This window comes from Strix aluco, chromosome 2 (genome assembly GCF_031877795.1).
Source record: "Strix aluco isolate bStrAlu1 chromosome 2, bStrAlu1.hap1, whole genome shotgun sequence".
Lineage (NCBI taxonomy): Eukaryota > Metazoa > Chordata > Aves > Strigiformes > Strigidae > Strix > Strix aluco.
This window is the reverse complement of record NC_133932.1, coordinates 33,198,625-33,486,982: the sequence shown is the minus strand read 5'-3', so window position 1 is coordinate 33,486,982 and position 288,358 is coordinate 33,198,625. Positions and strand designations below refer to the sequence as shown.

At 40.5% G+C, this 288,358-nt stretch overlaps 1 protein-coding gene across 7 annotated transcripts; it reads left to right on the top strand.

Annotated features, from left to right (window-relative positions):
- The first annotated feature begins 67,943 nt into the window (after positions 1–67,943).
- Positions 67,944–245,948, top strand: GRIK1 (glutamate ionotropic receptor kainate type subunit 1). Of its 7 annotated transcripts, none has more exons than XM_074814186.1 (18): positions 67,944–68,192; positions 167,156–167,323; positions 169,726–169,983; positions 177,230–177,411; positions 188,264–188,317; positions 189,997–190,170; positions 193,711–193,854; positions 209,009–209,116; positions 209,863–209,907; positions 212,878–212,991; positions 214,178–214,381; positions 215,008–215,231; positions 220,433–220,551; positions 224,687–224,904; positions 230,165–230,390; positions 234,694–234,944; positions 237,384–237,549; positions 245,458–245,948. In XM_074814186.1, the coding sequence occupies exons 1-17, from the start codon at positions 68,063–68,065 to the stop codon at positions 237,531–237,533; spliced, it is 2,769 nt and encodes a 922-aa protein (XP_074670287.1). In that variant the 5' UTR covers positions 67,944–68,062; the 3' UTR covers positions 237,534–237,549; positions 245,458–245,948. The 7 variants fall into 7 exon arrangements, with proteins under 7 accessions (XP_074670287.1, XP_074670290.1, XP_074670286.1 ...); XM_074814191.1 differs by lacking the exon at positions 237,384–237,549 and adding an exon at positions 159,298–159,386 and having other exon boundaries at positions 68,093–68,192; XM_074814189.1 differs by lacking the exon at positions 209,863–209,907.
- The last annotated feature ends 42,410 nt before the right edge of the window (positions 245,949–288,358 follow it).

The following is a 288,358-nucleotide window of genomic DNA, read 5'->3' as shown; positions in this document are numbered from 1 at the left end:
TCTGCTATGGACCTTAATCTGTGGTCTTTGTCTCAGTTACTGTGAAGTAGTCCCTGATTGCCAAATGACAAAGATGATGAGTACATTAGCGTTTCAGTTTCTGTCTGATGGATGAGTGGCTGACAGAATGATAAGCAATGTTTATTCATTCAGAGTTTCCACTGTAATGCCAGATGGTGCTGGGAGATAGAAAATAATCTCTAGACCCCAACAAACATTGCCTCGCATACTGTCACATTCATTCTGAATTTAGCAAAAATTGGCAACATAAACTCCACCTGTTGAAGAAAAGTATATTGTTAACTAAGTACTTTTCCAAAAGCTGTGTTTCACAGGTTAGTCTGACTCCTGATCTCTCACTGGCATGTCCAAGATGCCGACCGCAAGCTCTTCTTACACCAACGTGGTGGTTGCTGCAGCCACACAAGGGGAGATGTGGGGAAGGCCAACGCTGATGCGAGAGCTCCTGCCTGCAGCCCCAGGACAGAGGAAACACAATAGCAGACTGCCTTTGCAGGGGTCTAAAGGAAGAGCATGCTCCTCATCTAAATGTGCCCTTGTGGTGGGCTGACCTTGGGTGACTGCCAGATGCCCACCCAGATGCTCTCTCACTCATGGCGTGGCAGCATCATGTCAGAGCCGGCCTTGGGCACTGGTAGCCAGACCCTGGTGGGAGGGGAAGAGGTGCAGAGCCTCTTGGTGCACTGTCCTGACATTTCCATCTGTAATGGTCTAACCCAGCAGCCTCGTGTTTGGGCCTGAAGAGTTCCTGGAGTCCTCCTGCCCTCCAGCTTGGCCACAGCTGGCCAAGATGGGGGCAGTGACTGAGATTGAGAGGGGTGCTGCTCTGCACAGCGATGGGTGGAAAGCTCTGATGAGATGCCCAGCTCACGCCATAGATGCACACATCTGCCTCTCGCACTATGTCCCCTTTGTCTCCTGTAGAAGGACTGCATGGGTTTCCAGATGTCTGTGCTGCTCTGCTGGGATGTGCCTTCTCTCCAACAGTGTTTGCCCCCACTGTCCAAGTCTACTTTTGTGCACGTCTCTTCAAGCAGGAAAATGCAGTGATTATCACAGTAATTACCAAGAAGTGGAGTTTGTGGAGTAAGCAGCTCAATTTGCCGAGGGATGTTGGTTAACACAGGCAACGAAAAGCATTGACCTATCTCCAAGCAGAGCAGCAGTGATTTCCTCTCCCTGGGCCCACCCCACTCATTACCTGGTTTGTGTGCCACCCAAAAAGCTGTTTGACACCTCACAGTTTGGAAACACTCCACTGTCAAGAGCTAATTACATGCTAATCTTTCTTTGAGTGGTGCCCGTGACAAATTATCTTTCAAGAAAGACTGAGCATTCCCATGTAATGCACTGTTCATAAACCCATGGTTCACCTGGCCTTATGGTACCAGCACCTCATTTCAGACCAATACCATTTCACACAGAGAGCCAAAACACCCTTAAAAACTTTCAGGGTGAAATAAAGGTATAGGGATGTGAGACTTTGGAGATAAATGTTCAAGCTGTTTTAGTACACTCATAAATTAGGAGTGAGGGTAAAGTTCAAAGTTTATTGAAGCCAGTGGAAAAGTTCTTGTTATGGCCAATAAATCTTTTAAGCATCAGACATGTCAGTATCAGTTATAGGTATTCAGGATTATCTGTCAGTGATCCTGGAGATGCTTGTTCAGTTGCTCAGAGTTTCATATAGGGATGGATAAAACCCTGCAACTGCCTGCTGAAATTTGGTGTTGGGTGTTCTTTCTCCTTTGGCATTTCTGGAACAACCCTCCCAGCTCGTCATGTATGCACATGCGTGTGTGCACACACACACATACACACACAGAGTGGTAGAGACATGATGGCCACGTACACTGAAATTATTTTCCATAAATTAAAGTGTTTCCAGATTACACAATCTGTTATATAATTGGTAGAATAAATGTTGCTAAACATGGAGATTTTCCAAAGATTAGAAGGACATAATCAAGTACAGTTTACTCACTGTGCATTTGCTTCCCTAATTAGCAGCTGAAAATTCACCCCTCCCTTTAAGATGCATTTTGGGATTTTTTTAATTATGTTGTCCTGTCAGCAAGGGAGTTAATGAATCCAGGTTTCATCCAGGTTGGTTTACTGCTCCCCTTATGGCAGTTTGCGCTGCAGGGCAGCTGGGAATAGGCAGTGCAAGCTGCCGGACATCTCCAGTGGGTAGGAGATGTGGATGCAGGGCTGGGCACAGCCACACCTCCACCAGAGACTGCTGTGCAGGCCACTTGTCTCTCCCTCCATAGTAGCTTTTTTATTTTTTTTTTTTTTGAAGCTCTTTAAACATTCTTCCTGAAATCTGTAGTAACTAATTTGTCTTTGAGACTTTGACCCCTGTGTCAAATAGGATTGAAATTGGCTGACAGGTACTAGAAGTTACTGGGGGAGCTGAAGAGACAGACAGACAGAATAACTGCAGAAGACTAATTTTCATGAGAAGGAGAGCTGAAAATGCATTTTTAATGAGGTTTGACACTACCATATTTTCCTACATTATTTATGTTGTAGAATAGGTAGTTCCTAGCACTTCTATGAGAATAGTCTTAGTTAACTTCAACCTCCAAACCAGCAGACAACAAAATATAATCGTTTTCACAGGATCTAGATTAGTAATGGTTATTGGTGTGGTCTTTTCCTTTTCTAAGGAAACAGATTCTTTTTTAATGCCAGAGTATTGTAGAAATCTTTCCAACAGTGTGATATAAAACTCTCACATTTAGGGTTTTTTTAATCTTCCCATCGCGTTTTAAATAATGTCAGAGTATTTATTATTAAACTTTCATTTTACATTGTATGCCTGTGAGTGTATGCAGCTGGTTGCATAAAAAGTTATCAGTTGGCATCAGCAGAATAAAATAGTGGTATCTCCATGTTGGAATAATGTCATGTTTTTGACTATGCAGCTTGCTTTACTAGCAGAGCATTGCTGCTCCAGGAAGGCAACGCAATAACATTTTTAAAATGACTACTAATATTCTGTATTAAGAGAAGGAAATACAGAAATAGAAGTGGCCAGGTTTTTGTTTTATTGGGCATGATCTCTTCAGGTGAAGAGAAAATCATGTCTTGATGAAAGCCATAAAGCCAATGATTCATGTAAGACTCAATGACCTAATAATATTGTCAAAGAGGAAAGAAAAGAGAAAGATCAAATGACTGGCTGGATTAATAACTAAAACTTCAGTTGGGCTAAAGACTATTTAATAAAGTGATTCTAGAACAGCTGAAATACTGGGTTTGTACTGCTCTAGAATGTTTACTTTTTTCTCCAATTCTGTACAAAATGATTAATTGATCTTTAATTAAGGGAGAAAGTAAGATGACCTGGGGGAAGGGCAGAAAAGCCAATCTCTTTTAAATATTCGTAACCTTCTACATAATAGGCAAACTATGAAAAGCTCTTACCCTTTATAACAGATAACTATTAAATTTTACTAGGACATTGTTGTTTTATTTTTCAAGCTAATTACAAGAACAGGGACCGTGTGTGCAGTTGAATGAATTCAAATTGCTATTTATTTTTTCAGAAGCATGTTTAGCAGTAGCAATAATGCAATTGCAAGCCAGAGTAAGTGTATTGAGGTCTAAATCAATCAATCAATCTTAATAGTGACTGAAAACAAAATTCAACTTTCAATGTACTGGAGCTCTTGTTAAAAAAGATTAATTTCCTGCCCCTTTTCTACCTAAAAACCCACACCCATGTTTTATTTATACATTTGAATATTTATTTTTATATTTACTATTATCATTAAGGTTTAATACATCATGTCTCTCTATTGTCAAATCATAAATCTTAGGTTCCTCAAATTCCCAGTGCAACTATTTATTTAGGAAAACCAAGTGTTCTTAGATTACTTTGCACTTTTATTTTGTGACAGACCAGTTGATCAGATTATTTGCACAGAATAATTTATTCTGCAAAACATCTTTTAACAGAATTACTGGAGGATGCCTTAGACTTTACTGAAATCCATACATAAAAATAAAAGCAGAGTTTGAAGGTAGGATATGTGATATGGATAGAAGAAATAATTATGAGTGGGTAAGGACAGAGAAAGGCAAAAACCTATTTTAAAAGGATAATGACTGAGCAGAGGGAAGCTGGAAGGTTTTAAGAGTGCAGAAAAACAACACTGGTGGCATTTGGAACACTGTAATAAGAATTACAGTACTTGCACTTGAAATGTCAACACGTACATAGTGTTTTCTAGCAAATAGCAGCCAGACTTCAGAAACACTGCAAGCACCTAAATGAGAAGAGTCTATGCTGTGAAATATGACTGTCCAGACCATACCAGAAGTACAGGGTGAGTCTACTAGAAACTAGAAACTAGTGCTTAGTCACTGCTTTGTGTCTTTAAATCACTCTCCATGTATTATGTAAAGTGCTTTCTGTGAGACAAGGAAGATATGAGATTCCAGTTTTGTAGATGGAGGAAATCTTAAGGCCCTGGTTACGCAATGCACACAAGCATATGCTTGCCTTTGCTAACTTCTTGCCTGCTGGAGTAAACTGATGGCCCAGTGATTTCTTAAGTTTCAGCAGCTAGGAAGCATAACAGTGTTAGCACTTCTAGGGCCAGATTCCTCACATGCACCCGGTCAGCTCCATCAGCCCAGTGAAGCCTGAACACTGCATACCATGCAGAGGACGAGGCTAAGAAACTCCTAGTTCTCAGCTATAAGATCAGACCACTTGGCTATGCTCATAATGGGTACCTAGGAAGAATAAACAGTATAAAAAACAAAGATGTGAGAAGAGACAAACTATTTCCAAAAAGGAGATAAGCTAATAGGATCTAACAAAGGTTTTGTTGGTGGCTGGGAGGCTGATGGGCCAGAGGAAATTGAGTGGCAGCGAAATGGCTTACAAAAAAAGGAATGATTTAACATGTGCATGTGTGTGTCTGGATCTAAACACATATACAGACAAGTGATGGTTGTAAAGCCTCATTCAAAACTCAGTGAAGCCAATACACTCCAATAACATTGGTGGGTGCTGCACACAGCCTTCATATTTCTCATGGGACTCTGTGGGCTCTGTCAGTGTTGAAAAGTCTTCATCAACATTTTATATTTTACATCTTGACCAGCTGTCAGTTCCCAATGGAGTTACATGTGAGTACATGTGAGGGATTGACATAGCTACCTACACCAGTAGCTTCCAGTTGGTGATTTTGAAAGGCAGAAATAAATCACAAAGGATTGTCTTTCTCTTGCATCTGTATTAGCTCAAAGAATTCTAATAAACCAGGAAGGGTGGGTGTACGTTCACAGAGTCACACGGGTTTGTCTCTGGCAGAGGACGTTCTTGTTAAATAATGCAGTGATGAAGCAACAGTTTAAGAATATAGATGGAGAGATAAATAGATGTTTCATGACTCTCACCTTAATTACCTATTCATCAAGTATAACTGATCATGCAGAAATGCCACCTGGCTTGCAATATTCTGGATGAAGGAACACAGACTAATCTCCAGTCTTCGGGACTGATAGCTCTTTTTAGTAACAGATTAAGTATTTCTGTTAATATTCCTGCTCCTTCCTTCTTAATTTGCTGCAGAGCACTCAGACGAAATCTCTGGTACTGGTGACATTGTTGCAGTGTAAATGATCACTTCCGCTTCACGTCTTTTCCAAGAACTCTCTGGCTCTGACAGTGCCTTATCCGTACTGCCAGCCAACAGTAGCTCTGAGGCAGGTATCTCCCCTATTTGTTCTTCAGTAAGTCATTCACCTTTCGGAGGGCTTTGGCTCTCCTTGAATTGCGCTGTTTATTTGCCGGTACTAGGCTCTTTTACAGATTTTCCACTACTGAGATGGATAAAGAACGCAACATTGTAGGTTTAGTGGCTTTCTGTGTATTCATTTTATCTTTTATATCTGCTTTGGTACAGTGTCTCAAGTGGACAGCACATACTAAATATCTATCTAGTCTCTCTTTCTCTAAAGCCCTGCAACAGACACAAACCAATTCACTCTTCCTGTAGTATTATGCTATGCACTGAAACTTGACTGACAGTAATATTCTTTCAGAATATTCAGAGCTTGCTTTGTATATTTCATAGGATCCTTTCTCTCGCTGTAATTAATTCTCTGCATCTGGCCAAAGATTGCATTTGTTATCTTCCTGAGCATAAAAGGTCTATTAATATGTAAATTAACAGGTTTTAGTTTTCTTGGAGCAGAAGAACTTTTTAACATTTTAATGATAAGTTCACAATAGTGGTCCCTTTCTATGCTTCAAAAGTGTAAGTTTTGCTTATATTTCACTGCAGAATGCCAAAGTAAAAATCAGATTTCGTTACAGCAGGGAAGATTAATACTGGACAGCCTAGTTCTCTGCCAGTGGCTGTGGAGAGTTATCAGCAGAAGCAGGCATAAATGTGTTGGAAATGAAGGAATTTAGGGAGTTAAATCCTGAACTCTGTAAAAAAAGAACAATGTGTGTAGTATCAGTCAGAATGATCCAAGAAGGCAGTCACCTGCCTTGGTTTTGTTATGTACAGAACCTGGCTTTACATCTGCAGTTGTATCTGTTGTGGGTATCTCACACGCACCACACACACACGCCCCACCCCCTGACCCAAATTTCTGGCAGTAGGTGTACGATCCACAGACTGAAACAGAGAAACACAGGCTCCATTCACACTAGGCACCCAGAGAGTCTCTGTTGGTACCAGGAGTGTAAGTCAATGTAGCTTTATGGAAGTTAGAGGAGTTGAGCATATATCAGCCACACATCCAGCTCTTGGAGGGGACATTTTCATGAGCTGTGAAAGTATACTTTGTGGATGAAAGAGGTTCTTTCCTTTGCTCTCAATATCATGGAAACTTTCAGGCTTATTATCTAAGAAAAAAGCTGAAAATTCAAACGGGTGGCAATGCTTAGCCTGGAAGTCTATTGCCTGGAAAGCTTTATTGTTTCTAAAAGGATGTATTTGATGCTGCTGCATGGATGTCCAAAAATGTGTGTGGCTATGACACACTGTCTTCTCTACCAGCACGTGATGAAATGGGAAGTTAGGTTTCTACCTGAAATACACTTTGTGAGGTCTCTTCTCTGGTAAGGTTTCTACAACCCTGTAAATCCCACACTAATGGAATATCATTTGCACTGGTACCACCTTCTCCAGTTATGAACTGGGAACACACATGGAAACACTAGCCTACTAGCAACCATATTAAATTGGTACAAGGCTATGCATGGCACACCTCCACTTTAGCTCAGCAAAGGACCAAGGGCTAGAGCAGGGGCTGAAAGGGGACTCCCACGAGTATCAGCAATTAGGGACGCTGTCAGTGAGAAAACTTGCTAGCTAGCTCTCTTGTCACCTGTCTGGCAGGGTGGCACAAAGACCGAGAGACTGGCTGTAAAGACAAAATCAGCAATTGTGATTATAATTGCAGAAAACACATTTTTTAACCTAAATTGACACATACCTGTTTAGGTAACCTTGTTACTTGCATTCCAGGAAATTCAAAGGGTAGATCCTTTTGCATGTAAAACAGTCCTCAAGACCCTTTTCCCATGTATTAAAATCTAGACAAACTCATCCTCATGACTTTAGGGTTTTGCCAAGACAGAAGAATTTGGCCCACTAAGAAAGTTATAATTTCGCAGGTTTAATCTAGGCCACAGACACATCCAGCTTTGTTCAGTCTTCATCACTTGGCTTGGAAGGTGATTGGAGTAGAATAACATAAATACTGCAGCTATTATGAACACTGACAAGTGAAGACACAGATTTCAGTCATGGATTAATAAATGATTTTTCTGAGTACTTCTGTATGATTAAATACACTTCTTCTGTCTGTTTTGTATATTGCACAAAGACATGTGTTCAGCACACCCTTTTCCTTAGGCTATTTTCTTCTTCAAAATACATTTTTCTAACCTTTAGCAAGTGTTTTGCTCCACCTGTACTAGAAGCCCCGCTGACAGGGCTGAGAGTTAACTATTTCTCTGAGTCTTCTCTGTCCCTGCATGTTGAAGAAGTCATGGTAGCAGCACTGCTGGGAGAAATAAAATTGAACACCACAGTTCACAATTCTCCTACAAGTGGAATAGGAGAATGTGTTGCAGTATCTGGTTTACCAACAAGGCTGCACTCAGCAGGTCCTGTTATTAATTTTCTTCAATTTGAGAGCTGTGACTAGCAGTGCATATCATCATCCAAGGCAGCCCTACTAAAACAAATACTGAATAACCTTAGTAGTAGAAATGTATCCTACTATGATAAAGGAATTTTTAGAGCAGGGCTTATGCCCTGTGGCTCTACACTAAATAGCTCTAGGTAGCAGAAGCCTTGTGCTAGATGACTCTCATCTAAAGATTCAGAAAACCTGTGTTATTCTGTACACTTTGACTTCTGCACTCTTGCTTCTGGCATTTTCCCTAGCTGCCTTCCCCTTTATTTCCCTCTCACCATGTGATTTCCCCTCCGTAATATCTCTGCCTTTCAGCCCTTCCTCAAATTTTGTTCTCCCATGATTGGAGATGGCGTGTGCCCCTACACCCTCGTCAGAGAACACTTGCTTTCTGAGAGATGGGGAATTCTAAAATATCTGTTTAATGTCACATAGTTGCTGGATCCCCAGCACTTAAGCATGCGCCTTACATCTGTGTTGCATGCCAGGCAGTTGCCACTGGCTACTGAAAGATGATTCTGATTTTCCTAACCCCTGTGATACCAGCTTGCCATTTGGCCCCTGCAGCTGCAGTAAGATGCACTCTGCTACGCTTTGGATGCTCTGGAGTATATGATGGGAAGATATAGAAATTCATAAAGTGACCTTTTGCTCCGTTTCCTGGGATGAAAAACATTTGGTTTTTACCCAGTTGTCCTAAAAAGAGTTGTAACTCAGGTAGTGTAGGGGAAATGTATACAAATGCATTTATTTATGACATACAGTAGACAACAGTTGCAAGTACTTATAAAGAGCAACAAAAGAAAATAATATGCTCAAGGTGTGTTGTAATAACTCAGATAAATCAGTCACATGGCAAGGTGCTGTCAAAAGCTCTTGCATATGGCCCCTGGTGAGCCAGTTCAGGAAGGTCATTGAGCTGAAAGCTAATGCTGAAGTTAATCCAGCAAAAAAAAGAAGCATCTGTTTTCGGCCAGATCAGCTGTCTGAAGTGGCTTACCCTGTGGTTAAATTGACGTGAATGCTAGCACAAGAGAAGGGTGGAGGGTTGGGAGAGACTGAACAGCCCAGATTTCATCATCTTAAGCCACTGAGAACTGTATCTGCATGTGTTCATGTCACTGCAAAACACCTCTGTCATTTATACAAGTTTGTACAGATAATTTAGCTAAATAAACATCAACATGGAGTAAAAACATGTAGTTCATCACTAGCTTTTCACTGGGAGAGGATATAGAAGTAATTTACTCTGGGATGACTATAGGTTTCATGTGACCGAATCTCAAATCCTTTCTTTTGAGCATTCAGTACTGGAGAGATGGAGAGCAGTGTGTCAACTCAGTATCTCACCTTGAAAGTTCTGACATTAAATTGAATTAAAGAAACAGAATTTTTGGTACCATTAAATATGGTAGTTTCTGAAGTCTGTGGATCAGAGCCTGGGACCTGACACAAACTTGCCAACAACAAAATGTGTAGAATTATTTGCCACTGCCATGAAATTGTTCAAATTGTCTTAAAATAATATTTTAAAGCAAAATAACTAACTTAGGTTTTTTGTATGTCTTCTGGATCTCAAAGTCCTTAGGTTCTTCTGCATGAATGCTGCATTGAAATCATAAAAGCTGGAATTGTGTTTTAAGTTAGGAAGAACTTCAGAAGTTGGGATTCTTCCATGATCCATTGACTCAAGGGATTTTAAGAACATCAAACAAAGCTAGACTTTCAAGTAAATCTTAATAGCTGGCACACTTAATTCATGTATATATATGCATATGTATTTTCATATAGGTTCATAACTATAACAAAAATACTTATTCCCTTCCTTAAAGGAATTTACAGTTCTTATGAGTTTTAATTCCCATAGGCCATGTATGCAATCTCTGGCATAAACAGCCCACGAATATTTGAAACAAGGTCCTTTGATTAGTTCTTGATCTTTTTGTTTATTTTCCTCAGGATTCATTTGTTTTTTGTTGTTGTTGTTTTGTCTAACATTACTCCTGTCTAACCAAGAAAACAGGAGCTTTAATATTAGTTAATTCTGAAGTGGCTCTGGAGCTGAACAAGACTTCATGGAAGAGTAGATCTACAGCTGCTCTGGTGCCTGGAGAGAGAAAGATAAGAGAAGTTGTTTCCCTTGTGGTGGCTTCTTGGACCTGCTTGGGCCTGTCAGGAAAATTTTCCTTAGTTGTTAATTCAGATGAAATGCCATATGATTAGTCTTAAACCACCTCAGGAAAGCTGGTAAGAAACAGCTATTTGTTGCCTGTGCAATGTACAGCCACCTTGGTCCTTGCTGAGTTTGGGAATGGAAATTCTTAGTCAAAGACCTATTTAAAACTTTTTCTTCTTGAACTTAAAATTTTCAAGTTCTCATATCAAAAGATGAAATATTTGGAAAGTATTAAGAAGGTAGAAGGGCATGTACTAATACTCAGGAGAAATGATAACTGCACTTGATGCTTTTTCATGTTATAATGCTTGTTAATAACACTATTTCTACAGCTAAGAAGACATCCCTATTCTAAAGTTCTCACATTTCCTCGGCTTGCAAGTATTTTCCTGTATTCTGCACATGTACGGTTTTTAGCATTACTAGTTTCTAGCAGAGTTTAATTCTCCGTGAAAATGTTGGCTGAAACTTGTGGCTAGGGACATGTTAACAACGCAATGAAAATAAAAAACAGTTTTGCCTTCCTTAGTGACCTCCAAAAACCACTAGGTTCCTGCAAAATAGAAGGCTCTGTTTTCTCTGTGAGCTGTTTCATATGCACAAAGAATGTGAATGGTGGTATGAAATAAATAAATCTTCAGTCAAATCAGATTACTTAAGCTTAGTTGGAAAGCAGAATGTCACCTACGGTTTGGCACTAGGCTTACTTTATTAAAAACTGGTGTTCCTTTTCAGTGTGTTGACATAAAAATGCATCGTATTTGCTGTGAAATAGTAATTTGTCAATATAAGATCTTTAGTCAAGTTTTCAGTCCTGCCAAACTGACGTGGAGAGCTGAACTTATTAATTAAGTGATTTAGGAAAGATTTTCGGGAGCAAAGTCTCAGACAGATGAGACCTAGGTCTGCCCAGGGCCTCTGCCACAGGTCGGTGCCTTTGGGGCCAAGTCTGCATATGGGAATGTGCATGCCTCTCTGGGCTACTTTAACTAATTTGGCACCTTTGCTGAAACCAACAGAACTGGATTGACTGGGGCACTGGGGATATGTTGTGTTATGGAGCCATAATCTGAAAGAGAAGCAGCAGCAACCAGGTGAGGAGATACCATTGCACACTGCCTTAGAGCCTGCTGAGGCAGTAATGGGGGTCAGAGCCAGCCTCTCCCTGAAAGTCAGTGGATGGGAATTTCTCTCCTAAGTGAGAATCATCTAAGAGTTTGAACCACCTCTGATCCCTGTCTCGTCATTCCTAGGGCAGTGGTGACATCAGACTGAGCTAAGCATCTCGTGAAGAAGTAATGGCTTATAGTAGTGATGTTAAACCACAGATAAGACTGATCTTTAGACTCAGATTGTGGCACTGTGTGACTCGACATACATTTGTTTCAGGAAAGATGAACTGATGAGTTGCTCTGGTGCATCTGCTTGGATGAATTCAGTTACCACTCTGCCCTGGCATCTAAACGTTTCACTGTTGATATGATTAAATAAGAATAGGATATCACCAACGGAATAATTGCTTCTTATTGTCTTTAATAATTTCTGCAGGTAAATGTAAGGGCTGAATCCGGCTAGAATGACAAAGTCATAAACAAGAAAATAAAGCAAAATCTTTGTTCTAATTAGCAGTTCTGCAACCAAATACGGCCACTGGGAATGAACAAAGAAAAGGACTGCTTAGCTAGAGTTTCATTTTGAGGCTGGGTGTCAAGAGAGGGTAATTTGATACATTCTGCCAACCTGACAGTAATTTGTCAGACATGTTACAGACCTGTACTACTGTCTTTGTTTAAGATGAGATGCCCTACTTTCCTGATTAAAATGAACTCCTGATTTGCAATTCTGAACTAAGATAATTGCTTCAGCAGCATTCCAAACTGGGCTACAATTATGGAGTGAGCATGTATTAACAGTGGTAATTTAATTTGTGTGTCCATTTGTTACACAGTAAAGAGTCTTTCAGACTTTACTGTTAGTGATATTTTTGTCTCTAATACATATTGGAGACCACATTCACAAGATATACTTTCATGAATAAAACATAAGAGCGCCAATTCCTCTGTCTACTGAAACAAAGAAAACAAACATTGCCTTTGGGACACCGTATGCGAACAGAGATGCATTCAGGCTTGCACAGAACTGGCTTACCTAAAAAGGGGAGCAGAGCTGCCTGAGACAAGTATTTCATTTTGCTAGAACTGCCAGAATTCTGACGGAAAGTGGTCTTGAACATCAGCTTTTCGAAATAAGTGCTAACCAGCTCAGAAGAGGAGCTTATAATTAGCATCGTAATGAAACTTGCACACTAGCCTTCCACTTCCTCTTTCCCTCTGCTTCTTGTGCTCAAAGGCAAAAATGCCTTCAGTGGTCAATGACATCTATTTTTTTAAACAGATGAGGATTTTCAAAGGTGCTGAAGGGGATTTCTTGTTCACTTCTACAGAGAATTGCAGTGATGGATGAGCATCTGTCTCCCAGAAACAAATGTAATGCCTGATTCCCACAGACCACAGCTTACAAAACCCTTGCTCAATTTCTTCTGAGTATTCCGGTTCGAGTTGACTGAGGCTTTTATGGTTTCTGAGTTACATGTTTTTTTCACCCCAAAATGTATTCTGATGTAGCTTTATGTGAAGTATTCCACAGAGATTTTATAATTGCTTGTTGCAATGGTCTCATTTCCTGCTCTCCAGCCAGCAGATACCATCCCAAACAGGGCTGAGTTCAGCCCTCTGTCATATTGATATTAATCTGATATAATTCCCTTGACTCTTAGCTATCTAGTTTGCTAAGCACTGAATCCAGTAGCTTTGGAATTCAGTGGTAGTTTTACATAAGAAAGTTATTTGACTGGATCTTCTACCTTTACCTGATTCTGATGAAGGTAACCACTTTGGAGTCTAGGTTTTGGATGGAAACTTCATCTCAGAGGCAATAAAATAGCCAATGCGTTAATGACTGGCTAAGTTCCCCACTCAAGTGCCTGAAGCAATGAGTCATTAACCCAACCATGTAATTAACTTGGACAAGGGACACATTGCATTTAAACTGATTATGGAAAAAACCCCCAACCAACATATGCCAAGTAATAAAAAACTTTCAAGGATCTAGGCAAGGACACAATATGAAATAAAGCAGAATGCAGTACATGTTACCCTGAAGGATACCTAAGTGCTTTGCAAGTGATATACAGGCAGTACTATTGAAATAAATCCACCTTGAGGTGAGATGCAATATTCACCTAGCAAAGAGCACATGCTCTACAATATGAGGAAAAGACAGAAATAATTATTTTAACTGTAGGATGCATGAAAAAATCTGCATTCTAAAAAGGACTCTTGGATCTTCAGAGTAGATGGGATCTCTGGTTTTATGTGTCTTTCAGAACATCCCAATTAGAGTAAAGTATATAACACCCCATATTAAGTGATAGGAGTAGTGTTACTACAGACAATGGGGTCAGTGAAGGTGTTCATGCAGCAATACCAAAGAGGAAATTAGTTGCTGCTGACAGGACAAACACCAGCTGTCTTGCATTGCTTCTTGTCTTTGTTTCCAGCTCCACAGCTGTAATTAGGGAGACTTATAACTCAGTGAAGTATTTCCTCTAGTAGAATACATTTACCTTTGTCAAATTCTTTCTATTTCCAAGGAAAGTACAGAGGGATAATATCTTCCCTCAGTTGGGAGGCTTAGTTATGCATTTGTAGTGAGAGTGAGACAGCATGTCAGTCCCTCATTACCTGGCTGTCATAAAAAACTGCCTTTCTTATTCTAATTGGCCTTTGTGGATATGTGTATGGACCTGAATTGATCATTCCCTTCTTTTTCATAATTTCTCATTGGAAGTCTCATATTGCTTAACAGGATGATCTTCAGAGGACCATGTTGCTGGAAGAGTCTCCATTCCTCCTTGCTGGAGTCTTCTGTGGATGAGAGCCATCTTGGACTCTGTAGGATGTCTCAGTCCAGACTCTTGGAAGCAGTAAGCTAGTTTAACTCAGCTGGGCGTATATCACCCATCAGGCACGAAAATGCCTTTCTTCATGCCACATGAGGCCACTACGGGCATCTCTGATAGTTCCTGGACCTCCATGGCCCAGCATGCTACACGTGTGTCTGGTGGCAACTCACTCTCTTGTGGTGCTCAGCCAGCTACCAGAGACCACCTCCTTCTCTATCTCCTCTGAGCATACAGACAAGGGGTGATGGTCCTTCCCTCCCGGGCAAATGCAAGACTTTTGGTGAGCTGTGGAACAGAAGACAGGGAATTCTGATGCCACTGTGCTGAACATCTTCTGGGCTGGGGGATATAAACAACTTGGTCAAGGTCCCACAGCACTGAGCTTCCAGGAAAGTGAGGGACACAGCTACCATCTCATTTCCCAGTGCTGTGACTATAATGCGTTTTTTTTCAGAACACCAGGAAGATAAAAAGCCTTAGTGAAGTGTAATTTCTATATTCCTGTTTCTAAAACTCACTGCATTACAACTTTTCCCAGTGATAGGATAACTGGCTCAATTTCCCTATTTGGGATATGCTATAAGCCTTTGGTTTCATAGTTTAGCCACTTTGAAACTGAATTACTGTTTCTTTAAGTGTAAGTATTAACACTTAAGAGAAGTAGCAAAATAAAAGTGGCCTTTATCAAAATGATCCCATTGGTTAACTGTAGCATTCTTTCCAGCACTTTCAAAATTAACCAAAATACGAAGAAACTCAATGAGATCCTGAGTCTTCAAGAACAGATTCATCATTACCTTAATGAGTATATAAAGCAGATTTTGGAAAACTTGTCAAAAAGAACTTTTTGGTAACTAAGAAAATATGAAGCAAGGTAAAAGTGGGGTTCATGGACAAGACTATATATATATGTTTATGTATATATGTATATGTGCTGCATTCAAGGGGAATTGGATATGACAACTATGGAAGAAAAAAGTATACATGGCTTGGAAATGCAATCTGCTTTACAAAGAAAGCCAGAGTATTTTTTGTGTACTTGTGTTGGACGACCATCTAAAAACCCACCTTAAGCACAGTGCTCTCAGGTTGATGTCTGAGGTTTACTACTGCATCCCAGCATCTGTTTTGAAAAAGCTGGGGTGAGTGGGAGAGAAGATGGGCCAAAGCCTCCACAAAAAGCAAATTTCTGCCACAGAAATGACATTTATTTGCATTGTATCCATTTAAACCTGGTCACATTGAGATCAGCAGAAAATTATCGCTCATTTCTACATTTCTGCTTGGGATGAAGTGAGCAGGTGAAATGGTGTCTTTTAGAAATGCTGCCTCCAAATCCTAACCCACATACTACTCACCTTTCTCTGATGATGCAAAACTGCTAGAACTTACCTTTTTGGTCAAGGTCATAATAAAAACCCCTGTAATATTTCTGTCAACATTCAAGGCTTTAGACTAAGCACACACAGTTAAGATTGTATCATACAAAGAGTGCCAATAACTTCTGCTGTTTGGAGCTACGGAGTAGGGCTGGGGTAAAGAAGTAAAGTAGAAGTTGTTGAGTGTTGTTTTGATACTATCCATATAGTTATTGTAAACAAGCTTTTTTTATAGTCATATTATGAAAAAAATGAATGAAGAAGAGTAAAAGTAAATGTGGAAGTCATGTCTGTTAAAATCACAGTCTGACTCTCAGAAAATTCCTGGAAAGCATGTATAATTGCAGTAGATGAATAACAGACCTCTGTCAAAGGGCAAAGATATTTTCATTTGCAATAGATAGATAATGATAACTCTTACTGGATTGTACTATATACCCCTGCATTGTGCTTGAGTCATCAAAACAACAAATAAAGATACCCTGGCTTCTAAATTCTAAGAATTAAAAATCGTTATAGACAATGATCCAATGATATCTTTACTGTGGTTGACCACTGTGTAAATTGCATTTGCCTGATTACCACAGAAGAAACCAAAGAGCAACGCTTATGGTTATTGGCAAACTCTGATTTGGACGTGCCAAGACACAGGAAAAAACATATTTAGGAAATACTTTTTAAGAAAACACCATACTAATTCAGAAATCACATGTCTGATGCACTGATGTTCTATGCATCAGTCTGTTACTAGGCCTCCATTTTTCTGACCAAGGTGAAATTTCCTCATTCTCCTTGAAGGAACATTAGATTCATTTTCGATTATCTGCATTGTACTGAATTGAGGTTATAACAAAAGATCCTGAAATAAAAGCTCAATTTGAGGAAACAGGAGTGCAATGGAAGAATTGTTTTATTTTCTTTCTAGAATTACCTTGAACAGAAAATTGAAGCTGGAGTAAGCATAATCTCTGCAAAACTCAGAGAAATCTGTCAGGCTCTTGAAGGATATTGCCTTCCAGTTTGTCACTGTACTTTTCTCCATAGTACAGTGCTCTGGTCAATGATGCCTTAGAATGAATCAGGATTTTAGGTGTGTTTCTTAAGGGAAGACACCTAGTAGGATCGCTTTTTGCTAGCGACCCAGTGCTACCTACCTCCAGACCATTAGTGGGGCTGCACTGATTTACAACAGTTGTATATAAACCTAAGCTACTGTGTAGTGTGAAGGTATGTTAACTGGATCTGGAAACAGGTACCCTTTCTGTTAAAAAAAAGACGTGCGTTTATCAAACGTTTCTTAATGCTGGTTTGCCCAGTACTTGTGCTTCTTTCTAGGACTAGAAGAAATGGTGGACAACCAGTTTAACCCAGAAACTCTAAAAAATACTTTTTTCACTTCTAGTTTGCAAGAAAAATGGTGTTGCCTCTGACAGGATAAGAATCCCTTAATAATTCTGCAATTTGTCACCTCTGGGAGGGATTACTGTAATTCATTGTACTTCAAAGCTGAACAAGAAGACAATGGACATGCTCTGGGTTGGTCCAGAGGGCAGCTGTCTCCTCTCTCCATGGTTTGGGCTGCTGCAAGCACACTGAACCACAGTTGTGCGCCTTGTCTGGCTTTTCATTGGAGTGCGATGCCAGTTTGCAGTCTTAATCTCCTAGTGTGGCTGGCATATATGTGCCAGCAGTTGAAATTCAAAGTGCAGTAGACTTGACAGGAAGGGGGATTAGCACTGGTATGTGCCTCCGGAGGAAACATCCAGCACTGCCCCATCCACTTTATGCCAAGGCAAGAATTTACCTCTATGAGAATGGGCTTGCCCTAGGACCTGGTCACAGCAAGAGCTGGGAGTCCCAGCTGAAAGACATCCCTAGAGGATGGTTTCTCAGCTCTGTCAGAACATACCTATACCTATTCAGGGTTCATAAAGCAGTAATTACATTTTAAAAAGTGCTCTGGCACTGGTAACATCTTAAAGTAGTAATGCTGAATTTACTTCCTACAAAATTAGTAAGTGTGGGTTAACAGACAAAGTGTGAGGTCCATTAAAAAGTGGATTTTTGATGCAAGAGTCATCACATCATCAGCAGATACCTGGGAAAATACAGGTCATGAAAACCAGGAGAAAATTTATGGAAGATGAGTTGGAGTGTTCTCATTCCACCTGAAGGAAGTTCCCACAGAAGAGAAGTTGGCTATCTTTAAGCAACACTGTATGCTTGTCATTTGTCAAAATATTCTCATTTTCTACTGTAGATATAACAAACCAAGTATTGGTGCCCTTCTGTTCCACCAGGAGAACTACCACCAACCTAAGTCAAACCCTCTTCAGAAACAAAAACACTGATCACCTATTTGTTTACATAAGGAAAATATGAAAAATGAACTCTCTCATTTTAGCCCAAAGTGAGCTTTTACCCAAAAAGGTGAGAAGAGTTAGAGACTCAGGCTCATAAATTTATTAATATTTTCATTATTACTGTTGATTTGATGTAGGAGGTGCTAGAATACAACAGTACTGGGTGGCAAAGTGAGACAAAAGATGAAGGAAATGATGTCATTCCAGATGTAAAAAATGACAGTAGCAAATTACTGGTAATATTCAATTGGCATGAAGTACATTTGATAAAAGTCTTCCCCAAACTACAGGCATCTCAAATAAAATCAAAAAGAAAACAAGACTCTGGGAATGAGAAATCAGTAATCACATCAATGGATTTACATTTCAGGATGAGTTTGACTTACTGTCATATCCCCATCAGAAGAAAAATCCAAATTACTATTCCAAAGCATACAAGGTTATCGAGAGCTTAACAAAGTCAGTCTTGCAAGTAGTAACAGACATGCTAAAGGTACTTTAAGAAGTGCAACATTTTTGAAAGTTTTGGATGTACAGAAAGCAACTATTGACTTCACTGAGTGTTCAATAACCAAAATATATTAGCAGTGAAAATTGGATGAAAATATGCTAAGGCAAACACGGTAACTTCTAAAAAAAAAAAAAGGTCATGTTAATCTATAGTGAAGGGACATACTATACTAGAATTGAGGCAAACAGTCCTAATGGAAATCGAAATCAATATATTTTCACTGATCCCTGTAAGAACTGCAGTTCGGACGCTGGTGGAAGATGTGGGATTCTGCACTGAGAGAAATGGTAACCAGTGTTCTGTGAATTAGCTGCTAAACTGTTAATTCCAGCCAAGGACTGGTGGCTGGGATATGTGTGCTGGGCTGGTGAAACACAGGAACAAATCCTGTTCTAGCATAGGTGGCCTTCAGGTATGAATGTTTAACTCTCTAATTCTCCCGGACTACACTCCTATGGCTTTCCAGAGGCACATGACAAGACAAGAGTAAATTAAGTGCTCCCGTTACCCTTTTCTAAAAAGAAAAGCTTCTCTTGTTTTTTTGTTGAAAAACAAAAGCTCTTGTTTATTTGAAATATCTGTCATATTATCTCCACTGTTACTAAGAGAATAGAGGTGTGAAAGAAGAGAGGAACAAAACCAGCTGACTGGTTCATCAGAAGTAGCTGTGAGCTGCATTAAAAAGAGAGTAAGTAAAGAATCATGTTCTCTATCTGGAGAGGCAGATGGGGTCTAGGCTGGCATAGAGGGAGACATCAGCTGTTGCTAATGGTGCTGGGGCCAGCTTATATGTTGTTATATTGCTGTATTACTAGCATATTGTAATTTCTTAGTTGGAATGCTAAAAAAGTGCTTATTCTTTTATAGAACAATGAGCAGATAATTAGAGAAACCAGAAACATTAGTAATTAGAAAAGCTTGTTTCAAAAAGAGCTCAGCAGCACTTCTGTCAGCCAGCTGACAACCTCTAGAAATTACTAAATGGTGTTTCTTTAATGTTGCCCTTTAAAATCCTGCTCTGTTTCCTTCAGCCCTTTGCCTGACTGCCAGTGCAGACTCAATTAAACCTTGATTAGACAAAAGGATGCCACTGTTTTTATCTTGGAAATCTGTATCTTGCTAGTAGATGTAAAAAAAGCAACATTGTTGCAGGTTTCTCTTTCCTGAAGTACCTCTTGAAATAACAATATTTCTTCCAAATGCATTATATGTACTTGTTTCAAAAGCCACATGAACAGAAAGCAAAGTCAGAATCACGCCACAAAGAGAGGACCAGTTTCCTTAAGCTAAAGCAAAATTTCTATAGCAGAGCTTGGAATAAGCATTCCTTCTCCACAGCAAGCCCACATACAACCTACATTTCTTTTTCACCAAAGACAAAAGGCCAATTTTTTTAGGAAGCCTGTTTGCATATGCTGTGTGTTTAAATGCACTTTAATCAGGCAGAGAGTATTAAATCTGACTGGAAAAACAATCATTGAACTGAACAGAAACATGTTCTGAAATCTCTCTTGGCTTTTTCTGACTGCTATTTCACAGCCAAAAGCTGTAATAATATTTCTGTTTATAACCCCCACCCCACTCCAGAAAAGTCCTTATCAGCATTCTTTGTAGGGAAATGAAAAGCAGCATAGGTTTCTCTCTTAGATGTTTCCTGACTTTGTTGCTCCATTTAACTTTTTAAAGAAGCTATATACAGATTGTCAGCTTGTTTTTAATTCCGTCTATTTCACTATGTAATTGTCTGCAGCACAGACATAGTAAATTTGACATAAAATCAACTTCTCTGAGACCAGCTACAGCATAGGAAAAATCAGTGTGGTGCTGTTAAGTACTTCAGGGGATGTCTTTTACATACATAGAAAAATTAAGTCTCGACAAGAAGAAGAAGTTGAAATGACATACAGTTGTAGCCATCTTATGAATGATTTATGTCCTAGTTTTGCCACAGATTTCATTTTTACTTACACAGAACTTATCAAACACCATGTACAAAACCAGCATTAAATGGAATGAGTCACAGAGCATTCAGAGAGGAACTTTTCCAACACCGCAGTAGAACTGATGAGCCTTTGGATTTATTTTTTGTCTGTTTCACAGCAGCCTAAATGTCACTGCCCGTATTTCTGTGTATGCTGAAGGTGTAACTAACTGATAGTTTTATCAGTTGAGGGACAACTGAATATAGTTGAGGGACACTGAATACAACAGAAAGGGAGCACATGAGGTAACAGAGGTGCTTGTGTAGAGTAGCAAAATCAAAGCTGTTGTGATTCAAGGCACAACAGATGCCTAATCATTATCTGTACCCCATGACCTGAAGGAGAGGTTAAAGGATGGTGAATGAGGGAGGAAAGGCTATTGAGGTGCAATTATCTTTACAGTAGTTTTAATCTGCATAGGCTTTCTAAGTAGTCCTCCATCACCACTTTGTAAGGCACGGCAACTGCAGGCAGGCTCAGACTTACTGGTTGAGTAACACAAATGAATTAGAGAAAAGGGACAGAGTGATTGTGCAGGAGCAAAGGCAGCACCTTTCCTTCACTAACTGTCTATGAGGTATGATTTTTTGTTTTCTCTCTGCTCATGAGGATCCTGTACCATAAGAGGTAGTCTTTGGAGCCCATAGGCAGCTGCAATACACGTTTGTCTGTAACGGCAGAGGAACATCAAGGGAGGTCAAACACCAGTAAGTACTAGCCAGGGGGGTCAGTGATAAGGTTGAAACCATTTCAGGCAGGTCAGGTGGCATGGCCAAAGGAGACAACCAAGCACAGCTTTGCGGAAAATTGCAGGTGAGCTGGGTCCTGCGCGTGGGCTGCCCTCTGAGATCAAAACACTTTGTCTGGGCTTTCTGGATGCACAACAAAAATGTGACATGGGAAAAGATTTCTACCTGTTGAAAAGTGATGTGGGGATACAGTTACCAGCTGCCATAGTTGCCACAGGATTCATCACTTACTCTTTCTGTGTTCCTTCTTTGAAAGATTTTGTTTTCTGCCACCATTCTTATAGAAACTAGAACTATGTGGTTGTGTTATTCATATAAACCTATTTGTTAGTGTCCCCTAAAAAATATTGAATCTATTAGCCAGTTTCAACCAAATTTGACAGAGGATCCTTTCTGAGTTTAGTAAACCTCAGTGGCTGGGTAGAGAGAGAAGGTCTTATTAGTCCTTTTTTTTTTTTTTTTGGTGTGAGAAAGGCAGCAGCATAAGATCGATTATATTATTACACAACAGGAATCCATATTAAAAGAAGTGGCTTTATGGATATCCAATTGCAGGATATTGTACTTTAAGTCCTAGGAAATACAACCACTTCACAGCAGTTCATCTGGAAGCAGGCTTCCTTAAGTTGGCTGCTGACATAACTACTTATTTTCTTCACTGACCCACTGGTGCTTATAAAATGAGAAGTGCTATGGTTTCACAGTGCCCTAGGACAGCAAAGAATGACATCTGAATCCCTGGAAAGTCATGAGCTGGACATATTAGGCACTCTGCAAAATTAACAGGAACAGGACAGCCAGTAGCACACTGAGGTGTGAAGTTGTGACCTGATCAGAAAAATAGAAGGGATCCTAAGCTTTGCCAGGTCACTTGTAAAAATGCCATGAGAAAGGCTAAAGAAGATCTTGACGAATAACTTTCAAAAAGCATAACAATTTTTGAGACGCAGCAGTTGCAGGTTCAACAAGGCCAAGTACAGAATCCTCCACCTGGGTCAGGGAAACCTCTGGTATCAATACAGGCTGGGGCATGAAGGGATTGAGAGCAGACCTGCGGAGAAGGACTTGGCGGTACTGGTGGATGAAAAGCTGGCTATGAGCCAGCAATGTGCGCTTGCAGCCCAGAAAGCCAACCATATCCGGGGCTGCATCAAAAGAAGGGTGGGCATCAGTCTGAGGGACATGATCCTCCCCTCTACTCCATTCTGGTGAGACTCCACCTAGAGTACTGTGTTCAGCTCTGAGGCCCTCAGCACAGGAAAGACATGGACCTGTTGGAGCAGGCCCAGAGGAGGGCTAGAAAAATGATCAGAGGGATGGAACACCTGTCCTGTGAAGAAAGGCTGAGTTGGGGTTATTCAGCCTGGAGAAGAGAAGGCTCCAGGGAGACCTTATTGAGGCCTTTCAGTACTTAAAGGGGGCTTATAAGAAAGATGGGGACAAACTTTATAGCAGGGCCTGTTGTGATCGGACAAGGGGTAAAGGTTTTAAACTAAAAGAGGGTAGATTTAGACTAGATATAAGGAAGAATTTTTTTATGATGAAGGTGGTGAAACACTGGCACAGGTTGCCCAGAGAGGTGGTAGATGCCCCCTCCCTGGAAGTGTTCAAGGCCAGGTTGGACAGGGCTTTGAGCAAACTGATCTAATTGAAGATGTCCCTGCTCATTGCACGGGGGTTGGACCAGATGACCTTTAAAAGTGTCTTCCAACCCAAACTATTCTATGATTCTATGATTTTATGACATGTGCCAGAAGATGTGAAGACCAAATAGACAACAAAGGCATAGAAGGAATGAATGCTCAAGTAAGATAAGGACAGAGCAGAGAAGTGAAATTATCCTTCTGCATCTGTTTATCATGGAGAAGCTCAAGGCATTTACCATGCTGAAAGTCTTTTTAGGAGATGCACCAGAGGCTGTCTCTAGTAAGTGCATTGGACAAGATCAGAAATCAAATGGCTGAAAAGAGCAGACACAAGTCTCTTGGACCAGGTGGAATTTCTATGGAACATAATGATGATACTGGGATGTGAAACTGCTTGCCTGAGACTGCATATCGCAGAACTGCAGAGTGGTTAACAAGACCCTGTGTGAGAGAGGAGATCAGAAAGCCTGACAGCTTTACCAGGCAGCCTAGTCAAGCTAGACTAAAAAGAATCAGTGGGTGAATAAATACACACTGTATATTGGGAAAGCTCAGCAGAGCTTTGGCAAAGGGAAGGTCTTAGAAATCTTTTGGATGGAGGCCTCAGAAGGAGTCGGTGAGCATATACACAGGGAATAGCCTGCTGATGAGGTGGCATGGATTTACAAAGGTAACAAGTTTCCTCGCCAGTGGTTTTTCAAGAAGCTAAGCAGTCACCATCTGGGAGGAGATGTTTGCATCCACTGAAAAATATAGGAAACAAAAGATAGGAATAAGTGGCTGGTTTCACTCTAGCAGAAGGTCATCAGTGGAACCTTCCTAAATGAGATGGGAAAGAAGCAAATAGGGAGATGGCAAAAGTTGCTGATGCTAGTAGCTAGCTTTATACTAATGATACAAACATTCGCACCTCCTAGAAAACTGCTATGCCATATTCTCCTGTAATTGCTAAGTTATATTGGGCATCCTTAAATGTCCCAAGAAACAGAAGCCAGACAAGGGCTTTTGACGTACAGTATTTTGTCCTTTCTTCAAGGCAGAGCACAGTCTCACTAAGAGAAGGAGATTATACAACAGGAGCCATGGAAGCATAAGTAGAGACCTAATGCTCCAGGGTCTAGAGAAAAAGAAATACTGATTTTTAGTATGTGAGAATCCTCAAGGTTATACTGCAGTGTGAAGATGACTTTCAACTCATAGAATTTTAGGAAGCATAGGCTGGAAGAGACCTCCAGAGGCCATCTAATCCAGCTTCCTGCTCAACACTACATCAGGTCAGGAGGCTTTCTCTAACCTTATCTTAAAAGACGGATATTCTACAACTTCTCTGCTTCAGCACTGTGTCACTCCTGTCAGGGAAAAAAATAAAAGAAAGATGCCTGTATCAAGTTATTCCTACTTACTTTTTGGATTTGATCCTTGAAGGATCTCATATTAAAACATTTAGTTGCACTGCTGAAGGCTAGAACCAGAATTCTTCTTCAGAAAATAACTTCAGCTATTCTGCAGAGAAGTGACTTCAAAAGTTGAGCCTCTGAGAAGCACACTTATGACCATGAGACTCATGAAATGTTGCAAGACTTTGCAATCCCACTTTTATCAAATGTTATTTTTATTCATACTTAACTGAAGCTGTACAAGCCTGGCAGAAACCCTTGCTGTTCTGAAACAGTCTGAGCTAGAATTTCACCTCTACAGCCTCACCAGCCAGACAGATAATGAATGACTGACACATATCTCATGTCACAAGTAACACAGTGTCGGCATTGTGTTAAAACAGTCTTATGAATTTTAAAGAGCCTTTTCCAAGCATCAGGACAGTGGTTTATAGCTAAAAATATATCAATACAAATTAAATATTTGCATGACAAGGGTGACTTTAATTAAAAACCTTTGGTATAATTTAAATCACATCCATGAAAATAGTCATTGAAGAATGAAATGTCTTATAGCAATTGACTCTTATAGTTCAACATAATTGGAAAAGAATGTCTGGGGCATCACTCACCTCAGTGATTTTGTACCTCTGTAGAAAAGCTGATTGTAAGATTCTTTTAATAAACAGTAAAGTATCTGAGCCAAAACTGATATATAATTCTGAAAAGTAATAAATTTATATTTGCTTAAAATGAAAATGATTTTGATATGGTACAGATGAATTTTTTTTGCATGTCAAATAAAAAGCCAGTGCAACTTCCAGTGCAATGGAAGTTGCCATGTTCCCATGAGGTTTCCAGGATGTTCAGGAACCCAGCTGCATGAATATGCACCAGTTTCCTTCTCTTCAGTCACATTCCCCAAGGAAAAAGAATTTAAGCAACCTGCATTTCCTAACTGTCTCTCCCAGTGTCACAGCTTCTCTGCATTATTGCATTTACAGGTAATATGGTAATGCCTTGGTGTGTGCACACCACTTTTCCTTCCTAGAACTCATCAAGATCTGTCAGACCTATTCAAAAATGTGGGCAGGGGCAATGATCCTAGATCACACTCAGGGGCTGACCTACACTTGTTTCCTATAATTCTGGTTTATAGCTAACAAATATCCTCCTGAGAGGTAATATATATTCTTGTTTAAATTTTGGTCCAAAGGCCTGCATTTTTAAAGCTGGTTTTCTTCAGTATATTCCCCCACTGCCGTCTGCAAAACCTTAACAGTGAATTTGCATGGGATTGAGTAACAGCCATGGAGCTGGTGTTGTTAAAGTCATTATACACACAATTGTAGAATGCATTAGAGGTCTGAAAAGGCCCTGCTCAAGCTCAGTGTGTCTTGGCAATAAATTTAATGGCTATATATTCTTCAGCCATGAGGAGAATGTTATTTACCCTTTCCTCTTATCTGACAAGCTACTTAATACTCAGGGAGAAGTAGGCTGTGGGAACCTGAAGCATGTACCATCACTACAAAGTGGTAGTTTCTCTTAATCTTCCTTTCTCTCCTGTGGCCACAACATTATCTCCCCATCTCTGGCCTTCTATAGCTTGTTAAGCTTTAAGATTTGAGCTGTGCATAATAGCTCAGCAGAACATGCACCCTGCCATTGGTGATGACAATGCAGGAAATGCTGCAATACACGGAGGTAGAAAGCAAAGCAAAGCACGTTGCTCTATCCCAGGGAATAACCCAGACTGTTCAGGATGCAAATCAGGGAAGAAAAGGATGATATGTTACTGTCAGAACTCTTTCAGAAGTGTATGACTGCAGGAGGTTATGACTATTTAATATTTTGATTTCAACCTTCCTCAAGCAGTAAAGCCCTTACTGTTAACCAGCTGTCGCAGCTCCACAGCAGATTCACTACAGCAAATTCCAACTCATCAAAAGCTGAGAAGTCACATGGTTACAATAAATTTTATTAATCTGTTTGCAAGTCTCTGCATGCACTCAGCAATACGAGAGTATGGTTTGTGTGCAGACTGTTAACATACAAGCACATAGATATCCCCATTTTCCAGTATAGGCAGAGCACAAAAAATCTACACGTGATTTTCAAAGGTGAGGAGTGGTCCTGAATCCTGCTGAAGCTGATGGAAACTGCAGCCATTCAAACCCTGCAGCAGAGGTCTGTCCTGCATGGGGAACAGCAGGCACCCTTGAGGACAGCTGTTTTGGACATGGCAGAAGATTCAGAGCCACTGTTCTGCTGCTGAACTCCTGGATGATGTTAGGCAAGTCGCTAGTGTCTACATCCACAAAAGGGTTCAAACCCCTAGCTTCAAGGGCAAGAGGACGGCCTTGATTTTGATTTTAGAAGTGGGATGTTGATACTAAGAGGGTAAAGGCACTGAAGAATATGAGGTGCTCAAGTACTGGTGTAATGAGGATAGGATAAATACCTGAAATTGTCAGCATGCTGGTATCTAAAATGGGTGTTGAGTCATTCAGCTCTAGTCTGCAAGCCTCCTTGGACAGCTGAAGGAAACCGTGTCTGATATTACATACAAATGAACACAAGTATTCTCTACATTTCATGAAAAACAGAAAAAGCAGCAGCTACCTGAGGCAAACAGGACAGCTTAGAAATGAAGGTGTCTGCCCATTTTAAGAATCAAAGAGCCAGTCCTGTAAGAACAACTCACAACTACACAATCTCAATTAGGCACTCATTTAGGAAGTTGTCTTAGAAAGCCTTACAGCAAAAGCTGGTTCATATGACCTGTTGGTGCACAGTGCAATGCCTGCCTTTAGCTGAGCTCTGCTCAGACACAGTAGATGATAGGAGGGCCACATAGAATCATTAAAATCCTATTTTTCAGAGTCACAGGTCAAATAGCCTGTCTGCCTCCTTGTTGGCAGGAGGTTGTGTTTCCCATTTCTAAGAGAGAGATCTAATCACTCAGATGGGGCAATCCTGGAGTAGATCTCAGCCTTTCTTTGTTTAGATTTTCCATTTTTTGATAAATAACTGTAATTTTAATTAGGTCAGAAAGTGGGCCTTAAGTCTTCTACTGCAAATAGTTCCAGAGCCCTCGTTGCATTTCTGGGAGTACATGGTACGCCAAACAACACAAGAGATAAGACAGATTTGCTCAGGTTTTTTAGCAGGCAAAATCACATTGACATGGCTGTCTCTTGCCAGTGGTACCATAAGAGTTCTCAGCAACTGAGGAGGACTCTGGCTGAACCACAGCTAACCCCCTTTAACTTCTTCTGCTAGGCAGTGCAGTGGCCCTAACTGCATTGGCAAGGAAGGTCCTACTTCTGTTGTACCAGCACTTGCATCTAATGGTTTGTAGTTGAGTCCTAAAGGGGACCCTCAAAATCTTACAGGATGTGCCTCCAACCCTTGGACAGTCCAGTGCTAACCCACATACTGTCATTCCCTTTGATCTCCTTGTTAATTATGCTGCACCTTTCACATAATCCAAGGAAAATGGAAAAAAAAAGCAACACCGAAAACCTGGCAGCAAAGGGAAAGCTTCCTAACCTGAAATTTTTTCTCCCTTATTTTCCCTACCTGCCTACCTTTCTTATTTTATTTTCCTTACAACTTAGCTAGTTAGGCTAAAAACATGGTTAAAAAAGGCAGAAAAATAATTGCTTCTATTGCACCTACACTTACTAGCAGTATTAAGATGACTGTTGGACTAGTCTCCCTTCACTAAATTTGTCACCTGTCCTGGCACACACATTTCTGTTGAGTTATGAGTACAGTCTACTTCCAAACAGTATTCCCAGTTAGCCGAATTGCTGCAGCTGTCCCTGTACACGGTCCAGATATGGACCTAGCACAAATTATAAAGCCTGCATGCAACAGCTTCAAGTTGACACATTTTACCACAAGTGGGACAGGCTAAGGCCATAAACAGACAATTGCTGCTTATTGGTCAATGGCTAGCAAGCACGTAACTGTTGTAACTCCCGTGGGAAGTATTGCTGTACCCTTGCAACACACAGTGAATTTGGGACTGAAACCTTCTTCATAACACGGTAGTGTAGAGCCAGGACTCATGCTGCTGCTCCAGTTCAATTCACTAACTTGTGGGCCACAAGTGGCCCTTCTCACTGAGGCTTATGGAAAGCAAGTGCTCTGAATTGTATGACAATGGCAATTGTATAGCAGTAGAATAATTAACTGCTGCCGCACTTGTGGCTGGTGTTCCTTTCCCAAACGCTCTCATCAGAGAGTGATGTGCTTCCCATCTGAGTTGGTACTGAAGGATGAGCTGCTATGCTGCTTGGTGTAGTTGCCTTTACACAGGGAGGTGGAAGGTTTTATTTTCCCTTCAAGAGCTCCATTTGGTTTTCCTGGTGGATAAACAGTATGTATGCATGATTGTATTTATTTATTTAAATTTCTACAAGCCTCTCACATTTCTTTTTAATAAAAAGGGGGTAAAATCTAAAAAAAGATATCTTCGCTTCTGCATAGCTGTCAGCTCCCCTCCAGAGCTGCCTGTTACCCACCAACCTTCCCTCCCTGCTTGCTTGACTCTTTGGGCTGCCCCGATTCCTTCAGAGGAGGAATGAGTCAAGGTCAACTTCAGGATGTGGCAAGGAGGAGACATAAAATGAGCATGTGCTAAAAGCATGTGCTATAAGTACTGGCTGTGAAGATGCCAGGAAAACAAATGCTGCTGGATTATTTTAGAAGTGAACAAAGTGAACAAATTTTTCAGTGAGCACTTCATAATCCCTTTAATTAAAAAAATTTTCCCTCAATTTAAAACAAAGCTTTATGGAATGATTTTTACTGTTTTGTACCTTTACAGCACACAGCAAATGGGCAACCTGAGCATGATCTGGGAGCACTGGGTGCTATTGCAACAGAGCCGGTAGTGTCATCACCAAGTTTTCTGTTGTCACACACTTGGTAAAAGCACAACAAATTGAGTGGTTTAAGTCACAAAGGAAATTTTACATCCTTCGAACAGGACAAAAAGCTAAAAATGTGACTATTAACACTTTATTATTTATTTCTCTAAAATTGGTAGTCTACAAGCTTATAAGGTTATCCTTTCATTTCCCTTAAGTGTCCTTTAATTTCTAAATGGACATCCTTATGCACACCTTGCCCTGACTGCCCTTGTTGGCCAGTAGGAAGCTTCAGACATGGCTGCATTTCAGGATTCAGTGATATATTACCTATGTATCCCATACAAGCCTCACAGGCTTGCTGAAGACCTAATATTTTCAAAAGAAGGACATGGTTTTCATTTTTTTGTTAAATGTTGCGGATCGCATTTGACAAATATATCTTTTCTGAGGGAGCCATTAGGAAAAATCACATTTCTTCTCAGTGACATGCCATTACTTAAAGAAAGACCAGTATAAATCCATATGCAGATTATGCATCAATTTTGGCCCATGTTAGCTTCTGGATTTGCTGACCTGTTCACCCGCTTATTTTAAGTGACATCTAATAATTTTGCAAATTTCCCCACTTTCATATTATCTATTTAGATTTTTTTGGTGTTAGCTATGTCCTTGAAAGCAACTACTAGACACAAGAAAAAACACAACACAGGAAATAAAAATGTTTCTATTGCTTGATTCATTCTATTTTCTTCTTGCATATGCATAAATATGATACAGTTCTGCAATCTTGTTTGTGTGGAAAAGTAAATGCCTGCTTATTAATGGGAAAATATTGCTAATTTTAAACTGAAAACTCTTGGTATCTTCAGGATTAGCAATACCAAACTAGTCCCACCTGTCAGAAAGAAATCACAAATATTACCATGAAGAACTGGGTGCTGTCTTGATCCAAAGGCCTGATGTATGATGAGTCTATGGGGTTGACATTCCCTATGTCATCAAAATCCAAACAAATACACACATATGTGCAAATGCACACGCTGACAAATTGCTTTGCCTCCCAGGCTGAGCTTAGTGACAAGCTACCTGTAACTAATGAACTGAAAGACCTTTAAGACTCAAGCATTTGGCTGCCTGTTGGTGAGCTCCCCATTTTACTGGATTCGCGCAGCTCAACACTGACATCCGATGGCTGGTACTAACAGCCCCAACTGTTCCTGCTCCCCTCGGTGATAGCGATCTGCAGCTCCAAAATTACTAGACAGCACAGACAACAGACGTAAGCACAGGTGACTTGTTTCTGTACGGATCACCATGGGACAACTTTTTATTCTGGCTGCTATTTGAATAGGCCAAACTTGCTGCTGCGTCTATAACTGCCCTAGGGTCTATAGTTGTGACACTAGAAACTTCATCCTCATTTAAACAAAGAGGACTTTTGTCACTGAAGGACTGAGCCCTTCTTTCCACATTTCCAGTGTTCTGCCCAGAGGTCAACTGAGCTTGCAACAATGCCGGAACATGATAACCTGTTTCTATCAGCACGGCCCAGGTCTCTTCAATGAGGGGTCTGAACCAGAGGCTCAGGCATGCAATGCTTGCAGAATGCATACATTTGTGAATAATCTGACAGTCATGCAGATTGTTTCATGAAGATATTTGTTTTAAATGCCACCTGTAGGAATCTAAACCACAGATACAAAATTTTAAAGACCAAAGTAGGCTACCTGAAGACTGATCAGCCTAAAGCAGCTTTGAGAAAAAGTAATATCCTATCATGTTTTTCACCTCTGATTACAGCATATCAGAGGCTTAACTTACTTGAAATGGAGTGGAACACTGTCCAACCTTTTGCTTCTTTTTTATGCAATTGCTCCCTTGTTTGGCTAAGGAATGCTATACAGATACATGAGTAAAATGATAATGGGGGATTTTAGAAAGAACACAGATGCAACTGTAAAAAAATTATCATAGGCTAATTCAGAGTTTTGGAAAAAAAAAGGCTGCATTTTTTTGTATTAGTATGTCACACTTGCAAAAGAATTAGGAAAGTAAAAGAATCTGAAAATAGACTGGAGATCCTTATCAACTACTAAACCAGATTAATTCAATTTTTCCAGTTGTTAATTAAATATCTACAGTTTCCTGTGCTAGGACAAAACTTTGACTCAAGAAATAAGGATATAGTCTAAAGCGGACTCAATAAAATGGAGATACAGGTCTGAAAAGAATCCATTCACATCCTAAAGAAGTTAGGAGACATTCAAACATGGTATCTTGGGCTGATTTCAGGATTCAAATTTAGAGCATTTAACCTAATTTACTAAGGTCATATTTTAAATAGATTTATACAGGAAGTATTGAGGGCTTCTGGACACTGAAGTGCCTGAGTTTCAATTTTGATGCATATTGATAACATTTTAAGGCAACTGTAGAGTTTCAAGCAACAAAGTGGTGTACACATTTTGGGGATTCTGGTGAGATGCAATAACTGTATGATATTACTTGATTTCCACTAACGGAATAACTACAGTGGACCTAGATCTCTCTCAGAATTGAACTCTGGTAATTTTCTTATCCAAGCCAGACCATAGCTGATATTTTCTGTTTAAAAGTCTGAGATGCAGTTACAAATATAATGTCTGACAAATCAGTGCTTATCTGTTATTTTAGAAAAGAAGTCATATGATTATGACTGAGCAAGTAGCCCTTTTCACCATAATGGTGATTACTTTACTTATACAGCAAAATGTACAGCTGGTCCTATTGCTGGAAATCTTAGTGAGGGGATATTACACCTAGTGGGACAAACAGAAATTTTGCATTTCCCTCTTTTCTGTATGTTTTCAGGTATGAAAAGCCAGATATTCTGGGGCATGGAGCTCACAAAGCTCCAGTGAATTCTGTAGATTTTTAACCTCTGAAAGTCACCTACTGTCATGAGACTGGAAAAACAAAACTGAGGTACCCTGTTTAGAGGCCATGTTTGATGATATGGGTCCTAATAGGCAACAGATTTTGATTACAGTACCTTCCATATCACATTTCTTTTATGGGTTAATGGAAGATTTTTGTTTTCAGGAACTTCTAGCTGACCAGAGTCAACAAGATACAGGTGCCCACTTCTCTCTTCCTTCATGAATTTCCACGGTTTTGGTTTTTATGTACTTAATAATATCTATTATATAACACTGGTATGGCAGAAAGGATCAGGGGAAAAGAAAAGATGCATCATCCAAAGCATAGCCCCAGAACTCTGTTATTTTCTCTTATAACAGCTGAAATAAAGGCTCTAAAAGCAACATAAAAACCAGAAGACAGTGATTTTTTTCACTTTCTCTAAATAAAAATGATGGAAAAATCTAGAGAAGTTTGGCTATACTCAGGGTAAACAGTGCTTGAAAAAGAAATCTGAGCTGCCTAAATGACATTCATGGCTGCCGAAAGGGAATCGATTGTGTTAGCCACTTTCAACAAGGAAATTGATTGTTTTGCGGTTTTGCATTGGACTGGTCAGGAACATGCAAGGTTGCCTCCTGTGACAAGCTCTTCCATGGGGCCTGCTCATGTATAGGGAATAGTACTGAAATTACTGATCTGAAGTTGTCTCACATCTATTTCCAGAGCTCACCCCTTGCTAACCTTGGTTTTTGGTCAGAGCCCCTGAGCTATCAGACACCTCCTGGGCATGAACATGGGAAACAGCAATGGCTCCCTTCTGAGAGTGCTTGGGACCTGTCAGGATCAGGCTGCTTTTGCCCTTGATGCATTGATAGCTTGCATGAGACTCTTGAATCCTATTACTGGGTACAAGACCAGTGAAATGAATCTTCTGGAGTGGTTTTTTTTTAAGGTCATATGATCTTTTTAGATCTATTTAGCACCTCATGCTTTGTGCCAGAGAGAATTATCTATTCTACCTGAGTAAAAAGGAATTGAGATTGTTTAAAAAACAACTTTAAATCAAAGTAAACACTGAGTCATTAAAATGCTATGATGAATTAAGAAATTGTTTGCTTAAATATATTGAATTTTGTGGTTTACTAAATCGAGAGTTGTTGTAGTCTCCATGGAAAAACAGGCTCCCTTTGTCAACCTTCATATTTATGTGCAAAAATATTGGAAGGAGATCAAACATTCTCTGCCTGTAATTCAAACTTTTCTCATTTTAAACTTCTACAAATGAAATACATTATTTTGACACTTTTTGTATTTATTGTGGTAACGAGTCCTGCAAATTCCTTATGCAATCATAAATTCAGGATACAACAGCTAAAGGCAAATACATTTCAGACAACTAGTGCTTAGGCTCCTCAGACCTGAGACAAGCAAACATCTGTTCAGAGGAGACCATGCTTCTGCCATGGTCAAAGATATTGCCATCAGCAACATGTTTTGGGAAATTCTGTTGAAGGAAGCCACTTTTTCTTTTTGGTGGATCTTCATAACAGACCTATCTGACTCAAGGAACTGTAAGCATACTCCCTCAGGAACATGAGAGGTTTGGCAAGCTGCTCATGCATGCATGGAGGGACAATCCTGTTTTGCACTGCATAATCTCTTCACCAGCGCAACTCCTGCCGCAAAGAAATTTGGGCTGATGTCTCATTTTAAATCATTCTATCACTTGAACACTGATTAGGGTTTTTTTTACTCTCCTCCTGGTCTTTTTATTTTTCTGTCTCAGTGCATGTATGACTACATTTGTTGTATCAAAGATACTACAAAGGCATTCCTAAGGCAGGGCCTGAGGCTATCCCTTAAAGTTTAAGTCTGCAATCTGAAATAATGTTGCCTGCATGTACATATCAGTCTGCTCACAGATATAGACTGTGTATTTCATAGCTTTATCCATCACAGCCCTAAAATAAGTGGACAGTCTTCTAGGGAAACAGAAAGGCACTTAGTACTGCTTTTCTTGTAATACACTACACAGGGAAATATCCTTTAAACACAAAGTAAAAATGTGATCCAGACATTATTTCTATTTCAGGTTGCAATGTTCCTTTCTTCTTACACAGCCCTGGTCTCTGATGACTAATTTTTTTCCTTCTTCTGTTTGCTATGGAAGCACATTGCATTCAACAGCAAGCATCGATGGAAGAGTAACTTTAAACTGTCTACTGTGCTTGCTGAGAAATTGAATGGTTGCAAAGCCAGTCTATTCTTTCAATTGCCAAAGTGCATTTTCTTCTTACTGCTTTGCCTACAGAGGCATTTTTCCTCCTCGAAGGGGGAGATTTCTCTAATCAGCATCAGTGATTTGTTCCATTGTAGGCTTAATAGTCAAAATAGACTTAGAGAGAAAAGAAGGAAAGGACAGGTGCCTATTTCCTGCTTTTAAAAGTATTGGAAGATTTTTTTGCACAGCTGGTGATGGCACTGTGATGTGGAGTAAGTGCAGCTATGTCTAGTCACAGGTCAGTGGTGAAAATACAGAACTGAAAATGATTACGATGATCTCTTCTTTGGCACAAGACCTGTGTTCGCCTGCACATGGATATTTGACAACTAGCACAGAAGAGCTCTCTTTTTATAAATGATATTGTGTATTGTTGTATTTCCTAAATAATGTGAGCTAGAAGAGAGCAAACACTGGGTTCAAAGTTCATCAATTTGTCTAATACTGTCAGGCTAACGTGTTCCATATTTAATTTCTAACTTAATCCAGGATGTTTGGTGAGGGATAGAGACATTTTTAATTTTTAAATGACATACTACAACATTTGAAGCAATAGAAGAAGGATGACAGTAGGAATGCTGCCTTAGGTAAGTGGTTGTGGAGACTGCAGGTGAATGGAGATTTGAGGGGTTTATAAAGTAATCTGCAGTCCTTGAGATCTTGGTTGTAACTCTTCGGGGCTTTTTTCAGCATCTGGTATGTCTGCATTTCTCCTCCTGAAACAAACAGCCAAACAAACCCCCCAAAATCCAAATTCAAATTGCCAGACATTCAAGTACAGAATCTCTGAAAAGCATATTGGAAGAGTTAGGCTGTGGCTTTCAGGAGGCTGAAAGAAATAAACCAATCACTTTTTAGAAGTAGCTACAAAGTTAAACAAGCCAGAGCAACAGCAGAAGACTTCTTTCAGGCATGTTAGTAAAAAGCAAGTAACAGTCTTTCACCAATGATCAAAGTGAATTCAAAATGTTGAACGCACTGTTTTCACATTTGCCCACAACTTCCACTATATAAATGACTAAAACCCATCATTAGGTTCTTTAGGTTGAGACTAAAAAAGCAAACAGTTGTGCTTGACACAAGTTACAGGATGGCACTCTGGGGAAAACACATCATTCAGCACTCTGCCACAAAAACATTAGCAAAATTTGTAACACTAATTGCAAACAAAGGGCCATACCTGTTAGAAATAGTCAGGTTATTAATATGAAAGTTGAAATCTCTTTCAGAACACAGACTTTACTACCTGATAGCCTTAAGGAATTTGAACGCTGTGCATGCGAATAGTTGAGTCAATGTGTTTTTATTAATTGCAGCTTTTATATGAGCACTTAGACAATGCATTAAAATAATTACTTTCAGTGAAGCAGAATTTAACATACTTTTCACTTTTGTTTTTATGCTAGAAAAAGTCATGCAGCTCACTGACAGCAGGTAATCAGAGCTCTTCACAGCATCATTTCCCTAAAAGCATGCAAATAGTGGATGAAATTATTTTAAAAAGCATAGTTAGAGGAGGAAACTATACCCATCTTTTGTGCTTTGAGGCCCACTTCAGCAAACATTTAACCACATGCTTAACTTTAAGTACATGCTTACATGCATTACTGAGCAGTCACAGATTGTTTTTCGAGTGTGAAATGGAGCAGCCGGGCTCTCAGCTGGTGTAAATCAGTGCATTGCCACTGTGTGCAGTCAAGCTGAGAGCCCACCACAAGGTAGCTCACAGCACAAAACTCTGCCATTAAAACTCTACCCATAGACATTTAACAATATGATTCTCACCAACTTCAACAGGGCAAGAGTTTTGTCTGATGGGTCTAACTCCTGGAAGCGCCTTTTAGTCTCAGGGAGACCTCCTACTCAAAACAATAAATTGTTTTGCCTGAGTCAAGACTTATGGTAGTGAGATTTTCATGCTAATGAATGTATCATTAAACTACACACAAGACCCAGACCTAGCTGCACCCATGTGAAAGGAATAATTACATTTGTCACGAGGCATTCAACCAAGTCAAGGAAGGTACCAAATGACATCTGAATGGAAAAAACACAAAATATGTGTTCACACAAGACTGCCAAGGAATTTGTCAGCTGCTTCATCATCTGGGAATTTCAGACTATGAAGAAACAAGCTTTAGGGGTTCGTATTTAATGAAACCCCAAATAGAAGGTAGTTTAGTTCATAAAAAAGTCAGCAGAAACAAAGCTCTGCCTACTGCCGTCTGGGATCTCTCAGTCGGTTTGTTTATTCTTCCCAGGGTTATTGTTTTCAGGTTGTCTTTTTTACTTTAGTGAACTGGGAACTAATATTGGAATTAATTTGAGTTTCATTACTAGTGAGTGGTGCAGAGCCCTAGTGGCTCTGCTGCTTTATTGACAAGAAGCAAATTGTTGTGGCAGCTGCAGTGCAGACTTTGGCTTGCAAATGTACACGCTGCCCATCAGAGACCACCATCTGGTCAGCGGGGAGGGAGCTAGCACACACGGCCCCTCCACACTGCCTCCCAAAAACAAGGTGCTGTCATATTTGCAGTCCTTCACTGCTCGTGCTATGGTGAATTTATTAATTAACATGCTTTTCAGCAAAAACTGATTTGAGTCAATGGCTTCCCCTCAGGCAAAGTGAGCCCTAAGGATGTGCTTGGAGATGCAACTGCTCACTGAAGTTGGGCACAAGTGTAGCAGTAGAGTAATTCTGAGGTTTCTCCAAAGTATGTTTGTGACCAGGACTGTCTAACAGTAGGTATATCCCAATGAGGATCACCACTCTAGCATTTTATGACTATTTCAATAGGTTCTCCTAGCCTCATCCTGCTGGTTACCAACATCTCAGGTGAGGTTTCTGCCTCTTCAGCTGTTCAGAGGCATTGTCTCCTCTGCTTGTGTAGCTCCTTCATTTTTAACTGTTGCTCATTTCATTTTCCCATTTTTTCAGTAGTACCTTCCCAGGCAAAATGAATAGCTCCAGTTGGGACCTAGTATAATGGAAAAGCAGCTCAATGAATGTTTTACAGCCAAATTTTCTCATTTCCATACTCTGATACAGGTAACAGCTGAGAAAACAAAGCTGTATATATTTTCTAAATACATTGTAAGATTAAAGCTCCTTTTCTTTCCTTTACCATGTACAAAATGTTTAGATGGAATATTTTATAAACTATAAAGGACCTAGCAGAGGAGATGAATGACAGTCAGAAGAGCAGCATTAGTACCAGCAAGCTTACTGTAGCTGTGAATCTAAACAACTTGCAAGCCCTTCTCAGCTCACAGGTGGCTAAAAATGTTTTACTAACCAGATTTACTAGAACTAAGGAGACTACAACCTTGTTTAGCACCTTGGGGTCTTGCATTAGTGAAGTGTTTGTGTGGCTGGATAAACTCACTGAAGTGGCTTAGTGAGGCAGTTTTGAGTATCCATTAAAAATTAATGTCAGCAACACAGCTAAAGTCCCAGTTGGTCTTGAATTCAAAGGGAATATTGACTCCTGTCAGGGGAAGGTACTGCTCAGTGTGTTCTTGCTAGCTTGAGTACAGCTGTGATTTTTCAAAGAATTTGATTTCTGAAAAGAGCAAAATAAAGAAATCTTTAATATTTCCCCCTTTTCAAAAGCATTATATTCAAATCTCTTCATCTTCTCACATTTCTCTAAAGATGGCTGTAAAACTAGTTTTCATTTTAAAACTACCTTAGGATTTTTTGATGAAGTATTTCCTTTGGCTGTATCATGTTTGTTCTATTTCACTAACTTTCTAAAGTATGCTTTTAACTAGGTGCAGATACATAGAAAAAATATGTCTTGAATAGGTGGCAGGATATCTCTTCATCCCTGAGATATTTAGGTGTGTTTGTGTTCTAAATGCTCATGAATGACAGAACTCCAGAATTACCAATGGGCTCTGAGGCATGCACAATAGGTGCTAAGGTGTGCTGCTCATACAGAGAAGCAAATAGCATCTAGAATTGGCTGATGACATTTGCATTGCTGGGGAGACCTAGTAGGCTGCTCCAGCTCCAAGTAGCTCCTCCACACTGGTAATGACTAGAAATTGTCACTCTCACATTGTGTCCAAGATTGGCAGTGGGAGACCCACAGCTGGGGAAAACTGCTATACTACCTTGAGGTTGATGGAGTTGTGATAATTTACCAGCAAAGTATAGACATTTTTTCTGATAGGAGCATTTGTTCCTTCAATCAATGTCCAAAGACTTTGCCATCATATATGATCACATAACATGCAAACCTAGCAGCCATAGCTGATATAAGCAACTGCTAGCATAACTAATCCATGATCAAAGCCTCCAAAATAATGAGTTGCTGCCATAGTGATTTTGGACTCCCTAAGCAGAGCAGGAAGGGAGATGGAAAGTGAAATGATGCCAACAAGTGAATGAGCATAAAGACCAAAGCACTCTCTTACTCCCAGGTGTAATTGTGAGGTCACTAGAAAGAGATGTAGTGATACCTCCTGAAGGGTCTTTCATATGCCCACTACTTCCTGCTCTAAGACTATTCCCAACTGGATTTTTACTGTTTACATTAAATTTTTGCTTTTAATTTCTTAACTAATAACAACTTCATTTTGTAATCCTTTGCTCTGAAAGCCTCAAGGGGTCTCCTTGAGTCTCTGCTTTTCTGTTCATGACCCATGGTTTTGTTTTTAATTCCAAACTTCATGAAGCCACATCATGTTTTCATGCTGCCCTTCTAATCTAGCTACACAAGTCATTCTAGTGTACTTCAACCTTATTCTAGCTCAACCTTGAGGATGCAATGAATCACAGAATCACAGACTGCTTGAGGTTGGAAGGGAACTCTGGAGGTCATCAAACACCCTGCTCAAGCAGGGCCACCTACTTGCCCCAGTCTGTGTCCAGACAACTTTTGAATATCTCAAGAATGGAGACTCCACCACCTCTCTGGGCAACCTGTGCCAGTGCTTGGTCACCCTCATAGTGAAAAAGTGTTTTCCAACACTCAGAGGGAACCTCCTGTGTTTCAGTTTGCGCTCATTGCCTCTGGTCCTGTCACTGGGCACCACTGAAAAGAGCCTGACTCCGTCCTCTTTGCACCCTCCCTTCAGGTATTTCTGTACATTGGCAAGATTCCACTGAGCCTTCTCTTCTCCAGGATAAATAGTCCCGGCTCTCTCAGGCTTTCCTCATATGTGAGGTACTCCAGTTCGTTCATCATCTTCGTGGCCCTTTGTTGGACTCTCCCCAGTCTCTTTTGTACTGGGGAGCCCAGAACTGTACCCACTACTCCATGTGTGGCTTCACCAGTGCTGAATAAGGGGAAAGGATCACCTCCCTCCACCTGCTGACAATACTGTGTCTAATGCAGACCAGGATACCATTAGCCGCCTTTGTCGCAAGAACACCTTGCTGGCTAATGTTTGACTTTGTGGCCACCAGGATCCCCAACTCCTTTCTGCAAAGCTGAAATGCTCCTGAACTCTTGAACTTCAGTGGCCCCTTCCTGTTATTGTCAAACTACAATGCATCATTATTCCTCCCTGTTAAATCTAGGAATCCCTTCTTGCTTTAGTCTTGAAAGATACAGTATTCTGTAATATATTTTCAGTGTGCAGAATAACTGGTGCTTAGTATGCAGCTTCTCAGAATTCCCTCCACATTTGCATGTACAACAGATGTAGATCTATTGTTTGTGTGATTGCAACAAGAAATTAATCATGAGTATATAAAACTCAGTTTCAGGTCAATGCTGAACCATTCCAAGAACACACTTTTGCTTTATTTATTGCAAATAAGTCCACAAAATATTATACAGTCTTTCATGTCTCATATTATGCTTTTTTTGTTATTTATGGTTAGAAGCAGGTAGAACACATCATATTCCTCTTTGTCTCGACCACATGTCTGGCTTACGTTTGGTAGTTGATTGCAAGTATGATATAATCTTAAATCACTTGGTTCAATCATGCAAAATTATGTCTATAATAGTGGCATCTACAAGGGAAATATCTGCACACAGGATATTTTTCTACCTAGAATATTAAAACTCATTTCCAGATGGAAAATAATTTTGCCATAAAAGCTATAATCCGTACAAACAGTTAGAAGCTTGTTTACTACTTGTGTTTTCATAGAATAATAGTGTAGTGTATAGAAAGCAGTAAAAGAAAAACAATAAAACCCTAGTAAGTGCATTTGGCCAGCAGTGTAATAGAGAGACGCCAAGAGTTGAATCCTCATTTTCAACACGCATTATTCTGAACACCTACAGTTTTAAAGGACCTTATAAGACTAACTGTACTGCATCAGGCCAAAAATCATCCTGCCCCTTCTTCTCTTTCTGATTTGACCAGAAGTACACACTCAAGGAAAGAATATCATAGCAAGTGTAGACCAATATATCCTGCAGTATGCTCTCCTCATTTTCAGCAATCTGTGTTTTAGGGATTTCTCTAGCCAGAGGTTGTAATTGAAGCCTCGTGTTTGCTCCTCAGAGAGGAGCTGCTGCTTCCTCTCTGCATTTGCTTAGTCACAACTTGTGAATAAGCTCCACAGTTTGGGTCTTTTGTGAAAAAGTGCTTCTTTTTGCTTGTCTTAACATGCCACATGATGATTTCCTTTGGTGAGTGCTACTTTTTGTATTTACAGAAGTAGGGAATAATTATCGCTTATTTACCTTCTCCCTGCCGTTCATGATTTCTGGTCCTTTTGCTCCCTCTTTTCGAAACTGAAATGTCCTGCTCCATTCAGTCTCCCCTTCTTCAGAAGTTCTTCTCTGCTCCACCTCATTTCCCTTCATCTGAACTTGTCTAGTCCTGTTGCATACTCCTGAGGTGATGGGGTGGACAGGAGTGGCACGTGATATTCAAGGCATCAGGTGAGCTGCTTATTTTTGCAGTGACACAATGATGTTGTCTACTTTCTTCTCTCTGCCTTTTTAAATAGTTCCTAAAGACTACAGCTGAGCAGTAAATTGACTTTTTCAGTACATTTCATGCAGTGATTTCAAGATTATTTCCTAGCACATTCACAACTGATAACTCTGTTAGTTGTGTGTGCAGCCATATAGGCATAGTAAAACACATGGAAAGAGAGAGAGTGTGTCTGATAAAGCTGCTTTTATTTTGCATTTTCCTGGTTGCTGCTGTCATATATACCTTTTCAGCATTTGTTCAACAACATGAAGGGTTGCAATTATCTGACATATAAATATCTAGTCTTGTGATTGTTATAATGGCACTTAGACGAAAAGAAGACCTGCTCTGCCCTGTCAAGTGTAGAAGTGGCAGACCTCATGAAGCACATAAATGATCTCTTCAAAAACGATAAGGATAAATGTCAACAACGTTGTGATGTATGTTGTGGGGATGAAATCTATGCGTAGGCAGGAACCGAGGCTCAGGCTTACCAGACCTACACACTGCAGCAGATGGAGAGGCAGAGATTCAGTGCTTCACTGAAAACACAGTGCAGGGAAGGACAGTTGAGATTTATTACTATGTGGGGAGGACAGGGTCTGTATAATCCAAAATTGAACCTGGTAACAGAGAATTAAATTTAAAAACACTAGGAGAAAGTCAAGACATGAAAGACCATGTACTACAGGGTGGTGTATTTCACGGGGATAAAGTAAAAAACTCTGTATCCTCAAATAAAGGATAGGGTGAAACATAAAATGCGGTAAAGCAATGGTAAAGTGCAGCTTAACAAGTAAATCCCTATTTCAGCACATACATAAAAATTGACAAGCATAATAAGACTGAATATATGTGCTTGTTTGTACTAGTGTTAGATCTCTGAGACACAGTACGGACAGAGAAACTGGAATATCTGGTTTAAAATTGACATAACGAGTAAATTAATATCTCAGAAACTTGGTAAAAGGAACATAATCAGGCCAGTTTTTATTTCAGGGAGTTAAATAATGGTTTAAGCAGTGGTTGGAATCAAATAACGTAAATATTCTGTGTGTACCGGTCTTGACTAGGATGGGGTTAATTTTTTCCACACTAGCTTGTATGAGGCCATGTTTTAGAGTTGTGTTGGAAACAGTGTTGATAACACAGGGGTGTTTTAGCTGTTGCTGAACAGTGCTTGCACAGAGCCAAGGCCTTTTCTGCTTCTCACCCCACCCCACCATCGAGGAGGCTGGGGGTGCACAAGAAGCTGGGAGGGGGCACAGCTGGGACAGCTGACCCCAACTGACCAAAGAGATATCCCATATCATATGGTGTCATGCTCAGCATGTAAAGCTGGGGGAAGAAGAAGGAAGGGGGTGGGACATTGGGAGTTACAGTGTTTTGTCTTCCCAAGTAACTGTTATGTGTGATGGAGCCCTGCTTTCCTGGAGATGGCTGAACGCCTGCCTGCCACAGGTAACACAGGTAATTACAATAGTAATAGGAGACTTCATCTTTTCCAGATAGACTCAATACCCATCGTGACAGGGCATGTTGCAGACAGTATTATTTTAAAAACTGTAAAAGATTGCTTTTTCAATTAATTAGTCAGAAAATTCACAAAGGAAAAGCCATTCTTGATTTAGTTTCGAACAGAGCATGTGACCTCTTTCAAGATGCAGCCACTGAAGTTATTCTCAGTAAAAGAAGCCATAAAGTATTCAAATTGTAGGCTGAAAAGTCAAAACACAAATCCACAACATTAACATTAAACTTAAGAAGTGGAACTATAATCAATTAAAGAATTTTATTGAAAGGACATTAAAGGGAACCACTAAAAGGGTAAAACGTTTGCAGGTAACCTAAAGACAATTTTAGGACATCACCGTATTCCAGGCTGAGAATAAACCTTAAAAATTGTTTTCAGAGGGCAAAACCCCTTCAAAACATCTCAAGCAAGAATGAGTAACAGTTCAGTGAAAAATTTTTTAAAAAAATGTTTTGGAATTGTGTCAGTATTTGGGAAGTAGACCAAATAATTCTTGGCATCTAACATTACATATTCCAGAGAAGCTTTCAGAGTTTTGCAGCCTTCCCATGAGGGCCACTGTGTGAGTAGTCTGAGGCACTAAAGGGCTTCAGCTGTGAGAAGAAGATGCTAAAGGAATTCAGATATGCAGCTGCTAACCTGCTAGTTGTGGCTGGTAACCTGTTCCCTAAAGTAGCCTTGAGGTCAATGGAAGAGACAGTGATACATGTAAAGACAATTTTTTTGAAAAAAATTCCTGGACAGGAGAAATTCAGGAATTACAAAAAAATAACTCCACTTTCTGCATTGGTAAATTAGTCAGAACAACAGTAAGACCCAAGTTAGTACATGCATAAATAGATAATGGACATCTATTCACATGTCTATTGTGGAGGGAAGAAATGCCTTGTGAATCTGTTAGATTCTTTTCAAATTAGCAATGAGACTAATACCCGATAATAAAAGACTGATGACTTTTTGTCTTTTCTTTTTTTTTTTTTTTTTTTAAATTGGCTTTCAGAGAAGCTGAATATATGTGTATCTCTGATTTAATTTGGAACTGTTTCTAAAGCAGCTCAGCATTTTAGAACTGCCCCAGAGTACATCAAGTTGGCAACAAAAACATGACACATCACAAGCGAACATATGCCTTCTCCAAAAAACTGTGTTTGAGTGTCTAGATACAGCCTACATCTTCTAAAATGCAGCACTGAAGTGATGTTAATGTCTACTGGGAAACACAAAAAATAAAAAATATACTTCAGTACTTTCAATTTTTGAAGATTTTTAGTGATAAACTCAGAATTCATCACCAATTTCAACCTTTCTTTTTTTTTTCCACTAACTACACTACCTAATTGTTCACTCTTACTATTCTATACTGTAGACTTTGATTTTATTTTCTTTGCCTGTCTGAAGCTGTCTTCTGGCCTTTGTTTAGACCAGGACTTTGAAAAATTCCCATCATTGCTGAACTTTCCTGAAGTTCTTTTTCATTTCCCCAAGAAGACTACAAACCATTACTCATTGTTTTAATTTGCAGTTCCTGTAATTCCAAATCAAACCTAACTAGGCTATTTCATCAAGGAAAAACAAGAACATTACTCAAAAAGTAAAAAGAATAATGGCAAAAGCAACAAATTGTTTTGTAAGGGGCTTTAAATGTTTATTCCAATGTATGCTGATTGTGCCTAAGAGCAGCAAAATGTAAATTAAATTAGTACTCAAGCTTATCATTAGGAAACAAGACTTTTTTTTTAAAAAAGGAGAAAACCCCCTAAATTAAGCCCAATGTGGGTTAGGCCCACCCATTACATAAGCCGCTAATCCACATCAAAACCCTTTTAGTAACATATGGGCCATAATAATTTCCGGTGCTCTTTACTTCTTAAGCATAACAAGCTGTTAACTGAGAGGGACTTATATTTGCATTGGTAGTTACTAAAGAGATCAAAACTGGAATTTTCCCATAAGGATCATTAAAGCCCATTAAAAAGTCTGAGATTCACAGTTAATGATATTAGTTAGCAAAGAGTAGTGTTAAAGCATCAGGAATAAGCAATCCAAATCACAGTCCCCGATGGAAATGCAATGGCAGAGGTACAGTTTGTGCGCAGAATGTTTTGAGGGCCCTTTAAAAATACATGCAGGCTGCCTGCATTAACATCTTCCTAAGAAGTGCAGTGGTGCACTTTCTTGTTCTTCTTTTAAAAATGAGAACGCATTACGTGAAAGTATTTTTGTAGCATCTAATAACAAGTTTAGATTTATTTTCTTTAAAATACAACCTTTGTATTACAAACAATACTTGATGATAAAGTATCCAATTAATTGCTAGCTTTATATGCATACAGCATATAATGAATTTACATGAGTGTAGAAAAACAAAGCAATATTCATCCTTAGTGTAATCCCACTAATTATGGCTGTATGTTTCAGTTTTCATCTGTTCCATTATTCAGAGCAGCTGTTTTCCTTCCATTCATTCTTTTGCATCTCTCAAACCTCCTTCCGTGGCCATGCTGCCCCTTAAAAATAGCCTCTCATTAAGACATAACTAATCTTGTAGGACAGACGAGTGATGTAACCACTATTCCTCATGAATGTCTAGGATTTACTTTAAATTGTGAGATATTTGCAAGTACAGTTTGAACAAGTCACTTTTTTCTCAAGCTGTTCAGGGAAATAGAGGGACATCACTGAAGCATATAATATATCTCTGCAGGAAAGAGAGTCCATGGTTGCCTCTTTGCTCTGCATGGTGTAATACTGGTCTGAAAATACAGACTTGGAGCTTTAAACTTAAATGTTAACCTCTGCAAAGAAGAAGATGGTCTTTTTATTTGCCTACAAAGGGCCATGCCCACCTACAGGGCTGCAGAAACCAGAATAATAGTCATGCTTTTAAAAAGTAGATATAGGCCAAAAACTGGCGTTAACTAAAGTCTAATAGCTGCTGCATTGACTGCAATCCAGACCAAAAAAAAGAAAACTAGTCACCTAGTGAAGAAGGGGAGAGGACCTCCAAGTCCAAGGTTAATTTCTGCCCTTCATTAGTATTTAGCTCATGTAAAGGTAAGTTGAAGATTTAAAAGACATTTTTTAAAATTGAAAATAATTTTTTTTTTTTTTTTCCCCAACGTGTTCTAATCTTGTTCACTTTTCTTGAGAACATGGTGAAAAATTGGGAAGAACTGGCAATGACTTTCCTGAATGGAAAGGAAATGTCTAACAGGATTGCTCTGCATGCCTGTGTGCCACAGAGAAGTGGTGGATCGGCCTCTCTGCCCTCCAGCAGAAGGACCAAGAAAATCTCAAGTGACAGTCTTGGCCACAACCTTCCAGGACCTTCCGGGTTACTCTAGCATCACCTTGAGCAGAGAGCTTCTCTCCCTTCTTTCCAAAGTATAAACAAACCCCAGCCTCAGCTGATTTATAATTCTGGCTAGAGGATCTTTATTTATCAAATAAGACTTACACACACACACAAAAGACCTTTTTTGCTTTATATTTCACCTCTAATTTCGAGTATCCAGTATCCCTCTTACCTTCCTTTGTCACCTTAGGACTCCCCTATGGGAACCACAGCACTGTCTAAATAAATATCAGCACAGTACAGTGTGGAAATTCAGAAGAAAAAAAGGTTATGTGCAGTCAGAAAGCACACCCACTTTAAAACTCCACTCAGTTCAGCCAGGTGTTGTCAGTAACGTTTATTTCCTGTGAATTCACCCATGGCTCCTGTCCTCTCTTCCAAGGCAGTGCTCATTCCTGAGGAAAGTGAATCAAACATTAAAGACTCTTCTTGGAGTCATTTCTCAGAGCAGGCAGCATCATTCTCCAGTCAGAAAGTGTGAAGATTGATGCTCGGACAGAACTAGTTCCTGCAGAGCTGATGGATAGGATCTCCACGGTCCTTTCACTGATTCTGTCGTTGGCATGAGCCAATGCATATTTTAAGCAAAGGATGAAGAGTCTGAGGGAGGGATAAAAAACTGCTTGGCCTGCAGAAACTAAAATCAATAGTGGTGAAACTCACTGTTTTAATGTACAGGACTTATAGCCCAGTAATTAAACTTTACTGTTTCACAGAATGAGCTCTGTCCATTAGGAGCATGACCTTCCTTTCTAAGAGTAAGATTACTTAAATGCAACAATCCACTAAAACTGAGCAGGATGAACATTTTTCTGACAGAAAATGAGCCAATGTCTACTCATGAAAGGCCAGGTAATTGGTATGAAGTTACCGAAGCTGTTATGTGGAAATTTAGGATGAGCATTCTCTCTCTAGATTTTGCACAAAACTGAGGGAAGTTTGCCTTACAGAGACAGATCTAACAGAGATGCTGCCAGCCTTATCATGACTTTCTAGGCCACAGGTGCCACTGAGCAGTTGCATACTCTGTAAAAAACCTATTTTGCTTTTCCTTCCACCTCTGCTGGTCTCTGAAAGAAATTCTGAGACAACTAAAGAAAGGGGAGAAAAGTTTTGTCACCACATGGCCAAGTGATGCTACAGATGCCACAGAAATAAGACATCTGAATACAAGTAGGGTAACTAACCATATACAGTCTTAAGCATGAAAAGTCTTTTACGAGGACAAAAGAAGCTTTATCTTTGCTCTGAGGTGATTTATGAGACCAGCCTTTAGACCCATAAGCTACAAAACAGATAAACTCTTTAGGAAATACTTTATTCTGAAGAAAACTAATAAAAATCAAGCTCTCTGACAAACGTATTCTCCCAGGAGAAGACAATCACAAACAGCCAGTTACTCTTTATTTTGGAAGCTATTTATTGAATACATGCTAAGTCTTCCTCTCAGATATGCTCTCTCAGCATATGAGGAAAAGAAGTTGAATAGAGCAAAACAAATATTGTCTGTCCCCCCCCCGAAGCAAGATTCCTAGGCTTGTGTACCTTACCACCCAGCTCAGGACCATAGTCATGAATAAGGCTTTTCAGTTTGGAATATTCACAGGAAGATATGAACAGGTCAAGAATCATGTTCGTATCTCAGTTATATAATAATTTGCAATCAGGGCTTCATCCAACCAGATGCATTATCCCTATTTGGGGAATACTGCTACTCTTTGCAATGTGTCTTAACAGATTAACACTTGCCAAGTGCTTTGAAAAGAGTTCTCCCACAAGGACTGCCTCATTTCTTGCTGCTGACATATGCCTTATGTCCAATCTCAGGAAAAAATCACAGAATCACAGAATCGTCTAGGTTGGAAAAGACCTTGAAGATCATCTAGTCCAACCATTAACCTAACAATGACAGTTCCCAACTACACCATATCCCTCAGCGCTATGTCAACCCAAATCTTAAACACCTCCAGGGATGGGGACTCCACCACCTCCCTGGGCAGCCCATTCCAACACCTAACAACCCCTCCTGGAAAGAAATGCTTCCTAATATCTAGTCTAAACCTTCCCTGGTGCAACTTGAGGCCATTACCTCTTGTGTGGAGTCATGTCACATTGCTGCCTCAGAGATAAAATGGTTTTCGGTGACCAAAGAGGAATGCATGAACCCGAATGTTGCCTACAGATCTAGCTGTCTGCCTTGAAGGCTGCCTGTAAGGCAGATCACCTTACTGGCATGGGGGAGGAGAGAAATCTCAAAAAACAGCTGTTTCTCACAGCTCTTTGAATCACAATGTTGAAGAAGCTATCAAACTCTTAAAAATAAAACAATGAAATAAAACAGAAACTAGAGGCTTTGCAGGAGGGGAGAAGATGGATATGAACAGCAATTAAGAGGGAGAAAGCTGTGGGAGCTGTTAAAGACTGGGCAACTTCAATAGCCCTGAGAGCTATAAATCCTCACAATTCATTCTAACAACAAAAAGCTAAATCCGTTCAACTGCAGCAAAAAGGGAATGCCTCTCTGTTCCTTCCCCTTCCTCTTGTATGTTCTGGCTGGTGGTGAGAGAAGAGGGACAATGAATATTTTATGAATGAATTTTTAAAAAATGTAGAGGAGCATTGTAATTTTCCCCTTGTGACTTCAGTTCTCATCTCCACAGCCCTGTTTTTGCCATCCAGGAATGCTGCAGGTTGGATGGCACAGGTACAACGTGTGAGGGAGCTCTCTTCCAATGACAGTGGTACCATGCTGGTCAGATGGTTAACCCTCTCTCTCTGCAGTGCAAGTTTCCAAACCACTTGCCTGTAGCTACCAACATATTATCTTGGCCTATATACTCTCTTCTCAAATTGCTTTGAAGTGAATGAATAAAACAGCAGGCTGTAAGTGCCCATGGTACATCGGGAGCCGTACATGGATAAGGGCCTTTTCTCTCTCACATGCTCAAGCCACTGCATAAATTGGCTTGTGATACTTCCCTAAAAAATATTTAACTATTAAATGAAAGTGACTTCATTCGCTATAGACTCCTGAATAGTTCAAAGTCTGACTGGCCTATTAAGCAGAAGGTTTTCATTTCTTCCAGCTAGCTATTTAAAGATTATATATTGATACTATCTAGGTATATTGATGATATCTTCTTCGTTTGGAAGAGAGACTGCATCAGCAAACAGTTAACACAACTTAATCACACATCCCAAAATTTTTCAGTTAGAGGGTACACAGTCATGTATCCCAGAAGACATATCTAACTGATCACCATACAGGCCCACAAGAAGTCAACAAAACCAGTTTCATTACAGGCTTGTTTGGATTTCAGTCAAAGTCACAAGCCTAATACTGCACAGGGCACAACTGCCATTTTAATACATCAAAAGGACATAATTGAAATGAAAGCAAGTAATTATAACATGCAGATAAAATGTATTTCAATGAATGCAAATCTACTGAAGTTCAGTTTTAATGTATGTCATTGACTGGAAACAAATTCTGGTAATATCTGTAACAACTATTCCCTTCCACCCTTTCCTCCTGTCTACCACTCTTCCCTTCCCTTGTACACTTCAAATTGGGATGACTGTAATGAGTAAAATACACCAAATCATTATGATAACATGGTTCAGCAGGAATAGGATATTGCATTGATTTTTCTGCTTACACTGTAAGAACCACTGTGTTCAAGAATTTAGAGGAGGAGAAAACTGAAGGACATATAATGAGAATTTTGTGTACTTCAGTCACTTAGTGCATTTGCATCCTCATGATAAAATTAAATGACCCATCTTACTACACTTATTCCTCAGCACAGCATTTAACATTTTTCAGTCATTGTGAAAACATCTCCTTTCTTTCTTAACAGTAAAGGTGTGGAAGTTATAACAGTGATGCTACTAACAATTTACACTTTTTTCCAGAGAAATGCTGTTCATCACCTTATAACTGAAAACCTTTAAATGCTTTTGAAATTTGTTTTAAGGGTGGACTTTGAAAAGGCAATTACTGTAAATCATATGTTTTGAGAACAGGGACATATGATATGACAATGAAGAGTGCTGAGGCCAGAGGTATTTGCCTCCCCGTATTAAAAAGGTCTATGCAGTGTTTAAGAAGTGTTATTGACATGATGCCAGCTAGTCAAGCACTAAAGAGTTAAATCACCAATGTGAATTTAGGAGATTTTTGGGTTGGATGTTGGCTTTGCTGTTGGGTTCCTTCTAATTTGATGCTGGGCATAGATACTTAATCCCTGTATGCTTTATATTCTGCTACGTAAAACTAAAATAATAGTACTTTCTGCCATGATATGTCTGTCTTGCCCTGCTCTGTAAGCAATTTTGGACAGGTACTGTCTCTTACCATATATCTGTATGGTGCCTACACATGGGGCTCTGAATGTGACTGACACATTTTAGTAATAACAAAATAACACTTTCTATTAATGCTTGTCTGAAGAAGGTGCTCCTGGCAATAAGATTTGAGGACTTAGTCAATTCATCCTAATTTACGTCATTCTCTGAGGTATTAGCATAACATCTTGCAGTGGATGACTTTAAATAAACATGTTCAGAGGTATTACAATGCATGTATATTATCTCAAGCACTGGCTCCCACAAGGACAGATGAACATCATGTACGCACGCTGAAAAGGAATAGGTAAGTTTAATTTGCAACTCTGGATCTTTCATGTAAAACAGAGCATAAGGCTGATGAAGATCCACTGGGCCAAGAGTGTGTGGCTGTGCATTGTGCAGCTGTTCTTCCTTCTGAACGTCATTTTGATGATGGGCTGAAGTAAAATTAATGGCTTAACTTAAATCGGTGGGCTTAACTTAAATGCTTTGTGGCTGCTTGTTGACTAACTTTAGGTGCCTAATTACTAAGCTCGTCTCCTGGGCTCCTCCTGTGGTGAGAAAGGGGCATCTCAAAGCACCTGAAACAAGCTCCTGATTTGAACTGTCCCCTGGAAGAACATGTTTCTGTTGACCAACTACAGAGGGAACCTACTTCCTTGTTTAGGCATTTTAAGGTCAATGCCGCAAATTATTCAGTGTGAAAACCACAATTCTGCCTTAAATCCACGGTTGAGGTTTTTTTTTTGTTTTGCTCTGTATCAGTCAAAAAAATAATTCTCAGCCAAAGATTTCACAATGGTAAATTAAATTCTCATTAATCTGAATACAAAATATGACAATATTTATTAAAAGAGTCAAATACCAAGGGATTTGATTAGGACAACTTTTATTTTTGCAATTGAAGTGTGGCATCAATCTTACCAGTGTGCTGCAGCCATTTCGTGCCAAACATGATGTTAAATGGCAGGTATATAAATAGCCAGGTGGTGGTGGCAGGAAAGTGTTACAGAGCACAGCTGGCATCCTGAGGAGCACGCTGGTGACCTGAAGCCATCTCTGTCCTCTCTTCTGCTATGGCCCTTCAGCCAAAGTCAAGGTTGACAGGTACCTTTTATGAGACTTAAGTTACCATAAATATGTAGCTGTTACTGTGGCTGCTGCTCTCTCATTACTTGCTTTCTCAGCGGGACCATTCTGATACCGTTATTCCTGTAGAGTACTACTTTCAGCCAGGCTGGTTTTTTGACTTTCAGCAAGGTCATTTTTGCGAGTAACATGCTCTGTGGCACAGGCATGACTATTGACATCTGCACCAATTTGTCCAATAGTCTTCCAATATTTTATATTTTTCAAGACTATTATTAATTTCACTAAACGTCAATATAGATTCAATTCCATTTTGGAAGCATTGTTAGAAGGGCTTAACGCTATTTGAACATATTTCATTATAAATAACTACATTATAAGTGGCCAAGGTCTTCCAATAAAGAAAGTGCAGAATAAATTGCAGAATGCAAGATTTTACTAAGATTATATGGTAAATGGCAAAAGTTGTTCATTGTCTTCATTTCTTGCAATGCCAGCTGCCACTGTCATCTAAGTACTCTAAAATGGTATTTTGAACCTTTTCCCCCTGCAATGAGAATTTCTCTTGGTTGACAAAGCATGAATTAAGTCTTATCTCTAGTACTTCCATGGCATATAGCTAGTGACCACTTTTGAGAAATAAAATATTTCTTTTGACATTTCAGATTAAAGTAATGCATTCTGTTTTGTTCTACAGGTATTTCACATGAGGGCAAAGTAATGTTATATTCACAGAGTTCAATGGGGGTTTACAAGTATCTTTTATATCTGTGAAGACAACTACTCTATTGCAATAATATCCAGATTCAAAGAGAAAAGTCTTTCTGCCATAAACAAGACTTAAGTTTAATTTTGTGTCAGCAGAAAGCTTTACTTTCTTACATAGTTTAGGATTAAAACAGAATTATTTATTTAAAAAGTCACAAGTTATTTTCACTGGCAGGTTATTCAGATAAAACCAGTAAGTATCCTGTAGTGTTTTCACTGGAAAGGGGAAAGGGCTAGTTTTTGAGACAAAATAATGGAGTTACCACACTAAACTTTCCTTTAGATGGACCAAAAGAATGAAGAGTGGGATTTACTAATGAATCAAAGCAGGACCTTCTAACTCTGGTGCCAAGAAAAGTAGCTCTCAGGGTGCTATGTGTGAATATAATGGGCTTGACACAAGCTAAACTAAAACTCCAGGCATGCCTAGCTTCCTTGCATTAAAAAGTCAGGCTGCAAATAATGTTTGACTAGTCATAAGGCCACGTCAAAAACAGTATCTTCCTTGGGAGCAAATATGAAAACATTGTGTGGGTGGTGCTTCAAAAAACTGATAGCCAAAAATATAAATTCTGGGCACATATTTTACAGCTCATTTCCACAAAATTATCACCAAACTGTGAAACTGGGAGTATATTAGGATATCAGAACAGTCAGAATTTAAGAAAGGAGATTAAACAGTAACACTTCCTGTGAAGAAAGCAACACACCCTTAGTAGTTGGATGTAAATATTCCCAGCAACCAGCTCTAGAAAAGGCAGAATAATCACATATACTGCAACAGCACAGCTAAGAATAGGGATTGGGGTGGTCCCACAACATGATGGACAGGGAATGTCATAGACTATTAATACATTTACTTGAACTTTGCATTCAGCCAGGCTGCCATATAAGCAGGCATCGATGCATAGCTATGTAACTTTACAACAGTAAATGCCTAACAAGGTAATATTGAATAGCTGCTGTCTGTGAGCAATAAATGGTAGAACAGGGGAAACTGTTGAACTCAGAAAAATGGATTATTGGTTAAGTAAACAGCAGATACTTAATGCACTTGTTTCCCACATACTTCTGTGTCAGACACCATGTGCAGAGCAAGTGAGGCAGAAGAAGAGAGAACTTCATATTTGCCTCAAGGACTATGGCTGTACAAGGTTGATTGGCCTGGGAAAATTGAGATAGGATTTAAAATAGAGTAGCAGCAAATTTAATTAATCTTTTGGATGTAGTGTGCTTAGTCCTGTATATGATATAGAAACCAGCTTCCTGAGCGGCCCTGACAAGTGTCCTGATCCTTAGATAGCTACAGGAGTCAAAGAAACCTGCAACATCTTCAGCCAGTGGAGGGAGGTCTGATATGTGATGACTAAAATTTACCAGACTACAGCAATGATATCTAGTTTAAAATTTTCTCTTTTCTCCTACCAGAGGAAAAAAGCACATGCATTTAAATCAGTGGCCCATGTATGTTGACAAACATAGCACTTCATATGAAAAAGAGATTCCAACTGCCTAGCAATTTTGGAGGTCCATTTCTCTTCTGCTGTTCACCTTAGAGTGGTCCAATATTTTAAAATTTTATTTCATTATTCAAATACTTTCTTTTTTTCACCTAAAACTTAAGTTCTTCTTCCAGTTATCTGCAACTTGTTGGTGAAACAGTGACCATTCATATTCTTAAGGCTTGGCCAAAATTATTTCATTGTAAGGTCATGTATGCCCACTACATATCTGTACACAAAGTTAGTGCCTTCCCTCTTTCTCCAGAAAGGTAGTATGGGTAGACAGAGGAGACTAAGTTTTATTCTCAGTACTGCAAAATTTATGCTCTGAAACATGAATGAGCTCTTCAAAGAAGTATTTGTGAAGTTTAGTTGCTCTTTTATAACCTTGGGAAGATACACACTTTTTTCTCCTGGAAATGGTAAGGCTGCTTCTTGCTAACTTTTTGAGAAAAGTGAAGGAAAAAAGTAAATTTAGTCAAGTTCTAAGAAATTACATGTAGAGTGTTGTCAGTATCACTACTAGACCATCATTAGTGACAAAATAAATCTTCAGTGTTTGCTGAATTCCTGTTAAATTTATGGAAGTCTGTTTGAAAAATAAAGGCTAAAATATGCATAGGTACTATATAATAAATACTATGTTTGAAAAAGGATTTGCAAAGACAGGAATCTAAGCAATAATTTGTATCTTTTCCTTAATTTAAGGTAGAGAATCAGCACATTACAATGAGTTATACATCACACCTCTGCCTGGAAAACATTTAACTATAATTATTATAATTAGAAAAGATTAAAGGATACAAATGTTTTTCAATTATTTTGCGCATTCTACACTATGGTGCACAGTGAATTTCTTTGTTATGTGTGGTAACTAACTGTTTTTTTACCCAGTTCCTTGTCAACCCATCTGTTTTTCCTTTTCATGTGTTTATAAAGAGGGGAGGCAAGCCTTATGCACCATGAGAAGTACTCTCCACTCTCAGATTTTTCCACTGAGATCAGTTGTCTACATCACCTACAACAAATGAAGAGATTCTGAGATTTACTATAAACACACTGCATTTATTTGGTATCACCAATTTTTTTTCTGGAACTAGAGTATTAAAATGATGCTTTGAAGCTATGTACAAGATTCCATCAGTCTACTCCCCCAAGACAGAAAGATATTTTTCATGCCTAGATATTTTTCTAGAAAATGTCATAACTCTTCAAGCCCTCCTTGACCCGTTGCTGTAGCTACACTGTGGAATGTGTAGCATATATATGCATATGGACTATGTCAGAGTGGGCTTCACATTGGATTAAATCATCCCAACTCCACTGAACTTGAGACACTGATGCTCTGAGAAGTCTCTGGGCCACAGATGGGAAGAGCTGGGATGAGGGGTGGGAAAAATACCAAACAACATCTTCCTCTCTTACACTGCTTCTCACACTACTCCTCTACCGGCCTGCTGCTAGTCTTGCTGAAGACAGGATATAGGGTTCATGAACCTTTAGTCCAACCCCTGGCAGCTGTTCCCAGAATTGTTTCCCTAGCATGAGTTCAAAAGTATGTTAAACTCTCTTGTGTCCACATTCAAAGTCTCTGAGTTTGTCTCAGAATACCTTTGGAACAGGGAATTATTGTTACTTGTACTTCCCTGTAGTTAACAGCTGGAGGAACAGAGATTCCTAAAAGTCAAATTTTACACAGGACACTTGTTCTGTAAATACAGGAATAGCCATCATTCCAGCTTTGATCTTTCAATATAAATGCTTTCCACAGTGTTGTGTGGGGCTTTTTTCCCTGTTAAACAAAGAGTAATAGCCATTCAATATCAATTAATGCTGATACTTAAGAAAATCATAGAGAATGAACCATTTATGAGATGTGAGCAAAGGTTTTGAGCTCAACAAACAAGGAAGTGTGTATGTAGGTCACCTCTTGTGTGGCTCACACTTTTCCTTCAGAATGAAGTAAGAAACTGAACATTTTTTTACTTTATTTTGCTGTTGTGCAGAGGAAATATTTAAAATATCTAGAAGATTTTGTAGTACAAACCCTTTGTCCCATTATTAATCTGTCTTGAGATGGCTTCTCACTTGGCATCTGACTTCTGAACATAAGAAAAGACTTTTTTATTTTAAGGGTCATCAAATACTGGCACATGTTGCCCAGAGGAGTCTCTATCCTGGGAGATACTCAGAATCAGACTGGACAAGACCCTGAGCAACCTAGTTTGAGTGGTCCTGCTTGAGCAGGGGGGTTGAATGAGATGATTTAAAGAGATGCCTTCCAGACTCAGCCATTCTGTGATTCAGCAGAGATGCTGCTTGGTTTTGAATGTAGAACCCATATCTAGAATTTATTACAAACTTTTTAAATTACGCAATTAAAAATAAATGGTTTTGAAAGTCAGATGGAAACACAAGCATGAAAACACAGAAGTAAGAAGCATTTTATCTTCAATTTATTATATTCACTAACATTTCTCTGAAGGAAAGTTTTCAATTAAAAGCTCTGAAATTCCACACGTGGGAAAGAAAACACTGATCTGCTTTTATGTGATAAAAGGGCACGTAGGACACAAGCAGTCTTAATGATGAAGTCTGACATCTTTACAGATTTGTTTGTGTCCCGGGAACACTGGAGAACTTGCAAGTGCTTTTTTGGGGGAGGAAATGCCTCAGGGACTGAAGGGTCTTCAACAGTTTCAGGAACCAAGCATTCCCGCCCTTTGGTTCCTAGGATAGCCACAAGCAGAGAGGTTAGCCTTGATCTATCATCCTGACCCATCCTTCCCAAAGCAGCTTCTTCTCCAAGAAATTCCAGGTGATCTTCAGAAGTGGACACTTGGAGGACATGCTAGCTAGGATATCTTAATGACATTCCTTCCTTCCTTTTTGTCTATGTTTTCAATTAGCAATTTTCCATAAAATGTTTACACATGAAGATGGTCCAGCAAGGTTATCAGAAAAATAGTGAAGCTAATAAAAACCCTCATGCTGAAGCTAATGCAACCATAAGTCATGTCAGGGAATATGTGCACATTAATTAACAACTCTCAGAATAAAAACAGCTCCACTGAAGTTGAAATCTACTTTAGTGAACACCAGTGAAGGATCCTGATCATAAAAATATTAGAAGAATAAGTGAAGATTTTTGGCCTCTTCATGCTTTATGTACTATATCTAATCTGAGAAGAAAATGAAATTTTTGGAGTTCACTGTCAGCAATTTAATCCCAAATCCATGAAGACAAATACCTCATTGATATTGGTGTAAGATGTATTTGTTCAGGCTATGTTATTGCTCCACAGATACATCAGCTGAACTTTAGTATTATATTAAGCAGCCTGAAAATACCTTTCAGTGCAACAAGGGATAAAAACAGCTCAGTATAACAACTCAGAGATGTTGGATTTTGTGCCCCTGGATTATACTAATGTTCAGGATAAGAGTCTGATTGATTTCACATCATTATGTCTGGATTTTAAGTTGCTTTGGCTTGTAATACTGAAGTCTTAATTCCAATGGGAAAATTTCATTGATTTGGAAGGTTTAATATTCCCTTGCTGTCATTAATACAGCTCTAGGTACATTCCATTCTAAAATGTAGTAGGGTTGTAGCCCAGAAGGAGCTGTGCCCTTAGTAGCATGAACTGGCATAAGTCCATCAAAGACAAATGGAGCTATACTGAATTATCTTGCCCTAAGTTCTATCCATATAGGTAATCAGGGAGACTTGCAAGTATATCCACTTATGGGCACAGAGTAATTAAGCTTTCTATTTTTTTTTCCCAATATTTTGTTTATAGTGGTGAAATACCTTTCCGTTCTTCTTTCCTCCTTGGTCGAACGTGTAAAGGCAGAAGTAACTGAAAAAAATTCTATTTATCATGGTAAGAAAATCAGCACTGTATAGATTATGTAAGTAGGAAAGAATCAGGAATTAGGGTCAACTGTGCTGATTAACTTCTCAGCTTGTGAAAGCATTTTATTTGTTCCTAAAAGACACTGCACTAAGTATCATAGTCACAGCTACAGAAGTTGCCCTATATCGACTGGATTATTTCAATTAACCTGTACTTCTAGCTCATTAAGGACCACAACAAGTCAAAAGAACTCTAGAAAGACTGGCAGTGGATTTCTCAATTACATCATTGTTTCAGATATGATCATCTTCTCCTGACCCTGTCTTTGATTTACATAGTGAGCTATCAGTGTCATGGCTAGGGAGGAAAAAGATACGCTTAGAGCCAGTTTGAATCTTATTATATATAGTGCTTTCTCCAAAGGGGCATTTTAGCAGCTGGTGATGCCAGCCCTAACTTTTGACACAAGACAGAAAAATGGGGGATTTTGCCTGAGATGTATTATCTCTTCTGTTTCCTACAGAAAAGGCAGAAAAGTGCTTCTAGTGGGTCAAATAATGGGAGAGTCATCAGCTAGTTGCAAAGGATATTCATGCAGCAGCACAATAGAGTGGACAGAATGTGAATTAGTCGGCAGTCAGGACAAAACAAAAACCCAGGCAGGAATGGAGAGTATGGAGAATGTGACTGTTTTCAACTCACAACATAAAGCTAATACCAAGGTCTATGGCATCATTAGTTATATGAGAGGCAAAAAACAAAACATGCAAGAAATTGGTTTGCAGATGCAATAGAGCAGCTTAAGTTCAATTTGAACACTGCAGAGGACATTCACTTTAAAAATATATACAAGTTGCTTATAGAAATGCAGCTTGTGTAGGCTTTGTGTTATCAAAACAACCATAGAAGAATATCATATTAAGGCATAGGCTTTAGGATAACACAATATGTTTGTACATAAGAACTTCAGAAAGAAATGTTCTGAAAGAACATTTCTCCTTAACTTGGTTACATTTAATACTGGAACTGTTTTCATGTATAATTTCTTTTGTAATCACAGCAAGTATATTAGATGAGAAGCTTACTTCAAAGATCAGAATATGAAAGAACTTCATCCAAACACCAAAGTCAATGGAATGGGCAGTCCCCCAAGGAGCTGAACACAGCTGGAAATGAAATGTTCAATCTCAATCCCAGCAAGACCAACATGATGTTAGCTGCAAGGGGAGGACCATCTAAGAGCAAACTCCAGGCATTGTCTGTTCAACCTGTTATTGGAGTTAGGGTAAATATCTGCACTGCACAATCTAACAGCATCTAGACACATGGCATGAGCAGGAGCTCATGCACCTCATTATCAGACACATGAATAGAAGGTACTGGACACACTGTGCTGCCCCAGCTTTTATGCATTACTAAGAAATACAGTAAATTAGCCTGAGGAGAGCACTGTGTTAGTAATGCTAGGCAATAGAATGACAGAGGTGTCTTTACATGGCATGGCTTGGTGACAGAGGAGCCATGATGGGATGTTATCCTGCTTTTCCCAATCATCTTGCCTGGAGTTGTATCCTCCCCATTGGGCTCTGCACCTCCATCACCCTCTGGGACAGACCTGTGTAACGCCATGGGTCAAGATATGGGAGCTGTGTGCAGGGCTAGCTTGTACAGACCAAATGCAGTCCAAGGTGGCTGGATAATGTTTGATCTTGTACTTCTCTGCATATATAAAAGTACACATTCATCAATACATATTGAGGACCCTCGTCTGTACGTGGAGGAGTCCAAAATAAGAAAGTTTCTCCAAGTCCACCCAAGACTCAGCAACATTGCAGCACTGACATCTGTCTATAAGCACTCGTCTCAATGTTGAGATCTAGTCCTGCTGAAAACCCAGAAATGGGCATGGGTTATCTATCAATACTAATAAAACTGTTGAGCTGTGGCACAGGGAGAGGCTCGGGTGGGTCCTCACATTTCACCACAACTAGCACTGTGGGAAGTACAAATGGGATTACTAATGAAAGCTCCCTCTGCATCCCCCAAGGAATAAAATCCTTCCCCTTCCTCTCTGCCACATGCCAGCCTCTCTGCACCTCAGGGACTATTTGATCCTTGGGTTGCAGCCACAAGAGCATACTGTTTCCGAGATATATGACCTCTAAATAATTTTTGTCTGTTTCTCCAGCCCCACTTGCCTGTCTTCTTTCTTCATCTTTCCTTCTAGGACTCCCATTTCTCCTCTTCATCCTTCATTTTTAATAGGCTTCCTTCTACCTCTTTCCTTTCCTTGACACTGGTATCCTAATTTACTCCTCTAGTATTTATGCCAGCTCTTAATAAAAATTAAACATGATCAACATCAAGTCAAAAATGGAAGGCCAAAGCTGCTTTCCCATGTTCTCCTTGACTGTGCAGGTGAAGTATGGTGCCTGCTTTACTGCTCATCTGTCTACTTTTTCTAATATAAGTTTTTCATAGAGAGAAAAAGATCTCCCTGTGGCTAGGGATTGAAGAGAGGAAGAAGCACAAGTGATCCCACATTCAACCAATTCCTCTCACACATAGAGTAGATGAAAGTTTGCTAACACATGATTGTGGAGTTCTGAGCAGGACTGCTATGGTAGTGATGCATACTGCTTATTTCCAGCACTGCCCACATATGTGCCTGTGACAATGGAACCCCTGTCTGAGCTGGAAGTGCTGTGCATTGCCACAGAAAAAACAATAAATACAAATAAATATGACTTAGTAACTCAGATTATTAAAAATGCACACATATATAATATATACATACATTATATATATGCAAGTATGTAACATGTAGATATTAAAATCTTCTAAGCAGCTTTCTAAATTAGTGGTGATAGGTGTATATATTTAAACGTGTTTATCTATACACATAGTCAAAATCCCATATATTGGTTTTTATCACAGATAACATGTCATATTTTATTATTTGTGGATATGTAAAATAGATCATGCAAATGTCAAGTGAAAGATAAAGCTTTCCCAGAGCAAACACAGTTTCTGTGATCCTTAAAATGCAGAGCTTTAAAAACAAAAACTACTGCTCTCTGTGAATTTAATTTTGCCAGGTGCTACATAAATGATGATGTGAGCTATCAAAATATAAATCATACATGTTTAAAATGAAGCATTCACTGTTAAAGGCAAACTACGGTCTTTCTTAAGCAGTGGAAGATTTTTGCCTTAATCCTGATTCATGTCTGTGGATGAGTGGAAAAAGGACTACAAATGCCAGAACTGCTCTTGGAACTCTTTGCTACTACTCCAGCTGCCCTGGGAGTAGGGGCATTTAGGTCTGGGGTGGACTGAGCTTCACAACACAATGGATGAGTTGCAGAAAGGAGTAGGGCACTTCTGAGGGACCTCCAAAGTTTGCATTAACCCCTGAGATCTGCTGGAGCAGGGAGGTATCTACCACCCCAGAGCTGTTCCACATGGTAGTAGGAGGTGAACTATCTGCTGGAGTCCTTGAGAGGACAAGCAGAAGCTCCCCCATCTCTTTCTGCATTGCTGACTGCATCAGAGCAGGAAAAAATATATTTCTGGAGAACCAAGGGAACTAATTCCCCTGCTCTTCATCCAAGAAGAAAAGGGCAGAAAATAGCAGGTTCATAATATCCTTTCTCCCTCAGGTCCCACTCGATTTCATCAATGCTGGGGTACTACAATAATAAAGTGAAATACTCTCTTTTTGACATTTAAGTCACTCTTTTGAAATAAGTGTGGAAGGAGAAAAATGAGTTAGGACACATTTAAATAATAGTGGGTAGAGATTTGGAACAGTCATTAATTTACCCTACCAGCTTACTCATAATTAATATTAACTCAGTGACAGAAAAGAGAAATATACACTGGGGAAACAGTGCAGTTTAATAAAAAATAGTATTAATTCTTCTCTGCATTATCTGCTAAAAGGGTTTTTGTCTGTAAAAAGGAAATATGACGAGCTTCTCGGGGCAGAAGCATTGCTCTTGGTTAAATGTTGGAAGCTCACATTGACCTCACTCATTTTAGTGGAACTTTCTAGATTTCTATTAATGTGACTAAGCAGAATTTGATAAAATTCCCTTCTTCAGTAGAAGAGGTGCTAGGATGTTCTATGTATATACAGTAGAAGCTTTCTTTTTCAAAAAGTCTCTAGTGTATCATATATTGGAGAAAAAATGCAATAGGTCTTTGACTGAGAAAGGTTTTCAGTGGGTTGCATTTGAGTTGCAGGTTATTTATGTCTTTTAGCTAAATAGTATGGTGGATAAAAGTATCTACTGCTCAGGGAAAAGCAGTTTTGCAGATTAATGTTAGACTGGTTCAATGGAGTGGATCAATGTTAGTTTGTTAAGAGATTCGCTGTAGCATTTTTAGTGAAAAGAGTTTGGAGAGGGGAGAACTGCATTTATAGGTTTTGGAACATAAATAAAGAGAGCACTTGAACCAAAAAGAGCTTTTTAAGATGTGATGTTTAAACTTGCTGTAATCATGGTGCTGTTTTCATTGGGGAAACAATTTATATTTACTTTCCTATGTGTTATGATGCTTTAGTAAAAATACTCATGTCTTAACATTTTTAAGTTTAAAAATTAATTCAACTTCCTCACTTACATGAAATTCAGTAGTGTTTTGATAACATGCTGTTAGAGAGGGAAAAAATTATAAAAATAATCTTTCACTTCAGCTGAAGCAAAATTGAAGGCATGTCAGGGGAATCTGGAATAATTCCACTCAAACAGCTCTCTCCTCTCTCCTGCCAATGCCAGCATGGTGCTCCATCACGCACATCTACCAGCTCTGCTCTGCAGACCAGATATCTTGTCTCATCATGTCGCCTTACACAGATCTCTGCAGCGTCTCTCCCAGGATAGCTGTTCTTCATGGGCAACGGCACCCTCAGAGGCATAAAGGTTATTTGTGTTCCTGCTGGCTGCAGGGATGCTTGGGGCTTGCTCCTTGTGTGTTCCCAGTCAGTTAAGTGGAGGATAAATTTCTTTCTCCTCTCCTCTCCTCTCCTCTCCTCTCCTCTCCTCTCCTCTCCTCTCCTCTCCTCTCCTCTCCTCTCCTCTCCTCTCCTCTCCTCTCCTCTCCTCTCCTCTCCTCTCCTCTCCTCTCCTCTCCTCTCCTCTCCTCTCCTCTCCTCTCCTCTCCTCTCCTCTCCTCTCCTCTCCTCTCCTCTCCTCTCCTCTCCTCTCCTCTCCTCTCCTCTCCTCTCCTCTCCTCTCCTCTCCTCTCCTCTCCTCTCCCCTCCCCTCCCCTCCCCTCCCCTCCCCTCCCCTCCCCTCCCCTCCCCTCCCCGCCTCACCTCGCCTTCTCAAGCACAGTGATGTGGTGTCAGGACCAGAGACAAGACATGTGGAGACCCAGAAATTAATTTTGCAGGGGGGTAAACAGACAGAGTTAACAGCAAGGAGGTGAGGGAGAAACAGCAGAAAGCATTGAAGAGGTCAGTGGACAGATGACGGGAGTGGAGGGTGGGAGATACCTGGGCAGTTGGTTGGTCTGAGAGGGAGAGAGTGTTCGAGATGGAGGGATCGGAGCTACTGCACCATCTTTACAAAGTTCATTAGATGAACAGAGCCCATCTCTGGCAGTGGCGGAATTTTTCAGACATGTGGGACAGGTTCACTGTGATGACAGTGCTGGGTGAGACAAGGTCTCTGTGGAGGGGCAGCACTGTGGTCAGGCACAGGAGAAGGTGTGAGGAGGCAGGATGTGCACGGGAAGTCTGAATGCTGATGGAGCAGCCAAACCCAAGCTTGCAACCAAAGGAGCCACAATGGATGCCAGGGCTCAGCAGATGAAGAAAGTGACAAATCATTTAGGCTTTCAGTTTCTATCTCCTTTGGAGTGTTATTTATTTTGCAAATGATCTTGAAGGAAAATATTTGAGCAAGTGGAAAGAGAAAAGGACATGAAAGGCATGTTTTTGTCTCTTCTCTTACTCTTCATTTTATTTCATTTTTTTCCTGAGGTACATTCAGAGCAAAAGATTTTTTTGAAGATCCCAACTATTTGTTGGAAGAGCAGAACGCTGATTTGGTGTGGTTATTTTTAGATGATGCTATCAATTTCTGTGTTATCAGGTGTTGCAAGTAGGTTATGAAAGACCTGAGGAAGTCTGATTCATTATGTTTCCATTTGGAGCTTTTGCTACTGAGATATTCTACAATCTATTGCTGACTCTTGTACTGCATGGTGGTGGAAGGCTGTTGGGAAACAAATGTGGAAAACACAGCCTTCCCAAATGAATGATAACTGCAGCCTGTGGCCTCAACTCAGTAAAAAAGTAGCTTAGACTGGATAAGGTCTGGTTAAAGTCCTGAGGACAACAAAACACAGCTAAAATTTCTTGGAACTTGACTGAGAAATTGAGAAAATTTCCAGATTTTCTGGAAACTTCAGGTTTTCCTATTCATTGGCATACACTTGACCTTCTGATATTTTGACCACATCCAAACTCAAAACCAGAATTCTGAAACGGATGCAGAATGTGAGAGAGGTTGTTTACACCCCCAGACTCAGTCATGAGGCCCTGATATCAGACAAGCTTTTAACTATTAGCCTAATAGCATTACTTTAACTGCAAATTGCATAATAATTACACATTTTATCTAATTGGAATTTGATGTTGTGAAACAAGAATAAAGACCCCAAATTCCTGTGTAAAGGACTCTGTGTTACTATTTCTGATATTAATGTGCTATGTGATAAGAACAGACTTTGATTATTATGCACACTGTCTTTCATTCTCAAGGTATTTCAACACATCTTGCTAACACATTCATCTAAATATTGGCAATGCAATGAATGATTAAGCAAATGTGGCAGCCAGTATGAGCTGAACAACAGCTCACATGTTAAGCTCTGGACATTCAAACCTGCTTAACTGTGAGAAAAAAGATTGGCAAGAGACCTGGCCTTTTTCCCTACTCTTTCTGAACAAAGTCTGAAAGGAGATTAAAGGTTCGAGAATATTGATAACTGGAGACCAGCAAGATGAAATCTATTGAAACTTCTCTTTTTAAAATATCGGCCAGCAATAAAACAACACTCCTTGTAAAGCATGCCATGATTTTGTGGGATAGAGCTTACTGGCTGATTTACTATCTTGCAAGCAACAGAAGAGCCATATGGATTAGGGTTTACTGTAAAATTAGAAACTTGGAAGATAATTCCAGGGAAATTTCAGTCACTTTAAAACTTGTTCTGTCCTTTTGTGTTTCAAAATGGTCCATTTCTAATTCTAAAACATTTTTTTCAGAACTATTTTCAGAAGAGGAAATGTTTTAAAACTCAGAGTGGGCAATTTAAAAACCTTCTCCTTCTCCTCCTGTTTTCCTGTGAAGAACTGTGAAAACACAACCTTCCACTCCATGTCTGCTCCAATCAGTACAGGACACAGGGGTCATATACACAAATAAAACCAGAAAAACTGAGCAAAAAAGTTTTCCCACAATAACAAACGGACTCTTTTTCATTTTAAAATTTGGCCACTCTTTGCAGCATTACAGCCAATTTTCCCATAATTGTTTGTAGTTTCTTAAAAGTCATTGCTCTTTACGTACAAAGCTGTGGAATACACCCTAGGTAACACTTGGCCACACCCTGAACCAGAAACTAGAACCTCTTTCAACTTTCCTATGAGTCAATCCTGCCATAAGGGGTTAGCAGAGTTTGAGCTGTTCAGGTTTCTACTACTGGTAGCAAGTGTCCGCAGACCTCTGCCACCCTCTCACAGTCATTACTAAGCTCTTATTTTTCCCATTCTGTTCAGTCCATGTTCTTAAGGGCTTCAAAGAAGCAGAAGACTAGAACCAGTGGTATTTTCAAAAGCATATAGTTCTGGTCAACTTCTTATCTCACTGAAATGAATGCTGAGGTGTCTTTGACTTTTGCAAGAACCATTTACGTCGAGGACAAGTGGTTTTGAAACTACCAGTAGGTGTATTTTCCCGATGAAATATTTTCCTTGTTTTCCTTCAAAATAGTACCATTTCTTAGTCAAGTGGAACTTACATGACTTTCCTTTGGAAACCGGTACTTTCTGTTGCATCACTGTTACTTGCCATGCCAGCATGACTGTGAAAATGAGACTTGCCAGTCCAGTCAGAGCTACTTCTACTGCACGGTTCTGTGCAGTGGAAGAATGTGTACCCGAAGGGTAGCTGTTGTTAGCCATTGCTTAGTGGCTGAGATTTTCCCGAATTAGGAGAGGTATGCCTTCTCTCATGTATAACGATTTGAAAGGCAATGACAAATTATAAAATTGTACCAAAGTTACCAAGCCATTCAGTCCAGTCCAGGGTGGCCTGACGGATTGCTTTTCTGCCTCCTACATGAGAGCGTACAATGTAGTTATTAACCACACGAGTGATTTAAAGTAATTGTCACCTTTAGTTGGTGTGATGTGTGTGAGACAGGTGAGGGTGCCAGCTGAGCCTGTCTCTCACCCTCAGTTAGGGCCCGTCCCGCAGGAGCAGGAGATGGGGGCGGCTGGTAACACAGGGCTGCGAAAGTGGGCGCGGAGCTGGAGCAGTGATGCTGATGTCCGCAGCTGACACACAGAGCTGCGGAGCAGTGGTGGCCCCAGAGGAGGCATGGGCCGAGCTACGTGCCGGCACCATGGCAGGGAGAAGGAGACGAGGCATGAAAGCTAAGGGGAAATGTAGCTGTGTCACTCTGGGGGCTGGCAGGGAGCTTGCACCTGCCAGTGGATTTAGCTCTGTTCCTAAGGTAAGGAGGTCTCTCAGGTAAACAAACAAAAAATAAACATCATGGGCAAAATTCTCCAAGATACATGTAAAACATGCTGTATGAAATGTAAAGTGGAGCACTAACTAGTCTCCTGGCTGGGAATCTCAGTAGTGAGAACTCCTGAATAGCCTAAATTGCTCTGTAAACAGTAGAGGCAGGCTTTTCAGGAAACATTTGAGACTGACTGGGAGATATAATGTAGACGCCTGCATTTCCATTGCACTTCAGCATGTGCTGCGACTGCTCCAAGGAGTTCATTTCTGGAACAATAGTTAGACAGACTGGAGATGAATACAAAATAAACAAATTTAAATTAGTTCAATTTTGGATCTCAGCTATGCAATTTTGGTTCTGTTGCTAGGTGGGAGTCATTCTCCTATTACGCTTTTTTCTTTTTTCAGATCAGCTCAGGACCCATAATTTAAGAACATCTAGTCACCGGGGAAAACCTATCCGCTGGCCAAATCAGGGACAGGCAGTGTTATGGTCCCTGTGCCCAACGGTTCAAAACTAGCCTTAACTTTTCGTCACTTGAACTCTCTGAACTCCTGATCCCAGGTGAGCAGCCCTGCAGTCCCTTTGCTGAGGCTCCTGTCACATCTGGGGACATGCATGCACTGTGGGAACACGTCTCCTGTCCCCCACTTGGTTGCAGAGGTCTAGGGTAGTAGACAAACTGCAGAAAGTGCTGCCTTCCCTCTACCTTGTCCCCACAGGTGTCCCTCAGCCTCCAGATATTGGGGACCACTGTCTTATCCCATGTCCGCCCCTCCCAAAAATGGACCTGCGGACATACAGGGGCCTCCTGTCCCAGCTTCACCTCTTGTCTGCATTTCAAACCTGCACACAACCAGGAGGTAAAAAACCAGAAGCTGTGGGGCTGAAGGGCAAGGTTGGGCGGGGGGGGAGCTTCCCCCAGGCCGAGGAGGGGCCTCCAGCCTTGCTGGGACAGCACATCGCACCTCGCAGGGCGAGTCGGCTGGCGGGACCGGGGGCAGGGAGCAGCTCTGACCCTCTCCCTGGCACTGCCCTGACACTGCCCTGTCCCTGTCCCTGTCCCTGTCCCTGTCCCTGTCCCTGCCCTGCCCAGCGCGGGCGGCGCGAGTCCAGCGGGCCCGGGGAGCAGCAGGACAGTTCTGTGTGCGTGTGCCCCCCCTCCCCGTGTCCGTCCCCGTGCCCGTGGTGCCCCGCCACGCCGCCCGTCCCGGTCAGCCCCCGGAGCCGCCTCACCCCGCCCGGGGCCGCCCCGCGGGAGGAGCCGCCCCCTCCCGCCCCGTCCCTCCTCTCCCCTCCCGGCGGCGGCGGCGGCGGCGGCGGCGGGGGGCGAGGGCAGCGGGGCGGCGGGAGCCGCGGGTGGCGGCGCAGCGCAGCGCGGCAGCGGCGGGAGCGCGGGCGGCGGGCGCGGAGCCCCCGCGCCATGGGCGGGCGGCGCGGAGCGGCGGCGCGCAGCCGGCGCTGCCGGGGGTAGCCGCCCGCGCCCCGCACCCGCGGAGCCCGGCATGAACTGAGGCGGGCGCGGAGGATGGCGAGCACCCTCGGCCCACGGTGGCCCCTGCGCCCGGCCCCGGGCGGCGGCGGCGGGGGGCTCCTCTTCATGCTGCTCTGCGCCTCGGCCGGCCTGCCCCGGAGCGGCCAGCAAGTGCTGCGGATCGGTGAGTGCCGCCCGCGGGCCCTGCGCGCCGCGCCGCGCAGCGCTGCGCTCCGCTGGCTCCCGCCGCCGGGGCGGGGGGCGGCGGCGTAGGGGGCTTCTCGCCCCTGGGCTCTTCCCCTCCCTCGGCTCTTCCCCTCCCTCCCGCCCCGGGCGCTGCGCGGATGCTTGCTTGTGCCGGGGTAGCGGGACCCGCGTACTTCCCGCGGGGCGCGGGGCTCGGCGCAGCCCGCGGGGAGCCGCCGCGCAGGGGCCGGGGCTGCGGACGAGGGCGGCTGGGCTGCCCCCAGCCCACGGGTTTCCTCGGCGGGGCGTTTGCCGGGGAGCGGGGCGCAGCCCGCCCCGTTTGCTCGGCTGCCGGGCTCCGCGGAGCTCCGCGGGTGCCGCTCCCGAAAGTTTGGCGGGGTGCGCGGCGGCGGGACGCGGGGAAGTTGGGCTCGGGGATGCGGCGGAGCGGAGCGGAGCGGGGCCGGGGCGAGCATTCCGGGAGCCGCTCGGGGCTGTGGCCGCGGGCGGGGCGGGTGTCCCCCAGCGCTGAGGCGCTCCGCGGGTGCGAAGTGCGCCCCAAGCCAGCCAAGCACCGCTCCCCGCCCGCGGCGGGGGGCGCAGGGATGGTTCCGTGACCTTAAAATGCACGGCGGGAAGTGCAGGGGTTCCCTGGGTCGGTCCGGAGAGCGAGCAGCTGTAGCATGCGGGGGGGCAGCCTTTTAGGACGGGGGTGTGTTTGCCCTGCTTTGCCCTCGGCCCCTAACCCAGGGGTGGGGGGAGCCCCGCGAGTGCTGTACATACGTGTAGCCCCAGAAAACGGGGATTTATTTTTAAGTAGAAAACTCCGCACCATGGAAACGGGGCTCAGTTCACAGGAAGCCTCTCTCCCTACAGTGGGTTTCTTGTGTCAGTCAAGTGAGACAGTGAATACAAAGTATCAAAAGAGTTAGGGGTTAGGAAAAACTGTGGAAAGGATGTAGGCAGAATCTGTCACACTTCTGTTTCTCTGCCTATCCCTCTTTTGCTTGACAAACACTGAACATGGAGCAGAAAAAAAAAGAAAAAAAAAAAAAGAAAAAGAGAAAAGAAGCTGTTTATGCCACCCGGGGAGATGCATTCCTGAAGGCGAGTTCCTTCGGTGCGGAGTAAAAGATTGATGCCTTTTGACCTGGCAAGCGTTAACGCCACTCAGCTTTCCTCACGCCAGTGATCCTTTGAACATCAAGTGGCAGGCTCCTCGTATGCTTAGAGACCAAGAGACCCGATGACTGAAACATTTAAATAAATTAAGGGGCTCAGTCCCTCAAAGTGCTGAGCAAAGGCAGGGCGGGGGCGTGGGGGAAGAAAAGCTGAAGGCACCCAGCACCTTGCAGCTGAAAATCTATAGTAAGTTCATAACTGTCCATATTCAGTGTATGCTCACTTTTTTCTCACGGGATGCAGGTGAAGTTTGCTGTTTCTCTGCTCACCACTACAGTGTAAGCGTGCCCCGTTTGGAGCTGAGGGCAATGTCTGTGCACAGGCACAGAGCACATGAGACATAAAGCTTTCTGCTCTCACAGACCGGTAAATTCAGGTCCAACGAAACTTGTGAAAGAAAGTAAACCATGTTCAATTAACTTAGCCACACGCTACAGCAGGATGCTTTGGAAATACACAAGCATCATCACTGCTACTAGGCAGCCTTAACTTGCTTAGCTTGAAAGGGAATAGCCTCTGAAGGTAAAAGGACCATGCCAGAGTTTAAAGGGAAACATATTTGTTTGAACGTAGTCTAAATGCTTAGCTCTGTGCTGGATGAAGCCTCGGCTTCACAGCTGGCATCAGCATTGCAGGACCCAGGGGGAGATTTAGGATGTGCACTCCTCCCTCTGTCAACCTCCCCATTGCATAACTTGCTTTGCTTCTGTTTGGTCTAGCGAGGCGCCCAGGCAGTTGCCCACATTGCTTTTCCCTAAAATTGCTCTGCGTGGTCTGTAGAGACTCTCTGCTGCAAGATGTGTGTGTACCTCTAGCTGGGATGCACTCTGTCAGTGCACGCAGCCATGGTACCCTGGTACTGATTCGACTCTGTTACTTCCACCACAATATAAACAATGAGAAGTGTGACAACCTGCTCAGCTTTCAATCACAGCAACCAAATACACTTCCAAAGAGATGCTCCTTGTGTGTTACATGGTTGTGAATGCATAAAATATTAAATGTATTCTTATTACTATAGTTATCCTGCCTATAAAGTAATCATGTTATAAAATATTAATCCTTCACATCTATTAAAAGCAGCAAGTTTCTCTGTGGAATCTGTCACTCTTAGAGGTGACAAACAGAAGTAATGGCAATAACTGCTCCAACACTCTTTGTGATAACGTAGTCAAATAATCCCAAAACATTTCTGACAGTGAAGGAAATGCTATTAAGCCATCAGATTTTCTTCTTCATGTTTTAGTTAATTAAGGAAAGGAAAGCACTGCTATACAATGGTGCAGCAGTTTGCACCTGAATTAGTACACTGGTAGTTTAATTGCATTTTCCACTGTTAGGGAGCTTTTGGATTTTTTTATTATTTTTTTTTTCTGGCATATAATACAAAGAAATGGCATTTAATTAGTTGAGAAAGGACACGCGAGTGATAGAAATTCTAGCTATTTCTCAACATCTAGCTAATGACTACTTTTCTAGCCCTCTAAACAAGAAAATGAGGGATGGCAATGTGACCAGTAAAACCAACTCTTTAGGACAAAAATAATGGATTTTGAGATAAGATATAGTGTTCAGTTTTAGGTAATACAATACTTAAATTTTAGTGTCTTACTAAGTATTTCTTTCACATTCATGTTAAAAAGCTTTTCCCTTGATATATGAAATAATAGAGCTGTCCAAGGAAATACCATCTTTATCGACACATAACCCATTAGACCATATTATATAAAGGTATATTTAAAGTTCATGACCTTAATATTTTTGATTTAATACTAAGGAATTTCTAGTTTTTACACTGAGCCAACCTACTTTTCTTATCTATCCTACTTGTACCACTTGTATAAAATAAATGAACTTAAATAACAGAAGGAAGAATATAAATTAAGATAAACAGCTGCTAAGTTGCAGAAACAGCTTCCAAAGCACTGAAATCTCAGCAGCAACAAAATTTATTTGTAATACTGTATGTCCTTAAGGCCTTTACAACTTATGACTAGGTTATAAGAATATGCTTCAGTGATATTACATGAAAAATTATAAATGGTAGTCATTCAAACTACACTCTGGGTTAGAACTAACCAATAGTTGAGAAACTATGCAAGTTTTTAACATATCACTGGAGTTAATTAAAAAGAGAATGTGGCAATTTTCAACAAATACCTGTAGGAAGTTATATGTGGATGAATCTTGGACTTAATCTCTAACAGCTCCTGAAAATGAGCAAATGAGTAAATTTTAGATTTCATAGAAATTGCTCTAGGTGATGAAATAGGTACCCTTCTGTTCCTACTGAAAAAGTAATTTTCAGTAATTTGTGTGTTTCTGTAGTTAAATGGAATATTTAAGTATGGGTTCATACTCTGCACTGATTTATTCCTTATTTAAGCAAAATTCCCAATGGTTTAGTGGATGCAGGATTAGCCCCACAATATTTCTCTCCAGTCAAGAAATATAGATTTAAAACAGACACACATAAGTCAACCTAGCCTGCAAAATATTATTTTCTAATAAGTTGAAAATTTCAATATAGATTTCGAAATATGTCTATATGTCCCCAAGCAAGACTAGAGCTGTAAGGTTTTTTCCTGCCTGATATGACCATTCCCACACTGTAAGAATGATAAAGACAAAAAACTAATTAATTTCACTGCAAATTTGCTACTTTTTGTCAACTCTTTTTGATATTTTGTTTGTGAAGGGAATGATATTAATACACATTTGAGCTTCATCAGTGTGACATGGCAAAAACTGTATTTGGAAAGTCTCGATCATAATTGAATATCATTAAAGTGTTAATTTTCAAAAGTATTTCTTACTAGGTGTCTACAAATTATTCTGTTCCATAATATTGTCAGAAGTGGGACTGGATTTTCTATCATTAGATGATGAGGCATTAACTATGTTTTGTTCACCAGATCCTGAATGCTCAGTGGTTTATCATTTCACTGTAGTACAATTTGCCTAAATTTCCTCATTCTACACTTAACAGAAAACTATTTTGTTACAAATATTTCTAAAGGATTGCTACCAATATGTCCAAACGTTAATTTTTATGCGTCTCCCGCCTCATTGGATTTGACAGTACTATACAAGTGTGAGACAGTGCAACATTTGGCTTGCATTCTTTAAATAGTTAATCAAGTTAAAAATACCCTATAAAAGGCAGATGAAAAATGTATTGCCAGCACCTTAGTAGGGCACTCCTGCTAGTCTATACTTGTGCAACAAAAGGTCAGTGGAGCCGAGCAGCCTCAATGCATACAGGGAGCTCAGGGAAAACACTTGACTGCATAATGATTTGCATGGTTTCACCCTAAATTATTAAAATCAAAATCTCATGGGTGATTTCTTTGTGTTCTGCCATTTAGGCTTGATGATGCAGAGGGGTGGATTACTTTGGCTTCCATTACCGTTGTATTTCCAGGTTTTTATACCGTGGCAGGCGTTTGCTGTACTGGGTTGCTCCGCTGGGGAATATTAAAAAGTTGTGAAGCCAGTGCTCAGCTGATGTAAATGGGCATCCTTTTATTGAACTCAAGGGAGCTATGCTGGTTTAAATTGCCTGAATAGCTGCCTGGACATTAATGTATTGAGAATGGTGAAACTTTTGTAATTCCCCTGACTGACCTACCTACTTACTATCCTTTCCTAATGACAGGTAGGATCCGACACATCTTTAGCTCTTGTTTTCTCCAAGTGCATTCTACAGAACATTTCTGGAGCTCAATCCCAAGGCCAAGCACTGGTAGTTGCAGAGTGCATGAAGCTCATCAGCATTGCGGTGACCCGCTACACCGTCAGCTCTTGATGCCTCAGTACGGGTGTTCGCTGGGTGGCTGTGCTGTGGCCAGAATGTCTGTATCACTGGGGTGGTGTAAAGCGCTGTGCAGAATTTGAAGAAACTATAGAGAAGACCTTCACTTTCCAGAAAATTGGCAGTTTGCATCTCTGTTGTCAGAATATACTTACGTCCTAAATATCTGCTTTAGCATGAAATAGATGAGCTGTAAAGGCACATGATAGTCTTCAAAGAGAGCTTGATGATTATGCAGCAGGCAGCCAGCCGCTCAGGGCTGTATTAAGAACACCAAGCTCCAGCTGCTTCTGTCCTGGACCACTTGTCAGTAAAGGTTGATGGAGAACAGCAATGAAAAGGTCCTGAGACCAGAAAATGAGAACTAAGGAAGCAAGGCTGGATTTGCCTATCTTGGACCAGAGCTAGGATGGTTTAGACAGTACTAGGGGAGATAAAAACAGTTTAAAAATATGTCACGAACATATGTTAGTCCTGCATTTCACATCTTGGGAGATATGTGGTTAACTATGGCAAATTTCATGTATCTATCTTGGTGGAAAGTCAAGTGGCTTATAGGAAAATGAAATGGAAAGCAAGCCAGGGCGTTGATATCTGTGCTGCAGTATTTCATTATTTTTCTCTTAACTTATGCAAGGTGTATCCTAATGTGCCCCTGTGCAAAATAGGTCCATAGCGCTGCAGTAAGCTCCAGGTAGGCGGATAAATAGGACATCCTGCTGTGGTTCACCAAGGCTTCAAATGTGTTTATGTAACACTTGTGATCAGTTCAGAGAGTTAAGATTTTGGTAAAATACAGAATGAAATCTTCAAAACAATGAAATTGATTAATTTTTGCTAAAGGATAAGGATTTTTCATCAAACATTTTGTTTATGCAGAATGGTTGATAGTTACCCTAGTACTTTTTCAATTAAGAATTCATGCGCAGTACAGTGATCATTGCAGGAGAAACAATCCTTATAAATAAAATGAGAAACAAACCTTATAAATAAAATAAAATTAAATTTCTCTGAATTTCATTTCTTGCTTAATAGCCTATTTGTAGTGTTCAGGTGTAATAATTTTTTTTAAATTGCTGCGACTTTCCCATAACGCCTAATTTCACTTGTTCAGAAGGCATTTGCCTCAGCATCAGTTCTTGCTGTAACTATAAGCTCCTCCATATGGCCCTGTCTTCACTTAACATTTTGCATTCAGACCGCAAGTACAATATCAATACTGTTTTTTCATTACAGCCTGTTTTGTATGTCCTGGTCGGTAATAAAGCTTAAATCCTGCTCTGCGTGCGCGCACCCCCCACCCCCCCCCCCCCCGCCCCAATATTTTAAACAACTGCCTCTAATCTTCTTTTCTTGGAAAGGCTTGATTTGACCAACTAGACTATAGATTGTACTGCAGTAAAAAAAAAAAAAAAAAAAAAAGAAAATCCTATCCAAGAACTGATTAGTTTTACTCCACAGCTTTGGATCTGTAACCCGCAAGCCCAGTATGTCCTAGTTTTTGGTTGACTTTAGATTTTAGTTTGCAGTAATGAGTTTATGATTTTGGAAAAGCTTTGCAGTGGGAACGTTATTACCCCTCCCTCTCTCTTTCTTTCTCTTTCTGCTGAAGGTGATACAGTATTATCTAGAAAATGATTAGCTTTCAAATGATGAATTTGCTTTCACTGAGCAAAAATCAAAATTAAAACTGTTTCATTATTCCAAATAGGCATCTTTTTCATTTCAGCTAGAGGAGTGAGTATCTGATAGGACTGCTGAAGTATCTTTTTTTTTTTTTTTTTGATTCCTCTGACAGTGCAGAAAGTTCCTTCTATTATCTGTACAGCTTTACCTGTACTGAGACACTATATTAGGGTGGCACAAACACTGGGAAATGTGAATCAGTTATGTGGCCCAGCAGTATGGACAAACAGAAGTGTTCTCAAAGGCTCAGTTTTGAGCTTCTTTTCTTGGGTCTGTCAGGCTCTTTACAATTACACCTTCTAGTTGTTTTTTCCCTTGGGCTTTCAGACTGCACCACCACCTCAAGTTTAAAAGAGGAACGTTATAAATTCTGTTAGCATTGAAATTGTTGCCACATTCCGCCATCAGATCTGCACATGCAAACTTGGTCTATTTCAAGGAAAATTATGTTTACAGCACATTGATTCTGGCTGGAGTTCAAGATCAGCCATCCTTCCATATTGCTCAATGGCATGGAGGTCCTGGTGCAATGCTGGGTAGGTGGAAGTGACAGTCAGAGTGCAGAAGTACCTCCAGAAATATGGAGCAGGACTTGTTTTGAATGAGCAAGTGTGCAAAACTCATTGTTTTACCTACATATGAAGGAGCAGTGAAACTTCCCACAGCCGTTATGTCCAAGTGACACTTCTGCTAGAAATGTTACCACAGATGCCGAGGTTTGCTTTGGCTCTCGGGTAGAGAAGTAACAGAGCCCTCCCTGAATTCAGTGGTACACCACTGAGACCTTAAAATCACTGTGATTTTGCATTCTGTCCTACAAACAAAAAAAAACCCCAACAAACCAAAGCCAACAAAAACCCAACACTTTTTTTTTTTTTTTTAAAGAACAAGCATGCTAAGATATAGTAAGAGCTATTCACTACACTGTAAGTAATACAGGCTTTTCAGTTCTAAATGTTTTGGACAGAATAAGCAGGAAAAGACACTAGTGTATGCTGTGGATCAAAGGATTTGGAAAAAAAAATGCTGTTTTGAAAGAACAATGTTAGGTAGCTATAAGAAAAGAAGAAAAAATGTTTGAAGATAGGAGTTTATTCTCCCCTTCCCCTGGGATGAGCAATGGAGCAGAGTCTCGCCGGGATGTTTATATGGCTCTTGCTGCCACTCACTTCTACCAAAGATCACCTCCCCTTCCCCTCCCAGGGAGAGATGTGTCATTAGTGTCCTCAGGATGCAAGCCAGATCCCCAGGTGAGTAATTAGGCTTGCCTAATCTGCCACTGATGTTTCTGCAGTTAATGGCAGTCTGTATGTCAGCTCAACATATCCTAAGTATTACTTTAGTTGCTTACTTCTTCAATGCTAAGTGTCTTCTCCTACCTGAGGCCTTTATGGTCCACGAGATTGCACACAAAAGCTGGCAGGTTTCGAACTCTTTGCTTTCCTGCAGTGAATAGCAAGAGCAGTCCATGCATCTGGGATTACAGCTATGTCTCTAAACAGGTAAATCAAAGGTTGCTACTTCTCTTTATGAGTCTTGCCTTGCTATAGCTTTGCCTAGCTATAGTAACACTACTATTGTATATTGTAATGCAGTTGAACAATTAAACAATGAAAAACTACTATGAATTGTGCTATCTTTAAGGGAAGCTGAATTATATAAATTGGGTTTAGCAGGGAAATTGGTGGGTTTGGGGCCTACCATGCAATGAAAGGTTGCATTGAACTAGTTTCCTTACTGCTTTGTCTCATGTAGTATGAAATGTGTTATATTTCAACAAGAATTGTAATGAATAATAACAACACTGAGATCTTCTGAAGCAGTAGAGCTCAGAGTACTTCACAAAGCACATACAATTAGTTTTATTTTATGATTGGGGAAGCCAAGGCCAGATAACTGAAGTGTTTTGCTGGCAAACTTGTGGCAAAGCTGGGAGTGGCTCCAGGTCTCTCAAGTGCTATCACCCCAGACCTCTGCCCACTGCATCACAATTTTGTCATTTCCTTATAGTTTGTATATTAGGTGAAGATTTACATAGATCCTTTGGAAATTAGTAGTATGAAGTGGGAAGTGTTGCTGCTATAGAGATCCAAGTGTGTTTAACTAAACAGTTTATAGGTAGGTGTTCTATTGCACACACTTGGAGCTCAGCCCTGGATGTGCAGTGCAAATCAGACAAGGCTGAAGATTTTCCCTGACACTGGAGGATTTTCTGAGAAAGCAGAGCACGTGCCTTCCTCTCCGGATTTGGGTAGTGGCCAAATATTAGGTGCTTATCTGATCTTAGCCAGAAGCCCCTCAGAGGCCACCAACATCCATGGCCCTTGGAAGTGCCTTTTCACTGCTCAGATTTCTTCTGAGCATCTTTTCAGCATCATTTGCCATGTCCTTTCCAGCCTCCAGCTTCACATCTGCTCAGCAGAGTGGTGTTCTGCTGAAGATCAGACGTGGTAAGTCTTAACAAGGGATGGACACCTTTTGTGTACAGAACAATTTCAAAATTTTTTCCTCGTTTTGGTACTCCCACAGACTACTCCATTATGGCACACATGACCTCTGTAATTATATATATTTCGAATACAGAAACATTTTGTTACTTATGCCTTTTCTAGAAGGATATTATGTACATTGGCAAGGTGGTTAAGTGTTTTGCTAGGCTGTAATGCCCAGGAAAATACAGCAAACCCCATGAATTGGCCTGACTCGTTCTCTTGCATCGTGTTTGTTCCAGCACTGTTTCCCCCTTATTCCCCAAGAAAGGGTCTAAGCAGTTGGAAAGAGGCTTTCAGAGCATTCGAGCCATGTGCAGTGATGTAGACTGTACCATCAAAACTGTTGAAGTCTTTACGAAATATTCAGGTGTCCTTATAAAATTCTACAGCATGCTAGCTAGGAATTAACTGTAGGTTCGGGAACTACACATTTCAGTGCTCACAATCCTTTGCTTTCACTGTCTTGGTTTCATCCCTGATGAAGAAATGGAGAACTGAAAATCAGATGCACTGAGATGTAAACATCCAGAGGAAAAAAAAACCCCAAAATGCAACTTTTGCTTTCACAAAAATAACCTTTTCTCTGCTCTCATTGAAGAAAAAATACAAGAGAAGCCAAAGCTGTTTTAATCCTCCTTCCAGCCATACAAATGGCTTTCTCCTAAATGTCTTGGGGGCCCTGTGCCAACCCAGTCATTTCTATAACGGTTATGAATAGGAAGCTCAGGCCTGATGGAATGTGAAAAGTAGTTTACGTGAAATAGTTACTTCATTTTCGAGGAACTGCAAATTAATCCTGATTTCTCTGGAATGGTCCCAAGAGACTAATCTCAAGACATCTGAGTCCACATCAAGCTCAGAGGCTCCCTATCAGTAGTCAGAGCAGAAGTGGCCAGGTTGCTGCAGCAACAGCGTGACATATGTAAAAGTCCATTTGATTATGTCAGTATCACAGAGAAAGATGTTTAAAAGTTAGGTCAGGTTTTTTAGCTGTACTATACTTTTCCAGAGACTGCCAGTCACTGTCAGATTGGCCAATGAGTCAAAATGCATGATGAATAACTTCAGCAATCTCATGGGGATAGCAAGTTAGCTGTCTGCATAAAAGAATATAGTAATAAGCTATTGAGAACTATTAAAGAAGCTAGTAGTAAGCCACTTAAGAATTCTCCCCCACAATCCAGAGACAAATAAAATTACAATTTCTAATTAAAATATTTTCATGTTGTATTTTTGAATGCTTTTTTTCATGTTGGGATTCAGAAAGAGCATAGGAAATTACTGAAAAATCAAACAGATGATCTTTGATAGTCTGTTGGAATGGGAGATGAATGAGTAAATATCTTGTACAGGGTGCAAGAAGGAGATGGAATCACTGCTGTACTGTTTTTCCCTAGGGTTGTTCAAATACATTTTGTATGACAAACTGTGCTCATGCTAAACAAAATGGCTTTGTTAATAGAATGTTATATCCCCAATTATTTGTCCATATTTTAAAATATTAAATGCAAAAGGTGATAGTAAAAGAGTGCAGTAAATGAGGCAGAAATCCTGAATAATAATGTATGTAAGTTAGGTAACAAAGGATGGGATTTTGAAGTTGCTCAGTCAACATTAGTTTGATATTTCCCGTCTTCTGGGGTTTCACTTTTTAATCTTATGTTTATAGAAAAATCTTCTGGTATAATTCTCTATCACTGTGTAAAAAGCAATCAGAAATGCCAGGAACATTCCCCTCACATCCTACGGGCACAGCAAGGATCGCTAGTGCAGTGCAGGATGGAGACCTGTGCCATCTATCAGCAGTAGATGTGGCTGTTCTCCCTACAGACCTGGCCCTAGAGGAGGATGAGACATGCTTCTGCTGGGGTTTTTCCAGAGGCATTTGGTGATGGGAAGCTGGCTGGCAGTACAATGAAGGGGCAGCAGGCTCCTGGCACATACTGCTGCAGATACCAAACCAGGCAAGGGACAGGCTTGTTTCTGAAGCTCTGGGCAACACGTGCATCGTGCAAATAGGTACAGTAGGTACTTGTTCTGGTTAGAGCTCAGAGGGCAACTGGCACCATGCAGCCACTCACTCCACCCTTCCCCAACAGTGCCAAGAAGGGGAAAATAAACAAAGATGCCATTCACTTCCCCGCCTTCCCTGTTAGCACTGAGAAGGAGGGAAGCAAAAGACCCAGGAAACTGAGATAAGGACAAGGACGGATTATGTCATCTTTTAAGGCACAGGCAAAAGACAGACTCGTTAGGGGAAGAAGAAAAGAACATAAATTTAATACAGACACTAACAACAACACTTAACAGAGTACGATCATGAGAAGCATCACCACCTCTTGAAAACACCTTCCCCCGCCCCTCCCTTCTTTCAGCAGCTTTGCTCCCGATATCTCTACCTCCTCTCTCCCAGGGGTGCAGGAGGCAGGGAATGGGGGTGCGGTCAGTCCTGATGCTTCTTCCACCTCGGGATGGTGGAGGGGGAGCTTCTGGCATTCCTCTCCTGTCCCAGTGTGGTCCCCCTCTCACAGGAGACTGTCTTCCACAAACCAACTCCAACATGAGTCACTCCCACGGGCACGTGGGTCACCCCCATGTTGCAGTCCTCCCAGAGCTGAACTACAACAGCGGGACATTCTTCCCATGGGGTCCCGGCCTTCTTTGGGTGCAGTCACCTGAGTCGGGGTGGGGGCCCCTACAGGCTGCAAAGTGATATCTGCTCTGCCGGTGACCTCCATGGGTGGCAGGGGGGGTGGCCCTGCCATCTCACCACAGGATACAGGGGAGTCTCTGCTCCAGCGCACCTCCCCCCCCTTCTCCTCCTTTCTTCCACTGTCCTCAGTGTTTGCACAGATGTTCTCCTCACAACTCCCACAACTCCTCCCAGGTTCTCCTTCTTAAATATGTTATCACAGAGGTGCAGCTAGTTGGCCTGGCCTTGGTGCAAAGGCGGGTCCGACTTAGAGCTAGGGGAGCTTCGAGAAGCTTCTCACAGGGGGCCACTGCTGTAGTCCCCTCTCTTGCTACCAAAAAACCCTTGTCACTCACTCAAACCAGGAGAGTACTTATCTGGCCATTGCTAAAAAGCTGTCACTGGCTGCATTCACAGCACCAGGCCATCAAATTTTAAGTCCCTGCATGAAGATATTCTTGGTGAAAACATTCTCGGTGGAGAGATTATCAGAATGTTTGTAGTTTGGACAAAAAAAGGTATTTGTTATTGTCAGGAACAACTAAAACCTCCTGTATTCAGTCTGAGACACCTGCAAGATAGGGGAAATGTCGCTTTAGGTGGCTAACATTTGGCAGAGTTAGAAGCAGCAAAGACAAGGTTGCTTACTGGACAGCATCTGGAGTCCTTTCTTACTGACAGCTGCTGCAAGGTCTTACAGACAACGCTTACAAAAGATGAGGTAGATCTCCCTTGTGGGAAAGCACTTTTGCCTTTTCTGGGGTGAAGCACTTCTAACACCTAAGTCATCAGCCAGCATGAGCCTTGCCAGTCTTGTAGGTCTGATCTGGATGGTTCAAGTTTCAGGTCTGTTGTCCAGTGAAGGACCATGGAACCTTGAGGTACAGTGACAGGATGGTGGCTTGTGGCAGTGCGGACAGCAGGGCAGGCCTACTAGGACAAGCCAACACGGGCTGTTCTTCTGACATGTTGCACACTGAAATACTGTGATCTTTACAGTGACATGCCGTTTCCTTTACTGGAGCTCCATCTGCTTAAATAAACCCATTAAAGATGGGCATTTGTTCTTGAATGAGTTTCCATTTGTCTGCTAATGACCAAGTAGTGTAGAAAGAAGTGCAAGGTTTCCTGCTTCTCCATTTGGAAACGGTTCAGCAAAGGTCCCTCTGAGGACACACAGACAGCACTCTTGTCCGTAACACATCTTCCCTAGGCCCAGTGGCAGGGATCTGGGCAGAGAAGGAGCTCACTGCAGAGAACGGCTTAGTATCCAGTGTGTATAAACCAGCATGGGGGGGCACTTTGAAAAGAGACCGCTCAGCCTGTGACTGTGCTGAAATTCAGTGGGGGTGACTTGCTGGTCTGTGATCTGCTGCTAAGCCATCGCGGTGGTGGTGTTGGGATGACCTCAGCTCTCACCCGCAACTTGCTGCCGCACACAGAGTCCCACGGAGCCGAGCAGATGGCATTGAACGCAAAGTTCAATTTGCACATGACTAAAGATTTTGTCCACAAAGCTGAAGGAGTCCACAGTTATAAGGAAGCCGAATGTCGATGCAGCTCAATGCATTGAGCGGATTGTTTCTCTGCACAGGAACCTCTAAGCTTCCCAGCCTTGCCCCCTCTGTTCCTGCTTCCCCTCTCTCTGAGCATGGAGATGATCAGCCTATCTGGTCATGTGCTCTCGCATATGATTCGATCCTGCCAGCAAGGCCACTTTCAGAATTTTGATGTAGAAATGATGTCTTTTTTCTTGCTATCTCTGATCCAACAACTTGTACACAAAAAGCTTTTTATTCTTCCGAAGCTGCTTCCTTTCAACTATGCCAAACCACTCCAAAAACTTATCAGTGGGGCACTGCAGCTGAAGTCTAATACGAGCTGATGCTTTTCCAACTGTAACTATCTTGAAAATTTTCATTTCACATCCAAATTGTTTACTTATCTGCTAGAAACATACGTTAAGAGAAGTTAAGGCTCTGTTGCCCAAGGTGCATTTTAATACAGGGAAAGAACTGCTTCAGATATTTCACATTACATCTTCTAGCTTTATCTGGTGCTGTAAATTATAAAGTTGCTCCATTGAACTGATTGAAGATTAAATTTTTGAACACTGTTTTCTGAAGAATGCAGATCTTTCTCTTTGAAATGAAGAATCTGTGCTGCATCAATGTGGCTCACTGCATACTTTGCTGCCCAAGCCTTTCTTTTTTCTATTAGGGTGCCATGCTGTTCCCTGGGGACCACGTCCTGTCGTTGATCTATGGACTGACATTAAAAAAGCATTTGCAGATGGAGTGAGTGTGGGATGTGCCCTGAACAACAAGTGGTCTGGGAAACTGTAACCCTTATGCTGTTGTCTTGAAATCAGAACTGTCATGAAGGAAAACTAGCAATAAACATTTATCTTCTCATCTGCGTAGACCTTCTCCTATAGATGCCCAATGTATGTATGATACATGGATGTGTTCTAAAAAAAACAATTGCTTGTAGCATTGAAGTGAAATACTTATGCAGTGCTGTTTTACTCAGATGCATGCCTCTATCAGGCTGAATTCCTGGCTTCCAGCCCTCTTCTCTTAGCTCTCCCAATGTGGGGAGATCTCATCTGTGTTTCTTTCCTTCTGTGCCTAACACAGGCCCCTGGGAGGAAGCTGAGTTTATGCCCCCTTTAAAGCAACATAGTACCAATAGGATCGAGTGTTGCAAACAGTTCTGTTGCCTCTGCCTTTTACTATGAATTTAATCCCTTTTCCTCTTGCGAGTTGTCTCCCACATATGCACACATGCATACAAAAGCCAAGACACTACAGCTGCCCCAGACGCTGCTAGCTCAAAGTTGCAACATGACTATCTGGTGCAAATACTTCACTGGGCTAGAGGATGTTAACCAACATGAGAAGAATACCAGCACTGAGGTTCCCCACGGCCTCTTCTCTGTGCCGTCCTCATCACCTTCATGGGAGGAGCAGAGGGGGAGACATGACAGCATGGCACCTTGTTTCCTCCCCATGTGGCAGTTGTCCTCCCCTTCTTTCAGGAGCAGTGCATGGAGGAGCAACAGCATCTCTTTGCCATTGAAGAGAAAGCAGTGATGGCAAGCATGCCTGGGACTGCTGCAGGCAGTGTTTTTCTGGGTGAGTGGATCAAGGCCATGTCTGCTCTGTCAAGTTCTCCATCAGCAGAGACACTCAGGGCGTGCAGCATACATCTCAACCTTTTCAGGAGTGCTGGGGTTAGCACAAAATCAGAGGAAGGCAAAGAAAATGTTTTCTACTAATTAGATGGCTATATACTTTATGCCCTCTAGTTCTTGGCTTTAAATGGGAATATTTCTGTATGTAAGCAGATTACTTCTGTGTTAATCAGAGTGTTTCATAGCCTATTTTATGTAGGCAAAAGTTAGTCCAGTTTTCCATAACGTATTGAAATACTTTGCACAGCAAGATAATGAGAAAGGCTGGTGAAAGAAAAGGTAATTGTTCTTTATAAATCCAGAATAATTAGTATGACAACTACTGTTTTAAGATGGCTTGTGTATTAATTTATTTCTACAAGTCTGGAAGCGAAAGGGTGATGAGATCCCACCTTTTCTTCCTTCTCACAAAGGTAATTTCAGGAAGCCATTGTATGAATCTTTGTCCTGAGTATTTCTGTGTGTGCTAAATTTTTATTATGCATTGTCAGTAAACAGGTGAACCTTGTATCTGGTCATCTGTACTTCTCCTTAGCACTTTCCCTCTTTTCTGAAAGAAACATCATCCGAGTCAGTCTTGATCTGTTTTCTGGGTTACATATTGTTTTACAAATATCATGTGCAAGAAAACAAAAACTTTAGAAATAACGCTTATGACTTATTGAAACTGCTCCCAGAAACAAACACAAAACATTGCCTGGCAGGGAGAAGTGAGGGGAAAAGTGTGAGAAACATTCCTTTGAGCACCAGGGTAAGAAGGGGAGGAGGAAGAGGTACTCCAGGCTCCTGAGCAGGAATTCCCTGCAGCCTCTGGAGAGACTACACAGGAGCAGGTATCCACACTGCAGCCGTGGAGGACCCCAGGCTGGAGCAGATGGTTATGCTTTGAAGGAAGTGTGGCCCATGGAGAGCCTATGCTGGAGCAGTTTTATCCTGGAAGACTGCAGCCCATGGAGAGGCCCCATGCTGGAGCAGTGCAAAAGTATGTGGAGGAAGGAGCAGCAGAGAGGAGCTGCTATGGAATGATTGCAACCCCCCATTCCCTATCATGCCTGTACTGCTCAGGCGGGAGGAGGTAGAGGAGTCAGGAATGAAGAAGTGAATTTGAGCCTGGGGTAAAGGAAGAAAGGTAGTGTTTTAATTTGTCTTTGTTTCTCACTATGCAAATCTATTTTTGTCTGAAGTAAATTAAATTAATTTTCCCCAAGTTGAGTCTGTTTTGCCCATGACAGTGATTGTTAAGCAATCTCCCTGTCTTTACTTTGACCCACTAGCTTTTTAACCTTAGTTTTCTCCCTCTGTCCTGTTGAGGAGAGGAAGTGAGAGCGCATCTCAGTGGGCGTCTGGCAGCCAGCCAAGGTCAACCCACCACTACTAAGACGTGGGAAAGTATTATTTCCATGGCATTTATATTGGAATTGCTCATTTTTAGCATCTTCTACTAAGCATAGTGTGAAGCTGCTTCTCTCTGATGGCTTTTAACTGCTGTTGTGAAGGATGGACTTTCTTAGACTGAGATGCTCAGTGATACCAGCTGACTATGCATTTGCACAGTAAGAAATAGGATTTTTAAATAATTTAAATAACTAGTTCAGAAGATGCAGAGCAAAGTTTGCTGGGAAGCTTTAATTAATGATAGAATTCCTGGCTTCTGTATTTGCAACTCAGCTGTTTGCAATACCAAGAGCATATTTTATTACAATTCTTAGAATGATGAAACGATTCATGGTATTTTACTATGAAGTAACATGGATGTAAATTTATATTAGTAAACTCTCTTTATTGATTATTTGACCCAGAATTCCAAATGCACAGGAAAAATGTGAATGAAATGCAGTTACTGCTCATGCCAGATTGTCAGTTTTTATATTTTGTTATCACTGCTGAATTAATCCATGTTTGAGGATTAACAAGAATCAAAGAAACATTTTAAAATGAATATTCAACATATTTTTTTTGCGTATTTTAGGATTTTAATACACACAACTCTGTTCCTTTATTATTTCTCTAAGTTAAACAGAGACAGGTAGGATACAAAGAGGTGATGGTCAGCCATGCTTCCAATTTAACCCCTTGAAAGCAAGGTTTATAATTAAAATATTGGTTCCTGCCAAGTAAAGTTGTGCTGATAAGTTCCTTCAGCATACGTTATATTTAAAATCACTTCCTACTTTTGGCAGGGCTGAAGGAAGCAGACACAGACTTTTTCAAAGATTCAAAACTCGGGTTTCTTCCATAGTAGTCAATTTGTTATAAACTTCTTTGGCAACAGGTAAAGCCCAATGACTGTTCATACAGCTTCTCCAGGATATGATCTGTAAACTGCCTATCTTTAGCAGATTTAACTGCAAAACTTATTTGAAAACTAAGCCCTTGCTCTTATCTGTGAGTTCTTACAGAAAATCTGTGAGAAAATGGGGTACAAAATCATCTCTTCTGATTCTCTGTCCTTTGTTTTAAGTGACAGACCACTTTTTCTCAAGGAAAAAAAAAATGACCCAAAGACTACTTTAGCTCTGACTCTCCCAGAGTCAATGGAGCTGTGGCCATTTACAGTGATGAGGTTCTGGCAAGTGTATTATTCTGACAGAAGAGAACAGTTGTGCAATTTACTGCAGCTCATCCAAACTGCAAATGAAGGTTCTGGATTCCCTTAGTTTGAGGAAATCAATGGTAAAAGGCCTCTTCCTACTTCCTTTTTCTCCAGCTGCTGATTTTGTTAAGGTCTTCCACTTTTGTGAAAGTTTCCTTCTCTGCCCTACTTGTTCTCACCAAAGCAGACGCATGGAAAGAATGCCAAAATTCACTAGCTTATAGCAAGAACAGATTCTACCAGGTGTAAGTTATTCCAGCTACTGATGATGCTGTAAATAGGCTTGAATAAGAGAGCTGTAATGTCTTCTAGCCACAGTTTCTAGAAATAGCATTATTATTTACATACGATCACGTGGTTGGAGCTAGCATAGCGAACACTAAAGCACAAACTTCTATTTATACAGAAGAATGTCTTGTTAGAAAGGAATCTCCCCTTGCTTTGTGCAGCTTAGCACAGAGCTTCTGATTCAGTACACGAATATATCAAATAAGGTCAAGTATGATACAATTTTGGTGTCACACTGAATTCATGGTAGAGCTAATATTGTTACAGTCCTGTTGTGACTGACGTAAACCTGTCACATTTTCAATAAAGTGATTCATGAAAGATACTGAAGAATCAATGGAGATAAAAATAGGTAATGCAATAACAGCATCTATCTCATCAGAATTTTGCTTGTATTATACTGAGTAACCTGATTAAAAGGGTCATATTTACATGTAATCACGCAAAACTCCTTATAAAAATTAGAGTGAGAGAGAAGGAACCCAAACTGGCGAGCATTGCAGGGAAGCCAGGGGATAATACATCAGTCTCCACAGCAGGGATAGCCCTGTTGCCAGCAGCGAGTTGCCTGTATGAAGGGGGGCAGCAGACAGCCCCCACTGTTTGTGAAAACTGATCTCAACTGGCTAACCGCAGGCAGCCTGGCACATTTCTACTCAATGAATCACAGAATCATCTAGGTTGGAAAACACCTTGAAGATCATCTAGTCCAACCATTAACCTAACACTGACAGTTCCCAACTACACCATATCCTTAAGCACTATGTCGACCCCACTCTTAAACACCTCCAGGGATGGGGACTCTGCCACTGCCCTGGGCAGCCCATTCCAACACCTAACAACCCGTTCTGTAAAGAAATGCTTCCTAATATCCAGTCTAAACCTTCCCTGGCACAACTTGAGGCCATTCCCTCTTGTCCTATCGCTTATTACTTGGTTCAAGAGACTCATCCCCAGCTCTCTGCAACCTCCTTTCAGGTAGTTGTAGAGGGCGATAAGGTCTCCCCTCAGCCTCCTCTTCTCCAAACTAAACAACCCCAGTTCCCTCAGCCGCTCCTCATACAACATGTGCTCCAGACCCTTCACCAGCTTCGTTGCCCTTCTCTGGACACGCTCAAGTAATTCAATGTCCTTTTTGTAGTGAGGAGCCCAAAACTGAACACAGTAATCAAGGTGCAGCCTCACCAGTGCCAAGTACAGGGGTAAGATCACTTCCCTGTCCCTGCTGGCCACGCTATTTCTGATACAAGCCAGGATGCCATTGGCCTTCTTGGCCACCTGGGCACACTGTTGGCTCATGTTCAGCTGGCTGTCAACCAACACCCCCAGGTCCCTCTCTGACTGGCAGCTCTCCAGCCACTCCTCCCCAAGCCTGTAGTGCTGCTGGGGGTTGTTGTGGCCCAAGTGCAGCACCCGGCATTTGGCCTTATTGAAACTCCTACAGTTGGCCTTAGCCCATCGCTCCAGCCTGTCCAGATCTCTCTGCAGAGCCTCCCTACCCTTGAGCAGATCAACACTCCCACCCAACTTGGTGTCATCTGCAAATTTACTGAGGGTGCACTCAATCCCCTTGTCTAGATCATCAATAAAGATGTTAAACAGGAGTGGCCCAAAAACAGAGCCTTGGGGGACACCACTTGTGACCGGCCGCCAACCGGATTTAACTCCATTCACCACAACTGTTTGGGCCCGGCCATCCAGCCAGTTTTTTACCCAGCAAAGCGTGTGCCCATCCAAGCTGTGAGCAGCCAGTTTCGCCAGGAGAATGCTGTGGGAAATGGTGTCAAAGGCCTTACTGAAGTCAACGTAGACAACATCCACAGCCTTTCCCTCATCCAATAAGCAGGTCACCCTGGTGTAGAAGGAGATCAGATTTGTCAAGAAGGACTTGCCTTTCATAAACCCATGCTGACTGGGCCTGATCATCTACTTGTCCTGCATGTGTTGTGTGATGGTCCTCAGGATGAGCTGCTCCATCAGCTTCCTGGGCACCAAAGTCAAGCTGACAGGCCTGTAATTTCCCAGATCATCCTTCTGACCCTTCTTATATATGGGCGTCACATTGGCTGATTTCCAATCTGTCAGGACCTCCCTGGTCAGCCAGGAGAGTAGAAGTGAAATAAAAAGACCCTGAATGGTATGCTGCAAAGTAAAAAATCTCCTCTGTATTCACACGTGGAACAGTACAGGGGTCTCTGGGTCCCCATGGCCTGTGAGTCTGCCTGAATATTTTGAGGTCATTCAATCACTCCTATAGCTATTAGGAATGGTGCATTCTGTATTTTAGGATTGATTAGCTTCTGCCATTCTTCATGACATACTTGATGGACTCAGGAGTGTGTTATTCAAAGAACGGAAAGACAGCTGTGAACATAAAAAACCCACAGTGTTACAACTTAGTTTTCCCCTACATTATTTGTCTCTGAATTCAGAAGAATACTTTGGGTGAATTCTTGTATAAATCTGAAGAGGTCCCTGACCACCGAAGAGCCACATGAACTTGCATCATTGAAGAATCAGGATCTGTTCAGTTTGCTGCATTTATTCTGAGACACACTAATGCCTATATAGGAAGGAAAGGAAGGAAGGAAAGGAAGGAAAGGAAGGAAGGAAGGAAGGAAGGAAGGAAGGAAGGAAGGAAGGAAGGAAGGAAGGAAGGAAGGAAGGAAGGAAGGAAGGAAGGAAGGAAGGAAGGAAGGAAGGAAGGAAGGAAGGGAGAGAGGGAGGGAGGGAGGGAAAGAAAGATCCAAGAAACAAACTATTTGCTGGAGAGCTGACCTAATGAAGCCCAGACTTGTCTTCTGCTTCTCCCCATCCTACAGTTACTGTAACCTCAGCTGCCTTTCTTGTTCCCTCTTGATCTCCTCTCTGCATCAGCACCTGTGGTTCTCCTCTTTCTTCAAAGTCCTCCTGCCTGTCCCCAAATGACGAGTGGCAAGAGGCAAGAGTGTTTCCAAGAAACACACAGTCAGCAGCCCAAACCTGCAGGTAACTTGAGCTTTTCCTTTGGTGAGGCCATTTACTACATTCCTCAAACTGGTTTTCATAACATTTCTAGGAATTGCATGACCTTGACACCTCTACCATTTTTCAAACTTAGATAAAGGTGGCCAGGGGTTAAATTATTGGTGCTAACAGGACTGAAATGATCAGATAGTATGATTTTGCAAACCTTGTTTCCTTAAAAAATGTGGCTGAAAAAGGGAAGTTTTTGGCTTAAGAAATCAGATGTGTCTGTTACCCATGAACTAGATTATATCTGGGATAGCCGAAATACAGGTTTCCTCCATTCTACACTATGTGAAGATGTATAGTCAAAATCAATGTGTCACTGCTCTTGCCATGAAGCTTGTGTTTTTGTGAAAGATTAGATCTGGAGAGATTTGTGTTCCTTATGGGGCAAGAGCGGATTAAGACGTGATGTTACTTTCATGCAAGCCATACAGCATTATGCCAACAATATCTTTCCTTTCCCTCCGGCCTGGGAGACAGTGCAATCGGGATGTAGACAAACATCAAAGGGGAAAGCTTTGATGGCAATTTCTGGAATATCAGGACCATCAGTGTAGCTCAGCTTTCTCTTCATTACAGGGAAACATGTTTCAAGAAATCAAGGAGCATAGGAAGTTCAGAAGTATGCTGATGTTTGTTATTCAAAAAGTGTTATCTATGTCCTTCATGCATCTCAAAATTTACACTGCTCTATTATGTTGTGGATGATAAGTAAAGCACAAAATCAAAGAGAGAAATTTTCATCTTACTGTAAAAGCCCTTTACAATGCAGAATATTCATCATAAACATCTATGTTTGAATTAGAAGGAAGAAAAAAACCCCTTGCAAAGACAGCAGAGAGCAATTGAGGGAGATGATGTCCTCTACTGGCTGAAGTGGTGGAAGAGGAGCTGGGACTCGAGTGTTGTTTTCTCAGTGACTCAGACTGCTGCAATACGGGGAAAGGACATGGAGACATTAGGAAAGCAGATGATACATTTGCATGGTGGTACCTGCATATGGTGGTACAGCTTATATGTATGGACCACATATGGTAACAGGAATGTCAGTCTCTCTGAAGCAGTGCTGTACTGTTTGGCTGTAGTCTTTTGCTGACATATAGGTTATAGTCCTCCAAATTCCTGTCTGACACCATTTTTCAGTCTGTGCTGCTTTCACCTGCCCTCATAGCCCTAAAAAATTGGAGCCGGAGGCTGCTTCTGAAGCCTGCAGGCTTGCCTTATAAAGGTGATAATTTTTATGAGAATCAGTGATTGGAGTTCTGCTACAATAGCTCTTTACTGCAGTCTTGCTATCTCCTGTCATCATGAGCTCAAGCACCAGTACACAAGGAGGATAAAGAAAAGGAAATGGAATTAAAAAATCTTAGATAAGAATGAATTGACAGGTTGATGATAATCTTAAGTATGTGGAACTGTGTTTATGCACGTTTCTACTTAAGTACTTTCCAGCATGCAACATGCTTACGATATTACGGAGCGCGGGATTTATTGCAAAAACTGTCATGAAATTCTCAAATATACTTCTCTTATCCTGTCATACTGCATTGTGCCCCCAGCTTGAGAGAACACTGCAGTGTGAACTCAGATATCTAGCAAGTCGCATGAATGTGCTTATAAAACTACCAAGACAGTATAAGAATGTATTTGTGGCTAATAAAGGATTTATTAATTTTCCTTTCAGTAGGGATGCCTTTGTATTAAGTTAAGACTTAAAGATGTTCAGTATTTCTGCCAGGATAAGAAAAAAAAATGACCAAATTGTATGAAAGGTAACAAGTTTCCTGGCTTTGTAAGTCCTAAAAATTCAAATAACTGGCAGTGACAAAACGACAACAACTCTGACTGCTACTGACAGTCTGTTACTTTTACAGTCACCTTCCAGAGCTTTATGGCTTATCATCAGATAGAACAGTTGGCCCCAATGGAAAAGACAGGTTGCTACAGATGACAGGATCTTTACAACGGGCAATCATGATGGCATTAGTGTTTATCCACTGCAATAAATGTATAAATCACAACAAATGGGCTTCCCCTTGGAGTCAGAATCTGTTGTGTTATTTTTGCTCAGACACAAATATTTATCCACCAAATGATGAAATTGCCAGACACACTTCATGCCTATTCCAGTGAGCAGTTAGAGATTACTGTCCACAGATCACAAACCCGATATTAGAATGCCACTTGGAGACACAGATGTTAAATTAAAAGTAGTTTGTGTATTTATTAGAGAGTTCTCCCTGCTCTCTGTGAGCTAGAGGTGTGTTTGCAATCTGTCAGTATAAATGAATGCAGGGTTTAAATGGGTGCTCTTCCTCTTTTGAGGTCATTGGTGAGAGAGTGAGGTAATTTATGGACACGGGGATGCATACTGTCCTCAGTTCATGTTCAAAACTCACTGTTGTCAGTGGCTTAGAAACAGAAGGTTAATTTTACCTAGGTAAATACTGATATGCAGTTTTAACTCAATACTCAGACAGTTTATAGAAGAGGCACTTCCCAGAAAATGTTATAGAAATCAGAGGAATTACTGTATAAGTATCCCCTGGAGCTTTTTCATTCCAGTTTTCAATGTCCAGTGTTTGAGGTTTGAAAGGAAGAAATTAGAAACCCTGTAATGGACTATTATGGAAAGATATCCCTCAAGAAAACTCTTTACCAGCTTCTTACCCTCTGGTGTTTCACCTATTACTAACATACATTAATTCTGCATTTAATCTTATCTGATGTAATCATAGCTGTTCTCATTCTCCCTGTTAGTGTCTCATCTTTTCTTGAATTCCACTGAACTCTCAGTTCTCAATATCACCTTGTAGTAACGTGTTCCCCAAATTAATTATTCTTTGTATCAACCAGCATTTTCTTTTATCTGTTTCAGATTTGGTGCTTTCCTGTTTCACTGAGTATCTGTATGTATCCATACAAATGAAAAGGATAAAGTGGAGAGCATAATCTGCCTGTACCCCTCTTGCTATTTTCTGTATCAGCATCACATTTTCCCTGCTTGGTTCCATCTGTTGGCTGCTCCGTCCCCAAAGGCAGAGCCTGAGCTGTGAGCCAGCCTTCATTCCCCTTAGTATTAACAGTCAAATCCAAATTGTAGTTGCGGTTAAACAAGGTACTCCTTTGTTGAGAGGAAAAGAAAGAAACAGCTAAGAGAATGGAGGGCAATTACTTTTCCCTCTGGAGGCGTCCTAATGGGAAGTTTTGGTCTGGAGAGGAAAATTCCAAGGTTAAACAACAGTAGCAGAAATTTCACAGCTTGGAGCATGCATCTGTGCTTTCTCTTCTGCTCTCTCTCTTACCTTTGTCAGAAAAGGATGCCCTGAGAGGAGAAGCATCTTCTGATCTCCCAAAAAAGCCATCCCATTTCCCTTACTGCCCTGCAGAGGTGAGCTCTCTCCCGTAAAACCCTGCTGTGACATTGTAGTTTTTTTGACATGGCACTCCGAGGTCACCCAAATGTGCTTTTTATAGCACTCCTCCCTCTGCCTCTGGAGGAAACTTTCTTGTACAGAGCAAAGCTTAAATTCTCTCATATAGAAAGCCTATGATGTTAGCCTCTAGAGATACAGCTATAGATAGGTATCAACTCCTGTGTAGGCACCGATGTAAAGGAAGTGGTAATTTTCCATATGTAATTTATAACATCAGGCTTTCCATCCAACATAAAGTTAACTTTTCTGACAGTGGGTTGTCCCACCCACTAGACAAGGTTTCCTTTGAAAACAACCTTCCACCTTTTGTTCAACACCCTATTTTCTGGACCTGTCTCAGTTGTCCTGTTCTGTAGGTTTTTGGTCACTTTATGAGAAAGAAAAATCAGAATTTCGCTAGCTGTATTTGTCCACAGATAATCCTCTAATATGTATTTCATGCAATAGCAACATAAGCACCCATATGAAAAAGACACAGGGGCATGCTCTCTGATCTTGTCTGGAAAGGCTAGGATGCTTCCCTGGGGCCGAAGGCAGATCTGGAAGTAAAACATGCGGTGATCTAAATGGTCCTGCGGTGTTTTAATAGAGGCACGACTTACCGCACAAAGAATAAAAACACTGGTTTTCTTTAAGTTCAGCAGCTGTGTGTGTGTACAAGTCAAAGGCAGGCATGAGCAACCATAAAGGGCAGAGTCTGTTGTCTTATTCAAAGAGATGAAAGCTATCTATGAAATCGAGAGAGCAAAGGGTGTACCTTTGGCATCTTATGCTTGTCATCTAATTTTAATACTGCAAAAAACAGGGGTCTAGTTATTCATGTCCGCATTACTGTCACTCTCTTCTGTTCCCTTTTGTGCTATGTATGTTATCTCTATGAAATGGGTTCCTGCTTGCAGCAGCAACTGTTTTCAGCTTTTTGTTTAAGACAGGTGGTATTCTTTGTTTTATAATAAACCAGGGACCTACTCTGGTAGGCACGCTGTAACCAAATACTTGTATTTTCAGTGAGGGATTTACAAAAGTGCTGGAATTCAGCTTGCTTGCACCAAATGTTCCTGATGGTAAAACCTCAGACTTCACTGGAGTAGCATTAGGCCAAAGTCAAGCACTTCTAGACATTGCTGTCTGCTAGTTTTCTGTCCTCAGTACATTGATAGATGCGAAACAAGACTCTGTACTGGTAAAGTGAGTTTTTCCAGGTATGTGTTACTGCAAAGGAATAAAAATATTTATAATGATCCATATCCAACTATAATAATGCCTATCCAGATAGGTGATTAGAAATGTGCTAGAAGTTTTTTGTGGTTGTCCAGTCCTAACAGTGTATACAGCAGTATTAACATTTACCGATCCCATTGCTTTTACTTCCCATGCAGGAATGCTGAGAGTGCATTTCTGATTAAAAACCCAGAAGATCAATTCTTTAAATGCATACATCTACTGAAAACCATGACAGGAAGTGCTACTTGGATTTGTTGGTTCTTTTTGTGGGGTGGGGGCAGTAACAAGAAGGAAGAACTCTACACTGATGGACTCCTGAGATCATGACAATAGATTACATGCCTACTCCCAAAGGAGAACCACCCCTGCAGCAATGGAGTGTCTTTTTAAAATGCACTTTACAGCTGCAATGAGCCTGCCAATACTCCTTCTTTCTTTTCTTAAAAAGAAAAGAAAAAAGAAAAGAACTAGTCATAGTTAGGTGCCAGGAGCTGAGTAAGTGGTATTTCCTTTTCTCCCCAGGGTGAGAGTTATGCATTTCACCAAGGAGCAACCCTGAGGAATACAAACGTACTGGAGAAATTCACTATTGTATGCCATAGAATCATAGAATCATTTAAGTTGGAAAAGACCTTTAAGATCATCTAGTCCAACTGCAAATGTAACACTGTCAAGCCCACCACTAAACCATGTCTGATTGCTTGAATAAAATCACCTTCACTTTTCGCGCTTTTCAATTTCCTGAAAATCTAGTTTTTCCAGACTCTGAGAAATATGTAGTATACAATATTTACCTGTGTAAGCCCCCAGAGGTTTGTAAGGATATACTTGCTTGGATGTGGACAGGCAGACGCAGCCAGCTCAGTCCAAAGGAGGTATCAGTGAATCATTGCAGAACACAGCCCAGGCTAGCGTGCGTGTGTTAAGGAAGTACTAGCATGGCTCCACAGTTTTGACTCCAGTCCTTGCTTTTATTCACCCACCTTGGGATGCCAATACGGATGCTTAATATCTGTGTAGACATGCCCTGAGAGGATGTCTACTGCGCAAGGTGCTATACAAACACACATTTCCCAAAGAAGCAAATGTGAAATGTAATTTGACATAGGAGTGAAATCTTACAGCATCAAGTTTATATCCACTTAACAGTCTAAAAATTGCAAATCAATAGAAATAGAGAGGCTCACTATCATTAAGTGGCCCTGACGCCTGCGATCACAGAGTAATGTGTTATAGAAGGAACATCGTGAGGTTGCTTAATTTATACCTATAGTAAATAGAAATAACTCTTTACTGCCTAGGTCAAACAGTTAATTTTGTATGGAAAAAACCACATCCTCATACTGTTTCTGTGATGAGCATCTTGTCCTAATAATCGAGTGAAAATAATACAGGCCTTAGAACATAGCCATTTTAGAGCTGAGAGGCTACTCCCTCTTCAGATATAGTGTCCTTAGACATGTCTGGGCATGAGGCTCTCCCTGCATTAGCAAAAGGTGCTGTAGACCCATCCACCAAAACAGGTGACAGTCCCACTGGAGCAACTGCAGGGATTTATGGGGACTGGGCTCTGCTGTGCTCTCACAACATGCCCGATGGTTGTAGGCTTGTGTTAGGTTATGCTTCTGGAGCACATCTTCTCGTTTAGCTTCCAGAAGCGAAGTGTCGTGTGTCCCTCAAGACTGCTCCAGGATGCAAGCAAAAATCTGATAACTGGGGCTGATCAGCAGATTAGCTTCAAAAACACGCGGTCAGGTTTGGCTGAGCTAAAATGTTATGTGTACCTGCTCCATAAGCAGCTTTTCACTCAACAACTAACAGCAACAACAGCACCATCGCTGCTGTGCAAACTATGTATACACACTGTGTGTCCTATATCTTAAAAAGGATATTAAGTAGGTCTGTGTGCTGCAAATTTTTGCCTCTACTGGATCTGTCACTCACAGGCTTGTATGCCAAAAATTTTATTTGGCAGCTGTCCTTCTTTGGTAATCCAACAAACCGTGGTTGTGCTAATAACAGAACAAAACCACTGTCAATAGTGACATTTCAAACTGCAGCTTTTAATGAAAGCATGGAAAAATCTTTATAGGAGTGTAAACATCATCAGCATCATCCTAGCAGCCGGTCCTGCTGAGGAGGATGTGTGACTGTAAATTGGGGACATTGACAAAAGTGACAGTAAGAACAGTGAAAGGAAGTGTGAAAAATTGCACACTGGCTGTGATAAAGTTAGATAAGGAAACTAGCAAATGAAAAAGCAAATATACTGTCAGGAGAGTCATGTTGCACATAGTGAAAAGCTATAGCTTCCATAAAGCAGGGATGGGCTGGAGCCCCGTGAAAAGAATCCCTGGGGGACTGTGGTCTAATTTAGTAGGCAGCATTTAAATTCAGTTCAGATTTGTCTGTTATAATGGGAACCAGTAACAATAAACTGTAATTTCTTAGAAGTTTCTGTCCAGTTTGGGAGGAGGTACATGAAGGCTGAAAGAGAAAGAAGACACATTTTGTATTTTTATTTTAGATTCCTTGAGTCCATTATGATAGTATGTAGCAGAAGAATAGGGAGCCAGGGACCAGACTCCAAAACCAATATAGCTCTCCTTTCTTTAAAATAAATACGAGATTTATCATAAATGAGTTGAAAGAGGCAGAAATGTGTAACTTAGCTTCAGAACCAATCTGGTTCTTACAATGGTTACTTAATCATAAGACTCTGAATATAAGCTCTATCAGTAACAATGATATGTTTGGCTGTGGGCAGGAAACAAAGAAAAAAGAAATTCCTGGGCAGAGTAGACATCCCTAAAGATGACATGGAAAATGCTGGATTTGCTCTCTGAGCTCACTTGTTAAAGTGAGTGCGACATCAGACTGCCCTAGGGTGAGTGGAGTTGTCACACTCAGCCCCTCTGAAATGGGAAAATTCTTGGGAATTTGCAGCCAAACGGGAGGAACCTGGAGCCCAGCATGACCTGTGATTCAGCTGCTGTTTGCTAGTTAAGTCCATGTCAGGGCAATTGCAACAGAGCATCCATGCCACCACACAACTTCACATTAATTTCTCCTCCAACCTCTTCCTACAAGGAGCACTAAGCGGAAGGGAGAATATGAACCAGTCTGCCTTCATTCATGCCACTGGCCTGAGGGGCTTTCCATAGGTTTTCAAGTTTAGGGGATTATAAAAAAATCTGCCTTTGTCCTTTTTTTTTTTCTTGTCACATTGTAAGATGCTGTTTTGGACACTTTGTGATTCCTTATTTTACATAATTCCTAAAACATGTTCAGAAACAGCAGGGAACTCTCACATATTGGAAATCTAGTGAGATGTTAATACTGGGGCAGTTTTTCCCTCGGTGATGTGATCTTAGTTGTCCCCGGAAGCCTACTTTAAGTGCCATCTGCTGTCGTGCCGTTTGCTGCTCCCTGTCTGTTTGCTTTGGTTTAGCCATAGCGAAGCTGAAGAAATTATCTAGTTGGAAGTTTTATTCATGCCTAGAAGATTAAACCCCTATTTATATATTTCAATCCTGTAAGCTATAAAGCTCTTTTTGGCTTTTTTTTATTACCATCAGCTTTGGTTTTCTTCTATTTTGTGGTGGCAAGCACAAAGGTTTTTATGAGGTATCAGTCATTCAGGTTTGGGAGGATGTGAAGGAGTAGTTTGGTATACAAATGAGACCATTGTAGGGGAACTATGAGATGAGAAACTTCAGACAGAAGTACACTACTAGTGCTTTTGCAATGTGTAAACACATTTTCCCCAAAAACCTATCTACGTATTGAGCAACAAAATAATAATTAAATAATTAAATGAATAAAAAAACAAACAGACAAATAAAATATTTAGTGAGCCTATAGAGAATATCCTTCTCGTGAACACTGCACTGGATGGCTCATCACCATCTGGCCTGACATATTTTTAAGTACTGAAATGTCACATTTTTTTTAAAGTTTAATAATTTTTCAAAGAAAAGATCTGTGGAGCAGAGAAAAGAATGAGCTCACACGAGTGCTGTGAGGAAATTTGGTGACTATGGTCGTTGTTAATGGGACTGGGGTGAGGAAGAAGTGGATCTCAAAAGCAACTCTGCCCGTGCCCCGCTCTTAGCTGTCTAATTTTGAAAAGTTCCTCTAGGAGCCATGAATGACTATCTGTGCCTGGCTTATAAGAGGGAACAGTGGGACATGGTGATTTTCTTGAAAAATGGCAACCAAGGAGGGTCGATAACTGAGATGTTGCCAACTGCTTCAGTGCTAAAGTCTGTGTGGTTATGACAATTCACTCTGCTAGGTGGATTTTTTTCCTTTTTGTGTGTGTGCTTAGAGATGAACATAAGTCTACTGTCCTCACATTAAAACAGTTTTTTTCATAAATACAAATATTCTGCCACAGGGGTATTCATCTGCTAAAGGCAGAGTTTGTTACATGTTTTATTCCCATGAGAATAAATAGTGTATTTGATAGTCTGGTTTTCATTTGATCCAATACCTCATATTTTTGATTCCTGAATCAAAGGAAATTGAAGGATAAACTACAGTTTTATCTGATGGGGATAACCATTATCTGATGAGGCAGCTTCCTAGAGATCAGCATTAAGAGCTAAACTGATCACAAAGGGAGTTTATGGGAAAAAGAAGCCAATTTGACAGGATTCATTTGTCAAGATCAATGGTGTACAACGGTGATGGAAAAATAGTAACTATATATTGTCCATGTGGAACTGTAGAAATTTTTTCTACTGCTCTCATAAGAAATATGAAGAGTGCCACCAGTACCTGTTCAGGCTGTGAGTTATTTTAAGTGGTAAATAAAACTTAGTTCTCTAAAGAGGATTTTTTTGTAAGTATATATTTGACTTAATAGCTCAAACATTGCAAAATTACTTCAAATTGCATTTCATGCTTATATCCCAGCCTAGATTTTTCTAAACACGTGTGGAGTTCAAGCAAAAATTAAGCTGTTTACTCTTGACTGTGTTTATTTATTTTTGTTGTTGCCTTTTGGATACATACACTATTACATAGAACTAGTGTTTTTAAAATGGATGCAACTTCTTTTCAGATACACAGCAAGTTAGACTTCAAGCAAACCTCAGAGCAGACTCAACAGAGGGGAAAAGATCAGCTTCTGTCACAAGAATCTTTTTACTTCTCTTTTTGGGTGAGCTGAATGTCATAGGAAAGGGAGTCTGGTAACATTGTTGGTTTCCAGAGCTGTTCACGTTTGGAAGAGCCAAATCTCATCTGAAATAAGATGAGTTGGCCATAATGGACCCTCTGATGTCCTGAGCCCTTCAGGGATGTTGGTTGTTTCTGGAGTCTCCTTTGCCAGCTGCACTTGCACCGTCTCTGGAGAGGACATGTCTTACACATGGGAAGAGTGAGTCCCTTGGAAGTGTTGTCTAAGCAAAAGCAATGAAGTAACCTTGTGGATTACCACCACAACACTCTTGAGACGTATTGTATGTATAATAGCTGTTGAATGTTTGTGGCATGCTCACACACATGGCAACGTAGGGTGAAGAAATTGATTTATTTATTTACTAATCAGGAATAATCCATTATGTGGCTACGTTTGCCAAACTTGTGCTGCTGTGGGAGATGAAATTTTCTGTCTAATTCGGGATTTAAATGGCCTTGGAAACATGATGGGATTTCTAAGGGATGCATGGTTTTTCCTGGGGTTATGGGGTTGCGTCCTGTGCCTGCTTGCAGCATTCCAGCTGATCCACAGATAGATTTTCCTGAATTATTTCCTTTCTATGAGTCTCATATTTCAGATTATGAAAGCTTCAGGCTTCCTTTTGTAGGCAGCAAACCCAAGTAGAATATTCTGCAAAATTGTGTCTATGTATAAGAGAAAAGTTATCAACACTGCATGAAAATATTGGTTGTCTTCAGTCAGAGATCTGCTCTGTGGGACTATGCAAGGAGCCCAGACTGTTAGCAAAATTCAGTAGCAGCAGGTTGGATAATTTCCTAGCTATATCAAAGCCACCTCAGTAGCGTGCTCCCCTTTTTCCTTGCCTCCGCACTCCTAGACACTAAGGTATTTTGTATCTGCAATGTTATTTGGTACATTCTTGTTCTCAATTTATATACCATTTTGGTTTTCTCTAAGAGAACTCTATAATGAGTTTGGCCATATTTTCCTAATCGTTTATTTCCGTCAGGCACAAAGTCTTTGTAAAACTGGTGGTTTACTTAACTAGCAGTGGGGGTAATGGCATCGCTGATATACCCTGTGATGTCTGTCCAGTTCTTTCCAAAGGTGCAACCTATTCTAAGGAATTAATTTTCCTTTGGGACAGTCAGTAGATTTTTAGTGTTATTTAATTACACCCACTTGCCTTTTAGACAGTGCTCTCTGATCTCTGTGGCATGGTCCTTTGTATGAGAATTAGATGCGCTGCTTAGAGAAAGAATTTAATATCCTTTTCCCAACTTCACTTCTGTATTTTCCTCTTCCTTGCTTTTGTTTCTTCTATCTTGCCTATCATGACACTTCCATTATACCATCTCTTCTTTGCCATTGTATCCATTTGATCGTTTTCCGATTTTTGCTGAATTTTATTTCCTCCAGTACAATCGTACTGCTCTCCCCTTCTCCTTACCACAGATACATTTCTCCCTGTTCAGTTTGTTGGCTTCCAGGTACCATTTAATCAAGTTCTGACCACTGCGCTAAGTACTCCAGATAATAAATTTTCTTTACCTGCCAAAACAGTCTGTGCAGAGCAGAGTGGTAGAGATGAAAAAGAGAAACTAAGCCTTACAGGTGCAGGCCTCCTGCCCTGCATCACCACCTCTGCAGAGCTCAAATCTGGACTGCCCTTCATGCAAATGACCCCTCAGGTATAACAAGAAAGAGAAAGGAGCTGTGAGAGAGGCTGCGCCACCCCCATCCTTTGTCAGTGCATAAAAGCAAGACTTGACGAGCTGATATCCCTCTCATTATGAAGCAAAGCATTTTTCCAAAGATATTTTCTTTCATTTAGTAGTTATCAGTATGGAGCTGGTGAACAACTGGGAAAAAAAGTTTGAATCCAGAATATAATTATATAGATGAATATCAAACATAAAAAAAATCCCTTCTGAGAAATTGGACTTTTCTTCAATACCAGTGTGCATGCTTGCAAAAACGTAAAAATTAGTGTTTTAAAGTACCTGAAGACACATAAAACATCTCTTAGTTTTGTTCCCAGAGTTGTAATATTATTAATTCAGGCAAAAATGGAATAATAGCATAGCTAAGAAATAATTATGCAGTGCTAAGATCCCTGCTCATTCGGTCTTTCTACATTTTGAAAGAAAAATGGGCTCTTCTGCCTGTTCCTGAGTTTCTTCCTAGACCAAATTCAGGGAAGCATACTTAATCCTATAATCCAACCCTCCTTTAGGGTGACCCCACACACTTCTGCTGCCAGGTTGCTTTGAGCCTTGTGCCCTGGCAGGAGCAGAGGTACAGGAAATAAGTAGCACTCAGGGCTTCCCCTCAACTGGGCCATAGCTATGTCATTACTGGCAAGGCAAGGTGCGTATCTCTGCATTGCCCACCAAATGCATTTGAAGGGACTGTCTGACTGTGCATCCATGGGAGACAGCCTCCAAAATGACCCTATGTGCTTGCAGGTTTAAACTCAACAAAGCAAGAACACATGCAGGGTGTCTCTGGGAAATGTGAGGGTCACAGTGTACACATCCAACAAAGCCTTTTTTTGGTCTAAACTCGCCATCTTCCTGTGACAAGTTGGGATTTGATTACACTGCTGCATCTCACTGGAAAAATATTCTGTGGAACAGTTTTGATCAGCTCTACCTGAAAGGCAGAATTGAAAATGTAATCCTTTTGGTAGCTGTCATTCATTTATTCAACAGCACTACTGCCTCTGTTTTAAATGATCACTGCTGCAGAAAAAATTGATAAAATTAAAAATTATTATAACTGTTCCTTAATACATTATCCTGTAGTATTTTGCGATGATTTCTGCCTTAGAGAGCTGGAATATTCACACTTGTTAAGTTTGGGCACCTAACTGTGGTGCCTAGATTAAGAACCCAAGGGGCATCATGCCAATGGAGACATTTCTCCATAAGACACTTCCCTGTTATCCACTTAGGTACCCACCTCTTTCCATTGACTTTATTAGGCTGCTAATTTAAACACCTTAATTAGATGTCTAAAATGCAGTGGTGTGAATTCTCCAATTGCTTGACGTGATCCTATTTCTGCATCTACCAATTCAGCTGACACTTTGCCATTCTGATCTGGTTTAGTGGAGTCTACAGACAGAAATATAAAACCACAGGGAACCTCCTCTGTAAATTTTTGAAGGAAAATGAAAATAGTGACCAAAAGATTATTTTCCTCACACATTTTTCTTATCTGATTTTATTCCTTTCTCTAAGGAACATGAAAAAATGAATAAGACACAAATTCAATCTCTGCCTTATGTTGTTATCACAGACATCTCGATATGGTATGTTTTCTCTCACCTAGTGTTTACTATAACACTGGAAAATTGAAAAGTACAAGTATCAGATCTGTCTGTACTCAAAAATTCTGTTGACCCCAAAAATGCAAATTTAACCTAAAGAATGGATTATTTGCTGTCGTGGAAAGATAAGGAAATTTTTTGTGTTAATAAATCCATGATTTTACATCATACTTATTATTAAGACAAAATAAAAAACAGTTTCCAAATTAGCAGAATTAATTAAAATGTAATTATGTGTGAACTACCCTGAACTGATGTTCCTGATGAGCTGAGCTAATCCTGCGCCACTTTCAACCTGAATAGAATTGAAATGTAAAAGTCAGAACTCTAGGATGCTGAATACTTGGGGAATTTTGAGCTGATGCAAACACTGAAGTGATGAAACATTTTCTGGGGTTTTACAAGCCTAACCAAAAGGCCACAGAAATCTTTACGCCTCATAACTCCAATGTAGTTTTTGAACACTTAAAAATGAACATATTTTTGTTCTGAAACTAAGTGTGACTTTGTCATACTTCATAAGGACTTGGCATACTTCAGAAGGACTTGGGTATGGATCTGAGCTCTTGCTGTGGAATCATCGCTGTGCTTCCATGGACAGTTCTCCGAGGCATAGGAGTTGGTAATCACTCTTTGCATCATTTCCTGGTGCCTGTGAAAGTCTCTGTGGACAGAGTATATACAGAATATAAATTCTGTTTCCAAAATCAGTTTGTTTTTTCCTCACAATCCTGGAATGAATAGGAGATGTAAAGGTGAGAGTCCAGGCTAAGCTACCTAATGATATCCTTAAACAGTGATGGATTGATATCCTGATACAGAGGCTGCTTTTTTTTATCCCTTCTGTGTAGGAAGTTCCTTTTAAACCTTTGTGTTTCTTTATCCAGATTGTCAGACAGTTCCACTTTTAGGTGTATTGATAGAAGAAAATTGATCATTAATCCTGGTTTAACATCTCATTCAGCTGTTTGTGCCAGCATGCCTGATACATATTTCGATCCTCTCTTGAGTGTGGAGGTGAAGACAGGCTGAGATGTAACATCCTGAGGCAAAAAAATGGGCAAATTATTTTTCAGTGTCTATTCTTTTCTGAAAAACAATGCACTGTGTTATAGGCACATAATGACACTGCTGATATGCAACATTTCTGTTCTGATTAATTTACTGCATGGATGAGATCATTTTGTATTGCAAGATGTCTTAAATGATGGTTCTGAATGTTTGGCAGGGCTGTAACAAAACACTGCTCTGGAAAGCAGTATATTCAAAATTCACAACATGGTTTTTTTCACTCTTGCTAGACCATATGCAAGTAGACAGTTTGCATCAGGCCCCTGGTGCCTACTTCTGAATTACTGCCTAAATAGGGAATATTTTGATAAAGGCAAAAAGCTTTCTGATGGCATTTCATGCCCCATTAGAAACTTGAGGACCAATCACTAATAAGGTTATACCAAATGTGTACTTATTCATGTTCTTTTTTCTCACTGTGCAAACGTTTCCAGCCTTCACCCATTGTGAATGTTACAGTGTATGATGTGTGAATCAATCCTATCTGTGCAGACACAGCAGAATGAAAGGTATAATGATGTGGGAGTGAAGTGTCAATGCATAATTCATATCTGACAGTGCACTCTGTGGAGTGCTATCCAGCAGCCTTCCATGGCAGAGGGGTCCTCACGCGCTTGGGAAATTCATCTGCATCAGGTCATTGTGTTTCTGCTTGGGTGGCAAGCTCATCATTTAGGATGAGTGAAACGCCATTCAGAGGTACTGCTGTAGTGGAGAATAAGGGCAACGTAGTTCTGCACTACCCTGTTGAGACCTTGTAGCCCAAAAAACTCATCTGGTGGAGCATTTCTCCTCTAGATCAAAAAAACCCACCACCAGCAAAGATCCAAACCCCTTCGACACAGTAATTTAGTGTTACCAAATTACAGAATAGAATATTTCAGTTGGAAGGGACCTAAACAGCCACCTAATCTAACTGCCTGACCACTTCAGGCAGTTAAAGCATGTTATTAAGGGCATTGTCCAAATGCCTCTTAAACACTGACAGGCTTGGGGAATCGACCACCTCTCTAGGAAGCCTGTTCCAGTGTTTGAGCACTCTCTTGGTAAAGAAATGCTTCCCAATGTCAAGTCTGAAAACTTATTATAAACTAGTAAACACCCTCACAGCTCCATCCTGCAAGTGCTAGCACCTCTCGTCAAAGGGGCTACCACAGTGAGGACGTGCACAGTTGGCTCTGTAGGTGGTTGCTGTCTGAAATCTGCAGCAAAGCAGAAGATTCATGATCTGAAGTTCTTTCCTCAGTTCACCTTAGCATGTTTATATATTATAAAACTTAGGACCATCACATTGTCAGCACATTTAAATTAACACCATGCACCAACAGCTAGTGGAGCTGTGCCAATTTACACCTCAACAGTGATCTCCCAGTCATTACGTATTGGTATAAGGACCCAGAGCTTGGTCTTGCACCAGCAGGCAGTGGGAACAGATCCTGATTTTGACCCAAAGATTCAGTTGCAGCTGAGTGCATTTTCTGAGTCTCTGTGAGACTGAAATTTCATTTTATCTATGTTTTTTTTTTTAAACCTTCACTTTTCTGAATGAATGCTTTTGTGTACCATGCTTAGTGATTCCTTGCTATTCCAGGATCATAATAACAAGGTTTATTATGTTCTAACCCAGTGTGTTGTGACAATATTGCAAAATTATTGTTTTGTTTCTCCTAAACTCAAGACTTTTTGTAACAGTAATAATAATAAAAGACATACAGGCTGATGAATTATCTACCATATCAGACTGCAGCACAACGGAGTCTGAAATAGCTGAGAGAGTAAAACTGAAAGATATCTCAATTTACAAGTGAAACACTAACACACACTAAACTTTTGCTGCAGTATTCCTCATCTGATTTTTAGTTTTGTCTTCACAAGAGACAAGACTCACACTGCTCAGGTGATGAATTTTAAGCAGATTGTAGGGATATTCAGTGCAGGCTTTCTCTGGAACACATAAATTGCGTTCTATGTGCAGGTTCAAGCTCAGAGGAAAGCAGTACTTCTCAGTCTGGTAAAAGATGAATTTCCAAACCAATAAATAATCACTATTGGTTCACAGCTAGATAATAGCTAACTTCTTGTATAATATATTAGGTAGAATAATTTGAAATGAAGCTGGTACTGCTGACTATGTGCCATTAACGTTTTTCAATATATAATTCTTGTGAGGGTTACAACTTTGGCCACAGGAGTTGGGGTAGTCATAATTTGTTTTGATTTACATCAGTGGGTAGCTAGATCATCTGAAGGCATAGCAAGAAATGTACACTAGTGTCTTTTTTTCACCTAAATTAAAGCTTGTCTCCTCCTGAGACCAGAGGAAGGGGGAACAGAAACAGTGACATGGCAGAGAGAGGCGCAGTGCTCCAAGCCTGGACCTGCTCTAGTTTTTGTGGATGAGGATGCTGCCATATCTAATCTACTGTGGCCTCTGTTGAGGGAAATTCCCCAACTGGGATCCCAATACTTCTTGGGCAGGAACCCCAGCTGTTCTGGGATTTTTGTAAACAGAAACTGTCAGCTGTGCAGTTCTGAGGGATGGCTAGCCTCAAACCCTTGATACCCTTCCTACTAGTGAGAGGACTTAAATCGGAATCTCCATCTCAGACCCTGTGGTATACTTCATCATCAGCCTTCCCTCTCTGAAATAAGATTCTCATGAACATGAGGAGCATGGGTAAGTAACAGTTATTTGAAGATATTCCTAGGTAAAGGTAACGATATTAATTTTCTGTCACTGTAGCAAATATTTATGTCTTACAAAAGGTTGTATCTATTCTGGGAGATAGGGCATGCTATTTAACATCTGTTAAGCTCACTGAACTACTTTGTATTAAACTCCACACACCCTTTACATTTCACTGGTTCTAGGGCATGTTAAAGATACGAAGCTTTATCTGCCCTGCATTTGGAGGCAGTTGGCAGATTCGGGTATCCTGTGCCATTTGAAATCATGTTCACAACAAAACATGAAGCCTCAAAATAGGACCCTAATGGGATTTTAGATGCGTGTATGCCCTTCACTGGCCCTCTGTGTGGAGGTGGGCTGCAAGCAAAGCCCGGGCTGGGTGGCTACCTACCTCTCAGTTCCTCACAAGCCGGTGCGCCAACAGAATGGGCTTTTAATCCTAGGCTCTGATTTCCATTTCAGCAAGCAAATATACAGAGAATAGCATTAAGTACATAGTAAGTGAAAAAGAAATTGAAGGCCTGTTCTGTTTTTTCAAAGGAAGTGTTGCACTGCTTAAGATTTGAGATATTCTATAAAGGCTGCTCATTTAGTTTTGTTATTCACCTTTGTCTCATCAGGCTACAAGTTTTGGGGGCAGAAATCATTTCTCTGCATGCACTTACACAACATAAAGGAAATACTGATTTTTCCTGTACCTCTGACTGACCTTCAGAACTGCCCAAACTACTTGATTGGTTTAAGTGAAAAAAGTCTTTTCATGGGAAACTAGTAAAAGAGAGTCTGAAGGAGGGTAAGTGTGCTTCGGATGTCAGGCTATGATGTGGGCCCTCTGAGCTAGAGAAATAGTTTTTGAGGAGTTGGTGCTAAATTACGATTAAAGCTCTTTGCAGCATCTCAAACTGTCTCCTAAAGAATGACGCAGATCACCAGATTGTGCCACTTATGTACACTGGAAACTTAAAAAGCTGGGGGAGTGGGGTGGGCTGGGAACAGCAGTGTTGCATACCTGCAAGAGCAGGTTTTGCAGGAGAAAACCCATAAGGGCGACCTCTAGACACCTCGATGGGAGTCAGTGTCCAGATGGCAAGCAGTATTGATAAGGTGTCCATAAAATGATAAATACTATTTTCAAGTGAGTTAAAATGTACACTGTTGTATATAGTCCTCACCTAGTATGCTTTCTGAGGAGTACACACCTGGAAATAGTGAGCAACTCATCTCTGCTAGGCTTTCTGTGACTGTCATTGTCTACAAAGGTGGCTGCCACTAGTTTACATCAGGCAAAGTAAAGGAAGAAAGAGGAACATTAAATAACAAAGGTAAATGACAACAGAGTTGGTCAAGGGACATTTAAAGAACCAGCCCCACAGCGCTGCCCATAAATAAAGAATTTACGCAAATCTGTTTGCCTTTCCTTACTATTCATATGCCATATGCTCTGTATCCTCATTGGATTCTTTTCAGGCTTTCCTGTGTGCAGAATCAACATGAATCCTCACTTTGTACCGCAAAATTGTGAAAACAATTTAGCTTTGATTAATTCTAGTTGCAAGTGAATGCGAAACATGCATGAGGGACAGTTACCCTTTAATCTCGGTTAAATCCCAAAGTTCCTAGTATGAAAATATTAATCATTATCTTCCCAACTGAATATGATAAAATGCAGCGCTCACTGATTATGGGGGAAATCATTTTATCAGTTGCAATTGGGAAAGTAATGTTTAAAGTTATTACACTGTGGATGTCTAGAATGAAAAGGTACTTTTCTGTGCAAACACCCTTGAGGAATGTAAGAGAAAAAGACCAGGAAAACCTACAGGATTTTTCTTCCATTCACCCCCCTCCTCTTTCCAGCTCATTTTGTATCACAGAAGGCTGTGGAGAGGTGGTATCTTTGATGACCTGATACTCCTGGAAAAAAATGGTCAAGCTCTTAGATGCATAGTCCTTTCCACATGAATTCATAGTGTGACCATCTCTGCTGCACCTCCACACTCATCCTTCTAAGTTTGAGCAATAAGGTACCCTGCCGATGGGTTTCTTTCCTTAATAAAGATTATTGCAGTTAATTTGATTATGGATTAAAATGTCATTAATTCTCTGATGATGTAAATAGATTCAGAATGAAGCTTTGCCCAAAGATGTGATGAAGAGTCATTGCAGGGATACATACTTATTGTGCCCTCTGATTCTATATCAGATTTACCCAGAATAAAACAGCATTTTCCTGTCCTAACCTCCAGGTTCTCTGTGGATTCTGAGACTCAGAGGGGTTTCTTTCCTCTCACTCATCATCATTATAAGTAGCCAAATTATGCCCTCAAGTCACTTTGTGCAACCCTATTACCTTCAAAGTGAATCCAGTGATGTACAGCCTCATTAGATTTGAGGGAGTTTGCATAGGTTTCTCCAAAGGCACAGTCTGAAAGTAATGGAGTTATAGAATATTACATTAGCTGCAGAATATCTTTCTGCTGATGCTGGGAAGGACCCAGCTATACTGGCAAAGCCTTGGTTGAACTTTCAAGGGGGAAGAAAATATTTAGAAGAAAAATATAATAAGAAGTAAGTGGGACACAGTAATTACATAGTTTTGATCCATTTTTACAGCCCATTTGAAGCTGATTCACTTTTTCTTTCCAACATTTCTATTAAGCTAAGGTTTCAGTAAAATAAGGATTTGAGTTACTAGAGCTTCTGGTGATTTACATTTGCATGGTGCATCTTTTATATGTCTGTACTAAAGAAGGCATTTTGAAGCACAGCATCCCAAATGATTCAGGCACCAGATTAAAGAGCTATTCAGAAGTGCTAAGCAAAAGTAAACATCAGAAATCACGTCACAGTCAGGGGAAAATGAAGGCTATATTAAAGGCAGCTTACTTTTTAATAAAAGTTCTAATTACTTTTTCTTACATTATGTCAACATTACCATAGGAAATCAAATGCCTCATCACCTTATGTGTCCTTTTGAAAGAAGTGCACTTTTTGCTTTTTCTTTTCAAACATTTTCTGGAAGGTAAATACTCAGTAAATTCTTCATGTTGGCAGTGTTGCCATCACATTACATGATGTCATTTTGAACATTTGTTTTGAGGAGCTCCAGTTATGTCTTCGTGGCCATGAGGTCCAGGTGAATCGGCCACTGGCCACTGTCTCGGGAGATTAACATCCATGCCAAGCTGACTGAAACACCGTTTGATTTTGGTAATGTCTTTGCTTTCATTCTGTGCCATACTTCCTACTTTGTCTCTGACTAGGTGATAAATTCTTTGGTTCCTCTCACATGGATTGTGCAGTGCCTGGTGTAGGGACCCTTGAGGCTTGGCTGGTGCACTAAGGTAATAGTCATCTTCACTTCAGAGACAAACACTGGCAAAGTTTGGACTTGACCATAGTTTTGCAAATTTAAAATTTTAGTAAACATTCATGTTTATTCAACTTCATCTAATTGCTAAGTAGAATTTAAATATGCATCTCAATTGAGTTTTTTTCTTTTTTTAATTGAGAGATACAAAATATGGTATGAAGAAAAGACAGTAATAGCCACATAGCTGTTTCTCAGGTTTAGGTCATGTGCAATTTAAAGAACTACCAAAAAAATCATTCTTCTCTTCTGTGAGAATGGAGTAAATACTGATCAAGTTCAGTAAAACTTGTCTCTAATCAGACTGAAATAATTTCTCCAAATGACTCTATAAATTAAAATATTTGCTCTGTGTTGAGCACCAGGGGAAGACAGATTGTAGCACATTCACCATAAAAGGTCAGCAGGCCCAAATGAAAATGCAGAAACATCAATTGTTTCCATTCACTAATCATATATAATTGGTCTGGCTCACCTGAACTAGAACACATTTGTTATTATAATGCGTAATTGAAGTTCTTTTCATTTTGTTGCTTTCCAGTTGCAATTATCTTTATTTTAACAAATGTATGAAAAGGAAACTTCTTGTAAAAATGAAGATACATTTGACAAATTAGTATAATTAAGAAAATGTCCCTGAGAGATGAAAAAATTTGTAAGTATGAACATTTTCAGTTCCAAATTACTTATTGACTGTCTTCTGTGAATTCCATCAGACAGAAGAAATTCTGATTTTGTCTCCTATGGATATGTTCAATTTTCTGTTTAATTTTAACATACAGTCAGGCATATTGGGGTATCAACATCCTGAATGAAATCATTAAAAGACAAGGCTAATTCTGATTTTGACTGAGAAGTTTAACATTAAAATGACATGTAAAGACAGTAATAAACAGTATAAAGACATAATTCCCTTGAGGAGATATGATAAAGCAACAGAGCACTAAATGTTTTTTTGTTCAACAGCATTAAGGAGGTCTATTACATAATGTGCTGAATAGGATGCTTTACGTTGCTCATTGCTGTCTGGTATCTTTTTGAAACTACACATCTTCTCTTAGGAGGAAGATTACAGAGCTCCTTTGCTGGACCTTGCCCAGTCTTCTTTTTTTTTAGTAGAAAACTGTGAGAATTAAAATTTCCTGTGGTTCCACTTGCACAGCAGAGTGACAAAACTGCATGTGAGAGGCAAAATTCTACAAATCAGAATGGCTGAAACATGTACATCTTTGTTTTGCTTTACACTTTTAAATCTTGTCATGCTTTGGTTTTGCTCTTAGAGAAATAGATTTCTCCTCATTCCTCTAAAACCAAAATGCCCCTCAATCAGTGTCCCCTACCTCTCCTGAATTTTCCCAGTTCCAAATCCTCCTTTCTAGTTCTCTGACTGAGCTGTGTACACAGCGTCAGGGGCTCTCTTCTTACACATCATGCCTAGACAAAATGGATTAAAAGAAAACATAAGGTAATGCACTTTGGGATACCAGATGAAAAAAAAACCTTACAAACTGAACCTCTGAAGTGAGAGAATATTTTAAGGCAAAGCTAAAGGTATCACTTTCAGGAGGGACCTAGTGCCAATGAGAAATACTGATTTTTAGCTTTGAAGACACAACTCTTCAGAGCAGTACCAGCCCACAGTAACATTGCACGTTTCCCAGCTTGCCTCCAGGCTGCTTTGCACTTTAGGATTAAGAAGATTAATGCAGTCAGCATTACAGCTTTGAATCTGGCTTTCAAATGCAGGTGAGGCTGGTCAGCATCACCTGTTAGTAAGAGCTTTTAAGTGTGCTCAACACGGGCTGGGCTTTAACTGCTGAACCAAAGGCTCTTGATCCAAATCAAATATCCCAGGCTATTTAGCTCCTCTGCAGAAGTAACCTTGTGGAGACTTACACATGTGTTGGATACAATAAATTTAATAATCTATTAAATATATAAATCTGAGTCCATGGGCACAGATGAGCCAGAACAAGCTGCTGATCCTCCATCACTCAGTGCTCTTCTAGTGAGATCTGGAATGAAACTCTGAAAATAAGGTCTTCTTCCAAAAGGCATTTGTTTATCAAAGGTGGAAGGAAGCTCAGATGTGTCCCTGTGAAAGCAAGTGGTTGAGGGGAATGGGAATATGGACACTTCTCTCCAAAATGTGACTGTGAAGACCAAAGGTGAAGGTCTCTGACTTACTCAGGCCTTGCTAGTTTCAGTCTGTGAAAAACAGCTAATAACTGGTACTCCCATACACACCATCCTGTACTCCTTGTGCTATTTTCAACCTATTCTTTGTGAGCATGAGTGAAGAAATCCCACCCTCACAATGATGGCCACGCACAGATCACAAGCTTGGCCATCACTTGCACAAAGTTTTTGCCTGAAGTCTTACTCTACCTACTTTGTTTGTTTGTTTGTTACTACTTCTTTCAAGGCAGCGTTTTCTGTGAATGTGAAATGATGACATGGCACTAACCACTACCTGAGTCTGCCAAGCCCATCTCCAGAGGAGAATAAGTTAATTTGAACAAAGCAGCCTCTTTTAAGCTAAATCAAAGAAAGAAACCATTGCAGCTGCTCCCATCTAACCATGACTGCAACATAGGCACTCTATTAACACAAAAGTTTAAGTGAAATCTCACATCCTGAACAATCTCTATTTTGCCCTTTTCTGGTGTATAGCTACTTTCTATAACTTAAAAGCTAAATTTAAAGTTTTGTAAGTGATTATAATTTTAAATGATGATGTTAAAGTCAGTGATCTGTTAGAGAATTAGTATCTTCAGGGATCTAAGATTAAAGATTATAATATTAAGAAAATGTATGCAGTTGTTAATGTAATTTTGAAGTGTAAAGCTTGTCTAATCTAATTTACTACATTACAGCATGATATATAATTTTGACTAATTAAATGCCTCTAATCTTTTTGCAAGCTTAAGCTTCAATTAACTAATATTTACTTTATTAGAATAAGATTAAATACCTCAGTTTCCAAGAAAAATCTTTTAAAAGTCTAGCATCCCAATTTCAATTGAAGCAATACAGTGCAGGGATACCAAGAGCCATTTCAGAGAATCAAAATGCGTTCAGTGACTGAGTACAGCATTTATGTAAGGAGGACTATTAAACTGGTAAAATTAATTTAATAAAATGTTATAAGTCCAATACTTTAGCAGCACTGTTATCCAGAATTTCAGATGTAGAAAAAGAAAATTGCTTTATTCTTGTCTGTCTGTGCAACACACAATGTGAGGCAGGTCTAAGTTCATTAGCAAGATGCTTTAAGGTTCACCTTCCGTGGGTTTTCACTGCAAACCAAAATGGATAATAACTATTTCTGTGTGCAAAAGAGGAGACACTGCAGAAAGAAAATGCAGCATGACTGAAGGGCAATTTATTAAAATCCTCAGCACTGTTAACTGTAGAATGAAAGTTGCATTTACAAACCATGGAATGCATCAGGCAAGACAAGATATAATAATGATAAACAAGCTAGAAAGCAGAAAACTTCTTAGCAGAAACAAGCAGAGGCACCACAGCAAAGCACTGTTTAAATACGTGTCTGCTATCAGATATTTCATGCAACACAGCAGCAATTCATATTTAAGGCTTGTCAAATATACCTATTCTCTGTATAATAAAATACCCCCAAACCAACACAAACAGTTTTTAAACAGTCACCAAAAGGAGAGGCAAGAGCCTGGAAATCATTGCCTGTCATTTCCAGCTGAATGATGAGACCATATAAACATAGCTTCTCTTCCCCTGAAGAGTGGCCAGGAATCCTGAGCAGTAACTCCTTTCTGCTCCCTCACCCCTATCTTAACCAGCACCATTTTTTTAGGAAAGGGAGGAGGCGGGGGTGGGAAGAGAGGTTTTTTTTTCCCATTCCCGTCTAAGAATTTATCTTTCAATCTGTGAACAAGAGAGAGCCTGTTGGGATGGGAGGCGGCTCCAGAACCTCATTTTCATTACTGTCTTTGATTTATTCGTGACTACTTCATATCTATGTCTCCATGTGCTGGTTGTGTCCTTCAGCCTTTCCCTCCCTGTATATCAGACCCCTCCGTCCCACCAAAATTTGGTTTTAGAAAGAGAAGCTTTGTTCTTTTGCAGGCTTTATTTTGCTCTGTAATCAAGCCTTTCTCATCAATTACCTACTCAGAAGATGGATTTTCCTCCTTCTGAGCACCCTGGCTGGCCACGTCTGTACACCTTTTTGGAATGTATAGGTAATGAGGATCATGTGCTTACCTGGTGCATGCAATACCTGGTGCAATCGTACCAGTGGTTTACTCTCTTTAGGGGACAGAGCTTAACAGAGGCATCCAAAGATTTCATTTTCCTTGCTCATGGGAGCACAGTCAAATAAGAAGATTAATTTCTACATGAACACCAGTCTACTGCAGTTTTGTCACTTTATTGTGAGCCCCAGAAACTGCTCTTCATTCAAAAGGGAACACTCCCCTTTAGTAGCAGCTGTGGAAGTTCAGTATCACTCTGAGGTAAATCAGGCTGCTTCTTGTCCAGTCACCATCTGGCTACTGATTGCATAAAACAGAATCAGAGGTTTATTTTGTAAGAGTTACAGACAAAAGACAAGCTTGTCAGGGGAAACGGAAGGGAGGATGACTCACTTATTCATTCAAAAACAAGATTTCAGAAAAGCCAAAATTGTTAGTATGTTCAGGTTTTGAAGACTGTTCATTTAAGTATTTTCAAAATTGGGGTAGATTCATAAATAATGACACTGCTGACAGGAGAGGAAGGCAAGTGCTCTCCTCAGGCTCTCTGTGTGGCTTGCACATAGGGCAGGATGCTGTGCCAGGTCCCAGCTCTGCCCCTGAGGGCAGGGTCTTGGCATGCCTCTCCTCCATCCCATCCCAGCATCTCCCCCAGAGCTGCTCAGGAGGTGACTGGTTGCACTTGATTCTTGTACACCTCCTGTTAAAAAGCAAATGAACAAACACTTCTGGCCTACCAGTCAAATCCTAGATTTCCAAAGATACTTTGCTTTTATTTCAAATGTGCTTGAAAATGTCCAGACTTTTTTTTTTGTTTGTTTAAATGGTGTTTGGTTTCAAATCTGTTCTGCCAGTATTTGTTTGGTTTGGTGTTCTTTGCAGGCAGTCCTAGCCCCAAAAGACATATAGTGAGAAGCATTTAAATAAAACATGTAAAAATAAACTCCCATTTGAAACCTATTCTGGAATAACACTTTATTTTTTTTTAAAGCTTACTAATATTATGTGTTCCTTACAATTTTGACTTACAAACCAAAGCCAGGCTCTGAAGAACAGAACAAGTACAAACAAAACATAAGGAATATTTTTAAAATTTAAAATAGTGTGATTTAAAAGCATTTTCTTAACACTTTGCAGTGTAAAATGTAGCATTTCACGTGTGTTTACAATAATTGCTTTTATTTGGATGCCTTAGTAAAGTGTAACGAATGGTAACATGAAGTAGTAGACTGCCTGTTTTGATCACTGCAGTGGAACATAAATGATCAAATTAAATGGATATGATTGCACTAAATATTACTGTGATGGAAATAGAGCAATTACCGTAAAATGAAATGAAACCAGGAATAGAATAATTTCTTTAGCACAATTATAAAAAAGATTTCCATAAAGTAACCCAGATCTCACACAGTACTTATGCATCACTTGCAGTGGTTGTATCTTACTTTAAAAATGTTCTTTTCACTCCAAAGCACTTTGTGAGAAGAAACATCTTTGTTCATTGCTGAGTTAAAACAATAGCTGTCATAACATACAAGAATTTTTAACAGTGGCTTGGGCTGCAGAGAGAGAAAAGATGCTATATCTAATAAAAATGACACAGGAAGATGTGGGTGGAGACAAAACCTCTCCCATGAATTGGAGCTGGCCGTGGCTTTGGGTGTAACACTCTTTCACTGAAAAGAAGTGACAAATGGCCTTTATTTTCCTTGAACAGTCAGAAGTACTGTTATTTTCTGTTTTATTCAAGAACTACCACGACAGAAAATTGATTCAATGCTGAGTGAGAACAATGTCAGTTCCTGAGTCATCGCCACCTTCTGGGTTTACCCTGGAAATCTGCCACTCAAGAGGTGGCCAGAACTGACCTGTCTCAACCTTTAAGGAAGTGAGAAAGGCACCAGTCCTTTAAAGGAATTTTTGGGTATTGCATAGACCAAAAGTTTCCTGTGGTTAGAAATCTTACAGAAAACATACTATTACTGATGAAGCATACCTTTGGGGGAATTATCTCTTCCTAATAACAATGCATAGAAATAGGTTTGTGTATCGTAATGCTAGGGATATTTATAAATACGTTTAAAAAGCAGGAGGGGAAATAGCAGGCAATTTTACTTCCAGAACACAAGTCAAGTGTGTACTATTAAGCCTAAATAGACTGGATTAATCAAATGTCATACTGGCACTTCTAATAATGATTTTACATTGCAAATTCCATTCCGTAGCTTTACCAGCCAGGAGAAAAGTTACAGAAGATCAATTAAACAAACAGGAAATTACCTTTTTTCTTTATAGTCCATGACTTCCAGCACTTACAATGGTGCCAAGATCCCTGAAAATTAAACAGGCATTTGCATAAGATTAATAACTCACTTGCTTTTTACCTAAGTCACTGAGGCTTATTTAGGACCCCAGAGTTATCTAATGTCTACTAGAGAGGCTGGAGATGATGAGAGCGAATTAAAAATGGCTTAATATGTCAGAAAGAATCACAGCATTTTAACATGGGGCTCTTACGTTAATAAATGCACCTGCAGCATCCCAGAGATAATGAGTAAGATCTCGACAGAATTAATTTAAGTAGGACACTGCCTAGACATGCTCACTGGTACACTTTCTTGCCCTGAAGCAGGCAATGAGGTCCTGGGAATGTGTGGGAACAACCTCTTTAGAGGGAGGCACCCCACCTGTAAGCAAGTATCCTTAAATTTGGCCCCAGGGGCCACATCTAATTTTAGGAGGAACATGAGACTTGCTGGTCTCATCATCTCCCCATCAGCAGGGAGCTCCTGTCTGAAGCCCAAGCAGCAAAGCCGAGTTAACTGGTACATCTTAAAGAAGGACTCATTTTTCTTGTTATTTTATGAGTGCATTTTAAAGGATGCTTTTTGGTAGGATTTCTTCTCCCCCATAGAAGAAAGCAAGGTGTGCATTTTCCTGCCCACAGTTTTGACTGCTTTCCCCCTCACAGGGCTGAGGGCCAAGCTGGGGTTTCTTGCCACCAGCCATGTGGCACAGGAGGTGGCACTGGGGGTCAGTACCTCTGAGCTTGCACAGCTCAGTTTGGATGAGGCTGGGTGGGGAGCAGTTTTTAGGATCCCAGATGGTCTCATTTCATCATTGCATCTGTCCGCTGACCAGCTCTATTCATCTGTGTGGCTTACAAATCCTTGCACCTGGGGAGAGATGGTGTCAAGCAGCATGAAACTGGTGCTGTTGCAGGCACAGGGTCCCTTTTGTGGTAACTGAGCTCATGAACACAAACTAGTAACAATTGCTATAGAGAAGAAAAAAAAAAAAAAAGTAGGTTGTCTTGACAATTGGAAGGAAATAAATATTTCTTGTCGCTTATTTGACAGCCCCGGCTGCACATCCATGCCCCAGATGGGGCCAGGGGATCTTGCTGGACCCAGGTTCACATAGACCGAATAAATGATGTGGTTGTTACTACTTGAGCTGCTTAGCAACGGTTTGGGGGAAGAGAGTACTTCCTCCTCCTTTCAGCGGCTGGCTCCTAACAGGATGTTTAGCCAGATGGTGTACATAAGATTACTGGGAAATGATTTTCAGATAAACCATGAGCCTGAACAAACTAATGTAGTTCCAGGTGCATTATCTGGTAATCCATAGCAGAAGATCATTTCAGAGGAAAGCGCTACTGAATCTGTCCCTGAAAAACCTGCAGGTTTCTTTGTGTATATCTATTGATCTGCAGACAGAGCCTCAGAAGCAATTTTACTTCTTTAAAAAGTGAGTATGGAGGGGACTGGAAGGAGGCAAAAGTTTCCTTTAGTGACAGTTCTTTGAAAAGAGGCACAGAATGTGGGAAGACAGGATACGTAGGGATGAGAGGATGAGGGCAGCAATCCTCTTTATCCAATCTGAATGAGAATTAAGTTTCAGTTAGGGTGAAGAATTGTGGGTAGCTTCATCAAAAAAAGAAAAAAAACCTTATCATTTCTCATTTTGGTACATGAAATGAATATACTTGAAAATAAAAAAACAAACAAAACCCCCCAAAACAGGATTTGGCAGTTAATTCCTCCATGATTAAAGGATGCAGAAACATATGAGGCAAAAAACAGCTTTTGAGGGTGATTAAGTGCTGAAATGAATCCAAAGACATTTAATAACTGCAGAAGCAATTTACTGGGAATGTTCCTCCTATTTTTGACAGTAGCCATAGTCTTCACTGAAGGAAAATAGGTGCAAGAAAACACAAAGCACAGACCATATATATGTATACGTGCATAGTACTTACAAAAGTAGTAGTTTAAAAGTTTGTATCGCTGCTGGCGTTTGGTTTTAGTTTGTTTGTATTCTGCGTGTTTGCCACACTGAGATCAGACTCAGCTGACTACTTATTTGACTGGAGCTCACCAAATGGGTAACCCTTGAGAGCAGGATTAAAAAGCCAAATAACATTCAGAGAACGATGTTGGAAATGCGCAAGCAACTGTATTGGCAAGCCGCATTTACAAAGGTCATTTGATCCCAGCATGTGCAGAATGTATGCACATTCTAATTGAGAGGCATATCTGAAAATCTGACAGCCTGTTATTTGTGAGAGTATTGCTTGTATTTTCAGGAATAGGAGAGGTTCAGATGAGGGCAATAAAAATAGCTTGAAGCATGACAGGAAAGTGTATAGAGCCGGCATGCAAAGATGGTAATGCTGAGACATGGGGCTGTGAAATCACCAAGACAGTGGAGAAGGTGAATCGAGAACAAACTTTCCTTGCCTCTCTGCATACAAGGAGTAAGGGGCACGAAACGAAAGTAGCAAAGGCCAAATTTGCAACAGTGACGTAAAGTAGTTCCTCACACAACTTGCAGTTGAACTGTGAAACTCCTTGCCACAGGGCACTGATGAAGCTATGAGCCTTTTGCAGGTTCAAAAGGCATTGGAAAAATCCTGGTAAAATAATTCAGTGAAGCCTGCTGAATGTCTAGACATCACCTCTGGCTCTGGAGCTGATACTCAGGGAAAAAAATAGTATATGCTTCCCTGATACTCATGTTGTTTCCTAAACATCAATGGTTTGCCACTGTTGGAGACAAGAGAGCAGGAGAGCCTGCCTTTTGGTCTGAGCCAGCACAGCAGCCCAGTGTTTCTCTTCTCTAGATTGCTCTCATTAGCAATCGACTAACCACCATGAGAGTATCAGTAGGGTATCAGCATCACTAACTGCAACAAAACCAGATCTCAGCCTTGAGCTGGATGGGTCCCTTCCATGTGTTCCAATCACAGGAGAGGAGAGCCAGAGGGCCCTCGGGTGCGTTGCTGTCAGACTCCAGGGAGGCATCCAGAGACAACCAGTATGGACACAGAGAAAGAAGAGGCAGGCTATGAAGATGAAAGGCCAAATCAGAAGCGTCTCTCCTTGGAGGGGAGCAATGGAAATGGGAGCAGTCATTGGAAATAAAACTGTCCTCCTTTTGCTGAAGCTGGGGGTAAGCTCAGTGGTGGTAGGGATGTCAGTACCTTCCGGGAGAGTTACTTCCCATTGGATGATGCACTGAGCATCCTGTGAATGAGGCCTAAAGATGCTTGAAGCAACTTAGCAGCAAAGAGGGATCAGGCAGGGAAAGAAGGTGTCTAAAATAATTAATAGGAGGAAGGCCAGTCTAGAGTCCCCATTCATTCTGTTGCATAAAATTCCTTTTAATTTATCCTGCCATTGACCAGATCCCAGGTCACAAAACAAAGACGCTGCAGGGTCTGCCAGTCTGGTATTTGTGTAATCAACATGGTGAGGGAGGAAGGTCAGAAACACGTAGTATTTCACCAGTAGCTTTCTTCAGGCTAGATTCCCTCCTTGCATTAATTGTTCTATGATTTCCAGCTATATTGGAGGATATGTAGGATAATATAACATTGTAATCTTGTACAGAAACCATATTTTTCATAGTCAATTGCATTTTAAAACTCCTCTACTTTCCTCTGAACCACTTGTTATTTGCAAAGTGTTTCAGTGAAGGCTAACTGCTCATCTTTTTACATGTTATTACTAATAAAATCGGGCCTTTTCTCTCCAAAACAGTTTATACTTACATTTGAGCATCTATTCTACACAGAACATGCGCACTTGAACAGAAATGATTTAGGTTAACGCTGATTTTATAAAAGAAAACTTTAAATACATGGACTTTACTTTGCAAAGACTGTCTGCAGCAGCTTAACAGTTCAGTTCAGCATTGCTACTCGTGGAGCCCTTGAGGCTTCTGCTCATGTTGGCAAAAGAAGGTGTCAACTGCAGGTAGTTCTGTAGCACCCAGCCTGTCTGTGACCCAGGAGCACACTTTACGTAAACCTGTGAGAAGCTGCTGATGGCAGAGCCTCTAATAATATGATCTGAATTTCAATAGTTTCTTGATCCAGACATGGAATGACATTACTGTACCTTGCTCTATGTATTTCTTTTCCTTTTGTAGATCTGGGTAAATAAGAGGTATTTCACCATACACATTGTGAATGTGCTTATATTTTTAGGGTTGTTAATTTGCTTGGAAAAACTTAATGTTATTTTTGAGCTATACAAGAATCAACAAGCAAAAAAACCCAAAGACATTTATGAAAACATATACATGTGATGTAGAGTTTAACCAAAAAGCCTTATCAAACTACAGTTGTGCTGAATAATATCTGCTTATGGGACACCCCAGTGCTGGTAGACCAGAACATATGTATGTATTAGGCACAGTGTGCAAATACTCTGCACACTCTCAAAACAATCCAGGAGCATACTGACTACTACATTGGCAAATTAACTAATAAAATAGCAATATGCACATAGGTACTCAAGGGCTTAAGGGAAAATCTTAGTTTGATTATTCATAGAAGAACAGTGCATTCTCTAACATATTTTTAGAAAATGAGCTGAATACATTCTAGGATGTTTTGTTGAAGGGCAAATCCGCTTGGAAATGAAAGAAATAAGGTTCCACTGGCTCATGTGTACCTCATGGCTATAAATTACTGTTTGCAGAGTCTGTAAAGTGGTAGCTTATATTTAGACAAGAACCAGATAGCAACTATAACTCATGATAATTTCCTGCTTTGATAGATGGAGAATGAAAAGAAAAAAAAAAAAACCCACCACAAATCCCAACCCCTCACCACCAAAAAACAAACCCCAACTCTCTAAACCCAAACTCAGCAAGACTGAAAAATTTCCTTTGAGCTTAATTTTGATAAGTAACTTAAACACTTAGTTGCTGCATAAGCTTGTCTGAGCTCACTCTGCATCAGTTACTGAAAGTGTATAGATTACATTGCACACACTCATCAAATAAAGCTACAGAGAGCTGAGATCTGATGCAGATCTCATGTATCAGTACTGGTAACATACAAAAACAAGTAGTATGTAGCATATAAGAACAACTGGTATATATGTACCCCTGGCCTTTATATATGTCAGTAACATATAAGAACAACTTTACAGGAGTTCAGACTTTCATTGTTCTATGCCTTTGAAACCTACTGTAGTCAGCATTGAAAATGCATTCGAAATGAATCTAAAAATATTTGGAAATATTAAATTAAGTCATTCTAATTAACATCTAGTCTGTCTTTAATGATATGTATGCACAACTTTTATGCCATCTTAATATACTTTTGTCCTAGCATCTCCTTGGTTTTATTAAAATTTTAATAACTTTTTAAGCAAGGGAATTATGTCTGATATTGACTAAATTATGGCTAAATTAGAATCTAGCAGTCTACATCAACAGCTGAAATTATGCCCCTTTGAAATCTGAGTTTGTTTAATTCACAGTTCCAGACTAGATTGTTAGAGACTGTCTTTGCTCTCCTTAAAGGTTATAAATCTATTTTTAGTCTAGAATAAATATCTGTAGTTGATTTTTAAAATAATATCAAATAAGAATGCCATCTGATTCCAGTTGTGATTATATTTTCAAGATCTAACACAAGCCCCGAGAAACAAGATCTAAAACTACTGACATATCTGCAAGTGTAGCATGGGAATAGTGGTGCTGCAGTAATTTTAAAGTTTTTATTAATCACTCACAGTGATAGCAAAGAAACCTGTATTATCTTTGAAATCTCTCAGTGCTATCAGTTTTGACAAAGTATTCCTTTGACATAACCTTTACATCTTCACATGAAAACCTGAGGAAATTAAGCATGAAAAACAGTGGTTGAGGACAGCATTGACAGAGATGTAGTCATTTAGTTTCTGATGACCAGCTCAAACCAAACTACGGAAGTCCAGCATGCCAAGGAGTACTGTGGTGGGAGCAGACATTTACCTGGAATGCTCTCAATGCTGCAATTCCCATCCCAGGTGCCTTCTAGTTGACCTAAGAGATTTCTTTATTGGGCAGCAGTCATTTAGTTTTAATCTGAGTCCAAATCAATGCATTTGCTTTCTTGTCACCCATCAAAATCAAAGAAGCTTCTCGGTAAGTGAGAGGCAATTACTGATGGATGTAGGGAACAAAACAACTGATTACTGAAGTTTTGTTTTACGTTGGGCTGTGGTTTCACAGGTGCTGGTAGGTATTGCTGAAGCCAGTCTGAACCACAGAGTGCCCTCTTCACCCGCAGACACTACTTCTGCCCCCAGGCTAGTCCTTTGTCCCCCCAGCAGGGTTGATTCTGTGGCTCCATGCCAAACCAGTGGGGAACCGATTTGTCCAAAAGGATCTCAGCTTGAAGAAACAGTTTTTTTCAGCTGGATCTGTTCCCTTATCTGACTCACCATGTGGCTGCACACCCAGATGTGCCGGGCACAGGGCAGTCTGCAAGAGGAAACCAGCAGCAAGGGACAGGCCTTGCTTAGGCACTGGAAATTGCATGGTGAGGGGAGTGGGCACAGTGTCTTGGACAAATAACTTCCCTGTTTTGAATAGGCATTTGCCAGAGAATTCAGAATTTCTAGAAATACTTGTTTATCTTAATTTGAAACTGTCAATTTTCAGCTGTCTGTGCAGAGGCCATCTTGAGGGAGGGTCATAAAAGATAGAGGAGGAAAGGTCTGAAAGATGAGATAATAAAGATCAAGTCTCTTATATCTATACTATCATTCAGTCTTGAGCATCTACTGCTTTTGGATACTGTGATAAGGGTCTCTTCACCCGTGTCAAAATCTAATTGCACCAGGAAAGAAAGAGCCAGCACAGGAAAACAAATTAATGGGTTCTGATGCAAAAGGAGGGGGAGAGAGGTGGGACTGCAACAGGGACTATTAGTTAAAAACTATGAGAATGGATTCATGGCTGAGTAATAGAAACTTAAGGGAAAAGGGGGAAAAGTGAAGGGGAAGAGATGAAAGTGAAATAAAAAGAGAGAAGGAAAGGATGATAGCAGAAGGATGATGTGAGTTAGAAACCAAGATGAGGAACAAAGCTGAATAAGGGTTTCAGAGGAAAGATCATGGCAATTATAATTATTATTGGGGAAAATGGGCTTTTTAGTAGAGAAAACCCTGTTTTATGCAAGAATAAAAAATAAAATGTAAGACTCGAGATGCTGATTAATATCGGAGTGGGCTGAAAAAGCGAAGTGATTTAGGAAGGAAAATATTGGCAAGGAAAGTAAATACTGGCACCGTGTAAAAGAACAGAAGTGAGAATAATCCTCATGGAGAATAAATAAAAGTAGGGATGAGAAACAAACTTTCACAGAAGGAAATAAAATGGCATGTCTTGATAACAGGGACCACAACACTGGCAGAAAGGAATGAGAGCACCAAGGGAAAGGAAACAAAACTAATGACCACAAATTCAGATATTATTTTGGTAGATACTGAAAAAGAGGTGATGGGATAAAAGAAAGACCAAAGGAGACCGAGAAGCAGATCAGAGGAGGAGAGGTCTGAGATGAACCTACATTCAGCTTCACCAATCCTGGTGATATTAAGGGCAGGGGATGGATGCCTGTGATGTTGCTTAAAGACAGCTACTAAATTCCTGCAAGCACTTGGCTTCCTCCTTCCTCCAGCCTCCTTCCTGAGGAGGACTTCATTCTGAAAATGCTTAACTGGGAGGAGGGAGACCCAGAGAGGGAAAACAGCTACTTCAGGGAACACACAGCGTGGGAGAGGAACATTGTCACTGCTTAAACATACTAAAGAGACAGCCTGAGACTAATAGAAGCTCACTACCTAATGAAAAGTAATATCTCATGATATATCATGTAGAAGCTGCAGCTAAGACTCAACTGATTTTATGGCTGCCAAACTCCTGGTAGCTGGAAACCATTTTCAGCTCTTGCAAGGCAAGGCAGGATCACACTCATGATTTCTCAGGAAAGGTTCGATAGCTCATTACCTACATGAGCGCTTATATTATACCTTTGGGAATAAGGTTTCTTTCCAGAAAGATAAGGCTGTTAAATCAGCTTCTGACCTCCTTGAAGCTTACACAGACAAGATTATCTATTGCCTGGAAGCAGACACACAGAGAAAATCCTTATCTGCCACATCTTGTAGAAGAGACAACTCCCATTAAATACAACTAGCACTGTAGCCTTAAACAGAACATTCTGGTTCATGCACAAGTTCACAGAAGTGATTTTTGAGATGTGGCATCTGAAAACTCCTCCAGGATTCCAGCACTGAACCTTTGTCTTTTCTTTCTCTTCATAACACTGTAAGTTATACGTGAAATTTTAACATGTGAATCTATCTCAGACTCATGATGCAAACTTTCTTCCATGCACATTACATGGTTAAACTGAAGGAAGTGTGCTCTGATCTATTATGAGCACTACTCAGTAAAGGTAGATAGAACATGTTTATTCCAACATTTGTCCATAAGCTACAGGACAACATCTTTCTTACTTTCTCTTTCTGTCTATGAAGGCAGGACATGGACCATTAACTGCAGAATATGAAGTCAAATTTACAAGCACTAATTTGATCCCTCTCTCTATAAAAACATGAACCTCTATCACTTATGCTCAGGATGAGATGTTAGTGGGACCAGTCATACTGTGTATGAGTTTTATTCTGTTCAGGTGGCTTACACAAACTTGCTGTTGGCCTTACATACTGTAACAGTGGATGAGACTTTACCCTCTTATATTTCAGCTGTCCTCCCAGCTCTTCCTGAAATGATCTTTCCACGATTTTAGGACATGTCCATGTTCAGATGTGGAGACCCCTCTGCACAAAGTTTGCTCCTGTTGCAGACTGCACTTGTCAGTGCTGATATGTTTCAGTAAATATTAATCAACGGTTAAACTGATTTAGGGGAGAGATTTTGTTTATCATTTTGTCGTTTATACTGGTACTCCACTGACAGTCTAGTGGTGTAAGTGGTGTTTACTGGATTGCTGCCTCCTTGGGACGGGGATGTCTCTGTGTTTGAAGAATGTCTGGAAAATGGAAGAGGGTATCAGGCTAAAAAAACCTAATGAAGACACTGTTAATTTGCTTGGTTTTAGCATAGAAACCTCTCTCTGATAAAGGGGACTAAGAGTAATGTTTATGAGAAAATAACCAGCATAACCAGTTATAGTGGCAAGTGTTCAGCAGAATGTTATTACTATTGTGCATTTAGACATTGATGTAAAACAGTATTACTCAGTTTCACTGTAATTATGTAACACAGAGTATGTACTATGGCTAGGAAAAAAAAAAGCTTCAGTTTCCTTCAATTTTTGTTACTAGAATTCTCCCATTTGTTAATATTCCACAGTTTTCTTCATGTACTTTTCCCATAACTACAACAGCTGCCCTGTCAGGGAGTGAAAAGCAAGCAATGTTTATGTGACAGCTTTAGGATATTTGCTAAAATGAAATATTTTATAGATGCTTTTATGGCCTTTGCAGGGAAAGGCTGAAGTCACAAGAATAAAACCCACTGTTAAAAGCCTTACCCCTTCCCTACTTCACAGCAGAAAGCTAGCACCTTCACCCAGCATGCTAAGTCTATGCAGAAAATAGAGCAGCAGCCTCGTTGCAGAAAGACATATGCCTGCCACAAGGATATTATGGCCATAAACACAATCTGACAGAGTAAAAATGTGGAAGCCTTCACCTAGAAACCTGAAGGATCTCATTCCCCAGATACTTCCAATCACCTGTTTTGCCTTGTATTGACTCCATCAGGGACAGTGCTGGGGAGAGAGAGGGAGTTTATTTTTGGCTGTTCCCAACACCTTCTTGTCCCTCACATAGCTGGGAATGGTTTCCAGACAGATTTGCTCCATAATCTTCCCAGGGACTAAGATGAGGCAGACCAGCTTGTAGTTACCCAGATCCTCTTTCTTGACCTTCTTGGAGACGGTTGTGACATTTGCCGCCTTCTCATCCACTGGAAACTGTCCCAGTCACCACAAACTTTTAAGGATGACAGAAAGATGCCTTGCAATAGCATGGCCCAGGTTGCCTAGCACCCTCAAATACAGCTCATCTGGATTCATGGGTTTATACGTGCCCTGTTGGCCTAAGCAATGCCTAACTCCTCCTTTCCTTGCAAAGGGTAATGTTACACTCCCACATACTCTGCATAGGCTCAGGAAAATGGGAGATGAGATGGCAGGTCTTACAACTGAAAACTGAGGTGAAGCAAAGCATCCGGTACCTCAGTTTTTTCTTGTCCTTTGTCACAAGGTCCATCCACCAGAATGCCAGCTAATAAATACCTCTGTAGTTTCCCTATATGCAGCTGAGGATACCAACAAGACATCCTTGCATCCCCAGATGTTGGCAGAGCTAATCTGAATGTCAAGGAAGCAAAAGTTCCTTTTCCTGGCTGCATCTTCCCTCTTCCCCCTGCCCCAAGTCTTGCAGTGCTCTTTGCCAAGGTCTGGTGCAGAAGCCAGGCTGCCAAGACCACCCTGATGGGCAGTTAGGCTGGTCATGAGCTCAGGGGGAAGCTGCAGTCAGGACACATCAGAGAGACCACACAAGAAAAGGGTGGCTACAATTTTAGCAAGGGATATATGGTAGATTACTGCCTTGGCCTCATCTTGTCTTCTGAAGCTATAACCACACTTGCTTCTGGGAGAATTAGGGAGTATGTCCTAATCCCTTTTCTCCCACCACCTCCAAAGGTAATCTCATGCAGATTTACTCTTACCACCTTTCTAAAATAGGATGGAGCATCCTATTTTAGAAATAGGCCCACTATGTGGGCTAACGGGATATGACTAAGTGCAACAGTTCATGAGTTACCTCTGTGAGATTGCCATGTGCTGCTTGCTAGGTTATCTCAGTGTTGCTCTTTCGAAGTGTTTTATAGCTTTTTTTTTTTGTCAATAACTGTCAGGTTTCAAGTCACACTGCTTGTTATGTTGCTTCATCTCATTACAGTACCAAGAGGCATATCCTTGCTCTCTTTGGGCACTCAGAACTCAGCCTGCCTTTGGGGGAGGTTTGGGTGAAAGTGTACAAAATTAGATCCAACATGAATTTGTGAAAAATCGAATTTCAATGCAAGAGTTCACATATGTCTAGCAGAACTCTTCTTTTTCTCATCTTCTGTCCAGCCTAAATTCAGAATAGCTAAAAGAAGGGAATTAATTTCTATCTAACAATCTTTGCAACGCACTGCCATGAGAGCTGCTTTCCCCCATGACAGAAGCTTGGATGACCATATCACCTCTGTGGGACTGTCAGTTTTTACCTTCAATAGCGACAGGGAGACAGAGTTCATAGCCATCAAAAAGCCTAAAGATATTATCTGTCAGTCATCTCCCACTGAAGTCTTCTTCATCTTTTCAAGAGATGGCAATGGTGCTTCTGGACCACAGTGGCATATTATTATCTTGCTCACAAGAGGAGGCAACATTGCAGAAGGAACTGTAACCTTCACTTGTATTTGCATATTTCCATATATCCTTTCCATTTATGTTCTCAGTCAGTGTGAGCTTTGAAGAAAGTTTAGCTTGTGGTTTAGAATGATTTTTTAAAAGTTTGAATAAAACATTAATTCCCTCTCCTTTCTGGATGGAATTCCCACTTATTTCACACATTTTTTATTGATTTCAGAACTGTTTCCCAGAAGTTTCTCCTGTCTGGCATTCTCTAGAAGTACCAAATGGAAGACATGGTGAAAAATGTTAGCAAAGTCCCACTCCAAATATTTGAATTGAGATTACACTTAGAATCCATCCACTAAATCCTGCCCTATGATAACTTGTCCTAGAAAATGCATGGTATATTTATGCTACATGCCATTATGCAATCTCTTTATCAGTACTGTGATATTTGCATTAAATTTCATGGTAGCTACAACCTTCTCTGGAAAAATAAAAAGTCACCCAATTTGAAAGCACAGATGGGGCCAAGTTTCAGAATGGAAGCTCAGTAAGAAAAAAAATTCTTATTTTCATAAGTTAGTTAGTCCATAAAACTGGGCCCTGGTCATTTCGAGTAGTCTGCAGACATTAGTAAAGGGGATCTGTCAGAAAATACAAGGTGATTTTGACCAAAGAACCTTTTTCTACATCTGAATGAAAGATGCATCATTTAGTGTAGGGAAAATCACAGAATCACAGAATCACAGAATCATCTAGGTTGGAAAGGACCTTGAAGATCATCTAGTCCAACCGTTAACCTAACATTGGCAGTTTCCAACTACACCAGATCCCTCAGCGCCATGTCAACCCGACTCTTAAACACCTCCAGGGATGGGGACTCCACCATCTCCCTGGGCGTCCCATTCCAACGCCTAACAACCCGTTCTGTAAAGAAATACTTCCTAATATCCAGTCTAAACCTTCCCTGGCGCAACTTGAGGCCATTCCCCCTTGTCTTATCACTCATTACTTGGTTAAAGAGACTCATCCCCAGTTCTCTGCAACCTCCTTTCAGGTAGTTGTAGAGGGCGATGAGGTCTCCCCTCAGCCTCCTCTTCTCCAGACTAAACAACCCCAGTTCCCTCAGCCCTCCTCATACGACATGTGCTCCAGACCCTTCACCAGCTTCGTTGCCCTTCTCTGGACACGCTCGAGTAATTCAATGTCCTTTTTGTAGTGAGGGGCCCAAAACTGAACACAGTCATCGAGGTGCGGCCTCACCAGTGCCGAGTACAGGGGTAAGATCACTTCCCTGTCCCTGCTGGCCACGCTATTTCTGATACAAGCCAGGATGCCATTGGCCTTCTTGGCCACCTGGGCACACTGCTGGCTCATGTTCAGCCGGCTGTCAATCAACACCCCCAGGTCCCTCTCTGACTGGCAGCTCTCCAGCCACTCCTCCCCAAGCCTGTAGCGCTGCTGGGGGTTGTTGTGGCCCAAGTGCAGCACCCGGCATTTGGCTTTATTGAAACTCCTGCAGTTGGCCTTAGGCCATCGCTCCAGCCTGTCCAGATCTCTCTGCAGAGCCTCCCTACCCTCGAGCAGATCAACACTCCCACCCAACTTGATGTCATCTGCAAACTTACTGAGGGTGCACTCGATCCCCTCGTCTAGATCATCAATAAGAATGTTAAACAGGAGTGGCCCCGAAACCGAGCCCTGGGGGACACCACTTGTGACTGACCGCCAACTGGATTTAACTCCATTCACCACCACTCTTTGGGCCCGGCCATCCAGCCAGTTTTTTACCCAACAAAGCATGCGATCATCCAAGCTGTGAGCAGCCAGTTTTGCCAGGAGAATGCTGTGGGAAACGGTGTCAAAGGCCTTACTGAAGTCAAGGTAAACTACATCCACAGCCTTTCCCTCATCCAATAAGCAGGTCGCCCTGTCATAGAAGGAGATCACGTTTGTCAAGCAGGACCTGCCTTTCATAAACCCATGCTGACTGGGCCTGATCATCTGGTTGTCCCACATGTGTTGTGTGATGATACTCAGGATGAGCTGCTCCATCAGCTTCCCGGGCACCGAAGTCAAGCTGACAGGCCTGTAATTTCCCAGATCATCCTTCTGACCCTTCTTATATATGGGCGTCACATTGGCTGATTTCCAATCTGTCAGGACCTCCCCGGTCAGCCAGGACTGCTGTTAAATGATGGAGAGTGGCTTGGCGAGCACCCCAGCCAGCTCCTTCAGCAACTTCAGGTGTATCCCATCCGGTCCCGTGGACTTGTGTGTGTCTACGTGATGCAGTAGGTCACTGACTCTCTCCTGGAATGCGGGGGGATCGTTCTCCCAGTCTCTGTCTTCTGGCTGAGGAGGCTGGATTCCCTCAATACAAGTAGTCTTGTTATTAAAGACTGAGGCAAAGAAGGCATTAAGCACCTCAGCCTTCTCCTCATCACTTTTACCATGTTTCCTCCTGCATCCAGCAGGGGATGGATACTCTCCCTGGTCTTTCTTTTGCTGTTGACATACTTATAGAAACATTTCTTGTTATCCTTGATTGCTGAAGCCAGGGTAATTTCCAGCTGGACTTTAGACCTCCTGATTTCTGCCCTGCATAGCCTCACAGCCTCTTTGTAATCACTGTGAGTGGCTAGTCCCTTCTTCCAAAGGCTGTAAACTTTCCTTTTCTCCCTGAGTTGCAACCAAAGCTCCCTGTTCAGCCAGGGTGGTCTTCTCTGTCGCCAGCTACTCTTACAGCACCTGGGGACTGCCTGCTCCTGAGCCATTAACACTTCCTTCTTAAAGAGTGCCCAGCATTCCTGGACCCCTATACCCTTCAGGATCGTCTCCCAAGGTATCCTTTCAAGCAGCTGCCTAAACAAGACAAAGTCAGCCCTTTTGAAGTCCAGGATGTCAATCTCCACTCTTCAGTGTTTGTTAGGAAGCATCCTCTTGCTACCTTAGTAACTTACTGTCTGCATACTTACTCACCTGAATGATTAATAATGTAATAATTTACATTATTAAAAATCACTTTTTATTTTTCTTCAAGAGAATTAACAGCCTTGACCTGTTTTTCTAGCTACACGGTGGCTCTGTAGTCCAGGGAAAATACCCATTAGATCCATATTTCAATTTCCTGTCTCCTTTGCATATTAAACACTGCTACTTTGAAGAAAGTGCAGACTGCCTCTCCTCCTATACAGAAAGAAGACATGGGCATTTCCAGGCGAGCAAAATGGTCACAGCTGCAGACAGTAAACTTGGTTGGCCCATAAGATAGGCTGAGAGGTCTGACTGCCATAACCACTTACCTGTGACCATCTAAGTTTACAAATACAGCCTGCCGTGAAATATCGTTTCCCTACTGCCAAAACCAACCACACACAAAGCACATCCTACACAACATCCTTGTCTCTAAATTGGAGAGATGTGGATTTGATGCATGGACCGCTTGGTGGGTAAGGAATTGATGGATGGTTGCACTCAAAAACTCGTGGTCAGTGGCTCGATGTCAAAGTGGAGAGCAGTGATGAGTAGTGTTCGTCAGGGGTTGGTACTGGGACCAGTGTTGTGTAACATCTTTGTTGGCGACATGGACAGTGGGATTGAGTGCACCCTCAGCAAGTTTGCTGATGACACCAAGCTGTGTGGTGCAGTCAACACACTGGAGAGAAGGGATGCCATCCAGAGGGACCTTGGCGGGCTTGAGAGGTGGGCCCGTGCAAACCTCATGAAGTTCAACAAGGTCAAGTGCAAGATCCTGCACATGGGTCAGGGAAATCCCATGCAAAAATACAGGCTGAGTGGAGAACATAATGAAAGCAGCTCTGCAAATAGGGGCTTGAGGGTATTAGTGGATGGAAAACTGAATATGAGCCAGCAATGTGCGCTTGCAGCCCAGAAAGCCAACGGTACCCTGGGCTACATCAAGAGAAACGTGGCCAGCAGGTTGAGGGAAGGGATTCTCCCCCTCTACTCCACTCTGGTGAGACCCCATCTGCAGTGCTGTGTCCAGCTCTGGGGTACCCAACATAAGAAGGACATGGACCTGCTCGAGCAGGTCCAGAGGAGGCCACAAAGATGATCAGGGGCTGGAGCACCTCCCCTGTGAACACAGGCTGAGAGAGTTGGGGTTGTTCAGCCTGGAAAAGTCTCTGGGGAGACCTTATAGCAGCCTTCCAGTACTTAAAAGTGGCCTACAGGAAAGATGGGGAGGGGCTCGTTATCAGGGAGTGTAGGGATAGGACAAGGGGTAACAGTTTTAAACTGACAGAGGGTAGATTTGGATTAGATATAAGGAAGAAATTCTTTCCTGTGAGGGTGGTGAGACACTGGCACAGGTTGCCCAGAGAAGCTGTGGCTGCCTCCTCCCTGGCAGTGTTCAAGGCCAGGTTGGACGGGGCTTTGAGCAACCTGGTCTAGTGGAAGGTGTCCCTGCCCATGGCAGGGGGTTTGGAACTAGACAATCCTTAATGTCCCTTCCAACCCAAACCATTTTATGATTCTATGACATATTAATGAGTAGAAGAACTGGAAATAGCCCTGGTCCAATGAGTCATGATCAAGAAATCCAAACCTTGTCATTTCTGGAATCACCAGCTTGTCATAATTTTGAGGGCAGTGATAAATGTTCTGTGTCAGATGTTCTTGACAAAACCTTTCCTTGTGAAACTTTATGGCAAAACTGGCATCAGTAGGAGCATTTACTAGGGGAGGGGGGAAGACCCAAGGTGGTGGCCCTGCTCCATCTGCCTAAGAAGCTGGAGCCTCACTCTACTGGTGAATGAGGATCTCCAGGCTACTGGACATGCTAAGTGTTTTTCTACCCCTGACTTTCCCCAGTGCTATCATCCATTAAAATCGCTGTCAAACTCATGCTTTTTTGTTGGCACAGATGGACATTTTTCACTAAGACTGGCTTTAGATGCATGTCAGAGGAATATGCCAGGTTCACAGGCTTTGTGCTGCCTAGGTGTGTGTGTGGCTACTGAGGTAGAATTAGGCACTCTTTCCTGCAGCAGATATTTAACTTCCAGTTCTAGATGGAAAAATTTCCTCACCAAAATCATTGGAAATCTGACCAGAAGTCACAATTGCAGCCATGGGCTTCTGGAACAAAGATCAAGAAATCATACATTTTTTCTAAGCAGCCGAAGGGAGAGATAACACACTAATATAGTGAGAGATAGTAAAAATTGTTTGCAGATTTTTATATATAAAACTCTCAGCTTTATGAGTTCATCAGCTGGTCCACAACATACCAAAGTCTGACTGCAACATCTCAGTTCAGCTGCTCACACCCACACGGCCACTGCTTCTAGAGGGCACACTGCTTTAGCAATGGCTCAGTGTAAGCAGAAATTTGGAATTAATCTAAATAACCTCTTCACCCTAATACTCATGATATTTAGATGTAAGCTGTCTCAAGCCCATGGAGAAGAGTGGAAATTAAGCCTTATAAAACCCCTGATGCTTTGCCTCCTTTAACATCATTCCTTTTTTTTTTTTTATTATTATTTTTTACTTAATGTTAGCCCTATTTACTTTTTGTAAGTCTATTACTTTGAAAAAAAATACATATACACTATGCTTCATAAATCCAAATGCTGGAACATGAAAATAGTCTTTATAACAACATTAAGGAAGATCCATCTTTCTTATGTGTACCAAAGGCATCACACTGACATTTTTAGGTGATGGACCATAAGTTTGCCAGTGCAGCAGACCCCAGGGAAATGATGATAACAATAAAGCATATATTTAAAGAAAGATTTTTAGGATTTTTCAAAGCTGTGTTCCACAAAGATATAATATATCTTTTAAAGCTGTGTTCCACAAAGTAATCATATAATTACTTTTTAACTTTGGGTTTTTTGAGAGGACTTCGACTCAGGCTCCAATTTCATGGAAGCAATTTGCCAGAGACAGATTACTCTGGGAACATTTTATAGCGCATAGCCATCTTTTTGTGGGATGATCAGGTAGGCAGAGGTCTACATTTAAAAAAATGCCCTTGCATCTATTTGCTATAAATTGTACCTGTAATTATTTGCAGGCACAGAATTGGAGGCTAATTCTGAAAATTGGGGACTTAATATCTTGAATAATTTATAGCAAATGGGTTTGGGTAATTTGCAAGTTGTAAAACATCATAAAATCTAAGGCATTTCCTATATCCATCTGGCATATTGGTTTATATGGGCCAACTTTGTCAGGGTGTAAAAGCAATTTCAACACTAAAGATGCAAAAGGGCTTTTTGCTATTTGTATCAAAGCCACACCAAATCCCCTAAGCCCGCTTTTCTCTGGCACTGGATATCCATAGCATTTAACTATTGTAATAATGGATGACATGCATAAACATTATTGAAGGTTAGTTCCTGCTTTGTGCCTAGAACGATTCCCTTGAGAGAACATACAACTTCAGTTTCACCATTCAGTCATCTATGTTGGGATTTCAGATACCATGGCTTATTATAACAGAGAAAATTCTGTACATATGCACACAGTACCAGGACAGACAACTACCCAGCAATTTTAAGGAGTTTAATTATAATGAGTTTCAGTCATCAATATTTACGTGCAACTGTAGGCCCTCCGGTGGAACACAAACTGGTGTGCATTGGCAATGCTTTAAATACATAATAGGGAGTTAGCCATGAATAGACATGAACTAGCTATGAACAGCCTGATGTAGGATAGGAAGATAAGACCTTGGAAGGCTTCTCTAACGCATACAATGAGTCTGAGCCTGGGCAGGCTGTCTGCAGTACACAGATGCACGATCAGAGCTCATCCAGGACAGTCTGTTGCTATAAAAGCTTAGTTTAGCAACACCATGATTTTTATCTCACCATTGCATGACACAGCAAGGCAAGCCTGCCTTATGCATGCAGTTGCACACACAGTTGATCTGTATCTCAGCAGCCACAACCCTCATCCTTATAGAAACAAACCCCAGCAACTCTAATTCCACAGACCTGCTTGCTTTCTCTCCTCCAAGTCAGAGCAGTGCCTACAACTCAGCCCAAATACTCACAACCTTTTCATTTGCTGTCTGGTCTAGCACTTAACTTTCCCCACTCCGAGGAAGCTAACGCCTCCCTGCCCTCCTCTGTGCTCATGGAGGAGGGCAGGGAGGCATCAGTGTGCTGATGCTCAAAACCAGCATCAAAGCACAGATCACTTCAGCACATCCAGGGTAAGGGCTCATATGGCTCCTGATCACCCATCACAAGCTGAAAAGAAGCATTTGGTCAGATAGTGAGAATATCCACACCTAGACCATGAATTACTTGCAGTTTATTAATTCATTAGGTTGCTTTCAGTGCAGTGTTTAAAGGACCTGACACTACCAGGCAGCACTGTCTGTCTTGGTTTGCTACATTTTTGTTTGTTGTTAGCTGTCCTGAAACAGAAGCAATTGTTAAGTCTTCTATGTGATGCTATTTGACACTGTTTTCTGTAACCTGTATGACTGTGCAGAGCAACAACAAAAAAGGGTCACCTGAGAAAAGATAATATGCTAGAGGTAAATATCAGGTACTCTTCCAGGAGGTGTTATAGTGACTTATCTGTCAGGTACTTCCACCCTCTGTAGTTAACTGTCATAGACAGGAGCTAGGAAATCCAAAGATTTTTTCTTCCTTGTGCCGTGAAGGTGGCAGCATCCACTTAGATGCAAAACTCACAACTTTTCTCCAAAAATGCAATAAAAATGTCTGAAACAGACAGATATGGAGGTCAATATTTGATTCTGGAAGTAGAAATGACTCACTGCAGTTCTGCCCACTTTCCTACATCCTTCCTGACATTATAAATGGGAATACCAGCACTGGTGAAAATCAAAAGCTAGCCACAATGCAAAAGAAAAAGATGTAATAAATAAAACATGTAAAATACATATTCCCTTTTCAAAACTGAACTGTGCATTGAGATAGATCCTCAAAGAATATATTTGCAAGTAACTAATCTGCAGAAACTATTCTGCTCTTTCTGTTTACTCCTTGCTACCAGTCATGGGGAGGAGGTGCTGGATACTGCAAGGAATTGCAGAGCCAGATTCACAGCACAGATCAGCCAAAGTTTGGTAGGAATGTTCTTATATTAAGAAATCAATCAAACCAGCACTGTATTTGCTCTGAACCACCAAAGCAGTGGAGAAGGATGCGTATGCATGCAAAAATGGGAGAAGAGCCTATGCAATACACTGGAAGGGAACATCATCTGCATTATTTCAGCTAAAGGCCACTTTCCCAAACTGTGCTGGCTAGCTTCTGTCCTGGAAGATCTAACCAGCTGTTCACAGGACAATAGGATAATTTAGGCCAGAAGGGACCTTGCGAGCTCTCCAGTCTAACCTCTTCCCAAAGCAGGGCCAGGTCTGGGATCAGACCAGGCTGCTAGGGGCTTGCTCCAAGCAGCTCTTGAAAGCCTCCAAGGATGGAAGTTGGATGCCTCTCTCACAAATACACAGTACTAGCCCACAAGCAGGTGTGGTAGCTGTGGCCATTGTGTCTCCACAGCCGCCACAGGACAGCAAGGCACTGGGCCACGTAGGTCCACCAGATATGAGCCAGGTCTTCATCCACCTGTCCCAAACCTTGTAGAACCTCATGCCTCTGACACACGGGTTGAGGAGGTGGTGCAGGGTCCCAGCAAGGCTGTGGCAGGATTTGCTATCTTTTTGCATGAGGATTATTCAGATTGAATCCCATCCCAGGTAGAAAGAATTCAAACCCTTGAGTGACTGATTTCCTCTTTGTTTCAAATGCTTCTCTCAAACATGCTGCTGGATGTTGAATAAGCAACTAACAAATCCTGGAACACTTAAGAATACATGGCTTTATATTTATAGCAGAGTCTGAAATGTAGGTCTGCTCCTCATAAGCAAGACTGATTTTTCTCTCCTTTTCTGCCCAGTTTGCTGGAGGAGAATGCAAAAACAATCTTAGGAGAATTTCTGAATGCTGCTTTGCAGCAAGTTTTTACTTCAACATAATCCTCATAATCATACCTACAGATTTTCATGGAAATGGCTCTATTTTAATGAAACTGTTCTATTCACTGCTATAAATGTCCTCCCATAGAGCAGAGCTTGTCCTTCTGCATGTCCCTGTACTTACTGGAGCTCAAGAGTGACTTTTAATGTTTAAAAATAAGAAGAAAATAGAAGCATCAAATTTTGTGTCTACCTTAGCAAAGCCTGTTGAAGATTTGCCAGATTCCGGCATGCTGTTAACTTTTCCCACCATGCTTAATATAGTAGTGTCTAAGGCCTTTTTCTGTGACTTTTTTAAAAAAGTCCTTCTCCCACCTCTCATCCATAAACTCTGAATGATTTTATCCCTTTTGTGGAATAAGTACTCTAAGATAGTTATCATAGAACAGCAGTACCAATCAGCCACTACTATCTATTAAAATCTCCTAAACACATAAATGCCCCCTGCTGCCCTCATCCCACCTACAGATCCTCACAGGAAAGGCAAGGGGACTTCATCATGTGGTGCACTATGTCTCTAAGCCATTTCAGTACGAGGGAAATTTTGCACAAGGTGCACTGTTCTGGATGTGGAAATTTTGCAATTAACTATCACCAGGTCTGAATAATGCAAAGGAATCACTTTCATAACAAAAATCCCCACATGAGGAAAAACTTTGTTTCTTTAAAAAAAATCTTTAATCAAGAAAACCCAGTTGCTTCTAGCAGATGATTTAGATATGAGAAACCATCTCCAACACATGCATGATTCAAATAAGCTTTTGAAAGAAAGTCTTTTGATGAAATAGGGGAATTAAACATCAAAACCAACATCTACCAATTGCAAAAGACAGTCCTTGGTGTGACAGCTGGTCAGTCGAGGAGCAGAGAGCTGACAGCTCTATTACTCAGTTCATTATCCAAATGTTTCCGAACGTGAGACGATTTTATTAAAACAGTGATGTCAGAGTTATTAAGAAAATCAGCAGAAAATGGTCCTCAAAAGAGAAAAAGAAAACACCAAAAATGTGTTTATCGGTTTGAATGGAGCTACACAGATGCTAGACGAGCTTTGCCACCAGCCCACAGGAGCAAAAAGCATCGCCCAGGCACAGCGGTTAACCACTAAGTACTTTTCATAGATGTCCTCCCAGGCATTGTCCCCTGAGCAGAAACCTGGCTATCTGCAGGTTCCTGCAGGTGTCTGAAACCCGGTTATCTAATGAAACCTGATTACCTGCAGACACGCAGCAGGTTTCTCTCAAAGCTCTCCTTTCCCTCACTCCTCATTTCAATAGCTTCTGCTCCGGGGGGGCTCCCCAGTGGGCTGGGCTGGGCCAGGATATGGGCGGCTGTCCTTAGCCAGGGCAGGCAGCACCTGGCCTGCCAGCTCTGCCTGCCTGTGCTCCTGGTGCTCAGGTCTGCCTGCCCTGCCTGGCCCTGCCCGCCACGGGGCTGCTGCTCTTCTCTCCCCACCGGCCGCTCCTGAAAAAATTCAGAGGAGAGGAATTTTCTTGGAGAAAGATGCTGTTTATTTGTGAAGACAGATGGAAATGACTGGCAGATGGGCAGAGGGCTTGTTCAAGTCTTCCTATCCTCGGAGAGAAGCTATAAAGTCTTGGTTTCACATGGCACATGCAAAGGATATAATGGCAAATAGTATGTGGGTGGAACCGGCCCAGCTGTATGAATTTATACCGACAGGGCATGTTGCTCACACCTATTTACTCTGCCTTGTTACAGCATGTATTGCATTAGGTGCTAGGCAGACAGGGGTTAAAGTAGCACCAGCAGAGCTCTCCCCAGGTAAGGGCCAAGGAAGACTGCACTTCTTCATCCTTGACCCAGTGCTAATGCTTACGGTGTTCTGTGTCCTGCACATTTCTGAAAGATTTCACACGACGCTAGCTGCAGCAAAACCAGATGAAGGGGAAGGAAAAATGGATGCAGCGTGATCTATCAGCAAAATGGTCATGGTTTGGCAGCCAGCCCCACAGACTGGTTTCTCCCTTTTTTATATCTGTAAGCAGTCTGTAGTTGCCCCATCACCAAGACATGAGGTTTATTTATTTCTTTATTTGTTTGTTTTAAATTGTGGTAAATTGAATAGAGTTGCATCTCAATTTGTAAAGGTTTTTGTGTACCATTTTAAACCCCAACTGTATTACAGACTCCCCTGCCCACCAGGAATTTTCACCACACAGCTGAGGAGCTTTTCAGACCCTTAACGCTGCCAGCAGATGGGAAGCTTTATAAGTCTCTCTGTAAAGGAGAGAGTCCCTGGGTGCCCCCAGAGTAGGTAGTGCCCTGCCGCTTGCTTCTCCAGCTTCAGGCTTGTGTCCTGCAAAGGAGGCTCCAGCTTTGCAGGTTTATGGAGGTTGAAGAGCTGTCAGGACACGTGGTGGCCATCAGCTTTCCTGTGTTTTGCTCACTCCTGCCATGCTGTTGTTGCAGGGGAAGCTCCCAGGGGCATTTCCAACTGCAGTGACCTCTCTAGCCCTTAAGACTGTTTGAGGAGTGGGAAATCAGACACAGAGGAAGGCTGTTGCCAGAAATGCCATTAAGTTATTTTTCCAGGCTGTTAAGTGACCTTCCTTTGCTATTTGGGTAGGAAGCCTGAACATGAGCATGCTCTGAGCCCAGCAGATGTGTATGCATTGGGAGAGGGAAGCACAAGGAGCGAGGAAAGGAGGGTGGGCAAGGCATTTTATTTAAAAACTCAAAACAAGGGGTCGGGGAAATCCACCTGCATGACTTTAGATCCTCACATAAAGACATATTTTTGCCCCATGATGAAGTACAGTTCAGCACCTGCACTAATGCCACCAAGCCAGGCTCTGAGACCAGGTTCAGCAGAACTGTGTCAGTGGGGCGCGTGTGCTCCAGCCGAGAGCCAGAGCTGGTATGCTGCCCAGCTCCTGGCCACCTCTGCGGAGCAGCAAACAGCGCAAAACCCTATCAGAGCTAAGGAAGCAGGCCTTTACTGTGTTTCATGGTTTCATACGACCTTAAAATGGAGTTCATCCACACCTATCCTCTTTTTCTCTTTGTTTTGTTGTGGTTTGTTTTCTTTTCTAGTGGCAATAATATAATTTCATGTGCTAAGGCGAGAACAAAGTCTCAGTAATAGGACATCAAAACAAACCCAGACCATGCTGTGTTTTAAATAAAAAGACAAAACAGTAGTTTCTCCATGTCATTGTCCTCTTTGCTGTGAATCTGCATCAGCGATATACAAAACGTGGGAAACCTGCGAAACCCTTTTTGGCAAATAACCCTAATGCTGCTGTAATATTAAATTATGCATGTGGAAAATATGAGACCCTCAAGGATACTGAGCCCCTGCCTGCATTTCAGCAGTGTTACCCTGCAGTCACAGCAAGAAATGCTTCAAATCCATGGAAAGATGCCATACCCCTTGAAAGCCCCCTATAGTTTACCTTGATGTAAACCTACTTCCTTAGTGCTCTACTTGGGTTTGCTTTTTAAAGATTTTAATGGCGACTGTAAATTTCTGTCAAAGCTTCTTTAGTGAAATGAGTTTCTATTTTGTAGAAGGGCCCTTTGATTATTGAGGCATCAAGAGAACATGCACAGTCAAAAATTAAAAAAAAAATTGCTTGTAATACTAAAAGCTTTGCTATAATTTAAACATGGAATAAACCAACCAAGCAAGTGTCCAGCCTCTGTGCATTTTCCTCTAGGCAGCAGTGACCCAAAACTGAGACTCTGAGCAAAGTGTAGAGAGTAAATTCAATTTCACACGCACGTCAAAGAGGACTGTCTCCAGTCAAATCTATCACCGTGTTTTCAGATGTATTTGCAACCCTTCGTGCTCAGTTATTGTCTTTATTTGAGATACCTATAGCACAGTAACTCCAGACCTGTTCCTGTCTCTTTCTGTTTCTCTTTTTCTACTTAGAATGAAGTAATTGCTTTCTTTATCAATCTCCTTCTTAATCTCAAGTCTACAGTCAGTGCTCTGCAAAGTATCATCTCCTGCAGTGAGACTGTAGTTAGGTCTAACTTTCCGAGCACTCAGTTTTTAAGGTAGATGGTTATTTCCATTGAACTGGGAGCCTTGTCAGGCTCTTGTAATAGCCCTTTATAAAGATTTTCTCAGGCACAGACCTGAAAAAAAGAGAAAAAACTGTCCTTCTTCTATCTAGGAAAAAAGTGGCAGATTTTACACATACATATAACTTCCGAGGTTTGGAGATCCATGCTGTGCATCCATCTGCATAAAATCTCTTCTACCAAGATGAGAATATTTTATCTCTGTCACACCTACCTTGTGAAGAAGTATGTACTGGCTTAGTTTTAACTTTAGTCCCATTGAGGTCAGTAGGAACAGTCATGTGCATAAGTTTAGACATACGAGTCTTAGCATAATGAGAGACAAAGAAAACATTTCTTCAGAAACCACGTATGAAATTTTTACTCATTTAGATGTCAGTAACAAAACCTCCATGAGCCAGGACTTCAGCTATGACTACTGTGTAAAGTGTGATTCAGGCTTATTGTGCAAGTAATTTGTATGTCATCTGTCTTGTCTTACTAAGAATTAAATCTGATAACTGTTTTTCAGATAGTTATCACATCTTTCAATTTTCAGTGGAAAAAAGAGAAAAAAAAGAATTAACTTATCTTTGCATTGCTTTTGTGCAAAACCATGATTTTTAATTTAGAATTTGATGAATGTCATAGAGAAATTTAGGTAAAACTCATGTTCTATTTCCTAAAGTAATTTGGCTTTATGTAGGGCATATGGCAAGATTCCTTCCAAGACAAAAACGTAATGAAATTTTTACATGTTTTTGTAAAGAATGCACAACTCCACGCTAAAACATTTACAAACATTACATGGGGCTTTCAGAGAATGAGATTAATTTCTATTACTTTTTAATTGCCAGAAAATACTTTAAACAAGGAAGCTATTCATTCATAGGGTACACACAGAAGAATTAAAAGGGATCGCTGCTGAAATAAAGCATTTGCCACATTAGGCAAGGAGAAATAGGTTTTCTCACATCCTGCTGAGATGGACGTGATTAAACATGTGGACTCCACACACAGCTTTCAAGAGGAGACATTTGCAGTAATAAGAAGAACTCTTAGGCAGCACAAGTGTGATCCATTTACACCCAAAAATGGGAAAGAGGGATTGTGCAGCCTTGTCCTCCTCAGGAGAAGACTCCTGAGGACACCTTGTCCCCTGACATGCTGCCTCCTCCTTGCTCATTACTCTAGAGGGAAACTCATCCAAGTGTCTCAGCTGGGAGCCCAGCTGGCCTATAGCTAATGCAGTGTATTGCAGTGCTGCTCCTTTTCCCTTTTCCTTTTGCTTTTTTCCTTTTCTTCCTCTTCCTCTTCCTCTTCCTTTCCTTTTTCTTTTCCTTTTCATGAAATCATAGAATCATAGAATAGTTTGGGTTGGAAGGGACCTTTAAAGGTCATCTAGTCCAACCCCCCTGCCATGGGCAGGGACATCTTCAACAAGATCAGGTTTCTCAAAGCCCCGTCCAGCCTGACCTTGAATGTTTCCAGGGAGGGCACATCTGCCACCTCTCTGGGCAACCTGTTCCCATGTTTCACCACCCTGATTGTAAACCCTTTCACTACCCTTTTCCCCTTTTCTTTTTTCCCCTTCCCCTTCCCCTTCCTCCTCCCTCTCCCTTTTCTTTTTTTCCTTTTTTACTTTTCCCATTGCCTTTGACGTAAGGCTTGGCAGTATGAGGTGTGGCTGCAGCATCTCCACATCTGGCAGACAACCTGCTCCCAGCTGTCATCAGCTGGCAGAAATTACCACAGCCCCCTGAGGCTGGCACACGATACAGAATGGGAGCAGGTGTCCCACCAGGTGCAGCCACGTGCACTTCCCTGGTTCCCCCACTTGCATCTTCCTCCAGTGGCAGGGATATGGGGCAGAAAAAAAACCCAACCTCCAACATTGTAAGACCCTGATTTTCAAAGTTGAGTGAGAGTTTGTTATCGGTTTCAAGTTATCAGTTTCAAATGCATGGAGGGACTCCCTGCCAAATAAGGAGAAACTTTCATTTGGGGGTGCTGGTGGAAGAAAAGCTGACTATGAGCCAGCAATATGTGCTCACAGCCCAGAAATCCAACCATATCCTGGGCTGCATCAAGAGAAGTGTGGCCAGCAGGTCAAGGGAAGGGATTCTCCTCCTCTGCTCCACTCTTGTGAGACCCCACCTGCAGTGCTGTGTCCAGAGGAGGCCACAAAGATGATCAGGGAGATGGAGCACCTCCCCTGTGAACACAGGCTGAGAGAGTTGGGGTTGTTCAGTCTGGAGAAGAGAAGGCTCCAGGAAGACCTTATAGCACCTTCCAGGGGCCTACAGGAAAGACAGGGAGGGACTCTTTATCAGGGAGTGTAGGGGTAGGACAAGGGGTAACAGTTTTAAACTGACAGAGGGTAGATTTGGATTAGATATAAGGAAGAAATTCTTTCCTGTGAGGGTGGCGAGACACTGGCACAGGTTGCCCAGAGAAGCTGTGGCTGCCCCCTCCCTGGCAGTGTTCAAGGCCAGGTTGGACGGGGCTTTGAGCAACCTGGTCTAGTGGAAGGTGTCCCTGCCCATGGCAGGGGGGTTGGGACTAGACAATCCTTAATGTCCCTTCCAACCTAAACCATTCTATGATTCTGTGATTCTATGATTTCTTGCTGCTAAGAGCAGGGCTTGTGGCATGGTGGCTGAGTGCACGGAACACCCCAAGACATGGCAAGACACATGCACTGGCAAGCACAGTGGCACCAGGCACTTTGTGTGTCTTCTGCATATGGACAATGGGAAAGATGTTAGGTTTCAGCTGGTGTCCTGAAATATGAGGCTGAAAAACTCCCTGTTAAGGGAAGTGAGTGTCCCCACTAAGAAGCAGAAATGCTGCTGTTTTCCTTCTGGGTCTGCCCCAGGCGCCTGGAGCAGGCATCTTGTGGAAGGGCAGCAGGGGCTGGCCTCTGCTGCTCCAAGTCAAAACAGGGCTGCTCTCGATGCACAAAGTTGGTCTTTAGATACCACGGCAGACAGAGGGATCAGTTGTAGTTGTTCATGATCTAAAAAGATGGCATGAATTTGTGCCCTGCTATGAGAGTGTTGTCTGTTTCTGTTCTGTATTGCTTCTCTAAAACTCTCAACAGTATTTGCTTTTTTGACTTTTGCTGCATGCTGCACCAATATTTTCAAGTATGTTTGTGGTGTCCTTTCTGAATAGCAAGAGTTTATGTAATTAGTTTAATTTTTAAATTAACCATTAAATATATAACTCAGGTTATTTTCATCAGCCATTTTATAAATCCCATATTGTAATTTATCCTTTCAATCGATCTTCTAGGTAGTGAATTTGCTAGTAATTCTCAACATCAGTCCCAAGCACCTTTTTCTAAAAACAAGTTTTCTACCTCTGAGTCTTGTGGTAATGATTCCTACACTAATGAGAAACTGCATATTTTGTTAGCAGCTCAGCTACTTTGCTTTTCTGCTGTTTTTTCCCCCCAGACTTCTTGAAAACATGCCATCTGGACTCATTTGCTATTTAAAAAGTGTCTGGTTACCACAGCAGAAGATTTTAAAGATATACACACCTTTGAAAAGATCCAAATTATGTTCTATAAGTTAACCAGGTAACACCTGAAAAAAATAAATGAAACATTAAGGAAGCAGGAATTTGTCAGTCAGAAAATTTTTAATGACCTTTTTCTTTTTAGTTTTCTTCTATTTCCTCCTGCTTTTCATTTTTGAAAATTCTCACATATTAAATGAAATGTAGCAAGGACCAACAGCAACTTCTTATATTAATAAGCTTATTCAGCTTACTGCTGAAGCTTTATTGAGCAAAAATGAATTCTAAATGCCTAATAATAGATGTTTACTGCCTTTTCTAGAATTCAAACCTTCAGTCTACCTCTGCTCACAAAATAATGTATATGACAAAAATTTAGTCACAATAGAGAAAAAACATCTATCAGAGTTTAGAAAGGACAAATTTTATAAAATCATAGAATTGTTTAGGTTGGAAAAGACCTTTAAGATCATCAAATCTGACCATTAACCTAGCACTGCCAAGTCCACCACTAAACCATGTCCCTAAGCACCACATCTACAAATCTGTTAAATATCTCCAGGGATGGTGACTCAACCACTTCCATGGGCAGCCTGTTCCAATGCTTGACAACCCTTTCAGTGAAGAAATTTTTCCTAATATCCAATCTAAACCTCCGCTGGTGCAACTTGAGGCTGTTTCCTCTCATTCTATTGCTTGTTACCTGGGAGAAGAGACTGACACTCGCCTCGCTACAACCTTTTTCCAGGTAGTTGTAGAGAGCAATAAAGTCTTCCCTCAGCTTCCTTTTCTCCAGGCTAAACAACCCCAGTTCCCCCAGCTGGTCCTCATAAGGCTTTTCTCTAGACTCTTCACCAGCTTCATTACTCTTCTTTGGATGTGCTCCAGCACCTTAATGTCTTTCTTGTATTGAGGACCCCAAAACTGAACATAGTATTCAAGGTGCAGCCTCATCAGTACTGAGTGCAGGGGGACAATATCTTTCTTAGTCCTGCTGGCCACACTATTTCTGATACGAGCTAAGATACTGTTGGCCTTCTTGGCCACCTGGGCACACTGCTGGCTCATATTCAGCTGGCTATTGACCAACACCCCCAGGTCCTTTTCTGCCAGACAGCTTTCCAGCCACTCTTCCCCAAGCCTGTAGTGTTGCATGGGGTTGTTGTGACTCAGGTGCAGGACCTGGCACTTGGCCTTGTTGAACCTCATACAACTGATCTCAGCCCATCGATCCACCAGGTCCAGATCCCTCTGTAGAGCCTTCCTACCCACAAGCAGATCAACACTCCTGCCCAACTTGGTGGTGTCTGCAAACTTCCTGGGAGTGCACTCGATCCCCTTGTCCGGATCATTGATATTAGACAGAAGTCTAATGCTGAGTGACCTCAGTCACTCAGTCAAAGCTGACTTGTGACCAGCCACCAACTGGATTTAACTCCATTCAATACCACTCTTTGGGCCCGGCCATCCAAACAGTTTTTTACCCAGCAAAGAGTATGCCCGTCCAAGCCATGCGCGGCCAGTTTCTCCAGGAGAATGCTGAGGGAAACAGTGTCAAAGGCTTTACTGAAGTCCAGGTAGACAACATCCACAGCCTTTTCCTCATCCACTGAGTGGGTCATCTTGTAATAGAAGGTTAGTCAAGCAGGACCTGTCTTTCATAAACCCATGCTGACTGGGCCTGATCACCTGGTTGTCCTGTATGATCCATGTGATGGCACTCAAGATGATCTGCTCCATAACCATCCCTGGCACTGAGGTCAGACTGACAGGCCTGTAGTTCCCCAAATCCTCCTTCCAGCCCTTCTTGTAGATGGGCACCACATTTGCTAACCTCCTGTCAATTTGGATCTCCCCAGTTAGCCAGGACTGCTGAGAAATGGTTGAAAGTGGCTTGGTGAGCACTTCTGCCAGCTCCCTCAGTACCCTTGGGCGGATCCCATCTGTCCCCATAGACTTGTGCATGTCTAAGTGGTGTAGCAGGTCACTAACTATTTCTCTTTGGATTATAAGGGCTTCATTCTGCTTTCCGTCCCTGTCATCCAGATTAGGGGGCTGGGTACCCAGAGAACAACTGGTTTTACTATTAAAGACTGAGGCAAAGAAGGCATTAAGTACCCCAAGCTTTTACTCATCCTTTGTCATTATGTTTCCTCCTGCATTCAATAAAGGATACAGATTCTCCTTAGCCCTCCTTCTATTGCTAATGTATTTATAGAAACATTGTCTTTTATGGCAGCAGTCAGATTAAGTTCTAGACGGGCTTTGGCCCTTCTGATTTTGTCCCTGCATAACCTTGCAACATTGTTGTAGACTTCCTGAGTCACCTGCCCCTTCTTCCAAAGGTCATAAACTTCTCTTTTTTTCCTGAGTTCAAAAAATGATCTAAATGATTTAAGAAATCATTTCTTCATTTCTTGGCACACGAAAACCACATGTTGAAATCTTGTCGAGCTCACTGGTACTATTTTTGGCAGGATTAGCCATTTGAAGGCAGAGGTTAAAAAGTAGAATATCTCATGACTCTGGACAATGCACGTGCTATCTGAAAGAACAAGCAGTGTGACTGAATTCCTGACATGGCAATTTTATGCATTGCGTCCTTCATATAGCAAACAATCTGAAGAGGAGAAATTATTAAAAATATATATATATATATTTTGTAAAAGAACAGTTATAACCATAGTTTTTTATCTTCTTTTCAGTCCACATCTATGCTCAGATCTCAATTTGTAGATGAATTCTACTTCTAGGCAAGTCAAAAGTTAGAACTCTAGTATAAATGGGAACAGTAAGATTCAGATTTTCATAGCCACATCCCACCCTAAACTTCTTGTCTATAGCTGGGGTTTGGTCATTTTTAGGGAGCTGGATTTTGGATCCAGCATTTCTCATTTGCATAAATTTTTAATAATATTCTGGAGGCTAGTATGATTAAGGTTTATGTATTCAGCAAAATGATCTGAGAAAGATATCTTTTTATTTTAATGGAATAATTTATAATACACTTGCTATTTATATGCAATTGACACTTCAGTTATACCAGTTGTCAGTATTATTTCCTGATACTCCCATTCTCCTGATGTGCATTGAAAGTCAGTGAGTATCCTCAGAATTGCAAGTTACTTTTCCAGGAAAAGGACTGAGTGGAGCATCACCTGAATAGGTGCCTCTAAATTCCCCAACAGGAACACTTCCACCAGCGACTGTCCAGGAGGTGCTATAATATAATAACTTACATTTCTCTTAATTGTTAGTTAATACCATAAAAATATAAGCTGTAGTTTAACTGTCTGAAACAATTTAATATTTCAAAGATTGTATTTCACAGAATCACAGAATTGTCCAGATTGGAAAATACCTTGAAGATCATCCAATCCAACCGTTAACCTAGTACTGACAGTTCCCAACTACACCATATCCCTCAGCGCTATGTTGACCCTACTCTTAAACACCTCCAGGGATGGGGACTCCACCACCTCCCTGGGCAGCCCATTCTAACACCCATTCTGTAAAGAAATACTTCTAATATCCAGTCTAAACCTTCCCTGGTGCAACTTGAGGCCATTCCCTCTTGTCCTATCGCTTGTTACTTGGTTAAAGAGACTCATCCCCAGTTCTCTGCAACCTCCTTTCAGGTAGCTGTAGAGGGCGATGAGGTCTCCCCTCAGCCTCCTCTTCTCCAAACTAAACAACCCCAGTTCCCTCAGCTGCTCCTCGTATTTGCTGCAGTGAATTTAAAGTAAAAAGTGTGTCCCAGAAAATACTCCATATTTTGTGAAAGGGAAGTGTTATAATCATTAGGAAGCAAAGAAAAATCAAAATGAAAGTTTGAAAGATATACACACACTGAAAAGCATGAAATTTCACATGCAATATGTGCAAACTATTCTAATTCTTTTCCTTAAAAATGCTTAGTGTTCGCTCTCCTCTCAAACTCATTAAGCTAATTTCTGTTTAATACTCCTTTAAATCATAGGCGGCTCTCTGTTAGGGTTTCACTGAGCATTCAACCTATATTTTACATCTGCCTTAGCTGGACATACTGCTTGCACTGCCTGCAAGAAATGTAATATACCCGGAAGACATGTGTAATTAGCTTCAAGTCAGCAGATGGGACATCTTAGTTCTGAGTCAGAGCATTTATTGGCACATGGACTCAGATTGCAGCGATGGCTCTAGTGATGGGAATTGCAGCTCTCTGCAGTGGGCTGGTGCCAGCCCTGCATGCTACCTGTAGAGGATTTCTATGATGCACAGAGCTTAAGCTAGCTCACTTCCCCCAGAGGAAAAAGAGTGTTTTCAGAATGTTTCTAGGCTAATAAGGAGTGCGAGTCTTCACTGTACGGCCTAGGTTTTATAAGAAAAAGGGTCATTGGCACAAAGTGATTTAGATGAAAAGTTCTTCAATCTTCGTGGTCATTATTAGGTCGAGACTACACCGTGCAGCGGTTTGAGTATCTGTGTGGTGCTCTCCTCCAATGCCATCACCCTCCCACAACCACTACAAGGTTCTTCAAATACAAGCAGCCAACAGCTGGATTTCTTTCCCCACACACATTAAGGGACTAATTAACATGCACAAGCTCCCACACTCCTCTTTGGACATTTGGAGAGCCTGCACTAATAGAGTCCTGGAAGAGTAACCCACTCCTTCACAGAGCTCCTAGAAATCAGAACAGAATAGCCAACTACCTGACAAATCTGAAGAGCACCATCAGCCATCCAGTATTCAAACAATAATGAAATAACCATTGCTTCAGTTGCCCTCGGTCTTTTCCAAGCCAGCTGGCATTGTGCTACAGGGAAATTACACATTCATTTTGATTATTTACTCTCATCTGCACTCTGTATTCCCCACCCTCCTCCTGGATTTAACAATCATTACTGTTAATAAGGGCCAGACCAGTGAGTGCTGAGGGGACAATCCAAAGGCCAAAAAAGTTAATGGAAGACCTTTACATATTGAATCCAAATCACACTTTCCCACTCAAACAACTTCAGTGAAAGCTATGCACTCAGCTCCCGTGTCATTCCAGCAAGAGAAGTGCATGTGTGCATCTGCAGATGTTTTATGGAGAGTGTATGGCTGCAAAACACTACTTAGTGGAGTTTATCAACATGGGGAAACAATATCACAGGGGAGGTTACTGGTAGCTGGTCATCTCAGATTAAGTTTAAATTGCTACCAAATGTGATGGTGACACTTCTGATTCCACAGGTTCCTACAATCAGCACTTCATTGATGAGCAGTGATACAGATGATAGACAGAAAAGTGGAGAGCTTAAAAGTTTCTTAAAGGGTTGGATGACCAGTTCTTTCTAATTTTAATGGGAACGAGGTATCCAAAACCTGTTGTCAAGGGAAATAGATGAGGAGGCCTTAAAAAATGCAGACTTAACACTTGAATAAATAAAAAAATCAAATACAAGAATACAGCAATTTTATTTTTGCATCTGATTTTACAACAATGCCTGATTGTGTTGGAGACTGGTTAAACAATATGTATGGAGAGAGAAAACTGTAGCAAAAGCCCAGTTTAGATTCTGAAAGAGATAAATGAAATTTACTCAGCAGATGATCCTTAGCTGAACACAAGCTGCAGGGTAAAACATAAGCTTCAATCAACTCTTGCAAATAATTTGAGCCCAATGCCATAAGTGCCTTAAATTAAATCCCTCTCAACAGGAGCCAATCTAAATCATTAAACATATGTCACGTAGAGAGCTATAATCACTAGAAGTGTCGTATACACAGCATTTAATTTACATATAAAATGTATTGCGGTTGTTAATTTGACCATTTTTCAATGTTCAGTATCTCACAGAAAACATACCTAGTTAGAATCAATGCTTGTTTTGTCACCAAGCGAAAAGTACATGTGCACATAATTCTGTTACCCAGTTTGCTGTGACATCTATAACTGTGAAAGAAAGCTTTCCTGCCACGTGGGAGCATCCCCCCTCTTTTTTGAGATCCCTGGTATGATTTATTACTGCCTTTAGAATTTCATAATGTTTTGGGCCAGGCAGGATCATTAGAGGATCCACACCTATCTTAATTATAAACAAACAGCAGAATTTTATCCCCTTACCTCAAAACTGAGACCAATAACTTCTATGTGACTGTGACATGTCTTTCAGAAAAGCACTGAGGGTTGATTTGAATAAATGACAACCTGTCAAGGAGTAGCGTTTTACCTTATGGTCTTTAAAACTGTCTCTGCTTTTTAAAATCGTACAGCACTCTGTCGAGTGTCACATCCTTGGGAAAAACCCTCCCTCTGTCTGTATGACTGATGTCATATGAAACTTTTGCCAATCTGTGGGCACCCAGGTCTGTAAAAGCTTGTCCATCCCCAGGTGGCATGCGCATTTTTGATGTTTCAGGTTTGCATGTTACAGAAAATAATAACTAGAGACATCTCTATGTTTGCTATTCTTCCTGCACCAAGTGCATCTCTTAATATCATAATCAACAAGCCTGTCTCACTTGTTATCTTTAGTGTATGTTGGAAGTAAGTCATCTGGGGTGGTGAATAGAGGTAGCCCAAGAAACTTCTGTGATAGTGAGATCAGAGTCATGCCCAGCAGGCACCAGCATTTTGTAGGCACAAAATAACTAAGCAAAACATAAAGGGAAGAAAGGACGTTAACACAATAAATCTGAGCAGCCACTTTGCCACATCTGCACTACTCAGCAAGTGTTTAAATAGCAGGGTTTCACTGTAATAGCTTATTTCTTGACTTACTGAAACCAAGATGATAATACTAAAGAATGTGCATACAGTGTTAAATACTAATTTTGCTGAATAAAGGGGAAAAAGTTGCATTCACATCAGGGAGGCAAGAATCATTTTCTCTGAGAGAAATAGTCTACTTCTTCCTACAAGTGCCTGCCTGAATCTGAACAGTTTATATGATAATCTTCAAGACAAGGATGCTCCACTTCAGAAGACCTTTTAGTCACCCACTCTTTTATTCCCTGCTTTCCTTGAGCTCTGCTGCACTTCCCTCAGAGGCCTTCTTAAGTGACCTTGGGCATCTGGAAACCTTAGTCCAATATCTCTCTTAGAGCTGCCATTCACGCTTGACACGAACCGATGAAGTCACTCAGGCAGTTCTGTTTCTCCAGCTTCCACAACCACAAAATGCAACAGCTTCAGCAACCTGAAACAATCTCCATCCTCTTGTTATGGTAATCCACCCTGATGTTTTCAAAAGTGTAAACATGAGGAGCTCAGTTCAAACTCTCTGGTTTTCAGGGGAAGACGAGCCTTGGTGTCACTTTGAAACACACTTAATATATAGGTTCCAAAAAATCTAAGCCTGTACAAATGTAGAAAATGTCAAGAAAATTTGAAGTAACACAATGTATAGGAAATTTTACATGCAGAAAGGAAAAGTGAGTCACTCAGCAAGGAAAAAAATCTAGTGTCTCCTGAGCTGAATTTTTAATTTTATTTTGAAATTTAAGTTTTTATTTCCTAAATTATGGAATAATGGAATTTAATAATATTATTTAATAAATTATGGAATTATTTAATTGAATTGAAGACATACTTTATGCACTGTACTAATTATAAGTAATTATAGTTTCCTCTTCATGGCAAAGTTATTTTATGGACTTTTGATCAAAATTTCTGATAATGAAGCTATGAGGCTAAAAAAACCCACATACCAGCTATACCTAGTAGCATCAGTTTTTGTATTAAAAATCTGAGGAATGATTTAATAACTCAGCTATTCACTTCCTGGAGCCCAGATATGTTGTATCCAGTTTTTTAGAGAATTTTCTTTTTCTTTAATTTTTTTCTTATTTGTTTAATGTTATGCCACAGTTTTAAGACATTTGTAAAATTTTCCTGCCTTTTTAAAAAAAAAAGTACATATGTAACTTTCCTATCAATAACTATGATAATTACAACTAAGTACAACTATAATATAATAACTGTAATATCTATAATAACTAGCATCTCTAACTAGCATTAATAATTCCTGTTGAAGCTGTTCCCACTGAAGCTGTCTGAGTGTTTAGCCATGAGGAGATGGAGTATCTAATGCCATAGCACATCCTGTAAGAATTTTTCTTGCAAAATTTTAATGTGATCCATGGCTCAGAGAAGTCAGTGGAAAGACTTGGGCTTCAATCACTTTGATTGCCTGTAACAGGTAAGGCTAGACCAGGAAAAAAAATTAAAAAAGGAAGAAAATAGTCCTGCAGAGACAGAATGTTGGATGAAACAACTAAAGAGAGAGATCTAAAGTCTCAAGGTATATTTTCAGTGCATCACATTTTTAATTGTGCAATTGTGCAAGTGTGCACAACTGCTGACGTACTCATTGCATGCAACAAGCAAATCTTTTCAAGAATGTAAAATTTGCATACATATGACATCTTTGTACAGGGAACGGATAATGGCCAGTGCGCTTTGCACATCTTCATGTTGTTTCAACCAAATCACTGCTACTGAAATCTTTTCTAATGCAAGAACAGACTACCTAGGCTTTGTGGTAAAAATCCAAGGATCATCATGTACAGTGATGCTACCATAATTTCATTTGCAGCCAAATACAAACTAGGATACATTTTGAATTTTCATGTAACACTTTCTGAAAAGTAAGGATGTATGCACATTTGAGGGGTTTTATTTGGTTTTAAGAATTCTGAGTGTCTTTCACACACCCCATTCAGACAAATCACATCTGTTGCTTGTAGCTCTTAGAACACAGAAAAAAAGAGCTGTTTGCAAAAACACTCTGGAGAAGAAACAAAGAAGAATAATAGATATAGCTATATAGGCTTTTCTATTCTGTTTTATACTGAATTAATCTCTGAGAATTGGGTAGTAAATCCCAGCACAGAAATGCCTCAATCTGAGTATGACTGCCGGTGAAAGACATTTCTATGTATGCACCAGTACGAATGTTAAACATTTCATGTTTGGGTTTTATCTGGTTATGACATTGCTGGCTCAGGTGTCCTGAAATTTGCCTACACATCATGAAGGTGGCTTACCTAAAAGATACCGCTTTTACAGGTTTTGTGAGTGATTTGAGTGGGAGCCCCTTGAGTTCCCAGATTCACGTACAAATGAAATGTTTGGTTCCAAAGAACCTCTAGGTTCTAGCACTAAGAAAAGTGATGATACAACCTGGAAAGTTCCCCCAAAGCATGAATTTCTGGAGTTAAGGCTTTTACATCCCCTTTAATTTAGACCCCATTATGCATAGGAATTTCAACACCATATGCTTCTCCATCAGACAGTTTAACACTGCTGGGAAGTCTTGGTTTCCTCTGTGCATTCTAAGTATTTTCAAATCAGTGTTGCTAGAATATGTTTTTTTAAAAAAAATATACGTCCTTTTTTTTTGGGGAAAAAAAAAAGTATTACAAGAAAACAGTGTTCCTATAGTTGTTTGGGTTCCCATTCCAAATTTCTATTGAAGTTGTATAATTTAACACTTCATGTAAAGTTGTGATTAGGTGCAGATGCATTCTGTTTACACTTGTTACTTTAACATTTGCAAATGTAGACGCGAATAAGATATTTTTCAGAGACAAATGGCCCTCAGTAGATTGAGGAATAGAAATGTTCCAGATTGATAATTACCAAGAAAGCTTTAAATTGCAGGGACCTCAACTAAGTGTATTTTCAAGAGCCAACCATCATTATTATAAAGAAATATGGCAACTCAAAGTGCAGGTGCTGATTAAACATTACTTGTAAGAGTGGATCAGTTGCAAAATCTGCAACCCCCACCCTTAAAAGCATAATCCTAGATGAGCCTACTTAGACATTATACTTTCTAAAACTGAAAATGTATCCTGGTATTTTGTTTTAAAGCACCTGCTATGCTGAGGCTGCAATATAAATAATGCCTTGTTTAGAAAAATGTCACCTCATTTTCTATGTGTTCCTTTTTGATACTCAAAGAATTAAGGATGAAACTACACTGATGCTAGTAAAGAGAGGGACAGAATAATCCAGCAGGATGGAATAAAATATATTTCTATAAAGTTTAAAGAATAATAGGTGAATCCTGAGCAAAACCTCCATCCCAATGGTGTTCTTGGAGTTTCAGGAGAATCAAAGCAATTGATCCAGTGGGAAACCTGGTAACATTTGGTTTTATATCCTTCCTCTACACCATTAAAAGGTGAAGGGGGGTGGGGGATTTATTTATTTTAATGAAAATCAGTTAAATCACTTATGTCTTTTTTAAGTTTCTGTTTTTAAACTTCAGGTTTATATTTCCTTAATTACATACTTGACACAATCTGAGTGTCTTGTGGCTCTCTTGCCTGTATTTTGTCATTCTTTCTAGAAGTTTGCGAGTCTCTCTGTCACGTTGCAACAGGCTCAGCTGTGCACAAGAGCAGTAAAAAGAGGCTTGGGAAAATCTTCCACTAGGTTAGCTACAGCATGAACACACTCTATTCACAGAGAGGCTATGCAGGGTGCCAGTTCTTAGCTTTTTTTTTTTTGTCAGAGAAGCTAAAAGACTTCTTCCACAGAATAATCTTTTCCTAATAGACATGTTACATAGTTCCCCTGTAAGCCAAGACAAGCTCAGCAAGAATTATGTCAAGCTGGCTATGTTTTATTAATGCATGTCTTCTGGGTCTGAGCATCCACCTTTATCTAATACCTATAAAACATAGCTGATGCTCTCCTTTGCTGAGATGTTACAAGAAATGCCATCATTTCAGTCTTAGGAGGACTGAAGTACACTTGTCTCAATGGCCTGTTTCAGCAGTCACCATATTTAAATAGCTGTTGGGCCAAACTCAGTTTGCATCTAAATGAAACTGAGCAGGCCTGAGGAGAAGAAAGGCAGCCAGGCTGGGGCTGCACTTTGAGAAGGTGCAAGTGAAAGACGATGCTGAGGGAGGAGAAGCGTCATAACAGGAGAACCAGAAGTAGCATCTTCCCTACACGGATCCCCTTCCTCTGTGCTCTGCTGGCGGTCTGCATCTTCCTGGCTTAGAGGTGTGGACAGCAGAGGAAGGTGGCAAGAAGTTCAAAGTGTTGTCACTGGTGTACTTCTGAAGCTGAATCAGGAAGATTTCTGATTCAGTTGCTCAGTGTTAAGAGTATAGGACATGTTGCTTCATGCAGGAGAGAGGCATTGGAAGACCACAAAGATCCTGGACTCAAATTTGTGATGAAAATGTTTGTGCTCTCACAGAAACAGATCCATACTGTCACCATTTTATTGACAAAGTTGTTTGGGGTATAGGCTGACATTTTCCAGTGAGGCTGGAGGGTAGGGGCACATATCTCAGGCCACTGCCCTAGCCCCTGGTTATTCGCTGCCCTGTGCTACACAAGTCTTTCATATTGCTATAACAAACAAACAAAAAGGTATGAGAGGTCTCATTTTCCTCTCTGATGAGAAGGGTAAGGACACCAGAACTGAAGCAGGTTTCTTGTTTTCTGGCTAGTCCTACCCCACTAACTGCATTTACTGCCTGTACCAGTGGGGCAGAGGCTACAGCCATGGGCTGAGACTTCAGCAGGATTAGTGCGGAGGCCTGGCAGAGCTCCAGCCACCACGGAAGAAGGAAAGGTGGTGACAGTCATGGGTAAAGTCCTCTACATTTTAGCTCAATGTTTTTAAGCCTTTCCTCCAGAGTGAGAGGACCAACTTCAGACTCAGAGGAATCTACCATAAGCAATTGTTGCATATTAGAAGGAAACCAAAGTCAAAATTCACTATTCCTTCATGCACAGTGTGTCACAGGAAAAGCTAATGTTATCTTTGTATCCTTAATGCTTAAACTCTTGATTGGTATACTATTTCTTGCATGCTTAAAAATGCAAAGTGTCTGTAGAAATTTGTAAATGAAGATATCTGCTGTAGCTTGCTAGCTGTGGGCTTCTTGGCAGCCCTCATATCAATAATTTCTGGATAGATAGGTAGCACTGCCTTTAGAGGAATTGTAATAGCTGGATTTCAGAAAGAAAAGAGCAACTGACTAAAGTTAGAGTTTAAAATGTACCCCCTACCAACTTCAACCTCCCTCCACCACCACCTCCTTTCTGGAAAGGATGTACTTTTGGATAGTCTATGATCTGAGTTTATCTATGCTTTTTCAGGATAAGCTGGGATTTCTTCAGCTTTGATAAAGAGCTTATGTTCCTAAGCATCTTACAAATAATAGTGCTTAATGGGCACTCATGAAAAGAAAGAGTATATGATTTTTAAAGATATAACCCTGATGTTTATGCTGTTTGCCGAATAACACTCATTTCAAAGTATAGTCTAGGATTTTGAAATGTCTTTCTATTTCTGTCTAACAGCTTGAGAAAAATGGCTAATCCTGAAGTAGTTTAATTGAGTAGTCAAACTCACAATTGCTTTATAGTAAGGCTATATTCTCACACCTCAGGATTGGTCTCCAGAGTAGCCTTTTCAGGACTTCAGTCAAATTAATCTATACATCTTTCTACGGGTCATATGCTGTCATGTTGCAGAAAAAAAAAGTAAAATGGCTGCACATACTGCATTGATTGCTACTTTCTGGAAAGTGTGATACCTTGTAACCACTGAAAAAGAAGGTGGTAAAGCACTTTTTTCACAGATATACCTCCTGTTTTAACCAGGTGCCTACATAAGATCAGGTGGGAAAACCCCTCTGAATTCAATTTTCCTTGCTATCCTTTTAGATAGGGTCTCTATTGCTCTCTTTGGTTCAAGGTTTCCACAAATATAAGGTACAATTACTTTGTATCTGCAACAAATCTTACTATATTTTTTAAGCAATCTAATACTTTTGAGATGGAACCAGATAAAATCAGTAAATAAAAATTCCAGCAGGTTCTGCAGCTCAATGCCATCAGCCTTTTAGTCTTTATTCAACCAGCTTTATTTCCATTCTGCTCATCTACTTTTTATTTCTGTGAAATTATTTTTCCCTTCCTTTATTCCTTAGTAGAAACATTGAGGTTTTTCTGTGATTGTTCCTTCCTCTCTACTTTCATGTTGCCTTTCCATCGCTTTCCAGTTTCAGAAGCAGCTTGTAGTCCAGCACGTGGTCAGCAATTAATATGTCAAGATGTCTGGATGTCTCAGAGTGAAACCCCCTGACTCAGACAGATATGTATGAGGGCTCTGAAAGATTTAAAAAGACACCAGAAAGTAAGTTTCTCTTCCAGTGGGACTACTTAAGTTGTTACAGCATGGTGGGAGAAATGCTAAGCCATGAGAGAATTTGATCAAAACATCTATCTCCTTCAGTAAAGTCTTATTTCTTCTGAACGAAATTATGGGGAGGTAAGTTTAAAAGGCTGTTACTTTGGTTGGGAGCTTTATAAAAAGGGAATGAAACCACTGTTTCTGCAGAGTCCAGGAACGTTTTTGCCACAAAAGTTGCAAAGCAGGAGGATTACAGCGAAAGATGCAGGGCTGTGCATGGATCCAGTAACATAGCTGCAGCCAGTACATGGTTAACACACACATTCACGGAGATCATCTCATTAACTAAAAGAATGGCCTTATTACTTTATACTCCTAACTATCCTTAGGAGCATTTTGGCAGTGCTCACACTGAGCCAACACATTCACCTGAAGCACTTAGCACAGGAGCTGCGTTGGGCAAGGGTTTCCTTGCTGCATCTCATGACAGCACTGCCCTGTTCCCCTGGGTTACTGGGGAGCTCTGCAGAGAGCAGCTGCATTCATACCACACATCCTGATTAAAACATGGTTCTGTTGAAGGAGGAGTCTTGATCTGCCATGTACTTTTGCAAAGAACGGCACACAAGCCACGCTCTGCAAAGCAGGCCAGATCATATGCGCGGACAGAGGGGAAAATGGGGTGCCAAAACTCTGTGTATGCTGCTTTAGACAGTGCCCTGCTCCTAGGGAGCTCATCTCACACAAAATCTAACACTGGTCTCTGCAAGGCTCATCTGCCTAATTCTAGCTCCAAAAAGAGAAGGGAAACAATTCTTATTCCCTGTCCTTGCTGCATGGCCAGAAATTACATCTGATGGGACCCAATGTTGCATGTGTAACAGGGTAATTAGAATCAATTTTCTCCCTCTCCTGTTATTGCCTTGTTTGAAATTAATGCTGCAATGCATGGGTACTAGTTTGCCCAAGCAGGTATGGTGATCTGGGAGGAGGAACAGCAAACAATATAAATAACATCCATTATCCTTCATTTTCAGTACCTCCTTACTAGCCTGTGTATCAAGTGAAAACAGCAAAATAAAGGCAACAAGGAAATAGTTTTTAAATTTCTATTAAATAGAGTTTGTACCTCTAAAATGATCATTTAGTTTCTGGCTAGTACTGCCACTGTATTGCAAGAGATATCTAAACCAGGTCAACCATTTTTTTCCCTGTTAAAAAAAAAAAAAAAAAAGAAAAAGTTCATTACTTAGAAATTCTTCAACATAAATCATGCCGATTGAGCCTCTGGGAAATATTTCCAAACTCACAAGCTCAACTCAAATAAATCCCATTAGAAAAAGCATATCTTTGTATCTTAATAAGCTCAACTTTTTATATATGTACATACACACACACATATTTTTATCGCTCTGCTTTCCACAGAAATAAAGCATCGCTGAATGCAGTACCTTGCTAGAGTGCAGATAATTATAAAACCCCAGACCTGGCACTCATAGAGAAGGTTATGGATAGAGAAGTGCTTTAACATTTTCTATGTAAGATCCTTCCCCTCTTTTGTACTCTTTATCTCAATCTTTAACTAGGCCTTGTTTGCTGTGAGTTATGTATTCAGACCTGGTATAAGGGGTTGCAGCTCTTCCACAGTCACAGAACCTGTCTGCACGAGGGCTGAAACCAAAATGTGATTTCTGCCAGTTTCATCATTGTGTAATTAAGCACTAACCATGTTGCATGAAAGTAACAGAAAGGCTGAATCCCTGTGAGAGTTCAGTCTAAATCAAGCAAATTCTAAATCAGACTGCAAAGCCTGACAAACCATACCTCACCTCTTGTTAAAGCTAAGAGCAAAATCTTCACAGAAGCAACTGGGATACAATCATGTCCTAAAGATGTGCCCAGAAGTGGGTTTCAGATGTGCGATTTTGAACCTAAGAGATACTCAATTTATCAAATATTCCGCGACCTTTCTATGAACAAATTTAATCTTAAAAAAACACTCCTCACATTTGCTGAATTTGACACTTGAGTTGCACCCCCTTCCATCTTTCTTTGTTGGGTTTCAGGTCATGAACCCGACCCAGGTTTTAGCTTCCCAGTCCTACCATGCAGGCATGGAAAGGAAAATGTAACCATCACCCCAACCCCCCAAAGCCAGCCTGCTCCAAATTATTCTGTTTGGTTGCAGATTTCTTGCAACCTGAAGAAGCTTGCAACCTGCAGAGACAGCAGAGGAAACAAATGCAGAGATGGGGATAAGAGAGACAGGAAGTCCAGGTGAGCACCAGAGCGAGATATTTGCCTTTCTATACTCACCATCTCATCGTTTATTTTGGATTAGGATGGATGAGAACAATGAAGGTAGAGTGTAGAAAGAGCAAGAGTATGGGCAGTTTTGTTTTGTTTGAAATGTATCCTAAAAGAGGGAGCTCACAGACAGATGATGAGTTACAGAGGGAAAATGATCCAGACCCAGGATCTGGCATAGGCAATGAAATGACAGTGACATTTGGCAGGGTATAGCAATGAGGAATAAAATCGAAGGCATGCTGGACAGGAACCAGGCTGGGTGAATACAAAGATGCTGAATGCCGAGGTAAGGGCAGGGGCTTGAAAAAGAGCAGAAATAGGCTGAAACAGAGCACAATGTATGGAAAGTTTCCAAAACAGCTTTTGAACAGATTGAAGAGGAAGTGATGGCAGGAAAGTCACTCAAGCTCTCGGTTTCACTGTCTGTAAAATGAGGATGATAATAGCTGCCTAACTCAGAGGTCCCTATTGCAAGGCTAAATTCACTCGTGCAAAGAATGCTAATGTGTTCAGTTTGCATTCTGTGAGCCAAATGCGAAACCCGTGCATCTAATTCCAAGAAAACCTAGGGGAGAAAACCCATTTTGGTTTGGATTTGTAAATGTAAAGTGCAATTACTGTTTGTTATAGGATTGATGATTCTTCCTGAGAAACTTTTTTTTTTTTTTTTGAATACATACAAACACATAACAGTAGTTTTTAGGTCATGTATAAATTAGAGGTAATAGCCAATTTCTGGACTAATCTTACACAGTCAGTGAGCTAACTTTAAAAAGAAAGATACTGTCAAACTCTCTGCTAAAGGTAAGCATCTAAGTAACAACTCATTTGATTATTCTCTTTTGGTAAGATGAATGCCCAGACTTAGCTCTTTAATGAATGCACTTGCACTGACTGGCTCTCAGACAGACTCCTCATGGCACAGGAATGTCCTCTGGTCAGAGACAAGGAGAGAAAAAAATGGTTAGGGGGGATTTCCAGTAGTGAGTGCTTTCATTCCATGTGGCATACTCTTTAACTCTATAAGTGGACGTTATCTGAGAAAAAATCTTCATAAGCACTGTTTTGCTCTGCCCTGTTCCTCTTCGAACTAGCAGGTCTACCGCTACCACTCTGCCAGCCCCACTGAGCTTCAGAGGTGCATGTGAGTCCATAGGCATCCTGGCAGCAGAGAGGTGTGAGTCCATATCTATATCAACAGAGAGCAAGGGCAAACTTCATGCTAATTTGGCTTTATGAATCTCCTACATTTACTTGCATCAGCAACAGCTTCTCTTTCAGGAAACCAGTGGCACATAGCTGCACAGTCATTAGGATTTCAACTCTCATTTCTCTTCAGTGACTGACGGGTTTTAATGAGGTCTTATGGACCACCAGGTGTTCAGAAGGTGCTGTGGAAAGTAGGGGAGGCTTCTCAAAGCATAAATTCCTCCAGGAGATAAATGTTCAGATGTTTCTGGAAATCCTGCTAGAGAATCACCTGCATGTCATGACACTGGATTGCCTTGGAAAGCCGTGGAAAGCCTTTGGCTCAAAGCTTTGGGTATGGAGCCATGACATCCAGTGGGCCTCATGCTTCCACATTGCTTATTCAGTGTGTCATCCTGTGCAATACACACCTCTCCAGGGGGAGGGATTATGAAACTAGGATATCCCTCAAGCAAGAAAAGGAAACCTGGACATAAACCTTGTAAAGTTTTATCCTTAACTGTAAAGAGCTGTAATCCACAGAAAGTCCTCTTTTTGTCTAGTAGAGGGAAAAATACCTGTGTCTTTATGAGTAAAACTCTAATTGTTAATCTTAGCTATATTTTGCCTCTACCATCCTTCTTAGTCTGTATGTCTTAATATTTCAAACATTTTTTACTGCATGTTGCCTGTTTGTTTCCAAACAACATTCTTTTGAAGTGTAGTACCTGAATAAGAACATAAACAACATACAGCTTTCCATTTTTTTAACACCTCCTGTTTCTCACTTTAATTTCTGTTGGAATATCAAAATACTTGCTGTTGGTATTAATATGGATACTCCTGGAGTCATATGCCTATATGAATAGCTGAGCTATTGTCTTTAAATTGTTGGGACTGCTGGATGCAGGAAAGAGATGGTGTGCTGGGGAAAGAAAATCTGGCAGCAAATAAAAATCCCATCAATATATCTTTTAAATTTCATTGTATATGGTAGCTTGATTTGTGGTCCTTGAATACTGTATCTAGTATTCAGCAACAGTTTTCTCTGTTTTAACAGTACAAGCAAGCATTTTCCACTGGTCAAAAAGTGGAGAGAATTATGTAAGTAATAAGGAATATTATTAAAAATGTTTGGAGGACAGTTAAATAGCTGATACACAATGGACTCCTGATGTGAAAGGGAGGTTGACTGCTGGTCCAGAGTGTAAGCATGGACATGGACCTGCCATAGAGCTGCCTCACACAGCCACCAGTGATCTGGAGAGACTTTTAACAAATTTAATTGGGAAGTATGAAATTTATCCACTGAGATAATGAACACGAGAATGTCCCAGAGCAAGATCTACATCTGAAAAATAACTGCTTTTTTTTGGCATGTCTCTGGTGACCACTGGGTCTCAGGCTGGCTTAAGAGCAGAACATGTTTTTTGTTTTTTGGTCTTCTTTAGGTGTTAGAAGGAAATACAGATCACCTTCAAAAAGCATAGTATTTTCACACCTCTGTTTTGCAGGCTATCAGTACTGTCTTTCTCTGTAAACCTACCTCCATTTCATCCAGCTTTCTGTAGTATTTTAATAGGAAATATCAAATAACAAAAAAAAACCTCAATACAATAAGATCCTGTTCTTATGTTTGCTATGGAATAGGTAAGGAAAATCTCTCTGCAAGCAGGATATAGCTTTTAAAAATATTTTGAAAAGTTAACATTTTACTTTGAAAGCATCAAACTGATACTACTGACTGAAATCACAGAAATTCTTTCAACACTACTCAGGCAATTCTACGTATACATGGCTAAAAAAAAATGTTATGTCCACTGTATTGGGACTAAAATATGTTAGTGCATTGAGGAAACCTGACCAAGGAAGACTAGGGAGACAGGTCAATAACTGCCATCAGAAAGGTCATCAATTTTTAGCTGTTGCTGTTTATGACTGATTTTAAAACAGGGACAGAGAACTTTTCCAATAAGAAGCCTTTGAGCTCTGCCTTGTCTTGAAGCAAAATGTTGAGACCCATTGAGAGGTATGGAAATTGATTCGTCCATGACCTCTTCTAGAACTCTCTCAGTCCATGATGACCCCTTTAAATGGAAACATTTGCTTGCTCAGAAGGACTGGAGCTGCTTTTTCAGGTGTGCCTACCAAGGTGTGTTTTTATATTTTTGATATTTTACTTACATTTTTTTATCTTCAGAGGATGAATGGGGCTGATGCTTTGTCATAGTTGTCAGTTTGACTTGCATCCCTCATTATTCTCTGCAGAGCAGTCATTCATGTGGCTCAGCCCTCATTTCTGTCAAAGCAACGTTAGCCAAGTAGTCATTTTCCTCTTACTTTCCACAGCCAAATTAAAAGTAGGGGCAGATACAGCTTTTTCCTTCATCCTCACAGACATCACTTTATAAAGTAAATGCTGAAAATGAAAGGTTTCCTCACATACGTGTGCTGGAGCAGGATTATGGGTTAAGTGAACCTGAATGCTGAGTTCTCTCACTGGTGTGCTAACATGTGGCTGGCGGAGAGTTACTCCCTTTGTTCAATAGGATCAGGTAAACTACATCTGGCATTGCCCCTCAGCTGTGTCTGGTGAGACAGCCTCTGGAAGCTGTTGACATCCATCTGAAGCAGAGCAGCCCCTATAGCTTTGGCACTTGCCTGGTTTTGGTAGGCAGCTTCCTGCGGACTCAGGCAACTGATCCCGCTGATCGCAGGGGCAGACATAGCGCCTGTGCAGAAGAAAGGTCAGGTCTGCCACTGATCAGGACTAACCAGCCTTAGGTTGGCCAAAGCTCCTGCAACATGATCACTATCTGTCTGAGTAATTGGGGAGGAGGGGAGGGATATGAAAGGGAGGACTCAAAAATTTAAGCTTTGTCCCATCTATGTGTTACCAGCAGCCTACCTTGAAAGCCACTGCTTGTTTTCGTGCTTAACAGTAATGGCCTCATTTCTGGAGAATCATTTATATCTTGAGTTACCATTGATTTTTTTCCTTCCTTTGTAGAATCCTGTGGTTAATTTGTTTTTAAAATGTTGTACAGTAATTACATTATTTAAATGAATCATCTGACAAACTGGTTCTTCATCAAACTTGTCACTCTGCTCTTTCTCTTTTAACCTGGACCTTACAATAAATTCTAAGCTTGACTGTAAGTCATCAGCAGAACATGGGAGAAGAGAAACTATTTACTAAATTGTTAGATTTCATTAAGGATACATGGATAAAAACACAACAGCACAGAACAGCCAGATTTTATTTGCTGGCTTGTTTATGATGCAAATTTATAGACTGATTCAAATCTTTTTTACACATATAGGTCCCAACAGAAAAATCAAGCTCGAATAGGTAGCAGTTCAAGCTTTTCAAAGTGCAACTATCCCAAACTTCACTCATAGTAAGCAACAATTTCCTCCATAAACTGTCTTGTGGACTTTGTTCATGGGCAGCAGGGCACTGCTCTTTGTGCGTACTTTAGGGTTTAATTGGGAGAACAAGTAAAAATTTACTGACTTGGAAGAATTACTTCTGTGGTCTCAAAACTTCCCCATCCTAGGGCGGGGGGAGCACTAGTTTTCAGAGACTCTAATTGGCACTCTATTCAGCATCTCCAGTTCAGCAAAACTAAATTTCCCACATAAAATTATGGACTTCTTGACTTTCTGACCCATTTTTACACCAGACCTTTCCAGAGTATCCCACCAGCAAATTAAAGCATGTAACCAAAGTTGTCTGTAAGTGCTTTACTGCTGTGTCAACATGTACAAAAGGAACATGGAAAATATGCTGAAGGGGTACCAACATACTGGTTGTACAGCTGATTTTCAGAGAGATCTGTCTGAATATATTTGATGTGTATGTGATAATGCATATGCAGTTTTGATTAGTTTGTCTAGGAAACACATCCATACAACACTTTCCCTCTTTCCATCACTCCTCCTTTCCCTCCACTGCTTCCCTCTGCCCAGTGAGCCTCTACTCTTTTTTGAAAGAGACCAAGCAAAAATTCTGCAAAATTCTGCTAATGAAGTATAAATAGTTCATGGATATACATCAATTAAAATTAATCTCCATTTAACAGATAACTGATTAGAGGTCTGGAAAAAGTTATAGTCCTAAAATCCGAAAGTGCTTGTGTATGTATAGGTATGAAGATTACCTCAAGGGTGGTTGAAAGAAGTTGGTTTAGTTTAAAAAAAAACAAACAAAAAACCCCAAGAAAGTAATACAAACACAATACAAGCACAAACAGAAGTGTAAGCACAGCACAATATTAATTTCCAAGATGGAGAAGATTTTTTGCCAAGATCAAATTGTAAAAGACCCATCCTATTGGAAGTGGAGAGAGATGGTAGTCACCCTGTCTTAACAGAAAGTTATCTCAGGCTATCCATTATACTCAGTGGTTTCCACCTTGCTTTATGAAACAAAGTTCTGCTAATTCTAGTAGGGGTTCAAGTAAAACACTACAGTTACATCTTGCTGGCCCAAGCCCAAACTGGCATTATAGCTAACTGAAATTGTTTGTCCTCCTCAGGTGAAAGGAAGAAAAAGAAATTTTATTTAACAAGAGAAGTAGTAAACTTGTTGGTATTATCATTGGGGTGAGGAATTATAAGATCTGAAAGAACAGGCATTAGATTTTTTTTTTCCTTCTGATAATCCTATAGTTTGAAAATCTGGAAAATCCTGCTGACTCTCAGTTTTCCACGTGAGGTTTTACATTTGATCCCAAAACCAGCATTTAAACTTTTTGTCCCATCTATTTCTGTGTGTCACAGTCTCCTGTAATCATTTGTATGTTTTATGATGGAGGGAAAAAAAAAAATCAGTAAGTCTTTAAGGTTCTATTACATGCATATAGTAAATGAGAAATACATATAGTGAACAAGAAAATTGCTTAAGTTGGCAAAATTGCTTAAGTCATATTAAAGTATTGTTATATATGGGTTTGAGAGATAAAGTTGTGTATTTAAGAGTAGCTAGAGATCACATTGCCAATTTGGGATTGATAGCCTCCAGTCTTTCCATTGTTGAGTTGAAATTCGAAACAGGTTTTAATTCCACTGTGTTCCCATTTCCTGATTGTCAGCTAATGACTGCACTATTCCTACACTGGTGACATCAAAATTGCAAGAGATTGCAGCGCATTAGCTGAATGCATTCTGATGCTCAGAAAATAAGCAATGTCTAGGGCTCAAATTTCACATAGGGAAATGTGAAAATACGTAACTGAAAAATCCAAAGTATTCTCTAGTGACTTGCACTAAATGAGTAAATTATACTTGCAAAATCAAGTACTGAAGCTGGAGATTGCTGTTTAAAGGAGCTATTTTTTTTCAAATTAGCTGTGTTTGTTATGCATTCATCAAATCCCAGTGCTCCTAGACAGCCTGAATGTGTTGTTGGCATAATAAAGTCTCTAGAGGCTAGAGGGAGTAGACATTCCAGTATAAGTGGGACAGCGTGTTGACTTGAAACGTAACCACCTTCTCCATCTCAGAGTACATGCCAAAGCATTCAGAATGCTTCCAAAATTCACATTGGTTATTTACAGGTCCTCTTCTGGAAACTTGCTTCCAGGTTAAAGAAAAGCTCAGATTCACCTCATTTGTTTTTAAAAGGAGCAAGAAGTATATACAATTTCAGTCTGAAAGGTAAAAAATAAGTTCTGACAAATTGAGCAGAACTCAAAGAGCAGTTGCCCAGATGGGATTGCACAGAATGGGTTGGGACAGGTTTTTGTTCAAATAGTTCAAAATAGATGTTGGAAGAAGAGTCTAGAGGAATGATAGGCAGTTGAGAGCAATTGTGCTAGATCCAGCACTGTCCTTGGAAGGTACTGATTGACACTACACCACTGGAGACATCACTCAACACTGGCACAGAGGTGAACTCTTCTGTGGGAGCAGCATGTGGATCAGTTATGTTCTGTATCAACAAGTTCAGTTCTTTGAAAAACTAAAAATACTCACCTCTCCCTGAGCAAAGAGAAATGGCCAACAACGTTGCCTGCATTTTATAAAAGACCAAAGCCCTACTAAGACACCGACCTCGAGTGGAAACTTGCAGTCCATTTCTACTCAAATTCCTAAGTCACTTCTGAATGCGGATCTTGTACTGCCAAGATTTGCAGAAACACTTCAGAAAACATCTCCAACACATCCAAGTTTCATCTCTAAATGTAGATTAGATTGGAGCAGGATGATCAAGACCTATGAATATCACTAGTTTCATTAGTCGTGAACTCAACTGAAGTTTTCACAAGCATTTAAAAATATTATTTTGAGAAGCCTGAAAATAAACATGCATCATCTTTCACAGATGTTTGTCTAAGCAACATTCATAATATTGAGTTAACCTACAGTGACATTGTAGATAAAAACTAATGATCCAATCTGCTCTTGCTGTGGTGCTTTTAACAGCAATTTTAACTGTTTTGTTTTATGAACGCTCAGATTAATATTGCTCATAATTTATTTTTCTCTTTTTATGTACAGTGATGAAGAGGTGACTAATACTTCTCATTTATCTGTTTCAACAGGAGGAATATTCGAAACTGTGGAAAATGAACCTGTTAATATTGAAGAATTGGCTTTCAAGTTTGCAGTCACCAACATTAATAGAAACAGGACACTGATGCCTAATACCACATTAACCTATGACATCCAGAGAATTAACCTTTTTGATAGTTTTGAAGCCTCAAGAAGAGGTAATTATTTAAATTACTGTGTCAGTAACATACATGTTCTATACCAACCTCGTCTCCTTTTTTGCTGCATTTGTAACATGTATATGAACAATAATATAAAATTTATCTTTCAAAGTTATTTGAACTACGAATGAAGCTGGACTTGGACTTGTCACCTAGTTTCTGATAAAACACCTACATACTGTCTGCATGTTAAGAGCCCCAGATGGAAGGTGGCAAGTCCAACCCATTTTTCTTTCCAAAAAACAGATTTGCCACCTGGAATTCTGCAGAGTATGATCTAACAGGGAGCACAGTGGGATGTCACAACCCATAATTAGCACACATACACAGATATCCATTATTCATAACAAATTATTTCTATTGTATTTTAAAGAACAGAGCCCAGTAGTCTCCCTGTCCTGAAATATTAATGCTTCAGAGGGTTAGAAACAGAAATAAATTTCTCTGTTATAAACAACTACAGGAATTGGAGTGGACAAATTTGGAATTTTTTTACCTATTTTTTATTTTTCTCAAAGGGAAAATTATGGTCCAATTTACTTGCATCTAATTTACTTGCAGACCAAAACAGAAAGGGAATAAAAATCACAACTCTTCTTAAGCACAGTGTATTTCTTCACCTCTAGGAGGCAACCTTGAAGTTTGCTAAAATTTTATATACAGCAATCTAGTTTTGGGAATTACATGGTGTGCACACAATCTCATACAAACAAGTCTGGAGAAAGACCTATAAATCGCTAAGACTTTGCAGATGTGCTTTGCAGCTCACTATAACATCTGTCACTGTAAATGTACAAGATGCGCTTGTTGTAAGGCAAAAGATGTGTCTGCTATAAGGCAAATGAAGGCTGGAAAATAAACATGCGTCACATAATGAATTGTGCTAGAATTCTGGTGAGCTGTTGCCTTCCAAATGTCCAAATTACTAAATTCTCCTCATGGTACTCTTACTAAAGACTGGAAAAAAGGAGAATGCTTTCAAAGAACATATAAAATAGCTTTAAATTCTCTTTATTGCATTCTTTTTCAAATATCAGATATATGCTGGAACTATATGCTATCAAAAATCAACTGTGCTGAATTTATAATCCATGTAATCCAGACAGAGAGGATTTCAGATTCTCTGTAGAGTGAGAATCTCTTCTGTGACTACTGTGAAAGTATCTTCTCCATTTAATCTGTAGGAAGGAGTTCCTTATAAATATTTTTTGTAAATCTACATGCAAGAAATCCATTCAGACAGTAGTAATTTCATCTCATCATGAATTGTTGATATTATTTATGCAATTTGCACATTAGAACCTGTGATCCTTTAAGAAGCCTTCTGAATTAAACCTTGAAAGCCTGTGTATTTCATGCTGTCTGTAAAACACTCTTGTAGACTGAAGACAGAAAATAATTGATTTTCTGTTGTGTTCTATTACTATCAGATAGCTAAATATTAATTTAAAAATCTCAGCTCATTGTGGATGTTTGTGTACTCAGTATTTCATCCAATCACTGTAATTTCTAAATTTCCCACAAAGAACTACCTTACAAAGAGTGCAGCACTGCAACCCAGTGCAGGGCTTTCTCCCAGTCAATAAAGACCTTATTAGAAAGATTTGCAGTAAATTTTACTAATGGACAAAAGTAATTAATATTACTTCATCTTCTGTCTGTTAGCCTGAAAAGACATGAGAGGGAAAGAAAAATGAAAAGGCACCTACAGGAGGGATTCTTTTGGCTGAGATATAGGCACAAGGAGAAAGAAACCTTTGTTGATACTAGCATTTGACTCATTTGGAAAGGTATCAAAATGTCAGTGTGTGTTGGTTCTTTATTTCCCTGTGTCATTACTGAGGGCTTTAAGCTTTATTGCCTGTTTTGTAAACACAGATTATGGAGCACCATAAATCATAGTGCCCTTTACTGTTTCTATTCCTTCAGTAGCCTGAAATTAAAGCAACTAACATTGGTAGAAGCTTGCCAGTCACGGAGGGAATACTTATAGTGTCTGTTGTGACTCCATGAATGTATTTCCTGACACACTGCCATGAAACTTAATTCATAAGATATCCCTTTGGCAAACCTGTTGCCAGAAAGCTCCTGGTTTCTCCAGGATAATGCCATTCTGAGAAAGTCAACTTAGGAATCATTGTGAACTGAAGGTAATGAGCAGAGAGAAATTGTTTTGGTTTTTATTTGTAGCAATCAGGTTCTAGGATATAATGCTAATCAGTAAAGCCATTTTCAGGAACCATTTGGAAATCTCAGTGGGTTTGGGAGCAACGTCGTTACCCATTCTCACTTTCAAATGATGGAGATGGATGGAGAATAAATGATCTCTGTAAACATCACACAAGTTACTTGCTTTTGCCAACTAACAGCTTCTTCCTCTCCCTTCCTCTCCCCCTCAGCATGTGACCAGCTCGCTCTTGGTGTAGCTGCTCTGTTCGGACCTTCCCACAGCTCCTCTGTCAGCGCAGTGCAGTCCATTTGCAATGCACTTGAAGTCCCACACATTCAGACCCGATGGAAACACCCTACAGTGGATAACAAAGACGCATTTTATATTAACCTCTATCCAGACTATGCAGCCATCAGCAGAGCAGTTTTGGATCTTGTACTATACTACAAGTGGAAAATAGTAACAGTAGTATATGAAGACAGCACAGGTAAGTAGTACTGGTGCACTGCAGATCATGTACTTCTATTAATGTACACACATTAATAAATTATGTGAGAGTGTCTGTGATAGTTCAGCCTGGCATACTTACAGCAGTTTTCCCCAGAATATAGAAGAAAAAGGTCTCTAAGGCTCAGCTTTCATGTAGCTGCTATGGCTTTTGGAAAGCTGTTCATTTCATCAGACCTTAAGAAGTCACCAGAAGGTATCTCCTGGATTCTGAATACTCAGTCATGTTTTGCTTCCTATTTGTGGAACAAATAACAACTTCAAATTGATACATATTCTAGTGTGGGACTGATTAGGGATTCTCCCTCTCAATGAAGGTTGATCTTAAAAGAGATACATCTATAAACCAGAAGTTCAAGCTGCAGCATTTTTGATGTGGAGACTACCTTGTTCCTTGAAACTGTCTCAGAAACAGTCAACCCACTTGTCAGCTGGGTTCTGAAGACTGTATGTGAAAGTTGCAATTTGTGTAAATGTTTCCAGCCTGGGACTCTTAATTCAGAGAAGATCATTCGTTCTTTGTGACGAGAACCTCCCCCTGGAGCACACAGTAGTCATAGCTGTTCAGTGACATACCACAGACTATCAATATCAGTAACATGTCCCTTTTTATTCACACGGAAAAAAGAGAAAAAAAGAGAATAACAAACTCATTCATGGGAACAAGTGATTTAAAATCTTATCAGAGACTAAGACTTTTTTTTTTTTTAAATACACAGAGACTGTGGAAGAGTGTTGATGTTATAAGGAAGTCCAAGCCACTGTTATATGTCTTTACATATATAGGCTTTACTACCCCTGCAGCAGATAACATATTGTATATTTTTTTGAGAAATGTATTGGCTGCTCTGGTCATTGAGAGAACTGCGTACCTAAAATGCTCTCAGAAGGAGTCCCATCCTGCAGCATTGCACACCAAAATTTATTCCAAGCATGACTACAGAGAACATAATGTCTCCTACAGTGTAGACTGAGTCATGGATTAAGGGTCCATAATCTAGCTTCACAAGAAAAGGTTTGCATGTAAACAAACCATTAAGTGCTTAGAGAGGTCTATAGCTCTCTTTTTAAAACATAAGCAGCACTAAGCAAGGCCTGCCAACAGATTGTTTTTTGCAGGACACAAAATTACAGATAAGGGTGCATTCTAAACAGCAGAAAATACTTTCTTGGAGGCAACATATCTGTAGAGATGAAGAAAATAGAACCAATTAAATAAGACTTACACTGACAGTTATTCTACTGTAAAATCTCATCACCATCCTTCAAAACTGTATTTTTATGGTAAAGGTGTAGCTGAACTACACATATTTCTGAAAAATCTTGTTGTGTATTAGTGGTCATTGGTACAAATTAGGCACTTCACTGTCAACCCTACTCTTGAGACTTGCATTCCCCTTTCTCTTCCCATTGCCCACAGAAGTATAACACCTTCTATAGCTCTACAGATGTGCAAGTAACATTTAAATTGGTCATTTGATAATGACATAAACCAAACCTGGATGAGCCATGAGCTCAGGCATCTGCCTAAGGCTTTAAAGGGATGCCTATTAAAATCATGTTGCGAAAACATGTCCGAAAGACAGAATTTCACTTAAAGAAAACCCAACCCAAATTTAAGGCTAAAAATGTTGTATTTCTTTATGCACTGCTGACAGCACAAAAGAAGCACATGCTTCTTCTTGGATCCAAGAGGCAGGTCTCAGTACCAATATTCTGCTCACCTTGGATTCAGAGAGTACACCAGAGGGCTAGAGGTAGAAGAGAAAGAACAAGTGAGGCTGGACTTACTGCAGTGGTCTTCTTGCATTTCCATTACGATGGTCTATCTATTAGCTTGAAGTCAGGAAAGTAAACAGGTCAACTTTGATCAATATAAATAGTCTTTGGATTTTGAGTTAGAGTGACGCCATTTAGCTCAAGCTCTTTTTATTTCTCATCTCTCATGTTTGACGTTACACTACAAGAGGAAAAAATATATGAATCTATTTTTTTTCTTAGAGACAAGTTGTATGTGAAGAGCAGCTTCATTCCTAAACAAACAATGAACTCATAGCTGTAACAGTGAACTTCCAATGATCCATACCCAAATTATTCAGGTTGAGATTAGCCTTGCTCCAGGTTAACAGTCTATTTTGAACATTAAGTGTGGGAAATACTGTTTTCATCCTTCACACTACAGCACTGCTGCAAGCCTGTGTGCCATCCTGGCCAGCTTCAGCACAGAGGCCACGTACGGTGCCAGTTTGTCAAGCTGTAGTTGCCCATGTCCTGTAGTTACGGTTTTCACTGCTGCATGGACACATCCATCAATGGAAATGCAGTTATGAGTCTGGACTGAGCAATGTTAAAAAAACCCAGTGAGTTCATGTTTCCAAATGATCCATATCACTTGTGCCTACCCTCCTTATCTCAAACTCTATTTACCATGCTGCCAGTTTTTGTCATCCAAGTGTTTTTCAGCCATAACTTTTTTCCAGTCAGTGATTTTGGAGTGCCTGCAGAGACAAGAGCACTACAAATGTCTGAATGGTTTAACACCAGCCTTCTCAGACCTCTACTGTTTAATAAGGCTTTCTCACTGACATCTGCTTTTTGAGATCTGGCAAATCATTATTTTATAGTCCCACATTTTTCATGAGCAGGTTGTATGATATATGGACACCTTCCAGGACCAAGTGCTTTACATCCAGGAAGCTACCTGTGTCAACAGAACTTGTAACACCAAAGGCACTTGGTGTGACACAGAGCGGTCTTGCCTTGACAGCTTAACATCTCTCTTAATTATAGTCCCAAGTTTTCATTCTTTGGCATTTTACCACTACATCAGCTTTACTCTTAGCTTGTCTGGTGCGTACACTGGGGTAAGCCATTCTATGTTTTCTCACATATCTATTCTGATATTGATGAAACATTAGCACTTTTTTCCAATCTTCTACAATTCATTCAAGGTTCCAATATTTATCACGTTAGTTGTTGACTGTTAGTAATCTACTGAGTGGACTCTATAGGACTGTCAATGATAAGCAAATTTTATATAAGCAGGTCCAGAAAACCTGTAACCAATAGTGCCAAAAATGACATTTGGAATAGGAAGTACTTACTCATCCTGTTTCTTATCAAATATCATGTTAAATGGTACCAAATGCATCACGCTAAACAACTTTACTGTCTCCTCCAAAGGGGCCTACAGCAGTTATAAAGCTTGCATTTTGTTCCTAAAATATATTTGCAAAATTCCTTCATGTTTCCTGAATTGCACTGATCAGATTTTTACCCTCTTGTCTCTTAGACTTCAGTATAAACAAGAATAGTAATGCGCACTACAGCTGATTTTTATTCCTAATTCATGCCCTTACTGTGCCATTGAAAGATGGACTTTCAGCCAAAGTCATCTTTCTTGATAGTAAATTAATAGCTTTTGGCTATAGAATAAATATTTATTTAAACATCTCATTTTCTCTTTCTGAAATTCTCATCCCATGCATTAATGCTTATAGATTTCCAGTGATAGGGAAAAGTAAGACTCCTAAACAAATGTAGTTATTTTTCAGGTTGAGACTGTGCTTCTTTTTTACCATGTTAAGCATAATCCACTTTATATTCAGAGTCCCCAGGCCATAATCAGCTTTATTCCAATTATTAATTCCTCTATTTTTGATCAATGTGTTAAAAAGGTTAGTTCATATCAAGTGCAATGCCTTCATGTAAAGCAAAAAATTTCTCCTGAAGTTTAAAGACAATCTAATGAAGCCTTGCAATAGACTGCATGATACATAGAGTATGCATATCCCAAACTTAGGTACCATAAATTATGGTTTATCTGTCCACATGCTAGAACTAGGTAGACATAACTGTTCTCTGGTTTAATATAGTGGTTTGTAATAGATTCCTTCCAATATCCCACCTTTGCACTTTGCTATTTGGCACATTGATCTGTAACAGTCACATGACTTTGTCTCTGTTATCAACAGCTCAAACAAAAGGAGTAAAAGCAGGTTTGACTCTGCTTTGATCTATCTTCCCTGAATTCAATAATTTTAACCTACCATGTGCTGACAAGGGCAACTATATCAAATTCCTCATCTTCTGTAAGAATCCCTGACTTTTCCCACTTGTTAACCTGCTCTCCCAGCATTTGTTTAAGGCTCAGAGGAACCAAATCTTTTCATCATATCAGTTCAATTAGTTTGCATAGGGCAGAATTTGAGTTCTTACTGAATTTGCTTTCTTTGAACCTGCTTTTACAAGGGACATCTATTTTTGCTAACCTTAATACAGTTTTCTAATAAAAAGGAGTACTTTCTCACAAAGCAAAAGCATTTCTTCAATTTTAAGTCTTGCTGAATTAACTATACATATTTTAATTTAAAAAGAGGACAGAAATGGGGAAATGAACATTTTCTACCAATGCACACTACCATGCTTACTGCCAACACATGTGATTATTTGCCTGTTGCAAGACTGTGTTTGTTAGCCATGTTTGAACCCCTATATACATCACACACAACTTGCACTAGTTCTAGACATCATGAAGTGATATTAAATACTCAAAGATAGTCACATATTTTACTCAAGTGTCAGAGCAAACCATTTCTCCAACCCCAAAGCTTACTGAATCTATTAATGTTAGAGAACATAAGGTACTTTCTCAACAATTCAGAAAATTCCCATCTCTGTTTCCAAAGGAAAAGGAGAAATTGTTTAGCTGTCTGGGTAAAAGGCAACAGAATACAGTCAGTAGGCCAAGAAAGTTAGTGAAACAAGTCTGGTTTCCACCCTCAGAGATCTTGTTTTATAGCCCTAAATTGAGTCTTTCCTCTCAGTAGGCCTGGCTAATCCTCTCTCCAGGCCCTTCACTGTTCACACTCAGCCACTGCAGCTTCCACCTGGCTGGACTCTACAACATCTTTCCTATCCAAGTTCCTGTTCCAGCTCAGTCCTGTGTTGCTGTTCAGGTCACATCACCCACTTTGCAGAGAGGGGTCGATGACCAGGATTTGTCACTTTTGAGTCCTTCCCAGCTTGGCTGCTACTTCCTTCCCAACCTGATGGGCAGTCCATGACGACTCCTGCCTGTTACAGGCTGAGGTCCAGATGGTCTTACCAAGCAAGAGAAAAGTGACTGCCCTAAGCGCTGTACTTGCCCAGGCCTTCCCCACTCCCCCCAGGAGTCAGACTTGGTGGTATCATGTCCAAGGGTTTGGATTTGTTGAGAAGGACGAAGAAGAGCACTGATGGGGTATTCCCCTGTGCCATTAATTATGCTGGCAGTCAGTTGATTCAGGATTTTTCCTGGTCCTCCATAAAAATAACTGCAGTTCTTTTCACTGCTTCTTTGATTTCTTCAGTACACTGTAGCTAGGCTTTGCCTTCACTTCATGTGGCAGTAGGAAGTGATGGGAAGTACAAGGTCCAAGTCTCATGTGGCTAAAGTAGATATTTTAAGGCACACAGCATTTTGCTTCCCCAAAAAAGGAGATGGAGGTGGGTGGGTAAATCCTTTTCTTCTGCTCTTTGCCATACTTGCACTTAAGTTCTTTTTGTTGCTGGAAAAAGAAACAACAATACTCAGTCTGAGGCTGTGGATAAGATGCAAGATTACCTGCATGCTGGACTCTTCCTCCCAAATCTCAGTTTTCTGTCTTAGAGTCACCTTTTGTTCCAGTGGCCAAGTCACTGCAGTCAAGGGCTGAACACTTGAGCGCATAGTGTAACAAAGCTACAGCCTTACAGTCAGATTACATAAACTCCCCTACTTGTTAGTCAGCATTGGAAGCATGTGCCCCATTCTTATAATAATGAGCTCAAATTGTTTCATATTTACACAGGCTGGCTTCCAGCCAGGCTCTGATCTCACAGCGCGTGCAGTAATTTACATTTGAATACTCTTGATGCTTAATATTCTATATTGATTGTTGATACTTGAAAACCTGCAAAGAACAGACCCAGCATTGCAGGCGGAGGGAAAGATTATTTTTTTCAAAAGACATTGCCAGTACTTGAGTGAAAGCCAACAGTCCTCAACATAGCAATCACTCGCTAACCTCAGAAGAAATAGCAATGCTTCATCTTGCCTTATATATGCCATTGGACCATTCAACCAAGGACATTTATGCACAAGACAAATACATACCCATTCCCAGCAGGAGAGCAATGAGTTTTTTCATATTAATAATTTGTTTGATTTTTGTTCAAGAAGTGCTTCTCACCCATATTCTCTCTCTCTTTATGCACATTTTTAAGGCAGCATTTTACTTTCACTCAGCAGGAGATCACAAGTTTCTTGTGGGTAAATTACATTCATGGATAATGAGAAAGAGACTGTAATCACACACCTCAAAGAACTCTTAACTATCTTACTTAGGTTTTGGAGGCAGTACAAATTACATAGGAGTGCTGAATTAGCTAGTAGAATTGCACTGTGTTTAAATACTTGGACAAATCTTCAACTGGTTTAGCTCCACTGACTTCAAATAAGCCATGTAGATTTGTACCAGCCGAAGACATAGTCTTAGAAATCATGTTCTTGTGCTTACAAGTGTAGAGCTGGATCTCTAAATATTTCTGTTCTTTATAAGATCTCAGACTTGCCAAGTGACCTTATGCAAGCCACTATGCCTTCAGGCATTTTGTCTCCAAACTGATCATAAGAAAAATTTAAGGGTCCTGCTTTGATGTATTGAAATGTATGCTGAAATGAGGACAATGAGAGCCATATGGGTGGCTGTTAAGAATTATTGGTAAGTGCCACTCAGGCTAACCACTAGCTTCTAAGTGAGCCACAATGAAGGTGCTAGCCATTGAATATTTTTCTCCCTCTATCACCCTTCATCTGCTCATGCTTGACATTAGGTAGGAAAGTTAGTAAGGAGGTTTCTTCAATTCTGTGTTCTTGTTGTTTAATATTGAAATAATAATTAGCTGCCAGGGAAGAAGCTTCATATCTTTTTTGCAATAAACTGTAATAATATAGCATCAATACAAACATATACTATAGTCAACCAATTACAAATACTTTTCAGAATATTTAGATATCGGAGCCAAGTATAACCATGAAAAAGGAAAGCTATAACAACATTAGTTAGAAGGCTGGCAAATGCAAAGCTAACAAGTACCATTTCAGGATATGAAATATGTTGGGACTGATAAGAGACCCTGTTTAAGTGACAATAAATACTCATTGCACAGAATGGTTAGTTGTATAATTGCATATAATTTTTCAGGTCTAATTCGCCTGCAAGAGCTCATCAAAGCCCCTTCTAGATACAACATTAAAATCAAAATCCGCCAACTGCCCTCTGGAAATAAAGACGCTAGGCCTTTACTCAAGGAAATGAAGAAGGGCAAGGAGTTCTACGTGATATTTGATTGCTCACATGAAACAGCAGCTGAAATCCTTAAGCAGGTAAGGAGAAGGACATGAAAAAGCATGACATTCATTTCGTCTCCTGAAAGTTTTCAGCCTCTCTGGTTTTCATTTTCTGGGAAACTGAAACTGAATGCATTTACCAATTAGGACATAGGCTTGTTAATACCAGGGACAGAAGTTGTTACAGAATGTGCAGCAGCATCTGAGCACTCCACAAGACCTCAGGGCTTCGCAGGGCCATAAAGACCACCAACAGTATTAATGTCTAAAGAGAAGCCCATAGATACCCTGCAGAAGGAAATATGCATTTCTTTTTAATACTTCAGGTTCTGCTTGACAAGGAAGATTGTTGCATTTATTTTAGCTTGTCCTGGTTTAATCAATACAGTTTTTATGTCTTCCCCCACAAAAAAAAGAAAGAGTCCATTTTGGAGTGCTTAGGGAGCGGCTCATGTTAAGCCATTCGCTCCATAGAGGTTGCACATCAGGTTCAATGCTGACTACAGTAACAACAGAGCGTTAATCCACTGCAGACAAGAGCATAACTCTGCATTCACTTCCCTGTAACAAAGCAAGATTTGGTCTTTTGGCACTACCTCATTACATTTTAAACTCTGGTACAGCAAGAAGATGGAACAGAGAAAGTATCAGAATAAAAACGTATACCTTAAAACAGGAAGAGAGGCTATTATGCAAGGGTTGACATAGCCCTGACCCAAGTGTGAGAGTTGGACAGCCACACAAGGCAAGGATAAACGCCACAAGGATGTTAATGGGCCAGGATGTTACCAGGGGCACAGAAAGAGTGGTGTAAATTAGAATTTACTGTTACTTACTATAGATTTCTAGACAATTAAAGTCTAGAGCACTGGCTCCTGCAATTCATTGCCCTATAGACAATAATACCAAGCAAGTAATACATTGTGAATGGCATTTCCCTTTTTGCTGCAATTGTAGGTATGAGGGGTTGTTGATTTTACTGTCAGTTGGTCTAATGGAAAACACTGAAGACCATCAGAGAGGTTCCACTGATCTGAATGTACAGATATGGGCTGCACCATAAAGGTTAAAACCTGTGCTTCCAACCCTGAATGTTTTGCTGAAATATTTAAGTTAAGCAAAGCAGTTTTCTGTGTCAAAGTAAGAAAGAGAACTTACTGGTTGCATTAGTGTGAGGAGCCTGAAACCATCCTCTCCAGACTGGAGAATCTCAGCCCTGTGAATACAGACATGCAGGATGGTGTCCTAAATCAGATGCAACACACCTGAGAACAGCACGCAAGTTCCCATGAGCTGGTAGAGTTAGATTTATTGCTGTTAGGAAAGTTGGCCTGTACTAAATTTTAAGGTTTTTTCAGTGAAGACTATATATTTAAGCTACAGCAGGGCCAGATGCCGGCATGATGTTGGGAACATGAAGGAAGAGCAAAGGGAGGGTGTGCAATCATGCAGCTGCTATCTCGTGATGGAAAGCTCACTGTAGCAAGCAGCATTAATTGAGAAGGGGGGTGGATGGGAGAGGTGCTGTCCCCTCACTCTGCTCCCGGTAGGGCTGTCCAAAAGCATTAAAACATGACAGCAGGAACAAGCTGCTCCAAAATGAGATTTGTGGGGGAAGAGTTAAACTGACAACATGAATTTTCAAGGATCTGCAAGAAGAGAGTGCAGATGTCTGGCACACTGCAGGAGGCACAAAGCTTCAGAAATACCAGGCTGAGTATGGAAAAAAAGAGAAAAATAACCTTAGTGTCAAAAGAAAAAGAGAAAGTGCTAAAAGATGCACTAAGACAGGGCAAAGTGGCAGAACAGTTTGTGTGGGAAATGGATCAGGGAGACAACTGACAGGCTGCAGATACAGATAATGCTGTCCAATGCCTTAAGAACTCAGAGAAAGATTGTGAATGGCAGTGTGGAAGAAAACAGGAAAATTAGGAGAGGTACACCTGTGGGTCAGAGCTGTGGGAAAGGAAGCAACATAAATATGGGCTAGAAAGAAAGGGAAAATGGCTTTTATATGAGATAGTTCTGAGGCTGATTCTAGATGCTGGCAGGAGTAACTCAGGTGCTGAAGTTCCTTATTGTCAAAGGCAGCTGTGAAATAGGAAGGTGTGGAGGGCTCTGAATTCACATGTGACTCATCTAATTGTAGGTTAGCTACATGAAGTACTATGGTTCACATTCTCATCACTGTATACAGAAACCCCTATATAATTTTACACTGAACGAAAACAAGATATTAAAGGGAATATTATAGAAATTATTTTAAGAAAACTCTTCAATGTTACTAGAGAATATTTTGACTTTGTAAATTATCTAATAGATATTATGAGAAAAATATGTATCATTGTTAAATTACAGAAGATTTCTAATAAGAGTAGGAATTAGAGCCAACAGACACCTAAACCTGACACCCAAAGCAGCAATTTCTTGTCTGCCTTCTGTATTGACAATAATGTAGCTGATGTTTAGTGGCTCATGCAGGAGAAGATAAATAAAGGAAGTGAAGATTTGTAGTGGATTGGGTGGTGGAGGGTATTTTACAGATTAAAACTGCAGCAGGGTCACATAGGCACATACCTACCATTGTTTGTGCTTGTTTGCTATGTCCTCCTCACCCTCTAAGCCTGCACAGGTTTCTCAAAAAAACCTTCACACAAGGGTCTGCATTTGCCCCCTTCCAAGCCTGAGGGTGCCCCATCTGCACTAGTGTCATGGTTTGAACTCAGCTGGTAGCCAATCACCATGTGGCCAGTTGTTTACTCCCCACCCCACTCCAGTGAAATAGGGGAGGGACAAAAAAAATTTGTAAGTTGAATTAAAAAATTTAGTAATAGTACCAAAACAACAGTAACGATACTAAGTCCAAATGGGTAATATATAATGCAGTTACTCACCCACCGGTGACTGGTACACAGCCCACCCCCAGCAGTGATCCCTACTGCACCAGAAATCCCACTGTGCTGACTGGAAAATGGAAACAAGAGAGCACGCATCCCCTTATATACTGAGCATGACTTGACATGATATGGAATACTCCAATGACCAATCCAGGCCAGCCCTCTAGCTGTGCTCCCTTTAGCCCAAGGAAAGTTAACTCTATCTTGGCCAAAACCAGGACAACTAGGATCTTCTCCATCTCCTTTGGACAATCCCCAGCCAAGGTGGACAGCATCCCTCACCTCCTCCAAGCCTCTGGGAAAGCAGCAAGAGGCCACCTCTCATCTGTTCCAGGCACGTTTCCCTGCTGCGGGGCAGCGAGGCGTACTGCCAGCAGCATTTCTGCTGCCAGCCACCATCCTGCCTCCAACCTGAAGGCACAGGCAGGAAAGAAAAGCTGCTGCCCATCTTCCAGTGGTGCCTGTGCTGCCAGGGCTGGCATCAGCAACAATGGCTCTGCAAGCAAGGGCTGCTTGCACCAGTGCTCAGGGGGCACCAGCTGTAGCATGGCTTGTTTCCCAGGAAGGAAGGGCAAGGGATACCTAAAAGCTCTTTCTGGGAGCAAAAGGATTAACACGTCTGAAATTATTTCCTGGAAGTGTCAGCGTATGGAGCTGGATTTGGGAGTGTGGCGTTACCTGACCCAGATACATTACTGGGCTATGGGACTAGGGGAGATGACCTCTTCACTTGCCCCCTTCAACCTACTGTTTACAAAACAGCACAAGAGACAGATTTATTCTCTTAAATGAGACTATATTTTGTTTATTTATAGCTTCAAATAAAATACTATTGAGCCATGGCTCTTCCTGTGCACAAGAACAGGCAAATCAATAACTTAATTTAAACAAAATACAAAGCCTGCACACAGCTGAATAAGCTGTTCTCTAAACTCACACATTTCTCCTTTTCTCTGAAATGCTGCAGAGAACACAGACTTTCACAGTCCCCAACCAGCTTAATGAGGCCTGGCCTTCTCGTCACCCACATCTGGAAGGAGCAAGAGGAAATTGTGATTATTAATTGCTGCCTTTTCCAACAGTGACTTTGAATTTTCTCTCCATATTTGTTGGTAACCTCATGTGACTGGTGCATGGCAGCTAAGGGAGTTTTTCAGCTCTGTGCCTGTACCAGGTAACCACCCAAACTGGCAGCTCTGCTGCCCAAAGTGACCTGCACTACAGGGATCAAAGTTTTCTGAAATTACTTGAACTGGGAGGTTACGCCACCAGGGTTTTCAAACAGGATGTATTGCACCTGCAGAGCTGATGGAAAAAGCTGCAGCTGGTCTGACACTCCCATAGTCTAACTGAAAATCTTGGCTGCTGGAGCTTTAAAACTCATGAAGACTAGACAAATCATCTGAGAAGGAAAGAGATCTAACAGAGAATTAGATGCCAAAAGCAGGAGCTAAGTACAGTTGTACCTTCTTAGGGTAAAATTGTGATCTCCAAAGTCCTGCTCAGGATCTGCTTAAACTCTGTAGGAGCCTCCCTGTTTGACTTCAGCAGTGCCTGTCCTGCTCTGCCCCAAGGGTGCCTAGCATCTCTTTCCTTTCTAAGCCTAAAAATAGACATCCCTGAAAGAGTGTGAGGAAAATAAGGTGCCTCCCAAACTTGCCAAGGACCAGCAGGACTGAATCCCTTATGCAAGTGTTACAGAGGCTCCCAAATGAGCCACCAACCACCAAAAATAAAAAATTAATTATTAATACAGTTAACTAGCTCTCCATAAATTACAGGTTTGAATGTCTGTGAGAGGAGAACAGAACAACTTTCTAGGGTTTAACAGCAACCCAAAACACATAACAAAGAACTCTATGGGGTTTAACGGCAACCCAAAACACATAACAAATCCCCACTCCCTAGGGTTTAATGGCAGCCCAAAACACTTTATCACTCACCTGACAATTGAGGGCTCTCAACCTCAAGGACCTGCTCAGGGCAGCATCCCAACCCAAGGCACCTCGAGGAGCTTCCTTGGGCAGCATCCTGACCCAAGGGGAGAGTCCTCAACCACAGCATGCTGCTCCAGGGGACAAGCTCTAAATGGCTCCCCCAGGGGACTCCATTTATACCCAGGCCCAATCTGACCTGTAGTCAACAGCAGTTCCCATTGGCCAAAGGCCCCAATTACCACGAAGCCCTGAGAACAAAGGCAGCCAGGAGCTGCTGTACTTCAGCAGCCAAGAAGCTCTGCTTTCATTGGGTGGATGCACCTGCCACAGCAAGGAAACTGGAAACACTTTCTTCAGGGAAAAACCTGGTGGTTCCAACATTCACCTGAAATATTTTGTGGACAGAGATTTGATGCTCTGTCTAGACTAGGTAAGCAATCCCACAAGTCAGTTATATCTAGCTATTGCAAATTGCAATCTGTTTTATGCACAAATCTTCCCATATAGCCTGCACATACTGTATTTAGTCTGATATTGCCTCTTTGTATGAGGAACTTGGTTCAAGAGATTTAGTTGTTATGGTTAACCTTCAATTTATTCTTCTAACACACGGATAGTTGACATAACATTTTACTGCTAGGCAAACTTGTCTCTCATAGACTATGTTGTTACTAGCCTTAAATTATCTACTCCTTCCTCCAGATCTTTAAAATAAATTTTATGAAATGTACTGTATATTTAATCAGGTTTAGGACACTCATAAAGCAGTTTATAAAGACTTCTATGTTCACTTTCACTATGAAACAGACAAAGAGCAAAATAATTAATTCAGTTCCTACAAAATTACAAGAACTCGGTGTCATCACAGTGTACACTCCAGGTACAATAATAAATATGAGAATATAAAAATTCATTTCTTGAGTATGCTCCTTCTAATAACTTAACAGGTAGGCTGAAGCCCACTCTCCACTAACAAAAGGCAGGATTAGGTATGTTCTCACTGCCACTGGAGAAATATCAGTGGCAGATCCTCCCTAGGGTGAGAAGCAGATAGATACTCAGCTCACTGGTTCTCCTTTCTCTTATTCATTTTATAAAGGGGTTTTACGGGGGAGATGTCCTCTTCTGGACACCTGGTTCCTGATGAATGGCATCAGATGGTGAGAGCCATAGGTTAAGACATTAGTGAAGACCATGGGCACAGAAATGGTGTGGTAGGGGTAATTCACCCTGAAATTTGGCAGTGCACTTCAGTTCCCAAATCTAACTGTAGGTCTCCATAGAAATAAATGTGGCCATTGCCTCAGAAACTTTATTTTGAGCTTGGAAGATACAGCAGCACAGGCTATTAGAGTACAGTCTTTCAGGGTACTGGCTGTGTAACATCATAGCTGTACTATGCTGAGACCTCTGCTTCTCTGGTCTTGTTAGATCTAAATGAAAGCTAAACTAGTTACATAAACTTGCTCATGTAGTTGTTCTTTCCTTCCTTGGAAGAGTCACTTGGCGGTGCAAATACAAGCAGACTTTCAAACTAAAAGAGTGCTTTCAGTCTTGGTACTGTGAGATGATGTCCATGCTGGAGTTTGAAAGGTAATGTTGCTGTCCTACCTCCCTGAGATCTCTTCAGAAAGCAAAAGGAACCAACCACAGTTGACTGGGGTCTGGGGCCAGTACATTCATCCTGCCCTATTGCTATGGCTTATGTTTCCAGTTGGACTCCAATACTAGAGAAGTATTTACAGAATATATATTTTTTCTTGATATGGCTCATGTCCATGTCGGAAGAACTCTATACCACTCCAGCTGGACCACTGCTGTCACTGAGTGGGATGCAGATTTCCAGTGAGTTAAGTTATGTCCAAGTACAGATGTCTACATGGAGTTCAGGGAAGCACTGTAAACACAATATAAAGCTTTTCTCTCAAAATCTTGAGAGGCAAGGAGGCAGAGGGGCTGTTATTAATTATGGTGTATCTTGATGATCTTAAGAAAGAGTGGTGGTACTAATTAATTGGATAATGAAATACATTCATTTAATGGTCATGAAATTTAATAATAACATGAGTGAGGAAAATGCAGAGTGAAAGCAAGCAAAGTATTTGATGCAGTTCCTGCTAATATGCTTCACCATCATTCTGTTTCAGCCCACCTTGAAGGAAGACTGACACTAGCTCTAAATGAGATGGTGATATTTTTAACAAGATGAACAAATGTAGATTGAAGCTGGGATATGATGCAAGCCAGGAACAGGGAGCCCAAAGAGATTTACAGACATAAGAATATTTTTATCCAGTCTCTATCCACTTGCCATATGTATTTTGACCACTGATACTTGTTCAGATTCACATTGCTCTTCATGACCCACAGCTAAAAGTACAGGTCTGTGAAAGACAAGGCCCAAACATCTAATCTGAAATGGAAAATTAGAGATGGAAGTCTCTTTATCTTATTTGCCAGGATAATCCATAATCAACCCATATCCGAGTTTGGCTGAAGAACAGATTTTATATAGGCCAGGAAGGGTAGGAGATCTGCAAGGAGAATGCAGAATATTTTAGCCTGGTTTCACTAGTTTACATTCATCTAAGTTCCGCAGTAAGTAAAAGCTGTTATTATTTAAATAGGACATTTATATCAGATGCATGATTATTTAAGTAATTACATGCAAAGTTATTTAAATACGAATGTGTAATGAAATCCCATTCTAGTTTCTTATGGGCAGCTATATACACATAAACCAATCATATCGCCTTCCCTTCTCTTTTCTGGGCTGCTGTGCTCATCTTCTTTAGTGGCGAGGACACTTGTTCTGTGGGAAGAGCCTGTGCAGGTGCTTTGCAAGGTACTTCAGAGGTGTCATCCCAACCTGAAAGGAGTCTTTGCTCCTAACATGCTTTTATTATTGTCTCTCTCCTGGTAGTTCCTAGAAGCTGCAGTCCTTGTATCTGCTCTGTTGCAAAAACACGAGTCCTTGCTGCTGAGAACACACAAGTGAAACTCTTCTGTTTACACAAATAGGAGTCCAAGTCATTAAGGCTCAGAAGTCAATAATACTTTGGAGTCTTCAGCATTCTACTTGCTTTTGCTTTAACTTGTCTTCAACTCCTGTTTTCCTAATGCTGTCCTCCCAAGTGGGCATTTGATACTATCATCAAATCTTCCTTCACTGGAAATTTTACTTAGTGGCCATATTACCCTAAAACATAAACAAATTATTATTACAAAGTCTTTATGACTTTATGACATGAATAAAAAGCACCCTATTTAGGTCAATCCATAGATCTAACATGTCATAGCAATGTCTAAGTGCTATATAGCTGTTAATTGCCTTAATGATTGTTAGAAGGGAGGATAGCCAGTTAAGGCTGGTTTTGTGACCAGTGCTAAGTGAGAGGGCAGAGCTTAGTGGCAGATCAGGGCCCAGCCTGGGACAGATCCAGCATTAACTCTTATTCATTAACCAGACAAGGACTTTAGTAATGTCTGCATAACACTTACAAGCTCTCTTCCAGCTGTCTGTAACTTCATATCTTAATTGAGTCATCATTAATAGAGAAAACACAAAAGTGACATAATTAAGCTTTCCTGGGCTGCTGCAACATTTTCCTTGGAAGAATTTCAGCGAACCTCTCTCATGGAGCCCTTGGGTGCAGGGTCCTTGGCAAATCTATGGCACTCTTCCAGCAATTGCCATCGTGAACCTGTGTCTTGGTTATAGCAGATAACATTGCTGGCTGAACCTTACTTTTCACATACCACTGCCTTTGGTTTTCAGGGCTTTTGGTTCTGTTTTGTTTTCAAAGACAATCCTGTAGCATGACTTTTGAAATCATTATTATTCACAGGTATGTGTGTGTCCTGCCAGCTCTGTTTATAGCACATTACTTGGGAATCAATATTCTCATAAAAAGTTTTAATCAAAAATGTGTTCAGGAGGCAAACACTCCTCTCAGGCTCCTGCCTTTGGATTTGTGAGTAAAGCAATAACAGGGCGACCATGGATTAACTAGCTGGATACCCAGTAGCAGTGTAGCTGCAGCAGCACAGCTAGGTAATGCTTTCCAAACATCCAGAGTACACACTTTACAATCATTCTACTTAATGTATCTGTCTAGTTAATGTAAAATTATATTTTATGGCTTATCATTGTCTTGGTTCTCCATTGTCTTACTATTTCTACATATGCAGATTGCAGTTTATATCATCTGATAACGGAAGTGCAACGACTTGATGTCAGCTCTTTTCTCTCAAGCTAGAATTAAAACTGTCATGAATCAATAATTTAAATCTGGGTATTTGTATCCTCCTATTTACATTTATTAGTATGATCTTGTGTTCATACTAATGTAACACCACGGACCTACTGCGAACTTCCTGTAGAGGACCAAATAAATTTAGGCATACAGAGGTTTACCAAGGCTTAAACTGCATGTGTATAACCTAGCTGCTGGTCTGTGCCCCATATGAAGTAATTGGGTTATTTCAATACAGTTTCAGCTCTAGAGACCTGCATCATAAAAGTCTCAACCAACACCACCTTCCCATTAGCAGGGACCCTAGACACAGAAATCCAGCGGCTCCAGGGAGCAGAGCAGAGTCCAACCAGGTCAGCTGGGAAACACAACACACAAAAGTTTCCACTGATGATACCATATATCTTTTTCTCTGCATAAATAGGGAAGAAACATCAGTCTCTAAGGTTGCTAGATTGCTCATTTCTACAGGTAATGAAATAACTCCGAGAAATGGAAGAAGATTAATAAAATAAGAAATAAAAAAGGCAATTTTGACATGCAAAGTCAGTGGAGCATTTCAGTAAAATACTTGCCTTCTGGCTTGATTTTTAGTGGTTGGAAATGGATTGGTTGTTTGTGATTAACACTGAGCTGTTTTTATTATCCACTGCAGCATAGAAGGTTCAGGTTCTTTCCTTTTTTTTTTATGTGAAGAATTGCCATACACAACTGATTTTCAGAGGCTTTTGCCATGAAAGAATTTTGGCAAGACAAATCACACTATTTTCCCCTGTCTTTCAAACAGGTATTTGGGTACTGCTAAAAGTGTCCTAAAATACTATTAATAGCAGATGCTTACATTGCTGTGATCAAGACTGAATAACATTTAACCTTTGACTGTGTTACTGTCATGATAATGAATTCTTTAGTAGTTTCCTGGCTCATAATTCCTTCTCCTCTTCACAAGATCCCAGAGAGGACAAAATGCTTGCATTATGGTAACAGCGTGTGTGAACGTGGTGACAAGCATAGGTGTTGCTGGGCTGAAACTTTAGAGCATCCTGTTATATACCATCAGGAGTGTTCTATGTAGGTATTCCCAGTGGCTTTTGGAGAGGGGCTGAGGGAGAAAACACATCCCTCTAAAAGTTTCCTACAACGTGAAGGCTGGGAAGAAAAACTTCATCCTCTTCTGCCCGAGGTGGCCAGTCAGTATGAATTTAAATACCATCCTTACCTTGCAGACCTTCAAAAGGTCTGACTCTGGAAAATTAATCCAGACCAGAAATCCTTTCAAACCAGTTGTTTTGACAACCTCCTGCAGATCTGCATTCCCCAGGTGGAACAAAAGACATTTATAGAAGCTTTCTTCTTTTTGTTTTTCTTGTTTACTTCAGTGAGCACTCATCCAGTGTCTTGTTCTCACATGGTAATGCAGAGTAAAAAAACCTGCACCTAAGCACTTTTCCCTACAAATTCTGTTGTCTGTTAGTAAATTCCTTTTTAACACTTCTAAACTGCAGACTAAGAATGTCACTTTTTAAAAATCAGTTTCTCATTATCACTAGTAATTTTTCTTGTCCTGGAAGTTTTACAATCTTTAATCTCTTTCTGAAGCAGAGGTGATTGATAAAAACATAATTTATATGCATTAGGATATTTTTTACTCCTGAAGAAAAACGTAGGCTTTATTGTAATCAAGTTTTCATGACCTGTAATATACTGTTCCAGATTAACCTATGCTTTTCAAATGACAGTGCAGTACACTGGAAGCATCCAGAGTAAAGTACATTCACCTTTCAATCTCTTTTAACAGATTCTCTCCATGGGAATGATGACTGAATACTACCACTACTTTTTTACAACACTGGTAAGGAACACTAAAGATTTGGGAGAGAATTTTCTCTGTTGCAGAAAAGACATATAAAAATTTCCACTTTTTCTAGGAGATCTTTGTTGCCAATATTCAAGGAAACCCCTGGAGAATAAGTACTAACACTCCTTAGTAATATCAGTACTCACAATTTTGTAAGGAAGATGTTTTGCAGTATCTGTGAGGCTGGCTAACACTTTAATACAATGAAATTAATTTCAGTATTGTGTTTAAGGAGGAGCTGTGGGTACAGGTGGATCAGAGTGAAACAAAATAATGAATGAACGGCTTTGAAATGGAGCTGAGGTCAGGCACTGTGGGTGGTGCGGTTGATCACTAAAATGTTTAATTTATTTATAAAAACACAAAATCACATATGTATAGCACCACTTGGGAAATTTTATATTAAAAGAAAACCCTTAAACTTTCTTTTATGGTAAAAATCTATAAATACTTATTTCAGTGCATTTTTCCTTTATTTTAACTTACATGCTATGTATAAATATAACTCAATCCATGCTTAAGTTCCATTTGCATTGTAGACTAGAAAGATAGCAAAGAGCCAATACTGCTAGAACAGTCCTAGAGGGCTGTGTTATATCATGTCCATCAGCTTATTCTTTATTTCCTTTCCATATAAAATTTTATGTGGAAGTGAAAAATCATTTTGAATCCAATAGTCAATTTATTAATCAGAAAAGACTCTCTAGCTGTTAGGAATTTGAAGCAGTAGCTTGAAATAGTTCTCTTTGAGCCCATTTTAACATCAAGTTTTATACAATAAGCAATACAATAAACAACCTAACATAAAATGTTAACCACCACCACCACCACCAATATGCATGAGACAGTATAAAACACATATTAGAACAAGCAGTAAGCGGTGCTGGTGGTATCTCGGCATTGTGTTATTGTAAATTTTATGGTTACTGTGGTATTAAACCATGACCAACACATTTTTCATTTCACTGGCCTGCTGAGATCAGCAAGAAGTTGTTTTGAAAAACAGCCTTCAGGATTTGAGAAACAGTTATCATATTTCCACTGCCTGATAAATACAGCTGTGGAGTGTGCCACACAATTATATCACTTAGAATACCCATTATTTTCCTGCCCTGTAAACATCGAGCACTGAAGCGCATGGACTTACTGTGCACTGGCCTGACATGTCCTTTAGACATACTGGCAACAAGTCACCTGAAGGAGGCAAGGCAGGAGAAAAATGGGATTCATAAGTAGTAAAAGTTTATTGCTCTTGACATCTCTTGGAATTTTCCTTCTCCGAGTTGAGAAATAAACTTGACATTGGCCAGATAATTCCTCATGTTGGTTTGTCAGAGCTGTAACACTGTTAGAGAACTGCTATAAATTAAAATTAGATACTGCTGTGCAGGTTGGATGCAAAATAATGTTGTTGCGGGGAACTGATTTTTACGTTCCAAAAAGCAGATATGTGGTTTGTCATAAATTTCACATAGCTTTGGTTTATTCAGATTTATAACTGAAGTGGTCATGACTAGGCTTTGAGGGCAAGCAGAGTGTTCACAGGGAAAAAAATTCAGCACTTGAGCTTTGGATTGAAAATCAGATACAATTTTGGCCTAACCGTACCTTGTGAACATTTTTCTTTAAAAATACTACATCTGGTTTTGTTTGTTTTCTTAACGGTGATTTAGGATCTATTTGCATTAGACCTGGAACCCTACAGATACAGTGGTGTAAATATGACAGGGTTTCGCCTGCTCAACATCGAGAACCCGCAAGTTTCGTCGGTCATTGAGAAATGGTCAATGGAGCGTCTGCAGGCGCCACCGAAACCAGAGACTGGCCTCCTTGATGGCATGATGACAGTAAGTGAACAACCACAGCGATGCAGGGAGTCTACAGCACACTTTACAATGCTGTTCTAGCAGATATGAACCAATCCCATTACTGCTTTATTTCACAATGCAAATGCTGAAGCTGCATCCCCAAAACAGACTTCCTTTTACCTGCTTCTACACAGAAGTGCATTTCCCCATGGACCAATGTTGAACTCATCTGTGTGACAAACCACTCCTGGGCAGCTCTAGCGATGAGTGAGAATTCTCCATCATGGTGCCTTCCAGCTAACATCATTCATCCTATTGTTGTCAAATGTATATACTGCTGCCTCATTTCTCTAATAATGTTCTGCATGGAGTGAAGAACATAACAGGAAATAAAAACTTTCAGAGCAGGTATACAATTTATAACCTGCAGGGAAAGATATTGTACATGTGGACAGGTAATAGCATTTTTAAATTGGAAAAGTGCCCTTTCTCTTCATTTCCATCATCTACAGCAACTCCAGCTTTTAAGATATAATTTAAAGATAAATGAAAGGTATCATCAAGCCAGGAAATTAGGATTTCCTCCCTACCACTCCACCAAGAAGTAAAGGAAAGAATAGGAACAGTTACATGGACAGCATGACTCAATACAGTTTTGCGGGTGAAGGGTTGCCATGTTTTTGCAATATAAGATAATGTATCTTATGTATTGAGTGGAGTTTAAAGTGATATGAAATAGACTTTATTGCAGATGGTTGCAGGGAAAATTTTGAAACATCCTAACATCCTAAAGAGAAATGAGTTATGTGTCCTATCTCTAGCATTTCAAAAAAGTATTGCTTGTTTGGGCAGTACCATTGTGCTCACTCACATGCAAAGCAGGGGAGAAAGCCGTACCTGGGAAATTCTGATGTGAATATACAAGATCTAAGAGGATAACTATTCACACATATCTATTCACCTGCATTCACCCAACTGTAAAACTAGGAAAAACAAAGTTCTTACTAGACTCTTACGCTCTCCTTTGTATCTCTGACTCTTACCCTGTTCTTTGCATCTCTATAATCTCTTAGTGTCCTCGATGCTCGGAAACAACATGAGCACCAAGGAAAGCATCTTCCTAGTTGTCTGTGACCATTTAAATATTCATAGCAAGTTCTCCTTATTCAGTTTGATGGAGAGCTGCAATATTGCTATATTTCATTAGACAATAAGGCTGTGACAAGCTGCGCTATATAAGGAGATCTGGATTATATGTCCTATTGTTAACTCAGGATTTCTCCCTTCTGATTCATGCTATATTGTTTGCTCTGATGTCAACTTGTGGGAAGTCAGCAGGGCATGACTAAGACAGTTTTGAGTTCACATCCCACTTTATGCCCAAACAGCACCCAGAGGCATAGTTGTTCTAATGAGATCTTTGGGTTTCTTTGCAATAATTTAAATAGAATACAAAAATCAGAAAAGCAAGTTCCGGGACTAAATCTTAGTCCCTTTCTTCTTATGCACAAGTACAGACATCAATATAAGGTGATTTGCTTCAGAAAATAGGATGACCTTTTGTTCCTCCATGCAACCCCAAGCCCTAAAGCAGAACAACAGTGAGGGGAGAAATAAAAGTCTAAGGGAGGTAATATAACAGTTGCTGCATGGCAGGGTGGATGAGTAACAAGTTACACATGCATGAAATTCAAACAGCAAAGTCTGGCAATGCTGCCAACATGCAAATGCTGTGGAATGCACCATGTTATCAAGTAAAAGCATTGGTGGTTCCAGATTGGAATGCAAAGTGAAGTCCACCGAAATATTTTCACCAAGTATCTCCAGAGTCTCTAGGCCTGGGACACAGGCAGTCTGGGACTCCAGTGCTCAAGTAAAATTCGATCCTGAATCCCCCAGTCTAATGTAAAAACCAATCTGAAGTCTATTGACATTGATGGGAATCTTTCCATTGATTTTGAAGGATTTTGGATCAGGCCTTTAGTCTCTGGGTCCGCTTGGAACAAGAATCTCGTTTAAGTCACTCAACACTAAGAACAGCTGTTATTGTCTTCTCCTGCTTGCCTCACAATTTATAATGTTTTCAATTTGCTCTGATTGTGGGAGCATTGTTTTGGGCAGATCCTGACGACTGCGTCAAGATCGATTCCTCATCTGCAGTATATTAAGATTAGCTGATAAATTCAGATCACATTTGATTGCCAGCAAAAACCTCCACTGCTGATAAGACCGATGCTGTTGTAATTTACTTAGGTAAATGAAACAGACAAAGAATCAAATCTATTAATTTCCCAAAGGAATTGCACAAGAAAGGTATAAAAAATGGATTAGCTTTGCGGTTCATATAGATGAGTGCAGTTTCCCATCTGCAGAGTTAGTACTTTATTTTAAGGCCCCTACTTAATTATTCAGTAGCTTTACAAGAAAGATAAGCATGTAATTTTCACAGCATCCCTGTGCATTAAGGAAAACATGGCCATTCCCACCTCACACATGAGAGTACTGAAGCACAGCGAAGGTGAAGGTGAGATTTTTCTAAAACTTCCCAATGATAAAGGGTGATGATGTGTGATCTCAGTTTGAGGCTTACTGGGCATATTTTTAAACCAATAGATCTATTCTCAAAAGAAACACAGATGTACAACCAAGCATCCAGTAATTTTAGTAATATTTAAGTGATAAGGGCTGTATTCATCTGTCCTGTCTTAGACAACTACAAGTTAAATGTATAAGTCCAACTTAATCATCAAAAAAGGCTGCTCAGAAGGAGAGTTCACCTCTCTCTAAGACAGCAAGGGAGGCATGGCAGGGGAACAGCCCTGGCCAAATCTCACTGGGGCCATTTCACACATTTGTGCCAAAAGCCGAGATCCTTGATGGCAGTAGACACTTGGAGATGGTAGATACCTGTCTGGTGGGATACCTTCCAGGTGCTCAGTGGGATTGATTTCCCTGGCAAGCAGGCCCTGCCTACACCTTGGGGAAGAAAACAATCCCACAAGTGCCATGAGAGGAGTGGCAATGGGGAGCTAGCACGGGCCTCACTTGGGCAGCCCTCCCACATGCTCCCGTGCCATGTCGCTGTGCCACACCAACCTGTAGGCTGAGCAAAGACTGGCTTGAGCACCTGCATGGTGCTTTCGAATGACACACCTTGAGGTTCTGAGAATCTTTGGCAAATCCCATGAGGAATCTATAGAAGGCTGGGTACTGCAAAGTGCTTGGCCCTAAGACATGCCTGGAGGATGGGACCTGGACTGCTGTATCACCTCAGACTTCTTAAAACTCCTCTTCATGCCACAGAGCTACCTGCGTGCTCCTTCCTACACTGGACCCACATTCCTCTCTCTTCCTGTAGCTATACAATGTACATTTTTTCCCAATGCTCAACTGAAAATACTCTGAAATCAATATGAGTGGCAAAATAATGGATTTTTTTGCACCTCAGATTTCAGAGGAAAGCTCAGTAGTGGCCTTTTCCATAACAGTAGCCCGAGGGAACAGTTCTTAATGAAGAAAAGCAAGGACCGGGCACAAAGGTGTATATTAATTAAAGCCTTTCTATTTTTTTTCATGCAGACTGAAGCAGCTCTGATGTACGATGCTGTTTACATGGTAGCAGTGGCCTCCCAGCGTGCCTCCCAAATGGCTGTCAGCTCCCTACAGTGCCACAGACACAAGCCGTGGCGTTTTGGACCCAGATTCATGAATCTGATAAAAGAGGCAAGTGTAGACCATCTGCTTATGGTCAGCATAATCTTTCCGTTCTTTACAGCACTGGCTTGTGTTGTTTCTTCCTGCTTTTTGTCATATGCTATGCTCTGGTTTCTGGCACTCAGATCCCCAAGTCTTCCTCACCTTCCTAGCAGAGAAACATTGATTTACAGACAGAAGTCTGTGGTCTGCATTCTGGTGGAGACTTTATTTGGTCTTTGAAAAAAAGAAACTGCTAAACCGTAGGTGTGATAAAATCTCAGACTAACACACCATAAGACTGCCCGTATTTTCTGCTCGGTTAATGTTATAGTTATGTTGTTATGGTTGTATATAATCTCTAAAAATATGCAATAACTAACAACAGCCATTCTAGAAATTGAAAGAAAACCAAGTCTGTAGCTCTGTCCTTGTTTCACCACTTAATTTCAATTGTTTTGCAGATTGTTTGATCAGTAATCAATATCCAGAAAATATTTCAGCCAGTATTTCTGAAGTAGTAAATTGCTTCATGAAGTTATGCACTATCTCTCTTGTTAAGAATGCATCACTGAGCTAGCTTGATCCACAGATGTTCTAAAAAATACACATTTTAGCTGAAATGCCTTCACTCTTCCAAAAGTTCAGTTTTTATTATGAAATTCAAATGGAGGCTTGTGGAAAAGAAAATTGAAAATTATAAGGAGTTTCCTATGCATATTTCATTTTTTCCCCCAGTTCTTGTCCATGACAGTATGATTCCTACCAAAGCCACATTCATTAGCACTTGTGTAGGTGGAACAGGACCTGTAGGCTGAGGTACAAGGTACGTGGTAGCAGCACATTGGGGCATACACCTGAATCCAGAAATATAGTAGGAGCAAACTGAAAGACAAGACATGTGGTGGTTACAGAACATGTAGAAGAGCTGTCATCACCTTCTCCAAACCTTTCTAAGTAAATTTTTTAGCACTAACATAGGCACTATATGACATGGTGATTCACCTACACAGATAGCATTGAAAGTTACTGAAACAGTACTCTCTACACAGGGTGTTTTATGAATTTTAAGGGTTCCTTGTAAAATTCTCTCTTTGAGAGTACAAAGAAAAGAGTTACCCCAGTACTCAGGGACCTGACTTAAGAATTAAGGAACCTTTAAGATATTTTCCTTACTGCAACACAGTCATAGGAACACCCAGAGGAGTCAGGGAAGCAGCACTGGTAAAGATCACTTCTCTCACACTGACATCAGCCATGCTACATCCAGATCCCCCACTGGGGAGGAGGTGGGAAGGCTGTAGCAGGAACAGTAAAAGACAGAAGAAAATTGTCTCAGGACTGTCTGTAATAAAGATGAACTTCTTTCCTCCCTTCTGATTTGATCTAAGTGGGAACCTTTGCTCTTCTACTTCTCAACCTCAAACTAAATGAGGCAGCATTGCTACTCATACCATTTCTGGTGTGTTATAAGAATAATTATAATGAAATTGAAAGTTAGCAAAAGACTTTGTATCAGTGAACACACCTGCATAATTCTACAGCGGTGACCTACTTATTTTAGGTGATGGTAAATATATATCATAAATGTCCTGAATCCGAAGCCAGAAGTACTTTGACCAAGAGTACCAGACATACTGCAGCAGGTCCAATTCAAAGCTTAAACAGTTATGTAGTTCATATTTATTATATACAGCTAGCTTCTCTTGCATGGAGTGAGATATGTGAACTAATTACTGATTGCTTTGCAGATAGTGCCTTTCATGGTCAGTGAAACACTGATTTAAATACTCCAAGAGACTTACCTTCCTGTTTCTGTTGTAGCCAAAAAAGATGGTTGTTAAAAGTAGAGGATAAAGTTTAATAAGACAGTATTACATCTCCCATAAAGGCTATAACAGGTGTTGAGAACTAAATAGCAAATATGTTTGGACCTCCCCAGTTCATTTAGGATCTGGTTTGCTCAACAAGGTAGATGAACTTTATAAATTAGGAATCAAGTGAATAGGTATGGAGAAAAAAAAGTCAAGCAGGCAGAATAATAGTTTGGGCCCACATAAATACAATTTACTGTTTTGTGATTGATACTGACAGTCTGTGAAGGCATTTTACAGACTGGTCTGAAGACAAATATTCTGTCCTGCAGGCTAAATAAACAACTTTCAGACAAAGAGGTTGCCTGCAATGAGTCCTGCAGGTGCTAGAGCTTAGCAAGTACTTCAATGGCTCCATGGTGGTTTTTGCATTTTATTTTAGTGATGGTAAGAACTGTAGTCATCTCATTTGCTTTGTGGGCCAATGCTGTAAAATGCCAGGCTGATGGTAATAGAAAGGACCTCAGAACCTGCTTGGACACGAGCGGAGGTTAAGGTGGAAAGGCTTTGACTTGTATGGCAGCTCAAAGGCTGTTTCTCTCTTCACGCAGCAGATGACAAATTAATTTTTTTCAGCCTCTCACTGTCCTTTTGGGAAGGCAAGGTTCAGGTCATATGTGGTCCTCAGATACACACAAGTTATCTTCTTCTTGAAAGCAACTGGAAAGTGGACATCCTAGGGCAAAATATTGCCTTTTGATTCATGGTGATCTAAATGTATGCACATTGGGGTCAGTTTCTGAATTTTCCTAGTACATGAAAACAAAAGATGGCTAGTTTAATGTGAGAATACTCTTCTCTCAACCTTAGGACTTCAGGTAACTGTACGAGGTAACAACAGTAGCAGATCCACTACCTATTTTCCTTAATGACCAAGATCCGAGGTGCTACCAGCAAGTCTATAGGAGAAAAGCACTAGCAAAAATGTCTGTGGCTGCAGAATAATCAATTACAGCAACAAAGAGAGTAATCTTCTATACTCTGAAGATATCATGAGCTAATACTGATTGTAGGAAGCGTTTGGAAATCTGCAGAGAAAAGCAAGCCTGACAAAACCCCCCCAGCCCTGAGGATAGCTTTGGGGTCAGAGAAGTCATCAGCTAGTTCCCGCAAAGGATGATATTACATAAAATACACTGTCTGGGATCAAGACTTTTCTACAATAACTCATTAAGATCTTTTTAATGAAAAGTAAATCCTTGTCAGAAGATTTTCTCTCTCAGTGACCTAATGTCATTCATATCTAAATGATATTTTAATCTTTTAGCCCTTATGGAAGCATTTGCAGCGAGTACATCTTACCAGTGTCCAGAAAGAAAAAGGTCATTGTCTCCAGAGAGGGAATAGGGAGAGAAAGGATGATTCCACTTTTCCTAAAAGGAAAATATATGTAAACATGAAACAGCTGTTTATAACTGAATGATCAAATTCCCTGGTCACATCCCCTTTAAAGCACGAGATAAGCCCCAAAATAATGATTGTCTGTTACTCAATTATCATCTAAATGAGTGTGAGCTTCCCTCACTCAAATCCAGTAACAATTAAAAGAACAAATGCATAGAGAAGTATTTCAGAAGATAGAGATGCAGACTTTATCTTGGGTGACTTTATTAAATCCCCTCAAACAGAATCACACACACACAAATCTCAAAGTTTAAAAGAAATCTGAAGCATTTACATCTGCATTTCAGCTTATGTTGTTTTTTTGACAAGATACGTTTCAAGGACGTCTAGTTAGTAGAGACCAGAAGTGAGAGCAATCCATCTAGATATTGCATCGAGTAATTGAATACAGCCTTCCTTTCATAGTGTGGCTTTAAAAGCTCTGAAGAATCCTCTGAGCTGAGCCAATTCTTTGTGTAAGCTAATGTAACAACCACAGAAAACAACAAGGTAAGTGGACTTGGTCATTCAGGCTCTATCATGTCCGTAAAACTTTCAAGCCTCTGTCTCAACTTATTTGTAATAATTATTCTGAGTGAAGATGTCTCAGCTAGACTGGAAAGCCAACCTTGTTCAAATGCCTTCAAGCTCAGGAAACTCCTCAGAATTTATAAAGGATTTTCCAGCCCTCTGCTAGCTGATGCTCATTTCCACAAGTAATAAATGGTGTGCCTCATAGAATATCTCCAGCCTGCAAGACAAGGATTATTAAAATTAAATCCTTGAAGAAGTCTGCTTAAATTCTCACATCATTTTTCATTGTTAAAGATTTAAAATGAGACCTTAATTTAGCTTGTTCGTATACAGGAAGAATACAATAAATGTTGAACAGTTTTTAAAGCATCTAGCACTGTGTGACTCTAGTCTGTGGATGACACTCTGCTTCAAGAGTAAAAATAATTAAAAAAAGAAGACACATCCAGTCCTTCCCTGTACAAGACAACAGCAACTGGCTCAGCATCAAGAAATGAAATTATGCAGCAAGTCTATCTATATTATCTTAGGTTGTTATTTTGCCTGCTTTTTGAAACCATGATGATGATTCAGTGCGGTACACTGTGTTCTGGTTACATTGACTATAAATGTTTTTATTTCGTGTTTCGTCTTTACAAAAAGAAAAGAAAAATGACCCGTTATCTTATATACATAAGAATGTAATTCCTGGAATCTTTTCTTCCAAACTCAAGACATTTAAGCAAATGATAGATAGCCTTGTTTTGTGAAGAAAGAGGCCTCTCCATCAACCTAATTAGGGAGACTGGGAAACAAGGAGGTGTTATAATTTCCAGTCACCAAAAAAGAGCTGGGAAGTCCTGCACCACAGGAAAAAAGTTTTGACAATCCTCTGAGCTGAACCACTTCTTTGTGTATACTAATGACCATAGAAAACAACACGATGAGTGGACTTGGTCATACAGGAACTACTATGACTGTATATCTCTCAAGCCTCTGGCTTGAGTTATTTGTAATAATTATTCTGAGTGATGATGATTCAGTGCATTAGTCACTTGCTAGACCATACTTACCTCCAAAACCAACTGCATGTCTACCTTACCTGTGCTGAAAGTGTACAAATGATTTAGAAATTCCTGTTTATCCTCAGGTATCTGCTATATACATGCTTGTTCTAGACCTGGTTGATCTACAATGAGAAAGTAGTAGATTTCTCTGTTTTCTCACATTTTTAGTGCTGCTTGCAGCTCTCAGATTTTTTTTTTTTCAGCACATAAATATTTAAAAGTTTATATCCTTTAAATCTCTGAACTGTTTGATGTTTAGCCAGCACTTTAGATGGATGGCAAGTTCCTACTCTCTCATTCTGATTCACCAGTGCAGGTGAGATCCTGCCAGTTTGTTTTTCTCTTGTTACAGAAGAAGGAAACACCCATCCTCAGGACTGCTAGATTTCCTGGAAAGCTCTGGTGCAGGGAACAGAAGACAGAACTAATGAGTTAACAGCACAACCACATCCAGATTGATTTTGTCCAAATTTGATGAGCTGACTAACATTTTGAGAAAGGGACAGGAATGCACAAAGTCTTGATTAACTGGTATCAAATCACAGGATGTAATTTTCAGGGGATTCTTGGTAATAAGTAACTAAATCTAAAACAAACCTAGAACATCATTGGAAGAAGAAGGAACAGAAGATTTTTTTATTACAGGAAAAGTACGAATGTAAAATAAGACAGAAGAGAAACAATCCATCTGGGGATACATTCATCAATATTTTTTTTGTTAAAATTGGCAGCATCTCCAAACAAAGGAGCACAAAACATCTTGTAAGAGTACAGAACACTTCTTTTGTTTCTTGGTCTTTTATTACTACCAAATTCAACATGTAAGGATATTTTCATGGGACTAAAAATCTGAAGAGTGGAACAAAAAAAGAAGTGAGCAATACAAGACTCTGCATGTCAGAAGACCCAAGAACTCACCATCTCCCCTGCTGACTGAGGAAGGATCTGTATGTCAGTCACTCAGTCTTTCTGCTGTACAGAAATCTCTATCCAGACGACCGGGCAAAGATGACAATATTTCAGCTCCAAAACATAAAATAGCATCTATTTTGCTGCATCTTTGTCATTGTGTTTTACTGTTGAGTCAATTACAGCATTTATAAATACTGTCTGCAGCTGTTCTCTGGACTCTGATGCTGCAATATTTACTTAATTCAAAGAAAAGCAGTTATTTACTTTAGTAGGACTTCTCTCACCAGATAATTTGATATTAGGATTTGATCCACTCTCATTAAAACAAATATTTTTCTTTATTTTTTAAAAACTTACTTCTTGTCCATGAAGTAATGTATGCATTTCTGATATAAGCTTATTACTGTCTGTTAGTTTGAACTGAAAACTCTTAATTAAAAGAGCAAACAAAACAACTGCTAGACTTGCATCCCATGATGATTTATTAGGACATAAAGGTCAGCTTTCCAAGAAGATAATGTATAGCTGAGGTTGATGCCAATAGGGATTTCTATTCTGAAATAAAATTTCAAGTGGAAAATGACTTAATTTATGGAATGATCTATACACAGATTGCAAAATAATGGTCCTAGAACTTGCATACTAAGAATAAATACAAATTGAATTGATAAAAAAATTATCTGCAAGGTTTTGGCACTGCGATATCTAATATCAAAACAAGAGATCTGACAAAAAGATTATATATATTTTCTTCCATTCCTATTTTACTTTCTTAAATATTACCTGGAAAGTAGATTTGTTTATAAAAAATGAGCAATAATTACTATAAAATGATTTTATCTGAATATATGGAGAATATTTTGATATTTGCTATACAAAACCATTTTTCAGAACATATTTTATATGACCTGGCCTACTAAAAGTGCTCATCATTTGCTCCACACTGATATTTTGATTTAGTGTTAGTACATGGCCTAAACTGGATGATACTTGTACAGGAAAAGCTCCCAGAAGCCCTAGTCACATCACCACTGAGCTATTCGCTATGCACAGTCTTTGCTCCAAAGAGCTTATAACTGTTAAATGCAGATGATTTAGGTTTCAGAGCAGCGTACTCTCATTGAAGCAATCTGTTCCTCAACAACACAACCTCCTACTCATCCATTCACAGATTTGCCAGCACTTGGATCCCATTATCTCAGGTGGAAATGACACAGTCCTTTGCACCACATGAAACCCCCACAGGCTCCTTGTCATCCCTCTTGTTCAGTGGGTCGATGTCACTGTAATAGGACAACATCTCAGCTGGGGAGGACATTTCCCACTCAACATGATGGGTGGGAATGCCAGAGCTTTGGCTTTGGCTCCTGTCTCTGCCACAGACTCTATGCAGCCATGAGCAAATCACTTCAGGACAGCTCCAAAACCTGTGCTGTGGTTACCTGATAAGGCAAAACTGGTCATTGCTTGGAAGTCACTTCCAACAGGCTGACATGATTAGGCTGTTCACCATCCATGCTTGTAGCTACCACACCACTCTAAAACAAAAGCAGCAGGACCTAAAATCTATGTGAAGAAGTCCTGTAGCTGGAAATGCTGTGATTCCCCTCTGTGAAAGGTGAATGACAGCTTTTGTCTAGTTAGTATATTTAGTCGGTTAGCTGTGTGGAACAGGATTTCCCTACATACTGTCTTGCCTATGCAAGCAGTATCTGTTACAATGGGATCCCAATCACTGTTAACACAGTAGGTTAAAGTTATGGTTTCCAAGTTCCTAATCAAGAGTAATCCCACCCAGACACTTCAGTCATGTTCGTGTATGGTAAGATAGACTCTGCTCTTACTAGGAAGAATAACTGGCAAAGTTTGACCTTCCCTTCCGATTCTTCACACCCACTCCCTCCTCTCTGGTATTGATATAAAGCAATCTGGTAGGTCTAAGCTTTAAAGGAACTCAAAGTCTTTTCAAACATATGCTCTGAAATGAATCCACCTAAGCCATCATCCTCAAGTATTCAGGGTTCATTTGTCAAATTTGTCACACCAAAAACCTTTCATACGACTATCCCTGATTGTCATTAAGCTTAATCAGTGCTCTGAAAATGAGTGCTATTGAGCGGCTCACAGAACAGAACAGCCTGTGACATTCTAAAAAATCCTCTTTCCCTGTTTACCCACCATTTCTCTCTCTTTCAAGCAGGTGTGTGCTCAGTCTTACAACAGCTGCCTAAACCTCTTACTAAGAACAAGCCTCCTCTTTTCCATTCCAGTGCTGTTTAGTAAAAGCCCAGGACTCTTCAAGTCATGGACCTCTTACAAGTAAAGAGACTATGAAGCATCATGATTTTCAGTGGGGTAGATAAAACTCTGTAATGAAAAATGCTGAAATTCTTTTTATTACATCTGTTATGCTAGATTTGGACCAGAATAATGGAAAAGTCATACACTAACTCACTATATTCCATAATCCTTGAGGATCTCTTTTAATAAGAGGATTAATTGTAAGAGCTGATAAATTGATGTGTGGCTCAGAGCACATTATGACTTCCACTGTAACTAGAAGCAATATCACTCTCACTTAAATGTATCAACTGTCTCTGCAATTCTAATAAAGCATGAAGTATCTCTTCCAAAAGGAAAGAAAATCAAAAGAAAATTAAAGTAAACTTTCGCTTGGTCATTACCATTTTGGTTAGTATATGGTAGTATTGTTATTTACAGTGTTGGAAGATTTTGCTGTAGAAAAGTGATCTGTGGTATTCTGAGCATGTGACCACAGTAGGTTTAGGTATGCCTATGTTTTATAAATTTTTCAGATATCTGATTTTATAGCAAAGAAGAAAATGTTTGGAGTGGGGAAAAAAAAAAAAAGATAAAAAGAGCTCACTCTCCTCACTCTCTGTCTTGTCCTTGCCATCAAGCAACACAATTGATATTCTCTGTATATGTGTATTAATCATTGTCAATAATTCTGTAATGATCAGAGTTCTGCTCTGTTAATAAGTCTAAGGCCCAGTGGAGGAGACATTGTTGCCCACCTCGGCATTTGGATGTCAGTTAGCACCACAACCCTCATCAGAAATTTTTACTTGTCAATTCAAAACTAAAGTAGATGTTCACCTTCTTTATAAGCAGGTAACCCTGACTAAACAGAACAGGTCTGTCACTCAGACACACCTGATGTACTTTGCCACCTTTTCTTAAAAGCTGAAGGATGCTGTACCCGAAGTGGCATGGAGACACTAGTACTTGCAGAATTTGCTTTGCTGTCATTCACTTGGGCTTGCTAATGTTTAGCTGAAGTAAAATGTTCTAGTGAGATGGTGGCTAAAGGAAATTATGATGTAAAATCTCTCTTCTGGACAAGACTGGTTTCCTTCCATGTTGTTCATTTTGGTAGACCAACACAGAAGCAGAATTAATTTCCTAATCCCAGTCCAAAACCATAATGCATTCATTTTAGAGAGTCCAAAAAGACTATGATGTTAACATGTCTCTGCCACTGTGCAATAGTAAATGAGCAAATGCAATTTGGGGAGTTGAATACTAATGCTTCCTGAATTCCAGGTCAGATCATTGCCAATAATTTTTTTTCTAATGTTTCATTCATCATTAAAATAAGAAAGAAAAACAACAGCATGATGGTGGTGTAAATTAATACCTTTTTCTTCACAACTGTGGTCAATTAGAAATGTACATTAAATCAATAACTGATGTTCAGTTTTGCCTAGTAACTTCTGATAATAAATAAACAGTTTATAACACCAGAAATGAAAAATACAAATATACTTGGCCTATATATCCATCATTTAAAAAAAAAAAAAATCAGCCCAATTACTTGCCTTTGTAGGTTACCTTTAACATGTTTTTGAAAGCAACATACCAAAGGTCAAGATAATCCCATTGACAAAACTGAGTAGTCAGGAAAATATTCTTATCTTCGATTAGACTTCACTCTAGCTTCTGAATGTACTTCTCCCATACTAAAGAGTCCAGCTAACTGATTTTGGTTCCAGACTCCCATTAAATCTGTAGAAAAACTCTGCGGATTGCATGTCTTTAGGATAAGGTTTCAAAATGTTCAAATTACACAAAAACAGCAAGAGAAAGAAAAAAAAAAAAACAACAAAAAAAAGAGAGAAAAAAAATTACAGAGACTGTTTTACAAAATAAATAACTAAATATGGCCCATTATTTTCTTTGGGAATTTCTCAAGTCAATTGCAGTAGGGTGATTTGTGCGCCCAGATGCATTTGTAAGGCTTTTGAATGAAGAGTGTCATTTAGCATTGCACTTATATCTAATAATAATCTTCACATAAGAAGTTGTTTATCATCAATTTACAATATTTTCATATTAAACAATAATTCAGGCTTCAGTAGCAAATGCAAAGTGTCTGAATATCTTGCACAAAGCCAGGCTTGAACCTGGTATTGTGCAGGGTTTTGGAGCTGAACAACAGAACAGTTCATTTTCTGCCACAATACTGCGCTAAAATAGCTTTTCTTGGCTTTTCATTCAGAAATTTTATCAACTCCTTTCGTCTATGTGTTTTTAAAATTTGTTAAGAGTTACGACAGTTTCTCCTTATACCATTTAAAGTAGATTCAATGTGTACACATATTTTGTAAGTGATATAGTTATAGTTTGAATTTGGGGGTGCATATTTGTGTCTCAGATGTTTTCTAACATCAGCTGCAGACACAGGTTCAAAATGGGGGATCGTATTTTTTGGACAATGGGAACAATAAAAGGTTAAAACTTGAGTCTGAAATCTAGAGATTGCTTGATTAATTGCAAGTGAAGGTCTAAAGAACAGGTTCAGAAAAACTTTTATTTCACAGGTTATTGGAATAAGTGGAATATCAATAGACAAGCAGAAATGTCTGCTTCTGTTATTAAATATAATAGTTTAAAAGCTTAAAATAAGATTATGCCTTTGCATTTTTGTATTACCAGGACACTCTGAACATTTTAAAAAGGACCATGAAAAATTTAAAGTTTTCTAATCTGAAATACAGCTCTCCAGTATCTATCACTGCGACACTGGACTCAGAAAGTGAAAATATGCCATAGGCAGATAAATAGTTAATTAAATTATTTGGATAAGCTTATAGTGAGTAAGAAAAAACAAATACATAATAAAAATGCAATCAATTTATGAGATTGACACTTTTGTGTGCAGTAGTGCAACACAGTATCTACAAAATTGGCTATATACCATCAAGGCTATATCATAAAGCTGAATATTTACTCAGTCAATGCATTATATACACTGTGCATTATGATTTCTTGATCATAATTTCTAGTTATGTCTTGCTAATACAAATTTGGAAATACAAGTGAGGTCTGGTAGAGACAAAAGAAACTGAATATGAAATGTACTTGTTGTTTTACGTTTGAAAGTCTGGCAGCAGCTGGACTAATTGATTCTGTGATTGAACTGTTGATTGGCTTTGGCTTAGTGCTACAGTAATTGATTCAAGATGATGAAGTGGAAATTGATATAAAACCGTATGCTGGTGGTGTGAATTCGTAGCAAGCTTCTGGAGTGTTTGGTCTTAGAAGCTGAGTCAGCTTAATTTTCCAGTTTTTATAGTTTTCCATCAAGATATTTATATGGAAACCAATATTGTAATTTGCATATTTAACCCTATGTTTCAGTCTGTAGTTTACCCACAATCTTTATTTTTTAAAGTAGTAAAAATAGATAGTTTCACAGTTTTAATTAGGTTGCTTTGGATATTTTTGCCATGTCAGGTACCTGACAGCCTTCAGAGATGACTGAAGATTTATCGGTAATCTGTTCTATCTACTACCTTTTCAATGCTCAGTAAGAAAGGGTCTGAGTAGCTGCTGGTCTGTGTGGTTTGCTTTTCAACTACCAGTTGAAACCAACATGTTGGGTTAATTCCCCATTTTGTTTAATAAACAGGAGAAAGTCATCAAATGTTTACAACTTAGAAATACGAATAATAATTATCTGATAAAACACGGTATCAAAGAATGTGAGACCTTATTTTGAACCTCCAACAAACACTGCATTGCCCTACTGCTGCAAACCAAACTCCTGAAAGAACAGCATTTCCTCACGGTTCTGTTGTCAGAGACAGCCTGCAACCTTGCATAAATGAAATCTAAGGCAAGCAAAGGATGTTACGAACAGAAGCCACTGAAAATCACAGTTTTTAATTAAGCTGCAAGCTCTACTCAAAATTATACAAACAAAATTGAAAAGACATTCTCTTCCTAAGAGTTTCAAATTGGGCCCTTAGTGCCTCTAATATTAAAGCAAGGACAGAATGCAAAAAATAATTTATTTTGATGAATTACATGATTAGGTTCCAATTCAACTTTTATTATATCCTGTAACATTTAACACAAGTGTCACTAGAAACATTAAAATTGTTATAAATCTTGCATATAAAAGCATGAAATCTCATTGCTGTGTTAAACAGTCATGTGGATTCTGACTATTCAAAAAGTTCTGCTTCATTTCTGTTTGTTAATTGCATTTGAGAACTGTGCAACTGCTGCCTATTCTGTTTGCCTGAACATGGTGCCTAATAGGCACTCGCATCCTTGATTTACCTGACAGGCATCAAGAAGTGGTGGTATAAGCTATGATTTCAGAGCAATGATACATTTCAGTGCCTTTGCATCCAGCAGGCAGTTGTGCTTTAGGACTCAAATTGTATTAAAAGCTTACCATAGACTTCAGAAGGCCTGGCATGGACAGTAGGTTCCTAACTCATTCCTCCCTTTGTTTCTTAAGGAAAATTTTTGTTTCTGATCAGGAAAGAAATCTCACCTCTCTGTCTAGACATTCTGCACACACAGGTATCACAACTGTCTTGAAGTCAGAAATAAAGTTATGCTCACTGGACTCAAATCTAAATGTTTTATTTTTATTTAGAATAAATAAAATAAAAATCAGAAATTAAATTTAGAATTGGAATGGTATTTGAAGCGTATGCCTCACAATCAGGGTTTCAAAAACCCCTTCAACATTTAAGTTTAACTCTTCTGAGAAACACTCCATGACTCCTGTTTATAATTTAGGTCACATTTGGGTCATTATTCGATAGCTTAAGTGGACAAAGTTAGACAAAGGCTAAATGCACTTCTCTGATACCTTGAAATTTAAGCAGACACCTATGCAGCTTGTAACATCTTTTCCTTCCATTTTTTTTAGTGTGGGGGTAGAAGCACCAATGTTTATTTTCAAAAGTGAGCTAGCATTGCACCATATAAATCTTTTCTACAAGAATGGAGATGTAGGCTCCTGATACCATTTCCAAAAATAACATATTGGTTCCTTTATTCAGGATACCATGTTAGCAGAGAAGCTGAGCGTCTGATATGTAATCAGTAAGTGTGAACATTTCACAGAAGCAAATTACCCTCTAAGGAGGAATTGATCTCTAAAGATCATATTTTAAGAAATATTCCATCTTTATGAATCAGAGATGGGGTCATGTCAGAGTGATAAAGACAGACTGGAAAGAGATATTACAAATGCATTGATATGTGTCCCCTCCTGCTATCTTAATTATATCAGTATAAAAAACCACAAGTGTTTCACTCCTTACAGCTGAGATTTTCATATGTTCCTGTGTCATTAAAATTGAAAATCTCATAGCAAGTTGGTTGCATTTGTGCATTTCCATTCTTACTTTACTTAAGCATGCTTCAAAATCGTGCTATATTTCCACAAAATTCTAGATGCAACAGATTTGTGAGAGATGCATGGTGATAACACCCTGGTATCTGAGATTAAATACTGCAGGTTCAGAGCTAGAATTTAGATTTAGCAGGAAGGGGTGACACAATTCTATGTCTGCTGATTTTAAATGCCACTTATGTTATCTGTCTACAACAAATTAAATGAAGTAAGTTACAAAGCACAGTAGAAAAGCTTGTGATTTAAGAATTAATATGGCTGACACACATGAAGAAACTGTGCCATCATTTATCATCAGACTTTCTTGTATCTTTGAAGAATTTAATCTGATGTGGGAGCTCCCAAAAACAGATTATAAAAATAATCTGCAGTTTGAAATCCATCAAATACTTTCTTTTCTAGATAAGCTTCAGCTTTGGTGACAAAATGGGGGCTATATGAGAGACAGATCTCATTTAAAAGAAAGTGAGCTTGCTGGGAAGCTTACAAGATACAGAAAACTTAAGTTGCAGAAAAAGTTAGTTCTGGACATTGATCCTGCTGCACTGAAGAAGCATTCCTCAGCACAGGGAATCATCATGGCCATACAGACTGATGTACAAAGTCCACCACTTTAACCTACTCCTGATGCTAATGTTTAAACCAAGGAAAATGTAATTTCACGTAATTATGATAGAACAGTAAAATGCTGCCTGGACCAAAACCGATCATATGCAACTCATATGCTGTACTTCAAACATGTATGTAAGATTGCATGTACCTTACACTACAAAGTTTTTATTAGGTCTGTGTTACTGGGTGAATTTTTCCTGAAAGCCTGCTTTTAGAGCCATCATCATCATGCCATCAACACCCTGTGAGCACACGCAGTGGCAGTGCTCTTATTAGGAAAGATACACCTCATTTGCTTACTTGGGAACTTGTGTCTTCTGCCTTGGGAATACAAACTGAGTAGGGATTAGTGAAACAATTCAGCAAAGTCCAGGACATTAGGTGTCCAATGCTGGTGGGGAACATTTGACCACAACCTGTCCAAGAAATCAAGCAAGAATGACAAAAGCCCTTCTTTCGTTTATCTCTTCCTGTAAAAATCTGGATTTCTGGGCCCTGAGTAGCAGAGACAGTCTCTATCACACAAGACTAGGAAATGCACAACTGAAGTGTTGAGAAAGCTTTGGTGATTTGGGGTGGTTAGCTACCTTCCTTCATTAAGGACCTTCTGGGGATTCCCATTCAGCGCCAACTGCCATTTGTTACCCACTCATCATGAAGAACTTAGAAGGTCCTGGGCTGGGATAAAGAGGATCTCTCCAGTGAGGCTGGGTGGATTTAGGCTATCCTACGCCAAGGTTCAGACCCAAAGCTTGGACAAAGCAGACTCCTTTTTTAATTTCTTACTGAATTCTTATGCAGTGCAAAACTGCCCTGTCTTTGGGCAGACGTAATACATATTTTATTCTCTCTCTCTCTTCAGTATCTTTTTTCTATACAGTACTAGACATATGTAAATCAATGTATATAAACTGTCACAAACTTGTGCCTGATTGTAAAATACAAAACATGTTGTAAAGAAACTAAATAACAAAAAGTTGAAGAAAGTGTTTTTTATCAAAGTGACAAAGCCACATATGTTTAAAAAAATATTTGGAAGTGATTCAATGCTACAGTTAATTTAAAATGCAGTATTTATTATGGCTTCAGAGTAGTTCCTACTAGTCATTACAGGGAAGAGTGTTTTTGTGTTCACACAGGCACGGTGGGATGGCCTGACAGGGCGCATAACCTTCAACAAAACGGATGGCTTACGGAAAGATTTTGATTTGGACATTATTAGCCTCAAGGAGGAAGGAACAGAAAAGGTAACCAGATCTCTTGTAGAACAATGACAAAAAGCTAATTTGACAGGGGCATAGGAAAGTCCATTCTCCTCAGCTTGAATTTCCTGTGCTTGGGGTAAAAAACACTATTCTCAAGATTAGTTAAGTCAAAGTTAAAACAGAGCTACTAAGATTGTTTTATTATTTTACAATGCGTATCTTGCATTTTGAGGTATGGGATATGAATTTGGGACTGGCAATATTATCTAAAAGGAAATAATTAAGTGCACATTATCTTCAGTTCTTGCCACTGTAACTTGTTGTGGTAAATTCATACATATAGATAAAACCTAGACTTACCTTGCATGTACTGCTTTTAATAAATGTGACATGAGGGAGAGAGGAAAGAAGGTGCTTGAGTAATAACCTCAACAAGAGTTGAGATGTTAAAAATTCTGCATGTTTTTGAGATTAGATTAGCTTTTTCCCTTGTCCTGGCCCTCAGCCAGCAAACATGGGCTCCTGACGGTAACTGCAGGTTTCCCTCCACCTCCGCCTAGGAGGTGGCTGCCATAAGAGTCCAAAAATCCCTAACACAGGTAACACCACCAGCTCACGTCAGCTGGAGACAACGTTGTCCCTTGCTCTGCGTACACTGGCTTGACTCTGAATGATAATTGCTGATGGGTTAATTAAGACTTTAAATGTAATTGCTCCCACACAGCTCTTCAGACTGGTTCTCTTTTCATTTTTAATGAAGCACTCTGTTTATTTTTCTCTGTACCAAGGCTGCTGGAGAGGTTTCTAATCATTTATTTAAAGTATGGAAGAAGGTTTGTACACAGACAGGTGATGCAAAAAACCTTTGGGCTGGGTCTTCAGACTCATCCTTTGGGTTTTGATAGTGATTCTCTTATTGCAGTTTAGAGACAACAGTCTATCCAAGAGCATGAATTTTTCTGGTAGATAAGTTTCATCCCACCTTGAGACACTGTAATGTCAAACAGTAAAAAGATCTTAGCAGGATTCAGCTTTTTCACCAAAATACTTTTTTTAGTTATTTTATTTCTTGGGAGCTGTGCTTTTCCCCTCTTTGAGTAGAGGCTCCTCACTGCAGCAAAAACAGTCCTTTCCTCAGCTGTTATCCTTTCTGATTCACCTAAGATTCACCATGAGTGGTAATTTTGCACCATTTTGAATGTGTATTACCATCAGCAGCAAGGACTGTTTTAATGTGCAAGGTGGGGGGTTTTTTTGCCTCCCACAAAATGCATACTGTGCAGGCAATGTTCGAGCATTGTTGACTCAAAATTTTGACGAATGGGTTATTAGCTCCTTACAGAAAATGATATAGATGATTAAGTGGGTGATGTCATTTACTAATATATGGAAATTGGAACTAAGCTTGTGTTAAAAGATCTAAATTACCCCAGGAATCTCATCCCCCTTTTAACGTGAGGTGCCTCTGCCTGATGGAAAAGGCACCAAAGTGGGAGTCAGAGACCAGCTCTGTGCACTGCTCCCCACTGGAGTTACAACCCACGGTTGCCATTCTGTAAGAAGATAACAACTGCATTCATCATGTTTAAAGTGTTCTGGAGTCACAAGATAAAAATTTCTCATAACGCTTAGAATCATGTTTTGTACGTATTTCACACAGATATTATTTCCCACCCTTCCCACATACACAGTTGAAAAAGGTTTTGGTTTTGTGTTGTTTTGGGAGGGATTTTAATGCTACAGAGTAGACCAGTGTAAAGCATCCTATAGCACTCTTTTCATGTTCTTATAAAGCACATACGTAATAACCTTGTTTTAATCTTCAGTGAATCAGGCTAAGGCACAAAGGCCCCCATCTCCCTCATTACTGGTGAATAGATCATCCTACCTGACATGCAGAACACTATTGAGCCAATCTTGCTTTTGACTCTAGGCATTTCATGTTACACTGATTTGATTTAAACCAAATTACAATTGGTTCAGAGCACAGGCTTGCTGAGAAGGGCATATGACACCTCTCAAACTTGTCACTAAACTGCAATAAATCCCCCGGATTCACCATAGTGATGTACTACCTTGACCTCATTCTTCCAGTGCCCCTCCGACCTCCTCCATCACTCTAATCAAGGCTGACCTGCGGTGTCATTCTTTTATCCAGACATAGAGTGGTCTCCTGGTGTATTTCGTATGCACTGTGACTGTGTCGCTCCATGTTCTTCATGGTTGTTCTCCTCTTCCCTGCTGCCAGATGATAAAAGCATATCAAGTCAGTAACAATGAGCAGAACGGCTTTTGATTAATTCAGCCACCCTGGTGCAAATTCAAGGACATTGGTTATTTACTATATTCCTGGCACAGGCTATCATAATATCCAACATCTTATTTCCTGTGTACTTTCCAGATCAGTTTCCAAACCTGATCTAGTTTCGGAAACAAAGGGAATAGCTGATAAACGCTTGAAAAAATGGTTTTAAAAAATGGCATGACTATCACCATTAAGCATACTTTGGAAAAAAAGTTTGTGAAAGGCGAAAGCAATGGCACCCAGGGACACAAACCCAAAGTTTATTTGAAGTGCTACAGTTATTACCCCAAATCCACACTCAGCAGGCACAAACTAATCTGCTGGGTTTGTAAAAAGGCAACGCCATCTCTGCCTCAGTTAAGAACCAAAGAAAAAGAGTCCAGCCTGGGTCCAAAATGACTCAGCAACTGATGGCAGATAGAGACCTTCAGTACACAGACAAGTCAGTGAATTTTGTCTTAGACTTAGTTGGCAGCTTTGCTGGCAATCCCAGCAGGGAGGATCTGAAAGCAGATCCCTCCCAGGTAGAGCTGAAACATGCTGGCAGGGCAGTGCAGTGATGCGAAGGGCTCTGTGAATGGCTGATGTCAGCTCCCCACACCATCTGACTGGTGCTCTCCACAAATGTCCAATACAAGACAAACTGCCTGAGCCCGCTCCTTGCCTGGAGTTTTCTCACATCAGCCCTCAGCCATGCTGTGTATGTAAATCCAAAGGCAAAAATCCCGAAGATGCTTTCAGACTTTGTCTATGTTAAATAAATATTTATCTGAATAAATCAACATGGTTGTAATTTCTACCTTCACAAGGTGTAGATCCAAATCCACTGAAATCGTGAAGATCTTTCCCTTGAGGCTTTGGATTGGGCATTAAATACTGGAATTCTTCACTATCTCTGGGGCTAGAAAGGAATTTGCCTTTGGCCACTTTAATTTACTGAACAAATACTGATCAGTGCGTGAAATTCTATCACCTTGCTAGCTCTGTCATGTATAGTAGTCAAGAAATGACAGAATAATCTTTGCTAAACCTGCTGAAGGCACAGCAGAAGCAAAAGGCTAGTGCATCCATCAATCTGCTTCAACGCATTTATTAAAACTTTTAATCTGTTGTATCAGAAGAGAGAGGTCTTTCAACTCTACCACTTACAAAATTTAAAAAAAATCATAAAAATAGACATTTGACATTTTTTAGCAGGAATATATTCCACTTTGTAGCAAATTGGCTAATACATCACTGTATTGACATACTTTGTACTCTTACAGCTTACTCATTTCCACCTGTTTTTGAAAGGGCAATATGTTCCCTGTGTTTTCTAAATCAACCATTTGATGTTGCTGCCTTATTCAGACCTACAGCCGTTTCCCTTCTCTAGCATTTCGTACCGCTGATGTCTCTTTCTGTGGTGACTAGAGCCAGTGCATTCTTCCTAGGCATTTAGGGAAATGTTTTAGCTCGCTGTGGCCAGGCAGCCTCTCACCTGTTCTCTTCTGTGCAGATTGGGGTTTGGAACTCATACAGAGGCCTTAACATGACGGACAGCAACAAGGACCGATCAACCAACATCACAGATTCCTTGGCTAACCGGACGCTTATTGTCACCACCATTTTGGTAAGTCTTGCTGGGCAGAGGTGGCACCATCACCCATGCTGCAGGATGCAGGTATTGCTGATGGTGGGTTGCAGGGCTCCCCACAGCCGCCTTTGCCACCTCTGGCCTGCAGTCCATGGCTATTTTCCTTCACATAAACAATGTTTTGTTAAAGTAGCCTGTTATCAAGCAAATTTTTTGATTTAGACTCAGAATCGACATACACATTCATCTATCGACGAGATTGATTCAAAAATACCCCACTGCCAATGAAAGACTCTTGGGAACCTCTGCCTCCAAAACTGTTTCACTTACTTCAATATTTCAGAGGCAAACCCTGCATACTTTTCTTCCCAGAAAAATTAACGCACACAAATACTCAGCTTTGTAGTCAGTGCTTATATATACTTCTGTTGTACTGAAAATGAGATGAAGAGGACTGTGGATAGGCAGGTTGAGTTATGTCCTCACTATGATAAAAGGAAAATATGCAACTGGGTATTCACAAGTTATTCTGCCTCGTGCTTTCTGCCTGGCTGGTAATGTCACTTATTTCAATTATTCTGTCAAATTCCTCAGGAGGAGGGAAAGAACTCAAAAGCTCCCTCTACACTCCTTTTCTATTGCCAGAGGTCTTTTGCCACATTAAACTGCAGAAACCTGCTTGCCCAGATCTTCTTCTATCCAAAATCCTTTAAAAAGAAAAGCAACAAGGTACTTTGCAATCTACCTATGCTGTTCTTCATTCTTTCATGTGAATACCTGCTCAACTCACAGCTAATTTGTACATTTGAAGATTTCTTTCAATAAAGATTTATTTCTCACAATGTATAAAATTTTAGGTTCCCCTTATGATTCTGTTATTTAGGCTTCTCTCTCCTTCAATATCCCTTCCTGTCCATTAGGGTGGGACAATGTAGAATACAGATCTTGGTCTGATTTTGGAGCTACTAAGCACTACTTTTGTTAAAGCTCCTGGGAGCTATGAATTGTCTGTTCCACTGAAAATTAGGGCCCTTATGCTTATCACTAATTGATTCAGTCAATTTGTTAACACACCTAAAACAGCTTTCAATGGACATGGTAAATTACTGCTTTCCATCTAATTGCAATCCATTTATAAAATATTAACATAATTTAGAGAAACTGATATAATCTGAAACAAACCTCATTTCCATTGCTACATGTCTACTGTCTTTTTCTATAGGAAGATCCCTATGTTATGTACAAGAAGTCAGACAAGCCCTTGTATGGAAATGACAGATTCGAGGGTTATTGCCTGGACTTACTAAAGGAGCTGTCAAATATTTTAGGCTTCATCTATGAGGTCAAACTAGTTTCTGATGGTAAATATGGAGCCCAGAATGACAAAGGAGAGTGGAATGGGATGGTCAGAGAACTCATAGATCATGTAAGATTGAATCCTTCTCTCTTTATTCTCCTTTTACCTGTGGTATTTGATATGAAGCCAGCCCAAATGAAATGTTTGCTTTTGTTTTCATTTTTTTAGAGCTACTAGTCTGTCTTTATTGCCACTTGTCAGAGTAGGAAGTTGCATCAGTACATCTGAACCAACAGTTTGCAGGTGTCAGGGGGAAGCTCCATCTGCAGTGGGGCAGCAGGCACTGAGGTAGCACAAGTCCTGCCCACCCCTTGGCCACAAACTCCAACAGCAAAGGCTGAGCTTCCAGCTCACCTCCGCCCTGTGGCAGCCTCTGCCCTGTGGACGTAGTCCCTGCCCAGACACTTCACCAGTCCTTGCTTGCAGTCTGCCCCGTTGCACAGGACCGAGTCCCATGTCCCCAGTCATGCCTGTCTGACTCACATGAAAGTCACAAATGTCCCCCTGCCTGCAAAAAGAGGAAACACAGTATCATGTACCAAATAATACTGTAGCAATGTTCAATTTTGTCACACACTTCAGATTTATAGTCAAATTTGGTTTAGTTTTTAATACTTGGGGGAAAAAAAGGAAGAAATAGTAGTGCATTTGCTGAACATGAAAAAGCATGAGTATTTTCCCATTTGTGTTTTCAGAAAGCTGATCTGGCTGTTGCTCCTCTCACTATTACCTATGTAAGAGAGAAAGTAATTGATTTTTCCAAGCCCTTCATGACGCTGGGAATCAGTATCTTGTACCGGAAGCCCAATGGGACAAACCCTGGCGTCTTCTCCTTTTTAAATCCTCTTTCTCCTGATATTTGGATGTATGTTCTCCTAGCCTGCCTTGGAGTCAGTTGTGTCCTCTTTGTCATTGCAAGGTAAGTCAAAGACGTAGCTTTAGATGCAGCCACATTTAACTACCTCTACTCCCACAGGTGCTGCATGGGCTCTGTGAAGGATAACACTATCCTAAGGGGTTTATCCAGTCCTAAAACATAACATTCTAAAAAGTCTTGGTATTTTCACATCAACACTGCTATCACTTTTATATATTGCAATGTGATAAGATTTTACTTTCCTTAAGGGCTGAATGGAGAAAAATATCTGATGAAATGCGTCAGCCTTTCTTTGTCAGTATGCACCACCTCAGCAGACTACATGTTGAAAAGCAGTTTATATTACTCGAATAAGCACCTTTCTTTTCCACTAACAGTGCATACAGTTAAAAGGTAAGAAAGAGGATGTGAACATATTTTTGCTGCAGGATGTTAATTAGCTCTGCTAATTTCCCCTTGAAATACAAGATAACATGACTGGGAACCTGAAGGGACAATCTGCAAATATACCCAAGACTCTCCCAGCGCTGTCCTGAGGTGCACCCTGCCTGTCAGTGGCAGGCTCCTAGTGATGTCCCTATTCAAAACCAGAAGGAAATAAGCACGTACACACCGTTTTTCCAAATGAAGCTAAGCTCATAAAGTTCTCAAAAGAAGGCAGGTGTGCCACAAAGTTTCTGGACTAGTGGACCACAGTCACATTTCCAGAGGGCCAGCAGAACACTCTATACCCTTAACATTGAACTTTACCTTAAAAACTCTAGACAGCTGATATGGTTTCTCAAACTGGATACAAGGTACTTATCGTGGCCTCAGAGACCACGGACCACAGTCTGGGAGTCAGTTGCTCTAGGGCTTTGAACAAGAGCAAACCAAGCGTGAAAGAAAATGAACTTAGAAACTTGTCAGAGGAAATCGGTCATTTGAGGCATAGCTTTTTCTATACTCCTGAATAAACCTGGACTGTGAACTGGCACAGTTATTGTCCTTTTCTTCAGATAGTGGCCTTGGAATTTCATTTCCAACTCTGTTTACCTGATCTCATCCTATCCTTCATTTTTTCCTTTTTATAATTTCAAATATAAATATTTTTATTAGTGCTTCACAAAGATTCATATTTAGTGCTTTTTACCGAGGATCCCTAATTAAGCCTTTCCCCACTTCTGTTATGTATTGTTTTGCATATACAACAATATATTCCACGTTAATAAAGTATATGGAAAATAGCCTGAGTAAAGGTTTACACTATGAAATATAAGAGCTGAAGTGACGTATCATTGGAAGTTCACACATTCACATCACAGTAAAAGTAATAGAAGTGCTGCAGTTTTTATTGCAAATTACGGCATTCAACTTTAAGAAGTCAGCAATAATGTATATATTCCAGTGTATGCATATATATACCTCATTCAAAGACCATAAAATAATTGTAATCTGAATCATTAATTATGATACTATAACACATTGTGCCTGATTTCCACATCTGTGTGAGCCAGGTCAAATTAAGCTCTTGCTGCTTTTTCTCCAGTTCACTGTTTTCTTTTAATCAAAAGACACAGGCCTCCAAAACCTTTACTCACATGAACAGTTCTGCTGAGAGTGACTGGTGTTGGATATACATTTCTCCGTGGTCCACTGAACAACCCTGTTCCAGGTGGACAACCTATGTGGATGCTTTGCTCGTTTGCACGTTTCTATACTGGTACCAAAGTACAGAAATTTTTGGGATTTGCTTTTTCCTTTAAATTACTGAGAATGTAAAGAAGGAGGAGGGAATTAGAGGAGGAGAGGTCATGAGTTAACCTATTAGTTGGCCCAAGGTAAAAGAAAGGGCTTATCCACCCCTGACATCTGTGGGACTCTATACAATTAGTCATGACTTCCCACAGGCTCTTGCAGTGGCTCACTGTACCAGAAATAATAACTCTTACTGTACGCAAATCATGATCTCATTCATGACTACTATTAAATCTGCTCGACTGTGGCAGATTGACTTTTCTGCAGTTGTGTGCCAAGACTGAAAATATCCCACAATCCTCTCCACCTCAGCACAGGTGGAAGGGAAATCAAAGACCAAGTTATCCTTGGTGCTTCTGGTTTTTAAAATAACAGCAACAATTTTGCAAGAATAAATAAACATCAGGGTCCTCTGTCTGCTTGCAGAGCTGCCTACATGCAGATGTGCAGCCAGGAGCAAACCAAAGGACAGCACAGTGCTCACAAATCATTGGCTGTGAAACCTGTTTGCTTTTCTTTCTTGGCTGTTAAATATTGCTCCAAATCACAGTGTAGCCTTTGGGTAAATCCATAGGTTCACACTGTGTAACTGCGTTATGCTTTGTTTCTGAAATCTTTTTAAAAAGCAGTAGTTCCAGGAGCAACGTAACTAATGAACCCTGATTTCCCTACAGATTTGTGTCTCGTGGTGGATTGTGATCACCAGCTGAAGTTTGTTTGTCTGTCTGTTTGCTTTCCCTGCAGCTGAAGGATTTATAGGCGATCTCTCCCATGCGGATTAACTGATACGTAACAAGTTGTGAGCTCACCCTGCAGCTTCTTTCCTAGTGGGGCTACTACCACAATGTTTCACAACACTTGCAGGAGCATAGTAACCTCTAAGGCCTCTACCTATTTGTCAAATGTGGCTAAAATTAGCTAAAAGGCTTACATATCATTAGAGGTATAGACCCCCCCCACATTCATAACACACAGCACAAAGCCCAACTTGTAACAACTTAAATAAATCAAGTTTGGATATCGTTCTCATAACCCACCTATTTTAGGAAAAGAGGAAAAGAGTGTACTAGTTCAGCAAAACAGTTAGCAATTTTCTGAATGTTTAATTTTTTTCTGACATAAATGCTTTTTTTGAACTGATGCCTAAAAGCAGTACCTAATTAGATCGTAACTACATAGGCTAAAGAAGTACACAAAATTGTGTTCACATGTCATCTTAATTTACTTTAGACTTTATAAATTTTAATCTACTCCAGGAAGCTAAGCTATTCTTATAGCCTACATCTAGACCTGTTCACATCCCCAGATACATCAAGATTTCTGTAAGATTTGCCATGTGTTTCAGCAAATATTGGTTAGATTGGTTTTAAGAACCTCGGGAAGCATTCCCTTTTAACACTGCCACAATAACACAACTGGTTAACAGTATTTTGACATCAGTTCATGGAAGACAAATACTTGGGAATCATTTTCATAGACTGGGATAATCTTCCTGTTATTTCTTCAGGCTTTTCAGCAGCTGAATAATTTCTCATTTGTCTTTGAGCCTTACATAGCCCCATCATTGATTTTTAAACTTCAAACACTGCAAAGGGTTACAGACTGACAAAGCACTTTTCCTAAGTATGCTGGCAGTGAATGAACAAGGTGTTTTCTGCCAAAATTTCCCTTTACTGCTAATACCATAGCAGCTGTGCTGTTGATGTCAATGATGGTAGAGCTAGGTAGCTGAGGTAACCACCAGTGGTGAATAATGTCACACAGAGACTATATAAAAAGGTGCTTAGTTGAGCTTGAGCATCTCATCTTTATCAGAAACCTCAGCATAGCTACTGCTGAAGGCCTGAAGAAGGGGAAAATGTCCAGGAAAACAGAAGGCCTGAGCAGTGAAATAGAGCTGAATTGTAAGCCAGCCTCTTCTTAGAGCTCAGCATAGCAATAGAAACACAAGAAGAAAATCAGCTTTTGTTTCAAGGTGAAAAAGAAATATATGTCCTAGTACCACATTAAAATATATACCCAGAGCTATAAAAATCTTTCTGGTCTGGCAGAAAGAGTTTTGCTGCAAGAATTTCATTGCCACTTTCTAGCAATGGCTGTTTTCCTCTTTTGGTGGTGGAGACATTTGTTTCCAAACTACTGGATGTGGTTGTTGCCTGAAGCAATGCAAGATCCCAGCCTTGGGCTTCCCAGTCAGGTCAGGCAGAGTTACTTGTACATCCTCTTACTTTCCTGTGTTAACACTGTGGGACCCTCTGGGGAACACTCGGCATGGGACCTCTTCACTTCTATGGTGGTTGGCAGCTCAGGCAACCTACAGGTCCTGATTCTGGGTCTCTTGTTAAGGATGTGTTTCCCCACATGTGCACGAACTGAATTGGGAACAATTTTGTTACTACATAACAGTTGCTTCTATTATTCTAGCACAAATTTGAAACATATAACTTGGTGACTGCTTTTCTTTTAACTGGTGTATGCAGAACTGTTGTATCTTGAACCTGAAAGCTGCGTCTTTTGTTAGGATTTTTAATACTATTTTACTAGCAATGGTAGTATTCTGCGGCTAATAGCATCCTAAGCTACGTACAGTTTCAATTAGTGGGTTCATTATTATCAGAGTTCATTACTTCATCTAAGCAAGGCACTCTGCTTGCAACCGTGCATAAATTCAATGCTTAATTATATTGTTGAAACTGTAATTAAAATGTATTGGCATGACATTGTCAATTAAAGCTATATTCATAAACTTCATGAGAAAGTATGCAGCAAGCCACGCAGCAGCGGGAAGCAACAGCAGGCAAGGTACCTTGGGGAGAAACGGTCCTTAATGTAGCTCTGGCAAGTGTTGTGCAGAGCAGAAGGGGCACAGTTTGCAGGACGGTGCATGGGGAATAGAGCAGAGTTCTTCTGTTAAAGGCAATTCTCTGTATAATTCTCTCCCAGCAATGCCGACAATGTGGCCCTATGGCTTTCTGGCACTGCAATTGCTCCCAAACGCCTTCAAATGATCGGCAGCTTTGTTTCCGCTGCCACGGCAACCTCATGCAGGAAGAGCATGTTCAGCATCCAGCATCTCAACTACAGACAGCTAACGATGCTGCTGCTCCTTCATTATTTTCTAAAGGCTTTACCAAGGAACAGCTACGTGACTTTCAGTTGTCCCCACACCCCTGCAAATGTCTGTCTGTCTGTCAGCAGTGCAGGCAGGGAAGCTGTGGGGTATTGCAGCAGCCTCACCCCTGAGGGCTCTAACCCGAGAGCGGGAAGAGTAAGGGAGTAGCCCTGTGCTAGATCCAGGACTGTGAAAACGGCTCCTGGCATTGCAGCGCTGCTCCACAGCTTGTGCGAGGCAGCTGCGAGACGTCCCGTGGACAGCCTTTCAGCTGAGGTTTTCTTTTTCTTGTTTCCTTCATTAACCTCCTCACTTTGTGCATTGTTCAGCAGGTTTGCTGCCGCTGTGTGTACTCTATTTGATGTTTACAGATTGTTTCTGTTAACTGCCACAGGTTTACACCATATGAATGGTATAACCCCCACCCGTGCAACCCAGACTCAGATGTGGTGGAAAACAATTTTACTTTACTAAATAGTTTCTGGTTTGGAGTTGGAGCTCTCATGCAGCAAGGTACACCGGTTACACTTCGTTATCGCACACGTCCCACAGTCTGCTCAAGGGCTTCTGTGCTGGTAAACTCCACCATCTGTAAATACAACATATACTGTAAAACCTGATCTCAGACACTAAGCAATAGAAGAAAGGAAGAAAACAACTTGCTGCTGCAAGCAGGAGCAGGCAGAGGAGGGGAACCTGTGAAACCCAGAATAGGGCTGCAGCAGGAGGAAGGAGGGAAAGCATCTGAGGGAAAGGGAAGCGGACAGGGTCACACGGGAGCTTCTGGAGCTGAAATGTAAAATAATCGCAAGAAAGATATGAAGTGTTTCATGCTGAAGTTGAGTTTATTGGTATAAGAGGTTTGGCAACAGAAAAATGTTGGGCTCCATCCCGACAGAAACAGTAACAGCCTTAGCTACCCTAGAAAAACGGTTATAACTGCCAAACAAAAAAGATGCTCTTTCTTCAGAAGGGTTGTTAAGTTTGTTGGCACTTGTCAAACATTTTGTTTAAAACCAAAACAAAACTTTTTTTTTATGGCTTTTCTGCAGGTATGAGTCCCATCCTTCTGTAAATGCATCCAACCCTAGAAGCATTAACTTAACCCAGTCACAAGTCCCTGTTGCTGATGATTTTGGAAACAGCTGACATTTTTACTCAGTTGACAAGGAAGGGCAGTGAAGCTTACTCCATATGGGAAGTCAAACAGATATGTGTACTAAACACATTTGTTTATGGTGTGTATGTTCTAAGGTTTCCAATTAAATCACTATTCACCAAAACTGGGGTCCACTGAAAAGAACGAAAATATTTTCTGACAAACATTTCAAGTTGAATCAAAGATGAACAAAAAAAACCCCACCCCACAACAACAAACAAAAGGCAATCCAGAGGAAAGCCCAGCACTACCATGGTATTAAATTCCTAAACATTTAAGTAAGGAATATAAAACCATCTCTGCATTCATCCAGGTACAGTTTATTCTTCCCTCTTTAACAGACATGAGTAGCAGTAAAAAAAACATAAGAAGGATTTTTTCCTAGATATGGTAGAGAATAAAGTTTGTATTGTACCTAAGATGCACTTGCTTTTATTGGTGCACTAATGTACTGACAGGATATAGAGCTTCCTCATAGAAATTACTTTGAAGGAGGTTGGCTGAAGGAAGAGCTGTTCTGTTTTGCTTTTTTGATTTGTTTTCCTTCCAATTTATCAGTAAAACACAGGTTGAGGTTTTACAGTATCAGGCAGGTGTGTGTATATAACTGTGACTGCCCTGTGTGTGAAAGTGCCCCAGGATTTTGTGTTTTGATGTACTGCCTTTTTTGGAGTTTACCATCATCCACAGCAAACTGTGGGATGCAGTGTCTGCTCGTTACCACTACCTTGGGTACATGACAGTCAGCCCCAACCAGACTCTGCTTGTCTTTCAAGAAGATTAAAAACAAAACGAAAGAAAGAGAGAAAGAAAGAAAGAAAAAGAAAGAACATTTGTAAGGCTACACAAATGTTTCCATGTACAAACTTGTGGTGCGTGTGATTGTAAGTGCATCATCATTAATGTGAAGAGTTTGAACATGATATGAATGGTTGTGAAACTCTGCATCTAGTGTTACGCTCTTTCTTGTTGGCAGCAGCTGCTTGTTATGCTTGATTGGAAGCCACTTGTTATTAAATTTTAAAATGTGATGATCAGACTTTCTCTTTTCTACAGAGCGTGAGCAAAGTCTGGATCAGGATTGGCTGTCATGTCTGCCATAAAAAGGCACTAGAGAGACTTCAGCAAGTATTGTCTCTGACCCTGAGTCTGCTAGCAACGTTTTTATTTAGACGTTACTTCCCCTGCTTTTCCCCTGAAAGTCTCAGATGTGTTATGCATACTCTGAAAGCATCCAAACCAGGCACATTTCATCCAATTCATTCAGAGAAGCTATCACTTTCAGAAAGGAAAGCTATCCATCAGAGCCCCAGTTCAGCCCGGCGATGGGTCAGACCAGGAATATCTGGTTAAGGAGAGTGTGTAGGGAGAAGCCGGTGAGCGTGGAGTGTATATCAATCCTTTTTGCTGGAATCAAGGCCCTCAAAAAGGTGAACATTGAAATGATCATGGGAGTGATCAAAAGAGACTCTGGGCCCGCTTGGTTCAGCTGGGAGCAGAGTGTGCTCACAAAAGCGAAACAGTAGCTCACTGCATAATTAATAGACTGTGGCGTTTTGAGTTTAATTGAACTGAATGCATTCTGCTGCTTTTTCACAAACAACTTTTTGCTAGAGGAAATCACAGGAGGTTTGGTATCTCAGCCCACAAATTCAGCACACAGGGCTCCTCCGACTACTGTCTTGTGCTGCTGTAAGGCTGCACTGGCAGATTTCGTGGTTGCTTATTAAGATATCTGCAAGGTATCTGGCTATTATGCATTACCGGCATGTATATGTCAGAGCTAGGTTATTGCATCCAAGTGTAGAAATTATATTTGTATAGCTGTCTAATCTTAGAGGAAATAATACCTCCAGGATGACCTGAATCAGCACTCCTAGAAGCCAGCTTTTGCAGGTCAACCCCAGCTTAGAAATAAAACCACACGTTTCCTGTGAGCAACAATGCAAGACAGAAAAAGATTTCATTGTATATAAAAAAAAATCTAATCTGAAAAGCAAGAAAGTACAACAGACCCCAAACATAAACCCAGATAGAGCTACAGCTCTTGAAACGAGTACATTTGGACTCAAAAATTTCACATGAGAGTTTTTGCTTTTAGACTGTTGGCTTAATTTGAAATCCATGCAGCACCAGGGCTTCACAGGGCTGCACAGGAAGAGCATCTGCTCTCACAGTTTGGCAATTCTGTCAACCTACTCAAACCCTTGGGCTATGCTTAGCTTTGACCTTTAAGAGACATGTCTATATGTTTACAAAGCTAAGTTAAATCTGTTTGCTAGTTGTTTGGAAAGTTTTTACCCTTTTAGTCTTTGCCCCAAAAGTCACATTCAGAGTTTTTGAAAAGTCTGAAAATATTCTCTGTAACATGTTTAAATTTCTTAGAGAAATCATTAAATAACTGGGGAGAGATAATATGTCAATACGCTTTTCCAGTAATAGAAATATGTTTGTCACATCAAAAACTTTACATGCTGAGATCTCCAATTACAGGCACTTAAGTACCTTCTTAAGTCCATCCTTCATCAACAAAATAATTATGTAAAAGCTTAACTTTGAATCAGAAGTATTCAAGTGGCTGTCTAAGTGCTTTGCTGAACCAGATCCTTGAATCCCACATAATGAGCTAAGTTCAGTGGGGACACCTCTGGAAAAAACAGCACAGAACTTGCATCAGAATGCTTAGAAATAGAAGTACCTGTGTGGCTTAAATAGTTTGAGCTGTTTAGAAGCTGTTTCAGTGCACTTAACACCCACACGTGCTATTCTGTGGGGTTTTATGACAATGGCAGATCACTTTGGTATTTGTTGGTGTGTCATGCAGGCAGATCTGCTGAAACGCTTTCATCCATAATGAGTGTTAAATACACTGTCCAAAACTTCGCATTGCCCTGTAGATCCAAAGGATACATCCATTCACCCTCTGAATTTTTGAATGGAAACCACATGTTTGCAATAAGACGTGTTCTGGGTTTTGAGCTCAGGTTCACACAGGCCAATGAGTTCACTGGAACCACATTGATCACCCTGTTTCTGCTTAGGTATGTCGTTAGGATACTGCACAGGGCAGATTTCTCTTGTAAGCTACTCCTGCCAGGTAGCTTGTAAGCAGAATAGCATTCTGCTAATGACCTCCAGTTAAAAAATTGATTACTGTATACTGGCAAAAAGGGATTCAGAAAATAGACAAAAATAGTAGTATAGCTTGCTGGGGATGTAAGAGGTTAATATCACAATGAGCGTTAGCTCAGAGATGTAATGGGACTCAGACCCAAGGATAATTCCATTTGTCATGTATCATGGCATACATCCCCTTCACAGTGTGTTACCATTATAAATGTTAGCTGTGCATCTGTGAGATTATTGTTTAAATCATTTTATCATACTACAGCTCATAAAAACATTCTGTGTCTAAAAGCAGTCTGTGGTATCAGGAAAGGCATCTTTCAGCATCATTTTAATATGATTGTTTTGATGATATTGTAACAGGATCAGAGCTGATGCCCAAAGCTCTTTCTACCAGAATAGTTGGAGGAATATGGTGGTTTTTCACCTTAATCATAATTTCATCCTATACTGCCAACCTGGCTGCCTTCCTGACCGTGGAGAGGATGGAATCCCCCATTGATTCAGCAGATGATTTGGCAAAGCAAACCAGGATAGAGTACGGGGCTGTTAGAGATGGATCCACAATGACCTTCTTCAAGGTAAGATGGCATCAGCCAGCTCTGTATGGTTGGACCAACTCATGGCCCTCCAGTGATAAATAGTGAGGCAGAATCAAAACATTTGATAGGGTTAGCATAATAGGTAAATACATCATTTGCCCAAATCCATAGAGGATCCTTCAGCACTATTAATGTAAAAGATGGGAACATTTTCCCGCAAGACATATCGAGAAACAATCTGATGCTGTAGTACTGTGAGGGACAAACCCGTGCCTTTGATGGGAGGATCTGAAAGGAACCAGGGCATGGACCTGAGGTCATTCCCCTCCAGGTTACTTCTCAGGGTGGGATCTCGACTTCTTCCAGCTACTTGGCTAAGATCACTTTTGGAGGTCACGTTTGCACTGCAATAATACTGCAGGCAGTCAAAATGCAAGTTTGTTTGTCCCTTTTTTAAAATGGTCCATGGCCAATATTACAGACTATTAATATACAGGCCACATACACACATGAACACATCTGTAAGTAAAAGATCATTTTCTGTGGCTAATTGCTTTGTAGATAACAGCATTATTTTTTTTTCACTATTGGTATTAATTACTTACCAAATGGGTTAATCTCATAAAATGTCAATGTAAAAGCCAACAAGCTATAAATATAGGATATACGCACAAAAATCCTATGACAATTAGAATTAATTAGCAGCTTCATCGGTAGTCTCAGCAGGGAAGTTAAGCACTGAAGGAACCAGTGTCATGCTTTTCACTGTAGCATCTAAGAATGGTGTTTATAGATAGTCAAAATATGCAGTGCCTTTGAAGAGGATGGGACACTGTGGGGAAGTAGGATGTGGGGCAAAATAACACTCGTGCTACGCACGAGCCCTCTTGCCTCCTGCTCCAGCCCAAGCCCCTTGCCTGGTGTTAACCACAAGCCCTTATGGCAGGCAAAATGCTTCCACACAAAAAGGATCTTGGCTAAAGTATTTGGGTTATCCCTTAAAACAAATAATGCTCATCAAGGATGTTTCAATCGTGCAATAGATCTGATGGTAGGCTAACCCTGCTGGAGCTGTCAGGGGTGAACTGCCCTTGTAATGGCTCTCCTGTGGCCAAATAGAAATGTTTCCATGCTGAAAGAAATGCACAAACTACAGTATTTTTCCCAGTCTTGTTATAGTCAGTTCCTGACATGATGAGCTGACATTATGATATACTGGGAAACCCATATGGAGATATTCCTGGAAACTGTGTAAGGCAGGTACCAGACTCTCATCAGGAATATAAGGCAGGAGGAAGCAGCTGTGCTGCCTTCTGAAGGACTCTGGGAAAATCCCTTGGTCTAAGCACTCTTCACTGCCCAAAGACAGTCACTGCCATTGCTATTCTGAAGTCAGATTCAGCATCAGAGAGAAAACTTCAAAACCTGTTTATTCCATGTTTTTTTAAGAGGAAATAGCTTTTGAATTTCAATATGAGAAGTTCAGAACAAATTTCTAGAGCTGTTTTCAGCTTTACACTGTGTTTTTTGCACCATTAATCCCTGAGGTTAAAATTTGTAGGTTTAAAAGAATGTAGGCCTTAAAAAAAAAAATCCAGACAAGGTGATTAAATATTTATATGCTATACATGAGCTTACTTGTGCCTGAAATACACATGTACACAAGCACCAATGAAAGGACATTAGTTTTTGTACAGAATGGAGATGGATTCTCCAGCAGAGTAACGGTGACATAGTGAAAGATACATGAAAAATACCATTTATCACACTTGTAAATCAGTGTGACACACACAGTGTTATATAAAAGGTGTTATTTTTATTACAGAAGCCCTTCAAGATGCTCACAAGATTAGATTCCTTTATGCTGTACAAAACCTAAAAAAAAATCACAGAGTAGGTCTCCGTACAATAAATACGATAGATACTTATGTATGCAAAAGGAAGACTCTGTGCTCTGTGAGGGCATGACTTTGCCTCTCTTGGTCTGCTAAATACTGCATGTACTTCCTGAGCTAAGTAAGCACACGTGCACACACACACACACACACACACACACCCACCAGTGAGACAACTGGGAATTAAGAGAAGGCAGGAGTAAGGGTTTCTGGGCAGCAGTTCCACCCATTCCCGTGCTGTACATGCATTACAGTATAGTTTAAGAAAAAGCACCTTTGCCACAATGGTTCTAGAGAAGACACCTGAAATAACTCTGCCTCTTTCTGGGGAGCTGTGAAGTCCTGACCTGGCCTGGACAGTTCCCCCTGGGCTGCCCAGTGCCATGACAGACTCTGGGAGCACCCCAGTGCCCAGGGGTACGCCCTGGCAGACATGCCCCTGTGATTTGAGGGCTGGAGATGTTGAGCTGTGGTGAAAGGTGCTTTTCACGATGGGTAGCCTGTGCTGCAGAAGCAGTCCTGCCACCTGGGAGTGCTGATGCAATGGGGACAGGGAAAGGGAAAGGAGGAATCAGCACAACCAGGTGCAACAGCAGTAAAAATGTCCTGCAGCAGTGTAGTGCAGGGCTGAGTTACACTGAAGAAGGGTCATTGTTTCAAGTGCTTCCTGTGTTGCAAGATTTGATTTATGAGGGCTACGCCCAGTACTTAAACCAAGAAATGCCAAGAGAAACAGCAAACTCTTTCAGACCAACAGTTTTTTTAAAGCAAAACTGTGATAGGGTGATCCTTGCTATGGAGGAGAGAGGAACAAGAGAGTGCCTGTCATGTAGGACACAAGATGCAAAGACCAGATGAGTGTGATTTTCAGGACTGTAAGAGACACACGCAGCAAAAGGATTTCTGAAGACATTAAGTGCAGAAAGAGATCCCGGAACGAAACAGACTCTGAAGAACTTTGGTTTAGAACTTTGTGCTTAAAGTGGCAGCAGGAACTCCCTGAAAGATGATTATTACACGATGTACCTACTGGATGGGATGCAGGTTGGGAACCATATGAGAAAAGCAAGGTACTTCCACTGCTTTTCTGAAAAAAACATTTGCATTTATTCAAACTTACATAGCTTTTTATTTAGCTTAATGCATATAGAACAGCTGTGTTCTTCTACTAATTTTGAATACCTTACACTAGTATCCCTGATGTAATAGTGTCCCAGAAAAATTATTGCTAAAGAGGAAATATTTTCAAGAAAGTTTCTGCAGTGACTGTACTTTCTAGCCAGGTAATGGGGGGAATGAAAACAAAAGCAATTGAAATTATTTGTGGGGAAAAAATGGAGTTCTGACTTTGGAGGAACCTCAGAGTCAGCCTCCTCACTGACCAGATCTGGCCATACTAGATCTGGCCATACCAGATGAAAATACCCAGGAAACAGGGCCTGGACAGTTAAGGAGTCTCCAGCGAGGGGATGGACTTCTAGGCAGGTGAGCCAGGAGGATCTCAGGCAGCATTCACCATCTGTGTGCATGTCCAAATTTGGGAAAAGTCCAACTGAAGGCAAGATGTTTCACATCCACAAATCATGACAAACACATATTTCTCCAGACTGCAGTCCTGCTCTGTTTCCAACATATCTATAAATCGTCCATTGCTTTCTTGCCCCTCTGTGATAATAGATCTTAATCTCATGTTGCAACTCTTGCCAGCTCCTACCTTCTGATGTGCAGATGCGTTTCCACTGAAATCAGTGAGAATTCAAAAGCCAGAATTTGGCATATGATCTATCCCCCCCAAAAATGGGAGTTGGCAAGTTGAGAAGCTAAAATCTTTCTTTCAAACTCATCTGAATAAGGAATACATATTTCTAGTAAATTCAATATCTGACTAAATTACTGCTCAGATTTATCAATTTCAAAAAATACTCCCAACTGAACAGTAAAAATGGTTTCTACTAGTAAAGAGCCACTTAATCATCTTCAAAGTTTAGTGGTATCCTGTGGCTTACCAAACTTAGGTGGAATTAGGTGACATTCACAGCTATTGAATTTACAGGTGAAGCATATTGACATTTAAAACTCAAAGAACCAGAAAATCAACTTCTCACAGGAATCCCCCAGATACTGATGTTTAATAAACACATATGGTCTTCACACAATGAGACTAAAATCAGCTATGATGCCTATAAACCAAAGATAGGGCCCATGAAGAAAGTGAGGGTATACTACCCTAGAACTGGGGAAACGTAAATGTATGGAGAACTTTCAATTCATATTTACATTAAAAAGTTGGTTTGTGTGTGTCTGGTTCATGCTAGGCTTCAGCACAGAGTATTTTGGCAATGGTTGGCTTTGCCATCTTGAGACAAAATTATTTGTATTGACAGTTTCTAATGGTCCATGTATCTGTATGTCTACCTTGATATTTAATCCAGAAGTGGCATTATGTGCTCAGTGTTGTTTGAGAACATACAAGGAAGAAAGATGCTTAACTGTGTTTGTAATATTCAAGTGCTTGAAGGTTTTTTGGTTTGTAGGTAGCACATTGTGAGGGTAGCAGGCACAGGGCTCCAGCACATTCCTGAGCAGGTTGTTTTTCTTTCTATATTGTCCAACAAAGACAGAAGTGTGAACAATTCCTGAGCAGGTTGTTTTTCTTTCTATATTGTCCAACAAAGACAGAAGTGTGAACAAGGGGGCACTGACACTGTCTTTTCCTACAGGGTGCCTGGGTCCCTCACAGCTCCCACAGCATGGGGAAAGGAGTGGGGAGGAAGGGATGTTCAACACTGTACAGAGGTAGCTGGCATCCCTCTTCCCTGTGCAGCTGGGCATTGACACAGGATATGTATACACTCCTCCTGGCAAACTCCCCCTTAACTTCACTGGGAGAAGGATAAAGTCCTTAAGTCTGATTGCAATGAAAGCAGAAGTTTGCTTAGAAGCTGCTTTGGGTTTGTTTCTCAAGCCTTATCCTTGAATTACATGATTTCTAGGCAAGTGATATCAATACAAAAGGGCCAGTACTTTATTCATCATCAGGCTTTTGGAGTAGTGTGTTTGCCCTGACAGGCAGAAGCACTGCTTCTGAGTGCAGCAGTATCCAGCTGCACTATTTAACTGGGTACTGTGCTGTAATCCATGTAACAGCATTAGCCCAGAAAACTTCCAAGCACTTCACAGTCGTGCCAGTAATGAAGTGCCTGGCACTGCAAAGGAATGAAAAAAGAGATTCCTCAGCATAAAGCACAGTAAGAGAGAAAGGCTGCTGGAAGGAAAACCCTGTTACCAATTCTCTTTCATTCAGGATGTGCTATTGGCATAGGTCACAACAAAAGGTTGAGGAATATTTTACAAGTGTAATTTGGGTGCTGGAATGATTCTGTGCCCTCATTTTCCCTCCTTAGAAATCCAAAATATCAACATATGAGAAGATGTGGGCATTCATGAACAACAGGCAGCAGACCGCGCTGGTGAAGAACAACGATGAGGGCATCCAGCGTGTGCTCACAACGGACTACGCACTGTTAATGGAGTCGACCAGCATAGAGTACGTGACTCAGAGAAACTGCAATCTCACCCAGATCGGGGGGCTTATTGACTCAAAAGGCTACGGCGTGGGAACCCCTATTGGTAAGATGCTTTCCAGCACAGGTGTTGTGAAGTACACTCAGCAATGTCCCCTGCAGAAGTTCAGATGGCCATCTGAATCATGTCCTAGTCTTCTAGAAAACTTTCTCATCAAAACAGACCCTAGGAGACTCCTTTTAGGCAAAACATCTACTCTTGCCCTGCTTATTTGCAAGCAGTCTCTGCAAGCAAGAGGGAATATAGCAGTGCAGGCTACATCTGTGGAACTAGGTCGAGTGACCTGCTTGCCTTCAGGAGCATCCTATTCGTAGCAAACTGGGTAGCACCTCTGTGCTGCTCAAGGTGCAAGTCACTCTTTTGAAATTCCATTTAGCTTGAGAGATCAGGTAGTGCCTCTAGGAAAATGGAAATGGGCAGAATAAATGTTATGTCCAACTTATGCATCCCAAAGAAAGCTGCACGAAAGGAGATTAATTTCTGATCTATTTCATGACCTCAGAGCAATACATAAGAACAGCGAGAAGCAGTTACAAGGTTCTGCATCAAGGATTTCAGTGTTTTGAGCTAAGCAGACTCTTAAGACTCCCAGTCTCTGCAAACTCTCCTGTAGACCTTTTTTAGCATATCCGGTGTCCTTTCCAAGATTTTCTAATTGTAGAAAATTAGAAATCATGTCAGGTTTTTGCGCTGTATTCTTGTGAATAATCAACACTGGGCAGCCAGATCTTTTTCCTGTATAATATACCTCTCCATACTGCTCACATATGCATTTACCATGCCACAGTCAGTTAATAGCTATGCAATTTTATTGTATTCGGGGGAATTATTCAAGGCAATATCAGTTTACACAGATGTAACAGACCAGATATAAATAAGGGGGGAAACACCACTGCACTTTGAACTGTGATTCTTTATGCTACTGCATACCTCAGACAGTTTGTCATACAGATAACATTTTAAGTACATTTTTCCACTGGCTATGTGAGAACAGCCTTCTCACCCTTAGTAAAATGATACAAAAGCTAAAATCCTGAATAATGACAAACGTACAGCAAGAGTTTCATTGCAGTTATAAAACTGCCACACTTTAAACCAAGAACAATGAAGGGATAATTGGAACAGATGGTAATCCTCAGAGAGAGTGCATCCATTGGAAATACAGCTGTGAAATAAATTTATAAGATGTTTCTTGTATGATAAATGTGCCTTAATTTTTTCTTAAGGAAAACCAGCAAGATTCAGGGGAATAGACATCTCCAAGCACTGTGGAATAATTCAGTATGATCAGGCATCTTAAATTTTTAAAAGATTGATTTCATAAACAAGATAAGCCATGGAGATCCTTCTACTATTCACATGGACCCCAAAGGCTTGGTTATTTTTCTCATAGCATTCAAGACTATTGATTGCAGAAGTTGTATGGGAAAAAAAAAGAAGATTCAACACCAAAATTTCAGCAAGTCTTAACTGGTCTGCATTTGTTCCTTCAGGAGAATGCACAACCAGACAGCTAGGGTTTGCAGCAGCAAAAGCGTGCCTTGCACTCCAAAATTTCTAGCGAATGGACTGAATACCACCACCACTTGGATCCCAAAGAAACAGGAAGAAGACTTTTTGAAAGTTCTTATATAAAGCCAGGAAATGTACTATTTTATTTATCAGAGCAGCTTCTGCAAGTAAAAAACTGCAGATATAGGTTGTCTTCCTACTTCTTTGTGCTGAGTTAAGTTAAAGGATGTTTAGGCACATCAGCAAACATTTCCATTTATGTTTATTACGGAGCCAATGGGTCACAAAGAGGATGGTTTTCATCAGATTCTTGGCAAAAAACATTACTAATGAAAAATCTGCAGCTATGGTGGTGAACTTAACACACTCTGGAATACTGCTATAGCAAAAGCACCTCTAAGCAAAACCCGTGAGAAATGTCACCCTGGGAGGAATTCAGTTGAAGAAAGCAACATTATTATAGGTGTCAGGACAGGTATTAATTCCAGCATCACTGCCAGTGCTGATGCTAGTAATTCAAAAACTAAAGCTATTACCAGTTATTTGGGAGACTGCTAAGAAAGTAGATAGATGCATTTCTTGGCCTGAGAGGTAGGTTGTTAATAGCTCAGAGGCCATAAATGACATGCTGAATATTCAGAGAGGTGTTGAGATGGATTTGTGTGTGGTTTTAGTGCTTACCCATAAAACATCACCGATCCAACACTTCAGGCACACTTGACAAACTTTAAAAGCACGCATAGAAATATAGATGTACCTGTTACCCTCAAGATGAGTTGTGATAATCTTGCTGGCAACAGAAACATCACAAGAAAGAATGAACATCCACACAAATCCTGTATTGTGACTCAGGCTGCTTCACTTTACCTAACAGCTATGTCCTTTCAGACAAGGGAAAATAGATGAGTCCTACAATCTAATAGACTCCATCTATCAGGGTGACAAACCTCTCCTAAGGTAGAAACAATTCTGCTCTTTCTTCTGAGAGGCGCTGCTGCTTGCAGTGGTAATAATTCACTTCTCTGTGTAAAGACAGTTTTGAACGTGTTTCTGTTTTGGTTTCTGTTGTGTTTATTTTTGGTTCTTTAATAGCATGCATAGAAATCATCTATTCTTACAGCAGGCGTATTTTCCTTTGAAAGCTCACTACCTCAAGCGGTGGCTGCTGATTGCTGGCTTCCCAGATGGACTTTGTATAATCTGACACATGTCTCTTGGCATCTGTGGTCACAGCATGTCCTACTGCTGGCAGTAAGATACACTAAAAAATAGCTGAGTGTTGGCACAACAAATGAAGAACTGCAATGTTTTTCACACTGATTCTCCTCAGACAGTACTGCGGGCTAAAGGAAATGGAAAGCAGAGAGGGGGACTTGTATTCATGGTACAATTATTTTTAATAATGTCCTTCATGGCAATATAAGAAAACTGAAGCTGGGAGGCCAAATTTCCAAGGCCTAGCAAGATTTTTATTAGGTGTCCATATCTATGTGTACCACGCTATCACTGAAATTCTGGCACACGTTCTGCCTTAAAAGTTTGTTTACCTTGCTTGCATTGAGAATTGAAACTACTTTAACTTGCAACAAAATGTGACTTTTGGTGAAATTACGGTTTAAGAAAATAGTCTTATTAATGTGCTGAAGGAGAGGAAAGGATGGACGGTAGTTAGCTACATGGACAAAGGACTGACAACATTGTATTTCAGCCCAGACAATAAAGGCTTCCAACTGTAGGAAGTCCAACATGGCAGGTTTTGGGGCACATATAAACCTTTAGAGCCAAACAACCTTTCTTGTAACCATCTCCTGCTTGCTATCATAAAATCCTTGTCCCCTAAAGAAAAGTCTCTCTCACAATGCCAAATCCAACTTCCACTTGTCTATCACAATTAATAACAGTGTTGCTGCTATTATTGTTGATAGCTCCAGCTTCTGGCAACATGGAAAAAGATAATTGGTAGCAATTGCTTTTAACTAGGCACTGCTCCGGAAATGGGGCGAGGTGCAAGCCTCTCCCTTGTCCTCCTTTAGGGCTACAGACTTGTGCTTCTGCAGCAGCACAAGTTGGTTGAAGGGAGTTAGAGGTGGCAGAGATTTTGGGAGATGGAGAGCCAGAGCAGAGTGAGTGAGATGCAAACCTAAACAGATTGAACTGCCCAGTGTGACCCAGCTATTTGCCAGGTACTGTACAGGTCCATTAATGCTACTGAGCTTGAAGACACATCATTTAATAAGCTGTTGGCCTGCAAATAAAAAACATGAAATAGTTGCTATTTTCAGCTTTCAGTGCCAATACTGTTGCAAATCATGTGAAAAAAAAACTTGGCCGCCTTGTGCTCTTATAAGTTGTAAGGTAGCTGAAGTGGACTTCTGGGCTTATGCAGGTATAAATGAGAAGAGAATGTATCTGCCTGACTGTGGGCTTTTCTTAGACAGCTATTTATTTTACATGCAGTAGGAAAAATAAACAGATGTTGAAATAAATAGAAGAGATACAAAGCGGAAAGTCTCAAAGGATGCTGAAAGCAATATTCAAACATGATATGAAGGATTTACTTAGCAAGAAAACCCACTGCCAAGGCTTAAATAAACCTCAGTAGGAGACCCTAGAAATTATAATGAATTCTCAAACAAATAACCGCACCAAAGGAGCCTTCTGCTTTCCAGTCCCCAGGGCAGACACCAACAGATAGTCATCTTTCCCCTTCCAGCCAAAGAGAAACCAAGACTTTCTAGCTGGAATAATCAATCCTGCTTCAGATAGCAGCAGCTTGCTCCCTTCCTGCCTTCACTTTGCTGCAAGCATCACTGATGGTCTTGCTCTCACCTTGCAGGGTCTCCTTACAGAGACAAGATCACCATTGCCATCCTCCAGCTCCAGGAGGAGGGAAAGCTGCACATGATGAAGGAAAAGTGGTGGCGAGGCAATGGCTGCCCTGAGGAGGACGGCAAAGAAGCCAGCGCTCTCGGGGTGGAGAATATTGGGGGCATCTTCATAGTGCTCGCTGCAGGGCTTGTTCTTTCGGTGTTTGTAGCCATTGGTGAATTTATATATAAATCAAGAAAAAACAGTGATATTGAGCAGGTGAGTCATCCATTTCCAGCTTGCTTATGTTTCTGGGAGGCTGAGGTTTGTGGATGTGGAGGTGACTGAGTTACATGTCTTTTTGCTGGAGTGCAGATTTTGTATTGCTGAACTCTCACCATGCGTTTCTGGAACTAAAGACAAATAATTTATTAATAAGAACAGGGAAGTACCTCACCCACAGTCCAATTAGTGCTGCTTAGTATGGCAGTGCAGAATAAGAGCAATTTCTCAAACAGTTTCTGCTTGATCTTTAAGACTTCAAGTATAAATTATATTGGAATGGAATAAAACACAACTGATTTTTTTTTTTTTTATATGGCATTATCATCAGCCCATTGAGTAACAACAGGAATGTACTTCCAAATCCCCAAGTGTAACTTTTCTCTTGCTCTAGAAAGCATTTTTTGCACAGCCAGTGTGTGCAAAACAGGGTGTCAACACACTGTGCTGAATCATGCACTTCAAAGCAGGAAGACCCACTGAAAGGTGATGGATGCCACAGTAAAGTAAGACTATGGAGCCAAGGAAATTCTGACGATATCTCCACTGAAGCGTAATGAGCAATTTAAAAGGGCAGAGGGAAAAACAAAGGAAATGCTGTGTATAAATCAAACCTTGAGTATTACAGCAGTTTGTGAGATAGAATCAATCATTAAAATAGAGTGTAAACACCTGTTTACCAAACCACCAGACATTGTAAAAGAGACAAGACATAAGCAGCAACTCAGAGTCTGTTCTTGAAGTTGTCTGCCAAACCTCTTACTCTGGCTGCCTTTCCTGGTGCTGGTTTGGTTCTGGACATGTCTTAGACCCTGATGTGGCCCTGTTTGGTTCAACTGCTATAACTGCCCCGATTCTCTTCACTTCAACAAAACTTATTGTAGGGACGAGGGTCACATTGCACTACAGGATCAGTGGCCCCTGACCCAATCACCAAGAGGTGGGTTCATTACCTAACCTCAGGTTTCTAGACATGAGGCGTCTACTTTGAAGCGAGTTGTTTAAGCTCACTTTGCACTTCCAGATGGGAAGGGCAGGAGCTTTTCCATGGGCAAATCATTCTCTTCATCCAAGGTGTAATCCTGCAAGGCTGATGACTTAAATGCCAGAAATGACTGTCAAGAAAAATAATCTTAACAAAGGCAGCAGGGATGAGTGGGAGAAGAAGGAGAACATTTTGAACGCAGTCTTCGAGATGCAGTTTACACTGCATACAGCAGTGGTGCTGGGACATGAGAGGGATTGACACCTGAGGAAAAACAAGCAGCCAGGGCTGAGGGCCTCGAGAGGATAACATCTGATTTTGCATAGGATAAATCACCTCTATCTCCTTGCTGTCGGTAAGGGTTCACCATTAGCTAAGGCTACATACCTGCTGTTCAGGCAGCTGAAAGGAAGTGAGCTGAATCCTACCATGCATCGTAATTTTCCAAATGGCACTTGGTATTAGTTTAGGTCCATGACACCTAATGCCAATGTCAGTGGACTTGGTCCTCGCAGTATCCTGCAGGAGAGGGCAGCTCCTGACCGTGCAGACAACTCCACACGTGCCTGAGCAAGCCCTCATTAAAGGCAATAGCACTGTCTATGAACAACAGATGCAGCTCATGTGAAGCAATTTTGCAGGCTGTATTAATTAAAGTGTCCCTGTTTTGGAATAAGTCAGAGATAAAGGATAAATATATTTTGCACATCTAGCAGCTCTCTGATTAGTACTTTAACCCTATAGAACAGTTTTAACACAAAATGCATAAAGAATGTATCGACATCTTTGTTTCATTCATGTGTCAGGAGATCTTTCAAATATGTTTTGGAGAACAGTTGCGGCTAATTAAAATGTTTAGTACAAATGCTAGTATGGAACAGAATATCCTGGAAACTGTTCAAGAGTCTGGGAAAGGCAATGCATTCCTGAAGTCATAATTAAAATAGACCTAAAGCTTTACACCATGAGGGAGTGTTAATTTACTTAGCAATATGTTGGGTGAATAACATAGTATTCAGGGATACATGTATACATACATACATATATCATTTCTCAAACTGTATTACTGTTTCACAACAATGTATTGCTAATTATAGGCAGTCTCTTAATAATCAAAATCTTTAAGTGAGTTAATGTGGCAACATCATACTTCTTTTCCAGAAGTAATTTTACAGAAAGTAGAATACGAGCAACTCCAGTATTACTTTCTGATTTTTCTCAGTTTTATTTTTATTCTGGTGAAATAAGAAGCTTAGATGGAAAATGCTATACAGTGTATATTCTCACTGAGCTAATCCAAAGCATGAGTCGAATACAATCTGTAACTTTTCTGCTTCCATAAGCAGAATCTCTTTTGATTTAAATAGCTTTTGATTTCATTCTCATGTTTGTTTTTAATTTTATTTCTTTCCTTTATTTATTTTCTCCATTTTTCTTTTCTTGCATGCAAGGCCTTTTGTTTCTTTTACGGACTACAGTGTAAGCAAACCCATCCATCCAACTCCACCTCTGGCACCACCTTATCTACGGAGTTAGACTGTGGCAAGTTAATCCGAGAGGAGCGAGGGATTCGAACACAGCCCTCAATTCACACTGTATAGTCAGGAAAGAAAAAAGGTGTGTCCGATGGAAAGCATTAAACTTAAACAGTGCACTTAATGGCAAAAGTTGTACTCACCAACACATAGTTAATGACTTCAAAGTGTCTCTTGCTTCAGCAGGAGATAAGCTTATCTAACGCAAATTGTCAAAGTCCTGGAAATTTGGGCAGTTTAAATGCATATCACAGAAAATAATTACACCTACAGCAAAGAGTGAGTGCAATAGACTGTAGTAGATTTTAAGAATTATCACAGTTGTCATCTTGTCATTTCATGGGGTAATTCACCTTTTTCAGGTAAGAAAAATTATTTACCTCCTTTTCATCTCCTACCAAACCTGAGTAAACCAATAGCAGTCTCATTACTAAAAGCATGGAGAAATATTTTGCTTGCTCTCCACTGAAACATTCAGCAAGTGGGCCAGGCAGTTCTTTATAAACCTCAGAAAATAACCTGCAGGGCTCCATTAACTTTCTGAACCCCTATTATAAGCAGCCAGAGATTTTTAGCTGGCATATCTTATTCCCAGTGTCAATATTTAATGAATTTTAATTCATCCATTTAAAATTCATTAGCCAAAGCCTCCAAGTAACTCTCATAGCAGAAAACCATATCTATCAGTTAGATTTTATGCCATGTAACCATTAACATTTAAGAACATATTCAACAAAAGCACCCTCAGGCACCCCCAGTATATATCTTTCACAGAATAACTCCATTGGCTTGAGCAATTCATGATGTTCACTATTGTAAGGCTTTGAAACATAGAAAACTCCGTTATGGAAAAATCAGGATGTCAATTTATATCAAACAGTAAAGCCTTGGCATTGCTTTGCATATTGAAACGCACAAGGAAACTTTTGTGTAGGAGGTTGGCACTGGATACTTTTTATACCCTGGAAGGTTAACAGTTTGATTTCCTCTAGTCCTCAGCTAGTCTGGGGACTGACAGGGCAGGAGACAATGGACTGGATCTGTTGTTGCCAGCAAAAAACATATGACAACAATTTGAGATACACAAAATGTATAGGAATGCCACCTCGCAGGTTGTCATGAACCATGGCAAACAACCATGTTTTCAAAACCTGATTAGCTTTTACCTGTATTTTATTATATGCCAGCTTACCACCAGTTTCAGCAATTCATTTTCCACCCCTCACACCTACTTTATGTTTTCTTACCCATTGCAGTTCCTTCTCATCAAACAAGTTAATGATCTGTTTTATTGAGGGGCCATTTCTGGACTCTACTGCAATTAGAAAACTTGTTCGAGTGGATGCCTTCACACTCAATCACCGAAGTGCTGTGGCAAAACTCTGCTCTCCTCTTGAGTTGTTTTTCTCATACCTGGCTCCTGAGAAAAGCCAGAGCATACAGTGACCTGTGTTTTCCTTCTGTTCGCATTACAATTTTTGGTCAGCGTTATTTATGCTAGCAGTAAGTTTAAGTATTTTTTGTGATGAAGATGTACAGCTCATAGCTAGGCTATACCATTTCTTCTCTGCCAGTGCTCATCCATGTACATGAGTGTTTATGCTCCACTCCAGATGCTGCAAGAAATTGTCTTGCTCAAAATGGCATTTTAACTTGTTTGAATAGGGTCTTGAAAGCTTTGATTCTTCATAAAATGAGCCTTCTTACCAGCAAAGACCTGAATTAGATCTTCTGTATCCCTGATTTAACAAAGCACTTTTGTTTGCAGTTTCCCAGTAGAAGAGACTTAAAACTAATTAAATTCAGCTTGTCTCAACTCTCCGAGGAGAAAGAAAATTCCTAATGTGTTTATCTCCATCATGCTCTACGCAAGAAATCCTCCAGGTTGCAGCTTCAACCAGTTTTCTAATCACTTTTTAGATGAATGCAGAATCCAGAAATTTTCTGTCACTTTTTGGGTAAACATTTTCATATCCGTCAAGGAAACCGTTACATTGTTAGTAACAGTCATCATTTCCCTGTGTCGAGCTGTCCCCACAGACAACCTCCCAGACATTGGTTTGCCTGTGGGAATTACAAAGCAGCTTCTCCAATGGAGCTGCATACCTAGCTACAAAAAAAGTTATTAAAAAGCCTTGCTCCTTAGCAGCTACACCAGCAGCTGAGGCAGTGAAGAGCCGGTATGCCACCTGAGTGCTAATAAATCTATGCTTGTAAAAGCAGTTTTTTGCAAGGTTTGCCATGCTCCAGGAAAAGGCAGGTGCCCTCAGATTAACAGCAACGCTCAAGGAAGGCACAGCCTGTAGCATCTCTCATGAAGTGCATGGCACCTGGGAGGACTCCTGCATAGACATAACAAGCTTCAAGAAGCATGTTAAAACATTCAAAGATTTTCTGCTTACCAGTACTCTAAGATTCTGTGACTGCTATACTTCAAAATTTGGCCACAAAATAACACTTCCTAAAATAAATCTTCCCAACCTGCAGCCTTGCAGCTGCATCCAGAACCCAATAATCAAACCAGAGCTGTTCTCAGGTGTGCGTCTGCATGGGGACCTTGCTGTGCAATCAGCACAGAGCCAACAACTCTCCCTGTGATGAGTAAGCCACGACAGACTTCATAAGTTCTGGCACTGAAATACCAGTAAAGCATAGCCAGAGCTGTTTGGGAAGAAAAATGGCTATAAGCATACCCTTATGTGATTTTATATTAATTTTTGGTTTGCTGTTGCTGCATTTTACTCAGAACTCCCAAAATATTCAAATGAGTAAGTGTTTGCAAAAAATGGCGTATGACTTACACAGAAGCCACCTACCATTGAAAGCAAAGGGGCTGTGAATAAGCTAGTCCCAACCATTACCAAGTTTATTTGGCTGGGGTCAGTGTGCCTACCTTTATTTAGTGGCAGTTCCTGCCCTCATTAAACAGTCTGCAAAACAATTAAGCAAAGGTGCAGGAAGAAGGAGGGAGAAAAGATGAGACAAGAGAAGAATGAGAGGAACAAAGGCAATATGATCACCATTTCAGAGAGCCAGAAGGAGGGTGGATTAACAACACACCTGCATTGTGGAACTAGACCAAGGACAGCAGTAACACTTTCTGCAGCGACTAGATTGATATTTCCTCAAAGTACTGCCACAGTATCATGTGCTTGTGCCATCTCTCTTGGATCAAAGCCTTGAAGCTTCACATCTTTAGCTCTTTGGAAAAAAAGGAGGAGAAGAAGGGGAAGAAGGAAAAAATTCCCTATCTCAGTGAGTTTCTTGCAAAATAGAATTTTTTGTGAAGTTGTCAGGTCTGCAAATTCCCCCTCTTCAACAAACATCAGCTTGACCCCCTCCATTTTTAGGCCATAACCCCACCTCAAAACACATCTGTGGCCATCTATGCCTTCACTGAACAGTCCCATTTCACTGAGCAGCCCCATTTGTGTTTAGATGGTTTGGGAGACCAGCAAGTAGCTTTACTGATTTTTTTTCTTGTAAACAGGAAGCTGAGGAAGAGTTTATATAACTGAAGAAGAGTTAAAATACCCCATGGATTATTGTCATACTGTTTTGACAATCACTGTGCAATAGACTCTGACAGTTTGAAAGACTTAATTTAGTGATCTCCTCATGCAATTAGCCATCAGTGACAGCATACTCAAACAGATTCTTAATGTGTCACAACAGCAGTTTGCTCACTAGGAGAAACTATTTTGGATATTTTTCCTTCAGTGCACTAGGCACAAACAAATCACTTTTCTTTCAGCAGAAGACATGTCAGTGTCCCAGCTATGGGTCCTCCACAGTGATGAGGGCTCTGCAGATGAAAAATCCTGACTTCTGCACTTTCTTCACTGTGCCTGATATTGTCAGGTGTTCTTCTAGAATAAAACCTGGCTCGCATCCTTTGATTTTCATAGTTGTCTGTTCTCCAACACAGCTCACCAGTTATTGTTTTGGGTTTCTTTTCGTTATTTCTTTGGTTTTGCAAGGTGTTAATAAGATGCAATTTAAAAGTCTTGTCCCTGGTGGTAGCCTAGCAGCATAAGCAGCAGATCAATAAATCCTGACTACAGATTCTTTTTTTATTTTTTCAGTCTTGTTTCTACTTTATTTTATGTTACTTTAAAAATTCTGGATCTGTAATTATCCTAAATCTTAACAGTCTTCTGTATGGGAGTGTAAGGAAGGATTTGGGAGCTTCATGACCAAGCCCGCTGAAATGACCAAAGGGCGAAGAGACTCTCACATCACAAGGAGAGCAAAATCTATTCTGTTTTTAAAGGATGACATTTCCTTTTAGCCTCACATGCCATGTCCTGCAGCAATTTGACACTGCTAGAATGAGAAAGTTAGGCTGACTAAAAGCAAAATGTTAAACTTATTACTCTGTTGTTAAATGTATTGCTCTGTACGTACTCTGCTCTCATTCTGGGTAACACCTCAAAAGTGGATGGACTTAACAGCATGTAAAAAAATGGCTTTTTAAGGAAACCTTTTCAGTCTGGCTATTCGAATATGAAACTAAAATAACAGTATATTACCCTTTTAAATGGAATTTTAATGCCACCATACCCTTTTTAAAGACTACTGTAATTATGCTGCAGGCATGGTGCTGTTCAGAGGGCCATCTTGGGAGTCCCCACTGAATGAGTTCCTTGTCCATGATTTTTCTGTAAATCCTACAGCATTCTGGCTGAGTTTGTACATGCTCTGTACCACAGTTTTCTACTGCTTGAAAAGTTCAGGGCAATTCCAGTTTTCAGACATCTGTTCAGATTCCTAATTGCACACACAAGCTTGGAGATAAATAGAATTTTGAGCTATGCTTCCTGGGGCTCAAAAGAAAGTTCACGTGTAACTGTCCTTCTGAATGATTAACCAAACCCCTGGAAGTTCAAAGTATCATCTCAGATTTCTCTTTTAGACCATCTGAAGCTATGTGTGAAGGCAGAGGGACAGAGAAAGCCGTGTGTCTCCTAGGTTTTTAATGCTTTTTGCCACCTCCAACTGTTTTTCTCAGAGGTGGTAGGATCTCAGACACAGGAATACGTACAAAATTGATCAACTCTAGTTATGTCCATAACCATTGAAATATCTTTGAAGGATCAGTCCTGGGTCTTAAATCTACATTTAATTCATTGTTTCAGGTTGACAAAACTCATGCCAATGATGGTTTAAGTTCCTCGAAACTGAGTGTAATGTAACTGTAAAACTGCTTTTGTGCTTCTACAAAGCCAGGAGCAGGAGCTGCAAGGTGTAAGATCCAGGAAGCTGTCACTGTAAACCCTCCTCCTGTCTCTGTAGGATGGCCAATCCCATTCCCATGTGTGTTGAGTGTGTGTGTTTCATTCTCTTTCGTGGGGTAATCAACCCACTGGGGCTTTGTGCTGCCAGGATGGGATAGGAGAGAGTCTCGATAAGACAGAGCCCTTTCAGATTTTGAATGGCCTACTTCCATACTTCATTGGGTGGATAAACACAGTCAGTTTACAGAAAAGATCATCAAGGACAACAGTAATGTTTTTATATTCAGTTTTAGATGTAACTGCTATTGATGAACAATTAGGAAAAAGTTTAATTCTTAGACAAGACCTGAAAATTAAAGCCATTCCTAAGAATAGCTTGAAGTCTTTCTGACAGTATTTATTTTAATATTCAAAATGGAGTTGGAAGTGGAACCAGCGGGCACTTCATAAATCATGTAGTCAGATATTAAAAAACCTCGCATACTTAATGTCAGCAAAATGTCTATCTGCAGTTGTAAAATGATCTTCATGGAACTATTTTGTTGATGTGAAATTGAAAAGCATTATGATAATTGCATAGTTTGAATAATACGAATCAGTTTTGAAAATTAAAATACAAGCCTATTAACAAGGCAGTAAAATGTACTATTTCATCTGCAGAAATCACTCCTGTATGCACATTTCAGAGACTGATGAATATTATTAAATACACACATAACATATAGGTTAGTAAGAACAATGGGGAAGAAAAGTAAAAATAAACCTGATCAATCCTACGAACTGTTAATATGATCATTTGCTTATTTGCCATGGAGTTCTGGGATCACTTTGTAATCTACATTTTCAAAGTTCAGTTAAAAGTAAGATAGTAGAGAGAAATTATCCATGCTAAGTCAGCCACTTAGAGCATACAGTTTTATTAGCTTGTAAAGAAGTGGTGCTACTCTCTAAAAAAGCCTGAAGCAATATAGAAATAGTGTCTGTTTTAGGATGACACCTGCTTCACCCTCTGCTTCCAGAGGGTGTGTAGCTGCAGCAGACACCTTTGACACTAACTCCAGTAAAACTGGAATTCCTATATTACATTGTCAAAGGGGATATTTAAATGATAATTGCACCAGCAAATTCCTGGCTATTACCCGACAGTAATTTGGGGAAAAAAAAAAAAAAGCAGTACACTGCCCTGGTCTATGTTTACTACATTTTGGGGCTGGCATGAATTAATAGTAGTTTAATTTATGTATACTAAAGAATTTTATATTAACAAAAATTAAGCATCTCAAAGAAAGAGCATATTAATTTATAGATTTAACATACTATGGGATCTTAGTCTGTGTACAGCTTATCCCACAAATGGACATGATGACATATGCAAGATCATACACATTTAATATACATACACACGCTGATGCACTGATGTCTTGAACTTGTTTGCAGAACCAGGATTACACACATCATAGGGAGAGTTTACAGTGGAGAGGAAGAAGCACGGTGTGTGGGATTCCCTTCTCTGGGATTCCTTAGCTACCTTAAACAAATGATTTAACCTTGATCCATGTTACCCTCATAGTCTCTTTTGCATTTGAAAATATTCCTCTAGAACAGCTGGCTACTAGGAAAGCTTGCATTTTCTCCTTTTTGAATAGTATATCTGTTTTAACTTTTTTTAGCCCTGTATAACTGAGGTCACTATTGGATTATTACTGGTTAAGAAATTAACACTGCTTACCTTGCATTGGTATCACTCTAGAAGGGAATTTGTATTTGATACAGAGAACCATGTCTGTGTGCTGTTGCCGTCATTTTACAAGAACTGTAGTTTTAACCAGTTGTTTTAAAGCTGGTCAGTTCTGCAGTTCTAGAAAGGGTTTGGTAGGAAATATTTATTCAACTTGATGAAGGTAAAGTCGTTAAAGCTTTGTTTCATGCTACTACCATCACTTCATTTTATATATAAATAATCTATTTATATATATTTGCATGGAACTTTTTTTTTTCATTGTTAGATACTTCCACTTAAAGTGTCTTTGTGGTTTTTTTGTGTTACATGTAATTATTCCATATGTAGATTTTAAAGGATGTTTCCACTTACCTGAAATGTCTTTGTTACTGTTGTGATAGTGGGAAGAAAAAAGATTTCTGCTTTTCTTCTAAAGTATACAGCTACCTTATTCTTGTGGTAATTTTCTCCTTCCTTCAACACACAATATTTGAAAAAGATTCTTTCCAAAGAAAGAATAGGATCGAGGACTGTGGTATATTATAGAAATGTCTGTTAATTTCGTGAGGGGAAAATAACTAAACCACAAAGAAATCTTAAAAAATGGTTTTCTTTGTTTTCTCTAGTATACCCATTTTTTTTGTGGCTAGTGTACATGTGATCTAAAAAAGAAGATCTTTTTTCTTTTAAGGTCAGGAGGAAATTTACCTACTGAAAAGGGTAAGTTTTATGATATGAAGCCACCAAAACATTGCAAATGTGTCTGTGTAGAATTTCAGAAACATTCTTTATCAGCTTTAGCTAAGTCAAAGTTAAATTAAGTTCAATGAAAGCCAAGTTAGGCAAAAGCCATGACTTATACAGACATACATTAGGGGCTTATTCAAAGCTGGAAGAACTCAGCAGAGAAGCTTTCTGAGCCCGCCAGTCAGAGCTCAGGTGCTTGCTTCTAAAAGCCCACATTTGTGCAAAGGGTATGGTTGAACTCTGCCTTCGATGAGAAGTGTTTAATGCCATTTCCATCTTCCACCAGTGTCTTTCTTTCAATGCGATAATGGAGGAGCTTGGAATTTCACTCAAGCATCAGAAGAAGTTAAAGAAAAGGTCAAGAACTAAGGGGAAATCTTCTTTCACAAGTATCCTTACTTGTCACCAGAGGCGGACACTGAGGAAAGAAACCATAGCGTGAGCAAGATAGATCTCTTTGAGGAAATATCAGGAACAGAAAACAAAACAGAAACATTGCTGCCTACAAGTTGATTGTGGTGGGATTTCTGAAATATAGACATCTACCTTGTTCTTCAGAAATTCTCTGTGGTTTCTTTTTTTAAACTAGAGGTACAAGAGTTTAAATGCTCACATAGACTGATGTACTACTAATCATCTGGGAAGTGTCTCACTATTTCTTTTGAGATGGATTTGTATGCTCACCTGTTTTGCATCTCTTTTCCCCTTCCCATGCATTGCTGTATGTGCTTTCTAAATAAATGAATAAACAAGAGACAGGGTTCTTTTTTCCAATAACCTGGGAGTGGAACTTTTTTTTCCTTTGAAGAAAAGATTGCAGTTCTACGAGCACACTTGCGTAGAAACCAGGACCCAGACAACCAAAGTAAAAATTCATAAAATTAACTCATAAGCAATGACGACAAAAATGTATTAAATACAAAGGTATTCAACAATGAGGTAGGGTTTTTTTTCTCTGATATTGTAAGGAACACTCTTTGGGTTCTTTTCTGTGAGAAACTTCTTTTTCCTTATCTTTTATCTTTTTTATTTTTTTAAAAAATATGATTATTAGGTAATGTCATGGCTCCAAGTGCTAAATGTTCAAAAAGAAAAAACAAAATCACACAAGTAATGATCAGTGAACAGGGGAAGACAACACTGACATCATCACCCTGCTGTATCCTCCAGCTCCTCATACCAATAAAATTATTCTTGACTTCAAAATGAAAATCCATTAGAAATTAGAGCCAAGAATATTCAGTCCTGACCACAAAGATAACGCCATCTGACAGGAATGCAGCCAATGCTTGGGAATTTAAACATTCTCTTGCAACTGCTGGGGGAACCAGCAAAATGTTTGAACAGTGAAGGAGAAATTAAGTCTCTTTTTGTGAAGAAACCCCCATCTGAAGAACAATGACAGATTATAGCAGCAGATATCCCCCCCCCCCCCCATTGTTCCCTCCAAAAATTGTACATTTATATTGCAATGAGGTGAAACACAATTATATTTATTGCTATGTTGTCTCTGTTACTAATTCTGTTGTTCCTGGGGCTTTTGTTGGTGCCAGCTGGTTAGTTCTGAACATGCCTGGGAAAGGAAACAGGTGAAATGCAGGCACATCCACACCTCAGGGAATGACGGTGGGTATAGGAGACGGGTGACCCTTGCACCCAGTGGCCTGGAGCTGTACCCCTGCCTTCCTACATGTCAGGTTATACATATAGACCTGGCCTGTCCAGGGTTATCCCACAACTACAACCATCTCTAGTCCTAAGGCAAGGCTGGAAAAAGGGAACCAGAGGACTGGAGCCAACAATTCCTTTTCTGCACAGCACATGGAGCCAAGCAAGCCTGAGTTGTATCAACAATATTTGCTTCAGATTGTGATAATGTTCATTACCCAGGTGCTTCAACGAAGTGCTACGTTTTATTGTCGTTCTTATATTCCCCCAGGGAATTTAGTGCTTACCATTGATTACGTTCCCCTTGCATCTAAGGCCATTTCCTCTGCAAAAGGAGAAAGTAATGTGAAAGCCTCTCCTCCATCTTCACCTCACACCATCACTCCCTACATCCCCCTGTGAGCTTTTTATGCTATGGTGCATGGCAAGGTCAATCTGCAATGAACAGTATTGCTTATAAAAGCCCTGCTTCATTAGTGATATATTTCCATATTATTATAGACTAGAAGACACCTCCATTCATTTAGCCTGTCCACGAGGGTCAAGTTTTCTAAGCTTGTCACCATTACCACCACCTTGCCCAAGGCTCTCTGTAATTAGTCCACATCTTTCTCAAAATATGATGCCCAAAACTAGATCTGCTTTTCCACCCATGTTGAGTTGGGCAGAAAAACATCTTCTGTGTCTTGAAGGCCATACTGCTGCTCACACACCTTGTGAGAAGATCTCCTTGACTGAATTGGGCAAGGTGGGTGACCCCTCTGTGATACAGGCAATGATAATTTCAGGCTGAGTTTAGGGCCATTGCCATGTGTAATTGCACATTTTTGTGATGTGGTATTTTTTTTTACTGAACTGTTTCTCCAGTTTGTCCAGACCAGTTTGTCCCCAGCCATGCTAGTTGCCTGAACCAGCTTGGTAGTACCTGCAAATTTAGCAAATGTACTCACTAGAAACCATCCATAAAGGAGTCCCAGATGGTGCACAGACCCCTGTAGATCCCCCCAGTTTTGACAGTGAAGCTCTGAGAGTTAATAACACTTTCAGCTACCATATAGTGGCCTATTGTCCTACTTGTTTATGAAAATGTCATGAGGACAGGATCAGAGGCTTATTAAGGAGCCCTTCCCTCACCCACAGGTCTTGTTAAGCTGTTAAAGAAGGAAATTCATCAGGTTAACAAGACCTGGTTTTGACAGATTCATATTAACTCTTGCTCATTTCCTACCAATTATTTACAAAATAGTTATTTCATGCAAGTGTTTGCCAGGCAACTGAAGCTGGCCACCCCAAAACTCCCTGGATTCTTCTTTTCCTTCCTTTGAAGACAGGAATTATTACTGCCATTTTCCAGCATTTCTTCTGGATTGTGTCTACCCTTCAGGAGTTTCTCTCAGGAGGTTCAGAGAAGTCAGTCTCGGGGAAAGGAAGGAGAATGGTCTCTTTTAAAGTGACTACAGTAGGAAGCTCTAATATCTGTGCTTGCTTTTGGGAAGTTTAGTTTGCTATATACTGCAGTGACACATTGGGCTGATAAGCAATAATTAAGAAAACCAGCCCCTGGCTGTGAGAGCTCATAGAAGATCTTATAATAAGGTGCTTTTGTACTTCCAAAGGCAGTTTCATTTATTTATGTCATCATCAGGTTACAAACAGGCCATTCAGACCACCAGCACTGTTATAATACCATGATTGAAAAGCAGGTTATTATTTTTCAGTCTGTGTAACTCTATTGCTCTGCCATCCACAGCCTTCAGCTAAGGTATTTTTAAATAAGTTGAAAGTGACAAAAGATTTATGATCAAGCCTTTGGTTTTTTTTTGGTTTTTTTTTTTTTTTTAGGGAAGACTCTTTTGTGGCTTAGACCTTGAGGTTAAAGAATTCCAAGTTCCATTTTTTAAAAATCTACTGTTTTCCTGAAACTAAGAGACTACTTTATTTGGTTACTTTTTACATTTCAACTTTCCCATCAGTATTAGTGGTCTACCACTTATTAAATGGTGCTGGAGAAAATAAATGAAACTCTTTTTGCTGTCAACGAAGAAATATGTGACAGTGGGAAAAAAATAAATAAAGCATATTTGGTTCTTCTTTGATTTCCTTTTTTCCTTTTTAGTATCTTGAAAGAGTCACAGCATATCAGGAAGTTTCTGTGGTGAATTCAGATGTCAGTTTAACAAACTGTACTTGCTGCAAAGGAACTAACTAACCCTCTATGATTTGAGGAAGCAACACATCATGATGTGTGGCTTTGACCTTCCCTCCCAGCTCCAAGAATGTAGCTTGATAAATGGTTATAAAATCCCCACAATATCCCCCCCCCCCCCCCCCCCGTATAAATTTTCCCCAAATACTGGGTGGATTTGAGGTGTGAACTAACCTGAGAAACATGGGTTCCCTAAAACCTCCAAGCAGCCACAGACCACTAGCCTAACCCATTACTCTGCTTTCTCCCTTGACGTTTTTAGTGATCCAGAGACAGGTTACCCTATCAGTCTGACCTGTCCTCTCAGTATATACACATATATATATGTATAAAACCAGCAGTACAGCACCACTTTGGTGGCCTGTGACTCTCATGCTAATTGACCTCCTTTTAAGAAACTATAGAAAGGATTAAGATGAGATTATGACAAGTTCAAAGGACGCTTGCTCCCAGTATTTGCCCCCACCTCAGACCAGCGGTGACCCGCTGTCCTGTGGGGACCATTTTCCAGTGTTCCCATGCCCCCCTGGCATTGGCCATGAGGACAGCTCGGAACACCTACAGACCTGCAGGGAGCTTAAGACCATTGTGTCTCCCACCTTGATTCAACAGAATATTTTATATTTCAGCTAGCTAAATTTGTAGCTAAGGAAAATGCTTAGGGATGTATTTAAATCCCACTGATATTTAAGGATTCAGCCACGTGCTGTCCTGGTTCAGAGCTGTGACCTTTTCTACCCTTTTCCAAACATGTTTAGGTCACCGGTTGGACTGCTCATACACTGCTTGGAAAGGATCCAGCTCCACACATCTGTACACATACAGTCCACTGTGTCTGCTATACTCACAGCCATGCTACTCTTCATATTTTCTGTATGTAGATGTGTTTAAAGCAAAACCAAATCCTTTTCTAAGGCACCTTCCCTCCTGCAAACTAAACTGTGTCACTAGAAACGTTTTACTTAGCTTCAGATGCTACCTGTAAATTCACTCCATGACTGAGAAAGCTGCTTTGTCTTAAGGGAGGAGGGACAAGCACAGGGCAATCTTACATATTGATGTAGTAACAGATATGATTACTGTGACATTCTCACCATATCCCAACAAATATCATCTTCCTGCCTTTTTTTCCTGAGTGGCAGCATGTGGTAGCAGAGAAGCCTGATTAGAGATTAGCCATTAGGAAAGCCAATGTCCTCATTAGATCTCTATCTTGGCAGCAGCAGGCATGCATCCTCATTGTTTATAAAAAAGAAATACAATATTGACGGATGCTGTTGAATGGCTTTAATGTGTTTCATTCCAGAAATGGCCTTGGTTTAGTGTCAGGTGATCTTTCCCATACAGTTACCCACCACCAGTCTGTGGGCACAGTAAGGATTATTTAACATCCCTTAACTTTCTTGAGAAAGTGGGAGGACAAGCTTAGTGGAAAAGAAGGAATATTGGAAATATATAAGCAACTGTTCAAGCTGTGCGCTCAGGGCCCAGCCCAATAGCATGATTGATAAGCCACTGCAGAACAAATGAGGATCAGCTTACTACATTTTGGGGCCTTTGTCAGAGGACTGCATCTCATGGGTCTGCTGTGAACCTGTAATTCCGTGGGGCATTTATTGACTGCTGAGCTTGTCCCTTAATTACTCTCTGTCAAGCTTGCAAGAGTCACGATTTCTCAGTGATCAGAACTGCCACTATTTAAAGATACATCACTTACAGCTGTCAAAAAACTGCAATTTTATTTTAGCCCCATCAATTGATAAAGATGCATGGTTTGCCTGCTGATGAATTCTGACTCGAGTCATGCTCCTGTTTGCCTCATCACCTCCCACAAATACAGACTCCGTTACTGTTAGTGCAAAAGTTATATAGTTATTAGTGTTAAGACATGAAGCTCTCCCTTGCATTTCTAGATTTTGATAGCAGTTACACAGCCCAGGAGATGAGACTCACACTTGGGTAGCCCGTTTATTGTGTGTATGTATGGCCCAGACCCATGTGTGGGCTCAGAGACAGTGACATGGAGCAGCCTCCTGCAAGCTGAGGTCTGGGGGGGAGGCCAGATTTCCAGCCTAACTGAATAATATGAAAACCACAGATATCCTCAGTAAGGACCAAATATCCTTAGTCCTCCTCTTGCCTCTTGGTGGAGGAGAAATCGTTCCCTGGGTAAGAGAAGTTTTGTCAGCACAACCCTCAGCTGTGTGGGTCCCTGTGGCAGCTGTGCACCACCAGGAGCACGTGGGCAATCCTACTTAGGGGAATGGATAAAAGTTATCACACTGATCATGCCCCCGGGTCATTTAAAGGCTTCTTGCAACAGCACCTTCAATGCTGCAGAGGCTAACAATTACATCGTAAAGGGACTACAAAAGGAGGAAAAAATCTGGAACCAGCCAGGACAACCATATGTTTCCTATCACAGCTGAGAGCACTGACACCAACCCAGCAGGAGCACACAGGTGCTAGCCACCCAACGCTCTGGTTAGCGTAATGAATCACAATTACAGAAACACCTGAACCAGATAACGCTGTGCTCATCCACTCTGAAATGCATAAAGGCGTGCATCAGCCCATAACATTTCTCAGCTCCCCAGAGGTTTCAAATAAGGTGCTGTTTGGAATCTGCTAGGTTTTTTGCTTTAGACAGAGCTGCCTTGTGTGATGCAATACATATCTTTACCCAAGGCTTTCAAAAGCAAAGTGGATCTTGGATATATTTTCCAGGAGCTGGACTCTCATAAACCCTGGAGCTCTCCCTCCCTTAGCACAGCTCAGAACAGAGGCCCTCCAAGGGGATGGCACCCAGAAACCTTATCCCCTTTGGAGTAATGTAATCAGCAAACTGGCTTTATGCAAACTGCAGCTGGAAAGTAAGTGGCTACTGGTGTTCTTTCTGGTTCCTGCACCCTGAAACCTCTGAAGGGGGAACACATTCACCCCCAGGCAAGTGTGGCCAGCTGCTGAGCTCCCCTCCTCCCACCCCAGATTGCTGTGTTGTTGGGATTTGGGGAAAGCTGTATGTCTGCAATCCACTTTTCCTTCCCCAGGCAATTCCCCAACCCCTTCCTTTCTAGGAGCAGGGACAGGGCTTGCTTTGCCCATGAGGATTACCCCAGTCTACAACCATCCTGCTACAATGCACAGTGTGTGTGTCTGTCGTTCCCTGCCCCCCCCCCAACCCCCTCCCCCCCCCCCCCCCCCCAAAAAAAAAAAAGGCAGACCTTACAGGGTTTTGTGTTACTGGAGGTTAATGGTTGGACTAGATGATCTTCAAGGTCTTTTCCAACCTAGATGATTCTGTGATTCTGAGGTGCATGTTGTACCCCTTTGGGTGTCCTACTGAGCAGACCATCAAGAAGCAGGTGTCACCCTTGGGAAAGATCCGAGTGCTGGCTGTCCCAGCGGTGCTCTCGGGCTCTGGGGAAGGGCTGAGCCCATGGGCATGGGGGAAGCACTGCTGGGAATTGCCAGGGAGATCTCACTCCTTGCTTCACCTCCCTGCCACACCAGGGCAGGTGTGCCTCTCTCCATGCAGGTTTCTGTATCCTCGGGGTACAACCTGGACTGATGGACAGAGAGGGACAAGGGTAGGTCTGATTGTGACAGTTTCCTGTATTTTAGAGCAATGTGGTGCCAGAAGCTGCAGGCACACAACACCTCGGCAGCCAAATGTGTGAGGAGAGGCTGCCGTAACAGTCCTGTGTCTGTAGCACCTCCACCCAAAAGTGCATTTGAACATCTGTTACAGAAATGGGGATTTAGTTATTAATAGCCCCAGAACACTTACAGCAGGGAGGACTCTTCACCTTGAAAACCGCAAAGACAATTACAGGGATGAATAAAGTGCTAAAAGCTGGGGTGCTACTGAGCTTTGTAGAGGCATAGTGTAAGGAACACACTTACAAGGTTACTGGGTCTGCACTATCCCCAACTTCCAAATGAACTCCAGCCTGGTGAGTCATCATTCAGAGTAGTAATTGGTTCAAATAACCCAATTACTCATCAGTTGACCCATTTTACCTCCTCCTGGTTCTGCCTACAGCTGACATCAGACTCTGCTAGTTACAAAATATACAGTAAAGGAGACATTGTAAGAGGCCTTTTTTTTTTTTTTTTTTTTTCCCCTCCCCCAGCACTGGGCTTTCTACAAAGCAATAGCATGCAAAGCTGCTGCATCTGGGTTTTTTTTTCTGTGGTTTTACTGCTTAGTTTTCTGCTAAAAAGCACATTCCTGCAGCAAAAGTATTCCATGGTTTACTAATATTGTGAGAAAAAACAATCTTGCTGCAAAAGTGTTAAAATATTTTTGAGTGATTTCTAAGGATATCCTAAGAACAAATATAGAGCTGCCTACCATCTCTGTCTGGAAATGACAACACTAAGGAAATATGCTGATCTCGAAAAGCAGTGAGGCAGAACCAGATGAGAGCACTGTGGAGGATGTTTTAACTGTGTGAAGGGGTGTAGCAAACTACCACAGTTAGAGGGAAAAAAGCTGTGTATGGGGAGACTTGTTCTTGTTTGTTGCAGGATGACAATGGAGATGATAAAGACTTGTAAAGCTTTGCTCTGGTTAGCTGGTTGTGAGTTCCTTATTTCCCAAGCAGTGACAGTCGAAAATTTTTAATTAATTATCCACAGGTGGAGTTGAAATTTCTCCCCACAGGCTTTTACTCATGCACACAGCACTATGCTGCTGAAAATACTGACTAGAGAAACTGCCTCGCGTGATGTCCAAAGTGCTTTAATTGCAGCACATGAACTCTTTAACTTTTCCTGTCTGTGTAGGGAAAATGTCTTGGTTTCAGTGGGAGTGAGCCACAGACGGCTATCTAGCAAAAGTCTCTGTTAAATCAAGTATGAGGTGTGTTGTTTAAAGAATTTTGAAGCCTAAAGATACAGTTAAGTCCTAGCAGAATATTCAAAAGCAGTTGTTTAAATGAAGGTTGTTGTGGGTTTTTGTTTACCGCAAAATTACACCTCTGAGTGTGATTTAACTCAATTCTAATTACTTACTTATCATGTCTCTGCAAAGGGAGAAATGTGAGAAATCACATTTAATGATGCCTGTTAAATGTATCCCTAATATATCCTATATGAAGGGGTTTTTTTCTGTTCTGCATTCCCCATTTTCAATTTTTAATCATCTTTATTCTGTAGAAAAATGGAAGTTGTTATAAACACAGATATCCTCAAAAGGTTTTGGTTCAGGTTTCTACAAGATATTCGTATTTCCCTTTGATTTTGTAGTTACCACATTTTCAGGTTTTATGCACATGTGCTTAGGGCAGTAGATTGATGAACTCCCACCTGGCACTTGGAAAGAGATACAGAAATGTTTGCAAAAATATTTATAGTATATTTTCTAAAGCTCCTGCTTGCCATCTCAAAACAAAAACCAAGTACCATGTCTATACTGAATTAAACTAGTCAACTAATTTAACAGTGCCTATTAAAACATGTATCATATTTTAACAATTATTTTTTAAATTACAGCTTTTGCAAGTGCCACTAGAGGAGGCTTCTGTAACCTTTAACATCCAGTGGTAGATTTCCAGCAGGCAGCTCAGAAAATTGTGGGGAACCCTTTGATCCTTACAGCCACATCCTTCCTTAAAAGCTCTTGCCGCATACCTAATGAAATGATAAAGCCAAAGAAAGGGACTTTTGCTCCTTGTTGTAGCCAGCACTGAATCCCTCCCTTTTTTTAAAAAAAAAAAAAAACAAACAAAAAAACAAAAACCCACAGGATTTTTTGAGAAGACAAAGCCTTAAATGTCCAGAGAAAGAAAAATGGGTTGCCTAACAAGCAAACAGCAAGAAATACTGCTACCAAAGTTATCTTAAGCTTCAATCACCCTTCTGCAGGTCAGCGCGTTTACAGTTTCCTAATTGCTAGTGCAGTAGTTTTTCACGGACTACCAGCTCTAAATGAAAATGGAGGCTTTACATCTGAAAGAATGATGTCTTTAGCAGTTAATCTCTCTAATCACAAGGTTTCCTAACTGCTAATCTAGCATTTTGTTATCCAACAGGGATTTACCCCCGTTTCATTCAATCAGATTGCATGTCAGATTAATAGCCTGCTCAGAAGGCAGGGGCTGGGTATCGGTCCCTCACCGTCCAGGGCAGAGGCCTGGGGAGAACATCTGCATCCTGCAAATCCTTCTAGAGCATTTCACACTCGGAGGTGTTGAGTAGGCTGCCATTTATTTTTGACAAATGTTGTGCACACCCATGAACCTGCATCTCCACCAGAACAACAAAATTAAGTGGTTCTACTTCTTTTGAGAGGAAAGCGAAAGCACAAGAATCAAGTTTCACACGCATTTGACAAATGCTTCTCTTGTCAAAAGGATGTGACCACATTAAGTCCTCAGAAATGACAGCTTTCTTTACAGACACACTTGTTTTCTGCTTCCCCAGCTTCCCTTTCAAAATAAATAGAAAATTACTTATCTTAAAAAAAATAAAACCCAGGTTCACGATAGATTAAATAATCTTTCTGTGATGATTAAATCAGTCTGAGCAGCTCTAGGGGATGCTCTGAGGCTTGAGGAAAGCTTTCCCAGCATGCTGTCAGTGTCCCTATGTTTCCCAAATGATTGCCTAACTTTCTCCATACAAAAATGTTACCCCAGTCAGAGACTGAGCCCTACAAGGTGATCTTTGCTATCCACTAGACATCCAAGTTATCTACTCATTTCAGTGCAGATCTGGAGCTCAATAACTGCAGTACATTTAGAAGACCCTTGAATAGTCCAGTGATATAAAATCAGATATAAAGCTTTTTCTGACTGTTTAATTAAAGACAGCAAACTTGTCAAACTATTGATGGCTAAATTATCTTCTCCAGCTTCTGTTCTTAACATGCGAAGTACCCACATCTCCACAAACCTGCACAGAACTTGGCTGCACACCCCAGAGCTCACGCACTGGTATTTTAAGGGTCAAGACTTGCTCACCTATAAAGAAAAGCAAACTGAAAGACAATCACTGACAGCAGCATTTAGTGACAGCTGGCATTATCAAAATAAAATTGTTTTAAATCAGTTCCTAACTAGCATGACCTATTTGACAATTATCTAAGGGCTAAATTCAGTAAGTATATATCCTTTTGTTCTGTATTCCTTCTATTGATTTTAATGAGACCTAATGCTAAGTATTCAATAGGGAGAATATATATTAATTATTTGTATTGCTTTCAGCTTTATCTCTGTAGGTAGTTACCAGCATGTCACCAATATATATACCTCACATGCATGATTTTTTTTAAAAAAATTAAAAACTGGAAAAACTGCCTTGCAGTGGTCTACCTCTGCAGCAAATGTCATAATGAAAACCAATATTCATAACAGCAGTTTAGGATACTTCCCTACCACAGCATAGAAGGTAGTGAGGCTGAAAGGGCTCTTGCTCTTGGGCTTTCCTGTGGAGTTATAGATCCACAAAGGCAGGTTTACAGTTTTCAGTGGGAACACTGGACAAGGATGCCCATGCCACTGGAGAACACACTAGCACCACAACTGGAGGCAATTCCAGATCTAATATGTCTAAGCTGTACTGCATTATGCAGAGGCACCAGCTTGACTTCTTTGTTTCTGCATTTGACTCTATTATGCAGGATAGACACACACCCAGTACCAATTTAGATTAAGGCTTAAACAACTTTAATTACTTGAAATTCATCCATAGGATTTAAATGTAGTAGCTTTCAGACAGGTGGATGGTTAAGTCAGATAAGTGAAATATATATATTGTTTCTACATTGTGAAGACTGTCTGGATGGGATGTATCCAGATGTTCTATGAAAAAGTTTGAAGATGAAGTAGCTGATAATAGATCCAAAATTTGGATCCACAGTGACTGTAAGAAAGATGGTAATCTTACATAAAGAAATTAATTTTTCAGTTCTTCAACACTATCCTAGCGAGATGACAGGCATTACTGAGCTACTTTTTTATGCCACAGTGGCACAGCAGGCAAAAAGCTTATGAACAAATTATTTGTAGTTATTGAAGAACCAATTCAGTCATACACCTGATGGTTTATATGTCTAATACAATACTGTTTGCATCACCTTTACAATCCCAGGGAACTAGTTAATTGGAAATGTATCACACTGAACAAAATGTCAAAATAGATGTTCAGTACTTTAGTACCAATTCACCATTTCCATAAATACTTTGCATGGTGGGAGGAGACAATACACTTATTTGCAGAGCATCCCAGCTTTAGAGTATCTACAAACACTCTGGAGGGCAGGATGATAAGGCAAAGTGATCTTGCCAGAATGAAAAGCTCCTAGGGGACAGGTAGGATGCAATCCAGGAAGGACAAATGTAAAGCACCACCCTGGTGTGTGAATAACCAGCTGCCTATGTGCGAGACAGAGAGCAAATGAGTGTGCAGTAGTCCTTCAAAAGAGGTTCAAGGGTTTATAAATGACTGTTCCTACTGTTGTGCGAAAAAGCAAACATGCCAGGTTACATATATGGCAGTGCACATGCAAGGAACACGCTGACACCTGTCTAACTAGTGTGTTCTGCTTCGGCAGGAGTCCAGCTGGAGTACTGTGCCCAGGTCTGGGTGCTGTACTTTGAGATTAAAGGGAGTAGAAGTTAGAGGAGAGAGGTGACAACAGTCAGAGGTCCAAACTATCACCTGTGTGGGCAGATGAAAGAACTGAGGTTGTTAAGTCCAGCAATGGTTGAGGGGAAACATGATGGTTTTCAAATATACAAAAGGTTCCTCCAGAGAGGAAATACTGTTCCCTGTCTGCAGCACAGGGATAAGAAGTTTCAGATTCAGACTTTAGCAAGAAGGACATTAGTGACACAGAGGCACTGGAGCAGGTTGCCTGGAGAGGATGTGAAAGGATGGAAGCTGAACAGGCCAGGTCTCTCTTAGGATTGCCTTGTTCACTGTGAACCTGCCTTGGGGAAGACAAGTGGTCCCTAAAAACACCGTTCACAGAATCACAGAATCACAGAATCAGCTAGGTTGGAAAGGACCTTGAAGATCATCTAGTCCAACCATTAACCTAACACTGCCAGTTCCCATCTACACCATATCTCTCAGCGCTATGTCGACCCTACTCTTAAACACCTCCAGGGATGGGGACTCCACCACCTCCCTGGGCAATCCATTCCACTGCCTAATAACCCGTTCTGTAAAGAAATACTTCCTGACATCTAGTCTAAACCTTCCCTGGCGCAACTTGAGGCTATTCCCTCTTGTCCTATCACTTGTTACTTGGTTAAAGAGACTCATCCCCAGCTCTCTGCAACCTCCTTTCAGGGAGTTGTAGAGGGCGATGAGGTCTCCCCTCAGCCTCCTCTTCTCCAGACTAAACAACCCCAGTTCCCTCAGCCGCTCCTCGTACGACATGTGCTCCAGACCCTTCACCAGCTTTGTTGCCCTTCTCTGGACACGCTCGAGTAATTCAATGTCCTTTTTGTAGTGAGGGGCCCAAAACTGAACACAGTCATCGAGGTGCGGCCTCACCAGTGCCGAGTACAGGGGTAAGATCACTTCCCTGTCCCTGCTGGCCACGCTATTTCTGATACAGGCCAGGATGCCATTGGCCTTCTTGGCCACCTGGGCACACTGCTGGCTCATGTTCAGCCGGCTGTCAATCAACACTCCCAGGTCCCTCTTTGACTGGCAGCTCTCCAGCCACTCCTCCCCAAGCCTGTAGCGCTGCTGGGGGTTGTTGTGGCAGAAGTGCAGCACCCGGCATTTGGCCTTATTGAACTTCATACAGTTGGCCTTAGCCCATCGCTCCAGCCTGTCCAGATCTCTCTGCAGAGCCTCCCTACCCTCGAGCAGATCAACACTCCCACCCAGCTTGGTGTCGTCTGCAAATGTCGTTCTCATAATAAAAGTTTTCTGAGTTGGCAGCACTGCCTGGCATATAGCTAAGACAAACTTTCTGTCTGTTCCATGGTGGCCTGGAACAGATGACACACAGCATCACTGGAGCATTGCTACACCTTTTGCTGATATCTACCACTCCAGAATGCCATTATAGAAGTGAGGCGACCCCCTTTGCAAGGCATGTACCTCAGACACAGTCACCTGAATATTCTCAGCTGGGCACCGTGTCTCCCAGCACACAGAGGGAAGGGCTCAGCTCGGGTCCATCAGCCCTGGCCCCACTGCGTGTCCCTCCCCAGGGCTCTGCAGAGGGCAACGAGACTGATCCAATGGCAGAGTGAACCAGGAAGAGGGAAGAGACACGTAAAACAACCAGCCAGAGCCGAGCCAGAACATACTCTATTTATTTAGTTATAGGCAGTAGTGCAATGCTTGAAGCATGCTGTAAATTCCTATAATCAACAGGAAGAGATGATTAGTATCTCAAGTGCTAGAAAGCATGGGTAACATACATCAGCAAATACTGTGATCCTGACTACTTATATCACAGAGTAATGGGCTGAAATAAGTGGTTCCTGCTGATGACTAACTAATGACCATAAATTAGAGGTAAGAACTGACAATTCTAAAGCATAGCAGGGGTTCAGAGTGCAGCAGTGGGGCACAAGGGTGGCAGGAAGAATGAACTTGACAGATATTATGGCTCCAACACCTACCGGAGGACAATGGAGTTTTGCTCAACATGGTCAGAAATAAGCTTGCCATTGAGAAGTGAAGATGCAAAGCACTGGACAGGGCTGCAAAGGGGAGGAAGATGTGAGAAGAGTCAGCATGGCTGAACAGAAAATGTCAGTCAAGAGGCAATGAGCATGTCAAAGGGATACCACGCTGCACTGCCATCGCACCAGAAAGTGATGTGTGTTCCCAATTATAAGTGAGCTGTAAGCATACACCAAAGTTTGTTCTCTCCCTCAGAAAAATGCACTAATGGGAAAATAAATGGGATGAGATCCTTTGATAAAGATGGCTTAACACTGTACTGCTCACCCAACCTTCGTCCCGCTCCCCTGTGGTGGTTGGTGGCCGGGTTTCCCCTTATATGACTCCAAGCCCTGGGCTGAAACGGCGTGCTCTCTGATTCCCAGAGTGGGTTTCTGCTTTGGCCCCTCTGGGAGAGTGTCTACAGGATGGTGTGACTGGGGGCAGGAGCTCCATAGCCCCCTATGAAGCCCCCACCAGCACAGCTGGTCCCAGAGCCAGGCAAAAATGCCATGCCAGTGGAAGAGCCCTGGAGTGGTAACCCAGACTGCCTAAAAGACAGAGGGAAAGAGGGGAATTACTGACAAAGAAGCTGCAGTCCTGAACACGTATCTGCAGGAAAAGGCAAAGGCATTTAAAAGGAGAGTGAGTGAGATGCAACTTCAACAGGAGAAATAATAGGGGAGAAAATAAAGGAAGGAAGGGACTGAGTAGGAAGAGAAAATCCTGTGCCTGCACGTAAGGGGAATGGGCTATGAAGAAAACCGACTCTGAGTGTAAAGGAAGCAGCCTAGACAAAGCCTATGTGGTGGGAAAATGAAGAAGGGGGTAGCTGACATGCTCTAATGAGAAAGGGAAGAAAGAAGTAGTTCACAAACCCCCTAATCTCTGTGCAAATGAGAGGAAAGCTGGTCTTGTTACAAGCTCAAGGGCTTATATTTTGACAGAACCAGAGAACCCATACAACTCCTTACATCCCATTCTCCATCCTACAAAAATGGGGAAAAATCCAGGGTTATGGTAATCACACAAATATTTTATTTTTCAAGGTCTGACCCAATGTATTCTCTAAACCAGTGACATGGATCTGCAAGGAGGCTGATTTTATGCAGCAAGGAGCTATTGGCTAGAGCTATGAAGGGCACAGTTATGCTAATAAGACCAAATATAACTTTTTAGTATAATCCACATTTCTGAAATGATTTATATCAGAGCTTTACCCAGTCTAAATCAGCCAAGGCAAGAGTATGAAGTGACTTTCCATGAAAAATATTACCTACATTTAGCTGAGGTTAACAATTTCCCCAAAGTTTACATGAGAATCTGCATGCCATTTACAATTGATTAACTATTATTTGGCAGCCTATTTGTGCAATGAATTGCTGACATTTTGAAAAGAGCTATTTGATGATTTAACATAGACTTAAAATGTGACCTTTGATTTATACAAAATGCATATAAAGTGAGTAAAATGAGGTGTTGAACTTACCGCATAAGTCTTGTCTGATAGCTATGCATCCTTTCTGTTTCTGTTTTCCTCACCTCTGAAGTTCTCTGCAGGAAGATTTTGGTGAACTTTTCAGGTACCGATTTGGACATCATCCATCCCACAATGCTATTTCAAAATGTTAATAAACGATGATGCTGATCCAGAGCCTAAGCAGCAGCAAGATGTGTCATTCTTAATATTAATAGATGAAATAGATGATCAATGTTTATTCAACTTAGCCAGAGTGTTGTGGGGATTTTTTAATAAATGACTGGACTTCTACATTTATTTAAGAAATCCATCACCTCTGTAGGTAACAACTTACCATGATAGTTAATGTCAACTATTATCTTTCACTTGAAACTGGACAAAGAGACAAAAAGGTTTCTGAGGTTAGCTTTAGCCCCTCAGATGAAAAAAATAGATGGGGACAATCTATACTGAAGCACATGCCATACTGACTCCCAGCTATACTATCTGAAGAAATATTATAACATATAGCTCTGGTGGAAAGGACAGAAACTTTTGCTTTGTATGCATACAAGAATTTGTATGCATTTGTTCTTCTACATGTTTGGCTTTATGCTTATTGACCCAAGCCTGTTATCCCTGTGTCAGTGGTTCCATGTACTTCCAGGTGATTCTCAAGCAGAAATACACATTTCCTATCTATCAAGCATTTCTGCAGGGTAAGGCTCTGTTTCTCTCTCTGCTGTGCAAGAGTTCAAATTTCTGCTCTTGGTGAAACACCTGTCCAAGTTTCCTCACACAACTGCCATACACCTGCTTTCATTCTGCTGCTTTTTGCTTTGTTGTGATCTTTAAAAATATAGAAGATTAATGTATCAACAGCAACGTGGTACTTAAAGGTTGCATGGGGATTTTCCCTTCAAATCTGACCTTTCCAGTGCTATTGAAAAGAGAGCACAATAATGGGATATATATGCAGGATCTTTTCTGCTCTTTCTAGACATATTGCAATGCTATATAGGCAGGCCAGAAAATTAAACTGTAAGGAGTCTTGAGAGGTCATTTAGCACAAAGCAGAGCTGCAGATATTCATGTATTCCTAACAGATGTTGATCTTTAATTCCTCCATTCAAAGAGAATCCTAAATGTCTCAGGGTGGTCCTCTTCAGGGGGAGAAGTAGAAACGTTAGTGGTTTCCTAAGGATTTTCCTTAGGATATAAAGACAATAAAGAAGTTGTGACTTTTTTTTGTTGTTGATCATTAGATCAGTAGCAGATGAAGGAGGAGAAATAGGTTGCCTAGGTCAGAAATCTAATCCCATAAACTAAGAGAGGTCCATGGGAACAGAGGAAGATAACATCAACCTCCGTCTGCTTATGAAACGCAACATATGAAGGCAACTATCACCACTCTTGCAAAGAAAGCATTTCAGCCTTAACTTTGATTGCAAAGCATATTGCAGCTTCAAGGCCAGACAGTTTTTGAACTGTTACAAGCCAAGAATTCTTCACCTTTACTCAAATCCTGTCCATCCCACCTCTAACTCCATGTACCAAATTGATCTTTGAGATCTTCACTATAGAGCAACCGAGGAAATGAAACAAGTCTGCAATGCTATCATGCAGAATCAAAAGTGGAGGTGTCAAAGAAGTTTTTTCCACTGATATAAACAGGTGACACAAAATTCAATTTTGCAACGTAACAAATAACCAAAGAAGGACCCTAAAATAGCCTATGGGCCACTGTGGATTTCTACAGTTACATAAAAGTCTCAGAGGTAATAATTATTGATAGGCATGTGGTTTCCCATAAACTCTCAGAGGCTGAAAAACTGGTCTACATATTTCATGGAAGAGAGATTCCTCCTGAGATTTTCTGTCTTATTTTAGCTACATCAGAAGGACTGTGATTGATAACAGCCTCCTAGAAATTTGGCACTTTGAACCTGAAAACTGCTTCAGCTTAGATAAAAGCATGAATTCACAACTTTTTATTAAGATAGGTATGCATTAAAAAAACTTTCTCAAAGAGAATTAAAATACAGTTGTCACTCATATCAGGTTATCAAGCACTCATCATTTACTACATCATTTAAACTGAACTGCCTAGTCCCCAGTCTTAATAGTAGTATAAGACTACCAAAGACTTCAGCTGAAGTTAGGTCACATTATACTAAGCACTGCTCATGAGTAAAATATAGAACTAAAATAAGTAGATGACACTTCCCATCCACTTAAAATAGAAACTGCAAGTGAAAGCAGAAGGAAATCTATTTACCACTAATTTACACAGAGGTGTTACCATTTCAGAGGTGTTAAGGAATTTGATCAAGGTCACATAAGACATCTGTGGCAGAGCCAAGAACCAAAGTTAAGAATAGCAAAGTCTCATAGGAATTTCTGACCTCATTTGTCTTCTCCTCATTTAAATCCTTGAATAATAAGGACAAAAGCATAACTAACATGCCCAAGGATAATAGATATATGCTAAAGTCTGTATGGTACAGGCTTTATGTCATACAGACAGGCATGGTTATGCTACGTCCATCAATGAAGTCTTGTAGTTTAGACTGATGCTTCTTTAAACAACTAGATGAGCAGCACAAGTCTGAAAAAAAGTATATTGTCACTCTTATTGACACTAAGCAGTATTCTCTTCTTCAAGACTGATGGAGTAAATGAAACCCTCCTAAAGAGCATAGTTAGCAGACCTCCTTACTTAAAACTATAAAGTACCCATTCAGACTATATACACAAAACCAGAGTGAGGATGCTCGTGATGTGCCTGATACCTGAAACCACTTGCCCTGCCAAGAGGGTTGGTATACAGGACGCCAGACCTTTTGGCATTAGATGGGATGCACCTGTCCCAGAGGGGGAAAAGGATCTTGGGGCAGGAGTTAGCTGGGCTCATTGACAGAGCTTTAAACTAGATTTGAAGGGGGAAGAGGGCAAAATATCAGCCCATCTGAAGTGCATGTATACCAATGCACACAGCATGGGTAACAAACAGGAGGAGCTTGAAGCCATGATGAAGCAGGAAAATTATGGTGTAGTGGCTATTACAGAAACATGGTGGGATGCCTCCCATGACTGGAGTGTGCCAATTGGTGGCTGCAAGCTCTTTAGGAGGGATAGACAAGGAAGGAGAGGTGGTGGGGTGGCGCTGTGTGTTAGGGACTGTTATGATTGTTTTGAGTACAAGTGTAGTGAAGACAGGGTGGAGTGTCTTTGCGTTAGAATCAGAGGGAAGGCCAACAGGGCAGATGTTGTAGTAGGAGTCTACTATAGGCCACCTACCCAGGACAGAGAGGTGGATGAAATATTCTACAGGCATTTAGGAGAAATCTCACGATCACTTGCCCTTGTTCTTGTGGGAGACTTTAACTTCCCAGACATCTGCTGGAAATACAACACAGCAGAGTGGGACCAGTCCCAGGGATTCCTGGAATGTGTGGCAGATAACTTCCTGACACAGTTGGTGAGTGAACCGACCAGAGAAGGTGCCCTGCTGGATCTCCTCTTTGTGAACAGAGACGCACTGGTGGATGATGTGGCAGTTGGAGGCCAACTAGGGCACAGCAATCATGAAATAATAGAGTTCTCTATTCTTAGGGAGGCCAGGAGAGGGGGCAGCAGAACTGACATCCTGGACTTCCAAAAGGCTGACTTTGTCTTGTTTGGGCACCTGCTTGACAGGATCTCTTGGGAGATGGTCCTGAAGGGTATAGGGGTCCAGGAAGGCTGGGCACTCTTTAAGAAGGAAGTGTTAATGGCTCAGGAGCAGGCGGTCCCCAGGTGCTGTAAGAGAAGCTGGCAAGAGAGAAGACCATCCTGGCTGAACAGGGAGCTTTGGCTGCAACTCGGGGAGAAAATGAGAGTTTTACAGCTTTTGGAAGAAGGGTCTAGCGACTCACAATGATTACAAAGATGCTGTGAGGCTATGCAGGGTGGAAATCAGGAGGTCTAAAGCCCAGCTAGAAATTAATCTGGCTTCAGCAATCAAGGACAACAAGAAATGTTTCTATAAGTATGTCAGCAGCAAAAGAAAGACCAGGGAGAGCCTCCATCCCCTGCTAGATGCAGGAGGAAACATGGTAACAAGTGATGAGGAAAAGGCTGAGGTGCTTAATGCCTTCTTTGCCTCAGTCTTTAATAACAAGACTAGCTGTATTGAGGGAATCCAGCCTCCTCATCCAGAAGACAGAGACTGGGAGAACGAGCCCCCCAGCATCCCAGGAGGAGACAGTCAGTGACCTACTGCATCACATAGACACACACAAGTCTACGGGACCGGATGGGATACACCTGAAGTTGCTGAAGGAGCTGGCTGGGGTGCTCGCCAAGCCACTTTCCATCATTTACCAGCAGTCCTGACTGACCGGGGAGGTCCTGACAGATTGGAAATCAGCCAATGTGATGCCCATATATAAGAAGGGTCAGAAGGATGATCTGGGAAATTACAGGCCTATCAGCTTGACTTCAGTGCCCGGGAAGCTGATGGAGCAGCTCATCCTGAGTATCATCATACAACACCTGCGGGACTACCAGATGATCAGGCCCAGTCAGCATGGGTTTATGAAAGGCAGGTCCTGCTTGACAAACCTGATCTCCTTCTACGACAGGGCGACCTGCTTATTGGATGAGATAAAGGCTGTGGATGTAGTTTACCTTGACTTCAGTAAGGCCTTTGACACCGTTTCCCACAGCATTCTCCTGGCGAAACTGGCTGCTCACAGCTTGGATGGGCACACGCTTCGCTGGGTAAAAAACTGGCTGGATGGCCGGGCCCAAAGAGTGGTGGTGAATGGAGTTAAATCTAGTTGGCAGCCGGTCATGAGTGGTGTCTCCCAGGGCTCGGTTTTGGTGCCACTCCTGTTTAACATCTTTACTGATGATCTAGACGAGGGGATCGAGTGCACCCTCAGCAAGTTTGCAGATGACACCAAGTTGGGTGGGAGTGTTGATCTGCTCAAGGGTAGGGAGTCTCTGCAGAGAGATCTGGACAGGCTGGAGCGATGGGCTAAGGCCAACTGTAGGAGTTTCAATAAGGCCAAATGCCGGGTGCTGCACTTGGGCCACAACAACCCCCAGCAGCGCTACAGGCTTGAGGAGGAGTGGCTGGAGAGCTGCCAGTCAGAGAGGGACCTGGGGGTGTTGATTGACAGCCGGCTGAACATGAGCCAGCAGTGTGCCCAGGTGGCCAAGAAGGCCAATGGTGTCCTGGCTTGTATCAGAAATAGTGTGGCCAGCAGGGACAGGGAAGTGATCTTACCCCTGTACTTGGCACTGGTGAGGCCACACCTCGATTACTGTGTTCAGTTTTGGGCCCCCTCAGGACATTGAATTACTCGAGCGTGTCCAGAGAAGGGCAACGAAGCTGGTGAAGGGTCTGGAGCACATGTCGCACAAGGAGCGGCTGAGGGAACTGGGGTTGTTTAGTCTGGAGAAGAGGAGGCTGAGGGGAGACCTCATCGCCCTCTACAACTCCCTGAAAGGAGGTTGCAGAGAGATGGGGATGAGCCTCTTTAACCAAGTATTAAGTGATAGGACAAGAGGGAATGGCCTCAAATTGCACCAGGGAAGGTTTAGACTAGATATTAGGAAGCATTTCTTTACAGAACGGGTTGTTAGGTGTTGGAATGGGCTGCCCAGGGAGGTGGTGGAGTCCCCATCCCTGGAGGTGTTTAAGAGTCGGGTTGACATAGCGCTGAGGGATATGGTGTAGTAGGAAACTGCCAATGCTAGATTAACGGTTGGACTGGATGATCTTCAAGGTCCTTTCAAACCTATATTATTCTGTGATTCTGTGATTCTGTCTTTTCCAACCTAGACAATTCTGCGATTCTGTGAGAGAAGATGAGCAATGGCAGCACACATGTGTGCGTGTGCGTGCAGTGTGAAGACGTGCCCCCCTCCCCCCTCCCCGGTGCTGCAGTCACACCTGCATCAGGCTTTGCTCTGCGGCAGGGGTGGCCTGAGGCTCCTGCCTGCTGGGTTCAGCTCTGCAACAGTGAGGGACTAGGGGGGGACTACTGACATTTGAACAGACTAGCTAGTTTGAGGGAGAAATTTCATGTGTGCTTTATGAAATATAGTTGTTAATTCACCTACAAATAAAAGAACAGCCCCCAGAAGAAAGGTGAGTTAAGATACTACCCCCAAATGTGCGTGACCTATGCTGGAACATGGCAATGAGCCAGCTGTGAGACGCGTGGTCATTATGCACATAGAGATGCGTGGTCATTATGCACATATGTGGCTCTAAACATGCATGTGCTTCTCTTTCACCCCCTACTCCTACTATTATAGCAGCATTAGCTTAGCTACTAAAACCAGCTTTTTTGACTAAACATTTTTCCAGCTGTTAAATAATTTTCAAAGAAATTTCATTTTTAAATTTTCTTCCTTTCTTCCAAGCTTCTCCCTTATGCCAACACCTTTTCTGAGGATGGAGAAATTTTAAAGAGATGCAGGTGGGAAAGACATGGGAGGGGAAAAGAACTTTTCTAAAAACTGGGGAGAATGTGTAGGCATAATTCATCCTGGTGTAGTTGAAATTTATGATAGAGGTGAAGGGAATGACAAGGGAAGGCAGAAAATAGGAGAAAAATAAATCCTACCCTGTTTTTAAAAAACAAACTAAATAACTATGAAACTAGTTTCTTGTAAGACAAAATAATTTCATTCCTTTAGAGGCAGCTCTGTCCCTGTGATTTCAGAGAATATTACAACTCAGCATAGTCAACCTTAGCCCCTCCATGCTCTACAAGTGATAAGTCCTTCCTCCTCCTCCTCCTTTTTCCTTAGCTGCCTTTCCTGGTACTAAAATCCTCCCTTACTCCTTACTTCTTACATTCTCTGTCAAACAGCCCAACCATCAACACAGCGAGTTAAACTCAGCAATTGCTCCCAGTTTGTATTTTACTGTGAAACTGGCTGTTTTCGTTTCAGCAAAGGACAGTATGTGTGTCAGAAAACATTTTTGCTTTTCCTAGCTGTAACTGTTTGACTAATAAAAGACATTATCTCTGTTCCTAAGCCCCACCTGGCTAATGTTCTTAGCTCATGATAGGCAGAACAACACTAACTCTCCTCCCCTTCTCCCAAAATATTTACAGGGAGTCCTTTAAGTTAAAATTGAGCAGCACTTGAGAGAACACTTCACCACTTGGGGGATGTCTCCTGTTTATGGGTACAAAGATGCTGGGAAAAGACATTACTCAGTGACAGAAGCTCTGCTTCAAATATTAGAAGGTAGTGTCTCTCTTGAAGACCCATCTCTAACCTTATTCATGACACTCCTTACTCTACCATGTGAATCCCTTTAATGGATCACTGCCCACTTTCCTGTGTAGAGCCTGGTCATCAAAAATGCACTTTGGGTTCAAAATTTTCTCTAATTTTAGTAAAGATAAGGAAGGGAATTTCAAAAAATGAAGACATTTAGACACCTTCCAAGTTATGTTTTGCCTTGGTTTTAAGGTGATTTAAGAAAGGCAGCTGCATTGACTTTTGTAAAGGAGCAAAAAATATTTTGCTTCGTACATATGAAAAGGCAAAGGCAATGTAAAACTTTACATGGTAAAGGTGATGTAAAATGCCTTTTCCCAACCTCAAAGCCCCATGCAAAAAAAACAGATTTTGCCATCCACTGAAGTGGACATCATTTTTTTGGTGGAAAAATTCAGTGTTCCTGGCTCTGGCTTGAGCCCAAACTCTGCCTATTGAAGGCTGAGAACAGCCCAGAAGTCTTGGAGAGAGGCTGCTGCCTGCTGCTTTAGCTTACTTTGCAAAGTGTACTCTTTCCCAGGAAAGCTCCCCTGTGGTGCTGCTCACCCCTCAACTCCAACATGCAAAGCAGTGGCTTTTGTGCTGCTCCTGGTGGGTAACAGAGCCCAGGTTCACACTATATGGATCCATGCCTGGGCAAGCTCTAACCAACCATATTTTTAAAAACAGGAAGATCCCAGCTGACAATCTTAACATCTGATTTGATATTTTTTGCAGGGATCTCAGGACTACAGAAAGTTGATTATTTTCCTTGAACTGGTTTTCCTCCATGTTTTCAGCATCCCTCCTCTTCCGCATCTTCCTTCTGGCTTTATGTCTATGGATAGGAGTAGTAAGTGTTTCATCTCATAAAATGTGAAGAGTTCTTTTTGCAAGAAAATTGCACATATGGTATATGACACCGTCTAAAGATTCATCAGCCCCTGCTCTGCCAATAGCTAGCAAAAGAAAAGTCTTCCTAAAAGTAACAAAACTAATAGGGAGCTCAGGATCTGGCCTTGGGAGATGCCATTCTAAAATCCTGGGAAAAAATGAGTTTTAACATACTCTCTAAGTTTTGGTATCTGACCACAAACCTTAAGAAGCTGTGTTTTAGAGGGAGAAAACCACAGTGGAGACAAGAGAGTAGGAGAGCTTGTGAAAGTCACATACAGAGCTGCCAAATTAAATGTCATACCAACATATGTTACTGGGGGAAATTACTACTCATTGTCCTACTATTCTGTCGTTGAGAAAAGCACCCAGAGGTGATGTTGATGACAAAGCTTCCACAACACCTGCAGCTCCTGAGCCCTGGGACAGCAGTGGCAGCAGGAGGGCTCAGCTGGCCCTGGCACCGGGCAGCTGCTTACACACCTCCCACCCTTACTCCAGGGTGGGTGCAGGGGCACCCCCAGGACACCCCCGGAGAGGCACATCAGGATTCCCTGCTCCTGAAGTGTGTGTGCACATCCAGGGCAATGGGCACGTCACAAGCCCAGCGTGCCTGGGAAGAGCTGGCATTGCCACACTGCCTCACGGCCGGACTGTGCCCCATGTTGTTCAGTGGGGTTTGTGTACTTGCTTATGAAAAATCACAGCCTGACTCTGAAGAGGGAGTTCTTGAATGAAGATGCATCATGGACACACATGTGCTGGCCATGATTTTCATGGTACAAAAATCGTAATTACTAGAGCCGATACTTTGTTCCTCTCTAAAGAGCTTTTTCATGCAATAATAAAAATGATGATGCAGGAACAACAACTCTTCCTGGCTTGAGATAGTTTGCTTCACTAGAAATAAGATGTAGAAAACCCAGTTTATTTCCCGATGGAAATCCTTGTGTATTATATGCCAGTGTATGTACATGCTTTGCCCTTCTCCCTTTCACACAGTTTTAGGTCCATGATCTTTCTCAGCAGCTATTATAACTGTAATGTGAGACATGCTAAACTTTTCACAACCAATAAAAATAAATGTGTGTACAAGTAATAACTTGTATTTACAGGCTCTATACTGTCGCAAGATTTTCCTCTCTGGGTTCAAAACATGCAGATTGCACCATGTAAACAAAACAAACTTAAAGCAAAGAAAAAGGGTATTGTGAAAAACACATGATAGGTTTGGCTTCAACAGCAAGCTCTACCACATGTTTTCTGAGTGACACTGGGCAAGTCACAACTTCTTCTTGTGACATCTGATAGCAATGATCATTTGCTTTTTTGGTGTTCTCTGTGCTTTTCCCCATTTAATTTTATGTTTTTAAGAAAAGGAATTTCTTCCCTGTGGTGAGTGTCTATGGCTGCTGGGAACTGGCAGCCTTCTATCCAAAAAAGACAGATATCCAATCTCAGCATAGGGTCCCAAGTAAGGCAGTGCAGGCAATAAATCTTCCAGATTTAGCCCACAGCTCGTAGAATAGTGCTATGTTTAAGTGAAATACGAAATATCCACAAAATATAGCAGTCATTTAGAAAGACAGAAGCTGGTTTAGACCCAGTAATTCAGTACAGCACAGAAGGGGCCCTGAGCCAGCTCTGAGGCAGCCTGGCTCTGTAGCACTGTACAACACTATGCTGGCTACAGGATGCTGCACTGTGGCTGTTCAGAAAGGTAGCAAAGCCTTCAGCATGTTTTCATGACAGGGAATGAGTCTGGATGAACATTACAGCACAGTTAGAGATGTTAAGGCAAACTGATTTTGGTGCCCATATTCCTCAGTTCCTCAGTCCTGCTAAGTCAGATAGAAAAAAACCAACAGAGAACCAGACTGCCATCTTATAGAGAGACATATAGCAATTGCCTTCATTCCTAAAGAGGAACAAACTCACCCTTTAAAATCCATTTTTTTAAGAAGTTAAGAAAAAAGTAGCATTGCAAAGCCCTGTACTTGGAGATGCTTCATCCATGACCTGTCCTACCTGCCAATACAGCAGAGCATCTGAGATGTTTCCAGCTCCAGTCCTGTCCCAGCCATGCTTGTGCAGCCCCACTGCCAGCCTCGGGCAGAGACCTCGCCAGCCCAGCGCCTCTGTGGGGACACGTCCCAGCAGAGTTGGCTCCCCTCCATCAGTGCTCACACCGGGGCTGATCTTAGCTGCCCGGCAAGGCAGAAATGTGCTGCCATTGTCATGCAGCAGTTGATGTAGCTTTGGGTTTACACTGACTAATACACTGTGTCTGGAGGTGCTCTTCAGGCCAGGACTGTACTTTCAGCCCAGCTTTCAGTCTGGCCATAAGCGGTCTCTGGGGCCCGCAGGAGACAGGATTAGCATTTGTGATCGGATGAAACCGCCAACAGCACTTTGGGCAGTCTGAAAAGGAAAGTCTATTGATTTACTGTAGGGGAAAATGTAGTGCAGTGTCCTAGACCATTATAATCCCGTTCTGTCTTTGCCGAGGGTTTCAACCTTCCTCTTTGCCTCTTGTTCTTTTTTTGTTGGAGGTGTTTTTTGTTCTTTCCCTTTTTTTTTTTTTTTTTTTTTTTTCCCCCTTTAAGCAGGAGTATCTTTATTCTTGGCACTGGACTGAGCTGTACCCCCAGGATTTGTGTCCCAGGTCTGTACCATTTAGGGAGGGGAGGAAACTGCAAACCTAGTCCACTGTATTCCTCCTGACCAAGAAAGAGAAGATATTAGGATATCTTGTACCCCAAATATCTATTAACTATCCACTTCATTCCACACATGCAAAGTGAAATTAGATATTTCTTATATGGAATGATTTTAAAATCAATAGATTTTGGAGAAATGATTATGAAACATTTAGGGATCAGCTTTAAAATTGCTCTAGTGGCACTTTCAGCAAAGAAAAATCTTTGTTTTTCAAGATATTACACATACCTTGGAGGAACTGAACACAGACATCAGAAATCAAAGTGATCACTCTACATCTGTGTTCCTTGCATTTTGCTGGTCATGAACTTATTTTGCTTATGTTTTCTCAGAGGCTTAAGAAGAAAGGAAAAGACAAAAAATAAAAAGCTGAGAAATGCAGACGTGATCTGAATTTCTAGGGAACTAAACCTCTTGATAGAATATTATAAGAAAGCCACATAATCTTCTTTTTCCATCACATATGCTTTCAGTTTGGGATTAATGTTTCACTTCCAATTTGAAATTCTTTTAAAATAATAATTAAAATATTAAGAAAAGTAATCAGAAAAATAGATTTTTAAGGCAGCTTTTCTTATTTACAAATGTAGTAGTAGTAAAAAGAACCTGACTATTCCCAGTTAAAGGACTTTAAGCTACAGCATATTACTGACATTTATCTAGCTATAAACAAACACCCACTGAAGAGCAGCACGTTATGGTTAATTAAACAACAGTTGGGGCGGGGGGGGGGGGGAGGAGGAGGAGGAAATAATAGTCATTTAGTTTAACTGGAAAAACGTGAAGAGACTTGTAATGCAGCTACAAATTCAGTGAGTCAAAACTACAAGCCTCTAAAGTTAGTGCTCTAAGTACTACAAATAGCAAACAGTGTCAGTATCCCAGGGCATGGTCTCAGTGAATTGATCAGTTATCTTTCATTAGTGGTACCAGACAGATTTGTAGCATCTGTATTTTTAAGAGATGACAAAATGAATGTATCTAATCAATATTGGTCTTTCCTCTGAAGCTCTCCCATTTCTTTTTCTTCCAAATGCTGTAGGGTGGGCTTCCTTGTCCATCATGCCATTTCTGCCCGAAGAGGGAGACAGACACAGCCCTACTGCATACTCGCCAGTAGCCTGGGAGAGGAGCGCTCAGCATTGCCCAGGGACGTGTGATTTCAGTTCACATTCAAACTCATTCCCAGATACTGGTGGGAGGACAGCTGCTGCCTGGGACTCCTGCTCAACTTCCAGCTCTCCTTTCATGCAGTCAGCAAGGTCTCATTTCTGTGGGGGTTCAGCACCCAAGCATGGATGGGCTGCCGTCTGGAGCCCCTGCACTTGGGGCATAAATCTGCAGTCTACGTGCAATCAGCATTGGGTGCTTTTTGGCGTTGAGCTTCCTGCAGGGACCCCTTCCCAGCAGGATTTGAGATGGCACAACCAGACTCCTTGGCAAACCCCAGGTTCAGGGGATGCTGAGTCTGATAGCTCTTTTCTTCAACTTCAGCCAGCTCTGATGAAGAAGGGCAAAAGCAGCTAGAAACATACATATTTGTGGGATGGATAAAACACTACCACCCTGCATTTATTCTGAGATCATCTCTGCCCTTCTTTTTAAATAGCACATTAAAGATACATTATATAGCAATTTAATAATAACTCTTCATTCCTAAAGTAAGCAAGTATAATTTATCAGCCTTTTATAGACCAATAAATAGGGACAGAGGGTAAATGCAGCCCAATGCTGCAAAATCAGCCCAGGTTTCCCTGCCCCAGTCTATGCCTATCTGTTGCAGGACAACTGTAGCTGAGACAAGATGCCTTAGCTGTCACCTCATCTGGTTTTTTTTTGATTTTGCCTCCCAGTCAGGCAGACAGAGATAAGAGCGGCAGTGCAGATGGGAGGGGAGAGACTGACACCTTGTGCCCATGGCATCCAGCCAGCTCATGGCCTTCACTGACGTCTCTGGTGCTCAGCAAAGCTCTCAGGACGTCATGGAGGATTTGGGTGGCAGGGAAATCTAGGAGGACTCTGGTCCTACTTCCCACCCAAAGCAAGGCCAGCTCTGGAATCACACCAGGCTGCTCAGGGCTTTGCTTGGTTGGGTCTTTGAACTCCCTGCCAAGGATAAAGGTTACACTCGACTTGGGCTGGGATGCTGCTGGGCACTGGACTTAAAGAGGTTTTCAGCACAGATGCCCAGTGAAACAGTCCAAGCTTTAAAGATTAAAAATATTAACTGGGAACCAGAGATGGTAGCTCTGGGTGACAAGGGACCTAGATTGTAACCCTACCCTTGCCAAAAGCACCTGGCATGGGAGCAAGGGTTATTGGTTTTGGGTGCCTCAGATGCTCCCTCTAGAAAATATGGTCACTCTGAAGTGACCATTTAAACTTTGCTGCTTCAGTCATTAACATTTGTAAGAAGTTCTTAGATTTCACAATGAAAGGTGTCACAGATGAGTTGCAAGGAAAAATATTGCATCTGAGCATTTCTATCTTCAGAGTCCTGTCTTAGACTGTAGCCAGCATCCATTTCATTTGTGGTTTTATGGAAAATGTATATTTCAGCACTTTTTCCAAAACTCATTAGCTCAATCAATTTTAATCCATTTTCTATCTTTCCCCAGGGTGAACAGAGGAGGAAAACATAAATAAAGGGAAGAAATGTAAGCAGTGTCTGCAGATGACATCTTCCAGCAATAGCACTTCTGATAACCTCCCATGGACAGTCTTTCTTGTGGTAAAGGCTGTAACTAAGTGTTGCTGGGCAGAAGGAAAATGTCAAGCGCATCATAAAAGTCATAGCAAACGTATACCTCAAAAAGCTCAAGGGTTTATTGCAAGTGTGTATTTCTCATTTGCATTGCTGTATTTTAACTCCCTAGATCTTTCATAAACAAAAATTAAATGGAGTCATTTATAAGACAAAATACATGTTTTTATGTATAACTTCTTCATTATTCTTTTGCTGTCAATGTACCAGAAAGAGTAGTTACATACTCAAATACCTAAAAGGGTCTGTCCAGGCTGAAATGCTCAGCACTGTGCTGCCATTTTAGGAAGAGAACTTTAGACTCCTCTTCCCAAAGGCATAATAAATAACAAAAAGCTGCTTTGTTCTATACCTTTTTTCTTAAGAAAAATAAAAGATTTTTATGCTTTGTTCCTGCTAGTGAAGCTGTGCCACTGCTTCTATAGGAAAGAGCAATATTCAATAACTAGAACTTTTAATTTGTGCTAGTATTTTTTGGGTCTATGGTACATGATGTACCTCTAATAGTAAAGTAGCAGGCAAGTGTAATGTGCTGGGCATTGTATTCAGAATACAAATGAACTGGTAGTCTTTTGAAAAAGAGTAAATAAGAGACCTCTAGTGCCCAACAAGATTGTGGGCTCTAATGCACTTGAAAGAACTAGCACAGTGCAACAGTTGAATTGTATGTATCGTGCAATTATTAAAATAACTCAATATAATGAAAAGCTTAATTCTAATATGTTTTTCTAACATTAAATATATACTAGTAACTACACTTGTAAACTGCTTTTTGAAAAAGGAACTCAAAGTCTTTTCTTTTGTCACTCAACTGGCCCACTCTGACCAACCCCACAGTGGAGGAGAGCTCAGAGAAGGGGGAAAGAACCCAACCAAACCAAACCATCAAAACCCTAAAAACCCAACAGCGAGCTCAGGGAATCATGTATCATAAAGAAGCTAAACTTATCTCAACACCAGGGAGACTGAAGGACAGCCTCGTTTATAGATAAGACAACTGCATCAGTGAGTCATTAGGTTCCCTGAGACAATTAACAAAGAGCAATGATTTCCTCAGCATGGGCTGCAGGGGACAGCCTGCCCTCTCACCACGGACTGCAGGGGGGTTTCTGCTCTGGCAGACCTCCCCCCCTCCTCCTCATCCTTTCTTCCACTGATCTTGGTGTTTGCAGAGGTGTCTCCCTCACAATTTCTCACAACTCCAGCTCCTCCTCTCAGCTTCCCCTTCTTAAATACGTTATCGCAGAGGTGCAGCCACCATTGCTAACTGGCTCTGCCTTGGCCAGAGGCGGGTCCAACTTGGAGCTGGGGGAGCTTTGAGAAGCTTCTCACAGGGGGTCACCACTGTAGCCCCCTCCCCCACTACCAAGAACCCCACCACACACAAACCCAACACAGATATAAAACTAAAAGCAGCACCTAAAGGGCCCACATGATGCTTGCAGGTGTTTTGAGAGTATATGAAGATGGTATATCAGAAGCTTCATACATAAACATACCATGTACCAAAAATGTCTCTGAAATGATTGCTGAAAATGCAGCAGCAGTCAAGCAGCAGAGTAAAGAAAGCTATTCATAGTAAAGGGCATCCTCCAGAAGTGGAAGCCATGTCCAAACAAGGAAAACAGAGAGGAACATTAATTTCAGCTAGTTAAATATAAAGCCATAACAAGAAAAAACACTGCAGACAACTTTTTTTACATTTTTTCAGACTTTTCATATTTGGAAAATCAACCAGCCTATAGAACCTGGAAATGGAATAGATATAAGAAAAATACACAAGGAAGTTAAAGCTAGAGCAGAAATGCTAGATAAATTCTTTACATCTATTTTCACCATGGGGAAGAGTGGAGTTGGCTCTTCAGCTTTGGGCTATACAGTCAGCTTGAGACATTGCTAAATAGGAGCATCAGTAGAAGAGTTGTAGAATAAATAGATAAAACAAGTAGTAACAATTCTTGAGGACAAGACAGTTCTTGTTTAGGTCTTAAGGATCTCAAATGTTAATTTTTGAAGTAGTGTGGTGTGTCTCCTACTGCATGAGCATCAGAGAAAAAGAAAGTGATGACAACCTCTGAAAAGAGCTACAGAAAGATGTAGAGAGCTGCAGTTTAGTAACTCTGCTGCCTGTAGAGACCAGTTGGGTTGAGATTACAACAGGGGAAGAATTAAAAGAAACTTTAGTGATACGATGAGAAGGGCCAGTATGACCAGAGGAGGGAAGTTACAAACCTGTTAGAGCTCCACAAAGGGGTCTCCAAGCAGGTGGCTGTGAGTGAACCATATTTGCATTTCCAAAATGGATTTGTGTAACACTACCTCAACAAAGCTCTTCGTAAGAAATAGATCCTCTAACAGATTAATGTCAGGTTAAGAGATGGGAAATAAAAGGCAGGAATAAATTACTAGCCTTCACCATAAAGGAAGTTGCCGCATGGGTCCCTTTACAGATGAGAGAGGAGCCACCTCTGTGTTCAACACGCTCATAAATTATCTGGAAAAGAAAGTGAACCATAGGATAAAGATTGCTGATTATAATTATTCAGGACAGTAAAAAAAGATAAATGGACTATGAAGAGTTGCAGAAGGAGACTGAGCAGCTGTATGGTAAAATAGGCAGATTAAATTCAATGTTGTTAAAACACAGTGATGCATATAGGGAAAAACAACCTTAATTAACCATACACACTAGTGAGCTCTAAACTAGCTGTATATCACTAAGGGAAAAAATCAGACCCACAGTGAATAAGTTTTGGAAACAGCTCTGTGCTTAGTGGTGGTCAAAGCAATGAACAGAATGTTAGAAAAGATTAGGAATAGAGAATAAAACAGAAAGCATTCTTTGCCAATATATAAATACACATCTTAAACAAGGCATGCAGTTCTGATGACCATACCCGAAAACAGATGTACAACAGAACTTAAGAGGTAAAGTGAAGAGAGACAAAATGGAAAATGTGAATAACAAACCTGTTATTTTTCCTTTTTCATAATATGAACACTTAAGGGTATCAGAAGGATTGGTCAGGCAGAAGATGTAAAAGCAAAATAAGAGGAATGATTTTTTTGGGGGGGTACTTAGTGACACTCACTGGCATGTCAAATGTACACTTTTCCTAAAAACCAAAAAGAACACTAAACCGTTGAAGAGAAAAATTCAAATGCAATCTTGGGCTCAGTGATGCCTGCTAGCTGATGCCCGTGAGCAGTTTGTGCCTCCAAGTTGAGGCCTGTAACATTTAGTGATAAGACAAGTGTTCCATTATACCTAATATGGTCATGTTATACCCAGTTGTGTATACCTGGAAGTCTCAAAGGGGGAATATTAAGAAATTCTTTTACCAAACAATCTTTAACTTTGTTATTTAACAAGGCCCGAGTGATTAAAAAGTAGAGAGACGATATCCTAACCTTGAGGATAGATACATCCTGGCAGAAATGCTCAAACAAGGTGGATAAGAAAGAACAGCCTGACTGGACAACAGAGTTGGGAAACATCCAAAGAGAAGAAATTGTCCTCAAAAGACAGGAGTAGGGGGCTAATTCCCCAAATGACCACCCGAGACCCCTGCACACGCGTAGTGTAGTTTTGCAATGCCAGCATTATGTAAATGTAGTAGATAGGCAGAAAGGTGGAGGCTTCTTGGAAAATGTATGAATATTCATGTCTTTAAGGTATATAAAGGATGAACTTTTGTTTTAGTGTACGCACGTTAGGTGGAATGATCCCCCGTGCACCCAGTGCTGCAATAAAAAATGCCTGCTTTCCAAAACTCCAAAACGAGTCTTAGAGAGTTCCTCTGACCAGCTTTTATGGTAACAGAAGGAAATAACAGGAGAAGGATGACACTGTATTTGTCCAGAGTGATTTAGCCACTGTCAGAAAGTGCACACACAGCCAGATGGGCCCATGCACAGTCACCGTTCCTACACTTTACATTTTGAAAAAGTCTGCCAAAAGGCAGGAACAAATTCGCACAAAATTGTAGGAGTCAGCTGCATCCCAGCTTTACCAAGGCATGAATAAATTCACCGAAACTCTGCCCAATCTTTATCTGTTTAACCCTGAGATGAATTTGCTAATATTATTTTCAGGAGATGGAATCTGTTGTGAATACCTTACCTGCCATGATTGTTGTGGGTTGGGAATCACACTCTTCCATTTCCATTTCTGTCTGCAGCTTGAATACCAGTAAGTGAAACCAGGAACAAGAGAAATTCAGATATAAAATAACTGCAAGTCTGCCAGGAGCGGGATGCCAAGAAATTCATAAGCAATAACTGTTTTCTGTTCTTCGTGATTCTCCTTGTTCTTCTGCATTCATTCTTCTCCATCTTTACTCAAAAGGCACATATTAAGTTCTTTCAGAAAACCTAGCTAATTTGAATTTTATTTGTTGAATAAAAGCATTTTCAGGTTGTATGTAGTATGTCCAAAACAAATGAAAGCAGTAGGCAGTTTGCAAAAAGATGGTGGAAAACTATTACAAGGAAAAAAAAGTAATTTTTTTCAAAGTCCAGGAATTTATCCCTTGTCTTCTACCATCCTGAAGAATATTTCTGAAAGATACTACGTACTGACAACAGTATAGTATGTTCACATAACTTATACTGCAGTATTTTTCAATGTCCTTTAATAAAGGCAACAGCCTCAGAAATGATCACAAGATACAGAGCAGACAGGGAAGAGTCCTTACTAATATATAAATGAAGATACTATATTTCAATAAAGAACACAAATTTTAATTTGCTTTTTTTTCAAAACCAGATGTAATTTAACATACAAGTTTGATGTTTTGGATAAGACATTCTGCACAGATATATAGGAAAGTTAAAATTTGGTTCAAAATGCTGCATTGTTGTAAACTCTAACAAAAAATTTTAAGTCTTAAGAGGAAAATTTCAAAATAGATCACTTGCCACACTGTCTTACATGGGGGAATAACTTCAAATTAAAGTTTTAATTAGTACAGCATTTAGTAACATTATTAAGTTATCTTTTGTGGTTACAATCCTGGAAAGCATAATCTTAATGTAGCTGAGACATCCCAAATTCTACAAATAAAAAATGGAAAGGATCCAATTTATTATATTGAAAACCAGGGGAACATTTACTTTAATGCATTACAGCATGAGCTTTAAATAACATTTATGACAGTTTGTAAAATTTATTACCAAAGTAGTTATTTGCATTAGCAGATTCCTGGATATAATCACTCTCCAGACTTCCGCCCTCCCCATCCCAGGTTTTCACTAATTTCAACTGAAATGATTCATGGTTGCAAAAAGATGTGATCATCAATTATGGACTTTTAAAACTCATTTTTAGATACCCGATCGTGACAACCATATTAGCCTCATCTCATTCTAGTTATCCATTACATTTTCCTTCCTCCTGGATCTTTGGAATCAATCAGCTGAAACATACAAAGGAAGTGGGATGTATTTACTTCTTGAGACACTATGTGACTGACTAAGACTTTTTTTCGAAACCAGCCACATTTACTAAGCTTTAATGTATTTTGTGACAGTGCATAATACAGAGCAGTACATTGCTGCTGGAGTATAAATTGTGGGTCACAAAAAAATATAGGGTTCCTAGATTAACTGGGACACGGGTATTAAAAAAAAAAAAGTCAAAGAAGTATCTAGGTGAAATGAGCTCTGAAGACAAGACAATAGCTGGTTTTATGCTGAAAACACAGAACTGCAGAGAAAGTAACATTGTTGGCTTAAGGACATCAAATCAGGGTTCAGGGAAGCTTTGCAGTAATCCTGTGTTGTAATAAAAGCTTAAAAATTTGGTACTTTGATGAGTTCTGAGATTGACTTAAACCTCTTTAATTTGGCTTGCTGGTATTTAATCTTTTAACTTTGCATTCTTAATCAAAACTCAAAGCAGATCTTTAATCTTGTATGTATAAAATGGAAGATTAGAGGACCCTGACCTGTCTCTGGTAGACAGCTGTTTGCTTCCCCTTTTCCTTCTCATTCTCACAGTAATAGAAAGTGAGAGTAACTTCAAACCTGTAGGAAGGTCTTAGGAGAAGAGTGTAATTACATAAATACTCTCTGGCAGAGAAGAATGGGAACCCTTCTCTCTCTTCAGTGACAAATTAAAATTCATCAGAACCTCTGCATGTGTTTCTCTTAAAAATTGTTAATGTGATGGGAAAATAATTCTGATTTGGCCAGATTTATCATTAAAGAGGGAGAGCTGTATTCAGATTTTCTTCACCCCTAGAACACCTGAAACATCTACAGGCTTCAGTGCCTACTCAGGTTTAATAACACAATATGCAAGACAAGGGCAAGTCAACAAAATGCTTTGTTAAAAGCTAGGAATTGTCTTTTCTGATAAAAAATAAATCTGTGAGGATAATTCTACCAAGCATGTCTGGTTTTATAGTAAATTCTTTGCTATAGGGACAGGTTTTTTTAAATGAGAAATGTGTACAGCAATTCCTTTAAGATGGTTAGGTGCTCTTATATACAAAGAAGTCCTTTTAAATCCATTTAGCATTTGAAGGAGATCATGGTGCCATTAAGACAGGGCACCTGAGATGGCCCCAGCTGTAGGGACCTCACAGTGGGGACTTACGGGAACTAACAGAGGACTTTGAATCAGCACGTCAGCAGACATGCAAGGCATCACAAGTTGTGGCAACATCTTTTCTCTTTCTGGGTGCTTCTAGCCATCTGGACCACCCATGCAACCTCCAGTGTCAGTGTTTGAAGCAGAGTAAAGACCCTGGACCCAGGTCCTTGGGGCACTGGGCTAGAGGCTTCCTGGGCCACCAGGCTGCTCTTCCCTGTGACCAATCTAGTAATTCATATCACTTTGCCACAGCAAGACGGTCAAGTCTGAGGGTTTTGTCTCAGACTTGACATGAGGAGAAGGATTGTTATGGTATGGGTGAGTTAATTAGTCCAAAAGCAAGTGCATACCAGTCATTTCTAATTGCAAGAGAGATCTGGGATAAAAGGGAAAGTCACCTCTCTTCTTTGGTGAACTTCATTTATACCCCCTATGTTGAATTCTCTGTGTCTTGTACAGAAATCTTCACGTCTGAGTTGCTTGACAAAACAGTTGTTGATTTTCTCTGCACATAGCTGAGCTGAAGTCATTTAATGTCATGAAAACCTTAATCAGCAGCATTAGGAGAACAATCTCGATTTCACAATTCATTTTAAATTCCTTGCACTTTCCATCATAGCCCTGGAAACTTTATTTTACATCTTTGTTAGTGATGGTTATCCTGGTTTATCTGTTCCTGAATTATTCAAATTACTTAAATAGAGGCAAAGTCTATGGAAAAGTAATTTCCTCAAGTTCAGTAAGAGTTTTGAATATTCTCAACTTAGTTTGATGCCAGTGAGTTAGAATTAAACTTTCTTTTAATCTGGATTGTTTCTGAAAGAGCACATATGGTTGGATAGACTAGCAAAAATTAGCTGGGGTTTTATTTAGAGGAGGGGGAAAGGACAAAAGGAAAAAGACATTTTCAATACAAACCAGCAAGTAAACACAGGGAAAAATTCCTCAGTGAATAAAAAGAATGTTTCCAATATGGCTTCTGATTTGTAAGCATAAATGTTATTCACATAATCCAAGGATTAAGATGAGATCTTCCTCCCTCACTTGGGAAGATAGCTCAGAATTAGGAAACTTTTTAGAAGCAACCCTGACCAACACAGGTAAGATCTTTCTCCGCCACCTTCCCTAATGAAATCTTATACAGCTTCACTTAATAATGTCTATTACTGTCACCAAAATTGTAAGATTTTTTTAACTGCAGTGGCTCCTGTCACAACTCCTGATCTTTGAAAGGAAAAACTAGTGTGAATAACAAGGAAGATCTTTAATCCTCAAGTTTAATATTGGAATGGAAAAATAATTTGGCAAAACAGAAGCTGGTCATTCAGCTTTTTGGAAGTTACAATTGCTGCTTGACTATGTGAGAAATGAAGAAGTTGAAGTTTCTGTAAATATTCAGAAGTGTGCCCACATCCTTCTTATGATTTCTGGAAGCATTATCAGTGAAGTCAGTAAATCATCATGTGATCAGGTAGTCTCAAATAGGACCAAATAACAGCTTATTTATTAGCTGTTTGGATGCTGTTATTGTTCTAGTGTTTTTTCTCTTAATTCAGATGAAAGGTATAGTAAGTCATGCCAAACCTTTAGTAACTTTTCTCAGCATCATTATCCTCACACAAAATACAATATTAAAAAAAAGTCAGTGGCTGCACATACACAAATTTATGCAAACACATGGAATTTCTGCAGTGTGCTTGAGCAAAACCGACCAGTCATCTGCAACTTGATGGAGAAAAAGAAAAAGAAAAAGAAAAAGAAAAAGAAAAAGAAAAAGAAAAAGAAAAAGAAAAAGAAAAAGAAAAAGAAAAAGAAAAAGAAAAAGAAAAAGAAAAAGAAAAAGAAAAAGAAAAAGAAAAAGAAAAAGAAAAAGAAAAAGAAAAAGAAAAAGAAAAAGAAAAAGAAAAAGAAAAAGAAAAAGAAAAAGAGAAAAAGAAAAATAGAAAAAAGAAAAAAAGAAAAAAAAGGTACCAATCCACCAAGAAACCACCCTCGCACCAGTCACCCCTCACTCTCCTCAGTCAGAAGGGACCTTTCACTTTCAACTTCTAAAACAAGACATATTCTTGAATTCAAGTTCTACTATTAAAACACAGTCAGTGATCCTTCCTGACCGTGGCTGCCATCTACGCTTACATATTACCACTGGCTCTCTTTCTTGGGAATCTTACTTTACTAAGCAGGTTTCTTTGCAAAGAGGAGGGAGGAAAGAGTGAGAAAACACATCTTTGTTCCATTCCCTTTTAACTTCAAACCAAATAACTGTCTGAATTAGGCTTTCAGTGATATTTACAGTTAGACTAAAGGATTGGACTCACCCATTTCAAAGAACTGTATGAACTTTCCTGCTCTCTTCCTGTTTCTTATCTGAAAGCCTACATTAAAATAGATCAAATTATAGTAAGTTTTGGGTTGGGTTTTTTTTTTTTGTATTTTTGTTTCTTCTTCCAGACATGATGCTTCACACAGTCAACAGAGAGTAGAAAGAGGAAGTCAAGAACTGACCTACGGGATTGCTCCCCACGATCCTGCTATGCTCAAATTCAGCCAAGTACCTTGTAGATAGTGATGGTGAGGGACAAACTTAGAACTTCAGCACAGCTTCTAGGCCCACCTGACAATCTTTAAGGTATATCAGAATTACAAGCACTGTCTGGACAGTAGAGCAGACTCAAGTACTGAATCAGCTTGCTTATAGGCTTAGTTTACTAATACATACAATGGGGCTAATATTTACTGCTTCTGCAACACTGTTGTTAAAATCCAATTGCTAACATTTGAAACGCATACAACTAGTAACATTAACCTGCTATCCAAAATCCCCAACTGAAACAAGACTCTACTTTTTAAGCATTCCATTTAGAGTAGATTTATTTGAAGAATATCTGAGAAACATAAAACCAGAAGACTTAATCTGCTCTTCACATGAGGTTTTATCCCATTATCTAAAACCCTCAAAATATTTGATGTCCACAGTTACTATAATGAAAAAAGCTTTAACTAAACAAAAAATCTCTGTGATTTTTCAGATTTTCTTTTGGTCTTTCCAACTATGCAAAGAAGGCTCTTGATGAACAGTCACAGGGTGACGAGAAGCTCAGCAGAATTCTGATCCACTTACTTCATCCAACTAACACAGACGTCTGTGGGCTGTCTGGATGTGCCCATCAGTTCCACTTGGCCTGGTGCTGAACTACGAGTGTACTAACTTATCAGAACTGTGCATGTACACTTAGATGAAAGCACTGCAGAAGGCACCATCCCAAGGCTACTGAGGCCTGCTTCCAAGTTCACCATCTGGATAGGCAAGAAGTTTGGTTTCAAAGCCATCCTTACAATAGCCTTTAAAATGCAACACCAAAATCATCCATGTCAAATTATACAACACAAGAACTACTTCCTTTTAGCAATTTGTAGGTTCCCCTAATTTCAACCTTATTTCCTGATTTATTTTTCCTGAATTAAGAATTCTTGTTTCCCCTCACAAACTTGTTTTTGATTCTTCTGATTTATTTACTGACTACATTACGGTTTCCTACCTATTTGTTTCACCAGTATGATAATTCCCAATTTTGCTTGGTTAGCTATTGGCTTTCTTTTAATACATAAAGGGTACTTTGCTGTCCAGTACTCAAAATGTCTTCTTTTAATCTGAAGTTCCCATGGCCCAAATTAATCTGATTCCTGAAATGAGAAGCCTTCTGAGAAAAATCATTACTTTAAACTTAAACTATACTACCTACATCCACTTCCAACCTTCCCTGAGTGAAGCCAGAGAGCTGCCAAAGCTTTCAGTACCATCATTTAAAGTTATCTTTCCCAAATTTGCTAGGTAGACTAGTGGTTTTCCATTGCAATGTCTAAAGGGTGCTTTGATGTCCAGTGCTATAACAACCCATCTTTTAATCATGCCTACACTTCAAGTATAATTAAGTGCCATCAGCTATATAAGACATCACATGAGCCTAACAGATATGACATATGGGACATCCACATACCTGAAATGGTACTGAACACATCTTTAGGTAAGCAAATCCATCTGTTAGCGTCACTGATGGCAGTAGCAAAATTAATCACAATCACAGGTACTTCACCTTGGAGTGTACTAGGCATCTAGTCAGGGATATTTCTGTGCAGCAATCAAACTACTTATTGCAATTACTATTCCCACATTGAGCCCCATTCCTCTGAATCTCTTCACTCCTGGAAGAACACAGAATGAAAGTGTATCTACTGAGCTTTTTAAGCTAGTCTTAGTTCATTTAGTATACCTCAACAACAGGAATCCTTTGCCAGTTAGCAAGATGCTTCAGTCTGTTTTAATACTCATTTTGCAACTTTGTTACAAAGCCTTGTTATAACCTATGTTTTTCTGCCTTCCTGCCAGATCCGCTAACATTGCAGCCATGTTACACTGCTTAGCTGAACAGACTACCCGACTTCATGATTTCTATGCTAGCTTCTACAGAAGAGAGCTGAAACCCACACATCACCTGCACCAGCGGACCAGATGAGAGACGACAACAACTCCTTGCCATTACAGAGAAGATCTGGCCTCGACAAGCCGAGGGATTTCAAAGTAGCCCATGAATTTTGGCCACAGCGTCAACTGCTGGCTTCTGTGCTTCAAGTTATCTGTGAAGAAGGTAAAGGCTGGGGATGCTGAAGCTGTAGCTCTTGAGCTACACATGCAATTTGCCCTGCCCCAGTAGTTTATCCATTTAGATCCCTGACTGCTCAGTGCTAATGTTAAAGACAGTGGGAATAATGAAACATAACACAAAACTACCTATTTTGATGACCACCATTTAGTTAAAAATAAGGATGTACCATAGGTAGTCTAATTTACAGTTTAGGGTTACAGTTGTAAAAACCTGAAATGATTAAACCATGACTTTAAGAACTGCGGCAGAAGTCATGACTAATATTACATCACTTTTTCATGTGTTTTACTTCCTATTTGAACAGCACAAAATAGGTTTTAAAGGGGATAAAAATAGCAGGAGAAAATCAGCAAAAGCACAAGACTTCTCTTAAGTCTTGCACAACATTTTTCTGAAAAATAAATCATAAATCACATTCTAGTGAACACGGAGAATAGTATAGTCCTGGATCCTACTAATTCATAGATTTGACTGGTTGATGCTGCAGGGTGATGGTCCTGCAGCACACACAGAATTAGGATTCTTCGTTTGTATGACTAGTTACAAACCAGGAGGAAGAAAAAGGCAAAAAGGACGTTAAAAAACCAGGAAGCTTGTGCAAAGGGATTCTTTTTTTCCCTTCATTAGCTAGCTGACAACACTGAAGCAAGGTCTGTGATCTAGCTGATTTCTATCAGTCTCCCGTCAGTGATTCTGAACATAAAGGATGTTGCAGTACCGAGAAACATCAAACTTATTCATCAGCATTGCTCAGTCTGGCTTGAGATTTAAAGGGAAAATTAAAACTGACATTTCTTATGAATAATTTGACTTCTAAAGTATTTTTGTAAGCATTCATAAATGCATCAGCTGGAGCGACTATGTCTCCAGCTGCTGCAACTTGTTTTCTAATGGGAGAACAAAATCCAAAAATTGGTTTTTTTAAGATATGAACTTAGCATAGATAGCTACAATGCATTCAGCACTAACACAACTATTTTCAAGTGATAGGCCACCTGTAGAAGATGACTACGAATGAACAATTTCAACAATGCCATGCCTCTTGCAACAGTATGTGAGAGGATATTTCTCCCCGAGGTATTTTCCCTAGAACAATTTGCACATCAAAAAGTTGTAATGCCAAAATGCCAACACCAAACAGCAGCTGTTGGATCGCTGAGCCTCAGCTTCAAATCGCCACTCCTTTGGGAAACAACCCCAAACTCCCAACAATGCACAGCACCTGGGGGGGTTCTCAGCATAACATTATTTTTGATTGATTGATTTCCTAAATTTGTGAGCCTGCAAGCAAAATCTCAGCCATAAGAATATCTCCGAAAGTATTGGAATGACTGCATAGCAAACATCTCAGTTGCAGCAGTGAGCCTTCCTCCCCCTGGTTTATTTTTTCCCTATTAAGAGCTCCACGGGGTAATCCAGTCAACAAAGAATATTTCTGGGATCAGATACCAGCTCTTCAGCTCAACATAACAGGAAAAGAGTAAAGACAGATTAATGTGCCGTCTAGTTTTACTGCTTGGTTTCATCAATGTTTCAGGCTGTATTTTCAGTTTTATAGTCCTGTGTTAAATATACTCTCTGGGCTGAAGCATAACTGTTTGATTTTAAGATGTGGCAGAAATAACTTTTGACAGCTCAAATAAAGGATTTCTTAAAAGATATTTTTGAGATGGGAATTATACACAGGTCATTTTCCACTATTAGAAAAAGCATTTGAAATACTTGAAAATTTCGCATAACTGTAAAGTAATAGGAGAATGTATCAGCTTTGAAATAAGGATTTTCTTTTTATGACATCTGTACATTCTTGCTTTTAACATTTGCATTTTAATACATTGAGAATAAAGACTTTTCTACATATTGTTCAAACAAAAAGCTGTTTTTCAGTTCAGCTTGTCGTTTTTCAAGCAAATTAATATCCCTAAAAGCACTTTCATTACTGTGTCTATAGGAAGAGTTGTACAAAAAGATAACTGTATTTTTGGCAATAGTATGGCAGAAAATTCTCCCATATACACATAAACTAACAAGTTTGGGTTTTCTTAAGCTGATGAGGGAAAAAAAGGATATGGGAGAAGTTACTGAGTTTTTGAGTATTTTATCTGTATAAGCAATTAAGAACTACACAAAGCTTCAGCCTATGACTGAAATACTAGCTTGTAACTTCATTCTTCTTTAATACTCTTCTTTAATTACTCTTAGGCTTGATCTAGCATACTGACATCACCATGAATGATACTACCAGTTTCTCAGCAAAATAATTAAACGTAGGCATCTATTTTACCTCAACTAATTCTTTC

What these genes read in the sequence shown, in the direction of transcription:
- GRIK1 (XM_074814185.1), top strand. Translation starts at nt 68,063, where the DNA reads ATGGCGAGCACCCTCGGCCCACGGTGGCCCCTGCGCCCGGCCCCGGGC. An exon ending in AGGAGGAAGGAACAGAAAAG is followed by an intron (nt 209,117 to 209,862) that starts GTAACCAGATCT and finishes CTCTGTACCAAG; the next exon opens with GCTGCTGGAGAGGTTTCTAA. An exon ending in TTATTGTCACCACCATTTTG is followed by an intron (nt 212,992 to 214,177) that starts GTAAGTCTTGCT and finishes CTTTTTCTATAG; the next exon opens with GAAGATCCCTATGTTATGTA.